This window comes from Pholcus phalangioides, unplaced genomic scaffold, assembly GCF_987345545.1.
Source record: "Pholcus phalangioides strain wild (caught in Gottingen) unplaced genomic scaffold, Ppha-v1.0 ptg000009l_1, whole genome shotgun sequence".
Taxonomy (NCBI): domain Eukaryota; kingdom Metazoa; phylum Arthropoda; class Arachnida; order Araneae; family Pholcidae; genus Pholcus; species Pholcus phalangioides.
In genome coordinates, this window is record NW_028301602.1 from 58744762 (window position 1) to 58983518 (window position 238757).

At 35.6% G+C, this 238757-nt stretch overlaps 3 protein-coding genes across 5 annotated transcripts; 1 reads left to right on the forward strand and 2 right to left on the reverse strand.

The window, feature by feature from the left end:
• Nucleotides 1-16011: 16011 nt before the first annotated feature.
• LOC149083392 (serine/threonine-protein kinase BRSK2-like) lies at nt 16012-132786 on the reverse strand. The gene is made up of 18 exons (XM_089236664.1): nt 132221-132786; nt 62562-62656; nt 31398-31483; nt 28591-28731; nt 28323-28473; nt 28164-28232; nt 27899-28045; nt 27535-27569; nt 27114-27165; nt 26610-26722; nt 25356-25462; nt 23853-23907; nt 23453-23512; nt 22955-23178; nt 22598-22634; nt 20430-20553; nt 17515-17707; nt 16012-16559 (listed from the first exon to the last, which is right to left on the reverse strand). The coding sequence occupies exons 1-18, from the start codon at nt 132354-132356 to the stop codon at nt 16144-16146; spliced, it is 2241 nt and encodes a 746-aa protein (XP_089092790.1). The 5' UTR covers nt 132357-132786; the 3' UTR covers nt 16012-16143.
• A 10602-nt stretch (nt 132787-143388) lies between these two features.
• On the reverse strand, nt 143389-207809 carry LOC149083393 (uncharacterized). Of its 3 annotated transcripts, none has more exons than XM_089236666.1 (18): nt 207639-207809; nt 203395-203483; nt 198193-198299; nt 166503-166689; nt 165782-165909; nt 165198-165293; nt 164912-165110; nt 162093-162170; nt 161256-161379; nt 157995-158121; nt 156663-156703; nt 156342-156433; nt 155420-155546; nt 154106-154362; nt 150947-152587; nt 147875-148750; nt 147512-147734; nt 143389-144167 (listed from the first exon to the last, which is right to left on the reverse strand). In XM_089236666.1, exons 1-18 carry the CDS (start codon nt 207643-207645, stop codon nt 144130-144132), a joined length of 4437 nt encoding a protein of 1478 aa, XP_089092792.1. In that variant the 5' UTR covers nt 207646-207809; the 3' UTR covers nt 143389-144129. The 3 variants fall into 3 exon arrangements, with proteins under 3 accessions (XP_089092792.1, XP_089092793.1, XP_089092791.1); XM_089236665.1 differs by lacking the exon at nt 207639-207809 and adding an exon at nt 207461-207605 and having other exon boundaries at nt 143983-144167; XM_089236667.1 differs by lacking the exons at nt 198193-198299; nt 203395-203483; nt 207639-207809 and adding an exon at nt 168778-168880.
• Nucleotides 207810-212841: 5032 nt separating this feature from the next.
• On the forward strand, nt 212842-230763 carry LOC149083394 (uncharacterized). The gene is made up of 11 exons (XM_089236668.1): nt 212842-213100; nt 215399-215461; nt 215564-215650; nt 216609-216770; nt 217975-218146; nt 218724-218929; nt 219139-219295; nt 220047-220708; nt 225220-225292; nt 226738-226845; nt 230160-230763. Exons 1-11 carry the CDS (start codon nt 212987-212989, stop codon nt 230231-230233), a joined length of 1878 nt encoding a protein of 625 aa, XP_089092794.1. The 5' UTR covers nt 212842-212986; the 3' UTR covers nt 230234-230763.
• Nucleotides 230764-238757: the final 7994 nt, after the last annotated feature.

The window sequence follows — 238757 nt, forward strand, 5'->3', positions numbered from 1 at the left end:
ATTTCTTGACAAGCAAAAGCAAGAACAATTTTTGACCCTAGCATTTTAGAGGGAAATACCATGTGCAGAGGAGGCATATTGCTGTGCTATATTCAACAATGATAGAAAAGTAAGTTAGCAAACAGTAAATCACATTTCCATATCATTCAAATCTACGTGAATCATAAAAATACAGTGTGTTCCCTGAAGTGCAACATCACATATTTTTTGTAATATTGACCATCATTTTTTATGACATGTAATAGCATTCAGGATAATATTATAACCCTTTAAAAATTTTCTCCTCTGGATATTACAATGCTCACCCATTAAAGGCTTAATATTTTCCTTCTCAAGAAAATTGATAAAGCAATATATGTGCATTCATATAATAATAGATAATTTAATTTTTAACTAAAGTTTCTAAACTATATGCCGTCACTAGTAAAAAGGTCCCTTTACTTATTCTTCAAATATATTTTGTAGGCATTGCGCGGGTCCAGAAAAAACTGAAAAATACTTTTTCTCGTTTTGAAGATCATTAAAAAAAATCAGAGAAAGATTTTTTGATTCTATATTCTTCCCATAACATTCGTACTAGTTTTCCACGTTCTAGTTGTTTCAAAAGTTCAACTTTCTTATTTTGGCCCCGGTTAAAAAAAAAACTTCTGCAGAATTGTACTTATATTGTGGGTGTACGGATTCTACTGAATTTTAAAACATCTAATAATAACAGATTTTAAATAACTTGACAAGATTTCAAATCCTTGTTTGCATGTTAGTCATTTTGAAATTAGAAGAAAAAAATTGACAAAGAATCAAAAGAAATTGATAGGGTATAAAGAATATCAAACAGTTTTTCACAGAGGATAAGGTCCAAATACAGGGTATCCATAATTAAAGAACCCTATTTCTCAAAGCTGCCTACAGATGAAACCAGTCATCAGAAAATTGTGAAATTTTGTGGATGACTTAATGAAATTATGAGCATTTTTTTCTGCGTTAAAAATATTTGTTATTACCAAATATCACAACACCAGAGGCTTTTTTTATAAATAAATTACACATTTAGCCACACTTTTTACATGTACGATTTTTGCAACCGCAAGAGATATTCCACATGACGGCCATCATTTTTCAGCCACCATCTGAAATTACAAGATGGCTTGTTCCACAGTTGAGCGAAATTTGTGATTGGAAATGGTGAGCAGGTGCCGTGAAACGCTGTCTTTAGATCAGGTAAAGTTCTTGCGTTGTCGCAACTTACCAAATGCATCCAAAGCCGAAAATCGCATGAATTGAGGTCTGAGCAGGCCACATTGTTTCGGTACAACGCTTTTACTAACAAGGCATGATCTCGGAGACATAAGTTCATTGTTAGCAAGCACATTGAAAACAAGATCGCCGTGAATGTTTCCGTTTTATAACAGGTGCTGCGTGACGTTGAAAAAACTTTTCACGTACACTACTGGTTTCCAAACTAATACGTTCTCTGGTGTCGATGTTTGAAGCTCACTGAAAGAAATTCACATCCCTTTATTGAGTAATTCAAAAAATTTCACAATTTTCTGATGATTGGTTTCGGCTGTGGCAGCTTTGAAATAGGGTTCTTTAATTATGGATATCCTGTGCGGGGGTACGTGTTTCATTTCGTGGTCTTGCCAGCTCGCACATATGTACCCACGTTAAAGATTTGGATGCAGCCTAAGAGATATAAGGACGGAGAAACATGCTTAAAATGTTCCGCATATTTTATAACAAATACAGGTGTGGGTGAAAGGTCCTGGACACATTTTAAAATTCAATCGATCATTTGACATAAAATGCACCCTCGGATTTGAGCTCAATTTGAGCACCCTTGGAAACCCTTTAGACTATTGCTCACCTTTAGAATGGATGCTATTAAGTATTTTTAAGTGACGAAAATTGTAGTAAACATTAATTATGTAATGTTTATGTCGCATTTTATGTTGAGGTTTTAAGGGTACATCTCCATCTGTGAGAAAATTTTTGATTTTTTAGTGTGTATAAAAAAACTCGATGCTTCAGTGTAAAGTTTGGTGCAAACCACACTTATTCCAATTGATTGATTTGCTTATAAAATATTTAAATTTGTTCAAGATTTTTTGACTACCCTGTATAACTGTCAAAAGATGTGAAAACCACATATCTTTCTTCTAAATATCGGTTTAAATTCGGGTGTACGTATATGTGTAAAAAAAGAGAGAAATAAAAGAGAAGAGCACATAGTGAGGAAAAAAAAACTGCACGATTCTTGATCTGTCACTGTCTGTCTTGTAATTAATTGAATTGACTGTGTAATGTTACCTTTACCACTAATTATCTGTTCCGCTTAATTCATTACTTATACCTTATTACCTTTTTGCATTGTGATGGATTATGATTCGGCATTTTTAATTCATATGTTATATTTTGTGCTAAACCTTCACGTTGATTAGCATTCTACTGTACTGATTAAAAGTGTTCGGTATATCGTATGTCTAAAAATTGTGTGCTATGTGGCAAATGTTAAACAAAAATGTATATAGAAATCGCTGCTCTTTCATATTTAAATGCTGCTGAATTTGATAAGTATCTTGATTTGTATGCTTGATTTATATGATAATGGAAATGTAATAACATATTGTGTGATTGCAAAGTTCTATAGCATGAATGAATGAACGTCAGAACTTTTCCACTGGACTTACCCCGTTGCCGAGATCTCTTTGTGGCAAAATCCGGAACAAAAATTCTGTCGCAATAATCAGTAGTAGTCAGAAGTATAGTGGTCAAGAATTATTGGCAAAATGAATAGTTTCTTGCACTCTTGAAAAAATTAAAGAGGAAATGAATCGTGGTATATATACCACAAATAAGATTCATTAGAATCTAAAAGTGTAGTTCGGTTTTAACTGACAATATCGAAAGGGTTTGTTTTTCCCTCAATCAACATCTTGAGGGTTTTATTTTCCCTTTTTTCCTCTTCCGGACGAGAAGGATGACTGTTGTAATGAAGCTGGTGTATCTTGGCGAGTGATCTATGCCGGTAAAGATGTCTGTTTGTATCTAAACCCTTTTAATTGGCCATGTCAAGTATTATGGTTGGAGATGCTTGCATTCTGAAACTTGACTGATTTTTACCTATTCTTGTTTCTCTTTTTTTTCCTACTTTCCTCTTCTACACACACTTTTTCTATCCGCATATTATTTCCCTTCATAGCCGTTTTCTGGCACTTTCTTAGCGTGGTGATGGAGTCTTCTTCGGTACCAAAGACAAAACATTGTATTCAGATTCAGGCTGTATCTGTATAGCCACAATCTTGAAATTATAGTTATTTAAAGCTGTTCCACTCAATGGGCCCCGGTTATTAAGAACGACCTAGGTACCACGGCATCGTCACAAAAACGTTTCATTCATGTCAGGTACGTTTGGATGTATATGCAGTAATGTTTAAAAAAAATTTTTAACATTAGAGAGACGACGCAAATTAGAGCCCTATAAAATGCAGGGTGTGCGATTAACGGCTCATTTCTGACTTTTTTTGTTCCTAGCTATTATATAAGGTTTTCATTGTGATTTTGACATTAACGTACAGGTATAAAGTACTGTTGGTGAAGTTATTTTACCTCAGCCACGAATCTTCGACTGATGCTTTACGAACTTTTCAGTCCCAGAAGGGATTGAAGAAAGGCTCAGGTCCAGTCATTCATGCCGCAGTGGTCTTCACCGCCCTTCATCGACAAAAATTTGAACTAATTTTTTTCTGCACCTTGTAAGTATAACTTTTTCGTAAACCGCATTCAAAAATTATACCGATTCCTACAATTTTTATGAATTTTATGAGTTTATAAACTATTTACTAATTCACGGGATGCCGTGTATATGTGTTTGTCATTCGTAATGCAGCCAGCTAATCACAAAATGGTTAATAGTGGGTGTCTAGTAGAGTGCTTTTCAATACATACAAATAAATAGAGTGTTTGTAAGTACATACATTTTTGCCAGAGGTTTCTTGGTCAATCATAGAAGATAACAAAGGCCCCTGGCAACACATGGTCACTCACTGTAATGATGAATTTTCTATATTATTTACTTTTAATTGCTCTTCTTTGGAAACACATCACATGGGATCTTTAGAAACCTCTTTCTACCCTTGCCCTTTCGGATTGTTGATGGACCACATGTTAAAAATTACGGAACAATATATTGCATACATCCATCCAACAAAAATTCATATCCATGATCATGCTCACACCCGAAGAAGTTGAACATCGAATCATAAAACATCATTGTAATGAATGTTTTCTGAAATATTTATGCACAATCACTTGATAGTCGTTCTAATAAAGCTGAAAGTTCGTAGAATTTTGCTAAATAAAATTTTCAGATAGTGTATAATGTGTGGAAAGTTTTTAATTAAAACTTTCAAGTGACATCAATCACCTTGTTACAGAAGTAATCAATCAGCGTGATCTAATATTAGTTTATATCCATCAAATAGTTCAAAAATTTTATAAGCAGTTATTTTCGGTAGATATTCCTGATATATTTAGAGCCAAAACAAGATTTTTTGAATGAGAGTAAACAAAATGGACGTTTTTCAAGATTGAAGATAATCCCTTTCACATTCCTTATTGCTCAAGATACGCCAAGAGTTGGAAGTTTTAGAGAGTGCCAGCACCTCACGTACGAAATGTCTCAAATCAAAAGGGTGCATCTTACTACCACGATTCTCATCCAACGTATAGAAATCGGCAACTATGAAGCTTATCGTGATGACGTGTCTCAGCAGGGACATTCGATTCGTAAATTAAATGACAGGTTGATGAGCGTTAGATGGCTTAACGATGAAACTGTGTCCATGTTTGCCATAGTATATATGTATATGCACCCAAACATACATTGCGGCTGTGCCTCGAGGATGTAAGGTTTGGAAATGAGTGTGAGGAGCTTGTGAAAGACTAAAAGCGAGAGAGAGAGAGAATATAAAGTCTACACCCAGGACTCTCCATTTAGGTGATGGCTGCCGGCATTTGCGAAGGAAGGGGAGAATCGTGTGTTTGCACAAAAAGCAATCAACTGCATTTCTCTATTTGCTTATCTCCTCGCCCTCGGAAATTCTCGTCTTCCCATTGAATAGTAAAGAGAGAGATTCTGAAAGAATCGAAGTCGAACCATTCTGAAAAGAAATCGAACCGTTTCTGAGATTCACTCAAACGAATTTTTAAAGGAATATCTTCCAAGAGAGAGAGAGAGAGAGCTTATCGCTGCACTTCGAACAAAAGCCGATGTCTGCTTTAGATTTTCAGTCAAAATAAAAATAAAAAACTAAGTTTGATAGGAATGAGATTATATAGTTTTATATATATAACGCCATAAAATAGTTAATTCTTCAGTACATCGTGTGTTTGATGAGTCACGATCAATCGATGATCAATTACTTCCCTTGATCAACACCAGAAAAATTTCGATTACTATTTTTTATCGTTTGAGCTCAAAATGGACTCGTTAGAAATGATTAGTAAATTTCAAAATATAAACCTAGTAAAAGAAAATGATACATTACAAATTACAGCTGTATATATAGAAACATTGTTAATACTTTATCAAACATCATGAAAAGTAAATTTAAAGTACCTTTTGTAAATAACGGATGGGTAAACGTGAAAATTTTTTAAACATATATATATATATATATATGGTTGTTTTACCCTTAAAGATTTTTAAAAATTGCATTTCCTTGTAATAAAAAATTTGTAGAAAAAATAGCTTGTTTTTCTGAATCAGATACGTTCTTAAAATAATTTAATTTTAATATGCTTTTAATTTGCCACTCTGTCTCAACGAACAGATATAAGCAGTTAAACAGCTATAGTTCATGCCAGGAAATGTCTTCCTTTCAGACAACTTGTGTCAAAAAAGTGTTTTTCCTCAATTTTATAATAATATATATATATATATGTATGCTATTTGACGTGTGTATATATATATATACACACACACACACATGTCAAATAGCGAGATTTCCGTGTTTCTAAGTAAAATAACCACCCAAATATTGAAACATTGCTTGTTGTAAGGAACAAATCAGCAACAAATTTAGTTTAATCAAAGTTTAATACTATGTATCCATTATACTTACACCTCGGCACTCCCGTAGACAAATAAAATTTAATTTTAACTCTGAACATAATTCATTTAATTGTTCAAATGAGTTTGAATTTCAAAGAAACGGGACCTTTGTTTAACTTCGTTCAATTTCACTGTTTGATCCGAGAAATTGATTTTTTTGTCAAAATACTACGTGCCTAATTGCCAAAAAAATTGAAAATTATTTTTTTTTCAATTTAAATATCTCTATTAAATAACCTTACAAACACGGAACTTTTTCTCTTTGACTCAAGACTAAAAGTTTCTAGATGAAGATGACTGTTTAAAAAATTTTGTATTTTTTAATACCTATATAGCCTCTTCTAAAATAAATGAAATCACTCGTTATTTGAACACTTTCCCTAATTGGAAGCGTTGTTGTATGATGAAAACAATCAAAATCAAGGATTTATTTTTGAACCCGTTAGTATAGAACATAGAAATCATCGAATGTGACTTTCATACAGCCGTGAAAATATTTTAAGTTTTATAATGATTATAAGATAGCGATAGAAAATTAAAAGTGGCTCAACACCATTTCAATAAATTTCATTGTTAAGTAATACAGATGGGTGAAAAGATTTCACTTTCTTATTAAGAACTCTTTAATAAGAGTTTCTTATTAAACTCTTGCTGTGTGTGTGTGGAAGCACATAAATTGCCATGTTTTGCTTCTGAAATTCGAAATTTGAGAAGAAATACATACATATGTATATACGATTGTTATATAATATATATAACAATCGAACAGCAAAATTTTCTCTACCTCAGTTTATATATATATATATAGGTAGAGAAAATTTTGATGTCCGGATTGTTTGTAGTTTGATTGGTTGGTTCTTTGATTTGAGTGTGCTAAAATGTTCTTGGCATATCCGCGTTGGCTGATCAAAATGAAAAACAGATATCAATGAGCGATATTTTCTTCCCGGATCGTAAATGACCTTGAATTTTCCTCGGTGTCCTTCACAATGTCGATAGCCATACACATATTATGCTGCCATCTGTTATCATTACTTGTCAGTGCTGGATACAAATACTAGTCTGCTATCTAGTGTTTTTATTAGTGTCATCATATAAGTCATGTAATGCTGCCATCTGTTGTTCAAAAAACTAAATATATATATCGAGGAAAAGATCTTGCGACGAAACATCTTCCTATGTCCGTGATCACCAATACGCGTTCAAATTCCATTTTGCTCCTCCCAATCAGAGCCACAATTAGCGGTGTACGACAGATGCACTCGCATCGGGCCCCCACGTTTTTGGGCCCCACCCCCACGCTTACGATAATGATAATTCCTTAAATCGTTCTCGAATTATTATTCTCCCATTTAGAATGTTCATCAATTCTAGAAGGATTTCTTTCATTTGTACTGTTTATTCTGTTTATTTATTCAGAATTTTCGTCAGTGCCGGAGGTGTTTCTAATTTTTTTTGTTCTTTATTAGTTATTAGAAAAAATAATAATAGAATTTTCTGAATTTTCAATTCTCTAGAAGTGGGTTTTTTTTTCATTTATTCTGCTTATTCTCAATTTTCTCATCAGGTCTGGAATTATTTCTTTCATTTTTCTTCCAAAAGCTATGGGTGCTGGCATTATTTTTGCCAATTATTTTTCTCATTTTTAATTCATCGATTCTGCATTTATATTAGTTCTCAGACAGTTTCTTTCATTATAACCCAATTTTAATTGGTTTTGACATTATATCTTCGATTAAAAAAAATTCTGTAAGAAATTTTCATTAAATTTTTGTTTGTTTTATGCAAATTAAATTTTGTTTACATATTTTTGTATGGCAACTTCTCAGTGAAGAGTGAAAATACTTCTTCCTTCTACAAATTTCAGGCAATTTTTTTTCAATATGGAGCTATTTCTCAGTTTTTCAAAACAATCTCTTAAAATTTCGAAGAGGAGTGCGTGAAAAAAGCACAATTAATTTTTATTTTAATTTACTATTATTTATTTATTTCCTTTTTTTTCTGAACAACACGTTGATTCCTATCAAGAAAACTATACTGGATTAGATAAAAAAAACAGTTTATGCAAAGACAAAAATAAATTAAAAATTCATTTTAATTATTTTTTATAAAATGTGCGAATGAATAATTTCTCATTCTTTCCATGTGAATCGATACAATTAAACTCATCTTTTCAATCGATTCAATCAAACTCATCTTTTCAATCGATTCAATTAAACTAATCTTTTCAATCGATTCAATCAAACTCATCTTTTCAATCGATTCAATTAAACTAATCTTTTCAATCGATTCAATTAAACTCATCTTTTCAATCGATTCAATTAAACTAATCTTTTCAATCGATTCAATTAAACTCATCTTTTCAATCGATTCAATTAAACTCATCTTTTCACCCGATTCAATTAAACTCATCTTTTCAATCGATTCAATTAAACTCATCTTTTCAATCGATTCAATTAAACTCATCTTTTCAATCGATTCAATTAAACTCATCTTTTCAATCGATTCAATTAAACTCATCTTTTCACTCGATTCAATTAAACTCATCTTTTCAATCGATTCAATTAAACTCATCTTTCCCACCGATTCAATTAACCTTATCTTTCCCATCGATTCAGTTAACCTTATCTTTCCCATCGATTCAATTAAACTCATCTTTTCAATCGATATAATTCATCTTCACCATATTCAATGAATTTAAAATTTATGCGGTAGTTTGATTTGGCTATGTGTCTGACTGCAGGTTGTCCCAAAATAAACGGGCCCGTTTGAATATGAGAATGGGAAACGACATGAAAGCACAGTTTATCGTGCTCGGCAAAACAGTAAATTATTGGTCGAACAGAATTTGAAAATTAGGTACACATTTATGGAGCAGATGGCGATGCAGTCTGGAAAAACTAAAATACGAGATTTTCAAAATATCATCCAAATGCGGCAACGATATAGTGTGGTCTCAGATTTAAATTTGTGAAAACTGTTACTAACATCCCAGCCGGGATGGTCTTAGTTCAATTCTGACAGAATTCAAAATTATTTATAAATTTTCTTAACAGATGTTGCGGAAGTCTGAATTTTTTTCCTGATTATTTTGTTCTGGGACCAGGACGACAACTAGGTGGGAGCAGGAGGTCTGGTGTCCCGTGCGCTAGACCAGAATGGGCGCTGAATTCACCCTTTAATTCCTACATTATCTAGTTGCGGCCATGTCTGGGACTATACCCTGTTGTGGTTGCAAATCAGTGTTCACAAACTCATCTAGATGCGTGATTCACGCACCAAATCAAAATGCAAATTTACTCCTAAAAATTTCGTTAAGAAGGAAAATACTCTTTCAATTTTTTTTTTCTTAGAGTTATTTATGTTTTTTTCATTATAAAATTATTCCTATTTTTCCGAAACTCTCTTAAACTTTTCGGAGAGGAGTGAAATTTCTTCACAGAAAATGATTTTATTTCGGATAACACTGCTGCAAATGACAAATGGTAGACATTTTGATAATACTATACTTTTAGGTATTTTGGACGGCAGCGTCATCCGTTGAAAAAATGTTCAACTAATTTTGAAATTCTCGGAAAATTTCCTATTTTCCCCAATTCAAGTATGAATTCTCGTGTGCATTCCATCGGTTCCCGTTATCCATACTCATTATTCAAATAGGCCCGTCAATTATGTGGCACCCTAGATATCGACGCTTTACTAACTAAACGTAAAAATACCGAGTCTATCACTATAAGTACCATTTTTACCTCTGAAGCAGTGTTATCCGAAAATGTAATTTTCTGAAGAAAAATTTCACTCCTCTCCAAAATTTTAAAGGACATTTTTTAGTATCAATGAGAAATAGTTCTACTAAAAAAAAAATTACCTAAAATTTGAAGTAGTATTTTCACTACTGTCCACGAAATTTGGAGGAATAAAATTTAATTTTGATGCAGAAATCACACACCTCGTTGCTTATTGGCGAACACTGCTCTGAAGTAACTCCGGCTGCCTTAAATTGTGTTTTTGTTGAACTTGGCAGAGCGTCTATGTAAGTGTCGTGTGCATTTGTGTTTAGGTGCTGCCATCTATCTCGCAAATATGAGGGGAGATATTAGGAATGAATTTCTTCACGGATGTGATTCGAATGTTTCCGACCTGATTTGCTTCTAGTACAGAGATGTGTGTTTGTGCTGTTATTATTATTTTTTTCAATTGAAACACGGGCTAGAGTTTGTGATCCGTTAACATGAAAAACTAACTTCAGTCTGCCAGCACTATGAAATCTGCAGGGAACAAACCCGGGTCTTCGAAGGACGGTAGCATTTCATTCTATCATTTCACACAGATGTCAAAATTCTGTGCACAGAGTAGCAACATATCCGCGTAGATTAAAATTGGGTGTTTTGTCCAATTTCAATAGGATTTGTTAGTAACTATTCAATCAAATTTATTAAGAGATGAAAAAAAATGATCAATCACACATGTAATTATTTGTTAGGGGTATACGCTATGTAAGTTCTGAATAGCGCGTTGCCGCTAATTGCCGTTAATATCGCAGTAAATATATATTCCCAAGGATGTGGTTAGAAATAAATTTAAAATATATAAATATTTCTCAAGGTGGATATTTTTCCATTGATTTAGATTTGTCTAATAACTCTTCATAAGAGTTAACTTTGATCTACTGAAATTTACAGGATGTCAATCAAATGTGTACCTCATTTCAAAAATCGATTAAAAATCAGTAGTGGTACGCATATATAGTACTGATATTATAAAAATCTGTCTGCTCAACTCTGCAAGTTTGACGAAATATTTTACGAATTTAGTGTACGTAATTTCGAAAATATTACGTACGCTGCCGTTGTTACAAGCAAACAAAGAGGAAAATGGTGTCACACCTCATAGATGAAGCCGCAAATTGTTCTGTGCAGATAGCTCTCATCAACACACTCGGTGATCTTGATTTCCTCACTAGGATCATTTTTTTAGTTGAGGCAATATTCCATGTGTCCAATAGCGTTGATAAGCACAATTGCCGAGTTTAGGACTCAGGAAATTCAGATGCAATTTCTTTGAAGTGGGAAGAAATAATTCAAAAATCAAGGTGTGTTGTGCTCTTTCACCTGGTATGGTCACTGGGCCATTTTTCATCCGGACAACAAGCGGAGAACGTGTGAAAAGGGCACTGATATTTTTATAAAAAACTTAATAATAATAGTTAAAAGTTTTTAGCTATATGTAAAAATGCTTTTCTTATCCTTTCCGATTTCTCATGAAGCCTAAGAACTGCTCAAAAAAAAGAGCAATTTGAACCGAACAAACTGTATATTTGTGTATATTTGCATTACTCTTCTGGTGCGTACTAATAAGCTAGCTGTAGAGTGTAATTTATAGGCCTTCTGTGTGTGTGCTGATTTTAATGTTGTCTATAGACAGATAAAATATGGCTTAGCAAAGTTTTTATAAGTTTTTGCCTCGAGTTTTTTTCCCAATTCCTTCAATTTGGTCCGATTTTATAAATTACAGAACATGTAAAATTTCAGCAGCTCTCAAAAAATTACACCGAAAAGGAATTAAGTCTTTCCTAGATGTTTACAGCTAAATTTTGCACTTAAATGACATTAAGAAATGTACATTCTAAAATACTAAAAAAAAATTGATATAATGGGTTTTTGACCATGTAAAGTATTTTCGCTATCTATATTCAAATATAGGTGGGAGCCATAGCAGATTAAGTTCACTAGGTTTTTTTGGGAAAAAACTCTATATGTATTTAATTTCTTCCCTCATTTCCATTAAAATAATTCAGTTTCAGAATTTTAACTTTCCCATGCCAGGAAATACCCTGACAAGGACTGAGTGGGTCTCTAACTCATGAACTTACAATAGGTAAACGTTTTCTCAAGTTGGGAGCGACCACACCAGATGTCATTTTGTACGTTTAACTTTGATCTACTGCAATGTACAGGGTGGCCGAATGGAATGTCCCTTATTTCAAATATCGAATGAAAAGTAGTCTATATTTGTTTAGCATAATAGCCGTGTGCGTGTTGTTCTAAACACAATAAAAATACACAAATTCTCACATTAAACGAAACGCTTTACTTTAATTCACTTTTTTCCCCTTAATGTATTTTAACAGAGAACACTTTTTTTTTATCGCAGATATTCTAACATGACACATGTCAACACAATGGGTGAGGGGAACAAAAAAAAATGAAAGACAAAAAAATTAACAATTTCCTTTTCCTCACACAATAAAGAGAAGGGTTTTGTTTCTCTCCATAAATAAATAAATAATTATAATACAATCATGTATATCATATACATACATATGTATAGATATATGCACATGCAAGTATAAACTATCTCGTTGCTGATACTCAGCTTTAGAAGCAAATGGTGTCGTCGGTCTTGGTTCGAGTTAATCCCAAAATAAAAAGTGGGTTTTATTATATTTTGCTGATTTTTGAAAATATATGTGGAACTTTTTTCGTTTTTTTTCTCTTTAAGTAATGTTTGATATTCAAAAGTTATGTACTAATGCTTTGGAAAATTTTGTAGGAGAAATCTCTCAGAGTAAAAGGGGGTTATAATTAAACTGACGGTACTCAGATCCTCGTGGTACCGGTTTTAATGCATTAATTCGAATGAAACCTGGTATACAACGCTATATAGGACATATAGGAGGGATTTCCGAAAAGAAAAATTAAATTTATTGCCCACAAAGAGGGAAAATGGAGCATTGCAAGCCCACATATGAAATATAGAATATGTATAGTTTTACTTTATACAAAAATTGCCACGTTTTTAAGACAAATAAATTACACTGGTCGAATGGTCGACGCGTTTCGGCTCTTCAATGGAGAGCCGTCATCAGGACCTCGTGGTCAGAACTCACACGAATGAAGAGTGATGTTTACGTCTGGTCGTCCGAAGAGTTCGCCTTTGTATTTGCTGCGTCCGAGTGGTCTTTGGATGCGAATTGGGGAGCCATCTGTTGTAAAGTGTTGAAAGTTTTTTCACGACTGAGGTTAATAAAGCCTGTCCAAGCTGACGAAATAGGTGGTGTGTTTCTTCCATCATTAACGAGGAAATTCTGGCATGTTCTGATGAAGTATCCCTCGAGAAAATTCAATTCCGAATTGTGTGTTGCTTTTTTAAAACTTTCAACACTTTACAACAGATGGCTCCCCAATTCGCATCCAAAGACCACTCGGACGCAGCAAATACAAAGGCGAACTCTTCGGACGACCAGACGTAAACATCACTCTTCATTCGTGTGAGTTCTGACCACGAGGTCCTGATGACGGCTCTCCATTGAAGAGCCGAAACGCGTCGACCATTCGACCAGTGTAATTTATTTGTCTTAAAAACGTGGCAATTTTTGTATAAATTAAAACCAGGCAAAGTTACTCATTTTTTTGTGATAATATAGTTTTACTGCCCATTCTGTTTTTGTCCCTCTTTTTTTGTTCAAAAAAAATATCTAAATATTCCCTGAGACAAAGCAAACGTGACGGTTGGCCATAACCCTCTATGATTCACCTCCATAAAACGCATTAAAAAAAATTAAATTTACATAAATTGGTACTGTTAGCATATTTTTAATTGAAACAATACAACACAGCAGTTTAATTAATTAGGGTGCTGTGTTTAAATAGCTAAAATGGTTAATTAAGGGCAAAATATATAGCTTACCGTGATTTAGAAATATATGACATTCATATTTGTTATGAGCATCTTTTTCTCAGCCACTTCGTTGGGCATTTTGCCTGTTGTGGCGTTGTATTTGTATTTCTATTTTGATGTGATCAACAAACAAAATCTTGCTTAACAAATTTGAATAGTTTTTGCCTTCAATTTCATCTGCAATCCCCTCGATTCGGTACACTTTTCTAAATCTCTGCACAAAAAAATTCTAGCAAGTCTCGAAAAATGACACCAATAAGGAGTCAACTCTCTTCCTAGATAGAAAAGTATTGTACTTATACCGCCGTATTTGCTACTGGAATGACACTAAAAGGTTTGCTCTCTAACATATAAAAAAAATTGTTATAATGGGGCTTTTATTTACCATGTATTTGCCATGTATATTCAGATATACACGAACCATAGAGGGTTAAGAGTAGTCCCAGTTGTGTGGGCGTCAGAAGAAAGTTTTGGTTTTGAAAATACCGTCATAATGCAGGATGGAACAACAGCTCGTACGGGATTACGTGCAAGAGTTGTTTGCACACATTTATTTCATCAACGAACCTACTATCTCACGAGACTTTATATGTGTAGCGACCAAGATTTCCAAATCTCAACCTCTTGGTACGTCTGACTTTGTGATTTGTATCGCGTGTATCAGTAAAAGAATAGTGTGTCATAATGAAATCATAGTGCAATACGCAATCCCTCATTCCCCACCAGGAATGCTGCATGTGACAATCGAGAATAAGATTTCATGATTTCAGCATGCTGTCCATCCGGCAGTAGCCTGCTATCCAGAGGAAGCCGAGATTTGGTCCGATGTTTTGGTTCTGCTCCATAGAGGAGAATCTGTCGTGATTGCCATTTTTTCTCCTATAAAATATTTTAACTTTTTTGTACAAATTTTCTTCATTCTAATCAAGGAGAAAAACATTTTCTTTCGTTTTCACTCTTTCCCAATCCTCTTTTGCTCACAACTTTTTAATGTACGTAATTGAAACTGTTGCACCATGACTTTAATTTATACTGAATCGCGTCCAGACATCAAAACATAAATGTAGATATCATTCCATATTCGCACACTTCAATTAACTAATCAAATTAGAGCTTCAAAAAATTGTCTTTCTCCTTGATTAGAATGAGAAGAAAATCTATCCAAAAGTTTAAATATTTTTAAAGTGAAAATGGCGATCACGGATAAATCTTACTTTAAACAAATGAGGTTGTAAAAATTTTAGCCTTATTCGTTTAATATAACGTTTAACCATATATCTTCTAACATTCATCGTTGCAGTACATATTTCCCGCTAGGGACAATATAGGTTCAACTATTTTTTTTCCTTTATAAATCTCTTCCATATGACCTGTACAGTATTTACACTAAATTCCATTCGAACAGTTACGATCTGTTTCAGAGAGGGCCTTCAGAGAAGATCCACACACAACTTTGACAACAGTGACAGATACAAAGAGTAGTACGTTTTTTGGTATGTTTGATTGGCGTTCCTGGAATTTTTAATTCCCCCACCCCCGGTTCACAAAATTGATAACAATTTTAACTAACAGATGTTGTCACATTCGTTTTAGTTCACTTATTCTTTCTGTAGGACTATTTGAAGGTCATTGTTTAGAGCAAAAAACCATTGCTCAAATGCTGTATCAACTTGAACAGTTGATCTGGGAGGCATACGCATCAATTGCAAGAACAGGAGAAAGTAACTTCATTCTTCACGTATTGTTATGTCCTTGCTAGATCAGACAACCATTTCGAATCACCATTGTGATTTGGCCCGTGTTCAGGAAGGTCAATATCACCTTCCTTTTACTAAACGACTGCGGTGATCATGTATTAGCCAAAGTTGTAACTAATTTCAAAAACCGGCATATTTGAAACTCCGTTCATGCCCATTAGTTAGGGAGTCCTTCCGGAAACATGTACCACAAGTGTACAAATACCGGAAGTTTGATTTCAACCATCTTGTATTTCTTATATATATATGTCATGGAATAGTATCTCTTGGTGACTAGTAACAGCGACGAGATAGTTTACACTCCGAACCAGCTAATTTACAGCTCCAGTTGAAACAATTTCACAATCACACAATGCCATGAAGAGACCAGGAGTAGTGAGTGATTCATCCCGAAGAAACCTCCCCGAGTAATAACTTCCCATTAGAGCAACGCTCGGAAAATCATTGAAAATCTCTGTCCATTGAAATTTTAAAGAGTATTTTTTTTTTCATTTGAATCTCCCGTTTAAATCACACATTCATAACAGAATTCCACAGGTAGTGGATATAAGGAGGTGTGGAAATGATATCACTAAAGAGCGTCCATCGAACCGATCACACTTTCTCGCGTGATTCCCGACGTTCGAAGTTTATCCTGCGTCCGTTGGTCATCCTGGCCGCTGCCGAGACGTCGTCTCTTCGACTAGTGATGGTGGTGCTGTTGTTGTTGTTATTGGAAGAAGTCGGTTTCCTCGGCGGGACGTCAAAGATATCAGCCGTCGCATCCTGATCGGATTTGCATCTAGAGATGACGGCCGGGGCTTTGGCCGTCGGGTTGGAAATGGACATGTCGTCGGCGACTCGGGTCGGGTTTGGTGGTGGAGGCGGTGACAAGGATTCCGATCCGCAGGACGAGCTGTCACTCAACTCGTTTGTGTTGCGCCTGCTGATGCGAGGTGATGTGTTCGGTCTCCTACCTAATATTTGGACCTGGATGTGCTCGCAGATTCTTTTGAACCTTCTCAAGGGACCTGCATACGTAACGAGAAAAATATACATATTATACTGTACCTATCCATATAAAGTCTAACTCAGTTATAATGCCATCGAAGATTCCGTGAGTTTTTGTCGTTATAACGGAGGGTGCCATTACAACCGAGGATGCCGTTTTCGAGACCTTTTTCGGCGAAAAATGTAATCATATGCAATAAAATGCTCTTCAAGAAGCTGTTATTTAATTATAATTAGGGTTTGATTTATTTGTGGGGGGGGGGTGACTATATTTGATTGAAAGAAAACGGTATAGTGGCGTCATAAATACGAGATATCACCAATTCGCGTCAAAAATATTACCAGCTATCGGAGATTCTGCTAAATATGGCTAACGAATAACCCTTGCAAGAAATAGGATACTACAAAATATGTAGTAATTTAGTGTATTTCACGGGTGGGAGGGGGGGATTAACATGCCAAATAAATGAGATGAATATTTACAGCCATATTCATTTTTACAAAATTTATAAATTATGCAAAATACCTTTAGCAAAGATTAATAATCAAAATAAATTTCGTCCACAATACCGGGGAAAACGGAACATTTTTGAAATGGGAAAAGTTATAAAAGGCTGAAATACGGACAAATACGATAATATCCCGTATACGGGTTACGTTCATTAGGAACATTTTGGAGCGCTAGACTGTTTGAAAATCCCTTTTTCCATCGTTAGGTATCAAAAACGTCATGAAAAAAGAAAAAAAAAAAGTGTCGTTATTCGCGACATTTTCATCGACGTTTTGAAAGGTTCATTAACATTATCTTTTTTTATGGGAGATCTGCCCAGAAAGCCAATTATTGAAGTTATAACCGAGGTGTCGTTATAAAAGAGTTTGACTGTGTTATTCGCATGTTCTTTTTTTTGGAGCAAAATATCTAACTTGTTCTATACATAATTTACAACAGTATGTGTAAAAAAAGCGCATATTTACCGGATAGATGTGTGAAACTGATACAATAAACTGTCGGCCCGCTACTAGCATTAATTTCCTGAGGTCCCGACGCTACTGAAATATCCACGTGAAACCTGACGTTTCTCTGAAACATCGTCGAGGCTCCACCTGGCCTTCGGTATTCGACCCGGAACGACATCGGGGTTAATACACTATGACTTAAATCTGCTATCTGCGGATGATACAAAAAAAAATATATTCAATATTAGACTTTTTTTTATTATTACAATACACAAATACAAAGATATGTACATATTAAAACATGCATACAATATACAAACATGCAATGCACACATTATTGACTCCAAGTGACTTGAATGCCCGTCCAGCAGGTCTATAAGGGTTAGACTTAGTGATATTACTTCAGCAACAGAGTTATTATTTTGGATTGTATAAGTTAGTCATTGTTTCATAAAGTACAGTAGAACTTGGTAAATTCGAATTTGGGATGAATGAACTTTTACGAACTTCCCTTGAGTTTTCTAATGTTTAAATTTCTAGTTTAATTCGAACTTTTTCGAATTTTTTGGATGATTTGTAGTTGGAGGGATAAAATTCATGATATTTTGTTTGAGCAAATCTTGTTTGGAAAAATTCTACAAGAAGCCATCAACCGTACCATCCTCCCATGCTTATAAAAGATATCCGAAAGAAATTGACGTCTAGCACTCACGATTACTATGTGTCCATTCTGAGAGCGCATACGCATTATAAACATAGATGTTCGAGAATTGGTATATTTAATTACGAACAGCTAGCAGCAACTATTCAGCAGTTGGTATGACGGCATAGACTCGAAAGGATCGTGTTTCGAATCCCGCCCGAAACAAGTTTTCTCTTACTTTACTTCTTCGGATGATTCTATGGGTTTTCCTCCGTGTAAGAAAACAGCTTTACGGGCGGGAGTCGAACCATCAACTTTTTCAGTTGCTGTCGATTCTGCGTCGTGGTCGTCGTACCAACAGTTGCTGCTAGCCGTTCGTGATTAAATATATCAATTATCGAGCATATATTTGTCTAATGCGCAAGAGCTGTTAGAATGGACATCTACAGTAATCGCGAGCGCTAGACATTAGTTTCTCTCGGATATCCTTTAATAAGCATGGGGATGATGGTAGGGCCCCTGACTTTGCTTTTCCGATCGACTTGTTAACGACAAATTTTTAAAGCCTAATAAAAGTTTGAAAGTTCTGTTTTTTCTTATTTTTGATAATTTAATGCCCATTTTAACATTGTTCAGCTGGAGTGCATCAAGACTGTATCACTTAATACCGATTATGTTTTTCAACCTATAGATCAAGGTGTACCAATCAAAATCTGAATCTTTTGTCGTCAATAAGAGTATGGAAAATATCGAAAATTCAGATTGTAATATGTTAATGAAAATATATTTCCTTGATAGAGTATAATTACGATAAATGAAATTTGGGAAAGGGTTTCGTGTTGGATGATCATGAATAGTTTACGTAAATCACGCTTTTAGCATGGTTAAGATATTCTGCAGTGCTTATTCCAGAACAATGGAATCATGTAGCGGCTAAGATCAATTGCTATAATTACAAATTATTAAAATTTCGAAAACAGTTTCGTAACTGATAAAATTTTAATGATTGATAATTAGTATTCAATATGAATGTTGATGATCAAGTTGCAATTTGTAGTCATTTTACGGATCCAGGATAGATTAATTGGGTAATTCGAACTTTTTTCTAGTGGCATTGGACTTCAAATTATTTAAGTTTGACTTTATATATTTTATAAAATTTTTGTGTTACTGAAAACAGAAAATATACAGCAGATGCGTTGCTATATTGTGTTGTTGCATAATGTATTATTATTGGAACTGGGAATCGATTAAAATTTTCAACTGGTTAATCAAAAATTTTCAATCGATTAATGAACTGATTAGTCGAATTTTAATCGAGTATTTTTTGTGACCTAATTATATTAATAGATGCTATAAAAATGTATTTCATTCATTTCAATCAGCTATGCGGTAGATGTAAACAAATATAGGAATAAGTTAAGAAATTAAGGCTGCCCGCTTCGAGAAATTTAATATACTGAACTTAATTGTCAAAACCTGAAATTTTTTTGAATGGATTTTGTCGTTTAAAAAAAAAACAACTTATTTTTGGTTATTTTTCACTAATTACGAAACTACTGTCCATTGTATTGTTTATTCTGATCCTGGAAACTCCTCTCGAATGGTACTTGTGAGGAGATGAGCTGATAATAATAATAGATAAGCTTCCGAAAAACGACTGTTCATAATGGAGACACTAAATTTTGGTTTTGTCTCTTCTAAAAAGCTCCCATCAAACTCAATTTAAAACTGTATCATGTTTTCGTTAATTTGATCAAAATATTGATTCAAATATTTTTAAATATGGTCACTCATCCAAAATGTTCTGTATAGAACATGATTTATAAGACATCTAATCGGGTTTTTTTTTCAAAAAATCAAGGTTATTCACAAATTTTTAATAAAAATTTTAATCGAATTGAGATCGAGTCGATTAACTCAACTGAAATTTTTAAGAGTTGATGTGATTAACAGTTGATCGATTAACTGATCGGATTAATCGATTATTCGGACCAGCCCAATTATCATATAATATAGATTTTTTGGCTGGTATTCAATGCACTGGTGGTTATTCATTCATAAGCTGCGTACTCAGAAGGAGCTTATGAATAATTATAAATTCAGAATTTCTTGTTTCATTAATAAATATTAATGAAATAATTGCATATTGGGTGTATAATTTCTTGTTTCATTCTTATAAATCATAACTTCTTAAGTATAAGCAAATAAAAGAATGAACGTGTTTGAAAACACGGCTCAAGCAATAAAGATGAAGGCGGATAACAACCTTCGGCACAATTATGCTCACCGACAAAAAGGCATGTATAAGATCTCCTTTTACTGAACTAAGTGGGCGGTCTTTCACTAAAATTACATGATTTTCGTCTCTCTCCGTGGCCATCAAACTTCCAAACCATGATTTCTTAGTCAACCTGCAACAAATTACGAGTGGGTTTTATTACTATTGTTGAAAAACTTTACTTTCAAGTTATTTATGAAGTTTGTGCGTATATGATTTTTTAAGTTCGATTTGAATCAATAATAACCCTGAATATGAAATACAGGGTGGTCCGGAACTCCACCGACGACGAACTTCTAAGGGTGATCATACATGTGAAGACAAATAACTTTTACAATCGGGTTTGGATCGAAATACATTTATTCAATCGGAAAACCAAGTAAGTACGGAAACAGCCGTAGTTCGTGGATATCAGGGAAAGTAAAGCACACCAATGTAACAGGCTATGCTAGTACTCACAGTAGGTGCTTTAAGGTGGCGTCCGTGTGTACTACTGCACAACTGACACGTCATCTACTGCATAAACAGAGATGGGGAAGGGGACACGATGATGATATGGGGGGGGGGGTGTGATGACGGTCGCAATTCATATATATGCATATACAACATTGGATCAGTCATTAACACTGGGGAAGCATTGTCCATTCCATTGCAAAAGTTACTTGTCTTGACGTGTACGATCACCCCTAGAAGTTTATAAATGGAGTTCCGGACCACCCTGTATATTGCTTAGAATTACAAAATATCCCATGAGTAGGATTTCGCATTTATAAAAAAATTTATCTCTATTTTCTATTAATTTAACCTTATTTTTCAAATGCTTTCTATAGCATCATTTTCCGAAATTCAAAAAAGTTGCATATACAATCGGGTAAACTTATGACATAACTGGTGAATAAAAAATACGGTTGTGAAATCCTTAAAATTTCTCCCATTCACGTCTAAACCTTTTTATCTCTGTTATAACATACCCTGCTTGAAACATACGCTGTGGATATAGCAAGCCAAAAAAAGTTGGCATAACCAAAAAAATAATCCAGATATAACACTGCAAAAAAAAAAAAAAAAAAAAAAAAAATAGAACCCAGGAAAATATATGGTCAAAAACAACCTTTTATGGACAGCATTCCTTGTATACGGGCGATATTTCAACCCTAAATTTTTTCAATAAACGCGAAAATACATGGATGGAATAGTTACACTTTCTACACTTACAGATAGCACTGAATATTATAAATAACAAACTTTAGCGCTACCTTTCGATAATAAATGTAACTATTTTGGCAATAAAATTTTTCATATTTAAAATCCTGTCTTCCTGTGCAGAACTGTATCGTCTATGCTTTTCGGAATTACGGAATTTTGACTTGTTTTTACAACTTTGTGATCTTTTTATTGGTAGTCTCAATTCAAGTTGAGACTGGTGTCTAATTCAAGTGGTGAATTCATGAACATCAGTGGGATTATTTTTTCTGAATTTTTTAAATGTACAATACTGTCAACTTCAAAGGAAAAAACCATTAGCATAAACTCAAAAAAAATATCTCTCTCTCATATATTAACATTTCAAAAAATATCTGCATGTTGTTGTATATATAAGTATATATATATTTTATCTCGTTTTCTAAATAAATTTCCAAAATTTTCACATACCAATCAAAAACTATATTCGTGCTATATAATATTTCAATTATGTGAGGCATAATTTTATTTTTTCCACGACAATCTCAATAATGCATATATATATGTCATTGCTACGTAATCTAATTTCAACACTTCCCTTATGACATACACGTCGGTTATTACATACACTTCTCGAATCACCTAGGGGCTATATTATAATCGAACTCGACTGTATTTATTACACAACGTCAAAGGGGAAAAGTGCTTGTGGTTTCCCTTTCAAGCACGCTCACAAGTACTGAGCAAAATTACTTTTCCACTTCAAACAGTGTAAATTACCTAGATTTCGCGAAAAAGTAGTAAAGAAAATCAAATTTCAGCATTTATTCGTCAAAGTTGGCAAATTCACATTTATCGCGCTTATTTCGTAAATACGAAATTTATGTATCCCTACTCATGAGTAACAAATTAGAATTGTCAAAATGAATACCGCAAATATCCATCCTCCCTCAAAATATTAATACAATAATTATATATAATGATAATTTCCTTACTCAGGAGACGAATCAGGTGTGAGTCCAATTTCATCCGCTATAATGAAGCAAAATGATACAAAATAATTAATATTTTATATTTTACCGTATTTATATGAAACCATATACTAATACCGTGTTGGCATTTCCATTCTAAATAATAATTTACTTTTAGTTGTTTTTAAAATCATTAGATGGCGCTTACACCATTTTTTTAATTTTTTTTATTATTTTTTTTAATGCTTATTTTGTTATTATACCAAGTATAGTTTTATAAATTTTGAATGATAAAAAAAATACGATAAATGAAATGAAAAAATTAAAGTGTTTTTATCTGATTTACTTAGATGAAATTAAAAAATTTATTATTGGTCTAACCCTGTAGCTTTCGCCTATGGAATCTCGGGCTACCTAGAAAACTATTTTTGATATTGGTCAAGCGAGATTTCCAGTATGGCTGATTGACACAAGGTGAGCCTGGAGGTGTGTTGAGCGGGCTCTCATCGGGAGTCGTCCTTGGAGTCGGCTTCGGTGAGTTCATCGGTGATGCGGCCGGGCTTCCAGCGTGTAGACTACTACTACTGCTTCCTCGCCGGTGACGGCTGTAATTTAAAAAAAAAAAGCCCTATTATTATAATGGCATGATAAAAACAGCTTTTGAAAATCAGTTGTTTAAGCTACCTTATATATAGGGTAATATTAGTAAGTTTCTATTCAGAAATTGATGTTGCATGATTATTTCGAAAACATCACAGCAACAAAAAAAAAACTCAATTCATTACCACAATTTTTTTTATTGAATGGGATTTATACAGTAGTAAAGTTTGACTTCAGTATTGGAGCTAATTTTGAGGGAAAATAGTGATGTACACTTACGCATACGGGTATCTTCTTGGCGCTATAGGTGAACCATCACTTAACAAATCGAAATTGTATCTGAAAAGATTAAGAAGTCGAAATGTACTGAATAATAAATGGGAAAAATCTAAAACTTTAGACAAAAAGGAAGTTGTGAAAAATATTACAGAATAAAATTTAATTTGCAAATTTAATAATGAAATTTTTTATCACTTATTTATTTTGCATTATTTTATACGTGGAATTTTCAGTTTCTAGCTCGCAATTTGCCTGCCGTGGATCAGAATTTGTATTTTTATTTAAAAGAAATTAGCGCTACTATACGTGGATTCAAATTGATATGTAAAGTAAAATTTATCAGCCTGTTTTTACCAATTTCAGTAATAATAATTATTTTTAGCAAGACAAAAAAAATTACCTAGGTGAATTTCCATTCAAATGGCAAGTATCTACTCTCTTCCTGGGCGGATCGACTGTGTGAGAAAGATGCATGATGTAGATAAGGTACATATAATTTAAAAAAATATATGCTGAACATGGAACTGTCTTAAAAACACATACTGTAGCAAATACCGTATATACACGTGTATAAGCCGAGTCTTTATTTGTGTAAAAATGTATTCCTTAATTTCGTGGAGGGGATTGGCTTATACACGGATGAGTTTTTGAGGAGAAAATATCGACCTCCCCCCTTTCACCAAATCATATAGCTACATGGCCATCGCACGGCTAGCTTGAAGATCCGTAACATCATATGACTACTTCAAAAAACACCAACTCTGGCCATATCGCTATTTACTGCAATTAATGAGTTGGGTTGAAAACGAAAGCACTATCTATCGGTAGACGCCTCAAGCTCGTTTGAAAAATATTTTATCTAGGGTTTGAACCAGGGACCGTGACGTCACACCTTCACGGTGGTAGACGAGCGTCTTACCACCACGCCACTCAGTATACGTTATTGGACTACTTTAGATGGCGTCACCAATCAGTAATTATTTTTGTAGCTATTTATTTACTAATCGGTGGAGTGATTTTTTGTAACATATTGATCATTGACTGATCAATATCTTTACCAAAGTAGAGACACCAATACGAAGAAGACGAGAGCTCAGTGCTCGGTACTTCGCACCAACTAGCAACTGCAATGAGTTTTGTAGCTATGTTCAAATCCCATAGAACCGATGATGTTGAAGCCAAAACAAAAAAAATCAAAAACATCGTTGGCTTTGGTACCCGGTGGACTAAAACGTAGGTTTTACAGCCTTTAAATGAGTATCAACAAGTGCTAATGTGCATATTTTAACATCATTAACATAACATCTAAAATATGCTGATTTTTTTTTGGGGGGGGGGGGTCGGCTTCTCGGGTTTTCAATTATTGCCGGGTTTTCATACATTGTATAAGGTTCATTTTATTTCAATGTGGACATTTTACCAACTGTCTGTGGCCTTATACCACATAACCTGATTTGTTTGTAGTTTATAAAGGAAGATGACAAAATTATTTATCTTCCGAGAGAAGAGAGAGCCTAAGTTGGAATATATTGCTTCCGCCCTAGAAAATTGTGTTTTTTGAGAAGTGTGCAGTAAAATAAGTACTGCATTACTTACAACGAACATAATGAAACAGTATATCATTATGTTCGTCTGGATATCTTGTGAAATAGTTTGAGATCCCGACAATTGAAGGTTTCCGCCACAGAGCACAGAAAGGAATTAGATCATACTGCTTTAGGCAGAACTGAGAACACGTATGGATATGTGAATACATTTTTTTATAATGGTGCATGAAATGTACTATATAATGGACACGGAGCATAGATTGAGAAATGTTGATCTCTACTATATTTTTTTTGCTCATAGAAATTTCAAAATTGGAAATTTTATCAATATATTGAAAATTAAATTGACTCGTTACCAGATTCAGATCGACTTCTCAGAATTACATCGGTGTCATCTTCATAGGATGGTTTTCTTTTTTTTCGATCGAGCAACAAAAAATATATAACTTTTTCAGTATTATGGCTGAAAGTAAAATAAGATTAAGTTAAAGAATTACTGATAAATATCAAGTGTTAATACACCAAAAAATACTACCGTAAAGATATATTCGCATACAAAGTATTATACATATGCTGTCATGTGCTGCTTATAAAAAGTGTACAGGATTTGCTTTATTAAAATCAATCCCGTTGTTTCATTAAAACTTTTTAAGAATTAACAATAAAAGTCCAATTGCAAACATATCGAATGAAACATGTTTAAATCATGATACTGATCTACAATACTCTACCGTATTTTCCTGGGTATAATCCGCGGTGGCGCATAATCCGCATGCGAAATTTTAAAGAAAGAAAAAAAAAATAAAATAAAAACGTATCTTTTTTTTTGTGTTTCAGTAATCAATCCATAGGTACGCTAATTAATGAAATTTATTTACGAAACAATAGTATTATTTATACGCAAAACAAAATTTACAGTTCAAGCAAAACCTTCAAATTCAGACTCATCGGAATCGGAATTAAATAAGCTCAACTGTTCCTCATCTAATTCGAAAGAGTCAGTGTAATTCATCAAGAGGATTTTCATTTTCACAGTCAGAATCACTGGAGTCCAAAGTTTATCGACATTTTGTGAATAAACTCTTATAGTTAATATAGTCACACTTTTCCAGGCATACAGTATAGAAAGCTCGGCGTAAATTTCCGCCTTTTGCATAAAGATGAATTCCTTCAGTCATCCATTTTGCCCAACAGGCTCTAACTTTGCTTTCAAACGACCTGTTTATTCCTGAATCTAACGCAGTGTCGCCTTCTGACCAACGATATCAAAAGTATTTCTGATTGAGTGGGGTATAAAGCAGCTACAGAAAAAAAAAGCTTTGCCACTTGACTGCCTGTGCGGCTGTGCCGTGGATGATAGATACGTCAGATATGATCTGATATTAGCGGCTGATTACATCATTTTCTGCAGATTGTCCGCAGCGATAGAAAATCCGCACTTTTTAATGTTTAAACACTTTTTTAACAGATAATCCGTGGATTATACGGAGGAAAGTACGGTAATACTGAATATTCTGAAATTAAGCATAATGATATTCTAAATGTCATGATAAATTGATGGTATTAAAAAAATAATATTTTTTGAGTGTATTTTCATTTTTCATCCTCACCTTGGCTCTAAAAGTTCTTGAATAAGTTTCTCTCGGTCTTTAAAACAGCCAAGTGACGTCATGCATGATAATACATCTGTATCTACCGCGCTTAGAGAAGGAATCACATGTGTCTGCAACACAGAAATATTATTTCACCATTATACGATATTTTGACGCTATATGTAATTGATATTTATTGTCCTAATTAAAAGCATATTCGTGTTTTCCAGATCAACTTTTATGAAATATTTAATTGTATGAATATTAATGTATCACAAGTTTATTTTAGGGGGGAGAAATCTTGTACGTGTAAAAGTTCATTATGTGAAAACTGCAGGCCTATTGTACACACTGCCCTCCAATGAAAATATTAATTAAAATTTAATTTAATTTTTCATATTGATGAATCTTTCTTTTTAATATCAATTTCTTCACGTAAAAAATATTCTCGATAAAATTAGTTGTGGCGAGTTTTACAGATAGTATTAATATTATTCAACTTTCTATAATATCAACAAGTACCTGTACAACTTCTTTCATAGGCAACTCTAACTCCAATTCTGTCTTGCTCCCTCTACGAATAAGAATATAAAATACTGCATTAGAAATATTTGAGTGCTACCTCTACGTATGAAATATTCATCGATTTCTTCAAACCAATCGGAATTTTTTTATTCGCATATCTGGCAATGAAATTTGTAATTCTCAAAACATTAAAAACATAAGCTGAAGCAGATTTTAGTCGGTTGAGGCCCCGGGCGCAAGAGAAAATATTGGGACCCCCTTGAATTAGAAAGAAGTGTAATGTTTGGGTTTTTTGGGGACCTTAAAAAGTCGGGGACCCGGGCGTGCGCCCAGTGCACCCACCGTTAACTCCGCCTCTGAACATAAGCATATTTTTTAGAAAAAATAGAAAATATATACAGATATATTTTGTACTCACGCAGTAACCCAAGGATGTTTCGTTACATCAGCTAACTATAACGAATGAAAATAAATAATCAATTACCAATTAATGACTGGTAATAATAAATCACTTTCTGAGTTATAAAATTTCACGCCAGTTTTTTCGATTACGCATACATAAATATAGATTCTTAATTGTTAGAAATTAAGTTTTTATACCGTGGTTTTCCATTCATCCATTCATAAAATACCCAAGAATATTTTTCATTGATGACAAATAATATTTAAAAATAATTTATGCATTATTTTAGTTAAACTCAGTGTCACGTTGTCGTCTAAAAGATTATCTCTAAAGAAATAATTAGATAAAGTGCAGTTATAAAAAAACGAAAATTTCCTACATTCATTCTTTTCTGAGGATTGACCTCGATCATGCCTCGTAAAAGCTCCTGACATTCCGGCGGCACAAAATGCGGAATGTGGAAAACACCTCTCTTAACTTTCTCCAGTAACTGTCGCAAATTGTCATCGTCGAATGGTAAGGCACCCTGGAGATAGCATGTTTATGTTGATAAAAAAATATATACTAGAAATCATAAACACTAAAAAACAAAAGAAGCTTTTGATTTGATTTTCGAGTTCAATATTGAAAACAAATTCTCTTACCACAAGCAATGCGTATAGTATTACACCACAGCTCCAGACATCCGCACGACGACCATCATACTTCTCACCCTACGATTAATAAACACGTTAAAAAATTACTTTGTTACTTGATATTCAAATACGCATGAGGCATATATATTTTTATTAATGTTCTCTTACCCTGATCACTTCGGGACATGCATAATGAGGCGACCCGCAAGACGTTTCTAGCATCGAGCCTTCAATCTGAAGGGAGGCCATCCCAAAATCCGCTATTCGGATATTGTTTTTCTCATCTAGCAGCAAATTTTCTGGCTTTAAATCTCTATGACTGAGACGTAAAAGAAGATCCAAGTAAAACACATTCCATAGCAAGTAAGAAATTTATAACATTGAAGGTAATTAAATATGATATTCAAAATTGACTCGTAAAAAAGGGGAATCTTACCATATACAATGGCTATGGCAAAAGTCTAGGGCGGAAATTATTTGCCGGAAGAACTTTCTAGCTTCTTTTGGAGTTAGTCGGCCTTTTTTAACTAAATAATCAAACAGTTCGCCACCAGAAACGTGTTCTAAAATCAGGTACCTTTGAAAGATGAATGAATAATATCAGAAAAAGATGCGAATAAATGAAAAAATACAGTTCTTGCAATTAATTTAATGACAGAATGTGCCCAGTTATAAAATTTTAAATTACCATTTCATATCGAATTTATGTTCTAGTTTTTTAACGAATTTGAAATATTTCTCTATTTTAAACTCCAAAATTTTACGCGATAAATTGCAATCAAATACATCGGGTATAAAAGAAAACTACCTTTTGTTGTTATAAATTATTATGGTTTTCCGGATTGTACCGCCATCTATGAGTGAATTTTTACATTTCGTTCATGCTACAAAAAAGTTTTCTTTTTATCGTATCATTTTATTGATTGAAAGCCTTTCCAATTAGTATGTTCAGAATTCTTTTCTATTTTCTTTCGAAACTCAAAAACTAAAACTATATTATCGTCAAATTTGAATCTGTAGTCTGAAAAAAAAAAATACTTTCTTCAAAAAGTTTGATACTCCTCGAAATGCTGCCATCTAGTGTTTGAGAAATATACAAATTTGGATTGCAAATTTCGCTACTACCCTTTTACAACTGACGGTAGAAATTACGGCTAAGGCCGGTATTACACTATAAAAGTTTGATCAAATCCATTTTATAAAACTTGAAAAATCTAACCAATACGGTTATTGGTTACATTCTAGAAAATGCAACCGGTGGCCTTATTGGCTTCATTTTTCAAGTTTTATAAAAGGACTTTTACCAAACTTTTATAGTGTAATACCGGCCTTACACACATACACTTCGTGTAAAATAAATAAATATCCATTAAACTGTATTATTCAACATAATTTAATTTTTATTTTCATTGTGCTGACGAAGTTTTGAAGTATCAGGTCAAAATTCGTATATAAGAGGTTAATCATTTTTTACTATTTTTCTATTTTTTCAGAATAAATTTTAAAAATTGAAAAAAATGAATAAATAGGGAAAAAGATAAATAAGAGAAAAGTGTATATTGTGTATTTCTATTTCTATTGTTCCGCATAAGTCATACTATTATATTCCACTTTATCTACTTTGCCGCTAATATATTGTAGCCTACTCATTCTTGTATCCGTATGTGTTATCTCTATATCTTATGTGTGGTATATGGTTTCATTACAGTAGAAGTTAGCTGCCCAACTTGTTTCCTTGTAGCCATTTACGAAATGCATATAGTATTTATATTCTCTATCGTATTACCGTTTACCAAACTTTTATAGTGTAATACCGGCCTTACACACATACATTTTCTACATTTACATTTCTACCTTTCTATAATTTATTTTATCTTATCTTTATTATCTTTTATTTTATCTTTCTATAATTTTATACATTTCTACCGTCAGTATTATCGTATTAATATATAATATATCTGTATCAGAAGTAATCTGTATTTGTATTCTTGAACGAAATGTTCTTGTTCATTTACTATTCTCCGGTCAATATTTACGTACATAAATATCTCATTCTCAAATATATATATAATTGATAGTTGCAACTTGTTTTATTTATTTCTCACCAAGAAAATAATTGTGATCCTACTGTGTCAACCAACGGTTTTTGAAATATGGAATATTTAAATTTCTCCACTAATTTTGATCTTTCGGAGCGCATACTGCATTTGTTCTTTGGACATGACGTTGACAAGACTATTGCTTACTCTACCCAAACACACACTCATGCTTTAGACATACATGTACATAATTGTCTTTCTTCACAACGGCTCAGAAAGGCTGTAAGTCGTAGGACAGCCTCATTGGGCTGGGAAACGATGAAATAAGTAAGCTCATTTCTGTTCAAAAATAGTTTTTTTTTTTTTTTTTGTATTTAGGCTTCAATTAGAACTAAAATGACTAACCAAAAATTCCACATGATAATTATATAATTTTTTCATAATGTGGAAGATGCAGGATATAATAAAGAAATGCTCCTTTTAAGCATTTCTTCATTATATTTTTTTTATTTCCGCTGCGGTGAAAATTTCCAACTGCATATGAAAATTTCATTCATCAGTAATGAAATCTATAACAATTTAAAGGATTGTTCATTCCGTTTTCGCGGAACGAAGAAAAATATTTTTTTTTACTTTCATCTTCAAAAAAATTATTCTTTAGAAATTAATTTTCAAAATATTTTTTTCTATTCCAGCCTGTTGAGGGGAAAAAAGCTGATAAATAGATGCACCCCTACATAAGAAATTCCCATGTCCATGGTTTAGTGTAGTTTATAGTAAGAAAACCATTTGTTTCACATTTGCAAGTAAAATGTGCAGTCATTAACTCCGGCATCTACCAACCAACTCGTTAGAATTTCCGCAGAGAAATGTGCACGAGGTGCATATGAGGTTAAATAGTATACTATATATACTAACTATAACTACAATCAGATCCATGAATGAACGACTACTACGCTTTATTACTGGAGTACTTGACCTTTTTACCAGCTCAAAGCCTCTAAAATGTAATCTTTCGATGAACATGGGTCGTGAACCACAATGATACGGGGAGTAAAGTTAACGTTGAAATGCATTCCATACATTTTAAATGACTGCCAAACAGTCTGTGTACTCTACGAAATACGGGTTCAATTATTTTTTAAAAATTCTTAAAAATTAAAAATAATAAATTGATTTGCTCCGTAGTTTTTTCGGTACTTACAGGTACTTCTTGTTCTCGTATACATCATACAGAGCAAGGACATGAGGATGTTCTATCAATTTCATGATGGCTATTTCTCGCTCCACCTATGACATACGTAAAATTAGATAATTATTAAACAATGACAAATCCACACAATAATTTTATTTCAGTTTTTTGTTTTACACTAGTAAAGAAAATATCCACGAAGTATTCAAAATTTCTATAAATTTCTGAATTATATTCACAAATATCAAAAGAGTTTTCAAAAACTAAATACTTGGATGAAATCGATGTAGACATTTGTAAATCTTTTAGCGAACCATTTTTCATTTAAATCGCTTAGATGTTTATGACAGACACATACTGAATCCTCGAGGGAAAAAATATTTTCCCAGTACTCTTATCCCTACTTTATATCTAGTTTTTCCTCCTTCCGAACGAGCAGGAATTTCCAATGTCAAACGGAGGAAGCATTGTCACAAAATTGAATGTAGAATTTTAGAGTAGATTGAAAGAGAGGGTAAGATATATATATTGAACACTTTCCGATCAAATATTGGAGCAAGATGGCCCTGTTCAGAGATTCCTTTTAAAATCAACATTTTCCACCCGCCATCGTTTTCTTTATCTCTCACATCTCTTCTCCTTCTTCTTTCCATTTCTTTCCTGCAACATTTTATTTTCCTGGAACTCATTTCAGGACATAAAAAGAAGAGGGATGACGGAGAAAAAATGGTTCGGAAAGAAAGAGAAGCGCGATTTCCGATTTCCCATATTTTTTCCCCCCTGGAACATTTTTCTCTTGATTTGATTTACAATTTTTCTTTCTTTTTTGAGATTTCATGCAAAAAAATGAAATGGAAAAAATAAAAACTTTCTGTTGTTGGTCAAAATGGTAATATAATGAAATATGAAATCTCAAATAAAACAAGGTGTTGAAAATGCTTTATACATATATATATATATATATATAATATATACAAACGACTTATTAAAAAAGGGTGTCCCGCTGAACACGCAGCCTCAGATTTAGATAGAGATCATTGAGACGAGTATTTAAATGTGGTGTGTACCATCGAGATTCTCGGAATATTGTGTCATAGTCTAGTTGCGACTATGATAACCTGTAGACAAGAGCCCTATACTCAGAGACCAATACGTTACATAACGCTGGTATTGATGATTTCTATCGGAATCTGCATAAATCTAGTGCTGCCTTCCCCCCGGGAAGCCTTGTGTGAAAAGCTCTTTATATGGGGGCGAAATTGAGGGAAAAAGAAGTTTGAGAAGAAAGAGGGAATGTTTCGCACATCACGATTTGAATCTGTGACTGTCATGCCATCTGGTTCTAAAATTTTTAACTCATTGTTATGCATTGAAACCACTAGAACCTCAGTGTGATTGCTACAACGATACTCTATATAACGATAAATCCCTCTACAATGATACTTTTTCAATTTTTTTCTGGAATTGCTTATAGCAGTGTTTCTCAACCGCCGGGCCGTGGAGGATTCATCTTTTAATTCTTCCCCATTTATTTCCCATAGTCGTGTTACTATAATCGGCCTTCCACTCAAGAAAAAAAAAATACTCAACCGGACCGTCGGCTTCCAAAGGTTGAGAACCACTGGCTTATATAGTGTAATAATAAAACTCCTCTCGATTCAACGATATCTTATACTACGATAAATCCCGAATAAATCAATGACGATATTTTATAAAGAATTTTTGAAACTGCTACGAGAGAGACGATATTTTATAAACTCAAAATAGACCTCAATATATTAGGGTGTTTAATAACATCAGCATTTCGAATCTATCAGCCGAAAGTGATAATGAGGTTGCTGTGAAGCTGTTTTTTTTGTGTAGCACATGAAAGTATTGTACAGTAAACCATTTTGTACATGGCAAAACAGCTCTTTTTTTTTTCATCATACACGAATTTTATTCATCAACTAATCAATTAATTTTTTTTACTGTAAATAAATAGTTATAAATGTTTTTTATGGTGGTACTGACAACGTGAATTCAGAAAAGATGCCAACACAACATGAATTCGGCGGTGGCTGATGATAATGCTACTTCCCGATATAACGATATCCCCCTCTACGACGATATTTCGAGACTCCCGAGTGCTACTACAGAAAAACCTCCCATAACATACATTCCCCGTTAGCAGACATCACCCGTAAAAGGACACTTTTGAAGAAAATAGAACAGGGCTTCAATACATTTCACCATACATTCACTAAACCCCTCGTTACTAAACAAAAATTTCGGTCCCATGGGTGTTTGTTATCGAGAGGTTCCACTATAACCACACATGTATTTCCTAAGCATTAGTCTGATTCATTTCAAATTGATTCTTCTTCCAAGGAATTGGTACCTGCCCGAAAAAGTAGATTTCCCTGACATATAGGCAGTGTCGTCTTAATGCATGGGCCGGCCCGGGGGCCTCACAAAAATGCGATCCGGTTGAAATTTTCTAGAATTCACCAGGTAGGGCCTCAGAAAAACCACTTGACCCGGGGGCCTGTGATTTAGACGGCCTTGCATATAGGCCAACCCGTATGCCGAAGCACGTGCATGTTATGTGATTAGTGAGTGTCCTCTATCTTCGAAATTAGAAATTACAACATGAGTAAAGTGCGCGAGCGGGTGCAATTTTTAACATTTCTTAATTCAATGCGGGTTTAATTTAATCCAAGTCAGTGTTATCGGCGTAGAGAAATTCATGAATACCTGGATGTCATTCCGCCGCAACGTTGGATATGATAATATGGCAAATTCGACACGAACAAGTTCTGACCTAACACCTTATAACTTTTCTGTCTGTCGGGTGGATATTATCATTTGCAGATCCATAGGACTGACTGAACAACAGTTGGAATCCGGCTTCAAGAAACCAGCTCTATTACTGTATTCAGTTTTGTATTTAATAGGTAATTGATGATAAGTTTGTGACTACCATTGCTTTGTACCAAATTTTGACTCGTTTCAGTAATTATTGATATTTTACACCATCAGATGGGTACACAAGAAGAAGCATAAGAAATGAAGGGAATAAGAAGCACAAAAAATAGAGAGCATAAGAAGCATAAGAGGTCAGTGCACCCACGTCCGAGTAATGAAAATTGAAAAAAATATAGAAAATTTTCAAATACCGAAAGAAAGTAACTTTATATGCTGTTTTAATCATTTTATTTTAATTTAAAATGCTATCTTTTGAAGGTTAGTAATTAATATTTTCTCTATAAGAGATATCCTGCATCTTCCTTCTTCTTAATTCGTCAATGTGTCTCCCTCAACTGAAAAGTCTGTTCTGCCTACGCCCCCTGTTTCCCAGAATTTAAACACATGGAAATCGAAAAACATACGTATGTTAAATATTGATCAATGCAAGCATATTATTATTATTTTTTCAAAATGTACGAATACCCTGAATTATAGGTTATCAATTTTAAATGATGCATTCGCGTGCTAGCTCTGCAAATTCCAGACTAAGAAAACAACTCAATTTCTCTCAGAGACTCAACAAAACTTTTATAACACTCGGTTCTCTTAAAGTAAAACTTCAGCCATATGATTGATGAGACAAATTTACGCCCACATTATACCACCTACTCCCTAAGGCATATAAATGAGTGCCTCATTCTCTGCAAAAAAAAACATAAAGGCAACTCGTCCTTTCAATGAGACAAAAAAAAACTTAATTCCATGCTTGTAATTTCCGCGAGCTCTCCGTACCGTTCGTAATTTACGCTCATTAGATAAGTATCAACGCTCGCAGAGACAAAAGACCATTTTTTATCTTTTCCTAGTTTTTTTTAAAAGGCAAGATCTGTATGATATGCATCCTAGAATAATGGTAAAAGCCATGACTGTTCTCCCCACCGCCATATTCTAGGAAATTTATTAAAGAAGCTACGATCGATTCACGGAATTAGATGTTGACGATTCCTTGATTTTAGAATCAAGTGGAAAAAAAATTTCTTCTAACGTAAATAGTTTTAACATTAATTTAGAATAAAATATCAGTGAAATTTCGCTGAAAAAGGTTTTAGAAAATAGTTATTTCTCAATTGAAAATTTTTATTTAATATGCATGCTGTGAATACATTTCCCATCACACAAAAAAAATTGTTGCAAATTAGAAAATTTTCCCTTTTCTTATACGTTTAGATATATAGTTTATAGGCCTTTGAATTTATTATGTTGCGTTCATTTCTCCTTTCAGAATATGTTTCACTAGTAAGTTCCGTTCTAAAAAATTTCATATGTGTCGAGAATAACACCACATGTGGCAAAAAAATTATGTTCACAGGTGTAAGAATTTTGATAACAATGAAATTGAACGGTACATCTAAGTGTATTATATGCGTAAATAATTGTTTGTATAAGTTATAATGTTCTCTCTCTCACACACACACACGCGCGAGCGCGCGCGCGGTAGCATAAAATAAGTTTTCTTGTTGAGAGCTATTTTGACCAATCGTGGGCTTGATGCGGACATTCTTCCGTTGGTATTCGACAATAAATTGTAGGTCCCTGTCTAATTAATCGTGCGCAAAAAATAACCGTGGTGTGACAAAATAATACCGAAATTTCTAAAATTATTACTCACACTTTCGAAGGATGGCGTCGAGCGATTCTGCCTTAAAATAGTTATAAAATCACACGTTAGAGAGAATTTTATGACGACGTGGTGATAGTTCACATTCATATTAATAACTTTTCGAAAAAATTACTTCCAGTCCGTGTGTTGCCCCTCCCCCCCAACTCAGTTATTTTCCAACTGATTAAATTTTTTTGGGGCATTTAGTTGGAAAACATACCCAGGTAGTTGTGAAGGAAATTAAGTAGCATGATTAAGTTAAGTGATTAAATTAAGTTGTCATTGTCAAAAAAAAAACCATTATGGTTATTTAATTCTCAATTCTAGATGCTTTACAAAAATTCCAGTTGGTTGGTTTATTGTATTGTTGGAAATACTACCTCCAGTGGTCTTTGGACATGTTCTAGATATCGTGCAATATGACAAGAATTTTCTTTATATGAGCATGAAGCATCGGGCACAACCCGCTTCCCACCTCAGAGAGATATCGAAGCATACCCGAAGGGGGGGGGGTACATCCAGGAGTTTAAGCATTCTTGCACAACAAAGATTTTTCTTGGTTCAAAAAAGACTGTTCCCGATTGCACCTCCTTTTTATGCAGAGTAAATATCTTCACCAGCATTTATCATTATTAACGTTTCCCCACATTCTCCAGACCTAAATTCATGTTGTTTGTTTGATCTCAAGGATACGTCCAGGCTGTGGATGTATCCAGGAAAAATTCCAACATCAGCTCAAATAAGATCTACTGCTACTAAACCGCACATGTACCTTATAAATATAGCTCTGAGGAGATTCTGAAGAATTGGTACACATCTCTCTCTCAGAATGAGCCGCGTATGTGTTTTATATCGTAAGTTTGTTTCTGAATAATGCTCGTTCAAAAAGTTCTGTCATCTATCTCCCGAATTCAAAAATAACACTTGGTTATACCTCAGTATTTTCTAAACAAACCAGATTATTTTTTTTCACACTATTAATAAATAAATTAATACTATTAAGAATATTTTTTTCAATCATTGAAAATTATTATGTAGTATACGACGGAAACAAGATTCGAGGAATATTTCAATATATTTCAAAAATTTAATTTATAAATTATTTCTTTGAAAATATAAAGGGTGTTCCATAAAATTGTGAATAGTTTTAACAATATATAAAAATTAAAGAAATTGGTATAGTTGAATGTGATTTGCGCAACAGTTATTCTCACGAAGGGGTTTTTTTTTTATACAGAAAAAAACTAGTTAAAATTATGTTTATAGATGACACTGCTGTTTATCGTACATTCTGCAATTTTTAGGACTCTGATTTGCATATTTTCAGTGATTTGTTTTCAATCAACACCCTTCATTAACAAAAATTTAAAAAAAATTCATTTTTCTGTACCAACAAAAAACTCTTTCGTGAGATAAACTTTTTATAAACCGCATTCACAAATATGCCAATTCTTTCAATATTTATGGATTTTTAAACTATTTACAAATATATGGGACATTCTGCATATCCACTTGGAATGACTTTTTGGATCTAACCGCATAGAATTTCCATGGGAGACAAAATTGAGTTGAAAACATACCCAAGCAAAGGCCTCGACTAAATCAAGTTTTTATTGAACGATATTCGATGTTTCTACAGCAACTCTTACGCTTTTATTACTGTAACATTTCAGGGCCGTAACTAGAGGGGGCAGGGGGGCAACTGCCCTGGGGGCAGTTTTAGGAGGGAACAAAGAACACCATAATAAAATTATCGAACTTTAAAGCTGTGGAGGGCGGCAAAAATCTTAGTCAGCCCTTAACATTTCTTTTGTAAACAACATATATCTAAAACCAAGACTAAGCTTGTAAAACGTTAAGCAATAGAAAGCCTTTTATCATAATGGACCCTTACTGGGAAAAAAATTTAGACAAAAAAATTTAAAATTTTTATTCAGATGAAGGAAACCCGAGGTATAATTATTCCTCACTTTCGTACATAGTACGTGCTTCACGTTATCTCGATAATGACAGTCTTCGGTGAATATTCCCGCCATCATAAAGGGAAGGCCATTCTTTGCCTTTAATGGGTATTGAAAAGAAAAACCCATTAAAAAAATGTGAAAAAAAAAAACGCTAAAATTGCACATCATCACCACCAGGTAAACGATTCCCAGATTTCCTGTGGAGAGAATGCGTCTCGCACATTCTCTTTTTCTTTGTACAACTTCAAGATGATAATCAACTTCTTCCTCTCTTTCTTCAAGGTCGATATTGCGACTACTACATCTTACCCTCTTACCACCACGCACCGTCTCGAATCGAATCTCGTTCAATGCTGGATGGATGTATTGAGGATCGGAAATTTTCTTTCGGAGAAGTATAGGGAACGCAGAGAAGATGCAGAATTTAGAACAGGCATCTTCAACCCGTTCCTCGTGAGCACCGCGGTGCTTCCTGAAGCACCCAGAGTGCTCGTGTCCGATTTCGTGCTCGCGAGCACTTGATTAACGTTCCAATGAAACACCTTGTACAAATTGCGTTCAAGGACTGAAATCATCCTGATTTTATGTATTCGAATACCAAACTTGGCATAAGGGTGCTCTTCTTTTGGTGGATACGGACAGTGCTCGCAACTCGAAAAAGGTTGAAGATCTCTGGTCTAGAACATACATTCTCAACCAGTGGGGCAATTGCGGCCCGTGGGCTAAAAAAACTATTTTTGTAAAAATGAGCCAAGTGACACATTACCAGATCACTCAAGTGACCCGCTGCACGGTTCACGATCATTTAATTGACCCACGGCGCAGTTTCGGATCACTTAAATGGACTACGAACGTTCCAGATCACTTAAATGGCCCGTAACATGTTTTCAAATCAATAAAGAGCCAAGACTCTCCAAAAAGTTTATCACGCTTGGTCTAGAAGCTTTGTTTGAAGCGCGTTCTTGAAGCATTCATCTGTTGCTCCTTCCCCCCGACGCTATTAAACTTCTCTTCATCATTTCACCCCAGGCATTCTTTAGTTCATGTGTCAGGCCCGTACCAGAAATTTCGTTCGGAAAAGGGGACCACTTTCGTTTCGGCAGGGGGGGGGGGGCAAAGTGATAGAATAGATTTAGCCATCTTTTCCCCCTATTTTCGGTGATTTTCTCACATTTCCGGGGGGTCAGGCACCCAAGTCCTTCCGCTTTGCTACGACTTTGTCGTGTGTCATTCCATCGAAGACTGTGTAAATTTGGATGTATTAACCAAATTTTCAAAGCCTATAAAAAAAAATTGATGATCAAGAACATATAACATTATTTCTTATTCAACCCATGTAATTTTTCAGTAAGTGTAACGACGTACAAAGACAATTCAATCTGATACAACAGTGGTTCCCAAATGTTTTTAAGCGCAACCCCTTTTCGACAAGAATTTCATCGACACACGCGCACGCACGCGCGCACACACACACACACACGCGCGCGGTGACTATGTGTCCCGTTTTTCGGGACATTCTTGTTGGGTTTTTTTTTTCTTCTAATGGGTGGGCTTTGATTTCCGTAATCAGCGATGAATGAAATCAAATTATTTTTCGATATTTAGATAGCTGAACTGTTTTGTTATGAGATTTCAAACCACTCACATGTATTATAGATTTGAATCCTGCGGGGGAAGTGGGAGGGAGGGGTCATCAACAGAGCCGCAAGTTAGGACGGAATGATTATTTTGGGAACCCTAATGGTGCAGAGTGGGTAACCAAACTCAAGATCATCATTGCCAAACGCAGGGTCCAATGCAAAAATATTTTTTGGCTCCTTTTGTAGGAAGAATAATTTTAGTTTATTTTTCTTCATGTTTATGGCACATCCACACTTGATTAATTACACTAAATTATTTTTCAACTACATGAGTAGTTCCTATTATAATGAGTACCTGGTGTACTACCACAATAATTTTAACCCCCGCCGTGTTCCTCTTCCCAATATTTTAAAGCCCTCCAAATATTTTCAAAGATTTCACATCTTCATCAAAAGATCTTCATAAACGACACTCTAGCATTAGCGTTATTACTTTAATTGTTCATAATATAAAATGCAGACATTTCCCCCCATGCATTCACGTAACGAACATCGTTCTGTGTTTTTAATTTTTAAAAATATTTAGAAATTGTTGATTCTTTCTAAATCCTCCTCCCCGTATAAATAATAACCTGATGCATTTATTATTCTACAGGTATAATTTGATGGAATTGCATTATATGATACATGTATGGTAAGTATCTGTTCAGCTGAAAGCGAAGAATATTTTAGGTTTTTGACATGTTTTTATTTACGTTGCGAAAAATAAATTTCTTATTCTAACATTTTCATTTTAAGGAATCTGTCTCAACCTCCTTAGTTCATCAATGTGACCCCCCTCCCCCTCCAGGGGATCTAGACCCAAACTTTAGGTACTACTGCGATATAGCATCAGCTCTGCCCTCCTCGTTTTGCAAAGCCATGTTTCCTTTTTGCTAAAATTGTGTTTGACCGAACTTGACCCTTGGTAGAATTCGGTGCATAGGCTCGGGCACGTAATTAATTATTACAATTTTATTATTGTTCTCTAACGTGATACATTTCCATGATGCATGCATAATGATTTACAACAGAAATGTGTCTCATCTCCTTTTTTTCTACAACATCAAAAATGATGATCAACTTCTTCCTCTCTTTCTTCAAGGTCGATACTACAACTACTACTACTTCCTACCCTCTTACCACCAACGTCTCGAATCGAACCTCGTACAATGCTGGATGGATGTATCGAGGAATGCCTTGAGGATTGGAAATTTTCTTTTGGAGAAGTACAAGGATGAAGGGAGATGGATCGTAAGGAGGAACGCAGGAGACGCACAGTCTAGAAGCTTTGTTTGAAGCGCGTTCTTAAGACATTCATCTCTCGCTCCTTCCCTTCCACGCTATTCGGCTTCTCTTCCCCACTTCATCCCAGGCATCCTTGGGTTCGTGTCCCGGCTTGTTGTTGCTACTCTCGCCCACCTCTCTACATCCCATTCAGCCCAACGTATACAGAATCTTCATTCTAGGGCCGTCGTTACAAGAGAGGGAGTTTTCAAGGATAGTTTTTGGGAAAGGGGGGTAGAAACCAGGATGAAGTGAAAAGATGATCGTTGTCATGGTTGCAGCATCTTGAAGGGGGAAGCAGAGGAAGAAAAGAAGGGGACCCTAAGATGAAAGTCTAAGATGTGAAACAAGGTAAAAAAACTGCATAGGAGGGAAGATTCGGATGAGGAAGAATGCCGGCGAATGTATGTATAGTATAATAGAGAAGAATGTGCCTTTGCTTTTTTATATATAAATCTCTGAGGGAGCCGTTCCCCTTTAGAATAAAGAAATGAGGAACACGGAAACGTGCTATCTTTTTTGGGGGAAAAAGTACCATACTAAGACGATGTTCTAACAAGAACACTTGCACGGAAAACTTTAAGAGAGAAGAAATACCCTTAAGGGGATTCCTGAAGAAACGCGTTGATTTATAGAAATGTGAGGATATCCTTTGTCTTTGTTGCATGGCACATTCATTCAATAAAAGCTAACAATTCCAAGATGCTGTTAAGACTTCAAGCTTAAAGTTAAAACTACAAGCTTAACAAACTATTTCTCCATGAACAAATATTCTATATATATCAATGCATCTTGGGAATCAAAGTTTTACTATAAATGTTTAACTCTGCTCTCACGTACAAACTTACGTTACTAAGCAATTATTTTCAATTCGCAAATAAATTGATAACCACGTCTTTTTCAAATATTCATCGCATACCGACTTTTTATGAAATGCTTTCAATTAAAAATGAAAAAAATATTGATGTAAATGAAATAACTATGAATTTTATCACAAAAATTAGAAACTTTGCCTGGTCTTAATTTATACAAAAATTGCCACGTTTTCAAGACAAATAAATTCAATTGGTCGAAACGCGTCGACCAATTGAATTTATTTATCTTCAAAACGTGGCAATTTTTGTATAAACTATGAATTTATCAAACTTCTACGATTTGTAAAATCGTATGGAGCCTAAAGTAAATATTAAGAAAAGTTTTAGTTCGAGATGTGGTGATGTAGCTGCTCTCATCGTGAGAATCCAGGTTCGAACAACGTAATCGGCTTAAGTTGGTTTTCTGAGGTTTTCCAACTTCGAGGTGAGAATGGGAAACGGTCTCCCATTCGAAAAAGTCTCTCTACTGAGACCAGGCCGACCATCGACAAGGTACACACATATTATGAACCTTCATGCATTTACCATCTTCACTTCAAAATATGGATGACAGATGCAGCATCAGCAACAACAAAAAACCAGCACACCTCTGCTCTGTCAATATAAATAAGTTAACGCCATGCATATACACACACATGTCCCCAATGTGCCGATTAGTAAGAAATTTCACAGAGAAATTCGACAGTTGTCATACACACAGGGTGTTTTATTTTATTAATGTTACCCGGTTCTAATTTGTATATAGCCGTAATTGTCCATCAGAAAGCTATAAAGCTTTAGGAATGCCTGAAAAGGGGGTCATATGGTCAAACAGTCTGAAAAATGTTGTTCTAGTAGAAATATCATGTATATGTTCAACCATTGACTTATTTCGAATTTTTTATACACATTTCCAAATATATATTCTTTGCTACATCAATTTAATATCTCAAATACATTATGATTAATGGTGAACAAAAGTGCTGGACACATTTTAAAAATTAATAACAAATCAACCGATTGACATAAAAAGTGCGGTTTGAAATAAAATATTTATCATGGCCTAGAGTTCGCTTTGATGAATTTTAAAAACCTTCAAATTTGACTCACAGGTGACGCTGGAAAACAAAAAACTCGACGAAACTCATAAAACAAAACACGTAAGTAAAGTTTATGACAATTTGCAGTTTGCGTTACATAAACTATCACATTTCAATATGAGCGCCCTATTCAGCTCGGTCTACATCTACACTGCTCAAAAAAATTAGGGGAGCACATGGTTTTAACAAAATTACGCAAAGATGTATACCGATAAGTAACATAAAATGAATCATCCATAATTTAAAGCCTAGCAGGAAACGGAAGAAGAAAACTTCATATGCAAATCAAAGTTCATGACGTCAAAAACCAGAAAAAGGAGATAAGGGCAGAAATCGGGATGTTGCAGAAACGTCTGTTTTACTGCCGTAACTGTGAAATTCGATTGCGCAGTATTTTTTTTTTTGAGACAAGGTGACTTGAGGATGTCTCAACAACGTGATTTACCGGAATCCATGGCATATCGTGTTATAGGCAGACTGGAATCCGGGCAAACACAACGTAGTGTCGCGGACGCTGTTGGAGTCGCCAGAAGCGTTGTTGCAAGGCTGTGGAATCGATTCCAAGAAACAGGAAATGTTAGACGTCGACCAGGGCAAGGTCGGCCACGCGCCACTACAGATACTGATGACCGGTATATACGGTTAACAGCCCGTCGAAACAGAACAGAGAATGCTACGCAGCTGCAAAGACGGTTGCTCTTGGCAACAGGACGAAGGGTGTCCAGCCAAACAGTACGTAATCGGCTTCAGGAGGGAGGGCTCTATGCACGTAGGTCAATGGTCTGCATTCCGTTGACCCCACGCCACCGTGCGGCCCGAAGAAGATGGGCTGCTGAACATCGAGATTGGGAGCAACATGATTGGAGCCAAGTGCTGTTTACAGACGAGTCCCGATTCAGTCTGGAATGTGACACCCGACGTGTTCTGGTATGGAGGGACAGGGGCACTCGAAATAACCCCGCATTCGTTCGTGAAAGGTCACAATACAGACGAGCTGGTTGGATGGTATGGGGTGGAATCAGCATAGGCGGACGTACGGACCTGCATATCATTCGGAATGGCACTTTGACGGCCCGAAGGTATGCAGACGAGATACTGCGACCTCATGTCATCCCTTACGCTGGAGCCATTGGAGATTCCTTTTTTTTCCCAGGATGATAATGCCCGACCGCATAGAGCTCGTCTGGTGGAGAACATGCTTGAAGCGGAAACAATACAGCGTATGGAATGGCCAGCGTGCTCTCCTGACCCGAATCCTGACGACGCATTGCTGCGCGACCAAGGCTGCCTGTTACTGTCCGAGACTTGCAGATTGCACTTCTTGAGGAGTGGAACAGTATTCCCCAAAGTCTGATCGATAACCTCATCGCATCCATGGCAAACAGGTGTGCAGCAGTCTTAGCTGTTCGAGGAGACCACACGCCCTATTAAAACTCATGCATCATGTCTAAACAGTACTTTTTTTTATCGTTTACATGTAACCAAATTGTTGCCCTAAATCATCTTTTCATGTTTTTTCCATATTTTCAAAGAATTAAACCTTAATTCCAAATTTTTGGACGTCTTTTTTCTGTATTGCGCATTGATACGCGTGTACTATCCATTGTATGCCAATACATGGCTGTCTCGCACGGTTTTCTTCACTTTTTTGCTTGCTCCCCTAATTGTTTTGAGCAGTGTAAATGGGTGAAAAGGTGGTCAGATTGAAATATGGTAGTTTTATGCAACGCCAATTATCATAAACAATAATTATGCACTGTTTTTGAGTTTTTCATTTCACAGAGCCAACTGCGAGTGAAATTTGAACTTTTATTTTTTAATCATATAGAAAGCTCTAATCCATGATGAGTATTTTACTGTAAACCGCACCTTTTTGTGTCAAACGATTGATTTGTTATAAATTTTTAAAATGTGTCCAGGACTTTTGTCCACCTTGTGGTTTGCAAATTTTCAAACATGAAAAAACGATGTACTATTAACATCTTCTGCACATGATTGTATTGTATTGTATGATAAAATTGCGCGACATCAATGTAATTGAATAAAAATTGATTTATAATTTAAAAAAATCTGTTCAGTTCATAAAATAAGACAAAAGATCGAGATTTCATCTTTGAGATTTTGAGATCTCTTATTTAAAATTCAAATTTTCAAACATTTAATGTTTTTTATAAATCAAGTACTGTATAAATAGATCTCGAAGTTTTATAAACGGGTCGTATTTTCCTTTATTTTAAATTGATTTTTATTCAATTATATTTATGTCATGCTATTTTATCATGTGCGCAAAAAGTGTTAACATTACGTTTTAGTTTTAATGTTTGAAAATTTACAGAAAAAAGTATTAAAGATATGTAACACATTGTATTAGTATAACATAGCATATACAATGGAAAATATGTGTACCAAATGTGAAATAAATAATTTTTTAAATAATATATTTTTGACAATATTCTTACTAAAATGTGGTTTTGAGGCTTTTCGACCATGTTCAAAGGTACGAAGTTGGTTGGGTGAAAGAAATAAATCAAAGGATAAAAAAAATCGTTCCGAACATTCATCACTAGAGGGAATTTTCTCATGAAAATGGTAAAGCAATTAATTTTCGCAACCATAGCTTCATTGCAAGGTATCCAATCATCGTCAGCAGAAACATTTGACCAGTGAATATTGAGATAATGAGTTTATAAAAACCTAGTATGCGCTGGTGAAACTTTTACAAAAACCATGAATCCATATTAGAAGAGCTGTCTGGATACTATCAGCTTTTAAAATTACTTCGAAAATGTCATCTGTTTACTAAGACGATTCGTAGCTTTCTGATGAATAGTTACAACTGTAGACCCACTCATAATAAAAAAAATTGCTCAATATTCCTCTGAATTCAAATAAATCATTGTTCAAGCTGCACTAATGTGGTTTTCGAATATAATTTAAATGATTATTTAAATTGAAATGAAATGTACTACATTTAAATATTTCTATCAAGTTCAAACATTTAAGCTGAACTAATTTTTCCAGTAAATAAATCAATGTTCCTCTAAAAGATTAGCTCCATTTGTGTATTTGTTTATCAATCTGTACATATTCTACAACTTCTACCAATCCGAGTAATCTGAGAGAGTCATTATCAAAATTTCACATCGGCATGTGTATAAGTGAGAGAAAAAACAAAGTCACTATACATAAAAATTACATTTGGGAGGGAAGTTGATAAAAGGATTACAAACGATGCGACTTGTTAGTTTAAAATTCCGACTTCATTTTAGTGACGAGTGCTTCTAAGGGAAATCTGGGTACGCATAAAAAAAGAAAGAAAAAGACTTAATCGCATTTCCAGAAAATGGTGTCATTTGTATTTAGAAAGAGTCTATAAATCCACGTGGAATTTCAATTCACTTTCCGACGACGGGAGGAAAAATTCTTTTCCAAAAAGAATTGATGGTATTCTTATTCTCTCCTGCTATTTTCTTATTTTCCCAAGGTGTCAAGAAGCCTTTGATAAAACTAAAAGCCTTATATCCTTTCCCCCTTGCTCAATGATAAACGAGCTCGACTTTTTTTTCTTTTTTTTCTTTTTTTTTTTTTGGTATAAAAGGCGAAAGATTGGAAAAGTAGCAGAAACATATACCGTATATATTGATTTCTTTTCACCTACCTGAAGATAAACTAATAGAAAAAAAAAAGATTTGTGGAGGTTTACGAAAATTGCGTTTAACTGCCAGAGGGGTTCTTAAATTTATCATTTCTAACCACGGTGAGTAGAAAATGAAAGAAGACACTATAAATTTTTACTCTTTCATACCTATGACATCTAGAAAGAAAGAGACAGATACCCGATAAGCTCTCAGGTAAGTCTTTTCGGGATAAATATTTAGTATAACATGAAAGTAAATAACTTGCAACAGACTTACAACAGAGAGCTTAATATTGTCCCTGAATACACTGGTTAATCTTTGGGAATAAATGTGATTCTTTTACTCTCGAGATTCTTTTACTCTCTTGTTCATTCCCTCCCAATATTTTTAAAGACAAAAATCCGATGTCGTCTCTTGTTTCACTTACGAGACATTATATGAAGAATTTTGTGTATTTTGGAAAGTAATTCGATATATGTGTAAAATTTAATCTCGACCTCATCGTTTTATTGTCTCTTCAAGTTGTGAAGGAAATCGAAGCTACGTAATTTGCTTTATGCCAATGTCTTGGTTGCGTAAGATATGCAATGTCTCAAACCTAAAGGTAAAAAAACTATGAAGGATATTATTAACTTACTATGTTCCAATACTATCATGTACTTTGTAGAAACGTAATTTGGAAAATAAAGGACGAAATCAAATAGATTCGAGAATTTTTTATTTTATGAAACGCATATTAAAAGTGAAGTTTAAACGTTGAAAGAAGTAATTTGAGTGTACAATACTGTTTTAATAATTTTTTCACGTGCAATCTCTGTAATGAATTTGAAAAAAATGTATTGTTATCTACGTGTTTATATTGAATTTTGAATGGACCTTATATTCTTCAATATTTTTCAAAACTGCCATATAATCAAAACATTTTAACAAAATAGATAACAACAAATTTTACAACAGCCGATGAATTGATTATGTACTTATTTATATTGAATTTTCAATGCTCCAAACATCTCTACATCTTCAAATTTTTAGTGAAGTCAAAGAAATGTTTCAAAAAATATTAGACAATGATGTGTTTCAAAAATGTTGTTTACTTTAGCGAGTAAACTACTTTCTAGTCTTGACATATTCTACATAGATAATTTGTTCCAATTAAATATCATTAGTGATCGTAATTATTGATCATTTAAGCATGAATCTGTAAAATTTTTGCACCAGCAACCTTCATTTTTCGGGACTTGACATAAAAAATGACACGGTATTTTACTGCATGAGCACATCAATGGCAAAACATGCAAGCAAACAATAGACATGAATGTGTTGAGGAAAATGGGGGAAAATTTATTGTCCGAATGTACGAAGAAATAGAGTTTTGTATCAATAAACTTGGCTTTGAAATTCATCTTCCTGATGACATACAAAATTATTTGAAGGCGTTTTTTCCGGGACATCTCTCAGTTATCAACCATTACATTACTTTTATCACTAACATGCCCATCATCGTTGACTGCAGTAGATTATTTTGGCTTATTTTAACATCACTTACAATCCATTACTACTACTTAATCGTGCATACTCCTCACAATCGTTCCTCTAGGAAATTTATAATGAATTGGTACGTGCCGGAAGTGTTGTGTGCGTGTACATATGCATATCCCTAACTTACTTATGTTGTTATAGTTATGCTTTTTTTCGTATTGTACTGGTATCGTCATCTGTCTTCCATACTTTGAAGCAACCTACATACTAAATGAATTTACTTGATAGCAACTTCAGAAACTTCATTATTGTCTTTTTTAAACCCCCAGGGAAGAAGCAAATAGCTGCTGGAGAGCTGTCTGTTTCTTGTCTTGGAGATAGCTTCAGTACAAATTCTGAATATCTTTGAATATCATTCACACACATATCATTTTGGTTGTTTCACAAATCAAAAGAACATATTTGTTATGAACACAAATAAAAATGAAAATCAGGAAATATGAAAAAAATATCAATGAAAAGCAGAAAATTTGTGTGCACTGTGCCCTTTAAGTCAAACAAAAGAAAAATATCTTACCAATTAAAAGCAAAACGTTTCCTACAGAAGAATCAGTCTTCATAATTCTTAGAACGAATCATATTTAATAAGACATGATACTAGTCTTTTATACATAAATATTATATCCGAGGATGATGCCACTCTCCGCTATCCAAGGTTTTTACCAGCTGGCTGATGCAAAGATATATTTTGGAAAGAAAGAAAATTCAACTGCCTCTGCGGGGAATTGAACCAACGCCCTAGACCACTAGACTACTGAGGCAACGAATATCTCAATCTTTCCTTGGACCTCGTGTGCACTGAACGAGATCGTACATGGATGGTCGGACCTAACTCAGACCAAAGCTCACAATTGCTGACAATGCCACCAGATGGCGACTTATCCGAGGATGATGTCACTTCAGCTATCCATACGAACGTTTTTTAACAGCTGGTATGAGCTTTGGCCTGAGTTAGGTCCGACCGTCCATGTACGGTCCCGTTCAGTGCACACGAGCTCCAAGGAACGATTGAGATATTCGTTGCTTCTGTAAAAGAAAAGACTTCGGTTCGATTCCCCACGGAAGCGGCTGAATTATTTCTCTTCCCAAAATATATGTTCGATCAGCCAGAGTGTTAAAAACCTTTGTATAAATATTATACACATTTTTTTTCATTTTATTCCTTTCTTCACCAGATTTACGTGTATCTTTTTCATAACATGTACTTTTTACACGAAATATATGTGAATCATCCCAAAACTGCTTTTTTATCTAGAATAAGGCAAATGAAAAAAAACTATTTGTTTTATAAATATTTGAAGAAGGAATAATTTTCATAGTTTACATATCTCCATGCTACATCCGATTCGCTTTATTTTGTTTTTCTCCGCATAACATCAAGTCACATAATTTTATACAAAACACTCCCATATTTGAAAACACTGGATTAAAAAAAAGAAGCGAGAACGAAGAAGGAAGAGAACGAATTTGCATCATCATCAATCTTTGAGAAAGCGGGTAAAAGAGCAATAAAAAAAAAACAGAACAGCCAAGAGCCAAATTCTTTATAAATGAAAATCTTGTTTCAAGGCGACATCCAGATTCTTCGTTTCCCCATGTATTTTCATTTTCCTCTCTTTCCTTCGAAATACCAAAAAGCGGATTTTGTTCTTTCATTTTCTCCGATATGCAAATGTTTGCGATTTTACTCTCTTCCGATTTTTTTCCCCCAAATTCTATCAAGTTATCTCAACTGAACTGCATATTTAAAATAACTGGTTACGGAGGGGGGAAAACATGATATTTCGCTGATTTTTACGTCTTATTTCCGTGTGTTAAACAATTATTTTTCTTCTAAAATTTAGTGGTTATCTACTTTAAAAATGGTCTTTTTTTTCAGTAAATAGAATGTTTATTCAAAACTTTTTCTGTGAATAAATCTTGTTTTTTGTATTTGAAAATTTATAACTTCAATTGGCGTATTGTTTTTATTAATTAAAAGTCATTTAAATATTACTTGCGGAAATATTTTTGATATTTAAAATATTTTAAATATTTTGTATTTTTTAAAGGCACATTAATGTATTTTCATTTGGTACAAAAGTTCTTCGAACTGGAAAATATGCTTCTGGTGGTGTATTCATTCTGTCACAAGATGAGGATGGTGATGATTTAAAAAACCTTCACCGTGAATAACATGTGAATAGAATATTATTATTTATTTTATATCCGTCAAAACTGAAAAAAATGCATTAATGTCATTTTTATTCAGAGAAGTAAAAATTTGATAACACTAATACGATTATTAAAGGGAATTAGGGAATTTGAGAGTATTTTTTCACTTTTATTCCCTTCCTCCGTCAAACTGAATGTTTGAAGTCTGTAGAACAGGACCTTAATGTATTTCGCTATATATTAACGGACATTCCCCCGTTAGCGGACAAAAAGTTCGGTCCTCATGATGTAACAGTCATCGAGAGATGCCACTGTATTTTCACTAGTCATTACTCTTTGATGAAAATGACACTTTTTTTAGACGTGAATTCTGTAGGATTTTATTTATAATTTTTGCCTGCGATGGGGAGGGGATTTCCGATCAAAGCTCGTAAAAACACCCTCTTTTCTTTACTAGAATCATGAGCCCTCAGGTAAAGTGATGTTTGAAGTGCCCCCTGGTACCAGGATATCTCATCATTATCGTGTGTGTCCTGGTGGCCCCATAAGCATATTAAAAATTTATTTTTATTTATTAAGTTTTTAATACATAAAAAAATATTTACACTCCAAAATCTCCACAACATGGAGAGCGGGGATGTGCGTGGTCTTTCTGTATTTCCACAATAAATATTAACTTTCGCCCCCATGATTTTATGCTCTCAGATAAGCCATAATCCTGACATTAAAACCGGGACCAGAAGTTTACTGCTGATTCTAAACAGCCAAATACGATGACAACACATGATGTTTCCTTATACCACAATTAACATCATATGGTTGCTCTATATATATAATTGTAGTATAAAATGTTTGTAATAAGTGTGTGTGTGTGCATGAGGTTAACTATCAATTAAAGCACAGGCAAATCTCAGTTGAGACTGACTAAGCAAATGGTAAATATTTTGTGCATTCAGCTTTATCTCACTCCCGACCGAAGTAACGTAAACGTCGTACTCACAGACAGACATGCACCAACGAATTCCAATCCGGCTCAAGAATTTATTTAATCGTCATAAAACCTGCACTCTAAGCGATTATTTCTAAACAGACGAAACACAAGCTACCAGTCAGTTTGACCACTGAAGCTGGTTTTTCCCCCTTCAATTGAAAAAATTATACACTTTTTTTACAGTTATTCAAAGGGAACGGGATCTCCATTATACAGTCGAGTATGAATATCGTCAATTCAATAGAATTGCTTCAATTAGTTCTACTGCCTGTTCAATGAAGAAATATAGAGAGGGTTTTTTTTTTTCATTTTAACCCGTAACCACTTTACGGTCAAGGATCAAACGTCAGTGTAATAAATGCAATCCAGTTCTCTGTTTTCTTTCTGCTCTCCTCACCATCGCGAAACTTTATTATTATCTTATCAACTGAATTATTTCCCTCCTGTCAATGATTTGTCCCCCACGTATAATGTATATATCTAATATATGCATGTAAGAGCGGAAAATAACACATAGGGTGGGGGGGGGGAAAGAAAAATCTACTTGTGTATACTCAATTATCAATTATATCTCTTATCTATTATGTATTATTTTTTATTGATTCCTTTTCTTTTCTTTTTTTCGCCCTCAAATACAAATACAACGTCAGAACATCGAAATGCCCAACGAGGTGGCTGAGAAAAAGATGCCCATAAAAATAATTGTGGGGTCCTCCCTCCTCACAATTATTTTTCCTTTTTCTAAGTATTGTTAGGTCGGGACAAGATTACCAGATTTACCGCTGAGTCGTCAAATAAATATTATTCAGAATATGTTGCCAAAAGTTTATTCGCGAAGAGGTTAAATGCGTATCTTCGCGTTATGAGCAAAGGGTTTTTTACTGCAGCCAGATAAAGATAAATATTTAGAATCGCCTTTGTACAAAAGTTGAGGTCATATTCTTTCCATTTTATGCTTTGGATTCGCTGGTAGATGTTCCAATTAACGACAACTGCTTTGTTTGTTGCAGAACATGTGTGGCTATGATTTCACTAATTTGGAAAAATGTTTTTTCGCATTTTCTTTTACATTAAAGTTTGCTATCCGATTTTGTTTTTTACTGTAGTTCGAATCTCAAAGAAATTAGCAATATATGTTTGGAAAATAATACCACTCTTCAATATATTTATTTTATGTGCGATTTTGGAGGCTTTGCACTTCTTCAATAATTGTATGAAGCAATAAAATTGGAAATAATTTTTTTTCAACAATTTTTCAATACGTGTCATTAACAATGAAATAAATTATCAGCTCGAAAAAAAATGAGCATTTAAGTGTTAATAAGTAAGCGTTCAGTTTTATATAACATGGAGCTAAAAACAATATTAAAGAGATCTGATTAAAATTTACTTACGAATGAAAAATAATTAAAATTTTACTACCGTTCAAATACCATGAATTATATAAAATATTTCCCATGAAAATATCATCCCCCCGCATTTAAAATTTGAATATTTCCATTCTTTTCATCCCCCCTTTTTTTAGAGGAATATAACACTTCCGTATATATATAAATTGTCTTATTTTTTTTATTGTCACGCTTTTCTCCCGGGGAATGTTTCTTTTCGTATCCCATCGTATTTCCTTACGAGAAATTTATTTTTAAAGATATTTCTTTCTCGTGAACCAAAGGGGATCCCAGAAATCCATATCTGTTTTCACATCCGCATCTCCTGTACCTGTTCCTGGTTCTCCGAACACGCATTCTGTTTGGTGGCAGGACACTCGAATGTCCTCTTTAGAGAAATTCTCTCTCTCTCTTTCTCGTCGTTTCTCTTCCTGAATAAAAGCACAGAAGAATGGGAATAACAGAGAAGAAAGAGGTTACTTCAAAATTTATTCTATTCACGACCGGCGATCTCTATTATCCTTTGATCTGAGAGAGAGCGAGATCTCCATTCTACTTTCGATGCCCATTCCTTAGAAATATTTGGAGCACGGAGCGCGCGCGCGCACACACGCACACACACAGATAAACTGAAGCATATAATTTTATCAGTTCAATATCACAGTAATTAAAATTGCAGAAAAATGAAGAACAGTTTTGTGTGTCAATCAAATAAGATTTTTCTCTTTCTGTTTTAATCTCCATTTTATGTAACAGCACTTTGCCGTGTATAGTAATTTGCATGTGCTTTATATTAATATGTATCGATGCTGTAAATACAGGGTGTAAAGTCCTTATATTTTTTGAACCGTTGGTGATAGAAGTATGATTGTAACACTTGAATACATGTTGTTGTTTTTTCGAGCTAATAATTTTTTTCATGGTTAATACTTGTAGAAAACCGAAAAAATAATTTAAAAACATCTATTTCGAGCAGTACTACTTATACAGAGCCTCAAATATCGCATATAAAATAAATGCAATGAAGTAATATTACTTTTCAAATGTATAACTGCCTTCTTTGCGATTCAAACTATAGTACAAAAAAATTCCCTTTGCAAACTTCAGGGTAAAACAGAAACAAATGTAAACAAAACATTTTGACAAATTAGCGAAATCACAGCCACACATACTCTGCAAACAAACAAAGAGTGGATGTCGTTAATTGGACATCTCTTCCAGCAAATTCACAATTTGAAATGGTAAATATTTTTTCTCTTTTTTTTCTCATATTTTTTGTACTTGTAAAATAATAAATAGCAATGAATTTTGATTTGATTAGGTTTGAAGAAAAAAACAAAAATATATATGACCTCACCTAACGCGCAAAGACGATTCTGAATCTTCTGATTCTTCAAACTGGCTGCAGTCATTAACGTTTAAATATGACCCTTACCTCTCCCATATTACCTCTGCCCATATGCAATATGCAAAGTTGTGCATTTAAAGATACACATGACGTTCAAATCAAAATTTTTTTATTACTGTGTATTTCTGGCTAAAAAAGCTTTAATAACATTTCAGTATCAATATAATAACAATTTCAGGTCTATTATTTTAAAAAATATGTGTTTCAACAAGCTTGGCGCCTTATTATTGATGTTATGGGTATCTTTTTCTCAGCCATCTCGTTGGGCATTTTGCCTGTTGTGGCGTTGTATTTGTATTTATTTTGACACCAAGAGACATGAAACTTCAACTGTCATTCTTTGGTATTTTTTTTCCCTGCGTCTCAAATTTCACTGAAAAGTATCATTTTTTAGGCATATATCAATGATTTGTAGCACTGCATTTTGTATTATGAGACGCCATTAATGAATAAAAAATATAAACGTGTTTTTATGACATAAATTTGCAAATTTTTTCCCATTTTCGACTTTTTCCGGCCAAAATTATCATGAAAATAAAATCGCACAGTGAAATGGAAGCTACAATTCATTTATATATGCCTACAGAGTAAAATAAAAAAAATTTATGCCTTTTAATGAAATTTGAGACATAGGAGATAAAAAATGACCGTTCCAGTTTTGCACCTCTAGGTGTCGAAATTAGGCTCTAAGCTTGTTAAAACATATTTCTTAAAATAAGAAACATATAAATAATATATAAATAATTGTTATTATATTGATACTGAAATATCATTAAAGCATTTTTAGCAAGAAATACACAGTAATAAGAAGCATTTATTTGAACGTCGTGTGCCCTCCCCCCTCCCCCACACAATGGTAAATTAGAGAGTATTGAAGTAACATGTCAGTTTTAGATGTCACTTTTCCCGTTAGAGGCCGTACATGCACCGTGATACAAAATTTTTTTATGTGGTTCCCTCTGTCCTCAACTTCCAATTGAAAAGTTGTTCTTTGTATTTTTCAAAACATTAAATGTTTGTAAATGCAATATTAGCCGAGATATTTCAGTTCAAAGTGACACGGGTCAACCAAGACCCGGGTATGCAACGGGACCCGGGTTCGATTCCCGGAGGAGGCAAATCACTTTTCTTTCCAAATATCAGTTTCGGCATTAACATCCAGAAAATTCAATTTCTCAGTATATTTCAGGCCGAAAAAATACCATCTCTTGAATATTACTCTATTCCGCTCAGGAACATGAAATCTTCTGTTTGCTTTTTGGTAATTTCTTGGGGGGTTCTTTTTTTCGGAGAAGGGGGCGTCAGATTAGACAAAGCAACAACTTTCTAATTGGAAGTTACAGGGAGCCGTATGAAAAATTAAGTTTTGTATCGTAGTACTATATGGCCCCTAGTAGGAGAAATGAATATCTAAAATGGGAACGCTATTTGGATAATTTTCTAATTAAAAGAATATTTCTATCATTCTTTCAAAAGAAGATTTTATCATTCCTCAAAATCATTTCTTTAGAGAAAATTACGATAAACATAGTGGGATAGATCGAGAAGCTATCCATACTTATATATATAGATTAAGACAACCACATAATATTTCTTATGGGTAGTGTATTATAAAGTATTAATTATTAGTTCTTTCTTTCGTGGTATATGCTTTTATATTGGGACTCATTTAGTTACATTTGACATCCATATTTTTATGGACATCTTTTTTTCAGTCACCTCGTTAGGCAATTTGCCTGTTGTGGCCTTTTTATTTGTATTTATGTTTGTATCACCAACTATTCAAAAAATACAGGTTGTATAAGGGGTATACGTTCTCGATTGAAGTGTCTTTGTTCAGAGTCATCAAGAAAAGGAACCATTGGGCGAAAGTGCACATAACTTGAGTAATATAAATAAAAAAAAAAGATTGATAGAGACACACACACACAAATATTGCTTTGCAAAAAGTGACGAAGTGGTAAAATATGAAATGGTTATGAGATATACAAGGACTCATAACTCATAATTCCATTACTGTAATCCGTAAATTGTTACATATTTCGATCGTTAAATAACTATAGCTGTAAAGTACGTTCAAGTCATGGCAGTATCATCTGGATCATCACTCATTTAAACTACTCGATCATTTTCTGATGATTTTTTATGCATTTAATTTTCATCACGTTGTGCAAATATTATCGCATGTGCGATAAATTTGCATACATCGCATCATCTTTGCACATATCGGTCCCTTTTTCGGAATATATTTTCCTTCGAAAAAGTTCACAGGCCCCTGAATTTGATGTTTTTTACCCCCTTGTTTCTTCTTCACAAGGTTCTGAATTTAACTAATTGATTCACCAAATATATAAAAAATTTAACACGTGACGTTCAATATATGCATCGATTCAATGTTTCGTTGGACTGATTAACCAAATTTCCGAAGTCTTCAAAGTGTTAATTAAGAATTTATCATCATACGGACCCCCATCTTATCTTACAAATGAATAACAAATTTCTTTTATACATTAATGGCTGTAAGAATATTGCATCGTATGGCTGTACATTCAACGCTCCTTGTCATAACCATACAATGTTACGATCGCTACGATTAAGTTCCGAAATTTTTCCTATTCATTCCATGCCATTTTTCATTCACTATAACGATGACCAAGACAATTCAATCCTATACGACATCTGAAATCAGCTTCACCCACCTCTTTTTTTTTTTTTTTTTTTTGCAAATAAATATATGAAATATCCGTATTTTTCCATTTGCTAAAATTGGGTGGCCTCAACACATATTAAAGGGTTTGGTACGTAGAGATGCAAGCATGTAATGAATTATTTCAATTGTACATGTACTACTATTTTCTAACCGTATGCATTTTCACTTCAACTGCTTACATAACAAAAAAATGAGTAATATAAATTTATATTCCGTCTAAATTCTAATTCTCTTCAGAAGCTATTTTTTTCTAAACCTACGATATAACGACCTCCCATCATAGCGTTCGTCGAATGAAGGAGGAACGAACGTCGACTGTATATGTTGTAAAAAAATTGGACTTAATATTCTTTGATTTCAGAGAAAAATGTGAGACAGTTTCTACGAGAAAGCTAGATAAAATACCGCATTGAGCTTATCCCCGAGATATATAAATTCTTCGTCTAAATATTAAAATCGATCGAACTAAAGCATGTAAGAAAAGTTGCATTCTCAGCACAGATTCGGTTTTTTTTATATAAATTCTATTTGAATCGGGAACCATCTTCAAACTGTAATACCCAGCGAAATCTTTTTCTCTTTTTCCTGCGATAAGAATCTCTACAACGGTCTATTTTTTCCGAAATAACGAGAAGAAATATACATTCCCTAACATTACCGAGAGACTTTTCTTCTCGAGCGCCGCGCGTCTTTATGGCTGAGAAAATGGCGTCTTATATGTTAGGCGAGAAAAGATTTCTATCATTTATTTATTTATTTACTTCTACTCAATACAGAGAATCGCTGCTTTCCCAGACTATGCGGATAAAAAAAACAACTACGATAATAGAGTAGAACTTTTTGCATGACTTCGTCTGCGAGTAATTCTGGTAATAGTCGAAGCTTCGGTACTTTTTTTTATCTATAAAAAAGCAGTTTTGCTTTACTGCATTTAAAATCCACGCTATTTCTATTCTATTTCGTGACAATGTACAGTGCGTGCCGGTTAATGTGATCACATCGGGACCCAGGTTTTCTGATAACCATAACCATAATTATATCAGAAAAAATATCCCAGTTGTGAGTACGACCACCTTTGAAAAATAAATTGCAGATGGCAGCACTATAACAAACATCACACAGAAGCAAACTTCACGTTACGTTCACAACACGTACACGCATATTCCAACATGTACCAATTCGTTGAAAATTCCGCAGAGAAATATGCACGAGGTGCATGCGTGGTTTAGTAGCAGTGCGTTGACCACCAGATTCGAACCCCGTTGGCGGCACAGTGGTGATCAACTGAAGAGGGTTTTCCAATGGCAATGAGAGAGGGTCTCCCCTTTGAAAAGTCTTTCCGCAGAGAGCAGGCAGACCTTCAACATGATACTTGTATAACATGAAAATTCGAACATTGAATATCTTCAGTTCAAACTATGCAAGACAGATGGCAGCACTAGTAAGATCACGAAACAAGCACAAATCTGACAACCTAAATACGCTAGGACCACGCATTCACACAACACGTTGCTGCATGTACTGGTTCGTTAGAAATTCCGCTCATGAATATTTACGAGGTACATGTACGGTGAACAAAAGTCCCGTTTTTCGAAAAGGGCGTATGGAAACGAGACAATTCTGCTTACCTCCAATAGGCTTCAAAATATTAAAACATGAATTTTTTTTAATTGTTTCAATTGTTTTTGCCCTTTAAGCTAAAATCCTTTTTCTTGTTCAGAAGTTATAATCACGACACTTTTTGTAATGTACGTTGTACTTTCCATATCTATGGAAAGTTCCATAGCTATGGAAAGACTAGAGTTCCTTGAGAAAGTCTTCCGGCCGAAGAATTGTGAATGTAGTCACTTACTGAAGAAACTAACTTAAGAAAGAAATTTAAAAAAAAAAAATGTTTCACCTATTTATGTATGGTATGGTACATTGATCATAGTGGTGCGATCAGGACATAGTGAACTGGGCGTGGAGGTATTTGTGGACAAGGAAGCCTTTCCTGACCTCTCACATAGTCTTGCACATTAATAACGCTAACTTATAAGGGAAAATGAGTCCGGTTCGATCTTAGCGTCTAAATATGCAAAAAGAAAAAACTTTCAACCAAAAAACTTATCAATTCATTGCAATAAACAAATTTTTCCCATGTTATGACATCAGTTCATCTCGTACTTTACAAAAATGATAACAATACCAGATTCATAATATTATCCGTGAATTGTCGTCTACTATGAGATCCGTGCGTGTCACTGAATATATCATCTTAGATATCCTCTGATTTTTTGTTTCCAAGCCCCTATAGAACATTTATGTTCGAGAGAATGAGGAAAAATGCTTCAGCGTATGATTTATGCCGCTGCACCAACAACACATAAACAACCATTGTGACTCCTCTACTGTAGCCTATCCGAGCACGTATCGTCGAGATCGATTTCTTGCAAGAGCGGGTTGATCCTGGACATTGCAATAACAAAAATGTATTCATCTCCATCATTTATAAGGTCGGGAGGTCAGGATTCGGGATCGTTTGTAATGCAGGAGAGGATCAATTTCTGGTTGTAGGGATGTATATAAATGGGCAAATGCTCCGGCATGCGTGTTTCCAGACCGCCATGTGTATATATATTACCCCTTCACTAATAAAGTCAAACATTTTTGTTCGACTGAGTATGCGTTACACTGTATATCTTTGCTTTTATTATAACTGCTGCAGTGGAATCATTTGTCTTTTGCTATCATGGGATATTTGGTTGATTTTAATTTCATAGATAGTTTCTTTTGTTTCACAATCTCAAATAAACTAATGAAATGCAGAATGAATATTGAATTAAGAATTATGCTGATGCTTAGAATGAATCAAATAACATTTTTGCAGATGATTACTTGCATTTTACTTACGTTTGTCCATAATGAAAATAGACCATTAATGCTATATTAATATTATAATTTCAAAACTTCCTGTACTCAACAACGCTGTGATATTTAACTAAAGGACTGGAAAAGAACTAAAAGTGTGTCATATTTATATAATGTGGTGTTACTCTACTCAAAATGAAAAAAAAAAATCATTCACGCATAATAAAGCAGGCAAAATAACCTGCAGAATTTTTTTACTTCCGAATTTATAAGCCAGATGGCAGAACTTCTCAAAAAGCATTCCTCAGAAATAAACTTCACGTTCGGTGCACTGCTCATACATGGCACATTCCGATACGCACCAATTCCTTGGAAATTCCTGAGATGAATATTTATGAGGTGTATATGTGGTGTAAAGTTCTTTCTGCAAGCAGCTCAAAATGAAAAGTCAATAAAATGCAGAGGTCTACAAATGATTGGAAGGGCTTTTAATGTTTATTAAAAGTACATTAAATGAACAAAGTTTTTTTTCCTTGGCATGAACTATGGGCCTCTTGAATGAATTTGCAAACATTAACTGCGTAATGAAATTCTTCCTACTCGTGCTGTGGCCTGTAATTATCGAATTTCATAGAAAGCAACGATGCTGGGAATTTAAGATTAGATCGACTGGTAAAGAAGACACCGACATGGAGTCTTTCTCTACACAGAAACCTATAGCAGTCTACATCTTTACTTCCAAATATCGAACACAGATGGCAGCACCAGTAAGAAACGCGAAACAAACACAACTCTGACAACATAAATACGTTACGGTCACACATACAATCAGCACACAATTTCCGACATGTACTGATTCGTTAGAAATTCTGCAGAAAAATGTGTACGAGGTACATGTGCGGGTAAGTAATAGCAGTAGTAGTCTATTTGCATCCGAAAAGAATGAACACATTCGTCGCTATTTGACGCCTTTTCGTCTCACTGTCAGGAAAACGCTATCCATTCACAACCGTTAACGAATACTATCAGAAAAAAAGATTGAGAAAAAATACTTATCATACATCTCAAACTGGGTCATCGTCTTTTAAATATTAATAATAATTGGATATAAACATTATCCAATCATTTATATTACAGAGTATAATTTTCTTAAAATTCATTCAAAAATATATACGAATCACTCTTTTATAAGTTTGAAAAAGTAGTTTTTTCTCCTCTCCAGATTTCTAGAAATTTTAATTATCCACAGTTTAATTGAATGAGTTTTTGTTCACCCACATATCAATGCAAATTCAATAGATTTAATTATAAAAATTATTTTCGATCCATAGATATAAACAAATTCTTATTCATAAAAAAAATTCATACAACGGACTATATGGCTGATGATAAAATTCCATTAGCTATGCAATTACTTTCAAGTCGAGTATTTAAAGTATTTCTTTCCATAGAGATAGATACTTTCACATCCGGAAGGTGAATAGTTAATTACAATATGCCTGATCTTCCCTCATACATATTCAGGAAATACGAAAGCATTTGAGTCGACAAAATGCGATAGAATTCCACATAACCATATGAGACTTGCTGAGTCGGGATTAAATTTGATCCTCAAAAACGAATGGGTTTATTCCCTTTTGTGTCAAATTTCTGCTGAAAATGCAGTTTAGAAAATTCGAGAAAGGCATCTTCGTTTTCTCAAAGGAGACAAAGAATTCCATCTTTTCTTCCTCATTTCGGCAAATAAGCTCGGAGATAGCTTGCATTTATGAATTGTGTGCAAAGTTAAGTTATTTCTGTTATTATATTATGAAATTATTTCAGAATACTATTAGTACGCTGAATTAAATTAGCAACAGTTGCCCTCTTCTTAATTAAAAGACATCTGAGTATTTGTGTTTTATTCATTTCTTTTAAGCTTCTCATCTATTTCCATCAAAATATCATTTCTCTACGCCTGATGTTTAATTTTATATATTATAAGAGAAAATCAATGGAACTTACCAATAGAAAAAAATCAATCTATAGAATATCTCAATCGTAACGATCATTTTATCACACTGTAGTCAATTAAACCGGAAGATTCACTTTCAAGTTGGTTCCGAACGGTTATGACTCCATGAATCTCGCAGGCATACAAACCAAAATTATCTCGTAACTACTATTTGCAAATTCATCAATACCACTATATGTTACATCACATATTGTTAAAGTAAATTTTACTCCAAACGCACACACACATACACACACGCGCAAAGTACATATATATATATAAAAATGCTTTAAACATTATTCATTAAATTGTACAAGATGATTCAAAATTGAAAAACATTTAAAAGACTTTCAATGAAAAATAAACATATTATGATGAAACAAGCGTAGGCTTGGGCATGACATTTCTCGGGGGATTTAAATTAGAAATCAAAAAATAGTTAACATTTTGTTCACCAGATGGTACTATATCTGCTTGACTTGGTTTACTTCGGTTATCCAACTGAGAGGTACGAATATGAGGGCCATCTCTCATTTAAAAAGATTCTCCATGAAGAGTTTGAACATGATACTAACATAAACACGAAAGTTCAGGCATTGAAGATTTCACTTCCAATATGAAGCACAGATGGCAGCACTTAACGAACACGAAACTCACATTACTCCGACATCATAAATACACTGGGCGGCGCATATATATGCACAGCACATTCAGGCATGCACCTATTCTTTAGAAACCCCAGAGATGCATGCACGGTCTCGTAGTAGTAAATGGTAATGCATCCGCATTGATATAAGTAACCTACGGAAAGTTTAAAGGCACGTTTCCTTCTGTTAGTAGGTTTCTGAAAATGTCTCTTCTGTTACTGGTAGAGGGCCATCTGGTGGACAAAATTAAAAAAAAAATTACTTTCTTGATTTTTTTCTCCCCGTTTCCTAAAAACACATGGACATGATATCATTCCGACTTTGTGCTTATTTGATTGCCATTGCTTATTATCTGCTCCTGCTGAAATATTTGGCTTTCAAAAATTTTTCCTAATATTTGAATTCCCCTCCACAGAAAATCTTACCTTGAGAAGCACGGATTCACTGAGTTTTTCACGATTGATGATTTTCACGGCTACCTTTTTACCTGTCACACAGTGGACACCAAGCTTCACGAGACCTTAAAAACATGATTACAAAACATCACATCATCAATTTTAATAATAAACCAAAATAATCTAAATTTTAACTCACAGCATTTACATACCCGTACAGTTTTAAACTAAAGAACTCACTCTCATATGACTAATTCAATTTGAACTTTCGTACGATTTTTTATCTAAGGAACTATTCCCTTGGGAAGTTTCAAAGTTTTGAAATTTAGTGAAGAGGTATATAATACATATATACACCACTGAGAGATAAGCTTACATGAAGAACTACTTTAATAGAAATGAGAGCATGACGAGGCGCTTCCACATTGAAGAAGCTCAAGCAAAGCATGAGTAGATTATAGGTCTTTAGGAAATCTCTATAGCTAAATGTTCCAAAACCACTGTCCTCGATAGTCATTGAACTTGTTGCAATTAACTACTGTATTCATTTTAAAATCTGACACAACGTTATATGCAATCATCATTTTACATGTATATGAAATCTTTTTTAGTTTTGGTAAAACCTTAGTTGTAAAAATACGTATATTGTGAATCTTAGTAGTGGATGATGTGTTTTAATAATAAGTGTTGCTCTTTATATCCTGTGCAGAGTGACTCCTTTTCTAGGGTGAAATCATGTCGCATTTATTAAATAACAATAATAATTCATTTCCAGTTTTTCGCTTCTCATTTCTAAGCGAGATGTCAGCAACTGAAGACATAACAGGCACGACACTTATATTCATGATTACAAAAATATTAGACATTCAGACTACCACGTTTTCTATTGTAAAATGGTAGTGAATCGCCTTAATAACGATAAGCCGGAATTGCGGTTATAGACGAAGAGTTAATACACAAGCTATAAAATATTAGGAGTAGGTAAATAGGCTTTAAGTGTGTGTGTGTGTGTGTGTGTGTGTATACTCAAATAGGATTTATGAGTATGCAAATAGGCTTTATAAGTATGCAAATAGGCTTTATAAGTATGCAAATAGGCTTCATAATTATGCAAATAGGCTTTATAAGTATGCAAATAGGCTTTATAAGTATGCAAATAGGCTTTATAAGTATGCAAATAGACTTTATGAGTATATAAATATATTTCTAATGCGTTTTCATTGATTTTCATCCTGATGCATTTTCCTTTCCTTTTACTTATTTCGCATTACCAGTAACAGCAAATTTCACGTTAACAGTCACAAACAAAAATAATCATATTTAGAGTATTATTCGTCTTAAAGTTATAAAATTCGATTTTTTTCTAATATTTAGGTTATTTAAAAAATAATACCGTTATACAAATATAAATCATTTCGGAAATTAATGCTCTAAATCTAATTCTCCTTGTTATTCTCATACTGCAGAAATCGAATTCGGTTCGATGTCATGAGCGTTATTGATGCCATATAGACGATATGGAGCATTTTTAAGAATGTCTTATCGTAGTATTTCCTCATTCCTAATTAGTTATTGAACAACTTCTAAAACTAATTATTGATGTTTGCAAAGAGCTACGAAAAGTAATCTGAGATCATTGAATTATGTCACAGGTTGTTGCGATCGCATCTTCACGACACTTCGCCTGAGTATAGTTCGAATTCGTAAGTTTAACGTTACGTTGGCGCAATCATCATCATCATCATGATCATATTTGGTATCTCGCGGGCATCTGTTGGCTAGAAGCCGAAGAAGAGTTGTGTGCTATTTTTATCCCTTCCCTAAAACTAATCGATATCATTTTTGCCTCGTTACCTTAGTGAACGGATTAAATTTCTCGCTTTCGCCATCTCTTGCCCCCCCCCCTCCTCCTCCTCACCCCAGCTTTGCTCACATACTCCATTCGGCAACTGTTCGACGCAATAATTTAGCGTTAAATATCGTGACCGGTAAATATCTTTGCCAGTCATATATCGTGCTAGAAATCATGTTTTCAGTTCAGCTCGATGGTTATGTATTTGTGAGAAAACAGTACCCTAGTATACCTGTTCGATGTAAACCTTACAATACAAACCTATATCCTTAACCCTTTGGTTGCGGGAATAGTCAAAGAAATGCTTCTCTCACTATAGGAGCAAAAAAAAAAAAAATTTTAACTTTTTATTTTGATAGTTGTGTGGCATTAAAACTCAGACGTTGTAAATTCAATATAATCTAAAAAAAGAGGTGATACAAATAGCAAAATTTTGGTTCGAACCCACAATCACCGACACACCAACAAATGCAGGTAGAAACTCTACTACTAAACCATCATGTGCACCCAGTCCATACAGTACAAAACTAATAAAATATCATCCTGTCAGGGAATAGAAAAATAATAAAAAAAAACTATATATGTGTACGCCATCTATATATATGTCATTTTAAGAATTTAATCTTAAACAAAGACATTTCAAATTTTCACAACATGATAGCAGGCTACTAGGCTCATCATCTGTGGATGGTGGGAACTGTTTGAGAGTTAAAGGGGAAGTGCAGCACAGCAAGCTAAGGGAGAAACTTTTTTACTGCTTTACATCTACATATGCAGTGTGATTCATAAAAAAAAACATATAAGTTCCAGATGCTGTGAAAAGTGACGTCACTTTTCAAAAATCACAAAAAAATCCCCGTGGCGTCGTGGTAAGATGTTTGTCTACCGCTGTGAAGGTTGCCGTCAGTTCGATTCCGGGGGGGGGGGGAGAATATAGATAACAAGATATTTTTCCCCAACGAGGTTTAGGATACCCCCGATGGATGGCACCTTCATTTCCAACCAAGCTCGTTAATGGCAGAAATTGCGTATGCGATAAGGAATTGGTGTGCGGTGAAGTTGCTCTCTTTAAAGTAGAAACAGAATCTACTTCACCACAGTTCGATTTACCATCTATACCACCAAAGTTGTTTACCATCCCTAGCAAAAGATCTCCATGTGAAGCTCTTGACGTCACTGAAGAAGGTCATCTCACCTATAGCCATTAGATATACTGCAAAAAAGGGAAAAGACGGCGCATGCGTCGGCCTGCTATATCCAATGGCTAAAAGTGAGATGGCCTTCTACAGTGACGTCACGAGCTTCGTGCGGAGGCTTTCCACTACAAATGGTGTTGGTTAAATAATTACAATTGCGGTGTGTTGGGTAGATGTACTCACAAAGTTTGTGTCCCGCCACTGAGGGCAGTGAAGTAGGCGATAGTGCGTGTTTCACGTGACTAGTCAGTTAAAATGGCTGCATCTACAATGGAGAAGGCGAATTGTGTTTTTAACTGAGCAAAACGGAAACTGTAGCTGTTGTGCAACGACATTTTCAATCCAACTATAAACTAAAGTTGCCTCCCTCGTCCTCCAACTCTGACAGCAACCAAAGACTTAACATATCCAGAAAAGAGCCTCTCGTGACAGTTGGATTGTGAGAAAACAAGGGCTCTACTCTTTCTTTATCGACACAACACCAGAACAGACTAGACATGTGACACGCGCTATCATCTACGTCACTTTTATCAGTAGCGGAACAGTTACTTTATGAATACCCACGAATCTATCAAACGAATCGCTGTATTCAACTGTTACCGTTTTATAGCATCTGAAACTATATACTGTACATCTTTATGAATCACCCTATAAATTACCCATCTTGGAAATTTGTTTTCACCGAAAATTGGGATTAGATTTAGCCAAAGGATTGGAAAAGTTTTTAACATTCATTTGTTAATGTTAATAACAAATAGTTGCATAAAAGCAACAAATTGTTTTGTTGTTTTTAATTGCGACTTCTATCAAAAAATCGAAGAGATATAAGCAAATGGTCAAAGATCTGGATTATGCTGGAAAAAGGGGGTATATATGACCGAAATTTCAAAACGATTCTCCCAGTAGTTTTCTAGAAATTCGAGAAAAAATGTCTAAACTTTAAAAATGGCACAGACTTTCGCTAAGTTGGAATAGCAGACTGCCGGCACTGTACAGTAAAGAAATCAATTTAGTAACGGAAATCTCGGGAGGTATAATATACAGATAGAAGCCAATCTTTTTCTTCCGGATAGATTTTCTTCTGACAAATCTAATGATACCCACATCTTAAATTTTGGTTCCCAGTGTCGCATTTCAACGAGATTTGAAACATATATCCACGTTCAAACTTTGGACCTTGTTGATGGCACAGTCTCCACAAATTCTTTGAATTTTTCCCAGAAAATTTACCTATTTGTAAATATTACCAAATTGTTTTTTAGCTTGTTAAATTTTATAAAGACATTTTACTCACACAGAGTCCAAAAAAAAATTGTTCGTATCAACCGAACTTCTTACTTGAGCAGCAGTAAAAAGCTTGAAATTTGGAATGCGATTGAATAACGAACCAATTTTAGAAGTGCTGGTACATTATCCTAGGGTTCTTCAATTTTTTTAAAGCTCCGGACCGGTGAAAGAAGTTGAAGAATTTCACGGACCAGTGGAAATGAAAGAAATAATTTGCTGACCGGCAAAATATAAATAAATGAGACAAATTATTTGTGTAGGCCAACAAAAAATAAATGGACGAGAGAAATAATTTGAAGAACAACGTGAAACGAATAAAGAGGAGAACTAATTTATGGATCGATAACAAATAAATACATAGCGTAAATACGAGAAATAGTTTATGGACCGGAAAAAAATAAATACCGTAAATAAATAATTTGCGGACGGACAAAAAAATAATAAACAGAAAAGTAACGAATAAATAAGAGAAATAATTTGAGAACCTGCAAGAAATAGTTTAAAGGGAAAATAAATTTATAGACTGGCAAAAAATAAATGGAAAAATAATTCGCAGACCTGCTGACGACCGACAGAAATAAAAACAATATGGGGGGGGGGGGAGCGGTACTTTAAATATAAAAATATGCAGCATCTATATAGACTGTTTGAATTTTTTCGTAGACCGGCAGCAAACTCTCACGGACCAGCCGTTATTAGCCGACCTCATACTGTAGTAAGCGCGTGCTCGTATTAAACGAGTTCGACTGTATTCGATCATTACTTTTGCTGGTTTTGTAATATGTTTCTATTCTGCTGTATTTCAAGAAAGTCGAGTCATAACGCTGGAAAAATAAGATGACAACATAAGCTTTTAACTAATTAGTTTTTAACTAATTATGTGAGTGCATCAAAAAATTTACTAGAAAAATCCCGATTCCAATGCTATAGTAAAATCCTCCCCTAATACTACTTACTGGAGGGAAAAAAATCACTTCTCAAAATCTTTTAAAGAATAATCACCTAACAAGAATGACTAGATCATTTTAATGGGCAGGCTAATCAATAGCTAAATAAGACCAAAAACAAATTAGCCCATTAAGTTTATTAATAAAACCACTCGATGGAAAAATTCTTTTCTTTTCGTCTTCTGGTGTAATGTTTCCATTGTATATCGTTAGATATAGGAATACTTATACAATATCTCGTAATTCCTTTTCCAAATAAAGCTAATATTCACGTGTTTCAAAAAGAAAAAGAAGTTCGATCATAACCACGCTGAGTTAATCAACTACGATATAAATATAAATTAATGATAAATAATGGCGGTAAAATATCGAATTTTTCGCCTCGATAATTCCTTATTCCCCTTCCGAGGATAAATTATGGAATTTTACAGGGAGTAAAATTCTTGTTAAATTTATTTCATGTGCGTGAAGGGGAAATAAGCTTAATGTTAATAGAAGTATGCTTTTTGGTGCTCTCTTTCTCCCTTATATCCCTTGGAGATTAGGTGGGAAATTAATTATTTCTGAGACAGTACGGGTTCTTCCTTATCTCTTTCTCCCCTTTGAAACCTCGTGTGGAAAATAAAAATGATTAAATTCATGGTCTTAAGTTATAAGGAGATCCAGTTTCTTCCTTTTTTTTTATTCTAGATTAAGCCTATTTTTGAAAATGTTTGGTACATACTTCATTGATGTAATTTATTTATATATTGCTAAACCATCCAGTAACTAAAAAATTATATGAACCAAGTTTATGAAACATTAGAAGCCGAACAACTACCTGGTAACAACTTCAAGCAAAAAAAAAGTACTACTTAAGTGGTGTATTAAAATTAAATTTTTATATGCAGACAATACCGACTACCCTGCTGACCTTCAAAAGTGTTTTGTACAATAATATTTGCTGTCTCAAAAATAGAGAAACCGAAAAATAATCAGCTAAACATTTGTAGAACATAGATGGCTAATCTGTGACACTCATGGCATACTTTAGTGCAACAACAACATAAATATACCCCAAAAAAATGTGAATCTCTTCACACTTTGGATATACATATTTATTTTGTTGATCTTATATGTATTATCTCACCCAAAAAAATTATCTCATTCTACTTTAAGTGCCACACGAAACTTTACTGAAAATTTTGGAAAAAAACTATTTGAAGATAGAGAAGTTTCCGTAAACCAATTGTCTCGCTCTGTAAAAAAAATTGGTTGCGAAGAATGAAGAGAGAGACATTCTCTAAAATCCGCCTGTGCCATCAACCCCATGTTTAAAAGATTCTAACTCATACTGCTTGTGTTTAAAAAATGTAAGAGGAAAAAAAGTATGAGAAACGTGTTCAATATATTTTTGATAATATCAGAATATGTTTACAAACATCGAATACTTATTGCAGGATCTTAATAATGAATTAAAGAAAAGATGACGAGCGTAAAAAAATTGTAGGCTGGCAGTCAGACACTCAGGATTGGCTCTTCTTTTTTTCTGTTGACTAACAATTTTACACTATAATGCCTTCTGAAAAAAAAAATTGCAATTGTTTTGGTTTTTATCAGTGTATTTGTGTTAGGTCTCAGTTTCTCAGTCGCGTGATCTGGTCACCCTATCTGAAGCCCGCGCCTGCCCGAGTACACGGTTCCGTTCTAATCAACTATGAGTCTATAAGTGAGGGGAATTATAACGTAATTACTTCTCTTTTCCGTTACCAACAGCGCGGAAAATTATAATTAGCGGTTTCACTCATTTAAGATTTTCAATTGATGATCACATTTTTTTTTCCTTCAGAAATTTCATGTTTCTTTCAAAATTTTAAAAAAAGAAATATATCACTTCAGATTGTTTTATACATATAATATCAATTTTTACGAAGATTTTCAACAATGGGCTGGTGCGAAAATTCACATCGCAAGTGAGAGGACGTGGGTTCGATACCCCGCAAGGGCAGTTGAGTTTTCTTCCTTATCCGAATTCAACTTCGCATGAACCAACTGTTTTAAAACCTTCGTATATGGATAACGGGGAGGGACATCCTCCTTGGATAAATTAATTTTTTTTTAATTTTTTAATAAAAATTTATTAGTAATATTTTCGAGCATGTAAAATATTACTTCGGACATCTATTATTTTAAGCTGCATGTCCCATGTAAACTTTTGTAGCTTCGTCCAGCCCTGGTTCTCGCATGAATCAATTCGTTAAAAATTCTGCAGAGGAACGTATACGTGGTTAAGTAGTAGCAGTAACAATTGTATCGAACACTGGGGTAGAAATAAGCATTCCTCGCTTTCAATGACGTACAGTTTCATCGCGTAATAAATGATTGAAGCTTCATTTCAGTAACTTAGTCATTGACTTTAATTAAAATAACAGAAAAGTCAATACGTGGGATTTTAATAGCTCTGAAATAATTAAATTGATGACTTAAAGTTGCAATATCTCACTCCGAAGATATCGATAAATGAAATTTTAATAGATTTGCTGGTTTAAACTGTTAGTCTGTATATCGATGCAAAACTAATTAAGAAAACATAGTGAATGTTAGAGACTGGGGTGTTATTTCATCCACAATAGTTCCTTTCTTCCAATTTCAAAGAAGAGGGGACCGTGAGGGGTTTTTTTGTTGTTGATCTCGTCATCTTCTATTTGGAACTTTATTAGGGGTCGGAAGACGTCGCTGAACGAATATGTACGAGTAATAAAAGAGTGAGGTGAGAGAGTCTTTGTTTTAACAGGAATTGGGAAAAGCAAAGATAATTAATTATAAGCACGAAGAAACTAATTAGGAGTTTGGCCTTTTCCCTCGCGCGTCCGCCCTCCAGAGTAAATGTAAAACGATATGCTAGAGAAGGGACATCGTAATTAGATCACCAACGTCTTCTCTTGCAAATGGTGTGTAATTCGAGAATTAAATTGCCACCGCGCGCATTCTGGCTAACGCATACTCCCAGAATCTTATTAACGCGAGGGGAATGAATACCTTCGCTATACACCTAATCTTCGAAATTACACACACACACACACAGAAAATGAACTTTTCTTTTTTGCCTCTGTAGAAAATTCACTAACCGAAATTTTAGGGCAGGTGATTTGTTTCCCGCTTTCTTTATAGCTTTAATTTTGAATCTACGTTAAGGTGGAGATGGAAAAAAAGTTAATTTGAAGTTCATGCAACAGATTGGAAGAGCAAATGGAATGAAGCTTAATATCATGAGTAAATAAATCTCGGGATTTGAGTGAATATTTGTATGCTATTTCGGTATTTTCGGTATTTCAGTAATGCGTGAGGAAAATTTCAGAGGAATTCTTTCATTGTAACGGATTATTATTACTTCTTTTCAGTCTTTCGGATAATGATAGGATGTTAAGTTTTATTATATTCGAGCAAATGTCGTGCTGTAAGTAAGCAAAAATATTTATATTTATTTTCACCATGAACCTGTGGAATGAGAGGTTGATCATAGGCAACATGAACGTGTTCTTGGCAAATTACCTAATGGCGATGACATTGCTAATATGAAAACTAATTAATGTCATAGTTTTGGTAAGAATTGTTCATTGAATGCCGTTTTGACAATAATGGCTTGATTGAACAGTTTTTTGTCATTGATGGTTTCTTACGCAGTTTCTTGGCAACATTGGTTTTCCAAACCGTGTTTTGGCAAAGAATTATTGTTAGCAGGGGTTTGGCAAAAATTTATTTGTATAGTGCTTTGTCAGAAAATTATTTATAATAGTCCTTTGGTGAAATTTTAATTGTAACAGTGCTTTGTCAAAAATTTATTTGTAATAGTGCTTTGTCAAAAAAATTACTTTTAACAGTCCTTTGGTTTGTTGAATATGATTAGTGCATCAATGATTTCTTAAACGGTTTGTTGGCAACAATTGTTTTTCAAACAATGCTTAGGCAAAAAAAAGTTATTTTCACCAGTGCTTTTGCCTCGGGTTATTTTAAAGGGTTTTAGTAACAATGATTTTCAATCAGTGAATCAGTGTTTTAGTCACAATGACTTTCAATCAGTGAATCAGTGTTTTAGTAACAATGGTTTCTCAAACAGTGTTGCGATCAGTGTTAGTGGTTTTTTTTTTAAACAGTGATCTAGCAAAAAAATATTATTAACAGTGCTCTGGAAAAAAAATTACTGTAAACAGTGTGTTTTTTAAGCAAGATTATTTTAAAGGTAGTATATTATCAAAAAATTCGGTAAACAGTGTGTATTCTTGAAAAATTGTAGTATAAACTGTGTGTATTATTATATACAATGCATTGCCAAAAATCCATTGCATATGCAGTCAGGCTATCGGCAAAAGAAAAGGGTTTCTTTTTTTCATTTCAAAAAAATGACAAAAATGAATAAAATTTAAATTCAATAAACAACTAGAGCAAAGAACAAAACAAGATCTACAAAAATAAAAGAATTAAGAACAGAAATACAGGAACATTAGCATAAGTATGAATTTCCAAGGGTAGTATTCTGAAATGGAGAAAAACTAACAGGAAATGCGATGCTGATAACGGAATTGTTTATAAGGATATGAGTAAGAGAATGAAAATTTTAATAAAAGATTCAATAGCAGATATGAGAAGAAGTTATCTGACGGAAATCGGATTATATATCAATCCTTGTAATAAGAAAGGTGTTCACTTTTCTTTAGAGTCATGCAGTAACTAAAAGATAATGTTGGAGATGCAGAGAGAGAAAAATAAAATGTTTATCATCTTACATTCGTTATACAGTCGACTCTCGTTCTAATGACGAGTTCCACGCAAACAAACGTTATATTGGATAGTCGTTACATCGAAAATTTTAAAAACTATAAAATTTAGCTTCTCAAAAAAGTCCGTATTTAGACAGAAAAGAATACAGGGTATGCACAAATGAATAACACGGTTTTTAAAATTTATATTTTCGAAACTATTATACATAAAATAAAAGTAAAAAACTTCCATGGTTTTTTCTTTTCAGCATCGCTCAATAGAGGTCAGCAATTCCGTAGAACGCAGTGACTGAAATTGGCTGAACCATTCTTTTGTTGTTGTTGCTATTGTTTTTGCCGGTTACAAATTTCTAAAAGCACGCTGTTGACAGACAAAGCGGAAGCAATCCCTGCGCATTCTAATAGTCAAAAACTTTTTTTCACTCATTGTCATCATTTTTAATTTCAGACACTGTTTCTATGGAAGTGCTGCCATCTATTGAGTGATGTTTAAAAAACTTTGAATGTTTTTCTTAATTTTTATGTATCACAGATTTATATTATGTATAATAGTTTTAAAAGTGTATTTTTTAACATCGTGCCATATTCATTTGTGCAAACGCTGGATATTATTTATTTTATTGTAATGTAGGCAGTAGCAATGAAAATGTATCAGGTTAAAAAAAAATTTAAATTAAAAAAATCAAATTTAAATTTGTAAAATTGAGTTATAAAAAAAAGGTAACATGGTGTTAAGGACGGTTTCTTATATATATTTTTTTAGTGAGCGGGCAGGGCTGAATCCGTACGTTTTAAAAAATAAAGGGATATTTTTGGATCGTTATATCGGAGTAAAAATTGCATAGCATGAAAATTATAAAATTTAAGACGCATCGGTCGTTACAATGGAACGGTCACTGTAACGCAAGTTTTTATAACGAGCATGCTGTTTATAACAAAAGACGTTCTTGAATTCGTGTGTCCTTGATTTGCTATAGGAATAAATTAGATCGACTATGTGCCCTGCCGAAAATAAGCACACTCGTGATGTTGATTTACACTACGTGAAGAGTCTTCGTCCATGTGTAAAGAGCGAGAGACGAGGGAACTCAGCCAGCCTCTTTAACGATCATTCAGCTCCGAAATTATCGATTCAAGTCGAGGCTTTGCACAAGGCGGCAGTCACAGCAGTAATGACCTGCGAGTTTGTTGGAGCGAATTCAACCGCCACAGAAACTCACGGACCGACACCACCATCATGTCCTATTACCACGCGTTTCTCTCCCCCGCCCCACCATCCATCCGCCCGAATTACGTATTCGACTCGGCAATGTCCAAAGGACTGCAGTCTCATAACTTCGCTCGACTGTTAAATTAAATCTGCGCCGTCGATTTAAACACGCCATTTGACCATTTTCCTCTGTCGGTGCCAGGCGTTTTGGAATTTTAAAATGACAGACTGACTGACATCCGAGATTTTTCGCAAAAATTTCCGTCGCCTTATAATCTCTTTAGGGAAATAAAGAGATAAAAACATTTCATGACTTTCACAGAACTGCTTTTTTTTTCTTGTATAGATGGTGTTTCTGTATTAAAATAAAAAAATTCACACATTTATAAAACTTAATGATTGGAAAGGGGTAATTGCAAAAATAGTGTTTGAGCTATGAATGCTAAATTTCTATAATTATATTTTCTAAACGGAAAAATAGAGATTAGGTATACCATGAATACTTCTTCGTATGGTCTAAATAGCTAGGCCAGAGAGAGAGAGAGATTCCTCAATTAATAGTTACGCGGACCAAACGATGTAACAGTAATACACGTATATTTGCCAGCTTTTATAAGATGCATTCCCGCCTCCCTCCCTTTTTTCATACATTTTTACATTTTCACACTGAATCAAGCACCAAATACAGTGATACCTCGGCTAACGAAAATGATTCATTCCGGAATCATGTACGTTAGCCGAAGTCTTCATAAGCCGAAACGCGATTTCTCACGGGTTTCTATGGAAAATCATTTGATTCATTCCAGGTTCTGCCCAAAATTTGAAAATAAGTTTCTTAAAACACTGAAGCAACGCTACAAAGAAAGACAAAAACTGACTCAAGGCTAAAAGGAACAGCTCCAAAACTGCATTAATGAGAATCTACAGGAAGATGAGAGACATCGGAAATCTTTTTATTTTACACTAACTTAAGTGCAAACACAACCAATATCAGCTTTTGTCTACTAAAGCTGGTGTTGGCACAATCCAGTCGAGTTCATAGGTGTCCCCATCCATTTGTGATTTCGTCAGCTCATTTCTGTGTCTCATACATGCAGATAGGAAAGAGAAGCTCCTAGAATGTCCAGACTATCCAGTTTGATGCTCAGGGTCTTGCAATGAAGGAAAGCGCGCTCTGAAATAACAGGCACCTTTTCTTAAATGCATTTTCTACCTTTCATTTCCAAAGTGATTCAAAAAGTTTCGATGGGGAGCTACATCTGGAACTAGATTTCGAGGTGGACATGAGTTAATGGGGCTCAAGTGATATTAATTCTGATGATGATTGTTGCGAAAATTCAGCTCACGACACAGCTGTTTTATATTAGCACGTGTATCCATATCAACGAAAATGTTCATTAGCCGAATCTGTATCCGTTAACCGAGGCAGAAAAATCACGATAAAGATCTTGGGACACCTACGAACTCGACTGGGTTGTGTCAACACCAGCTTTAGTAGAATGAAGCTGATATTGGTTGTGTGTGCACTTAAGTTAGTGTAAAATAAAAAGAGATCTTCGATGTCTGTCATCTTCCTGTAGATTCTCATTAATGAAATTTTACAGCTGTTCATTTTAGCCTTCAGTCAGTTTTTGTCTTTCTTTATAGCGTCCCTTCGGTATTTTAAGAAACTTATTTTTAAATTTTGGGCAGAACCTGGAATGAATCAAACGATTTTATGTAGAAACCTATGGGAAATCGCGTTTCGGCTTACGAAGACTTCGTTAGCCGAAAAATTCGTAAACCGAGATATCACTGTACTGGTATATACGAGTCATAGAGACTGGTTTCGAAAGGCTTCATAATTTATTTACACAGTACAGTATAAGCCGGATAAACAAAAATTAGACCAGATAAGCAAAAATGTATGGTGTAGTTTTTCCTCCCAGTAGGGTTAGTTTGTTTTCTTCTGGAACTTTAGCCCGACTTAAATAATTATCTTCAATACTTTTTCACTACTGACGGTAGTTTAAAGTTCCACTAATTTTTTAACTCCCGTAACATCCCGTAATAATACATTGTTGGTATTTCGAAGTACAAAGGCTGTATAACTACTTTACAATTACCAGATGACAGAACACGTGTGGCTAACTAGTTTAATAAATAAAATTCCGTTAGATGTTTCGCCCCTGGAAAAATGTTTAGTGCATTATACAAAAGTGTGATAAAGTAAAACAATGTTTCGTTTCTACAAAGCATTCCCTAAGAAATGTATAAAACAAATTATATTATGGCTTTTTTCTCCTGGAATAATCCATAAATGCCCATTATTATGTACTATTCAACATATTTTTTAACATTTATTAAATTTACATGATAATTATTTCATTTTTTCATAACCTATTTGCTCCAGAGGTACACATATGTGTACCCAACTCAAATGGTTCTAGTAAAGGTATCGGATAAATGAATGAAGTAATTTGAAAAAATATTTTTTTAAAGGGCATTTTGTCATACAATAAACATAAATCAATCAGAAAAGAAATTTTAAGTCAGTTTTTGGCTCAGGCGTGAAGAGGAAAATGTGGTAGTCAAAGGGTTATAAAGTCAAGCCCGAACACACCTAGAGATAAAAAAAAAGATTACCTACGCCGAGAAAAACAACCCTCCGCGTTTATTCTGGCTGGGTCTGAAAGGGATGCAAAAGTGAGTGCAAGAATAATTATTTGAAATTTTAGAGATAAACGATACTTCAGAATATGAAAGAGCAAAAAATTTCGCTTATTTATAATCTAATGCAGTATTTCTCAACACTTTATGGCCTTGTGGAACCATATAAATAACTCACACGTAGGGAGCCCTTGACATTATATCCATTCGGTATGGAACCCTTGACATTATATCTATTCGGTATGGAACCCTTGAAGTAACTCCCACGTTCCAGGGATCCCTTGAAGATTACCGTACATTCCAGAAATCAGCAGGAAAATATCTATGGTCTAGTCCAGGAGTTCTCGCGCTGTGTGCCGCGGCACCCTGGTGCACCGCGAACGTTCTTTCGGGGTGCTCCGGAGCGCCGGCCCTGACAAAGGTTTTTCTAAGGTATTCTTTGTACTCTTTGTTAAACTGCTGTGGGGAGCCACAGATAAGCATTGATTAAAGAAAGAGGCACCGCGGGTAGAAAAAGTTCGAGAACCTATGGTCTACGCTGTATGGAGCCCTTGAAGACTCCATAGAATCCATATGAACCTTAGAATTCGTGTTCTAAGGAGAGAGGCCTGGAAATAATATTCATATTCTCTACAGCAGGGAAAGGGGAGGGGTCCACAACGCATAGCCCGTCGAGCTTTCTGATAACGTGCGCAATATAGCTTAGTGGCCCACGGGCTTAATAAAAACAATCAAATGCGGCCCTCGCTGTGTCAGTGATTGAAGGCGTCTGCCTACGTCATTACTGTCACTATTTATATTGTTATCTATATATATAAAATTGATTTTCTGTGTGTGTGTCTGTGTGTGTGTATGTTCTCTATACAAATCTACAATTTTAGATCGATCGTCGCCAAATTTTGCATATATACCAAATGGGACCCGACTTGAACGATAGGCTACTTTAAAGTTTCGTCAGCCCAGGGCAAATGCCCCAAATGGGCAAAAAACTGTCCTACAACAATGGTTTTTGGGCCTCAACAATCACTTTCTGAACGTTTACTTTGGTTACCGTGGTTCCCTAGCAATGCGTTTCAGACGTGTATATGCCTTTACAAAGGTTTGTCACTTCTCTAATCCTGTTACTATATGTATAATAGTTTATGCCTTTATAATGGTTTGCCACATTTTCAATACTCCCAGTAATAAGGCTTTTTGAATAGACATCACAATCATCATCAGCATCGCTTTGAAGGTCAAGAAAAGGGTGATCCTCATAGAAATCAGTGTTAAAATTGCCGATTTTACTGTAGAAATGCAGAAATTTGGTGGGGTTTTCTGTCACATCAATAATTTAAAAAATTGTATTAAATACTCGATTTCTGAAATATTGAGTTCGCTTAGAGATATACAAAGCAAAGAAAATTAAATATGAAGCAATTAGCTGGACCTACTTTCGAGTTGGATATTCATGCAATAGCATTGATTTCAACTTTTTATTTATATCTTCTCAAGCATGAAAATTAATGTCTCCGTATTGTCTTTTGATATTCAACTGCATAAATCCATGTAGGTTAGGATATTTTAAAATTTATTATGGGCCCGTAAAAAGTACATCGAAAAAATTCCACAGCTTTAATTAAGCATTTTTGGAAGCTGAAACAGGCAGAGATAGATAACTTGAAGTTCAGGGGGAGGGAATCGAAATACCTAGCACCCATCAAAAAAAAGGGGGGGGGACTATTCATTTCTACGTTTCTCTAAATTTAGATTTGTTTATTTCATGAGTCGCGCAGGAAGTCGCCATATTGGGTAACTTTGGACACGGTTTGCATGTCCCTCAAAGAAAAGCGAGGTATCACGTGATCCAAACAGCCTCATTGAAGAAAACCCGGGCAGCGCCGGGTATTATAGCTAGTATCTTATATTTGTCGTGTAGCCCGGGTGATGTCATGGAAAAGAATTGGGTTTCGTTGTACCACGGTTGGTTGAAAAACGCTATTCTGTAGTATAAAGCGATCAATCAACCACTGAGTGAAGAAGTATTATCGAATATTGCGGTTAATAGCAAAGGAATCTTTACTTCAAAGCCCTTTTCAACATCATTCAAAATATTCTCGGTTATGGAGTTTTTCTTCAATCCCAGAAATCATACGGAACAGCTCAGTAGTTCTGAAATGGAACAGATACTCCTCATCCGGCATTTGAATCCCAGCTTCCAGAACAAAAAACAGAAATGAGGTAATGCATCTATTCAGCTAGGCAATCGAATTTACGATCGAACGGAAGACTGAGAGCCGTGAATAGTCTCTAAAACTGATACCCACCCCCACCCCCATACAAGACAAACAAATGGACTCTCTTAGCTCATATCATTTATTCTCACGAAAAATAACATCGATCCTTGAAAATACAGATGTAATTACTAATAAAACATTTTCACGGACTTCGAAAAGGTTTTCCTTAACTGCTTTTATATACAGTATATTGCAAACAGTTGAAAAAGAACAGCTCAGAATAATACTTTATTTTGATAGAATTTCTATGAATTGTTGTTCTTAATTGCATGTTGCGTTTTTTTTTTAATTTTCTCAAACTCTTTCTTTTTTAAATGATGTCTGATGAAACCTCTCGAAAAGAAAGAGGAAAACGAAGATCAAGAAGAAAGTTGGTAAACAACGAAAAAGTTTGACGGAGATCTTGATTCTTCTCCACTTGAATCTCATTTTACTAAAGTCTTTCTTCTTGAAGATCTTTTCTCATTATTTATTTTTTGAAAAGCAAACAAGTTTTTTTTTAAAAACAAAGAGTTTCCAGTACTTTATTTTTTTTTTTATTCTTATGGTTTAATTTATCAAGTGGGATCAAAAGTGATACGCTGACAAAACATTTTTTCCTCTACCACAACTTTCTTGGTTTTATATTAATAAGAGATATAACTCATAACAGACATGAACAAATGATTTTTATTTGGAATTTCAGACTGTCATTAAAATTTATGACATAGGTTATCATTTTTCAAAGCATCTGGTTTTAATATCTATACATGCTGTAGCATAAAATTGAACATAATTTTAATTCTTATGATTATTTCAAATTCTTTTAGTTATTGGTTTGATTGAATCATTAGGATTCAAAAATATCATTTCGAATTTCATCAAACGCATTCGAATAATTTTTGGGAAATTTGGATTCTTTATCTTCTCCTCAACATGCTCACTAATTCATGTCTTCTTAAAATAGATCCTATACTGATAGAAATAAATACTTCAAACTAAAGTGTAGTTATAAATAAACTGACCCTAGTCAGACCTATGTAGACATTCTGCTTCAAGTATTTCGTTGAAACTTTGTAATGTATATACGTTTGATCATTTGATCATTTTTGTCGCACCACGGTCATTTTCTGCACACGAGGGCTAATTTGACCGGGACCTACAATTTATTGCCGATTTCGAACGGCAGTTTTTTTTTTTATACTCATCGTGAGGTTGGTGCGCTAACCCTTCGATATGGGGACTCCCTGCTGCAGCAATTTTTGCTGCGGTCATGTCGCCGTTTCTCTTGTACCCCTGTGTCAGGAAAGTTTTCTGACAAGAACGAACCGGGTATCGAACTTGCTACACCTCTAAACATTCTTTGGTACTTTAGGCGAGTATATTATCGACCTGGCCTACCGTGCGCCCGCTGTATATACGTTATACGGCTCGTGAGGAAAAGAAAACTGCAATGAAAAATTACAGTTTCAATTTCAATCACGAGGTAAAAAAGTGTGTGTTTCCCAAATTCAAGGCACGAATGCGAGCCGATCTCCCCGTTGAAATGTCTCGCCAAAAAGAACAAACCTACAACAATACCATTATTGAATCATTGCACTTCACTCATAGTTATAAAAATTTACGGCAGCTACCAGCACTTACACATAACAAGTATTACACAGAAACAGACTTCACGTTAGGTTCATTACACATATATTGCACAGCCTCCAGCATGGCCCTGGTCTTTTTCGACCACCTGCTAGAATATCTTCATTTAGACAGAGCTACGGGTCCTGATCTGGTTAGGAGGAGGAGGTGAAAAAGTGGGTCACTGTGTGGTCGTGTGGTAATAGTGACGGACTCGCATCATGCGGAAGGGTTCGAACCCCACCTGTGGAACAATCCTGGGCTGAAGTTGATTTCCTGTGGTCCCCAGCTTGAACGCGGTGAATGTGAATATTTCCGATCGAATATTTCCAAAGTGAGCACGAAACCCTTCACTTGTCTGTCAATAAGGTGTGTTGCACCATCTCGCATAATGACAAAAAGTCTCCTAACATTATCTGCTTATAATGCAGGAATGACTCACTGCTGTAGAAGTTTCCAATAATGTGGCCTCGTGACGGAACGCCTTTTAAGGCCTTAAGGATAGCACTCCTCAAAACATGTTTGAGCGTATGATTGGTGCAGATGGAATGCACATTCAAGAAATGCTGTGATTAAAGTTTCATGTTTACAATTTGTGTTTTTTGTCATTCATCCTGCCTTTTTTTGCACCTAGTGGTTGATATTTTACACTTTTCCCCATAGTTTCTATAACACATATGCAAAGTTTCAATGAAATTGGCGAACCAGAACAGGTTCTATGTTAGTCTGAGTCAAGGCTCTTAGACAAATCTCCGAAAATATACTTGCCCGATCGAACATGTAATTTAAAATAGTATAGATGACCGAGTCAATATTTTACATGCCGAAAAATATTATCATTTTAGGAAGTTTAATATGATTTCATTTGTGCAATAAATCAAATTGATTTATTTCCATAAAAAATATCGAAAGTAATTTAATTTCTTTAAATAGAAATTTTGAATGAAATACGAAAATTCAAAAAAGAATGTGGTCACCAATTAAAAATTTAAAATTAGCCAAACCGATAATTATAACTTTCCTCGCTGTTGGCGTCAGAAAAGAAGTCAACAAATTACAATTCCCCTCGCTTATAGAATCAGGGCCGATTTACTGTACGGGATCGGACAGAAGGCTCTGGCCTTCGATATGGTAGCCAGATCATGCAACTGAGAAACCGGGACAAACCCTTATGAAAACGGGACATTCTAAAGGAAAAATGTTTAGAAGGATTATATTGTCGGATTGTAAGGCAATGGTAAAAATTAGCACTAAAAGCCTGGCCCTTGTGTAGTTTAGTTCAGTGTTCCTCAACCTCTTTCACATTATAGACCGCTGACATTAAGTGAAAATTTAGTCAGGAAGATCTCCTGACTTATGGTATTTCATATTTTTATAATTTGCTATTATAAATACGAGAAACTACTTGAAGCTAGGATCCCTGCTGTCACCTATTAAATAAAATCAAAACTATCTGCAATAACTCTCAAAATAAAATAGTTGTTGGTTTCAAATCGATTAGCGGAATGAAAATGAAAATGAACATGTGGTATGAAACCAAAAAAAAAAAAAATTCGTATTCTGTATATCGGTGTAAATTTTATGTGCCTAAAATGCCGTTTGGTATGTTTTTTGGCGTTTACGCAAAGTAATTTAGGAGCAAACATAACAACATATTAACCCGTATTTTGATGCTTAAAATTTACACCGGGATATAGCATAAAAATAAATAATATATGGTATTGCACCTCATGTTGTTCGTTTTCATGATGTGTACTAGATTATAACCAACAATTAATTTCACGAAAAAATTATAAGATAGTTTATTTGCTATTTGGCAACAGGAACCCTATATTATTCTGAAGGATACTTTTCCTGGTATTTTTGTGCAAGATAAATATGGCATAAACATTTACTGCAATTTTTACAATCAATCGCACAGAATTCTTACCCCTTTTGTATACTTTATATGCTGCAAAATAGTTACACAATATGTATTTTTTTTCCGGAAAAATATATTTTTACGTTTTTATGCAAACTAAGAAGTATTTTTTCTCTTCCATTTGAAGAATATACCATTGGGATATACTATTTCACTGAAAGTGAGGTGCCCTGTTTTCCAAAACAGCCCAAATGCAGTATGTGATTCCATTTTGAGCACAGTTGCAGTGCATGAGAGTCTATGACCGTACCGATCTGTTAAATATTAGGACTGTTAAAATAGTAGATCAATGTACGTTGACTACGCGTTTGCATCTTTTTTTTGGATACCAAAGAAAGCATTTATGTGAAATTTCACGCATGTGTGCAGTAACACTTGCATCACAGTCGATGGAAAAAAACCTTATTTATTTATCCAGTGCTTGGCCGAAGCCTATACAAGGGAATACGATGGTGAAGTTTGACAGAAGAGAAGGTTGATGTTACAGAAATCAGAAAAAAAAAAACGAAAATAGTAATTTTTTTTTACTTACTCGCGTCGGGCATGTGGCTAGAAAAAAAAATACATGCCCGGGCATGTCGGACAATAGATTTGCCCTGCCCTGGTCTGAGTAAGGTCAATTTAATTATAACCATCCTATAAATAAGTGTGGGGCTGGGCAAGCTGACGAAAAGCAGAATTCAAGAGTGCTTGATTTTATACTGACGCAATCTTGTTCGAGACACCCCATTAATCCCAGAAGATTTAGAGTGTTATGCGATTCTAGTTCAAGTGTGTGCTAGAGTTGCTGCAATGGTGCTTCGTTTTTGATGAACAGCACAGACGGTGCTCATGATAGCTAAAAGGTTATACATCTGAAATTATTGCTAGAGGAAAAGTTTGCAGCTTTCTCTCTCTCTCTCTCTTCCCCCCCCCCATCTTTTCTTATTCTCAATCTCTAACCATATTATCTCGGGTTCAAACGAGTGTTTTTGTAATTAAAATCTCCTTATGATAGTTTTTATATTTGTCTCCATATGTTGTGGTTGTTTCAGTCCACTACGACAACAAACTCCGACGTTGGATTTTTATTTATTCTTCGTTTTATGTTTGCTTAAGGTTATCTTAAGGTTATCAACCTGCAGCTCTCAAGCACCGAGGTGTTTACTACAGTATCAACAAATGTTCGTTATTTCTACCGAATTACGTACTCGCGATTCATTGATCGGTACTCTAATTACACAGCACACTCAACTTGCATACGAGGCTGCATTTTAGCACTATGTTGATCTAAATTCAAGCATATGTCATTATTGTCACTTGGGTTCAGTTTATCAGAAACTGAACCAACCATTATCTGGTGGTAACACGGTTCTTGTTGTTTAAGAACCCCTTGGCTATGCATATAAGGTACATCGTACCTACCAATGGAGACAAATATTGTTTAATCTTATTTTCCGTGGAATTATATAGTTTCAATCCTCCGTAGGCATCATGCACTTAACCCAAAAAATCCGAATCTGTCTTCACAACGGAACATAAAATTTTCCCATCTCCCAATTTTATATTCTTCCATCTTCGGTTTTCAAGCTCGAAAATATGCGAAGACCGCGTGTGATTGGTTGGGAGAGGATTCCTTCTCGGCAGCGGTGGTTCTGAGGTTAGCCACTCACTTTCAATCCACGTGACGGAAACGCTGCTGACATGGCGAATCTTCAAGCGCTGCCAAAGGAGGAAAACACGGAATCTCTCTTACCTTTCTTGCTACTCACACTCTCCTCCCAAGATACTACTTCGTACTACAAGTAGGATATCTTCCACCATCTTTCTTTTTTTTCTGCCATCATTCGACGCCCCATCAATTCGACGAAATGTAGAATTCTTTCTACTCTACCGAAAAGCTTTTCTTCCCCCGACCTCACGTACTACTGATCTATCGGTGTTTCTCCTTCTGTACCATGAGGGGGAATACACCCCCATCTGTCTACTTCAATAAGGATGGATGATGGGGCGCTCGTTTACCGACACCGGTGCTTCTTCGACACCCGATCGACTTTGCTTGTATTATATAGCACTATACTTTACTGACAATGCGATGTCGGCTAAAGGGTGGCTAGTAATGCTTAATATTGTGACTTTATAAACACTGTATAAGAAAAATTCTGAAGAAACAATCAATGAGTGCTACACATAAGATTGAGATTAAACATTTTGTTGCATTATGCTACAATATTGCGGCCCTCCACAATATCTTTAGGTTATTTTTATTTTCTCATTACCCCCCCCCCCCCCGACTCAAGCCAACCCATAAGATCCTATGTTACCTATGTTTATTACACTGGTGTAAGAAATTAAGAGAATTCCCAGACTTGATCGATTATCTGTAGAACTACTGTACCGATTTTAATGAAATTTGATATGCACATACATTGATACAATACAAAACAAATAACCATTCAATAATTGTAATACACACGCAGGATCGTGCGTAACACTCGTTGGAGTCGGAAGGTATGAAACAGCTGTTGCAGACTAAACAAAAAAATGGATTAATAGATGGGTTAATAGGGGGTACGGTCCCCCTCCTACAGATATACAGGTCTCGTAGCGTGATTTCATACTTGAAATAAGGCAGTTTATCATTTCCTGTGGCAATTGGTCCCACTCGTTCAACAACGCTGTTTTCATTCCCTGTATGGTTCCCGGAGGGGGGTTGCGAGTTGAAATTGCCCTCCCCAGAGCGTCCCAGACGTGCTCTATAGGGTTAAGGTCTGGAGACCTGGCTGGCCAATCCATCCGATGAATATCCTCACTCTCTAGAAAATCGTCGAGCAGAAGAGCTCTATGTGGCCTCACGTTATCGTCCATTAAAATGAGCTCGGGGCCAACTACACCCCTGAAAAGGTGAACATAGGGCTCCAAGACTTCATCCCTATACCTCACACCAGTCACAGTGCCTCTTTCAAAGACATGGAGAGATGTGCGGCCATCCAACATGATGCCTCCCCAGACCATTAAACCTTCTCCGCCATAATGGTCGATTTCGCGGACATTGGAGGGTAGGTAGCGGATCCCTGGCTCTCTCCATATAAACGTACGGCGAGAATCGGTGCTTAGCCTGAACCGGGACTCATCAGTGAAGAGAACGGTCGCCCATTGATCCATACTCCAATCTCTACGCTCTCTGCACCATGATAAACGGATTCTCCTGTCCGTAGAAGTGAGCGGGGCACAAACAGCAGGTCTTCTTGCAAACAACCCTCTCTCATGAAGTCTTTTGGAAACAGTCACCCTTGATACACGGGTTCCTGTGGCTGCATACAAGTCACGAGAGAGCTGAGAAGCTGTAACACTCCTGTTACGCCTTGCTATAATCGACAAATGGCGATCTTCTCTGGCCATCGTGGCTCCTGGACGACCTTGCCCAGGCTTTCTCTCGATGGATCCGGTATCCTGGAACTGTTTCCATAAGTTACACACGACGCTGGGCGTTAAATTGAACTCTCTACAAATCTGGACTTGAGATTGGCCTGCTTCTAGCCCACAATTCGCCACCTCATTCCATCATCTAAACGTTGGTGGTTACTCATTTTTGCTGTTACAATTTGAAATTAACCGATTGCTGCAAAATAACACCAAGAAATTCGCCGAGGTGTGCTAGCGAACGAAATGCGTCTTAACTTACGCGCGCTTATGAAGCCTGTTTCTCTACTGGCTCCGCCTACACACACGTGTACGCTTACGTATTTGACGTACAAGATTTGCATTTTTGTCTAGAAGCAGTGGTTTTACATTCAGTTCAGTTCTTTTCATGAAATTCGATAAAATATGCAAATTCTCTTAATTTATTTCACCAGTGTATATTGTAACCCCATAACTTTGACCCCGCCCCCACGAATCATTACGTCGTGCCTCCCAGAAGGCTATATTGCCCATTTTGGGAAATTTCTGACCGCAAATATCGGAGATTGGCCTCTTATATATTTTGATTTTCTCACTATATAACTACATTGCTAAAAGTCAATTAACAATGGCTATACGGCAGAGATTATCATTATGATTCCTCTTATGGGCACATTAGCCAAAGCGACTAGAATATACCGAGCGGACTCATCGCCCTCTATCTTAGATTGGCAAAACCCATTTTCTGTTCAAAGTGGCGTCTGATTATTAAAAAAAACATAAGAAATAGCTATTGTCTTCAGTGATAATATTGACATCACATTTCACACAAATATGGCGAATGAGCCAGCCCAGGGTTTCCAGGGCTCTAACATTGGCTATAACGATTATACTAATGTCACACTTCTGCTCAAAGATGGTGGATGAGCCAGCCGGAATATATTACAAATCTATATTACAAATTTATACGCGTACAAAACGCACAAGCTAAATAATATATCTTTCGGTTAACGTCGTGGCGTCGGTGGTGCAGTGGCTAGCATAGCAGCCTCCCAAGCAGCTGATCCTGATTCAACTCCATTGCTCCCCCTTTGTATTTTAATTTAATAATTCAACGCGCTATTAAAAAAAGTGAAAAATTTTCACAATCTCGTTTTAAACACAAGTAAAAAAAATTAGAAGAAAGCAAAACATCATGTTATTAGCACATTTTGTGGCGAGAACATAAGTGTGATGAAATAAAATAAAACTTTCGACGGCAATTTTCATCAGAAAAAAAAAATATCGGTATTGGTGATTTTTATTAGTATACATGGTGGGTCAAATTATAAGCCATGTTTTGAAAACTAATATGGAATCAACAGATTATGTGTGGAGTATAAGATGTGACCTACAGCAATAAAATGCTCGTCATGATCAAATCTTTTATTTGGAAAAACAATCAAAACGGTCAAAATTTCACGAGTGGAAAACACTTGTCGAAAAACATTGAAAACCAGGAAACACGAAAAGCACGAATCACATAAGAACTAATCAAAACTTCATCCTAGTTCAAGTTGGCGAATGCTGAAATTAAATTAGAGTTCAGATACGAACCAAAGCTACAAATCTGCGCTCAGATAGCAAATTTTTTTGTCACTTCCCCAAAAAATTTTGTTGTTCGCATTCCAAAGTCTCGTTCGTTAAAATTTTGAAAGGTGGCGAGATTTCGTCTTTCTCTTTCAATTTATGACGAAACAATGGAAACAAATTGTAATAAGGCAAAAGGCCACATTATCGCATGTTGGCAAAATATTATTTACAAATCTGCCATCGTGAAATTTTAAAAAAATGACTTATAACTTATAATTGCCATATGAGCACAGAAATTGTACACATTATAATGGGGAGATGAAAGAAAAGATTCTAAGAGCTGGAAATATGTACAATGACTGTGTTGACGGAACATTTTCGGTAGTTTTTTAAATGGTCGTATTACAGCGTCACCTATGCGTGTAATTTCGAAGTATTTTTTCCGTTTCTGAAAAAAAAAATTTTATTATCACGATCATTTTACTGCAATTCATATTTTTAGCTGCTAACTGATTAATTTTACATTATTTTTTAAAATTTCATTGACTTTTTTTAGCCTGTGTACAAGGTGTCTCATAAATTTGTAAATAGTTAAAAAAATTATAAAATTGAAGAAATAGGTATAGTTAAAAACGTGGTTTGTAAAAAATTTATTCTCACGAAACAGATTTTTTTTTTTTTTTGGAACAAAAAAAAAATATTTAGTTTGGATTTTTTGTCGATAGAAAGTGCTGCACTGAAGCAAATCACAAAATTCCAGCTGAAGTAAAACAACTTCACCAATAGTGCTTTACCCACCAATGTAAACATCACAATGAAAACCTTAAGTAAGCGCCAGTAACAGGAAAATTCAGTTGATGGGCTGTTAATCATAAACCCTGCATTTTATACGATTCTGATTTGCATATTTCCGGTGATTTGCTTTCTTACTTTTCTGTCCTCTATCAGCAAAACTTTGTGCTGAATTTTTTTCCTTGTTAAACAAAATTTTTCTTCGTGACAATAAGTTTTATCACAAAATGCATGCAAATATATAAAAATTTTTAATTTTGATAAATTTTAAACCATTTACGAATTTATGTGACACCATATTTGTTGGTCACATGTATTTGAAAATATTTATTTTTTGTATTTTGAGAGTTTTATTTTTAAAATGTAGTTTCATTACCAATGTCATAGTTTTCACTCAGCATAGTACAGTTACTTCAATGCAAGGCCGTAGCTCCCTCCCGAAATGTGAGAAAACAACCGAAAAAGATGGCAAAATCCCTTGTTCTATCACTTTGGTCCCCCGAACGAAATTTCTGGCTACGGGGCTGCTACAATGCGTCTGTAAGTCTTGATGTTTTATGACAAATTCCTTGGAATTTTCTAAAATGTTTAATCAATTTTTATGTCAATTTCCATAATCATTACCACTTCCCAAAAAGAGCCAAAAAAAAGCAATAAAACTGCACTCTAGAACCATTTTATATATATAATAACGACATATCTAATCAAAATTTCGAATAAATGGGAAATCGAAAATATATTAAAAATATAATATTCATTCATTCGGTGAATAATAACGAGAGAGAGATCCCGCTGTTCAGTAATTCACGTGCATTTTTTTCATGCCCTCCAACTGCGATCTCATACATTTTTGGCGTTTTTGAAGCGACTCCCCAGGTGACAGCTTTCCCCCTTCCATCAGAAAACGGGTTCACAACCATAAAGGAAATGGCAAAATCAATGGGAAGGTCATTGGTATAAATTAGACATTTGTGTTGGGTGGATCAAAGGGCATGGGAGAAATCCGTTCGCATTCGTAAGTGTTATAAAAGAAAAAAAAATGAATTATATATATATTTAAATTTTTTTTTACGAAAGGAAAAAATAAGCTTTTGTGTTATAACACTGAGCACCATCGATTATCAATTGATTAATAATGATGGGTTTTCACATCCGAGTGCTTGTAATTGAGGTAGTGTGTCTTTCACTTTTTACGTAAGAAATTTTCATTCTTGTCAAGACTGTGTACAGGATGTCCTGTAAATTAGTATTTAGTTTAAAAATTCATTAAAAATTGAAGAAATCGGAATAGTTGAATGTTGTTTATGAGAAAGTTATTCTCATGAAGAGGGAATTTTCACTTGTGCAAAACAAAATTTCAAATTTTCAACGATGTAGAATGCTACACAAAAGCAAATCACTGAAAATATGTAAATCCTAATTGCGGTTGTACGCATAGAGTCCTAAATTGCAGGTTGTATGATTACCAGCTCATTTGTAAATTTTCCTGTTACTTGCGCTTACCCAAAGTTTTCATTGTGATGTTGACATTATTGGATGACTCACAATTGGTGAAGTTGTTTACCTCAGTCACGAATCTCCGGCTGAAGCTTCACAAACGTTTCGGACACAGAAGAGATTGAAGAAAGTTTCATGTACAATCACTCATGCCAAACTGGCGTGCTCGTTCCTCTATCGACAAAAATTTGAACCAACTCCTTGTCTCCTTGAAAAGTCTCCATTCGTGAAAATTACTTTTCACAAACCGCATTCAAATATACCAATTCCTCTGATTTTTATGAGTTTTTAGACTATTTGGGAATTTATGGGACACTGTACAATGTTAGACCAGTGTTGACCAACCTTTTCCTGAACCGTGCTTCCACCAAAACCACAAATCTTACGTGTTCCACTCTCCGACACAAAATTGTTCACAAGTGCTATTTTTTAGTCATTGGTTACCAGATGTCTCGCATGAACGGCACTGTGTCCCATATTTCACAGAGATTCCCCAGTGCATCACAAAAAATTCACTAACCATGTTTTTTTTTTGTTTTTTTTTTGGCCTGTCTGTGATGGCTCTTAAATTTTAGAAGAATTGAGACGCTTACAATGATGCGGGGTGTGCGTTATACGTGTATAATTTTTGTTTCAGAAAACACAAGCTCCAAGAAGTTCTAAAAAAACATCATCGTGTAACATTCAAATTTAAGTTAGAATATTTTTTTTTAACTATTCTAAGTTGGTTCTTAGTATTTATAAAGCATTTTATAACAAATACTTTTTTTTTAAAGGGGCGTAATTTTTTTTTCACAAATCAAAATTAAATTTTATCCTGTAAAATAGCGGTGGATATATCGAGGATGCGGTGCTCACATTAATCCAACAAACGCACTTTAATGCTTTTGCTTGGTGTGGTGCTTATTCCCAGCGGGAGGTTTGATCTTTTTTTCCCCTCTTGAAAATATTCTCTTATAAAAAAACTCTCTTTTTTCTTTTTTTTTTCAAAATTTTCTCCGGTTGGTTCTTATGGGATTGAAACTTATCAATACAGTACAGACAACTACACACCAAATTGACATCAGATATTTTCATTTACTATAAAAATGTTCTATCACCGAATACAAATACACTGCTGGCCACCCAAATTGCAACACCAAGAAAGACAAGAGATATCGCAACAATATTTATTTTGTAGATAACATGTTGACCAAGCATCAAACGATTAAATTTATAGACTTCTGTGAAGTGTGGTTCCTGCCAAAATCAGTAGCCAGAGTAGCCGCCATTGTTGGAGATCACCGCTGCCACACGCCTCGGCATTGATTCAAAAAGACTTTGGATGTGTTCTTGGGGTACAGCAGACCAAGCAGCTTCCACGCGTTGCCAAAGTTGATCTGGTGTGGCAGCTGGGGATGTAATCTGGGTCAATCGTTGAGCAACCATGGACCACATGTTTTCTATCGGCGAAAGATCCGGAGAGCGAGCTGGGAAGCAATTCAATCTGGCGATTGACGAAGAACCTTTGGACAATGCGTGCCACGTGTGGTCGCGCATTATCCTGTTGAAATATGGCTGTGGGCAAGCCCTGAAGGTAAGGAAGGACAACTGGCTCCAACACCTCGGAGATGTAGCGCTGGCTTTTTAAAGTACCGGCAATGCGTACTAGAGGAGTGCGAGAGTGATATCCAATACCGCCCCATACCATAATACCCGGTGCAGGACCAGTGTGGCGGTGCATAACGCAGCTGTTCAGCATCCTCTCTCCACGGTGTCTCCAGACTCGAATCCGACCATCGTGGTGTTGCAGACAGAAGTGTGACTCGTCAGTAAAGACAATTTCATTCCATTGTGCCGTCCACATCCTTCTTTCATCGCACCATTGGCGGCGGAGACGTCTGTGGTTCTGCGTCAAGGGTAGACGAAGCAATGGTCGTCTTGCGGACAGACCACTCTGCTGTAAACGGCGTCAAATGGTACGCGCAGACACTGGATGATGCGGTACACACTGAATGTGCTGTGCTATGGTTCGTGATGTGGCTGAGCGATCCGTCACTGCCATACGCCTGTCATCACGTGAAGTGGTGCACTGAGGTGGATGCGATCGAACACGTCGGTCCGTCGTACCCTCCTGCATCGAACGATCACATATCCGCATTACAGTTGTTTGGTTTCGTCCAACACGACTACCGGTTTCCCTGGAAGATAATCCACAATCTCGGTAGGCCACTATCCTTCCTCTGTTGAACTCGGATACTTGATCAAAAGATGATCGCTGTTTTCTACGAGGCATAATTGATCGTTTTTTTGAAAAAACCACAAGAAAAACACAATTGTCGTACTTCAAATCGTCGAAATCTCCAAGCCTTAAATAGCGCTTTGAAGTGGCGCCTGCGCTGAAATTCTAATCATTTGCATATCTCACCTCCGCTAATGTATGTTGTAAATTTCATATTATTTGCATGCTTCCTTCAGGGTGTTGCATTTACGGTGGCCAGCAGTGTATATCTCTATCAAATGTTGATTACATGCGTATAAATGAATACCAAACAGAACCCGGCGTAAACGATAAACTAGTTTTTACTAAGTCTTATTAAATTACTTTTATTAAACTATTGAACTCGATTTTATGTCATATCGGAAATCGAAAGACAGTCTCACAAAAATGGTTCCTTGACTTCAACAAGGACTTTCGGAACACTTCCCTGGCATCGCGCAATGCCTTTTCAAACAGTATGAGACAGACGTCTGCCTTTATATTTGTTTCAGGTTTTCTTTTCTTTATCATTATGCTAAATATTTTAGAGAAAATAAGAAAGTACTCGAAAATATTACTTTTCTGATCATTCATAAATGTACAGCGGTCCCATAAATTCGTTAATAGTTCAAACATTCATAAGAATAGACAAAGCTGGTGTATTTAAATGTCGTTTACGAAAAGTTATTCTCGTGAAGGGAGATGTTTTTGATATAGAATAAAAAAAATTAGTTCAAATTTTAGTGGACAAAGGGTGCTGCACGAATCCAAATCACAGAGTTTCGTTGAAGACATTGAACCTTTCTTCAATTTCTTCGATGTCCGAAACACTCGTAAAGCTTCAGCCGACGATTCGTGACTAAGATGAAAAAAACCTCACCAATAGTGCTTTATCAACCAATGTTGACATCACAATCAAAGTCTCGTGCGAGTACCAGAAACAGTAAAATTCAGGAATGAGCTGTTGCACGTACACGCTGCATTTTATGGGATTCTGATTTGCATATTTCCAGTGATTTGCTTTCGTGAAGTGCAAAATCTATCGACAAAAAGCTGACCAAAAAAATCATTCTTCGGGAAAATAACTCTTTCGCAAACCCCATTCAAGTATACCATTTTCTTTCATTTTTATAAATATTTAAAGTATTTACGAATTTATGGGACACCCTGTAATAATCACACCAAACACTCACCAAAGGGCACGCAAACCTTACTTACTACAGTAAGTCACGTTAGTTTGAAATATAGAAAACCCTTCTTTTGAAGAATATACCGTTGTGAGATTTGTTCGAATTTTAACATGTTACGCTTTTGAATAGTAAACTGAAGAGCTGGAATTATCTTGACGAATCTATATGTTGCTTTCTGTTTCTATCGGATTTCGGAGTCGAACGCGGATATTACAGCAATGAATGTCAGAACTTAGAACTATAAGTATAGTGCCTCAGGGAAATCGATAACATAATACAATAGAGGTCGGATCACCGTAATATTGTGAAGGTTTAAGAGCTTACGAAATTTAAGAGCCACGACTTTCATGTCATATAAAATAGTTCATGGTTTTCGACCGTAGCTCAAAAGTAATGAAAACAAAGCTCTGAACGTGCGGGGGTGGCTCCGTCTTCTTCTCTCTCTTGTAAGGTCAAAAAAAAACCTTGTGACAAAAATGGACGAGGGGACTCGTCTTACAAGAAGGCGCCAGTGATCTTACTTCTGGAATGAAGGAATGGAAAGCAGGGACTCGAATCATCCGGGCACGTCGTTTCATTGCTCGTTATCCCACCAAGATTCCCTTCTACTACCATTTTCCTATACACCACCGAATTCTCCCCCTTTTATCAACATCTGCGACAGATGAAAGATTAACTCCCCCCTCTTACTATCGGGAGGAGTCCCTTCTCTATTAGAGAAGATTCCATCCATCTAGAAGGCATCTCATCCCCCATCCAACCCTCATTCTTACGTAGAACACTGTATGCACGACTTTATTCTGTTCCTCTTCATAAGAGTACCCTCGTTGTAGGGAAAATATCGTAAAAATCACTTTATTGGTGAAAGACTGTCTTTTTTTTTTAAGAAAAGACGCCGATCCAAATATACTGGGAGGTAGCATAAAATTCGATCCGTGTCAAGATTCTGTATTGTGGATAGGAAGGATAGCATGCTCAGAATCGGACAGCGATCACGCAGGACATGCTCCTCTAGTTTGTCAGAGCGAATATAAAAAAGGAAAAGGGTGTGGCAGACCGAAAGAGAAAGCAACAGAGGCTTTTCTCGTCTATTTCCCCTCCATTGAACGAACGGGATTATGTGCAGATGTTTCTGTTTGTTCAAGGAACTGTGAATAATACTCGCTTCAAAAAGACAATTCGATTAGCGTACTACTTGGGAAAAACCAACACGTTCAAGCTCGATCTCAATTTGCTTGATTGGGTGTGCAAAGTGTACTAATCTTTTGATGGCGTCAGTTTCCGTACCATCTTTCAGAGGGAATTGAAAGAATGGTGTCAAATGTATAACAATCGAAGTTTTATGTTTAAGAGAAAGTCTCTCTGAACTGTAGTTTATGGTGGACATAGAGATCATCAAATTATCGAAATTCGAAATCCCGTATTTCAAAATCGTTCTTTTTTTGTTGTAATCGTTTTCATCTAAAATATATATTTCTATTCTTTAAGGATCCACATGCTTCTTTAAGTTGAATACGAAAGTTGCATTTAGTGTTGGGGCTCGGGGCATATCACCAAAAAATCTAGATACAAGAAAATTTTTTTATCAGCCAATCATTTTTTTTCGACAAAAACATGTCCAAAAAAAAATGTTTCTTTTATTTTTCCAAGGACATAGCCACCTCCCCCACCCCTCTACAGGATATATACCCTCGTGTTGCCAAATTCGCTGATACTAATTATTTTGACGAAAAATTTTGTGTTGTCCTAACTTTAATTCAGTAAGCACATATAGGAAATTTTATTCGCCAATTCTAATATTTTAGTCACTCTGGCGAAATGGCACATGGGATTTTTAAAACCCTGATATAGTGTGTTTATTGAGATGCGAGAAATATTTAATTAAATAAATCATATGCGACTAGGAGCAGTGGCGGGGCCACGTACGCAAAAGAAAATACTGGGTTCCCCTAAATTAGAAAAAAAGTGTGAAGTTTGTGTTTATCGGGGCATTTCAGAAGTGGGGGCGCCGTACGTGCAACCGGTACGCCCGCCGTTAAATCCGCTTCTGACTAGGAGCGATTTTATTAAAATGAACAAGAATCTATGCGTAACGGCAAAAATAAACATAGAAACAAAGACGTTGAGTCGCCCTGAGAGTCGAGTGGGTAGTGTGCTAGCTTTTGGCAGTGTAGGCCTGGGTTCGAATCCTGGTTCGAACATGGGTGTCTACTAACACTAACAAATTGCCTGGACAGATCAATTGGATATCATGGGAGTACATGGGAATCATGTTATTTATTTAAAGAAAAGAAAACCAGAATGCATTTGTGTTCGTCAGACGTCACTTCAGAGGTTTAAACAGGTACCTCCAACTTCTTGTGGAGAAAGCGAATACCGTACGTGAATAAAGACTTTAGTTGATTCGCTACAATGAGACACTGGGCAAAATGCATAAAATTATCAGGATCAAGTGATCCCGTTTATTTTCATGGGATGCTTTTGTTGGGTTTTGTTTGCTCGTTGTCAAGGTGCAAATGCTTTGCAGAATACTTTATCGTAAAGAAGGTAAAAGGTTTCGCCTCATTATTATCTTATCGCTCTTGTGTCATCTGTTACCACGAAACTTTCATTCTCTTGGAAGTGAGGAAAAAAGCTCTACAAGGACATCAGTGAACGTAAACATCTTTGTGCAACATCATAAACCACAGGAAAGCATGCTGGGTCACTTATTGAAGGCGATTATGCAGTTTGCTCAATGCGACATCGTAACAAACCAACAAATGTACTCATTCACGGACGGTCTCTGCTTTTCTTTTCAGAAAGGTGGATGTCTGTTTGGTGACTTCTTTTAGTGAACATAAATGAATTTTGGAGCATCCTATAGACTATTTTTACTTCAAAATATGGAAGACAGAGCTAGTCGTGTTCTGGTGGTGCATATAGACTAAGCACCACTAGAATACGAAACACTAATAACTCCGATAACATAAGGCCACACTTACACTCGAAAAACACGTTCCGGGACGAATCAATTCGTTGAAAGTTCCTCATGGAATGTTTACGCAAGTGCGTGAACGATTTATTTAGTAGCAATAGCATCCTATAGATTTCTTTTGTTTAATTTTGCCAAAGCTTATGTAAACCTTTAGTCCGTGTCAATAAATTCTCTTGAACGAATTTCATTAGGTCGACGCTGATTCAGATGAAGAATATTTTCATACACCACAACGCGCGTGGAAGGTACAATTCTTGTATTTTGAGACAAACCCAATTTCTAATTATACATTCCTTCTGGACCCCCAAAATTCATAGATTTCAGGTCTCATAGACTCCAAGACACTCTGACGTTTCCTGTCTTTCAATTGATGTGCCTTGAAAATCTCATTATCAGTATATTATCATAAGTGTTACCAATCACGATCATGTTCTATTCATTCATTTTGAGTCAGTCAAAACACTATTATTCGTTCTCTTCGAATGCACGTGCAGTCACCCAGGTAATTTAAAATAAATTCTGTATGTTCTCTCTCTCTCTCGGCGTATGCGTCCGACTCTTTTTTTTCTAATGGAAATTTAGGGAGACATTTTCTATCCTCTCTCTCTCTCTTCCGTTCTCTGCGCAAGGCGATTGGACGGAAACTAATTTTCCTCTCACTCGAGTTCGAAGGAAATTGAATTCAGACAACAGTACGAGTGAAAGGAATTTGTGAAAAAGCGAAGGTGATGGGTAAAGAAAAAAAGACGGTCGCGTCTTTGAGAGACCTTCTCCATTAATTTCCTTTTCTTGATAAGAAACTCTAACAGAAGCCTAAAAATCGTGTCTTGCTCTTTAAAACCAAAAAACGTATATTTTTCTAATTTTGGAAACGATATGCAAATCCTCTATGAGTAATATCCTTGCGTTCAGCCTTTAAGCATTGGAATGTCCAGAGGAGAAAAATTTTGAGGGGTTATGTATTAAGCAAATGAGTGAATGCTATTACATTGCAAACCTGAATACTATTACATTGCAAAATAGTATTTACTGTCAATATTTTAAAAAAATTAGGATGTTGCACATCGGGGAATGCACTGTATTTATATGATTTATATAGATTTTAAATACAATATATAAAAAATGGCATTTATTGTTTGCAAACTTACTACGGTATTCTATCATTATGGAAGAATGCACAGCAACACGTTTCCTCCACACATGGTATTTCTCTCAAAAATCGTTCTTGCTTGACTTATCAAGAAATAGAGGGAACATGTGCACTTTTGAGCCATTCTGCTGATAATTATAGAAACTTCATAAGCAACTCACAGGTAAAAATTGAATGTTCAGCAGTTGCTTAGGAAGCATCAATGCCGAAACGAGGTCAAAGAAAACAACGCCTTTATTTGAAAAATATAAGAAACTGATGTTGAGATTAAGCCTCACGGAAAAATGAAGGATTAATGTCATTAATTAAGTTCATAAACACGTCAGGACCCAGGCTATATCGATAGCAGTGCCACAGATTATTGAAATGTACAGAAATTTCAATCCAGAGTGTATGGTTCAAAGACTGATGAATACGGTGAAACCTCGTAACACCGATACTCGGTATAGCGATGAATCCCTCTACAACGAAATTTATTTTCGGTCCGTCGAATATGGTTGCATCAAGTTTAACTGTGCATTCGTATGAAATCATTCGATGATATATATTAGAAAGTTGAGGTTTTTTTTCGGCAATAACAAATCAAAGAGAAAGTGACTTTCTAGATATTAGTGCCAAGGTGAACTTTGAAAAAAAAATGTTTTGTTTCCGACAAGGAATCGAACTATGCAATCTTTCAGTCCGGGCAAACTAGCTATCCAATAAACCAGAGATACCAATCCTCTGGCCTCGTAAACACTCGTAGCAGGGTGATGAGTTGAGTGGATACATTGCAGCCTCCCTTGACTTGAGCAAATATTCTCCAGATGGCGTAGGAAGGCTGCAATGTCTCCGCTCACTCCTCCAACACCCCTTTTATAAAAGAATCTATAGAGGAAAGAGGTGTTGGCTTATCACACTGCCTATGCGTGTTTACAAGGACAGAGGATTCGCTTGTCTGGTTTACTGCTTGCCTGGACCGTAAAAGGACTGGGTTCGATTCTCCGTGGTGACAAATAACTTTTCTTCCCGAAGTTCATCTCGACACTGATATCCAAAAAGCCTCTTTCATTCGATTAATATTTTCCTAACATTTCTTCGAAAAGCGTGCTCACCCCATAATATTCCCAATCAAGAGTCTCCTAAAACAGGGTTTCTCAAACCATGCGCCACGGCACCCTGGTGCACCGCCAGTCTTTTGTCAGGGGTGCCACGGAGCAGCGACCTGACAAAGGTTTTTTGAAGAGATTCTTTGTAACTGCTCTGGGAAACCGCGGATAAATGTTGATTAGGGTAAGAGGCACCGAAGGTGGAAAACGTTTGAGAACCCCTGCCTTAAAAAATAATTTCGTAATCAAAAAAAAACTAATTCATGTTTTCTAACTTACCGTTGCACTCATGTGAGCTCCGTGAATGGAAATGTAGCAGAAAATGCTATTCTAAAAATTTACGATACTCTGGGGTATTTCCCCATCCCCAAGGAAAACTTTGTTTAAAATTTTTCTAAAATTGTAATGGATTGCACTAAGCATGCATACACATATTGAACCATTGTTGAAAACTCAATAGATTATTATACATCACCTACTATATACTACTACAACTACTTAAGCATACATGCACCTCGTACAAATTCCTCTGAGAACATGTTGGAACGTGTTGTGTGAGCATATATATATGCACGCCCCTAACATATTTATGTTGTCAGAGCTGTGCTGATTTCGTGTTCTTGCTGATGCTACCATCTGTGTTCCATATTTTGAAATAAAGATGGTAAATGCTTGAATTTATCATGTTATGTAAATATCATTCTCTGCCTGCTCTCTGAGGAGAGACACATCACCTAGTTGATATAAGACACATTCAACTACATACATATCATGACTACAATATGTCATGACTCTTGAATCTGTAAACGACTCAAAAATTTCTGGTTTATGAATCATGTGACGTTTCAGAGTCATCGTGTATGATCAGAAAATATTAAAACATATCACGTGTCTAATCACCACTGACGTATGAACATAGAGAAAAACCCCATAAAACGGTAATGTGGAAATTACGTGAAAATGACCAACGTGGGCGAATAAATTTTTAAATATTACTGCCTTACGATGTCACCATATTGAATTTGTATTGACCCACAGATCTCCGGAAGCGAAAGAGCCATTCCTTATGCTCATAAATTCAGCTTAGCACAACCGCAAATTAGATATCCGCATGGGTCGCTATTATATTGGGAGTGAAATACACATCTGCTCCTGAATTTTTCATATCGGGAGATCCCAGATCTGCGTTGGTCTAAACGTAATCGTCATTTGGCCTACTTAGAGGCCTGAGCTTATTTCTACCAGTCTCGCGAGGATGGCTCTAATATTTTATTCCGAGTAGGTTAGTCACACTTACTCCTCTGTAGCATGTTTTCTGACCGAATTGCACATAAATATTGTAGATTTTAGGGACATTTAAAATAAGTCTATAAATTGTGGGGGGATCGCATCGGGACGATCAGTATGCTGAGAAAAAAATTCGCGATTTTACAGAGTAAAATTTTATTGCGGAACAAATAAAATTGAGTTGTGTATTTTTATGTTTTTCCTTCTTCGATATTGTATTTAAACGGAACAAAAATATATTTCCACCAGTACATAACTCGTATAAAATAACATGAACAAATATAACTATAAAGAATTTCCGTTCATTTTTCGGAATATCTGGTCTATTTAGAGAGAAAACCCTTCTCACACATCTATAGTGCGTTTCTGTTTTCATTTTTTTAGAAAGTGCCGGAATACCCAGAAAACACGAATACATATGCATTACGTGCTTACGAATAGGAAATTCGAGGAACTTGGGAGAAAGCATTTGTCGTAACTATATTATAACGGTGTTGATGCACATTATATATAGTGTCCATTGTCTGTCAAAAAAATATTTTGTTTCTGCATATTTAAATAAAATTTTTGGGAGGGATATTACGGTGTCTGTGATAAATATTTTATAATAGCATTTTCTGTTGAATTTCTATTCATGTGCTTATGTAACTGCAGCGGTAAGTTAGGAAAACATGAATTAGAAATCGTCCGAGGCTCAAGCAAAAGTCACTAAATCCAAAAACACTTTTGACAGACACCTGCAAATGATTAAAATTTTTAATTAATTATTTCATGATATGAACAATAATGAGCCACGAACCAGTTATCTAAACATCGGTAAACCTGCCATAAGTGTAAGAAAGCTGTAAAATAACTTTTACGATGTGTATTCTTTTTTGACTTGGCTCCACGAACTTATTTTCAAGGAGATTTTTCATTGGGAATATCATATGAATACAAGTGTCGTAGAAATGTTATGAAAACATATCGTCGGATGAGAAAGAAAAAGACTTTCTCGATATTAGTGCCGAGATGAACATCGGAAAGAAAATTTGTTTGTCTCTATCAGGAATCGAACTCAAGTCCTGTTGTAGTCCAGGGAAGTAAGCTATCCAATACACAAGAGAGCCACTTCTCTCACCTTGTAAACACGTATAGTAGCGTGATGCGATGAGTGAAGGGATTTAAGCCTCTCTTACGCCACCTGCGGCGCATTTTCTGAATTCAAGGGAGGCTGACATGTCTCCGCTCACAGTCATGTCGCACAATGCTTCTATGTGTGTTTACGAGGTCGGAGGACCTGTGTCTCTATTGTTTTGAATTACTGGCTTGGCCGGGCTGCAAGAGGATCCGGGTTCGATACTTGGTGGGGACTAACAACAGTTCTTTCAAAAGTTCATCTTGTCACTAATATCAAGAAAGTCCCTTTTTTTCATTGGATATACCTTAATAAAGGTTATTCAGAAAGAATCATTTGATTTGAAAATTATATATATATTTTTTACAAACATAGTACAACAAGCTATACATGGATGTAAACGGAAAATTTTTAACTTTTACATCGCGAGCAATCATTGACGCTAGTTTGTCATTTACGACGCTTTTTTTCGCGAAGTGGAATGGCGTCTAGTTAACAGAAAGCTTTCTGTGTTTTTTGTTTGCACGGTGTCAGTCAGTAATCGTCGTTATGCATGTTTCCCCGGGAAACTGCTTTGCGTGTTTTGGGAAAACATGTCCTACGAATATTGCATAAACTTACAAATGCTGAAGTCTAGTAATGAAGTAAAATTACTAAAATTCAGCCTTTACATGCAAGAGGTTATGGAGGCAGACAATTTTAACATCCGAGTTCCATTAGAACATTTTTTGCGAGAATTTTTATATCACCTTGGCATTATATGTGTGGCTACAGAAAGTCGTAGTGACCACTTGTGAAAAACTTGGGCATTTTCCCTTTGTAGTTATGCATCACATATCATTCTGTGCCGTTAAATTCAAAAAAATATCAATTTGAAATCGGATGATTGTCTCTGAATCACCCCGTACATAAACGAGAGGGAAAATGTGGGAACATTCACATTTCAATTTTCGGATCAACTCATCTGAAAACGACAGCAACAAATGTTTCATGCTCGACTCTACGAAGAAATCTTCCATGTTCCACAGCTTAAAAAGAGTAAAAAAATAAAATCCCATTTAAAATGACAAGAAAAGGCCACCGTAACATTTCCCAAACTGCGGAAATATCCTCAATTCCAACTGGAACGCGATTCTCAGACTCCTCAAGTCTAAATTCACAGCTTATCGATTCAAGACACGTTCGCATGTCCGGGTGTCACGAAGAAGGGTAATCACAAAACATTTCAGAAGGAAACTACTCCTCTGTAACCAAAATTTATGGTCGTAATTCTACCGTCAGAAACATCATCCTCGAAAGAAAAAAATTCAAAACCACCAGTCATATAAGTTTTTAAGCTATGCTAACCACCATTTTCAATAGGTGGACTGAAGTGGCAAAATTTTCAACATGTTCGAGTCGCCTTTTTCCACCACGAAGAAAATAAAATGTAAGAAAAATACAAGAGAGGGAGAAATATCTTGAGAATTTTTCACTCTGGAAGTGTATATATATATATATATTGCTGCTCCTCTCAAGCCTTGCTTCACTGATGCAATCTGCGATGTTCTCGAAAAAGTACGTAGTTTCTTTCTTTCTCATACGGAAGGATTCAGCCATTTGCTACACGCTCCTCCTCCATCTAAGATTTTCTTCATGAACCTTTCTCCACCACACGACATCCGACCATGTCTCGGGAGGAATTTTCCGAGAGATGGCTGTTTAAGGGGAAAAGCGCGTCGGACTCGAATAGCGCTCCAAGGAAAATTGGTATCATCTAAGATTGCTAGGGCGCGTATTAAAAGTCACGGGCGGGGGAAGGGTTATAGAGGGTGCTTCGAACTTCCAAGAACATATTAAAATTTCCGCTTTTCTTCCCATCCTCTCCACCACCAGCGCTACTATTCGAGCTCCTTAAGAAAAATGCGACAGAGTCGACTGAAAATCATTACACGTTAGGGACGAACGGAAATTATAATTCAGCCATTTGCTAGCAAACTTACGACCTATTTACGATTTTAATAACGACGCTTTTTGAAGCTGCCGGTTTATTCTTCGTTTACCCTCCAAGGAAAAATGTTACCGCAGCACTTAATGAAAGCTATTCATTTGGGGTTTTACCACCGCTTAATTTAAACGTAAAAAGGAAAAATTCCCTCTTTTCTTTTTTCCTTTTAGATCTCAATAACTTCAAGGATATTCAAGAAAGCAGTTTTTTTGTCTAGATTTTTGAGAGAGGTTTTTATTTATTTTACTTCTTTTTTGTTATTACGAAGGCTTTCGGTGGCGAAATCAAAATAAATTAGTGTCAAGAGAATGTCCGTGTTTATTAGGTTATTCGAAAAATAATGTTTATGCTCTGTGACAAAAATTAATGATTATAATTTATGGATGAGAAAAAAAAAGCGTTGATGGAGGTTAATGGAATTAATGATTCTTAAAATATGGCTATAAACGATTTTTTATGAAACGTTAAATGCATGGGAAATTTATAAAAGCTATAATTAAAATGAAATGATTTTTTGCAGTTCTATCGAAAACATTAGAGCAAGGGTGTTCGACCTTTAAGAAAGTGTGGACCACTTCATTGATTTGAAAACTTGTCACGGGTCACTTAATTAAGTGAACTGGAACAGCACCGTAGGTTACTCAAGTGATCTGTAGATGCGCCGCATGTCACTCAAGTGATCCAGAAAAAGCTCCGCGGTCCACTCAAGCGACGTGTCACTGCTCCACGGGTCACATAAGTGATTTAGAAATGTGCCACGGGTTCTTCAAGTGATCCGGCAATGCACCGCGGATTCTTCAAAGTGTTCCGGGAATGTGCCTCGGGTCGTTTAAGTGATCTGGAAATGTGTTTACTTTTCAGAATTAGGTTTGAGGTCGCAGGCCGCATTAGATTACTCGGAGTGCCACATTTGTCCCGCGGGTCATGAGTTGAGCATGTAGGCATTAGAGCAAGACTAATATGGCGCTGTGTAAGTCTAGGGATATCGCATTCATTGCTAATGGGCCACGTGCGTCCCAAAATAGCAGCTATGAATGTAGTCCAGAAAATAGTTTTAAATTATCATAAATAAATATTTTACCAATATTTGAAAATAATATTTTGGGTGGATTTCAAGTGTCTTTCCGCCAAAGAATGAAGAAAAAAGATCATCTAGTTTTCTTTTTGACTTGGAATGGTAAATTTACCTTCGAAATAGTTGATAAGTTATTGTTTGTTTTTTGAAATGTAGCTCGAAAGGTTTCACTGTTTTCAATGTAGCCCAGAATACCAAAAAGGGTTACATACCCCCTGATAGACTACTCCTCGTATATGACAAATATTAACCAATAAGGTGCATTTGGTCCACTCTTTCCTCTCTTGAGTCCGTCTTCCTCTAATAAGCTTCTGCTTCAGCTCTTAATACGGGGATAAGCGGAAATGGAAGGCATTTCGAATAATGTAGGAAAGAGAAGAACGCAAGTCCATTACCGGTTTATGGTGGTGATGCCTCTTAACCACCTTAATAGAAATATCTTTGAGAAAATGGATGAAAATTAATGGCATGTGCCACTTGAAGAACGTTAATTAATATTTCACATTCAAACTTTTCATTCAAAAAAAATCATTAAAAAAAATAATAACATCAAATGAAAAATAAAAATTAAAGTACGTTTTCATTGGTGATCAATTAAAATCAAATATTATTTCTGTGATGAAGTATAAGGTGTATGTCTTTGTACGAAATGATTTGAATTCATTTTGTCACGGATGTCTATGCGCAGTCACGTCATTTATTGCTAATGTGAAAGTAAATGAACATAACTAAACAATATACCGTGAATATCTTTTTTCCCCGGAATCAACTACATATTATAATTTTTATAGTTTTCATTTAAAACACAGTTACACCGTAGTAAAAATAATTCTCCAACAGTGTGCCACGGCACAGGAAGCAGTAACAGATTAATGCAATTTTGTGGGGGGCGGGTGGGATGGTTCGAAGATGCAACCAAACGGAGGAGGACCTGGTGGTATGGGATATCCCCAGAAAATATTTTGGGGGGGGGGGGTCACACCCTCGCCCTTCTTCTAATCTGTAAGTGACTGGAAGGTAGGAGCAGTAACGTATGCAAGATTTTCTCGGGAGGGGGTTCATCTTTTTCTTTTCTTCCCAGGGGTTTTTTCGTTTTTTACTAAAACCACCGCAATCTCGGCCTACCTCTTTTCTCTCACGCACGCCAGTCATAGGGTCGCGAGTGTCTGAGTAGCGTGGTGGTAGGATGCTCGTCTTTTCTGATGCACTTTTTTTTCTAGGTTTTACCCTACTTTTTTACCAAATCTTGTCAACAAAATTCGATCAACTTTTTTAAAAATTAAAATGGAATCCTAGAAATATTGCCACATAATATGTAGTATAGTAAACTACAATTAATGATTCTGCCAAAGTGAAAGTTGTATCGTTTTTTCAGGTTATTTGGTTTATTAATTTTTCTTTTGCTTAGTTTGAGTCGTCCGTACACAGCTGAGAAGATCATATCGACTCAGCTCTGGTCACCACTGATTATATCCACCATATATGTAGATGAAACATTTGGAAGTCATAATGCTACTGGACCACGGCTGTGTGTGAGTAACCCTGAATCTTGACACCGGCCGTGAAAGCATGAAAGCATACATTCTTCTTTATAGGTCGTATCTATTCTATAGCTGTATTTGTGATCATGTTAAACATGATAATTATTACGAGAAAATTCAATAAAGTTACTATCGACGTATAATATTTTAAAAAATTATTGACCAACACTCGAATTTCAAACTTCTATAGACCTGTATTACATGCAGTGTATCGTTGTGAGCACACCCTCACACCCTGTAAAACTGGTTTCACGGTTGAAATAATATTTCAGCAAAGAAAAGAACATTACAATCAACAGTTGATTCCCCGGTCAAGCAGAAACAATCGATTGCCTTACCTAAAACTTATAATATTGATATATACAGCAGGTGCCTTTTATTACAAGAATCAATAATGGTATCACACACACATTTGGGTATTTTTATCACTTTCGCTAAGTTCGGAACGGACCAATATCATAACATGGGAAATATCCGTTTATAGTTATCGGCACATCGGTTCATGTCATCTTTTTTCTTGTCGGAAGTTGTTTCTTTTTGCATAATTTGAAGCAAAGATTGATCTAGACTCACATTTTCCCTATAAGTTATCGTTACCAATCTTCAAGACTATGTAGGAGGTCAGAAGGCATCCTTATTGATAAAAAATTTTGTATTCAGTTCAAAATGCCCTACTGGGGCCGAAATAGTCACTATGATCCATGTACGCGTAGCGCTTTTATATTTGCAATTTCTTTCCTATAGGTGAAGGCATGTGCAAGATTAAAAAATTCCCTTTCATGGTCAGTCTCTTTCAACTGACCACATTCACAGTTCTTCGGTAAGACTTTCGCAAGGGAATCCTTAGAACCGTACATCATAAAAATTATCAAAATTCGTAATGCACACATTACATGACAGTTTCATTCTAAATAGTCACAATTTCTTAACCAAAAAAAAATTATTTTAGCTCAAAGGGGAAAAAATACCGTTTTAGAACTATGGAAAAAAATGCGCGATTTAAACATCATAAACCTGTTATGTTGGAAAGAAAATAAAGTTGTCTTGTTTATACAAACGTCTCATTCGACCAAACGGGACGTATGGTCATTATACTTACAACCCCGTTTGCCGTCCCAATGAGATCCCTATATTGAGTCCCAATGGGATCTCACACACACACACACTGTACTTTCAAAATTATAAGTAATTTAGTGCAGTCTATATAATTTAGGTTTTAGCAAAATTTTAAAAAGCAGTTCAGAATATGATTGCAGCATGGGCTAATCAATGCAGCATGATCATTAGTGTTAGTTAAGTGCATGGTCGCTCATTTTGGTTCGAACAACTACGTTTCGCTTTGAGTTGAATGGTATTACTATCCGAGATGCAACAATGGTCACCGATTTGGGAATTCTCATTGACGAGTGGCTTAGGTTTTCTGAACATTGTTCATCGGTGGTTAAAAAAGCGAATAAAATGGTCGCGCGCGCGCGCGCGATTTCATTCTTATGGCCGTATTCACCGACAGAGTTTAAACTACAATCGCTGGTGAAAGGATTGGAGATCAACAAGGATTGGTTAAATTCAGGATTTTATCCAACTCGTGTCGACCTTTAATCCTCTAGACTGCGATTGCAGTTTAAACTCTGTCGGTGAAGACGGCCGTTAAAAACGTCTCTTCGTGTTCTCCTAATGTCATTCCTCCGCTTTTCTGAGACTTATTTCTCCCTGGACTGGAGTACGCCGTAGAGTTTTGGAGATCCTGCCTACAGAAGGACATAGGCTTGTTTGGGGGTGGGTTGCAGAGAAGAGCTAAGCGTGCTCTTGTTGGAGGTGAAGCGTGCTCTTGTTGGAGGTGAAGCGTGCTCTTGTTGCTCGAGCTATGAAGGGAAACTTGCTTTTTTTTAATATGCTTACATTGGAGGAACGAAGGTTTCGGGGGTCGACTGCTTCAACAAGAGGGACAGTATCATTTAGTAAACGACAATCCCAGGTTATGGTGTAGCAGGGAATTTTTCTCTAATAGTGTTGTTAATAAATGGAATAGCTTACCTGTGGAGGTAGTGAATTCTAACACGATTGACACGTACGATAATTATATTGGAATAAATGGAGAAGCTATTCATACTCAGATAAGCCAACTATAATCTTTTTTATGGGCAATGTATTAATTATAATTACTGGTAGTTATTAGTCTTTTACTTCGTGATATATGCTCTTATTTTGGGTTGCTGTACTTTAGCTATACGTATTTGACATCTATATGTTTTGTAAATTTGCCTGTTGTGGTATACGCAAATGGCTTTCGATATCGATTTTTTTATGGTTATTTTTGTCTTCGGAAGTTCAATGCATTGCAGGTAATTCAAATAAAGCCATTATGTTTCCAACTTCCTTTCCAAAATAGAATCCACAAAAATTCTGGAATTTTTCCTGCTCCGCCCCGAAATCTCAACAGTGTCTTTCTTGATAGCAGTTGACTCTCTCTCTCTCTCTAATCACTATCTAAAAGTCAACAGGGTTGGCATTGAGAATGCAAATGATATTCAAGACCTCCAAAGAAGAAGAAGCCGTTTCCCCATTCTCTTATTAAAGAATCCTCCCTCTGTAAGATTCGTGGAAGAGCACCCTTTGAGGAATTCTTTTGTCCGTCCTTCGTCGTTTCACCCTTTGAGGTTGATTTCGGTAGACGGCCTGCCGCCATGAGCCAGACATTCAATGGCGTCATTGATCTGCATGAGCCTCAAGGTTAAGTCTGGGCATGCGCAGTGCCTTGACCCGCCAAAACGACATCAGAAGTAGAAGAAACGATAGATATATATTATTTTTGGAAGCCATCCAAAAGACATCAAGAAACGAAAAACAGAAAAAAAAACACCACCACAGTGTGAAAGTGACAAGAAAAGAAAATGGTCGGAAGCATTCATTGATTGAAAAGCGAGAAAGATTTCCAATCCTGGGTCTCTTTGAAATGGGTCCCTTACATAAATCTCCGTCTTAGAAATGAAACGTTCTACTTCCTCCCAGAGAAGCACATTCTGGGATTTTATTCTTTCTAAAGAAGACTAATTTAACTTCGAAAAGAATTTTTTATGTTATGGGTAAAGAGTACGGAAACAATAAAAATTTTATTTTTGATGGAATTCGTGATAAAGAACATTTTCCGTTTCTTTTAGGATTCCTCAAAATCGCGATCTGAATCTAGATTCGATCTCTTTTACGAGTGTTTAATGTCGAGTGCCAAAAATATCCATACGGTTTTTTCAAGTCTGATTAATAGATCAATGGTTATTCTTGGTTAAAAATGTATCGAATCAATCAATATACTAATAATTAAAAATCGATCAAAATTTTCAATTAAAAGTTTGTAAACTGACGCGATTTATTTGAAAAAATCGATTATGGTTACCCAAATTATGTTCCAACACATAGCATTTTAGATTAGTGACCATATTTTTAAAAAAATTGCACATTAATGAATGCACAATTCACGTAAAAATAACGAAATCCCGATTTGAAAATATTAAAAGATTACATTTTTTTCAAGGTATCCGACTACCTTTCTCGGCTTTTTTCTATAAAATAGTACTGCAATGAACTTTAATAACATTTTTGATAGAAAGTGTCCCAAAATGATAAAAACAATAATAAATTTGGACTACCTATGTCAGTTTCTATGGAAAAGTCATTTTTACGTCAAATTTTGAGCAAAATCTGTTATATTCGAAAGAAGATTACAAGAAATTCTATAGGTGTATGAAATGTTTTGTTATTTTCACTGTGTAATCAGCTAGTAATGATGCAGGTTATTAACCAAAATTTAAAGGATTGCATGTTATGCTCTTGAGTTACACCAAAAACTGTTGATGTGCGTGAGAATTTTTTGAAATTTCATTCACCATATCGTGTATGAAACACTTTAAATAGACAAATAAAATTGATCATAAATTTAGATTCATAACCTTAAAAATATATGTGTCAGAAAGTATCATATAAAATTCTGTAATGATGCAATTAAATAGATGTTTGGATACCATGTTTCAAACTCATGTAAAATGTCAAAAATTGTATTCTTCGAAAGACGCGTTTAAAGTTTTTATTTCGGGATTACTTGTATGTAAAAACTCAACACTAAAGTGGGCCTAACTTTGATTATAAGCGTCATACAAACAAAACAAGGCCTGTTTTGAAATCACAAGAATTGAGGCTTTCGTAAAAAAATGAAAAATATATGTTAAAAAACCGATATTTCTTCCAAAATGATGTTTTGAATGCAGTCGGATACTTAAAGATTACTTGCCGAAAAAAATTTTCATTACTCAGTTTAGAGAGCTTTCATGACTCCAGAAGCACTCCAGCTCGCTCAAATACTATCTAAACACCCTTTCAGAAATTTTCATAGTCTTCAAGATGAAAAAAAACACCAGAAAACTGCTGCTGCTTCAGTCTGCTGATGACGGAAACAAATTGCGAAATCCATCTAAAGTAACTAATTCTCAAAAAGACACAAAATTCCAGCTAATTATTTTACATACTGAAGTGCTTAATTTTTAATCATCCGGGCAGCACTAATTTTCAATCTAATCTTTCATTCATTTACACACCTGCAAATAGGTGCGTAAAATGAATAAAATATATTTTTATGGTACGACTATACTGATGCAAGAGCGAAGCAAGCCACGCAAAAGGATGAGGGAGACATCAACAACAAATATACAAAATAATATTTTTCGACAAGTTATCAAGAAAGACATCATGAAAGAGTGGCAAGAATATTGGGATGACAGCAATAAAGAAAGGATCACATATGCTATCTTCCCTAAAATTAGTACCACAAGAATTCAAGAAGACTTCTATATAAATCAATTATTTACACAACATGGTGCCACAGGAATTGCTCAAGCTAGGTTTCATGGAAAATCCCCCGATGTGCATTTTCTGCAACAAAGATAATGGAACCACCCAACATCTTATATATCAATGCGAATATTGGGAAAGCCAGAAAAAGGAAATAAACTTTACAAACGCTAGCATTCTAATTACGGCACTGATTAAAAACCAAAAACCAAGAACCCTTTTTTCTGCTGGTATAATGGATTTAGCAATACAAAAATACTTAGGAACAGAATGAAATGTTCCCGAGAGAGAGAAAGAGATTCAAAAGTATTGGGGTAATAAATATTTATAAAAGTATATATATACCAAAACGAAGATATATATGTGTAAATGTAAATATATATATATGGCTCAGGATAACATGTGTAAATATTATCAGTATACATTAACATGCATATCGCAATATGCAGCTAACAATGTGCATATAGCAAGTGTTGTGGGAATAGTGACAAATAACATGTTAAAATTTTGTTCATTTTCATTTTGAAATATATATTCATGTTATTATATACAAATACAAATACAAATACAACGCCACAACAGGCAAAATGCCCAACGAGGTGGCTGATAAAAAGATGCCCATAAAAATATGGTTGTCATATGTTTCAAAAATACAGCAACCCAATTAAAAATGCAATTAACACAAATTACAAACAATATATACACATGATAAAATATTATACGATGCCCATAAAGATTACTTATGGTTGTCTTATTCTAAGAATGGATAGCTTCTCGATTTACCCCAACATGTTTATCGTATTTCTTTTTAAACGTGTCAATTGTGTTACAATTTACTACCTCCGGGGGTAAGCTATTCCATTTATTAACAACCCTATTGGAGAAAAATTCCCTGCGACACCATAACCTTGCATTGTCCCTCACCAATCGATACTGGTGTCCCCTTGTAAAAGCAGTCGATTGGCGGTGTACTAAAAGTTCATGGTCCATCCTATCCATCCCATTGAAAATTTTGAACACTTCGATCATATCTCCTCGACACCTGCGTTCATCCAATGTAAACATATTCAAAAAATGAAGTCTTTCTTCATAACTCAAGCCCTGTGTGCCAATAAGGACACGCGTAGCTCTTCTCTGCACCCCTTCAACCAAGTCTATGTCCCTCTGTAGGTATGGTCTCCAAAACCTTACAGCATACTCCAGTCCAGGACGAACTAAGCCTCGAAAAAGAGGAAGAATGACTTTAGGAGAACGCGAAGAGACCTTTTTGAAAATGAGACCAAGCATTCTATTCGATTTTTTGACAACCGCTGAACAATGTTCAGAAAACTTAAGTCGCTCGTCAATGAGAATTCCCAAATCGGTGACTCTAGTTGCATCCGGGATAGTGACACCATTCAACTCGTAAGAGAACCGTTGGTTGTTCGAACCAAAATGAGCGACCATGCACTTATCTACGCTAAACGTCATGCTCCATTCATTTGCCCATGCTGCAATCTTGTTTAAGTTGGTCTGGAGCAACTCCCTATCGCTTTCATTCCCGATTACCCCCATTAGCTTCACATCATCTGCGAATTTGCTAGTAATTCCATCGATACCCTGATCGAGTTTATCGATAAAAAGTGAAAAAAGTATGGGGCCAAGGACACTTCCCTGAGGAACTCCACTTGTGACGTCTGTCCAACCAGAGAATTCCCCGTTCACCATAACTCGTTGCGACCTATCTCTTAACCACGATTCTATCCAATTCAGCAAGTTGCCCCCTATTCCAATCTCGTGTAAACGCTTCAAGAGTTTGCCATGTTGGACCCGATCGAATGCCTTCTGGAAATCAAGGTAAACAACGTCGACATTTTTGCTCTTACCCAAAGCCTTAGTCACGTAATCATAGAAGCAAAGGAGGTTAGTTACACATGACTTCCCCTTCCTGAACCCATGCTGATTATCCGACAATACATTATTCTCGTCTATCCACTTCACAAACTGCCTTTTGATGATAATTTCCAAAATTTTCGAGAGGGAGCTCGTCAAACTCACTGGACGAACTCACTGGAACTCACTGGAATTATATTTATTCATATCGTATTGCTTGAATAAATTTATATTATTTCGAACCGGTTTGCTGGAAGTATGTTCCAGTCGATGTGAGATAATATGAACGGATCGCATATTCAACAAATGGGAGACTGATAAAACGCATGTATATTAATGTATATTTATTAAAGCAATAATGACGTATAAATAGTGTCTTATGTAATAACCTCGGGAGCATCAAATTCCTGCTCGCGACATGTTAATGGTGCTGCCCGAGATATAATGTAAGCTTTAATAATAGTAGTTTTGTTCTGTTATTATAATTGCAATGGAATGTAAATTGTTTTGTAAAGTGAATTGTTAACCTGGGGGACAAATGGTGTTCCCGGGGGTAGAATGTATATATATTTATGTATGTGTTTTGCTTTTGTTTTTTAAACTGAGAAAATAAAAGCTCCCTCCGGGGAACCCCAGTATGGCGATTCACATTCACCGGGCCGGGGTAAGTAACTCATATTTTTATGGCATCAATTAATATCATATAGTTTCTACTATATTTGTTGTTAGTAGTTGGCATTTAAAAAAACAACCGATTGAAAATTCGATCAATCGATCAAAAATGAATAATAGCCACAAAATTTCAAGCAGCTGCCACTTTCGCTTTCATTATCGAAGACAGATGGCAGCACTTCCAAAACACGAAGCACACGTGACCCTGACATCATAGACATCATGCATCAGGACTATAGCCATTGGATATATCCTTATTCCAAGACCATCCATATGCATGGTGATTAAATAATTCCTCTTGCCGCATTTTACTGTTGAACTGTTGGTCCTAGAGGCATACTTACAATTAGAAAAGTTATCCAATTGTAAAAAATTGTTACAGTTATAAAAAATTAACGTGTTGAACTCAGATACGTCATTCATGTTGCAAGGGGTTGTATAGTTACTAAAAAAATAAATTTTTATGCGGACACCCTGTCCTAAAAACTCAATTAAAAAGTCGTTTTCCTGTCTCTCCTGAGGCTGACAAAAAATAATTCCACGTTCCCAAGTACAATATTTTCCGAGATATTTGAATTCAAATATCGGGGAAAGGTTGAGAAAGAACAGCATAAACTAACAGATAAGCTCATTATATGCTGTTCTTTTCCACACTTTCTCAGGAATGGAACATGGAATTCTTTCTTCTCCATAACTGGGTTTTTTAGGAAAGGGTGACCAAATAAAATTTTAAAGTTTTTATTTCAATAACTATACAACCTCTTGCAATATGAATGACATATCTGAGATCTACGTGTTATTTCGATACTTTTTCCAACTGGAAGTATGCCTTTAAAATCAACGGTTCACAAGCAAAATGTGGGAAGGAGAATTACGGAATTACCATGTACATGCACACACGCACTCAACACATTCCAGCATGCACCAATTCCTTCGAAATTCCTAGAGGAATGATTACGAGGTCATATACGGTTTAGTAGTAGTAGTAGTGCTGATGATTTGTAAGTATCGGGTTGCTGGACTGACTGCCCTGTGGAGAAGCTTTGATATGAGACAGGTTCGAATGCACACCTTGTTGTTAGTAAACCGGGGAAATAGAATACCGATGATCCCTACCTCGAAAATCACCAATCCTCGAACCATATGAGTTATTGGCTCCTGATTTGGGAAATTCACTTCACCTGACGTTTCACCCACGTATGTTGTAAATGTCTTCAGAACTGCAGCTCATAGGCTTATAAAGACCCTACACTAAATTCATTTTTGAGGATTTCTGCCACAGATATAATGAAACGTCAAAAAGCTAATTTTCTGCACCATATCATAACAGCTCGAAAATTGTATATACAGCAGTTCATCAAACGCTAATCATGATACATTGAGACGATAGTTTATCGAAAATTCTTCAAGTCGGTGTTCTTCAATCGCTGGTACGCTGACCGGAGCTAATCCGTGGGAATTTTCTGCAGGTCCGCGAAACATTTCACCGAATCCATATATAGCCGCTACATACTTTTGGATTCAATGAGTATTAAACCATCTCTATACATTGGTTCTTATTTCTGTCTTAGCCCCGTCGGAAAAAGTCTGCGAATTTATTCTCCCTTTTTTTCCTCTTTTTCTCCTCTTTTTTTGCCAGTCGCCAAATTATTTCTCTTATCTGTTTATTTTTCTCTCTCGCCGGTCCCCAAATTATTTCTCCGCCGACCAACTAAACTTTCTCCTATATATTTATTTGTTGCTGTCCCACAAATTATTCCGCCCATTTAATTACTTTTCGCCGGCCCGCACATCATTTCTCCGTCGAATGTGTGCCCACTGAAAAATCAGAAACAACATTAGGTACCCACTCAGACTGTTAGGTACACACACTTACACTTCTGGCACAATTCACTAGGTAGTAATGATGGTGGTAGACCTCAGCTGTGCTCAGTTTGAAAGAAAGATCATTTCTCCTACATATACATGTTTTGCCGGCCTGCAAATTATTTCGCTATTTAATTACCTTTTCGCCGGTCCACAAGTTATTTCTCTTATCTATTCGTTTTTCGCCGACCCGCAAACTATTTTGCCCATTTAATTACTTTTTGTCAGTCTGTGCACGTGCGCGCACACATAGATCATTTTATATACATTTTTTCCGGCCTGCAAATTGTTTCTCCTATCTGTTAATTTTTATCGAACCACAAATTATTTCACACATTTAATTACTTTTTTGCCAGTCCGCAGATCCTACTTTTGCCAGCCCACAAATTATTTCGCTATTTAATCCGCAGTTGTAAGAAGGTTGACAGTGCTTTAAAAATCCTCCTTACCGCTTTATTTTCCTCTGATGCTCGAAAACCTTCTTATCACGTAGAAAAAAAATCTTCAAATCTTCAACTACCCACATTACACAAGTAATTTCTAAATAAATGTCTATAAGCATGTTTTGAAATGAACTGGAGAGGGTTAAGTCAATGTTCAAGGTGAAATTGTCTGATGAACCGTGAGAAAATAAAAATGAAACCGGGTTGTCCTTTATCAAACATTTGAGTTGTGCTGCCAGAAAGCCATTCATCACACAACAAACGTGTAATGTTGGTCGTCGGTATAGGTAAAAGAAATAAAGGCTATAACTCTCTCTCAGTAGACAAAGTAATGAAGCGTAAAAACTGCGCTATCGCCAAGGACGTTGTCATAGTCACTGATACCGGAGGATACTATAACCCACTACCTACGTTCTGGATTTGTCGAGCGAATAATAACCGAAATCTCAATAATAATAATAATGATTGACATTAGCTGTGAACATTACATGAAAATGCTACAATTTTTTGAGGGAGGGGGGTTGCGTCATAACGCATGGGCCCTCCGGGCAGAAAAGCTTATACGGGGCCCATGATAATGAGATCTGGTGATTTTCAAGTGTGTATTATGAATTGTGGGCTGATACACCAACGCGAGTCCTGAAAGCATCATTTCCCCGAATACACATATACCATTGAGACGGCTCTAATTCTCTGCGTGATACATATCAAAAGATCGATATGTCACGATCCGGAAAAACAATGACGAAATTGGTTATAAAATTATTAAAAATCTACTTATGACGGAGTTGGTTAATCATAAAAAAAAGCGAAGAATGACTTCGTCGTTCAGAAACTACATCACGTATGAGCTTTCTCGAAATAGTCAACATTGATTTGTATGTATTCAGCCTTACAAGTCTGTCATTCTTAGAACACGGCGCTGGAATCTGTCTGACACTCAGAATTGCCTTCATCTTCTACAGTATCACCGAAATAAACGAAAGTATTGGACCAGCAACACTAATTTCAGTTTTTGGCAAAACACCGATCACTTACCTCACTCACCATAGTTGTCCTGACTTTGAAAAATCGCTTGAAGCATTAACCCAGAGGTTTTTTCAGCACTTAGCACAGTTAGTGCTTTAAAGCGCCTCTCCACAGTGAGAAAGGCCTAGATGTTCGTCGCTTTGCAGTTTTTCTATACCTAATGAGTTCTGTTAAGAAGCCGAGTATATAAGCCCCTATTATACGTAAAGCGCCATTGTGACAAGGACGTACCGTTATGTCTTGATGCGGACCTGTGTCGAGTTGGACTGCTGTAGGTTAAGTGAATTATTCTAATTTGTCGACAAAATCGGAGCAGCGGGGGAAACGATTCCACTTATAACTAGTAGTTTTTCTAAACGGACCACATCATCTCGGTCTCTGGCCATTATGGACAATTCAATATCGTTTTACCCCTTCTTGGGTTAAATGAGTTACCGACTAAGCTGAGTACAGGGTGACTCAAAACTTGGTTAAAAGCTTTAAAAAGGTCAAACAAGAGCAAACAAAGAACGAAAAAAAAATTGGTTTGCAGGAATCAGAATGATTGGGTTTTTTTTTAATTCGGAAAAAAAAATAATAATTTCAGAGTTAATCAAAGATGGTGCTGAGATATAAAAACTGCGCATGCAAATTACGTCAACAATAAATTGGATTTGCATGCATTTTCTTCATTCGAAGCCGGCAACCTAATTTGCAAAATCTGCTTCATATATTCCGTATCTCAGCGCTATCTTTCGTCTCTCTCTCTCTCTCTCTACTTTCAAACATTTTTTTTTCTTCTTCTTAAGAAAAAAACCCAATCTCCCTCTGATCTCATTCGTGCAAACACAATTTTTCAACATACATGTTCCTAAAGTTTTACGCACTTTTGACACACCCTGTACATCAGTTCTGAACAAATCGCAAGATAATCTAGGCGCCTGAAAAACATTTTAACTGGAAGAAAAAGGTCCAAAATAATAAAATAATGCTTCTTTTGCCTTTTTTCAGGGCATAGGACCTGAAAATGACAATCTTTCATGTTGGCAGGTGTGCTGCTATAAATTCCGAACATTTTGGGTTGCTCTCAGCGTGCAATTTAGTAACTGCACTTTAGTACTACGAAAATTTTAAGAACTAATATCAATTTTTTAGTTGCCATGGTGACCTGGCGCCTGGGATTTGTCCGGCCCTGCTGTGCACATACAAGTCAATAATAACTATTTCGGAAAGTCTATACCAAGTCAGGCAGTTTGTGAACAACGAAATCAATTTCTTTTCTTTTTTCTTTTGACACACAATACGTCTAAGGCAGGTCTTCATCGCACGGCCCTCTGAGCTCTTTCCCGTGGCCTGCAAATAATTCTGGAGAAAATAACTACTTTACATTGAAAAGGGATTAAATTAAAAAAACACTCCCTGAGACTTGTACTCAGATATTTATAGCTGTTTAATTCACTACGATTACCATCTCAACGAATTTGGGGGACTCTAAGCCCCCCCAAATCTATATGGGGGAACCCCTGATTTCAAATATTTGGGGGAAAAAGTTAGCATCCAAAAGGTACCCATAGTCACATGATTCCCGGTGAAACAACTTTAATGAAAGAGATAAACTTAGAATTATTTCCAAAATGCTTCAATAAGAAATAATTTTACAATTATTTCCAGGACAATCTCAAAAATAATAATTTCAAAATTACTTACAGAAATAATTTCATTGTTAGTTTTAATATCAATTTTAGAATTGTTGAAAGAAATAATTCCAGATTATTTTAAACAAATTATTTCATAACTGATAAAAATTTATAAGTGAAATAATTTTGTGTTTACTTATAGCGAAAATTCCAGACTTAATGCGAGAAAAAATTTCACAATTCGTGAAAGCGATTTTTAGAATTACGTAATAGAAGAGGAAAAATTCAGATTTTGTGAGAGAAAAAATTTCATAATTATTGAAAATTCGTATTTAGTGACAGCAATATTTTCAGGGTAAAAAAAAAACTTCAATAATTTGGGGCCTGTTGGCCCATCCTCTATAACGCCCCGGTGCATTACATAAAGTCTTTGTAAATCTGTCTAACATCTTAAAATTCTGAATACCGCATTATAACTTAGTGGCCAGCGGGCTTCATCGGAAATTTTAATTTGGCCCGCAACGTCTGAAAGATTGAAGACCCCCCTGGTCTAAGGTAACGTGTCTATGAGTCCCAACACAAGCAAAACTTCAAGAAGGACAAAAATGTCAAGTAAATATTATGCTGAAATCCTCGAATGCAAGAAGCGCATCAAAATTAATGCTTACTTATTCGGCCACAATAAGCTCACAACAGAAAAATAAGCACTACCGAGATGGGAGAAAAACTTGTGGCCGTGACTTTGATACACAGGCCCGACAATTTTTTCCATTCATGAAACCAGCCTATGCAAGACATCCAAAGAATACACACATTCATAGATAACTGAACATCAAACTCGCTGACAAGTCCAAGTTACGATAATGAACGCGTATCGACGTCATTGCTCTTGCGTCACATTGACGCCATTAAAATGCAATAAATGTTGAAAAAAAGGAAGCTTATATAAATTATACGTATGGGTACAATCGACGCAACTTCTCTATGACGTAGAATCATCATGCTTTAATGATTCTCTCTTCCGACTTTTTCCGAACCCCTACACAGACCAACATACGATCGCCGTGAACAAAGGCGCATTTATGATCTTTTTTACGCCCTCTTGACCAAAACAACTTTTTTCCCGTTCTCCTCCGGTTCTAGTCTAATTTTCTTAACCATCCATTCCTTAAATTTATCACACCGTGGACTCTATAGCTTGATTACACCTCCTCCGTACCATTTCAGTAATTACACCGCTGGGTAAGAAGAAGCGTACTTTCGTACCCAAATCAGTGCTCTGCCACCTTTTTTACACCTGCGGAACGACGAAAATAGGTGAATGATTTCGTGGCGAAAATTAGAGAAATAAGTTGCGGACCGGCAAAAAATAAATAAATAAGAAAATAATTTTTACGAGACCAGTGAATATGAGAGAAATACTTTATAGACTAGCGAAACATAAATGAATTGGGGGAAATAACTAGCAAACTAGCAGAAAATAAATAAATCGCAAGGATAATTTGCGAGCCGGCAAAAAATAAATAAATAGGGAAATAATGCCACAAATGCCTTTATGGGCCTATTTTCAAACTTTTTTGGTAGAAATGCCTTTTCTGAAATTTTTGCGCCATAAATATTGTGTGTGTGCCTATTTTAACATAGTTTTAAGTTTATTAGTGAATTTCAGAGGCCACAATCTAAAACTTGGATATTTTGGGCACTGAAAACTTCAAAAGAATTGCTCTTTTTAAAATTCTCCAACGCTCGGTATTAATTATCATCAGAAATTCTCCACCCCCCCCCCCCTTCCAGCCCCATTTAGGCGCAAACAAGTAATCTGGGAGATTGGTGTTGCCATGCATTAACTTTGCTTTGGCCAGATAATCTTGGATGTGAATGATTTTCTTTCAGATGAATGCAGTCCGTGTTAGAAAAGTAGGGGAAAACGGATATTTTTGTTTCCCCACAGGCTTCACATATGAAGCCTGAACATGTCTCGCTCAGGCGTTGTATGTGTATAGCGGAAAGATGATTTTCCCAAGAGGTCTTGAATTGACGTCATAGCTCACACAAGGCGCGGAGTAGGGTTTGATTTTATTTTTTGGACCATAAATACACTGCAAACAACCATGGATATTTATGAAACATATATATTTAGTATTTGATTATGTTGACCAGAGTGGCCCGCAGGGACGTTTGTCAGATGCGATCACACAGGGCCCCGCGCTTGAAGGAGTCCCGCATACGTGGTAATATTAAAAAGAAAAAGTTAATTTTTTTTTACAAAAATAGAACATTTGCCATGTTTCAACTATAGAAATGATAATGATTATTCCAAATAATATAACAAATAAACGAGAAGTATTCGTAACTCGAGGAGCCCACAAGATAATTTTCTCTGCTGGCTCCGCGTCTGGTAATGGCGGTCCCGGAATTGGCATAATCCTCAGGGTCTAAAAATATTTTATTTCGGGCTTGAAATCAATTTAACTTGGATAATATAATGCAGTTATTATAAACTATAATTAAAACAACAGACGGATTAAGTGCAACCAATTTTTCAGCTAGTTTTTTTGGATCCTTAATACCTTTCTTTTTAGTTATTTTTTCTTCCTTCCAAAAATTATAAATGTCTTTTTTTTAGTGTCTATTTTGGGCATTTTTAGTGCCAAAACTTCCGGGCTCTACTAATAATTATAGAAGACTCTGCTCTAGGGCATGGTATTTCCAACTGGTGTTCTGGGGATCCGCAAGAGCCTTTAAAGCAGGGGTCTTCATCATTTCAGACATCGTGGACCAAATTAAATACAAGGGCTTGCTCATGTAATTTACAATGACATCTTAATAGATGGGGGCCTTCGAGTTATGCTGAAGCAAAAATAACTGAAGACTTTTATTTATTCCGATTATTTGTTTTATTAATTATCAATTTTGATTATTTTTGAAATCATTTTGTTCAATACCTTTGCAATTACTCTTTTATTGATTATGAAATCATTTCTATCACAAATTCGAAATTTTTTCTCAGATTTATTTATAATTCATTTTTCTACTAGTAATTCTGAAATTATTTGTTTCGAAAATTATAAAATTGTATTTCAGTAATTGTGAAATTATATTCTGGGATAATTTCTTTCGTCGATTCATTCTGAAATAATTTCTTTCGTCGATTCATTCTGAAATAATTTCTTTCATCGATTCATTCTGAAATAATTTCTTTCATTAATTCTTGAACAATTTCGCTCATCAAATCTAGAATTATTTCTTTATTAATTTTAAAATTAATAGTTTTTCGATGTTTTCAAACATTTTCTTAAAATGATCGACGGGACACGACAAAAGCTCGAAGAGCTAAATGTGCTCCTTGGGCCGTACGTTGAAGACCCCTTTCTTTAAAGTATCAGAAGCTTTACAATTTTTCATTGATGCTACAATACAAGTTACAATGCAGTATTGGAGAAATTCTTATGTATGTTTGGGTTCCGTGGAACAGTTCCGTAATCACCAGGTGTTCTGTGAAACAGTCTCGTAATTATAAAGGGTTCCGCGGGAACCTAAACCCGTGCTCAGGGGTTTCATGAATGTAAAAACTTTGGAAATCCTTGGTCTAATGAAATTCGAGACTGCTTCTAGCAAAGCATTGTCAACTACAGTATTATTTATGAATATGCTGACCATATTTCCACGAGAAAAATACAGGACTTTAGTGCCCTAAACCCATCATAAATTGTCAATAAAAAAAAATTGCTGAAAATGAATAAAGTTGCCAATATTATCGCCATAGTGACTAAAAAACCGTCAATAGCGATAAATGGAGGTAGACTGGAAATCACTGGATTAAAAGCCATTTTACAGAAAAATAATTTAAGAAAAACACGACAAATTTATCAGATGTATATTCATATTTGTAGTCATAATAATCATAATATAATTTGTAAGTTACGAAAATTATCTTCATCTCCACGACTTCAGTACAGATTACAAATTCAAGTAAGCTTCATTGAATAAAACGGGACGGCAAAAATCACAGGAAAAAATGTATCGTAAAACATAGTTCATATGGACATCCTATATTATTACAGACTTTTTTTTCATGGTTATTGATATCTGATAGCATTTGTTTGCTTCTGCTACGGTACGAGACCTTAATGTGCTAACGGTTCGATACAGCTCAAAATACAGCCAAGTACAACGCACGGTACATTTTGGAAGCACTCCAAGAAACCTGACCAGATGTTCGTCCATACGCCCCTGTAACTCGAGACTGAATTCATTGCCTAGAAGTGTAAGGAGAGTAGTGAATGTGTAGTGCCAGGAAGATAGGTCCTATATTTGCTTTTCATCGGGCGCGCACTCACTCCCTCTCTCTCTCTCAAGTTCCGCACATCACTATTCTCTCAGTTCCAGCATCACACTTGGAGGGGATAAATGGGCACACTAATTCATTGTACATCAAGCAACCCTGCCCTGTGTTTCTCAGAGACAAAAAAAAAGTGCGTATTTCCTTTATTTGTGAACCCTTGTAGAGAGACATTAGCTGTACTTCTTGCCAATTTTTTTTTCTGCGGAAAGAGGAAAGTACAGTGAAAGTGTACAGCTTCCTACCGCACCACCAAATCAATAAACCACCGAATAGAGCCTTGGACCAGGTATATAGGTAGATAGGTGCTTTTTTTTTTTTTGCCCGTGTGTGTTAAATGATAGTTCCCTTCACCCGTGTGTATATCTATGGCTGCTCGCCTATCAGGAAGCGTTCTCTGATATCTCCCATGGGCTTTCTCTCTCTCAGGGTCGCAAGAAGTTATCTTTTCTACTCTGCTGTGGTACGATTTTTCCCCTGCTATCACCTTGTAAAAAAATACCCTATCTTCTTTTTTTTTTTACTTGAGTCTTAGAAACTCCATTAGCTGTTAATACGCCCGTATTCGCTAACGTTGAGCGGATCAGCTATGTGTGCACTGTATGAAACGAAATCTGCGCTCCGGGAAGTTGATCCAAAAATAGTAATAATAATTTCGTTAAATTTACCGAGGCCGAATCGATTGGAAAACCGTATGTTTATTTTAATCCGAGAGCTCCAGAATAAAATCTAACAGGCACACGATCGTTTCTTTTAGCAGGCACACGATCATTTACCATTTTTGACACTTTTCTCATTTTCCACAAGCCTTTGTTTCTAAGGTATTATTTCCTGATATAGTATGTTCTGTTGGAATTTCAATGGCTGCCACATTTCGAGTTGCTAGATATACGTAATTCAACTAATTTATACGTGTTATGGACGGCCATTATCTATAAGCTTTTAGTAAAGTGGCTGACTTCGTGACGCGGCCATTGTCTCTGTACCCTTGTCTGCGCGAAGAGGCTAGACTTCAGACTGGTACGTACACAAATACTATCGTGTTCGTTAATTAGCCCGTAGGCCTATAGTAAAATTATTTTGGTCTCTGTCTTCAGTAGACGGCGCTTCAGAAACAACTAAATTTACTTTACCTTTCCCCGTTAAAGCAGCAATCCCTAGACATCTCAACTATTTTTGGTCATAGAATGTGTGATCTTCTAAAGTGTGTTTTTGAATAGTGCAAATACAAATACAACGCCACAACAGGCGAAATGCCCAACGAGGTGGCTGAGAAAAAGATGCCCATAAAAATATGGATGTCATATGTTTCAAAAATACAGCAACCCAATTAAAAATGCAATTAACAAAAATTATAAACAATATATACACATGATAAAATATTGTACAATGCCCATAAAGAATATTATGGTTGTCTTATTCTAAGAATGGATAGCTTCTCGATTCACACAACAGCATTTTACCAGAAACGAATATCATACTTTTTCGACGGATTTGCTGCGATATGTGCTATCAGGAATGATAAGTTTTTGTCATAGTGGAAAAAATCGCAATAAAAACCATGGAAAAATCACCTCGGCAAAAAAAGAAATCGCCATATTTTTTCCAGTGGCAAAAATTTAAAGAATTCAAAATTTTAACTTTTACTTTTATGAAGCAAGTTCTGAGAATCTTAACATACTTCACGAAGGGGAAATATTTAAAACAATTTTTTTTACCTCTGGAGTCAGCGCTATTTTTTTTTCAATTAGACAAAAGGGGTAGGGATAAATACGAATAAAAACCATTTTTGCCAAGCAAATTGCTTGTAAAGAAGTTCTTAATAAAGCGTATGTCTTTTCTTAATGAAATCCAACAAAATTAATTGATATGAGTTGTATCACAGAAGTGAGTGAAGGAAATTCCTTCTCATTTCATTAGATTTGATACGGGTCAGTGAAGTTAGTGCCACAAAGCGTAGCATTCCAAAGTATTAGATATGTAATATGTAAATATATAGATCACCCCCCATCATTGACTAAGCTCATAGTATTTTAATTTTCAACCTGTATGTTAGATTTTTGTCACTTTTTTTAGCATCTCGTAAATTAAAAGCAAACATTACATAGCTTATTTTTGTAACGTTAGATGATATAAGGACTATTTCCAAGAATTATAAAAAGAGATGGCAAGAAAAGGGAATTTTGCAATTTGAAATTGGGCCATATGCAGGGCACTAAACAGCCAGGGGGTGAAAGCACGTAAAAGAGTGATACAATTATAGATCTTGTATTCTAGTTTTTTGTAGCATTTACACAATATTTTCATACTGCTAAAGTTGATAATCACAACCACACCAAAATATAAATTTGCCCTTTCATGTAAGAGCTGTTCAATACAAACTTAAATATGTTTAAACGCTAAAAAGGACAACTGAGAATGAAAATTAAAGTTTTTTTTTCTCTAATGCAGAATTTTCTGCACTCTTATTGTTATCAAAGGAAATGAGCTTGTTAAAAACTATGCTCAAACAGTTTTGTTTGAAATACACATACCACCTTACACGAAAAGATTCCCCAATTGATACGATTAATTCGATTGACTTTAGTAATAATAATAGAAATATAGAAGAAAGTAAATAGGGGAAAACTCTCTTTATTTATCAAAATTGTAGTTATTTATAGATTGATAATTACATAACATTCATAATGTAATATTATTTTCAATTTTTTTTCACTTTTTGCCACTGTCCGGAAAAAACCCAACCCTGTGTACTATTGTTACTACCCTGTTACTAATCATTTGGGGGTGCATACTGTATACACCTTCGGATTGGATAGATTTTGTTTTTAGGACCATAAAAGGTTATGCTGCGCCAAACGATAATCAAGTGGTACAAAATGACTTAATATGAATTAGTGTTACCCAAGTTGCATCATGAAAAAGCATACCACATTACAATATCCTGCACCTTTGAATGGTTGATTATACTTATTGCAGCAAATCCATCAGAAAAATATATTTGCTTTTGGTGAAGTGCTGTTGTGCACTCTCTAAAACTACCCTCTACCACCTTTGCTATTGAGATTTGACCACACATTCTATGAACAAAAATGTTTGTATAGGAGTCATATCGCCTCTTAAAGTTTCTCTCGGAAATTTAGAATCACCCTGTAAAATGCTGAAGACAGACAAATACATGTAATAAACCCTAGATTTTGGTTCATAACAATTAATAGCAATATAACATACACGTATTGAAATTTTGTAATGATGCAATCAATCAGAAAAATCATGTTTCAAACTCAAAGAAAATGTCAAAAATAGCATTTTTTGTGAAACACGTTTAAAGTTTTTATTCCCAGATTACTTGATGTGAAAATGCAACACTAAAGTGGGTGTAACTTCAGTTCTAAGCGTCATAAAAACAAAATAAGGCCTAGTTTTAGAATCAAAAGAGATGTGGAGCTTTCATAAGAAACATTTAAAAATTCCATGTTTTCTTCCAAAAATGTGTGTGGCGTTTTCAACGTAGTCGGATACCTTAAATCAGGGGTCTTCAGCGCATGTTGAAAACATTGAAAAGCGTTTAATTCTAGAATTAATGAAAGAAATAATTATGTGATGTTTGGTCAGAACATGATATCTCCAAAAAACGACTTTCTGATCGTATGTCTTTGCTAATTATAACTAATTAGAAGCGAGATAAATGCACAAATACGTGCGTACGGCTACACAACATGCCAATGTATGATATTTCATTTGTATTTGTTGTGTATGCTTTATTTTTGATTTCTAAATGACAATGAAAATGCTTGTAAAGTGAATGAAAATTCAGAATTACGGAAAGAATGATATTTTAAAATTTTTTGAACAAATAATTTGAAAATTTGTGAAAAAAATAAAAATTCATATGAGAAAAATAATTTTGTAGTTATAGACATGTTTACAGATAACTTAAGTGACCCGCGGTGTAGTTCCACATCACTTAAGCAGCCCGTGGCTCATTTTCAGATCAGTAATGTGACCCGAGGCACATTTTCAGATTATTTTAGTGGCCCGCGGCACAGTTCCAAATCACTCAAGTGTCCAGCGGCATAATTACAGACAACATGAAAGACCCACGGCAATGTGCCAGAGCAGTCAATTGTCCCACGGTACACTTCTAGATCACTTTTAGTAACCCACTGCACAGCACTCACTCAAGCGGCACGTGACATAATTACAGGTAACTTAATTTACAGTGACCCGCAGCACATTTCCAAATCACTCTAGTGACCCGCACTTTCTTAAAGTTTGAACACCCTTGGTGTAAAAAAAATGGAAAATACATGTCTCTCTCCTTTTGGGGGCGCATGCAGTCAGTGCTAAAAATAATCCCACTTTGTCTGGTAACAGATCGTCGATTACATTGTCAAATACGAGATTCTATTATGAGTGCTTTCTGTATGTGTTTCGCCCTAAACGTACCCGATCCCTCCCTATTTCAATTCGAATTGCTACATTCAGATACTAAGAAGGTACGGAGCCACTACAGAGAGGATACGGGGAAACCCTGGTTGTTCTTTTAATAGTGGGACTCGGTAGACAACGTGATCTCAAAATGATCCGACGACGTTATCGAAAGTCGAAGACTGACCACGCCCACACCTTAACCTTCATACTAAAGTCAAAAACGTCGTTACATGTTACTATAAAATCCCAACCTTGGTTTATAACTCCGAACCTTCGAAAAAAGACTCTGGAGAGGTTTCAGCTTTTAAAAAGTTGTGCTTTTACGTAACTTACATTCGAAGATAAAACAGAGCGTCTTTAAGAGGACACCTTTTAAATCTAAACAGAATTGATTGGTTCGTTGGCATCCATAAAATTTTCACGACACGTGCATCTTTCATACAGGAAACTTCAATCCAGATTTTCATCGCAAGACGCTTCTGTTCGATCGGCATGAATTTGACAGGCTGTCATTTCATCTACCGTATCTGTGTTTGTGAAAAGGTATTCGGTTTTCCTTTTAAATGCAGGGGTTCTTAACCTTTTTCAGTCGCTACCCAAAATCAACATCATCATCAATTTGACGACCCACCAGTCTTTCTATTTCTGGGGGGTTCAAAAATTCTTATTAAATATTTTTTTGATTGACAAAATGTTTATTTTTCGAAATCTGTGAAACCAGTCCATGGCATCTTAACAAGTGGGCTGACGGGGCCTACCACAGGGACCCAAATTATTGAAAGCATCAATCAATTCTGGAATTGAATTATAATGATTCTTAAATTAATTAAAATATTTTTATGAAGTCTTTAATTTCCTTCGTAAATTCTGGATTTCTGGAATTTTTCCCTCATAAATTTTCAATTATTTTTAAAAATTTTAGAATTATTTTTCATCAATATTATGGAAATTGTTTTTCATAGATTCTCGAATGATGATGTTCTTTCATTGCTTTCAAATTATCATTACTGAATTTTCATTAATGTTTGTTTGATGTGTTCATATTTTCATATACATATATGTATAGATGATTTTATTCATATACATAATTTTCAGCGTTCCTGAGCGCTCCGTAACAATACCATACCATTCTGGCTGGAAATTTTTCCTCAAAAATACTGCACATCATAAATCAATTGGGCGCCAAAAATGTCTGGTGTCCCAGTTTCGATGCAACTAATTTTTGGATAAATTTAAATCCGGATTGTTTTTGGATTCGTGCGACCCATCTGGAGAGCCACGGTGATCCAGGTTCGAATCGTGACCCATAGGTTAATAACCTTTCGACTTGATGGTTTCTCCATCGGGGAAATTTTTCTACGAATTTACTTGCAATACACAGCACGTGACAACGATGAAAATCATGACGGTGCAAAAACATAATTTTACCGCCTCTACCGCCAAAACATTTGGCGTGTATTTCCGAATAAAAGGAGGAAGACTGACAAGACATAGACGATACGGAGCTTCAAGAGGAGGCAGGGTCAGACTTACACCGGAAATAAAGGTGAAACCGCACTGGGCCACATAAAATATTGAGGACCATAAAACAGAGTATATAGACTACGTCGGAGGATCTTAACCTGTGAGTCGCAACCAAAACTTCAGTCACAGGGCGACTGAAATGGGTCGTACAAATAAATTTGGAATCCTTTTATAAATATGCACCGATATCTCTCATTTCGTGAACTAAACAGATCCACGCATCGTGAAGTTGATCATGTTGTTGATTTTGTGTCGCGGGTAAAAAAGATTAAGAATCCCTAGACAACGTACAGAATTTCATTTTTATTTTAACAGGACTAAAATGCACACACTTTAACTTAAACTTTAACAACTACTACTTAACTGTGCACGTATCTCGTACATATTCCTCTCCGCAATGTCTAATGAATCGGTGCATGTCGGAACGTGTTGCACGAGCGTGTGTATGTGTGTGCATACCCCTAACGTATTTATGTTACAGTTGTGCTTGTTTCGTGTTTTGCTATTGCTGCCATCTATGTTCGGTGTTTTGAAGTAAAGATGGTAAATGCTTGTATTTTTTTTCACGTTACGTAAATATCATGTTAAAGGTCTGCCTGCTCTCTACAGAGAGACTTTTTCAAATGGGAGACCGGCTCGCATTCCCGCCTTGAAGGTGGAAAACCGCTGAAACCCAACTTCAGCCAACCACCACTGCGCGTCAACGGCTAAACGGTTCAACTTCAACCGCTCAACAAAAAGCCTTAGCCCAAAATTTCATAACTTTACAAATGCCACATCAAAAATATGAATTTTTCGCCTTGTGACGCCGTATTTCGCCCTTGTATCCGCAGTAAAAATTGATACAATGTTAAGCTAAGACTGTATTAAGCAATTAAAGCCACTTACACACACAAGATTAAAATTGGCACTGCCAAATTATCAAATTATCTTATCTTATATATATATCGAAAGCCAAGATGAAATGCACGTAGTCAATATACTATAATATGATCTTATATATTTCGCGTTCCTAATATTTTGCATCTTGGTGTAACTACAGACTTCACACCTGTTAAGTTTGAGCCCTTCTCTATACCACTTTCAGATCCTTGTGCTACAAATAAGCTGTTGCTTTTTCCTCACTGTAGATTTTTTTTTTTAAATCAATAGCAAGCAGTTAAGCCCTGACTTGAAGGATTGTGCAAGTTTTGTGTTATGAATATGGTGGGCGCGGTAGCCCAGGTCGGTAAGATACTCGCCTAAAGTACCAAAATATGTTTAGAGATGTCGCGAGTTCGATACCGTTTCGTCCTTGTCAGAAACTTTCCTGATATGGAGGTACAAAAGAAACCGCGACATGACCACAGAAAAGGATTGCTACCGCAGGGAGTCCCCCTATCAAGGGATTAGCGCGCCAACCTCTTGATGAGTATAAAAAAAAGCAAGGCTGCCGTTCGGATTCGGCAATAAATTGTAGGTCCCGGTCTAATTAGCCCTCGTGTGTAGAAAATGACCATGATGCGACAAAAATGATCAAATGAGTATGGTGAATATGGACTTCGGAGACACTCATCAGAGGGCAGCATGTCAAGTTGATATTTAAAGGGCGTTTTAAGATGGTTTCTAGGAGAAAGGGCCTCCGGGAAAAATGCCGCCTCCTCATATATTACATAAAATTTAGCAAATAAAATTCTGCATCATCTTAATATGAAAAAATATGAACGAAGTGAATTATTTCTTCACACAAAAAAGAATTTAATTGAAAATTTGGAGGAAAAGAAATAAGTAGAAGATTCGCTTGCATTTATGTTTTTAATATATTTTTCAGTATCAAAAATGCAAAAACATCGTGAAAATTCCAAAAAAAACGAATGCTTGGGTCTGAAATGGGGTATTATGAGTATGATATTGAAATGCATATACACTGTATTTACGATAATAAAAAAAGCCTATAACCTCTCTATTTATTATATATAATAACCTCTATTAAGCCTATAACCTCTCTACTATTCATATTATTTTTCCCCCACATCATACTTTTAATTGTGAAATTACCAATTGGAAAAAATTGCCAATGGAAGAATCTACTTTTAATTTCAGAGAGGGGGAAGAGAGAGTAGCTATAGTATTCAATATACTATGGAAAAATGAGAACCAAAAGATGTTTTGTTGAATTTTTCTGTAAATATTATAAATGGATCTCAGGGTAAAAGGGCTTAAAATATCATGAGGTTAGACATCGAAGTCAAGTTGAAAATAAAAAAACTGATGCGTCAAAAATATAGGATATGGTTGCAATTAAAAAAATTATCATGACTCGAGAAACAAAATAAAGTAAAAACTTGGTCAGCTTTCTTTATTTTCTTTCATACTAAGCACAACTCCGGTCTATCACCATGAGCTATTTACTACCGAATGAGTTGTCATGTGTACCTAAGTGTGTGAGTGCGCATCTAGTGTTGTGTGGGAATTTCTTTCAGTGCTGCCTCAAGCATGCAGCACAATATAACATGCAGTACTGGGCGAGCGTGCATTTTGGCAACTCAGAATAATGTTGAAGTTGTGGTTAAAGGGTTAATACGGCAACACAGATCCATCACCCGGAGCACCAGACCACCTCCTCTACAATAGTTGTGGCCCTGAACAAAAATATCAACATTTAATTTTTTCTTTAAAAACCATTTTTCTCGTGTATAAATTGTTATAATTTTTCTTTTGTTTATTTTCCACGGTAAATATGCATATACGAATGCTGATTGTACCATTATACATGGCCCTATGTTAAAAATGCTGTGAATTCGCTGTGAATGTGTGATGCATAGGGTCTTTGTGACACAAAAATAAAAAAAAATTAAATTAAAAAATTAATCATTTGTGCATATATACTTTTAAAATATACTCTTTTCCCCACAACAATGTATCAATTTTTCCCAAAGTGGGTTACATCACCTCCTCGGGAGGGGGTGCTAGAAAATAACCAAGGTAGGGCACTAGTCGCAATTACAATAAGGATTCCTACAACCATGGCCAAGTTATGTTCTTTGGGGCCATATACCTAACTGAAAATGCCTGATTACCAAATTGTACAAGGACCGTTACAATGATTACCTCGACTGTTACACATAACCTCGTGAAAATATGTGAGTATACACATATCACGAGGCCTCCGGGCAGTGCCAGGATGGACCCATACGTTAAGAGGGTCTGGTCTATGAGGTTCATTTAGGTAGGGTGGTGATGAGATTTCTTTTTCTGGGTTTGGTTGGATAGCTAACTTTGAGGAAACTCTCCGTCCTATATATACACAGTATGGCGTACTGATGCGCAAGATAAATATGACACAATTATTTTTGCAAAATATTATTTCTATCATAAGAGGAGTTTATCATAAAGCATAGCATAAACAGTTTTTCGGCCCTTTTCAATTTTTTGGGACAGATATGATAAAGGTTGGACCGAGATTAACTCGTTTCGCTCTATACCTCAACCGAAAATCAATTTAGCAGGCCCGCTAAAAGTCTTGGAATTCGGATGCTTCAAAAATACTTGTCTGAGGAGGCTCCAGAATGTGGGGCCATCTTGACGCATTGGCATACTGTTTAGTGCATGTGGACCGAAGTTTCAGTTTCACGTTAACGAGATATTGCTAAACAAAATAATGTTTAAGACATGATATAAGATTTTAAATTGGATTGACTGGCACTTACATTCTACAGGAACAGACGGGCCCAGAGAATCTCTTTTCCCGAGGTGTCATGGTGCTGTTTAAACCAAATAGCCCCCCACCCATCTACATGGGGAAACACCGACGAGAGCCCAGGGAATCTTTGGTATGGATCTTAGATTTTTATATTTTTCCGATGTTTAGAATAATAAAATTTCTTCAAAATCAGTATAAGGATCCAGCTAAAAATCTTCTAGGTCCTGTCAGAAATCATAGCTCCATTCATGGATGTGGGGATCACGTATTCACTACCATATGTGTCTATATTAATAAACTGACATATTTTCCATCAATAGAATTTCAAGCTTTTAAAAGTAGTTATAACAAAATTTAATACGTGATCAAATGTAATAAAATCCAGTTTCACGGCCCCTAATATTTTGCGGCCCGGTGCGATCACACTTCGCACCTGCAAAGTCTGGCTCCCCTGTTATTATGAAATTTCGATTACACATCTGCACACTATATCTACTGAATTGTACATAATATTCACTATGCAGCAACAAAAATCGCAGAAAGGACATAAGGAACTGGAAAAAAAAATTTACCAAATTGCAATGAATATAATTTACAACGGCTACAGGTAATAAACAGCCACAATATGGGAAAAGAGAGGGATCGTAAATGTCACCGCAAGGTGTGCCACATGTCAAGTATGTAACAGTTACGTACCTCTTCTTCTAAGAAAAGAGGAAAAGTATTGTTTATCCTCGTAAACCGAAATAAAAAAAAGGTAATGCATTAACTCACCTGTCTGACCCTTGCCCAAGGTCTTCTCGATACGGTACGGGCCAACGTATTGGTAATGATGGCCGTCCACAGCAGCCGGCCTATCCCTCGTCGAGGTGGTTGTAGTGGTCGTCGTCATCGTCGTAGAGGATGTCATGGTTCCTCTTTCGTTCGGATCTTTCCTTAATATTCGGAGATGGTCACACAAATATTTACTGGGGAACGGGAACGTCACCCGCACATCACTGCTTTATCCACGAGGGGCGAGGTCATTGTGTGTGCTGTTGCTCGTGCGATAGAGAGGACATGATGGTGGTGGCAATGAGACAACAGACATAAGGCTGACTACTATTAACGGCGATTTCGTTTTGGATTTTCAAGTACGACGTTTAAACTCTCTATCTATTCCCTTGTTGTTTTGTGGCATTAGGTAAGCTGCTGTGTCTTGAATGTTGTGTTGTTATGTGACGTTACTGTGTGTGTGACGTGCTGCTGCCTTGCTACGCTCTTCATCCGCTCCTCACGCGCCGCTCTGGTTGAAAACTCGAAATCGCGCTCCGACGGCTCTTCTGCAGCATGTATATCCTACTACGTATAAACTCAGGGGTAGAGGCGTGGACGTTTCTCTCTCTCTCTCTCTCTCGTTTCCGTAGCGCTTCGGATATTATTGATCGAAAATTTGATGGAAGACTCAGTAGAGGGCGTTCCAATATGTGCAGCCGGTGGTTGGAAACTGGAATCGTATGTGTTTGTGAGCGTTATCGTTCCGTAGGGTGCCACTAAAAACGGTGATTTGTTTCGGATTTTTTTTTTTTTTTCCTTTTAATTCAACATATACATACACTATTACAACACTGTATTTCATCAACGAAGTTTATGAAAATGTTGAAAATCCCTGAGTAAAAAATGTCTTGCTCCTTTATGAAGGATATATTGAATGATATAAAAATATTCTTACCGTAGATTATAAAAGAATTTTAACCTTAAAAAGTACGTTCGAAGTTCAAAAAGATACGGGTATATTTTCCGAGTAGTTTGTGTCTTCTGAATTTACTGAATTAAAATTTATATTTTATAACATTTCGTTTAAAAAATTCTAAGAAATCAAGAAAAAATATTTTTCAAAAATAATGAAATATTTTTTTGAATATATATATATATGTGTATATATTCTTGTGTATATATATATATATATATATATAAGATTTGAAAAATATCAAGAAAAAAAGGAAATTGGGAAAAAAAGATTAAGAAAGATTCAAGAAAATTAACAAAAATATATTAATAAATTAAGTAAAATAAAAAAAATGATAAAAAAAATTAAGAAAAAGAAATAATAAATCAAAAAAATTTAAAATCTAGAAAAATTATAAAATGATTAATTAATTTAATTATGGAAAATTATATAAATACTTAAAAAATTGAGAAAAAATGATATAAACACAAAAAAATCGAAAAAATGATGAAAACATTGAGAAAAAAATGAAAAAACCCCAGAAAAATAATTTGAAAAATTATAGAAAAAAAACTAATAAAAAATGTGGTAGGGAAAGAAATAAAGCATTTTGAAAAAAAATTAAAAATTAAGGAAAATAATTAGTGAAAAAAGTAATTAAATTTTTTTTTAATTATGGAAAAAAATGAATGATTTTCGAAAATATGTAAACTGGTAGGCTGTGAATTTCAACCAGATAGGCCAGTTTTTTAAAGTGAATGTTGCGGCTCCTAGGGGCGTCGCGCCGAGCTGGAGTACCTATTTACGCTTTAAGGAATACAGCGTTTCTCAACCTATGGTCCGTGGACCAGAGGTTGTGACAAATGTGGTCCGCGGGCAGACTCAGTAATTTACTTCCAAATAAATTGTAGAATTCTTCAATTGGTGTAATTGATACTAGTAATATCATGGATTCAAATAAAAGTACAGTTTCGTACTTGGCATCACTACATCTCATCTAGAAGAATGCGGGAAATTGCGACCCTAAATTCGGGATATAACTAATTGTAGCCAAAAAATTCAATTTACGAAAAATTTCCTAATTATTGCAAAAATTGTTGAAATAAAAATTTGCTGCAAATAGTAGCAGCAAGAAATGTATTTCTTGAAAATAAAATTTGTCATGACTTGGTGACCATATATCATTAAGTAAAGAACAGGAAGCTGGGGGTTGTTCAATACAGCAAAACACGAGATATCGTTAATTGTCACCAAAAACGTTGCCATAAGTCAGTTGACCAAATCAGAAATTGTTGCTAAAATTTCTGAAAAATTGCAAATGCTTAGGAAATGAAAGGCTACTGGAAATCGCTGTGCATTGAAATGTAGCCATAATTATCATGATTTATAAGCGATAAAAATTATCATTCGTGACTATAGCAAGCATTGCAAATTAAAATAAAATTCGTTTAAAAAAAAAAGAAACTGGGCAAAACTGCATAAAATCTCGGAATAACTAGAAACCGGGTCGTTCTGACAGTCTCGTAATACGGGACACCATGTTGTAAGTTTGTGGTCCGTTGAATTGTTTCAGACATTTTACTGGTCCTTAGATTCAGAATGGTCGAAACAATTGTTTAATTGAGAAACACTGATATTATATACATAAATAATAATAATAATATATATATACTTCTTTTATAGTAAGGGGTTCTTTTATAAGTGAAATATCTGCTAAACTGTTCTGGGGAGCAGCGGGTGACAAAAGTTTGAGAACCACTGAGATAAGGGCACCTGAACATCACTTGCCCGGGGTGGCCCTGATGCACTTAAGATGACCCTAAAGTTAAGGCGACTTTGAAATATTTTCTGAAGTATTTTCTAGGGGGTTCTCTGACATGCTTCAACTGAATTAACCTCTTACCATCGAAATTAAGAATTTAACTGATTTTCTAAATTTTTTTCCTTCCATTTTCCCCTTCTGATCCTTATTTTAGGGATATCAACCATGAAATTCAAGAAAAAAACATTTTTATGTTTTCCTGGACTTGCCTATGTTCATAAAAACAACATTAAAATTGAAAATTGAAAATTGAAAACTTAAATGTTATTTTTCCTAAAAATAGAACATTTAAAACATTTCTATCAATGACATAACGGCTAGAATAAATAAAATTTGTGTTTTGTAAATTTCAGAATCTCAATGAGGCTAATCATTGAATCACAGACTGTTCATCTGAGTTAGACACGGAGTCATGTTTATGAGAAGGGGGGGGGGGCTAAGCAGGCTATATACATTGTATAGTCCAGGGTGGCTAATTTAGAGGAATGAGTAGTCAAGAAAACTATACTAGAATGAGTGAATATGGCGGCGAAATTTGTTTTGCCCGCAGGCCACAAAACGATAAATCCGCCTCCGTAAGGGGCCCTGGGCAAAACCCTCGTCGGACGGCCCTAAAATTATGTGGTGCTTGTCAATAGCGGGAATTTTCTCGTGGAAAAATGAGGCATTTACCCAAGCGACACCTGCTATTTATCATGGCACATGAGCCCATTATCGTAGAGTGCCCTATGCACCGAAGTTCCTCCGGCCCGTGCTTGGCGGACCCATACGTTGAGACACCGTAGAGTGGTTAATTAAAGAATCAGGCAACATATCTTCCTTCTCATATTCAGAAACAAGCAAAATGAATCGAAACAGCACACTCAATGTTTGATAATTAATAAATACCCTCTATTGAAAAGCACTAAATGTGTGGTTCTGTTTTGGTTGGAAAACAATTGTTGTTTATTGTTGTTGTAGAGGCGCTATCTCATGTAAACATGTAAGGAGCAAAATACACGCATGCGGCCTCATGTTCAAGTTTAGGAATTTACTGTAACCATACTTTAACGCTGTCTCTGCAAATTGAGAACGAAAAAATAAATATTATTACACATTGGAATCCCTGCCGGCTTAAAGAATCCTGCTGAGCTGAATAACATTTTTATTTTGGTGGTACAGAGGATCTTTTTTTTCCAGATAGGAAGCAATTCTCTTTTATTTCACCTGCACAGAACTGTTGTGAATAGGAAGAACAACTTCCTATAAACAAACTCGTAGCATTGAGAAAGAGCGGTGCTCCAGCTGTAGGCTAAATTGAAAAACGAAAATGCTTGCAATTTTTTCATAGTAGAATTTATCAGCAGGTTTTTTTTTCTGCAATGAGTTGGAAATAAGCGGCGTTCTCAAGTTTGTGACGGATACTCTGAAGTTCACCTGATTTATAGAGACCTGAAACAGCGCTTATTCTCAAAATTTATAAAAGAATTGAAGAGTGAATTCGACTGGTTACCTCATTACACGTTGGTTGTCTTGTCATAAAGTTTTAAAAACATTTTGTTTCTATATACTTTTAAACGAGGTAAAACTGTTTCTAGAAATGAAATATTAAGATGTTTTTCGTTTCATAATGATAACACGAGGGCAATATCTAGCATTCTTAAATTGATATTACAGAACATTTGAATGACTGCAATATTCAATTTCAAGGGAAAGATCAACTAACAACACAGATTTTTCTGGCATGGGGTTGTTAAGTGTAAGTCGGAATCGGATTTGCTCAAAAGACATTCAAAAGTGAATATTCTCAATTATTTTTCTCTGTGTTAACAGTTTATCAATAAAGATCCTGGTTAGTAGGTACATTGGCGTAGGCAAGGGGGGGGGGTGGAGAGCTGGGGTTCTAAGATCCCCCTTTGATTCAAGATTATAGTGTTATTTTGCAGGAAAAAAAGTAAAGAGTGAATTCAATTCGATCGAAAAAATTTTCAAATGTTTTAACTAGTTTTTAATTACTAATTAATAAATTTTTGATAACTATCTAACAAATTTTTAATTACTAATTAACAGCTTTTTTTATTTTCTAATATTTTATAATTGGCGGCCTATTTGAGGTTAATTTTGAAGCAAATGGCCCCTTGCCCGATTAAGTTTAACACCCCTGCAGTACCGCATGTTTTATATTGAGAAACATTAATAAACTCGAGCCCCTTTCTGCCACCTATCAAAAAAAAAAAACACAACTATTATGTTTCTTCGATTTCAATTGATAACCAGTTTTTGATCAATGTGCTGCATGGGAAAAAAACTATATAGTGTAATATTAGAAAAAAATTTATAAGCAAGTAATATTAGTGAAATGGTTTTATAATATTAAAAAATAGTTGTGTGTAATATTTATGTGTATATATTGTTTATAATGATCTAATTACATTTTTAATTGGGTTGCTTTATTTTTGAAATACTATATGACATCAATATTTGTTATGGGCATCTTTTTCTCAGCCACCTCGCTGGGCATTTTGCCTGTTGTAGTGTTGTATTTGTATAATTAAGTTTGCTTCGAAATTTTAACAGTGGATGTTTGTGTGCAGTAGGATATCGTACGTAAAACTCGCAAAGTGCAGCCCTCCTTAGCTTCTTGTGAATGCAATCAAAAAGCATATAAACCGAAACAGTTTGAATCCGGTTTCAAATTCTTTTTAATTATAACCACAGGAAGCGAAGGAGGACCAGACTAGTTTTTTTTGCGAGTATTATTGTAACGTTATCTTACTATTCACAAACATCAACTGTTAAAATTTCGAAACAAACTTAATAAATCTAACTAATATTATTGTTTATCTTTTTTTTTTTCGTATTATACTTTATCTTTTTTTTCATGCGGCACATTAATCGAAAACCAATCACAAATCGAAGAATTCTAACAGTTGCGCTTTTGTTTGATAGGTGGCAGAAGAGGTTCCAGTTTAATGATGTAATCTCAATATAATCCTGTACTGTGTAGTTATTTTCCAAAAGGCTTATTTTGGCTGATAAAATTTTATTTTTACCCGTTTGTTGGTTATAGACAAAAGTAACTAAGAAAGGTACCATTTTTTCATGGTTAATAAATTACAAAATTGAAACTGCATTGGAAATCCGTGCTCTAGGTCAGGGATTTCTAACGTAAACTTCTCGCGGAATCCCTGATAGTTACGAGGCTGTTCTATTGAACTGAAACGAATTTTTGAATATTTGTCCAAAAGAAAGTGCATCTCTTCTGCCGTCTCAACAGCATCATAGCCTCAGGGCAAAATGAAAGAGGGCTAAGGCACCACCTCTCAACTTACTGTCAAAAATTATTGTGCTAGATCTGATCATGGAAGCCTTATGCAAATGAGGTATCTATGCTGTGCCCAGATGGGACTCGTGTGATAAGATAATTCTGTGTGTCCCGTAAAGTACACGTAAATTCTGCAGTTCAAAAATCCTCACTTCTGGTGGACAAAAAAAATTTTAAATAAAACATTGTTTTTACAACTTATAATTTCCTGATGAAACGGAAAATGACGTTCATGAATTTCTGGTTTGAGAATCCGATATGAAGAAATTCAATGTCACTGTTTTTAAGTTGTTTGGTCATCCAAGAAAGTGGTCTGGATTTTTTTAACCCGGCATTATCTCGTTAAAATCTAAACTAAAGGACGGTTTTGCGAGTATTAGTAACGAGAAAATTTTTTTCTTCGAAAGCTCTCTCGGTTCCGGGATTTTTAAGGCCCCGGGCTTTCGATCATGCGAAACCCCCAAAAAAGCTTTCACGGAACCCCAATTGTAGAGCCAAACCCATGCTCTACAGTTCAGCTTATCCGTACGTAGTGCGTATATTAAAAGTCTTGAGGGTCTAAAAATTTTCAATAATACAAAGTGCCCTTATTTGATTCGGAATTCGGATTGCGTTGGTCACGCACACAACTCATTAAAAAAAAGTCGCTGAATATGGCGCATTTTACGTAAGTACTTCTCGTCGCCGAACCCTTGGTCAAACACCGAAGAGACCCTCCCTCATGCCATACATGTTCAACCGATGACCCGCAGGCCAAATGTAGTCCTCGAAGTCATCTGATGTGGTCCGTGACCTCACTCCTAATTTTGTAAAAATGAACAAACTGGTACATTATCGGATCACTTAAGTGACCGTGGATGCAGTTCCACATCACTAGTGACCCGGCACGGCACATTTACAGATCACATAAGTGAGAAACGATACAGTCATAGATCACATAAGTGAGAAACGATACAGTCATAGATCACATAAGTGAGAAACGATACAGTCATAGATCACATAAGTGAAAAACGATACAGTCATAAATCACTTAAGTGACATACGGTACATTTACAGATCATTTAAGTTACCCACAGCACATTTATAGATCACTTAAGACAGTAATTCACGGCTTATATTCCCATCTCGATTAAGTGGTCCGCGGCACATTTACAAAAACTCAAATGATGGATACCAGCAGAGATAGGGAATAGCGTAAGACGAAGGGTGCTCAACCTGTTACGGAGTGCTACATCACTTGAGTTTTCCACCTCACTTGAGTGGCTCGCGACACGATTTCACACCACTGAAGTGGCCCCGCACTCCTTAACAGGTTGAGCACCCTCGTCTTACGCTATTCCCTATCTCTGCTGGTTTTATCTACGTTCCGATTCCCGCTTTGTTCTGAAACACATCGCGTGGAGTTCTTAGTTTTGGCAACATCCTACGGACCCTCTTTGCTCTCAATGGATCAGCGGACCGTATTTTGAGAACCACTACCTTATACTCTGGGATATAAGAAACCTGAGAGCGAATCTCAGACCAAAATCAATTCCGTTAACAAATCAAAAGCTCAGAAAACCTAATTATATGCACGTTGTGGTAATGAATAAGATCGAGATAATGAAGAAGGCGCTTGAAGGACCTTTGATCTTCTTCTCATCACTTTTTTCTCTCGAGATTTCAATGAGATTTTACTCCTCAAGAGAAGAATGAATGTAAATGAATAAAAAGCGGGGGGGGGGGAGAAAAAATCATTCTATTTTCCTTTTATTCATTTCCGATCCTGGCTCCAGCTTCGTAATTTTCTGCCTTTAAATACAATTATTAACGGTATTTGAGCTCCATGTGATGAGTTGCTGGAGCTGTCCTTCGTTGTTAGTTAGTCCACCTAGCCGTGTGCAATTTGTACGCGCAGTTCAAAGAACCAAACATCACTGCGATTATACAATGGAACTTGGATAACTCGAAGTTCAAGGGGGACACCACAAAAAGTTAGAATTGTCCAAAATTGGAATGAGGCTTTTCGAATATACGTCATAATCATCATCACTCCTGAAGGACATACACTGGATGATCCCCATAGAGATCAATTTTAACATCATAGATGTTGAAATTGCCGATTTTAGCGTAGAAATGCGGAAATTTAGTGGGGTTTTCTGCCACATCAATAGTTTTAAAAATTTAATTGAATCTTTGGTTTTCGAAATATTGAGCTCGCTTAGAGATACGAAGCCTAGAAAATGAAATATAAAATAATGAACCGACCCACTTTTGGGGTGGATAATTCATGCAATGACATTGATTTCAAATTTTTATTTATATCTTCTCAAGCGGGAAAATGAGAATTAATGTATCCGTATTGTCTTATATTATCCAATAGCATCAATCCATATAGTTTAAGATGTTTTAAATTAATTATGGGTCCGTATAAATTACATCGAAGAATTTCCGCAGCTTTAATCAAGCATTTTTTGAAGAAAAAAACAGGCAGATCAATAACTTGATTCGAAAAAGATTCGAAATTTCTAGCTCCCATTAAAAAGAAAAAACGATTCATTTCTATGTTTCTTTAATTTAGATTTGTTTCTTTCATGAATCGCACAGGAAGTCACCGTATTGGTTACCTTGTATATTCCTCAAAAAAAGGGAAATATCACGTTATTTCCCTTTCATTGCTTTCCCTTGGAAAGCCTCATTATCCAATTCATCAATACATGATAATAAAACTTTCACGAAAAATAAAAAATTCTTAATAATTGTAAAAATGTATCGAATGCAATCACATACTGCACCAGTTTCGTCGTTGCTGCAACCAGGCGCGGAGCCAGGACGATGTGGCGGGAGGGGCGAATTGTGCAAATTCCTTCGATCGTCCCGTAAAATACGGGACGGACACATTTCCCCATATTATTCGGTTCTTGGAAGTGACGTTCCCATCGCCCATCTCTGGATTCCCGCCTGAGCAAAGGCAGGCATCCCCAAATCTTCAGCTGCGAATGGTGGCGAACATCTTCGGCTGCGAATGAAGCCGAGGCAGATATCTTCAATGTCGAATTGAGTGGAGACAACTATCTTCAGCGGTGAATAGAGTGGTAGTAGGCATGTGGCTGCGAATTAAGCGAAGGCAGAGAGAGAGACAGCTTCAGCTGCGAATAAAGCCGAGGCAGATATCTTCAGCTGCGAATAGAGTGGTGGCAGGTGGATTCAGTGCAATGTGTCGGAGAAGCGTCTTGATGTGTTTGTGCATCGGATCATCCCGTATTTTACGAGACAGACAAATTTTCTCCCATATTATTCGGCATTTGGGAAAGGGGATCGCCTCGGGGGAGGGGGGGAGAGAGTGATAGAGCGTGCGTGTTTTGCTTTCTTAGATATCTTTCAGTGTGATCTCCATGGGAAGATTCAATGTGACTTTGTTTTTTACTTCTTCACAAATGTCCACCTCAGGTGCGAAAATAGATGGGAGCAATCGCCTGTACTATGAACCGAATGGGCGCGGTAGTCTAGGTCTATAAGATACTCGCCTAAAGTACCAAAGAATGTTTAGAGGTGTCGCGAATTCGTACCCGGCTCCTCCTTGGCAGTAACTTTCCTGACGCGGGGGTACAACGAAAACAGTGATATGAACCACAGATAGAGATTGCTAACTGCGGGGAGTCCCGCACCGAGGGGTTAACACACTAACCACTCAGTGAGTGTAAAAAAAAAAAGCTGCCATTCGGGATCTGCAATAAATTGTAGGTCCCGGCCTAATAGCCCTCGTGTGGCATAGTGGTAAGATGTTCTGCTACCACCGTGCAAGTTGCCGTCAAGTACCAGGTTAGAACCGGAGGGAAGAATATTGATAACATTTTCGCTAACGAAGCTTGAGGTGACCACCGATAGATGGCACCTTCATTTCCAACCCAACTCATTAATGGCAGAAAATTACGATGTGGCCGGAGTTGGTGAAGTAGTAGACTTCGTGTGCAGAAAACGATCGTAATGCAATATATTTCATTGATTCTTGATTTAATGCAACGTAAATGATCAAAGAATAAAATTGTTCAAGTGCTCATTCAACGAGTCTACACAATTAATCATCCCTCCCAACACATTTCCCTGGATTCGCCCGGTCCGCATCCGTAAGTCGAAACCACATTTTTTTTTCCCCCACAGGTAAACAAGCCTATGAACATCGTTCGGACATTGTGAAAAATGTTACTAGAATTACGCTGATATTCCAAAATGAATGAACAATAATGCTAGCTAGGTTCGTATAATAAAAGTATGCTTTCAAATTAACGGTCACCCCCTCCTTCTTTTACGGACGAATTTTTTTGTCCCCCCCCCCCCCCGGTGTCCACAAAAGACAAGTTTTACTGTGTGTGTGTGTGTATATATATATATACACATATCGGAATGCTCACGTTATAGCAACCATTCTATTGCAACGATATGTAGGATAAATTGCAAATGTTTTTCATAGAACAACAACCGTTTTACTTTCGATATAAGGATTCTCCCAATATAACATCAGTTTTCAATGGAATGAAGGGGGTCGTTACATCGAGCAATGACTGTTCAATGACCAAAGAAAAAAAACTAGTGTAATTAATACACTACTAAAACCAAAGCTGCTCATCAATGAGAATTTCCAGATCAGTGACCTTAGTTGCATCTGGGATAGTAATACCATTCAACTAGTGAAACTTGGGTTGTTCAAACCAAAATGAGCCCATACAGTTATCCACATTGAAGATCAAATGCTCTATTCATTAGTACATGCTGCAATAATATTTAAGTTTGTCTGAAGCATCTCCCTTTCGCTTGAATTCCTGATTACCCCCATAGTTGTCAATCAAAAACCACACTGTTTTGCAAATTTTTGTGCACTGCCATCATAGGGTGTCACAGAAGAATCTTGAGATAAGGCAAGGGTGCCGAGAGATATTCAAAATTTCTAAGAGTAAAAAGGGATTTCGTAATCCCATTTCTTTTAAGATTGAGAAATATTTTCAAATAAGAGATGACCATGTCAATCAGTTTAGTTAGTCACAAAATTATGATTCCCATATACGGAATTGTTGGTTGTTGCCAATCATCATCAAAATGCAAGAGCAAAAAGCTATCAACAGGCACAATTTAAACTTAATAAAAATAATTTATTAAACTTTAAACTTTTGATACATTTATAACACATATTTCATACATACCTGAGACATATATCACTGAAAGAAAATGCAACGTTTATGACTGGGGAATAATGTTATAACTTGAAACAACTAAAAATTGCAGCACAAATTTGATCGTAAAACTGCTACAATCAAAAAAAAGACCAACATATTCAGTGAACAAAAACATTTTCCGATGACCGTGAAAACAATAAAGAGAGCCCTAAAATCAAAAATGAAACTGAGCACATCAAAAGAGATTAAATCCTCTGAAATATATTACAAGTCCATATAAATGATCATCATTCAAGGAAATTGAAGATATTATATTCATGTATGATAATGTTCTATCATCTCACAAGGACTGACTTACTCAAGAGATTGAAGTGAAATGAGATATTCTTTTCTCAAATATATTTCATTGATTCTTGAGCTCGTAAATAACTCAATTGGAAACAACAATAATGCAGATTTACACAGAAAAAAAATGATATGCACAAAAACTGCTTTGCACTGGAAAAAAAACAAGTTTTCAAATCCCTGAGCTCATTTGGCAGGATGCAAAAACCATTAATGATAACACACTACATGCATACATTGACTTCAACACAAACAAAAAAGAAACATATTCACATAAAATACAAGAGAAAACAGGAACTTTTTTTTAATGTTATTTTGGCTTCTAGCTGAGTTGGGCGATGAGCTCAGTAGACATTACTCTTGAACTGGTTTGCTGGCCCCATTTGAGAGAACTATAAAAAAATGATATAAGAAAATAAAACGTGTGAATTTTGTAAAAGATTTTTCTTTTTTCAACAAACAAAAAGATACAATTAAACAAATTTACCATATGCATTAACGCTGACATTATAATTTTAATATTGTGATCAAACGTGGTTACCAAATATGAAAATAAACAGGTTAAATGAAAAAAAAAAAAAATTTAATTTTGAACAGATTCCAACAGGAAAAACCGATTAGTTAAAACAGCTTAACTGAAAGAAACATTTTCAGTCCAAATTTTTCAAACATAATGTAAATAACACTTAGTCCTTATCCCTTTCTACAGTTTTATAAATATCAGTGATCTGCATTAAAAATGGCACAGTGGAAATCACTACACTATACACTTGTGCCATAGCTTTTGTGGGGGAAAAAACAGGCTTGTAGATCTCACAGGTTGCCAGGATGGAAGATGTGTTCAAGTGAGGAGCCCACATTTCAAAATCTCTGGCCTCGTCTTTTAAGAAAGACATACCTCCGCATTGCAGAAAGTAATGGCGATAAAAAATAAAGTTAAGAGCTATTTAAGAGCATCTAATTAATGTCAAAGAGGTTAAGTGGATATTGAATTTTTATACTGGTTTTTCTTGCCATGTTCATACAAAATGTGCAAATAGCAGGTTTGTAGTGTAAAATATACTTATTTATTTATGCATGTATAAGTTTGTAACAAAGCACAGAGTAAACAAATTAAATGAATAAATTTCACTACACCGTGTCCTTTGCTTTATGCTAATAATTGGTTCTACAAAATAGTCACTTAACACAAAGTTGTGTAAAGTGAATTAAATCTAATGTAAGTAAGATGGATTATCATTCCATATGGCATGAAACTTTAATTTTCGCTCTTCCCCTTCAAAGTGGGATCAATCTTTCCTGCAAAAACAAAAATATCTCCCCCTAAGTGTTTGACGGTCTTTGCCTACAAAAAGCAAAGCTATTTTTAGCATCTGCCTATTCTTCCAAAAAATCCAACACACCCCCCCCCCCCCCCCCGAAAAAAATACCAAATGTGACAGAGTGACTGCGATCGTCAAACTTGCCAACACTGGCGAAGAACCGACACCAAATATACCAACAACATTGGTTTGAACTGGATGAAACTCGCCTCTGATATACAAATCGCCGAGGTGTGAACTGCCAAGCCCTGATTGTCAGAGAAAAAGGGCACTCCACCACGATTCCGGATAAAAAAAGGCCCATTCCTGGGTCTCCAAGTGCATTTTTTGTTTTTCAATGTTCATTTTTGTGTGACACTAATAGGTGGTTCTAACATTTTAAAATGTACAAGGCAGTATTTATTTCCAATACATCGGGCAACAATAATGTTGTAGAATCATACGTGACTCCAGTAATTTTTTTTCTGTGAGAGAGAGAACTGAGAGCATCTCTTAATTGTGGCAAGTTAGAGATGCCCAGCTTTTCATTTTCATCGTTACAAGCAATGATCAATGACTTGTACACCAGCTTACTAGGCAGCACAGTGTGAAATGACATCATGCACTGACTCACCTCCTTTCTCAACACATCGGAGAACCATTGGATCTAAATTAAATCTTATGCAATATACTAAAAAAGAAGTTCCATGCCATATGGCACGATAGGGATTTCCTTCAGACAGTTGAATGAATTAAGTATTCAAAAGTATAAATAAATTTCATCAATTTAGGTTAAATGAACAAATTAAATATTAATAGTTTTTACTTCTATCTTCAGTGTACTTCATACTTGATTCTAGTAAATTTCAATGTTTTTTCCCCTGAAGTCTGATATGATAGGCTGACAACTTTCTTAATGAAAGCAGTTGAGCTTCAGCTGACAAGCAGCATTCTTTGTCTCTTTATAAAATATTAGAACAAAGCTATAGAATTCTGAATATCCCTCGCAAATATAACAATAATAGTCAATGTGTTATCAAAAGATGTTCATTAGTGAAAACCAGTGAGATGGATTTCAGTGTTTCTTCCATAATCAACAAACAATCCATGTATCAACAAACTCAACAAATTTTGTCATTCTAATTATGTCATACCTCTAATTTGCAAATCCATTTTCAGAACTTAGATCAAACTAAAGGCCAAATTTTATGGGTTGCAATTTCTAAAATTAACTTTTCAAAAATCATGTTATATCAAAATTGTAAGAAGTGAAACCATATTAAGCAAAGGATGCCTTCGGTATTTTGCATGACCAGATAAGTAAATAAATTACTTCAGCAAATATTTTTTACAGTCCCAACAGCAACCCCTTAGAGAAGTTCAACTACACTTTTATACAACAAAATTTGTACAGGGATGCTAACATTTTTATTACATCAAAAATTACCTTTCTACAAAGAAAATTTTCACTCAAATTTTTTTTTCTATACCACATTTCAAAAATTTATATACATCTATTTATTTCTTATAATACTGTGAAATTTCTATTGTATATAGCAAATTTTTCTTTGAAATTATGGAACGTTTTATTTTTCATTTATTTTTTTGTACTGTGAAGTTTTATTTGTTCATGTATCATCTGGTGCCTTTTTTTTCATTTTCTTTTTTTTTTTTTTTTGCAAAAATTTTTCTACCCCTTTTACTTCACACCTGCTGAAAATTTGAAGGCTCAATTCATAAAAAAATAAAAAACACATTTTATAGGGGGTTTAGCAATTTCTGCTACGCAGGTTAATGGGGGTTAAATTAGCTTATAAAAGATGATTATAGAAGATGTTCATCTGATAAAATTATAAATTAAACCTTTTGCATCTTCTCTCTTTATTCGCTATCTAACCTGGATCTACTAACATCAATAAAGAAACAGGTTTCTATGTGCGCACAAGCAGATTATTCTGCTCTTGCCATCAAAAAATATACAATTTCACAGATCATTCCTACCACACACCAAGTCTAGTCAAATCCCAACTCAGCAATTTAATTACAATAGAGTTAGGTCCATTTTGCCATCTGTCGTGGTCACCCCAAGTTCACTGGAAAAGAACTTGCTATCTATGTTCTTTCCCCATGATCAAACCTGCGAATCTGACAGAAACCTTCATGGTGCAAAACGAGCATCTTACCACAGCACCACTCGAGCACTTCAGAGAAACTGGACTAAGTTGATAATAGCATGAAAAGATGGGTCTTGCAAAAAGTTTTGGCATCATAGGTTATAAGTGATTATCAAAAAATCCTCAGTTAATTATAGAAAACAATTCCTTCTCCGCAACAAATGTTTCTATCTTGTCAACAACTAGCAAATGAAGCATTATCATTTTAACCAAATCAAAGTCACATCTCGAAGCAAACAAAAAAATTGTAAGCAAACTCACTTGTATACACTGGCAATGTCCTCCCAGCCATTGGCAAATGAACAGCAGATGCTGCATTTGACAATGTTCCATTAGAATCCACCGGAAAGGGAATAGAGTTCACAGTTGTTGGAAGAAAAGGAACTTGGGATAAAGCATGCAGCTGTGATTGCGTTGAAATCATAACAGGAGGTGGAGGAGGAATATTGAAAAATCTTGGAGGTTGCATCTGTTGACCAGAAACCTTAAAATTGAAAAAAACAATTACTAATTTTAAAGACATGAAATGCAGGATTTTTGCTAAAATTAACAGAATATCTCATGCATGTACAAACAAGGTCTTCTAGAATCTACAATATCTCCAAATTCATAGACTGCACTTACCCTGATACCTGCTTGCAATCTTGGTCCTATCACAAAACGAGGTGGCATATCTTCAGCTATTTTAAAAGGCTGGTCAAATTGTCGTTCTCCATTTTCTATTACATTCTGTACAGGTAGCGAATCGTTAACGGGCAGTGGATGCTGGATGGTATTTCGGCTATCAGTTAACTTGGTGAAGGCAATAGGGAATGTTCCAAATGTGCTTGGAACGGAAAAATTTGACAACCCATTAGCATTCGTTGAGCTCGAAAGTTCAGAAACTTCTTTCAAACCCTGCTCAGTTTGTTTCATGAGGGAAGCTGGAAGAGCATTGCTCATGATAGGAAGGCAATTTCCTGCAGCAAAACTCGTTATTGCACTATTATTCATCATTGGCAAAGCCTGAGACATCAGAGATGAGAGAGGAATGTTGTAGAATGAGCCAACATTCTGATTCCAAAATGGACTCATTTCTTGGCCAGTCATTCTCGGAGCGCTATCACTGTTGTTACCGAGAGTATAAGGAGCAAATAAGGTTGAAGCACCAACCTCTTTGCTTCCAAATGCAGGTAAACTGAACTGATTGTCTTTGAAAGCAGAAGAAAAAACAGAAGACTCTTGAGGTACCATGTCAATGGTATTCATTCCTTGAGTGCTAGATGGTGATGAAACAAACTGCACTGGTTTTTGTAGGCTTTCATTGGGGGAAATTGACATGTTTGAACTATGAAGAGGAGTAGAATTTGAAAATGGTGAAGTGTTTGATGGTGATGGAGAAATATGCGGCAGATAAACAGGTTTATCCTTCTGTGTCTCAAGAGCAGAGTCTTTCTTCTTTTTCTTTGACTGCTTACTGGCACTGTGTTTTGAACTGGTTGTCTGTTTTGCAGTAAAACCCTAAAAAAGAGTGACAAAAAATAAAAAAAAAGTTTTTCCCAATGAAAAACGTTCACAAACCAAATATAAAGCTCATCAATGTTTAAAAAACAACCAGACATATCTATAATTAATAGTGATTACTTTATATATCAACCAGATGTTCTCTCCTGATGCCACAACAAAAAAAATTCATGTTTCTAAGTGCAATATTCACTGAGATATTTGAATTTAAAAAACGGAGTAAAGTTGAGAAAAAACATCATTAAATGCAGGTAAAATGGTTTACCCAAATTTAACACTGTTTTTTTCCCAACTTTGCTCCATTTTTCAAATTCTGGTATTTCGGTAAATATTGCACTTAGAAACGTGAAATTCTTTTTGTTGGCATCAGGAGAGACATGGCAACAACTTTGTAATTTGGTTCTTGATCACAGGGTGTCCATGTAAAAATAAAAAGTTAACATTTTTATTTTAATACCTATACACCCCCCCCCCTTGCAATATAAATGCATATCTAAGTACATGTTATTTAGATACTTTTCCTAATTGGAAGTATACCTCTAGGATTAAGAGTTCGCCAGAAAATATCATATGCACTGTTACCTATGCACCCTGTATATATGTTACTGCCAAAGCTCGAAGTGCGACCAATTCACAAATTTGTCACGTTTTGGCCAAAGTCCAAATTGTAGAAATGATTCAGACTTTACTAGCCATTTCACAAAGTGGCCGGTCATCCCTGGCCAAAGCTCAATGTGCTATGATGTAAGACGGCCCAGTAGGAGCCAAATCCATTTTTTTTTAATCGCCAACATATGATATGTTTATATATGGCAGCTGTCTTTAGATGTCATTGATTAGCTCCATGTGACAAGTGAAGTGAAATTTGAGAGAAAAACTGTTAAAATAATCATATAAACATACAGTTTTTCTGCCAAATTTTGGAGAGGGAAAAATGATTACCGCATCGTGACTGCAGTTTGATGGGTTGCCATAACTAATGTGAACATAATTATCAAGAAAAGATACGTCAACTTGGCAATGATCCCGAATCATGTCTTTTGCTACCAGACTTTGGCCAGGGATCACCTGCCACGCAGCCAAATGGCCGGGTCAATATTTAACGAATTTGGCCAGCCCCATCACGAATCAACCAATTTCAGGCTTTGGTAGTAACATAGATAATAATTATGTCAACTATCAGTTTTTATTCACATTAAAAAAAAGTTAAAAAGCTAGTTGGAAGACTCCAAATAATTTTTGGCATATGTTTCAGTGGATCTAAATAAAAGCAGGAATGCATATGAAATGTTAAAAAGCTGAGCTCTAAAAAGCAAACTTGATCTTACAGGTAGAACTTTAAAAAATTAGAAGAAAATTAAGCACTTAATAATTTAAACAATTAAAGCACTTAAAAAATTAACTACAATTAGATATTTACAGTCAAGTTTCTTCACCTTGTATACAAACATATATCAATTTTCATTAAAAGATATCAAGAGACATCTTTGCAAGAGACCCCGGAAAATAAAACTGTTCGCAAGACTTCGATTATACTGATTCATTTTTTAAAAAAAATCATTGTTATACAATATTGGAGTCAAACTCAATAAATTTAAAAAAAAAAAGGAGGACAGACTGCATTTTTTAGATGCACACATATATAGCTGCAAGTTTTGTCATGAATATGTTCTTTGTGCCTTGAATCACATGGTAGGTACTGAATTGATGAAATTCGACATAAATGTTCAAAATTCAAATGATTTACTACATGAAATTTTAAAACTTAAATATTTACTTTTTAATACTTAAATGGAATTTTCAAACGAAATTATATGGAAGATTATTTTGAATGAACATTTCCCTCAACTAACTGATTGTAACTAGCTTCAGTGCCCCCAATAACCAAAATTCCCCGAAACGCATATCGTAGGAATCTTATCGTTGAAAATTAACTCTCAATAGACCTCACATCATTGATGAGAGTTATCTTGAATCTCATAGAATCTTCACACCTACATTTTATTATAGGTATTAAGAACCAGATATATTGAACAAATAAACTAGTAATGTGATATCAAAAGTTGCAGAACATTTCAAGTTCATAACAAAAAAAATTTTAAAAATCACTCAAGATAGTCTTTAACTACTAATTTTTAATGTGTAGGTTAATGTTTTAGATTTTGTTTTCATTGCAAGAGGAAAAATACTCACCTGTTTTAATGGAACTGGAGAGGTGATGCACCCTGTTTCAAACATTTGATTCTCTGGGCTATATGAATTGAATGATGCTCTAAAATTCTGTAGAGGCAAAGGTGGGATGACACTTAAAGGAGCTGTACTTATGGGTAAAGGAAAACTTTCAGGTAAACTTTGGCTGCTAGAGTAAATAGGCATAGAAGCAGTTGATGCCAGATGCTGAGGATTAGAGCTAGAATACAATGAAGACACTGGCAATGGTGGCAAGAAGCCTGGACTTAAATTTTGGGGAAAATAATTGGATGTGGTGTGCTGTTCGGCACTATGATCTGCAGGAGACTCTGATATGCTTTTTTTAGGGGTTTCTGACGATTCCTTTGGCATATTTGGTTCTCCTTGTTCTGCACATCTCTCTTCTTCACCCACAGCAAGAGATGGGTCATCCTCATTTTGCAAGCTTCCATTGCATCCCTCTGTATTAACCGATGCTTCTTTTGAATGCATGTTTAGCTCTCCTGAGTAATCTTCAACATAATTTAAATCTCTGAGTGCTTCAGAAAGATGGGAAAAGTGAGATGATGGTGCATTATCAGACCCAACTTTTGCACTGTCATTTGATACTCTTCCATTATTTGATACTACATTCTCATAGCTTTCGCTGTTTACAGTAACAGGCTGGAAAGATTGAAAGTTTTCATACCTCGGACTTAGCTCATTATTGCATTTTGATGCTGATTTATCACATGGTCCACATTCAATACTGGAAGACAAACCAAGAGCAGAAGCATCCACTGTAGTGATATTCCTCAGGGGATGTGTCCCAAGAAAAGATGAGCCTATGTCAGATTTGGAAGATTGCGTACCATTTTCACTGGATGGTGAATAAAATGTTTCGGAATGTAATGGGCTTTTGCTCATGGATCCAATGCTTGGAACCGAATTATTTGGAGAAGATCTAAGTATGTCATTTGGAACATTCAAATCACAGTTATTTGCATCTTTTGGGCGACATTCCTGTGTTTCTTTAATCAAACGACATAGTATTGATGAGAAATTCTGCAATTCATCATTTTTAATTATTTCTGTACAAGTGTTCACAATGCGATAGGTACGTTCCAAGTCAACAAAATTAGAGGACTGATCAGTATCTGAATTTGATAATTTATCTCCAGATGAAGAAGAATCTCGTGAAGCTGATCTAGGAATAAGTGGTTGGTTGCGTGAATCCGGTGACAAGTTCTTAATACTCGCATCTGTGGGCCAAGAGTTCATGATAGCAGCACCATCACAAGCAATACCATTAATATGGCTATCATCAGTTGCTGCTATGGACAAATCTGGCATTTCCGGGTCTTTCCCTCTATAGGAGCTATCCGGTGAACAGCTGACGATTTCAACCACCCTTCCAAGATCAAGATCCAATGGGGAATCAAGGGACAAAGATCTATTATCTGATATTATTCCTGAATGTGATTCACAGCTAGATTCTAGCAAAGTTGCATTCCTATTGTCACAAGTAGAATTGTTCGATACATATTTGGCAATCAATGATGGTGGATGATTCTGTATGGACGAAATCTTCAAATCAGGAAAATCCTTTGTATTTAAGTTAGCTGAATCATCAGATAGATAATCACTTCCACTTTCACTGGTGCTCTATAAGAAGATAAAAATATATCATAATTGTTTTAAGAGATTGAAAGAGTATTATGTAGAATATTTTCAGTATAAATAGGTATCACTTGCTTTAGATTATTAATCAGTTATGCAAAATAATCATGCAAAACAAAAAATTGTATTTAGTAAATCATATTTAACATAAGATAGAAACAGGGGATTACATCAAGATAGTTTTAAAAAATGAAACTTAACTCTTTCCAACAGCAAAACTATTTAACTTTATGGACACAAATAAATTTGGAATTTTAATTTGAAAATAATTTTTTCTGGATAAATAATTTTAACTCATTTAGAAAAATCTTGCAAATTTATACTATAAGATGAATTTAATAATTTTTACACCTGACTATCTTCAATCAGAAGAATGTGGACTCTTTAAGCCTGGTATGACCATCCAAATTTAATGAATAAAACAACAGAGATTCAGCTGACAAACAGCATTCTTTGTATTTTAAAAATTGTCAAAGTATTTCCATGTGATTTTGCAAAAAACGCTTATTACTTATATCCCTCATGAATGTAACAGTTCAAGTCTCATTAAAATAATTAATTTTCAATTAAAATTCTGGAAGTGCTTTCAATGTGTCACCAAAATATGTTCGATAGTGAGCTCTGATGAATTAGATTTGAATGTTTCATGCATGTGTCTTATCTCCATCCACAAGTTCAACATATTTAGTCATTTTAACTATGTCATATCTTTAATTTGCAAGCTCATTTTGAGGATTATAATCAAACTCAAGTACAAAATTTCACAGGTTACAATGTCCTTAATTGACTTTTCAAATCATCATTTAAGTGTCCACTTTAAAATTGTCATAGCTGACTCAATGCTTATTTTTGTAATTATACAACCACCCTACAATTTATGGCGTTTATGATGGAAAATATGCAGGAAAAACTTTTCCAGTGACATGTTGTAAATTCTAAAAAACTATGTGGATTCAAAGGCCAGGAACAGGGCCGTCTTAAGCGCATCATGGGCCCCCGGGCCAAGTGATTTTTCCGAGGCCTTACCCGGCAAATTCCCAAAAAATTCAACTACTTCTGGTTTTTCTGAGGCCCCTTTCTCTTGAGGTACACGGGTGGGCCCATGCGTTAAGACAGCACTGGCCAGGAATTGCATTGTTTTCAAAAGATTTAAAGTTTGCATCAAAATTAAAACTATAATTGAAGTGGTAACTCATAAACTCATCATAAATGAAATATTTTAACATTAAAAAGTATAGGGATGAATCTCAAATGAAGAATCTTGAATGCCATAAAGTCTCAGGATCAAGCAGGAAAAAAAAATTTCTTGTCATCAATCTCTAGCATTGGCAGACATGATGCTTGCTTCACAGAGGTAAACAAAGATTTAATAAGAGATTGCTATAAAGCTTAGGTTTCTTTCAAATAAAAGAAAAATCGGGGAGAAACTATAAATCCTTAATTAAAATAAATTGATATAACTCAGAAACAGTAACACAAGAATGACAATTGTTTTTTTATTACCTTCACAGCTCGCTCAGAGGCTTCAGCCAACATATTAAGTCCCTCTCGTATATTGGCCATGCGACTCTTTTTCTTTATGATAGACTTCTTCGACCGCTTACTGACTGAAAGAGAGCTTATTTGTTTTTCAGGCACAAAAACCTCTGTGCTGTTTGCTGCCTCATTAATATCTCCATTGCTGGATCTTGGATTAACAAAAACCTTCAACACAGCCTTGTAAAAAGCAGTAGAAATGTTTTCAGCCATTCCAGAATAACCTAACAAAAAAAAATTTATACATACAAACAATATCAATTTATAATTCTATCAATATTCATCAAAAGCTCCACTAATTTCACAAAATCAAATAGTTGCTGACTTGTGAATGTGGAAATCTGCACAAAAACAATGAAATAGGGCAGCTATTTTTTCTTTTTTTTAAAGTTATTCATACAACTCATTGATTCTCACTTGATTATCTCAACATATTTATATGCAAGGTTGGCAAAAACTATCAATTTCAGGAAATTTTCAATAAATACTTTCATTCTATGATGTAAATGGTTAAAGAAAAAATATTTTTCCAGCAGATATTGTTTTGATAGCAAACTTAATCAGATTCAATCATTTTAGATTCAGATTTTAATCATTTAGATCAGCCATCTTCAACCAGTTACTTGCAAGCATCCCAGCATCATGGTGCCCCCTGAAGCACCAAGAGTGCTCAATGCTAATGCCCGATTTCACGCTCATGACCAGGGAGGTTCTGTACATTTTCAAAGTGTAAGCGAATGATATTTTGATGATAAACCCCCCCCCCCCCCCAGCATTGGCACCCTAAAGTCTGAAGTTGTATTCAAGAATTACAATTATGCAGATTTCAGGTTTATCAACATTGTCTTAAGGGTGCTCTGATAATCGAGTCACAGAGACATAATGTTTTGTTAAAAAATTAGTTTACAATGACTACTTTTCACAAAAGCAATTTTTTTGCTCCAAATTCAAAATATGCTTGTGAAAAATTAACATTAAAAAAATCAAATATCTGTTTAACTAAAAAAAATAAATTATAACAACTAAAAATTACTTTTCATTTTCCTTTTTTTTAATTTTCAATAAGAACACAATTTGGTTCATCAAAGTTGAGTTTTATTCATTTTCAGCTCTATTTTGTTTACTATCCCGTTATTTTTTTACACAAAGACAATATACTCATTAAAAATGATTTTTAACTGCAAGGAATTGTCTACAACTCAAATTAAAGTGATATTATGCAGCAAAAAAAAACACAGAACTTTCTAGAAAATTAGAGAAAAATCCAAATTGTACTCTTACAGTGGTTTTTTCCATTATATATTTTGCAGTTTCTGACCATCCTTTCAAAGTCCAGTTCTACATCACGAATGTTTTGATATACCTTCATCCTGACTTTGCGCTCTATAGTTGAAATATCAATGGGATTCTGTAGTAAAAAATAAATATATCATTATAAAAATAAGAAAAACCAAAATGTTGTATATGCTCAATGTATTTGAAAGGTAGAAATACCAGCATTTTTTCCAATAAATGTCAATAGTATGATCATTATTTTATGGATATTGCAACCTATCATTACATTGAGTAACCCAAGCCCTCCTTCTCATAGCAACAGCCCTGCTTCACTCTCTCATGCTGAAAGACTTAAGAAGTCAACATTTTTTTTTTTTAAATAATCATCCAGTCATAATCTTTAGCTTGAGATGACAAATAGGTTTTATTAAACTATTTTAAGTGTCAGAAGTTTGCATTGTATAATGATTTTAAATTTTTTATGTAAAATTTAAAATATCATTTTTAATATTGATTCACATAAACATTTGTGCATGAGCAGGTGAAACTTAAGTTCTCTTCAAAGCGTTTATAGCTCTTTTTGAACGTTTACCCATGACCCATATTTAGATTCATGAAACTGATGTAAGTAAAATTGTTGAACTTCATATGGATCATTAAACTACATCATATCTATTGGACCTAACTTGATTCACTAAATAACCATTATTAATCATTAATGGATTGAAATTACTTATAAATTTGTACATATTCAAATTTCATGCAGGGATTTCTGACTGCTTCATGCAGCAAAGGAAAAAATATGAATTTTATGCCTCAAATTCCCAAACATTTTAGAACGATGAAAGAGCAACAAATCCTGCACACAAGTGCATATGATTCAACAGCAAAGTACATTATAACAAGAATTGAGAACTAAAAAAAATACCTTAATTTTACTATAATATTTTGGGGCATATGATTCATCCACTGGACTTAAGAATGGCCAAGAATCCTCGTGGTCTCTAACTAAAGTCATCACTGCAAATAAATTAAATGTCTTATGAAATTATGAAAATTAATATGACAAAATAGAGTAAAATTAAGCAAATAAAAAAGTGGAAAATATATACGATAAAATAAATATCAAAATGTCATGTTAGTATTGTAGCAATAAATGTTGAAATAACTGGTAAAATAAAATAAATTAAAAATATTTGACAAATACATGAAAAAAGACCAATATTTCCACAAGAAAATCAAAATGTACCTTCTCCAAGCTTGGGATATAAGCCCTCTCCTTTCTGTAAGCTGGAAAATAGATTAAAAAATTACTTCAAGTCATCAACTGAAGAAATATTTTCATGAGTATTTTTCTCTTGTTAGCTACATTACATAAAAAAACTATTGTTTGATGTATGTTTCAAGTCATGAGTGTGAAAGAAAGTTGTTGGAATTTTTCAAATGTGCTTATATCGCATGAAGGATGGTGTTATATCACTAGTTGTTACATAGCACCTTCAAGACCATTAATAATTCAACAATCAAATTTTAATTGAATATTTTTGTAACTGAATTTAAAGTTCAAATTATCAGTTTTCATTGAATTGACTTGCATTTCCCAATGCCAAAAAATTTGATCAAAATATTGATTCACATATTTTTAAATATGGTCACTTATCCAAAATGTTATACATAGGTACATACTTTAAGACACCTAATCGGTTTCAAGAAAAATAACAAATTTTTTGTGTGGATTAATCAATCAAGTCTTAATCAACTAAAATTTTTAACTGTGACTTCTAACTGGTCTAACTTCTAACTGACTGATAAATCTATTAATTGGACTAGCCTTAGAAGACTATTTCTTTACGTACAACAAGAAACTGAAAACAAATCTAAAAAAATTTTGCAATTTCACTGCTTCTTTCACTTGTTACTTCAATTATTGAACTTTCTATTTGAACTGCTAGAATTCAAATGTTTAGGAACTCAAAGCCTTTCATAAAAAAAGAAAAATAATTGAAAACCTATGAAATTTATTCAGTTCGTAGAATCATTTGGCAAATTTGATGTGTTTTTACTTAAGATTTAGATTTCTCATTGCACATAAATTATCTTCTAAAACAGGGGTTCTTACCCTTTTTTGACTCGGGGAGCCATTTCTGGTATATAATTTCTATGGAGGAGCCCCACTGGCATATTTTTTATTTCTTCATCAAAACTAGGTGTGTTTTTTTTTTATTTAAAAATATTTATTTTTTCTTTTTTTTTCAAATTTACTTTTTTCATTTTCCTGGAGCAGCTGCTGAGCCCCAGAGAGCACATGAAGCCCCACGGGCTCCGCAGAGCACCAGTTGAGAACAGCTGTTACAAAACATTATTTATCTTCAAGGAAAACTAAATTATTTACTCTACTCTTTAAACTAAATTATCTTCAAGGAAACATTTGGCAGAGGTAGTAATCAATAGCCCGAACTATCCAACGTTATAATAAATGAAAACTTTATTACAGTTGATCATTAAAGTACGGTGATAAATAAATACTTTTGTCTAATTCAAAATTAATACCAAATACGTTTATGAAACTTAATTTACTTACACCCAATCCATAATTTGTTCACTATTGATATCTCGATACAAAATTTTCTCTCTGTGGCTTGATCTTTTAACTACGAAGGACTCTTTTCTTCTGTCTTCAGCAAATGTTTCTTCTATAAATTTCTTTTCTGTAACAAAAACCCACTACATAAGAAAATGTATTTGCGCTTCAGATGCAATACAAAATTGAATGGAAATGCATGCAAAGTGTACATGATCAATTTGTAAAACACAAAGTAATCCACAACTTGTTATGCTTTGAAGTCATACACACAGGAAAAACTCATAATAAGTAGTATAACTCTGTGTCAATAATGGAAATACAGTCTACCCCCGTATTCGTGGTTTCCATATATTCATGGGGTTTTTTTTTCCCCCTTTATTGGATTCTTTTTTTGCACAAAACTCAGCAATCATCATTTACGTGTTGTGTTTACAAAACACACAGTTGAGTTTTGCCTGTTTAGGATGGCTCGTTTTTCTAGTACTACTGATAATGCTTCGGAAAGACAAAAAAGTGAAAATTTTACAAGAAAAATTGGATATATTGACTATGCTTGGCGAAAGTAAGTCGATTGCTGCTGTAGCTTGCCATTGCGGAATCAACGAATCTACGGATATATCAAGAAAAAGGAATCAGAAATTCGATCACCCGTGGCTGTAGCTGCACCTGTGGCAGCAAAAACTTTGCATTGCCTACAGAATCCATGTGTTGTTTCTCGAACAGAAAATGCTGTTTTGTTTTTTTTGGTACAAGACTGCTACAAAAAAATTATTCCAATTGATTGTAATTTTATAACAGAAAAGGAAAAAAAATTTACTTTTCCCATAAAGGGCTACTACTGAACCATACATGCACCTCGTTCATATTCCTCTGCGGAATTTATAACGAATTGATACATGATGGAATGTGTGTATGTGTAGCGAACCTGACGTTAAGTTTGTTTCTGTGTAATGCTTGTTGTGTGTAGTGCTTTTATCTACCATCAATTCTTCTATGAGTGAAGTGTAATGATTGAATAATTCTACTGTTGTAGGCCTGTTGCTCTCTGTGGCAAGACTTTTTAAAGGGGAGATCGGCTTGAAGTTGGGAACCACAGAAAACCAACTTCAGCCGACCACCACTATGGCAATGGTGGTGTTTGAACCTGGGACCTTGTGATGTGAGTCCGTCACCATGACCACTCAACCACCATAGCGGCAAAATTCATCACTGCTCCCACAGGGACTTGAACCGGTCTCTCGCTTGCCGGAAGAGTGCTCTACCATCTAAGCTATAGAAGCAGATATCCATAGAGGGCTAATGAAATGTCTATTTCATCAGAATTTTATGAAAGTAAAGATTGGTTTCATAGGTTTAAGAAACTATTCATATTACGCAATGTAAAAATCACTAATGATCAAGTCTCTGCCAATCAGGAGGCAGCTAGAAAATTCCTAAAGACTTTGTAGAAAATTATTGAAGAGAAGTGTTATGCACCTCAGCCGGTGTTTAACACTGATGAAACTGCACTATTTTGGAAGAAAATGCTGCAAAGAACATTTATCGCCCAAGAAGAAAAGTGATCCCCCTGGTTTTAAGGTAAGTAAAGATAGATAGGTACATGATAAAGCCCACTGTCATTTTCAAATCTATGAATCCATGAACAACAAAAACACTTTTCCTGGATTGGTGTAACCAGTGTTCAACCAGTAACCATCGTTCGGGAAGCCAGGAGGTACCTTGAGAGTGAAAATATGACATTCAAAGTTCTTTTGATACTGGATAATGCTCCTGGACACCCAAATGTCAATGAGTTCAAAGCTGATGGTGTAAAAGTCCTTTATATGCCTCCTAATACAACATCTATCGTTCAGCCCCATGATCGGAGGGAGTAATGCAAGCATTCAAAGCTCACTATACACTAGGGTGGAATGAACAAAAAATTGCCATTGTAATAGAATTTAAAATATGCATATATATATATATTCAGTTTTGCCTCATGGGGTTCATCGCGAACCTTTAGGGTCCGTGAGGAAACTCAAGATATTAAGATATTTTCCTAGATTTTTTGGTGGAAGTTCTTAAAACCTAGAAAAGCATCTTTTGAATACTAAGGCAACATCAATTTCCAAAAAAAAGTGAAAAACACCCTTTTCGTTTCACCCCACTATACACCTCATTCAATGTAGATGATTGTACGCATAATAGAAGAAGATGCAAGTATAGAAAATGTCTTAAAGGTATGAAATAATTACACTATCTCTAATTCCATTACTACTACTTCACCAAACACCAACTCTGGCCATATCGCTATATTGCAATTTACTGCCATTAGCGAGATGGGTAGGAAGTGAAGGCACTGTCTATCGGTGGTCGCCTCGAGTTCATTAGGGAAAATAGCTTATCTATATCCTTCCTTGGGTTCGAACCCGGGACCCTGACAACAACCTTAACGATGGTAGACGAGCATCTTGCCACCATGCCACTCGGGCACAAAATAACTTTTGCGAATTGGATTCAAACTTTGGTCTTCAGTTTCGCAGTCTGATATACTATCACCTACACTAACTCGACTTAATTCCATTACTGTCACCACTAGAGCCGTGGTAGCTCTTAAGAGACAAAAATAGTCAACTTGGGTTGGATTAACCTTTGGCCATAATGCACACTCCAGAACACAACCATTTCTACAGAGCCAACTGAAGAGATTATAAAAGACATTGTCCCACAAGCGAAACAGGTGGATGGAGATGGGTTCAATGATATGAATATACAAGTCGAACAGCTAATTAATAGCAATTCAGAGGCATTGACCGTGGAGAAATTAATGCAGCTGACTGCTCCTGAAACTGAAGCGGCACCAGATGAAGAATTTCAAGAAGTGGAAGACAAATTAGCCATGAGTAACATAGCGGAAGAGCTTTCCAAGTTCACATCAACAATAGATTATTTTCATGGCATAGATCCCTCTATGGTACATTCTTTACATGTAGAAAAATTGGTAGAGGAAGTATTGTCAACATACTTGATGATATGAAGAAGAAACAAACAGAAATCACAATGTTCTTTCTGAAAACATTGCCAACAACCACTCTGCACCCTCTTACATTCAATTCTACTTCTGCACCACTTTGCTCTTCTCATGATGCTTGATAAACGAGATAGGCAAGGAAAAACTATGTTTTGGTTATTTGCAGATTTCCCGTATTCGTGAACACCCCCGGAATGTAACCCTCGAATACAAGGAGCCGACTGTATATAGATATACATGTAACATACCACCAGCTGTTGGTTGCCTTGATTTGAATCTGCAAGACCTGCCTGAATTTCTATCAACAGAACTAGAGAGAGATGAAGTGCGAAAGCGTTTTTTCCCTCGCAGCTGTTTCAATTCTTCATAATCCTGAGATAAAAATAATTAATGAAATAAATTTAATATTACCTTCAACATAAATGGTATTACCATCAAAATAGTTTTGGAAAAAACAGTGTTTGTAAAACATCTACTGTACTTTGTTGACAATTTTAAAAAAAATGCTTAATCAGATACAACTTGGGAACGTTTGCAGTCAATGTACGAATTCACTTGCAAATATGCTAAGAAAAACATTATTTCCAATTGCACCAATGCGAGAATCTTTTAATGCTACTTGGCTATTTTTCGAAGCTTCAAAACTGCCTAGTCCTCTAAAAATATTTTTTTCATTCATTATTAGTGCCTTTTCCTTTTTTTTTTTTGTGGCATGATTATTGTTTATTTAACATTCTGGACAGATTCACAGCAATCTGTTCAACCAGGGCTGCAACTAGGGAGAGCAGACAGGTCTCGTGCCCCGGGTGCTAGACCAGAGGGAGCGCCAATTTCATTCTGAAATCTCTCCTTGAACATTACAAGAGGGCATCAAAATGTGTGCTTGCCCCAGGTGACCAAGCATCTAGTTGCAGCCCTGTGTTCAACACTTCGTTTTGATTTGAAAAAACTGTTAAATGTTACTACTAATCTAATGAAATAATCATTATGCAAGGATCAGAGAGAGAAATTAATCTATGTACCTCAAAAATACGTCAATTAATGCACCAACTACATACATGCAACTAGGCTGTATAAATACCTACATTTTTCTTGTTTTTCTTATTCTGAGATGTTGAATGTTCTCTCGATGAATCTTTTGACTTTCTCTTGGCACGTAGTTCCTATTATAAGAAAAAGAAACCCATAAAATTATCTTTTCAAGTACCACAAAGAGATAAAAATCCATTTCTTTTTTTCTAGGGATACGTAATTTTTATATTTATGAAATAACTGCAGTAAATGTGAAATTTACAAAATGAATGCAATAAATGTGAAATTTAAATAAATGTCCGAAATTTGCCAATTTTGGCAAATAAATGCAAAAATTTGATTTTACTACTTTCCATAAAAAAACGCTTTTCACACTTTTTGAAGAGAAGTCGTTATTTTGCTCAGCACTTGCAAGTGTGTGAAGAGAAGCCACAGGCATCTCTTCTTTCTCCCCTTATTAGTTCTGTTTACATGTGCAAGATTGGGATAGAACGTGCTTGGCAATTTTTTTCCCTTCGTAAAGAAAAAGGAAAAATTTACACCGAAACATCTATAATATAATTGAGAGATTGCCTCTGCAACTTTTTTTTAGCAAGTTCCATACTGGAAAAACTTTCTATGCAGGTGGCACTAGTTCTGCAGGGTTTTCAATTGTGAATTTTTTTTTTCTCTGCTGACTATTATTATTTTCTACGAAAGTTTGCTGTAATTATAATAGGCCGCAACATTTGAATTTAGTCTGTTAATATATGGAACTCTTTTTTTTTTTTCATTATGCATTGTATTGTACATACTTTTCACACAGGTAACACATAGATGCTCTCAGGTTGTACACATTTCATATTTCTATTAATTTTTTGCATACTGACCATTATATCCTGAAATAAAATATTTTATACAATGTTTTTATTGAACCCAGAGGGGGTGTTTTTACCCTGGCCATTGTATTATTTAGAATAGCGTCCAGGTTTATAAAAAAAATTATAAATTATTTAATTATTATTTTTAATAATATTTGGGAGAATATTTATCTTATATATCAAGAGGGAGATGGTTGTTTATATGTGAATCCTGGTTTTTATTATTTTCAATCCTGTATCTGGTCTAGGATGTAATGTGTTTTTAATCTCCTTCCCTTATTTAGTCTAGAATGTTGTTTTTGTTATTCGTTTTGTTATCATTTTTTCATTTAAGAGCCATAGTGTTATCCCTTTTTAGTGGTGTGTTAGAGATTTTTTTCTATGCCTGCAATTTTTTTCCCCCCATCCATATGTCCTTATTGTCCAACCGCCAAAAAATTTTTAGTGCTAAAATAAATCGCCATTCTCTGAATTATACTATAGCGCTGTTCCTTTACACCCTCTTCTTTGGTTGATTTTCAAAGTTTTTATGCCCCTTTCCCATAACCTTTTGCAGTTTTTCCCCCAATTACGGATTTGAAAGAAAATGCCTCCTCATTTCTCATGAAACAGGACTACTGAGTTAGTCAGCACTGCTTAAAAAAATACATATATTTTTGCCATTGATGATTCATTTCGTTAGTACAATGGCACTGTGGGACCTCTGATAATGGACAATTCCCATTTAGAGACACTTTTTTAATTTTGCCAATAGGCTTACATGTATTTTATCATCTATTAATGGACACAGATTATGTTAAGACTCCACTGTTTTGATTTTTTTTTTTTTTTCACCATCAAGTACATTAATATGGTTCACAACAGTAATTAATTACTTTGAAATAATCCTGTGAATTTTTTCCCAATTTTAAACTTAAAGCAGTTGGAAAACTGAATTATCTTGAATTTTTTTTTCCAATTACATCTTCTTAACGAAGCATTTAAATACTTTCTATACAAATACAAATACAACGCCACAACAGGCAAAATGCCCAACGAGGTGGCTGATAAAAAGATGCCCATAAAAATATGGATGTCATATGTTTCAAAAATACAGCAACCCAATTAAAAATGCAATTAACACAAATTACAAACAATATATACACATGATAAAATATTATACAATGCCCATAAAGAATACTTATGGTTGTCTTATTCTAAGAATGGATAGCTTCTCGATTTACCCCAACATGTTTATCGTATTTCTTTTTAAACGTGTCAATTGTGTTACAATTTACTACCTCCGGGGGTAAGCTATTCCATTTATTAACAACCCTATTGGAGAAAAATTCCCTGCGACACCATAACCTTGCATTGTCCCTCACCAATCGATACTGGTGTCCCCTTGTAAAAGCAGTCGATTGGCGGTGTACTAAAAGTTCATGGTCCATCCTATCCATCCCATTGAAAATTTTGAACACTTCGATCATATCTCCTCGACACCTGCGTTCATCCAATGTAAACATATTCAAAAAATGAAGTCTTTCTTCATAACTCAAGCCCTGTGTGCCAATAAGGACACGCGTAGCTCTTCTCTGCACCCCTTCAACCAAGTCTATGTCCCTCTGTAGGTATGGTCTCCAAAACCTTACAGCATACTCCAGTCCAGGACGAACTAAGCCTCGAAAAAGCGGAAGAATGACTTTAGGAGAACGCGAAGAGACCTTTTTGAAAATGAGACCAAGCATTCTATTCGCTTTTTTGACAACCGCTGAACAATGTTCAGAAAACTTAAGTCGCTCGTCAATGAGAATTCCCAAATCGGTGACTCTAGTTGCATCCGGGATAGTGACACCATTCAACTCGTAAGAGAACCGTGGGTTGTTCAAACCAAAATGAGCGACCATGCACTTATCTACGCTAAACGTCATGCTCCATTCATTTGCCCATGCTGAGAATACTATAACTATTCGAAGAGACAAACAGTGCTTTATTTCATAATAATGGGAATAGTAAATAAAACTCTTGCTTACTTTTTCACTGTAAATTGCACCAAGAGATGGAAGAAAATTTTCTTTTATGATCTCATGAAGTTCAATCTCACATTTTTCTTGACTGCCTGATAGAGAATTGGCAAATTTCTCCCAATCCTCAAGAGTTGTGCAAACAACAGACCATGCAGATTCAGAATCCAGGGTCAGAAAGCTTCCATTAAAGTGACTAGAATCATTTCTAAATAAAAATGAACTTCTCTGTGAAACTGCACAATACACTAACTTGTATTCACAAAGAAAATCTTCAATCATCACAAAAATTTACCTTTCAGTGCTACATGTCAATGCATTCTTTTTTGGTCTTCCTGGACCTCTCTTTTTGATACGTGAATTTTGGATCTGTTGATCCCATTCATCTTCCCTAAAAAAAGATAAAAATGAAAAATTCAATCACAATGTTCTAAGAGGTTTTTTTTTTTATCAAATTTCAAAACTGACTCTTTAATGTATGATAAAGTTAAAATATTTTTAATTCATTGATTGGTGTTCATGAATAATTTTTTTATAAAGTAAATAAAAAAAAAAATAAAAACAATGTATGATTCTGATAACTGTAAAAGTTTTTACTATGCAAGAACGAAAATGAACATATAACTTCAGTGGTTTAGCTCTATTTGATATTTGAATGGGCCAACAGAGTACCAGAGTCATCTCAACAACATTATGCCCCCTACGCCAAGTACCCTAACAGGCTGAAGCACTCACTAACTTAAATACTGTCAAAAATTAATACAGACCTCATTACTGCACAACAGACCTGAGGTGCCTGGAATCTGTTGGCCTGGCTGTTAAAGACTTCATTAGCAGTGAGGATTTTTTGCAATTATAACCAATAAGCATCCAACTTACCAGCTATTTTTCTTGGTATTTTTTGGTAGTCCTTCTTTGTAAAGTCTGGTTCCATAGAAATACCAATAGACATTCCCATGCCTATCTCGTCCCAAGGACTGAACTCTCAAAGAATCTGCATCAACTGACTGAAACAAAAAAAAAATGAATTATAGAAATTCATTAAAAAATAAGAGTGATTTTTTTCAAAGTCAAAGAAGTCAATTTTTTCTTTCAAATAAACACCACCTGAGCTCTTCAATTACAAAATTAAATGTGATTAGTAGATTCCACTGATCCAATCATCAATTGTATTAAGATTTAAAATTCAAAATGTTTCAGTGCTTCTCAAATAATACAGCCAAGGCTATCAAGCAAATCCTATGGAGGTCAAAATTTATTTGTAAAAAACAAAACGAGTTTAGTAGGCTTATAAATATACACAGTAAAATATGTGTGAGCTATACACACTTTTTTCTATATTTAAATGAAATGGTGAAGATGAAAATGATTAGGCAGCAAAGTTTATTATATTTTAATAATTAAAGATTACTTTTTATGAACAGAAATGAATGTGTAAATAATCATTCTGGATGTAAAAAAAAACCCAAGGTTTTATCTCACCTTGTATTCAACACTTCCCAGAAGCAAAAAATAAAATACATTTCAAACATTGTTAAAAGAAATGCATTGATGATAAACATTATTCAATAAAATCATTGATAATAAAATATCAACTCACTCTCATGGTGTCTATAGCACCATTACAGTCCAAACGATGTAAACAGAGAAAATATATAATATCAACTTTTGTCCGGACGTTCAACTCTGAGAAACACACAATATCTGATATTGGATTCAATCTGTGTGTTACTTTCACCCACGTTTTGTCCAAAATCTTACACAGATATTCTTCCCAATTTTCTTTCCTAATAAAAGATAGTATATGTCCAATTATTATTTCACACTACTTCAACAAAAATAGGACCAGTACAATACACAGTACTGTAAATTACAGATATCCGGATACATAGGCTTACACACACACACACACATATATATATATATACCATATATATTCGTGTATAAGCCGACTCATATATAAGCCGATCCCCAGAGGCGGATTTAACAATGGGCACACAAGGCCCTGACTTCTAAAGGGCCCCGAAAAACCCAAACTTCATACTTCTAATTTAAGGGACCCAATATTTTCTTTTGCACCCGGGGCCTCAACTGACTTTAATCCGCCACTGCCGACCTCCCCCCACTTCAGGACCACCAAAACCGCAATAAATTAGAAACCCGTGTATAAGCCGACTTCAAAAAATTTGTGTGCGCGCACACACACACACACTTCAGAGAAAAAAATTCTTATATTTTCATGCAAAATGAATAGCTTACAAAAATTTACAATAGAAAATAATTCAAACTTTTTAATCCATTTCTTCTGTCTCCAAGCTCATCAGATCAAAGGGTGCGGTACCTTCATTTTTATCTTCATCTGGGCTGTCATCACCATTCTCACTTTCAAAGAGAATATCATCTTCACTTCTGTCCATCACATTGCTGATGCAACACTTTTTGAAGGATCGGATGATAATTTCAGTGGAAACAGAATTCCACGCCTCATGTACCCATTGGAACACTAGGCCAATGTCAGGTTTCTTCAAGGCACCACTTTTTGTAGTTTTTTTATCATAGGAACTCATCTATTCAATCCACAAATTCCTCAAATAATCTTTGAGAGGCTTGTTGATGCTCATACATCTAAAGGCTGTACAATCAACATGAACTACCACCAACCAATGATGTTTTCGATTTCTTTGCCTCGGCTTCGACATTATCAGTTTTGTGGGGTTTGAACATATCCCAAAATAAAAAAGGCTGATTTCTCGAACACTACTACAAAAATGACTACTGATTGTGGGGTCGATATTTTCTCATCAAAAACTGACCCGAGTATAAGAAGACCCCCCCCCCCCCACCCCGAGGAAAAATTTTTCCACAAAAGAACTTGGCTTATACACAAGTATATACAGTATATGAAACAGCATATCATGGAATGCAATGTTATACCAACATATATGTCCATCACAATATGATTTATGCAGGGAGGCATAGGGGTCTCGTGCCCCTTCTAAACGCAGACCAAAAATTTAAAAAAATATAATTAAATAATCATTTGTAAAATACCAAAAGAAAATACCTTTTATATACTACTTTAATCAATTTCTGTTAATTTAAATGCTTTTTGAAGATTGGTAACTTGAAATTTATCCATAAGAAAATTTTTGTGGCCTCTTCAAAAGTTGATCCTGTGCAGCCTGACCACTGCATTCACAATGCCTAATAAAATCACTGTTAATCATCTGGAGCTTTGAGCAAATCTCCCAGCAAGTATTTTTCTTGATGCTGTAAATTTCTCTTTCAGAATTTTTTTTTAAGTCACTGAAAACTTTTCTGAGATTCTGGACACCTATTTTATGATACTGAACATTTGGTCTGCAAGTATAACTTATACTAGGGGCTAGATGTTTTTCGTCATCATAATCTCAAATTTAACAGATTTTCTATAATGAATAATTCTGCTAATCAGTTCACATATAATAATAATTGCAACATAATCTGAATTCTATTGCAACTACTAAAATGCACAGAATATGTACAGAATATTATGTACAGTGTATACTGTATATTAATATTATGTACTGTATAAAATGTATATAGAATATTATCTAGCTTACTAAATGCATTTTAACAGCTTTGATTCCTCTCAAAGAAAAATTTATGGTGGATAATATCAAAAAATTTGGTGTTCACATAAAACATTTTCCAAGCTATCAGAAGTTTATGTGGACTTTCATTTATTTTTTTACTTTTATTCACTTTTTTTTGTAACTCTTATTTAAAAAAATTACTCTTAACATTATTTAAAATATTCTCTTATTTTATTCAGGAAAAAAGGGATGGAAAATATTGTTATGAAAACCAAATTATAAAAAAAATAAAAAACTCACCAAAATAAAAATACTGTTAATCCCCAGTCAGTCTACAACAGGATCTAGGTGAAAGGCAGTAACTGAATAGCAAAGGATAAACGACAGTTAGTAATGACAGATCGTAATGCGCGGCAACCATCAACCATGAACCGGGTGGATGACTGGGAACCACTTATTATTGGTCAGACAGCACGTTGCGTCATCAGTAAGACCGGGAGGTACGGGAGGGGAATGGTAGGAGGGTGACATAGTGGGAAAACGCAATGGGTGCATAGGTGCTTCCCACCTCCCTTCCCCAGGGCAACAAGACAGCAAAAAAAATGTCACTTTTTTTTCTGAAAAGGGAATGAAAAAAGATCAACTGAATGGGAGGGAAAGAGGTGGATCGTGGTAAAAGGAAAAAAAAAAGAAATGGGGAGAGGTGAAGTTCTGCTGGGGTATGATGACTGCATCAATAAGAAAAAAGTGCTGTGGTACACATATTCCCAAAACAAACATTATTGCAGCCGTTTCTTTGTTTCATGTGCAATGACCATCTCGACCTTCGAAATTAATTCGTTTCTGAAAATGTTCTAACAGTGCAGCAGAAATAACGGCAAGAAGGAGCATTTTGATAGATGCAGAGGGGGTACGAAACAATCGCCACCTCATTCAGTAGAAAAATTTTATTATTGTCATAGCCGGGGGTGGACATTAACACCCTGCCCCCCGTTTACTATTTAATACCTTCGGTGATTGCCCCCCGCAGGGTTCGAGGAACCTACATCCGCTTATGAATAGGGTGCCTGAGGCCCCCCTTCTCCACGTATTTTCGCAAAAAAAATCATGCTATCTCAATTTGTTCATTTAAAATACTTTTGAAGAGATTAGTAACTCAAAATTTCTTTGGAAGACATTCCTTGCCCCCCCCTCCCCCGCCAATCCAAGTGTGTCCCCTCCAAAGGCCGATCCTGCGTACGCCCCTGCAGTACAGCACAAAATAATAGTATCTCGTTTCGATGAATACACAAACTCGATACAGTCAACACCTTCTATAGCAGAAAGCCTCCGCGCGAAGACTCCATTTCACCTATAGCCATTGGCTATACTGCAAAAAGGTAAAGATTTCACATACGTCGTCGGACTGCCATATCCAATGGCTATAGGTGAAATGGACGACTTCCGTGATTTCAAAGCTTCGCACGGAGGCTTTCTGCTATAGAAGGTGTTGGTGCAGTCCATACGGACCGGGGTGCATAAATCTCGACCCCCGAACTTGTTCAATGCTTCATAATAAAAAATGGCTAGTACTCGAATATCTGATCCTTTTTTTTTATCAAATCCTTTTGTCCGCAACTTGGATTAATCGCAAAGCGAAATTTTATAACCAACGATAATTTTGATTAGAGCCCTAACATTTTCATTGATTTACTCGATAATTATTTCTGATTGCATCGATAATTATTTCTGATTAGCGGATTTTGAGCACAACAAATTTTCGGATGAAACGAAGCGACTGCTTTAAACGGAGACTCGACTTAAACAGAATTTATAGCCATCCATAAAAGGACTGTATTTGAGCTTTCGTGTACTTGAAAAAAGTTTCTACACAGCAGGGGCGTAGCCAGAAATTTCGTTCGGGGAGGGACCACTTTCATTTCGGGGGGGGACCAAAGTGACAGAACAATGGATTTGGCCATCTTTTTCCCTTTTTTCGGTCATTTTCTCACATTTCGGTGGGGGGGGGGGGGACCAGACCCCCAAGTCCCCCCCCCCCCCCCCTCGCTACGCCCTTGCTACACAGAAATCACTTCCAAAATCTAGAGCTATATTTAATACTGAAATAATGTTACACCGTTTTTCCGATTTTGAGAAATATATTTCGCAATCCCGAGTATATATAACTTATTTTGTTTTAAGCTCAGCACGGATCAACAAATCCGAGTAGCTAAAACCTGCTGCGTAAGCAAGTGGAAATTCATTAAAAAAAAACGTCGTTAGCGACATCATAGCACCTGAAAATATTGAATGGGAAATTATTTTTGTGTGTGTGTCCAAAAGATTTCATTCCCAAAAAGTTAAGGCATTCAAAAAATTTTAAACATGAACTATGTTAAAAATTTAAAAACCGAATGAGAAGTTCAAAGGTTTCACCTTCGTAAAGGACAACGTCGGCTTTAAAATCTATATAATTAAGACATTTAATGTTTGCTATAAAAATTCATTCTTAGAACTTGACACAGCTTTAAATGCACAAAAAAAGTTCGCCGCCTGACAGAGGTTAGGGAGCTAGCTTCTGATTGTGCAGATCTGGGTTCGAATCCCGGTTCGGGCATGGATATCTACAAACAAATTTCCTGGACAGATCTTACGGATATCTGGTGAATACGTAAGGATTACGTAAAATTATTACTAGAGCCCGAAAATTCAAGCAAAATGCCATAAATGCCTATTTTCAAACTTTTCTGGTAAAAATTCTTTTTTGAAATTTTCGTGCCATAAAAATGCCTATTTTAACATAGTTTTAAATTTATTAGTGAATTTCGGGGGGGGGGGGTCATAATCTGTAAAACTTGGATATTTTGAGCATTGAAAACTTCAAAAGAATTGCTCTTTTTTAAAATTTTCCAACTGTCAGTATTGAATATCATCAGAAAGCCCCCCTCCAGCCCCATTTAGACGTAAATAAGGGATCTCTGAGAGATCGGTGTTGTCATGCATTGACTCTGCTTTGACCGGATGGCGTTTGGTATTTCAGATGAACGCTGACCGTGTTAGAAAAGCAGAGGAAAACTAATTTTTTTTCTCTCTCCACGTGATTTACATAATGTTTCGCTTAGGCATTGGACTGCGTTGTATGTGTCTAGCGGACCGATGACTGCCCCAAGAGGTCATGAATTGACGTCATGGCTCACACAAAGCGGAATAGGAGCAAACAGGGCTCTGGGGCCCATGTTGTTTTGATTTTATTTTTTGTACGGCAAACAACCATGGCTATTTATGAAACATACATATTTAGTATTCGATTAAATTTACCAGAGTGGCCCTCACGGAGGTTTCTTAGATGCGACCACACAGGGCCCCGCGCTTGAAGGAGTCCCGTATACGTGGTAATATTAAAAAGAAATGGTTAATTTTTTTTTTTACAAAAATAGAATAAAATAGCCATGTTTCAACTACAGAAATGATAATGATTATTCCAAATAATACAACAAATAAATGAGAATTATTCGCAACTCGAAGGAGCCCACAGATCATTTTCTCTGCTGGCTCCGCGTTTGGTAATGGCGGTCCTGGAATTGGCATAATCCTCAGGGTCTAATAACATTTTATTTCGCGCTTGAAATCAATTTAACTTGGATTATAACGCAGTTTAATGCAAACAATTTTCCAGCTAGTTTTTGGACTTTTTTTTCCTTTACTGGAAATTTTTTTGGCAACACTCAGCAATCGTCACTCACGTGTGTTGCTTACAAAATTTGAGTTGTGCGTGTTTAGGATGGCTCATTTTTCTAGTGCTACTGATAATGCTTCGAAAAGGCAAAAAATGTGAAAACTTTACGAGAAAAATTGTATATATTGACTATGCTTGGCGAAAGTACGTCAACTGCTGCTGTGGCCCGCCACATTACGGAATCAACTAATCTACGGTAAGATATATCAAGAAAAAGGAATCTGAAATTCGAGCAGCTGTAGCTGCACCTCTGTAAAGCGAAAATTTTGCATCGCCTACGGGATCCATGTGTTTCTCGTGTTGCTCTCCACAAGATCAGCAAGTGGGCTCATGATAACGGCTTCTCTTTCTCAGCCGACAAGACTGTCACTGTGCACTTTTGTCGGCGTCGAGATTTTCATGATGACCCACAATTGTTTCTAAACAATAGTCAAATACCAATAGTAGAAAATACAAAATTCCTCGGCATCACATTTGACAAGAAACTCACTTTCAAACCTCATATTGCGCAATTAAGAGCTCGTTGCAGGAAGACGATGAACCTCTTGAAGGTCATCTCTTCTACATCATGGGGAGCAGACCGTAAGTCGCTCCTCCACTTATATAAAGCTCTAATAAGATCGAAGCTCGACTACGGCTCCATTGTATACGGGTCAGCACCTCGGAGCTATCTGAGTGTGCTCGACCCAGTCCACCATCTCGCCCTGCGGATTTGCTCTGGAGCTTTCCGGACGTCTCCAATGGAGAGCCTGTATGTCGAATGTAACGAGCCATCACTGACATCAAGACGCCAGCAACTTTCCTTGAAATATTATATCAAGATGAAGTATTTTCCAGATCATCCACTTCATCGTCTCATCTTCAATCCCTCATTTCATAGACTTTTTGCTGCTCGCCCTTCATGTGTTCCGTCTTACGGTCTTCGTATGAGGGCACTTGTGGAGGAACTACAATTGGACATCAGTCGTGTGGCCCCTGTTGCTTGGCAACTGGCACCATGGGAACAATTTCTGCCAGATGTCTCTCTATCCTTATCATCATATCCTAGAGCCACCACAGCAGACGTCATATATCAACAGATATTCTTTAGGCACAGGGGTAGGTACAACAGGTACTTCCCGATATATACCGACGGCTCCGAGGGCCCTGGGCATGTCGGTTGTGCTTACATCTGCTGTGAGGAGACATCTTTCAAACTTCCCGACATATTTTCTATTTATTCGGCAGAACTGTACGCAATCTTCAGGCTCTACGTCACATACGACGCAAACGCCACCGACGATGCATTGAATCACCTCATTCATCATGGTACCACAGTAAAATTTTACTGGGTACCAGGTCATGTAGGAATACCGGGCAACGAAAAAGCAGACACCGCAGCTCGAACAACAACTAACATTGACAATAACCTTTTGGTACCTGCCCGTGACCACTTCTCAATCCTCCGGGAAGTGATGCATCACCGCTGGCAGGATCATTGGAACCATCAGATAAATAATAAACTTCATGCCATCAAGCCCACACTTGGCCATTGGCGTTCGAGCTGCAGAACTAACCGAAAGGAGGAAGTTCTGCTTGCCCGGTTACGCATAGGACACAGTCGCCTCACACAATCATATTTGTTATTACGAGAGAGTCAACCAGAGTGCCCTCATTGTCAAAGTCCATTGACCATTGTTCATGCTTTTACTTGTTCACATCATCGTCATCATTTTAAGACCGCTTTTGGTCAGAGTCATCTTTCACTTCATGACATTTTAAATGATAATAGCGATGCATCTCGCATTTTTAAATTCATCAAAGCCATTGGTTTATACGACAAATTATAGTTTTTACAATTTATGTCATTGTTTTACGTTTCATGTTTCTTTTTATATGTTTTAGTTTTTTGACATGAAAAAAGGGCATTTTTTTTATTTTTATGTCATGCTTTGGCGCAGTTTGGCCAAATTGGTCCTTGCGCCAATAAATTGAAAATCCAATCCAATCCGTGTTTCTCGTACAGAAATTTTTGTTTTTTCTTTGTAGGAACAAGATTGCTACAATCCTAGAGAGAAGAATTGCACGTGCGCCCAGTGGCACGTAAGGGCCGAAGACCGCAGCCTGGATTTCAAAAGAAGTGTGGAAAAGTCTTGTGGGACAAGTAAGAAGTCGGTCGGCATGTTGAAGTGAGAGAGATTTGAGAATGGTCTAAATACTTGATATGAAGAAGAAACGGCAAACAGAAATCACAATTTTCTTTCAGAAAACATTGCCAACGACTGCGGCACCCTCCTTTACGTTTCCTATCTTTCTCATGATGTTCAATAAACAAGATACCTATGGTTTCGGTTATTCGCGGTCACTCCCAGAACGTAACCCCTCGCGAATACGGGAAGCCGACTGTACTAAAAACATATTTTATTGAACAAACACGCATACATATTCATGCACATGCATTTCTGCACTATCATATAACTTGAACAAGTGAACTATTTTTACGGTAAAAAAAATAATGCTTCGTGTAATCACGAATGTGCAAAAAAACAAGAGACACTTTTGAAATCCTGACTTTTTCCTCTCTTCTCGAAAAAAAGCATTTGTTATCAAATATTGGGTAACAATCATAATCATTAGAGCCCGGATTATATGCACTTAAAAAGTGGCAAAATTATGCTCTAGAAATATACAACTATGCACTTAAAATGCTGAAATATGCACTAAAATGTTAAAATATGCAATAAAAATTCTAAAATATGCACTTAAAAATGACAAAATGTATACTATCTTTACACGAATGAATATCTTTTACGGGTACCTTTTTTTCAGCCACCTCGTTAGGCAATTTGTCCGTTGTGGCATATGTGTTTGTATTTTAAAAAATCCTGAACAAAAATTAAGAATTCCAAAATATGTACCAAAAATGAGAAAATATGCGTTAAAAAAATCACTATGCAAAAAAAATGTTTTTAAAATGCATATTTTCTATTTGTTAATGAATATTCATCAACAAAAACATATCCCTACATATGCATATACTCCATATGCAAATGACTTCTAAATATTTTTTACTTAAGCATTTTTAATTTCTAGTTAGTTGTGGCTGTGTGTTCATTAATGAAATGAAAGTAAAAAAGAATTTCGAGGTTATTTCTAAAAAAATTGAACATTTTTGACGCTATCTCTGGAAATAGCGTTACAATGAAACAGTTCATATTTGGAAAAGAAAAAAAACAATCCTACCTGCGAGAAAAAAATCGATGTCATGAAAATATTATGAGCAATATTCATTTGAAAAACTATGAAAAAGTGATTGGGCTTCAATAAAGCTTCACAAATATGCACTGATAATAATAATATTCTGAAAATTCTTTGATATTATGCATTTACATGCATTAGTGCTGGAAAAGGCCAAAATCCGGACTCTAATAATCATTAATTGTAGCAAAAACCCTATATTTGTATATAAATAGGTTATAAGGAGTTGAGAAGAAAAATAGAAAAAGGCTAGACTGGAGAAAGTATATCCATGGGAACCCCCAAAAGCCGCCAGACCACCCAGAGCTTTTCCAACAACATAATCGTTTTGTAAAGACACACATAAACATGGCTAATACAATAGTCAGAAAGCCAAGAAGCCACATTTTTCTGGAAACTGCCCACCTTTTTAAAGGCATATAAAAGAAGAAAAGAAAGTACTTAAGAAGCAATCACCACAGAAAGGCGTTCATTCCTTATTTTACAAAGGGAAACGATATCCTGAATGGGGCTGCGAAATTGTTAACAAAGACCTTCTCCCGCCTACGGGGACGACTGCAACTGAAACGCCGTGTCATGTCATAAAGATAGATGATTGGAAAGATCACCGCAACTGATTTTGAACAACCCACAAAGCAAAGCAGGAACCATGACTAGGGCTTTCCTCCTCACAAACGGGGAAGGAAGAGTATGTATGATGTATAATGGATGTATACTTGAGGAATGCTGAAAGCATTAGTTACACTTTTATTGTTTCAGAACTTAAAAAAAATTGAAAATTAATTAATAAAAATAAATTATTGCATTTCCAAACAGCAAGACGATGTTTCGTGGTGGTATATTCAATTTTACTTTTGTGTACCTACTAGCGTGCGCAACGGGGAATGTGAGGGGTGGGCGTGAGTAGAGCGTTCGTGATAACGGAGGGTATTACAATATACGCAGGACCATCTTAGGAGCATCATGGATCCCCGGGCCGTTATTCTTCTGAGGCATTAGTAGGCAAATTTTCGAAAGTTTCAAGCGACGTCTATCCCTCCGTTTCCTTCTGAGATGGAGATATAGCAACTTTAACTGCCTTTTGTCCATATTTCACAATTTTATACAATAAAACCTGCCAACAAGGGCCACTGACGGGACCAAAATTATAAGCCGTTCTGTTCATTACGAATATTTAATATTAATTTAATACTTTAATAACTTTTAAATTTAATTTAAAAATTTTAATTTTTTTTATTTTTAAATTTTTAAAATTATTTAAAAATATAAATATCTAAAATATTATTTTAAATATTTGTTATTTTTTTAAATTTTTAATCTGTTAATTTTTTTAAACTTTAAAAAAAATACTTTTATTAAACAACGTTATCCACGAACGGTGTTCACTCAGGGCCGGATAAAGACGTTTGAAGACCCTAGCGCTTGAATATTTTTGGTGGTTCCCCCGATACCTACAAGTATATTTTACTCGATATTCAGTCTATAAACTTGAAAAAATGAAATTTTATATTTGAGAAGTGAGACTAATCTAAGGATGGGATTTCACTCTAAAAGGTTTATGAAAGTTATTTTATAAAACTTGAAAAATGTAACCAATAAACACATCTGTTACATTCGAGAGAACTTGAAAAATGCAACCAATAGGTGGATCAGTTAAGTTTTATAAACGAACTTTTATAGTGTAATCCCGGCCTAAGACAGAATTGTGTTGTGAATATTTCTAAGCACAGGCATTTTGAAAGTCTCTACCCCTCCCCTTTTTTACTACTTGCAAATTCTTTGATATCTCCTGAATTTTTTTTTTTCTTTTTTTTGGAACATCGAATGTTTTGGATGTTTTTGGATTTGATTTTTCGAATATTGGATGTTTTTGGATTTGATTTTTCGAATATTGGATGTTTTTGGATTTGATTTTTCGAATATTGGATGTTTTTGGAATTTTTCTTCCATATTTTTCCGAAAAGACGGTTTTTCTTTTTTCAAAATATTTTGAAAATATCTGAAGACATTCTCTCCCATCGACTACTTGTGAGGATCGGAATGAAGACATCTTTATTCCCATATTCTATGTGGTTCTAGGTTAAACCACCAAAGAATGCCTCTAGGCTGCCTATGGGCACTGAATCAGGGGTAAAGGAGAAAAATAATTACAAAAATTGCGAAAAAACCGTTTTTATGCACGAATTTCGAACTAAAGATGCGGGCGATTCGTCCGCATCTTCAGTGCTCGTTTGAAAGGGTATGCGGACCCGCATCCGCATCCGCTCCGTGTGAAAGGGCCCTTACTTGCCATGCTTTTTTTTTGTCACCAAATCTGAGTTCATCAACATCTTCAATACAGTTATAAAACAAGAAAGGGATTTTGGATCTCAAAATTACACTATTTGCAAAAACGTAACACTATCTTTTAAAAACAAAAAGCTTACTGAGAATTTCTTATTTGATCTTTTTTTTTTTTTTTTTTATCATTTTTGTCGCACCACGGTCATTTTCAGCACATGAGGGATAATTAGACCGGGACCTACAATTTATTGCCGATTCCGAACGGCAGGCTTGTTTTTTTTTATACTCATCGAGAGGTTGGTGCGCTAACCCCTCGATGGAGGACTCCCTGCGGTAGAAATTTTTTGCTGCGGTCAAGTCGCCGTTTTCTATTGTACCCCTGTATCAGGAAAATGTTCTGACAAGGAGGACTGGGTATCGAATTCGCGACACCTCTAAACATTCTTTGGTACTTTAGGCGAGTATCTTATCGACCGGGCTACCGCGCCCCTTTCTTATTTAAATCAAATATTGGTTGAATACCTCCTCCAATAATCAGACGTGCCAACTTTTGGAATCCAGAAATCTCTAGATTCTCCCGAAGTGGGGTACCCCCCACCCCCGGTTACTCATACACTCGATCAAAAAAAAATCACAAAATGTATTTTTTCGAAAAAAATTTTTTTTTCATAATTTTTCATAGAGAGCTGTGAAGAGAAAAAGCTTTAAAAGTGAAACATGGTTGAGAAACCCTTGGGTCTATGTGGGCATGACCGGGTCTTCATGTCTATAATGGAGGGAGGGGGACTGCACTATATGGGATCTGGTACTATGGTTTTCATCTGTTACTTCCAGCTAAGTATGGAGGGCCGCCAGAGCAACGGTTGATGTGTTGGGAGGGTCGATTTATCGTGCATGTTCGTTGGGTCGTACCGTATTTTACACAGACTGTTTTTAACGTATAATTTGACTCTTGGGAGAGATGATAATCCGTCATTTTTGAGTCCGTGCCTAGCCAGGATTCCAGAGGTTGATCTGATTTATTAAAATTTCATTCATAATAAAAAAATAGAAAGTATCTCAATCTTTGATGAGGGTAGAGGAGGCCCTGGATAGGACAGGGGGGCCACGAGAAAAAAATGTGATCCATAGGGGGCCATGAGCTGAAAAACGTTAAGAAACACTGCCCTAGAGAACCTTTCTAATTTCCGATTAAGAACCGCAGCACAAGGGTGGGTTCAAGACGAAGTTCTTAACCATGCGAGACATCTTTTTGGCACCCCTTTTGTGTATAAGCCACACAAACAACTGAAAACCTCGGATTTTTTTTTTTAATAACAACGTGGTCAGCACGTATTCCCTAGATATCAGTAAGATCTGTCCAGGGAATTTGTTAGTGTTAGTAGACATCCATGCCCGACCAGGGATTCGAACCCAGACCTGCACACGCACAGTCAGAAGCTAGCTTCCTAACCACTGGACTGCCAGGTGGCAGTCGGATTTATCCATAGTTATTGTTCACCATGCGTAATAATTGTGAAAGAACAAATATAATTTAGTCGTTAAAGTTTTTACCTAGACTATTTTCTTCACTTCTTCATAAACTATATTGACATGTAATTTTCTGCGCAATACTAAGCGTGGCTGCCAACTGACGGGACTCCAGCCCGGAGGCCCAGGACGATTTCCATCATTTTTTTGTTTTTACACTGTCAATTTACTATAAGGGGCGCCAAAGATCCTAGGTTAAGGGCTCTGTTCAAGAATGTGGGGAGGGGGGGGGGAAGGTGCATGATACGCAGACGCAAATTTTCTCACTTGAGAAAAGTATCATCGTAATATAGATGTGAATGCAAGATCGACCTATGGAAGGGCACAAAATGTTTCAGAGGGCGCACAAGGATTCAAATTAACACTGATTAAAATAATAAACAGATGCTTCCTTTCGAAATTTCAATTTTTAAAAAGTATATGAAAATAATTATAATTTTTGATCGTCTTCGGTAGGACGCACAAGTCCCCATGCCTCCTGTCCCCGCGTCCGCCTCTGATCGTGTAGTATAATCCGTGTCATCGACGTAACAATCCGTGTGAAAATTTAATTCATTAATAATAAAATCTCTAGAAATGGACGAGGTTGTTGGTCACGTTTTTGTAGAATGAATGATGATTTTTCCATTCACGTCTGTACACCATCTAAGCATAAACATAATTTTTGAAAAATAATATATATATATATAATTTTTAGAAATAAATTTAAAAAATATATATTTTCCTCCCATAAAAAAACTGCAGATGATACGCATCCCTTAGGGAACGTATCATCTGCAGTATCTCTGATGTCTGTAGCGGATGGGGAGCGGAGCGCATCTGGTAATATATAGTGAAGCAGTTGCTTCCTAAAGTTGTAAGAAAATTTTCTTACAACAACTTACGTGGGAGAAATCAGTGCAATGGTTAGATTTACAAATGATATACAAGACTTACAAAATTGTATGCAAGCTGCTTTTCGTGATTACAAAAGCTGAGCAGGGCAGGAATTAGAGGGAGGCGGAGGGGGGAAGGGGAATTGCTCGGGCGGCAAAATTTACGAAGTGGCAAATTTTACATGGGAAAATTATCGAATTTTAAAATGGTCGGGGCAGCGAAATCATTTTTGCCACCCCCCCCCCCCCCTCCAAAAATCCTAGTTACAACTCTGATGCTGAGGATTGCATAAATATAGACGACAATGTACAAGCCAGGGCCATCATTTCAACCTTTTCCGGGGGGGAGGGGGGGAAACAACCAACATGCACTCAATGTACGCATATATATTTGTGTATATATATATATATATACCATTTTTAGTGTATTTTCAAAAGCCTCCCTAAATGACGGGCCTGGTGCAAACTCAACCTGCCACGGCAGATATTGACACCCTTGTTGAAAAATTCAGAAAGTCAAAAAGAACGTCAATGTAGTTATTTCAGATGAAGAACAGTGTGGAGTGAAGTTTCATACAGATGCTGTGAAAAACACCTAAATATTTATTAATTGTAGAGTAAATAATGTACATTATTTTATGTACATTAAAATTAATTAGTTTATTTTCAGTTGATTTATTTTTATTATACAGTACTTCAATTATATAACTTTACACTATGTAAATTGAACCTCTATTAAGAGGAAACCTGTGTTCAACGGAAAAAAATCTCGGTCCCTTGCGATTCCGTTGAAGACAGATTTCACTGTATTACTAAGCGGTCAAAATGAACAAGGTGTCTACAGGGGCGGTAGCGTGCCTTCTCGGGGCAGGGCCGCAACTAGATGCTTGGTCACCCGGGCCAAGCGCGGATTTTGACGCCCCCCCCCCGTAATGTTGAAGGAGAGGCTTCAGAACGAAATTTGCGCCCCCTCGGGTCCAGCGCCCGGAGCACGAGTCCCGCCTGCCCCCCCCCCCAACTTAGTTGCGGCCCAGCACCGGGGCAGACATTTTCTTGAGAGGCCCTTAAAAAAATCATCCAGAATAAATGCACATTATCTATGAGACCCCCGTTCGGTTCGGGGTCCCCGGTTGCCCCAGCCTAGTTACAGCCCTGGTGTCCACGTACAGAGAAGGCTGAAAGTTTCGAACAATACTACGTGTGGGAGTAAAATTACAGAAAATATGGAGAAGGGTGCTCACACAGACTCAATGTTTCAATATATATTATAGAAATGGTGATAAATACTGTATTTATGAGGGCTGCTCCTTGAAATAACATTGGGCTGACATTAGCTCTCTCAGAAATTCAAATGAAAATAAAGAATAAATAGAAATGTATCAATATAAAATCTGCCTATCCTAAGAATGTGCCACAGTATCATCAGTAGAGCCCGGATTACATGCAAATGCATATGCATTTGCATATTTTGGCCCTCTTAGCATTAATGCATATAAATGCATAAAATTAAAGAATTTTCATAATAAGTGCATATTTTTGAAGCTTAATTTAAGCTCACTCAATTTTTCTTTCATAATTTTTCAAATATGTAAATGTTGTTCATATTTTCATGACAGGCTTTTTTTCCGCAGGTGGGACTTAGTGAATGAAATAATTGTGAAGTATTTTACGATAATATTAACGGGTTTATTGTAATGCTATTTCTAGAGACATGTCAGTGTTAATATATATATGCATATATTTTATAAAAACAGTGTCAAAATCGTTTTGCTACTAGTATTTTGGGCGCGGTAGCCCAGGTCAGTATAAGATACTCGCCTAAAGTACCAAAAGATGTTTAGAGGTGCCGTGAGTTGGATACCCGGTTCGTCCTTGTCAGAAACTTTCCTGACGCAGGGGTACAACAGAAACGGCGAAATGACCATAGAAAAATATTTTTTTTTCAACCCCCACATATAGGGGTTGGCGCACCAACCTATCGATGAGTATAAACAAAAGACTGCCGTTCGGAATCGGCAATAAATTGTAGATCCCGGTCTAATTAGCCCTCGTGTATAGAAAATTACCGCGACAAAAATTATCAACTACTAGTATTTTCATTACTGAGCAGCTACAACAAACTGGAAATTAAAAATGTCTGAATGAAAAATGTTTAGAGGTTATTTGGCATATGAGGTTTGTGTGTAAATATACATATATATTCCCTGTAAATGCACTAAGAAATAGAAAAAGATGCATTTTAAAACATCTTTTTTTTTTCCCATGGTGATTTTTTTAATTTAACCTTTTTAATATTTTTAGTGCATATTCTTGGATTTTTAAAGCATACTTTGGCATTTTTAGAGCATATTTTGGAATTTTTAAGAGCATATTTTGGAATTTTTAAGAGTATATTTGCATATTTTTAGAGCATATTTCGCCACTTTTTAGTGCATATAATCCAGGCTCTAATCATCAGTATATACGTGACAACTTGATCAAAGGTTGTATGAAGGGCGAGGAAAAAACCGGCTATTCTCTAGTACTGTATCTCCAAAATACTGTGACAAAAAAAACTAAAAATCAGAGGACGAGACGGCGGCGTCAAAAGCATAAAAGACAGTACCGCCACCAAAGATACAATCCACATAGTGCACACAATAACCCACTGTATTGTGTGAAAGGGAATCGAACATAAAAAGCTCAAATGGTTTTGGGAAAAACGTAATCATTGCTGTCATCTGGAGGCGCAATAAAACAATTTGCAACAATCAAGATCGGCGTTGTTCTCCCTGCAGCAGAACTGTATCTATTCAATTTAGGTGAATGCATTTTCGCTCAAAAACATCAGCGGCATTCCTTTCGAACCCTCTAGTGCAGTGGTTCTCAACCTTTTCTGACTCGCTTTCTGGTATATTATTTTTATGGCGGAGCCCCAGAAGCCTATTTGTTACTTATCAAAGTTACCCATTTATTTTATTATTTACAAATATTTATAATTATTTTTTTGCAAATTTACTGGTTTTTTTTTTAATTTCCCTTGAGCGACCGCGGAGCCCCTTGGGAGTGGAGACGGGGCTCCGCGGAGCACCGGTTGAGAACCGCTCCACTATTGCACGGGTTTGGTCTCACAGACCCATACTGAATTATATGCTAAATAAAATATTTATATAGTTTTTTAGTATTTTAATACATTTGTCATCACGTCATTCTAGCTATAAAATGAATGTAATTAATCATTGTGTTACTATTTGAAATGTTCATTTCTGAATCATTCAATAACATCATACTTTGAAACAGAAACTGATAGCAAAAAATGATATAAAAACACTGAAATGAAGCCTAAAAGTATTTCAGGTTTGCAAAATTCGTTAATTGTATCCGTTAAAGTTGAAAGAATCAAAACCTTTTTTTAGGAGGGAGAAAAGAAAATCAAAATCTCTGAGGTATAGAGAATTATCAATCATAAAAATCTAGAAAGGAAACATGGAGTGGTCATAATTAAAGTGGATGTGTTCGGAGCCCGATTGCAAAAACTTGGCCCAAATTTGACAGGATTTATCGGGAATACAATTTGGAGTTTTACACTAGTGTTCCCCAACTTAAGGCCCACAGGCACCATGGCACCACCAAGTTTATGGTTGTCTCACCCTCGTTACACCACACATTATTACATCGCACATTCGGATACTTTGCGCATATTATTATATTCACAGTTAAAAATTTAACAAACTCTAGAACCTAGGATGAAGTCGCTTGTTATATCACACTTTTTGTTTTATTTCCGACATAGCGATATAACGAAGGGTCACAGCAGTGGTTCTCAATCTTTTGACACTCACGGCTCCCTTGCCAAATTCATGATACATCTGCGGCTCCCCAGAATAGTTTAATACAGTTAATACACGGGTTTTCAAACTGTGCGCCAGAAACCTTTGTCAAACTTTTGGCCTCAACATTCACGAGGAATTCGATTCTGTTTGGCCCAACAGATTTTTAACAATCAGATTCTTAAACACTCTACTTTGACTTTCGTCACCTTATACCGTATTTTCTTTTTTTCAATCACAATTTACACTGCAATCAGTGATATGTCTAGCGATGCATCATTGTCTCATCAGAACTTTTATTTTTTCACAAATTAGTCAAATCCCACACGGTGTATTGTCACGTAATGGTTACAAATAATTCCCTACATCTTTTTTTTTTTTCTTCTATGTTCTAGTAAAATAGGGATGGGGAAGGCAATCCCTTCTTACAGAAACAAATTCGGTTAATCTCAAAGATCGGTAATAGTCTTAGTGATTGATAGAAATAATTAGTCAATTCTCTATAAGCCGAACTAAGATACCTCGAATATCGAGGTATTCGGTTTAAGTCGAAGTTTTCACTCAGTCCGAGAACTTCTTCCATATTTTAGTATTAAAATTTTCCCTCAAGTCGAATTTTTCGGGAATGAGAGAAATTTAAAAATGGCATTTAGTTACAGAATTCAGCAATAAAATCTTGCAGATTCATTTAGCGTATTCATTTGACTGGTCAAAAAACAGTGAATGACTTTCTCACGAAAGGAGGACCAAAAAAAAAGTAAAAATTACTGCAGTTTTTGACAGAAAACAATCTCGTATAGATGGTTTGTTCATAATTCGTTTCATTTATACGAGTATCTCATGTATGCTTCCGTTTCTATAATACAGTATGTACGTCTAGTTTATGTCTAGTTGTCCTCATTCAATAATTGAATATGATCAAATTGGAGTAACTTAACTGATAATTTTTTCCATCTCTCTCTAGTAGGTTTATAACTAGTAAAACATAATTTCTTAAAAACTGAAAACATTTAATTTCTCTGAAAATTAGAAACAATTCGTATCCTCTTAAAACTGCGGAAATTTAAGTTTTTCAAAAAAATTATTTTTCTCTTAAATTTTAAAAAAAAAACATAAAAATTGGAAAAATAATAATGTCTAGAAATTCAAGTTGAAAAAAAAAATTAATTTCTCTAAAAAATTATTTAAAAAAATCTAAAAGTACACTGCTGGCCACCCAAATTGCAACACCAAGAAAGACAAGAGATATCGCAACAATATTTATTTTGTAGATAACATGTTGACCAAGCATCAAATGATTAAATTTATAGACTTCTGTGAAGTGTGGTTCCTGCCAAAATCAGTAGCCAGAGTAGCCGCTATTGTTGGAGATCACCGCTGCCACACGCCTCGGCATTGATTCAAAGAGACTTTGGATGTGTTCTTGGGGTACAGCAGACCAAGCAGATTCCACGCGTTGCCAAAGTTGATCTGGTGTGGCAGCTGGGGATGTAATCTGGGTCCATCGATGAGCAACCATGGACCACATGTTTTCTATCGGCGAAAGATCCGGAGAGCGAGCTGGCCAGGGAAGCAATTCAATCTGGCGATTGACGAAGATCCTTTGGACAATGCGTGCCACGTGTGGTCGCGCATTATCCTGTTGAAATATGGCTGTGGGCAAGCCCTGAAGGTAAGGAAGGACAACTGGCTCCAACACCTCGGAGATGTAGCACTGGCTTTTTAAAGTACCGGCAATGCGTACTAGAGGAGTGCGAGAGATATATCCAATACCGCCCCATACCATAATACCCGGTGCAGGACCAGTGTGGCGGTGCATAACGCAGCTGTTCAGCATCCTCTCTCCACGGTGTCTCCAGACTCGAATCCGACCATCGTGGTGTTGCAGACAGAAGCGTGACTCGTCAGTAAAGACAATTTCATTCCATTGTGCCGTCCACATCCTTCTTTCATCGCACCATTGGCGGCGGAGACGTCTGTGGTTCTGCGTCAAGGGTAGACGAAGCAATGGACGTCTTGCGGACAGACCACTCTGCTGTAAACGGCGTCGAATGGTACGCGCAGACACTGGATGATGCGGTACAGACTGAATGTGCTGTGCTATGGTTCGTGATGTGGCTGAGCGATCCGTCACTGCCATACGCCTGTCATCACGTGAAGTGGTGCACTGAGGTGGATGCGATCGAACACGTCGTACCCTCCTGCATCCAACGATCACATATCCGCATTACAGTTGTTTGGTTTCGTCCAACACGACTACCGATTTCCCTGAAAGATAATCCACAATCTCGATAGGCCACTATCCTTCCTCTGTCGAACTCGGATACTTGATCAAAAGATGATCGTTTTTTTGAAAAAACCACAAGAAAAACCCAATTGCCGTACTTCAAATCGTCGAAATCTCCAAGCCTTAAATAGCGCTTTGAAGTGGCGCCACAGGCGCGCGTGATGTGCGTCTGCGCTGAAATTCTAATCATTTGCATATCTCACCTCCGCTAATGCATGTTGTAAATTTCATATTATTTGCATGCTTCCTTCAGGGTGTTGCATTTACGGTGGCCAGCAGTGTATAATTTTTTTTCCAACTTTTAGAGAAAAAATTTTAATTTCTCTAAAAATTGACAAAAAAATAAGTTTTATATGTTTTGAAAAAAATTTATATATATTCGTAAATAATGCTGTTGTTTTAATAAATCTTTTTCACATTCTCAAATCGGAATTTCCGAAAATCGAACTAACGATAACGATAAGTTTTTTGTCGGCCGCTGCACGTTCGACTGTACTTTAAATTGTGAATATACAGCAAATAAATTGAGACCTCTTCCAATCCGATGTATGCATTTATATTTTAAGAAATTTTAATAGAAACTGAATTTTTATTTTAAGTAATTATTTGATTAATTAGCTGATTTTTCAGAACTCCTTAGAATTTGTACCACGATATTTTTTTACATATAAAGCTAATTTAAAAGAAAATTAACATTTAGGCTGTTACACGATTTTAACGTATAATTTAACGTTAATTCAGGATACACAGCTTCATAAATATAGGTAATTAAGATTAATATAAATCAATTCAATATCGATAGCTTTAGCGTTTCTGTAGCGCGATCCATTCACACAAGTGCATTCAACTTCAAGCGAAACTTTTTTCACAAATTTGTGATAAAAAGGTTTTTAAAAGTGGGATCTTACGTCAAACATGTTTTCTCGGGAAACCGTAAATCGTATACTTTTTTAATTGGAGGTATCTTTTTATTTTGTGTGGGTATAGTGCTTTTAAATATCTTTAATCACAAGGCAAATATTTTCCCTTTCTATTCATTAATAAAACATTCATTTAATACAGTATTTAAATGAACAGCATTCCTCAATTGCTCCCTCATAGTAAGTCAAGAATTATACAGGGTACCCTGTGAGTGCTAATACAGCCTTTATCTCATCAACCGTCCGTCATAGAGGTATGATTCCAATTTAAAACATGCTCAAAAAATGTTAAAAAATTACCCTGTACCAGTTTCGGGCGTGAAAATAAAAAATCTAAATTTTTATACTATCCATCTGTCTTTCAAGTTCCAATTAGAAAGTTGTTACTCTGTTTCCCCTGAGGCCAACAAAAAATTTCATGTTTCGAAGTGCAATAAAGAAAGAACAGCAAAAACTAACAACGCTCCTTTTCCTCATTTATGCTGTCCTTTCCCACTTTTCTCCGATTTTTCAATTCGAATATCTCAGTCAATATTGCACTTAGAAACTTGGAATATTTTTTTGTTGGCCTCAGGAAAAATAGGACAACAACTTTCTAATTGAAAATTAGAAGACAGGGGGACCGTATAGAAATTTAATTTTTTTTATTTTGCTACACACTGTATTTTTACTCTCAAAACTGGTGCAGGGTAATTTTTGAACGCCTTTCGACCATTATTTACATTGAAACTACACCTCTACAACGGACGGATGATGAGATAAAGGTTGCATTAGCACTTACAAGACGTATAATAACGCATATATGCATTTAAATAACAGCTATACCTCGCTTTGCGCGATTTCGCTGTAACGCGATTTTGAAACGTGAATTTCTAACGAAAGTTCAAGTGAAAGTTCAAATTTTCAATTGATCATTGATCATTTTTGTCGCACCACGGTCATTTTCTGCACACGAGGGCTAATTAGACCGGGACCTACAATTTATTTCCGATTCCGAACGGCAGGCTTGTTTTTTTATACTCATCGAGAGGTTGATGCACTAACCCCTCAATGGGGGACTCCCTGCGATAGCAATTTTTTCTGTGGTCATGTCGCCGTTTTTGTTGTACCCCTGCGTCAGGAAAGTTTTCTGACAAGGACGAACCGGTATCGAACTCGCGACAACTCTAAACATGCTTTGGTACTTTAGGCGACTATCTTACTGGACTACTGCGCCCCCAATTTTTAATTGAAATTTCAACCTGCGAAATTCGGCTTGGAATTACACTTTAATCATGAAAATTGGCTTGCAAACCGAAGATTTAATGTGATTAAGTCCTTTGATGACAAAATCTGTTCGATTTGATGATGTAGCTGAGACAAATATGAGGTATTCTCTAATAGAACTCACCAGATTTAACTGATGAACATTTGATAACACACTGACACCACGCCATGAGAATTTTAATCGAAAAAGCGGTTTTAATAAAAATAGAATTTTTATATTTGTGAGGAATATTCAGAATTGAGAAATTGAATTTTCTGGATGTTAATGCCGAAACTGATATTTGGAAAGAAAAGTGATTTGTCTCCTCCGGGAATCGAACCCGGGTCCCCTTGCATACCGGGTAAGTGAGCTAACCAATACACCAGAGACACACTTTTCACTTCCTTTTAACACGCATTAGTAGCGTGAAGCGCTGAGTGGAGTCATAGCAGCCTCCCTTAACTACAGAAATTTTCGTCCCAGTTCGCGTTTTTGTATGAAGAAATGGTATTTTTTTCGGCCTGAAATATACTGAGAATTGAATTTTTTTTCCAAATATCAGTTTCGGCATTAACATCCAGAAAATTCAATTTCTCATTATATTTCAGGCCGAAAAAAAATCTCTTCAATATTCAGAATTCTCTGACTTCGCTACTAAAGTTTTTATGAGACGAAGAATGCTGCTTTTTCAGCCGAATCTCAACTGTTTAATTATAGAGTTAGCCTATCATACCAGGCACTTTAGGAAGGAAAACATCCACACTCACACTAGAATCAATCAGAAGTAGTGAAGACAAAAAAATGGTTAATTTAATTCATTCATATATTGCCTAAATCCATTGCTTTGTTCAACAGTTTGAAAAATTAATTCACTAAAAAAAAGTTTTCTTTTTATGTGGGGTTCTTTTCTTTATTTTAATCTTTCTGTAGAACCCCCCCCCCCCCCATCTTCCCCATGCTAAATTCAACTCCTTTTATGCATTTCGTCTTACGCGACTATTTTGCGGAACTAATTGATCGCGTAAAGGCGCGTATACACTAGCGCGCCGATCTTGCCACGCACGACCCCCTGCAGCGATTCTAATCCGCAATCCGCTCGTGGGTACACAAACTTCCTTTGTGCTGCTTTCTTTTCTTTGTGTTCGTTGAAAAAACCGATTGCAGGTGGGTCGAGTGAAAACAGCTCACGAATCGTTCACAACACCGTACAAATTACTGAGCAACCAATTGCGAAGGCTTTCATTACATGATCTGCGCGCTAGTGTATACGCGCCTTTAAGCGAGGGACGCCTGTACATAAAACCAAAGAATTTTCAGAACAAGTGCATATTTTCAAAAATTCGTATATAAGATTCGACCACATCTACATATATAAAAACGAATGTATGTCTGTTTGTCCTTTATGCATTGGGAAACTTTGGGAAGTTGTTGAGTACACTCCCACGAAGGTTTCTGGCATAGTTTTTTTTTTATTTCCTTTCCTTCATTTCCTTAAATTTCCTTTCTTCTGAGATCACAGCAACGCGCGACGGGTAAGCTAGTCTATATACATAAAATTGATTTTGCGCGCGCGTGTGTGTGTTCCCTATACAAATCTACAATTTTAGATCGATCGTCACCAAATTTTTGCATATGTACCAAATGGAACCCGCTTTGAACGATAGGCTACTTTAAAAGTTCGTCAGAGCAGAGCAAATGCCCAAAATGAGCAAAAAAAATGTCGGGCAACAATGGTTTTTCGGCCTCGACAATCACTTCGGAACTTTGGTTACCGTGGTTCCCCACTTTTTCGATCCTCCCTATGAGAGCTGTTTAGACGTCAGAATCATAATCAGCATCACTTTGAGGGTCAGGCAAAGGATTATCTCCATAGAAATAAGTGTTAAATTTTGCGATTTTACTGTAGAAATGCGGAAATTTAGTGGGGTTTTCCGCCACATCAATAATTTTAAAAATTGTATTGAATTCTCGATTTTTGAAATATTGAGTTCGCTTAAAGATATACGAAGCCCAGGAGATTAAATATGAAGTAATTAGCACAGGACCTACTTTTTAGTTGGATATCCATGCAATAACATTGATTTCAACTTTTTATTTGCATCTTCTCAAACATGAAAATTAATGTCTCCGTATTGTCTTTTGATATTCAACTGCATAAATTCATGTAGTTAAGGATGTTTAAAATTAACTATGGGCCCGTAAAAAGTACATCGAAAAAATTCCACAGCTTTAATTAAGCATTTTTGGAAGCTGAAATAGGCAGATAACTTGAAGTTCAAGGGAGAATCGAAATACTTGGAGCCCCTTAAAAAAGGGAAAAAATATATATATTGATTTCTATATTTCTTTAAATCTAGATTCGTTTCTTCCATAAGTCTCGCAGGAAGTCGTCAAATTGGTTAACTTAGACACTGTTTGTATGTCCCTCAAAGAAAGGGGGAAATCACGTTATCCAGAAAGGCTCGTTGACGAAAACCCGGGTAGCGCCCGGTACTATAGCTAGTTCTGAATATATTTCAAATTGAATACTGTTTTTATATGTGACAGTTGGACAATGAAAACTTGACGATTACGAGGGCAACATGTATCAAGCATTTAAAAAATTTGTTCCAGTTGCATAGAATTTCAAATTAATGTTTCTTTGAATTTCATTGCTTATCTGATATAGTGGATGCAGATTTTTTTTATAACGTTCTCACTTAAAACGTTTTTCCCGCTTAGTACGACTTATTTCCGTGGTCTTAACTCTAACAATCATCGAGATTTCCTCCGTTTGAAGCGTTTTCCTATTTACGTTTTCCAATGACGGCTTTTTTTTTAAAAACAATATAACAGGGATTCAAACTATATATGAATCTTGTGTGTTCACTTCTCTGATATAGATGTCTAGTTTTTCATCCACTGACACATCTCTGTAAACGTCACGTGTGGGGTCCCTCTTTTTTTCCTTTTATTTTTTTATTATTTGCAGGAAGAGGTAGGACCAGTAGCAATTAGTCGTACCTATCCTTGCGTGGAAATTCCTATCATAATAAAAGCGATTTTCTTCTCCCAAATGTTTTGAGGCGTAGGGCATCATGTACACAAAAAGTCACAACAGAAGCCAAAGTGGCCATCCTCTTTTTTTTTTCTTTTTTGTGCCTCCATTGTTAACACTTGTGATCTTATCATGGAGTGGGTGCTGAGAGGCGGCGGCAGTGCGTTTCCTTTGCTCGTTAAAATCAGCTGCTACTTTCCCCAGGAGGGACTCTAGGGCATCTGAAGGGATGCGTGGGAAAAATGTCTCTTTTTCAATGTACAAGGGTGAACAAAAACTATCTTTTGTGCCGTGAAAAAGAGGGGTCACCAATTACTTAGTAGCGGTTTTCTTTCTCCTCCTTTCTGGACAATGTAAGGGCTATGTATCTTCTTTCCCTGGAAAATTAGCTCTTTAACCCTACATTCCTATTGTCACAAATTGAATTTATTTTTTCATCTTCATGGTGATGGTCTATATTCTATTATAACCTCAATGAATTCAAAGAACTAGTGGATGGAATCGGCGAGTTTTTATCTGGATCTTGGGTACACCTGTGGCTGTTTCATAAATTCTGCTACATTGCTAAAAATTTCAATTAACGCAAGATAGGGATTATAAGAGGTTTTGGTTATAGGTCCGGTCTGGTCCATATCAGCTCAGATAATTGGATTCCTACTGTATTGTGTATACTACAGTGAAAGTCAGACTTTTACTGTTCTATACTTCTTATCATTTTTGTAGCATCATGGGAACCAAACCCAAAGCTACAGGTTATTGCCGATTCTGAACAACTGTGCTTGACAACCCCCCCCCCTTTTAAGTCTCACCTGGTGAGGGAATTCTTGTGGTAATGTTTTGTAGCCCTCCTATCACCGTTTTTCCTGAACTTCCTCTGTGTTAAGCAGTGCCATCTTAAAGCATGGGCCCACCCGGGCAAGGGCCTCACAAAAATGAGATCTGGTTGAAATTTTCGAGAATTTGCCGACGGCCCTGGTGTTAGGTTAGGTTCTGAGAAAGACTACCCAGGTATTGAGAACTCACATGGCACCTTTAAACACCACTTAGGTCAATAGATATTTGATGACTGTACTATGTTGCCAAAGCATAGACATGAACGCTGACAACCCAGAGAGACTATCTTGGAATGATTTGCCCTTATATACAGTCGATCCCGCTTAGTACAACTTACTTTTGTGGGGTGCTAACTTTCACCAATACTCATAGAGATTTCTTGTTTGAAGAGTTTACACCTTGAGTGTTTTTTTTTTTTTCATGATAGGTTTTTTGAAAAACGTTATAAGATGGATTCAATGTATTTTTAACCATATCCAAAGACAACTTAACCCTTCCACTACCATTTAATAGTAGCACTAAAACCCCCATAACATCCTTTACTACGCTGTTGGTTGCTGGTATTTTGATAAAGGTTAAATAAATAACTACTTTACCACTACCAGATGACAGTACAAGTGTGGAACTAGTTTTTAAAGTATGTTAACAAAATTCAGTTATATATTTTAGCCCTGTTACAATATTTATTGCTTTTACTCAAGGGCATAGCGAAAGAGGACTTGGGGGTCCTGTCCCCCCAAGTCAAATAGGGGGGAACCAAAGTGTCGTCTATCACTTTGGTCCCCCCCCCCAAACGAAATTTCTGGCTACGCCTCTGCTTTTACTACAGTATATAAATATAAAACACACTGCTTTTACTAAATTTTCCCTAACAAATGTGTAAAACAACTAATGGCTTTCTTTGTGGTAAAATAAATAAGTATTCATGTAATTGGATAAAACATATTTGAATATTGGTATTTTTTTATCTTTATTGCAAGCGTATGGTGCTGAGTACCAGGTCAATTAATTTATTTTTTTGCAAAAAATTTTGTGCACAACAATTTTTTTTAGACTTTAATTAGAACTAAAATGACCTACCAAAAAGTTTGCATGATAATTATTTCAGTTTTTCATAATGTGGTAACGAAAGGAGTAAAGATTACTCTGATGTAATTATTTTGCTCACATTACTAAATCCCTATACCAACGGTTCCCAAGCTGTGCTGAGCATGCACTTCTCAGAGGCTCCGCTGCTATTCTAGGAAAATAAAATAAATCAGTAAATAAATGGGAGGGAATCAAAAAGATTGGAAATCACTTCTCTAATGTTCAACTGAAAACAATTCAGATGCTTTCTCTCTCGTGAAAAGAATGAAGTGAAAGAATGTATAAGAATATATAAAGAATGTAAATAAATAGTACATTTGGGTAAGAAGGAAAATACCACTTTTATTTTTTCAGTTATTCCAATTTTAACCATGGTAGGAGAAACCTGAAACCTGTTTCTTCAAAATTTGGTTTCTTGTCTTCGCATTGACAAGTGTATCATATTTAAAAATAAATACAGTAAAACCTGTCTTCAACAGAATCGCAAGGGATCGAGATTTTTTTCTCGCTGAACACAGGTTTCCGCTTAATACAGGTTCAATTGACATAATGTGTAAAATTATGTAATGGTCTAGTATGTAATTGAAAGAAAATTAAAATAAATTAATTGAAATTAATGCAAATAATTTAAATATACATAAAATAATGTACATTATTCACTCTATAATTACTAAATATTTATAGGTTTTCATCTGTATAAAACTTCACCGCTCACTGTTCATCTGAATTGATGACACATTTACGTTCGTTTTTACTCTTCTGAAATTTTCAATGAGGGTGTCAATATCTGTCATGTCAGGTTCAGTTTGTACACTGTCATCTATGTTTATGTAATCCTCAGCACCAGAGCTGTAACTACGACTTTCATGGGGGAGGGATTACTGTCCCGACTACTGTAAAATTCAATGATTTTCTCCCCTAAATTTTTCCGCCCGGGCAATATAATTCCCATCCCCGCCTCTCTCTAATTCTGGCCCTGCTCAGCACTGCGATCATGGAAATCATACAATTTTGTGAGTCTTGAATATCATTTAAAAACCCAACCCTTACACTGATTTCTATCATAGAAAACCTACTTTTGCGAAAAAAAATTGTACAGTTTAAGAAAAAAACTGTATACCACTACACAAAGTTTTTTAAAATCATAGCATCAAGTACGAAAACAGATTTTGCTAATGCTAAGGGTGGAAAAAGTAGAATTCACATTGGCAAGCAATAATTGTATAAAAAATTTCAATAGAACTCTTTGATAGAACAGTTTGTATGATCTTTTGGTATATTAGTCTCGGAACACAGTCCACGTAGTGTGTGTGAAATTTTCCGTTAAGAGAGCAGAATTTTACTTTTCATTTGCATGTTAGACAGGTCCCATTGAATCCAGGTTTTTAATGTACATTTTGGCATTGAAATCAGAGGACCAAGATTTTTTTCCATTGAAGGCAGGTTTCTGCTTAATACAGGTTCCGTTGAAAACAGGTTTTACTGTATTATGTCTAAAAAAAAGGGGTGAATAAGAGTATCATAGGGTGATATGGAATAGTCTGGCAATATGGAATTGGGGGTTCATAATGAAGAAAACTAAAAATTTCATCATTTGTTTATGTAGTTGATGATGCGGTGGTGTCATAGTCTATTTACAAGAGTTCCAAATGCAATTTTCTTATTTTGCCCCAAAAAAGTCAAGGTGAGCCACATAGAACCGGACATGCATTATTTCTAGACCTTTCCTCTTCTAACTTACTAAACGTTCCATCTTGAAAAGATATTCTAACCGAACTCAGATAATAAATATAGTATTCCATATTACTCAACACACAATCTGTGAAAAATAGTGTTCCATCTAACTGGAGAGAATCGCTAGCTAAAAATTGGCGCAACATAATGAAACAAACACTTGTGATGTACATTGTGTTTAATTTCAAATTATCTAGCATATTTCTAATAATTAAGAAACACTTTTAAAACTCCAAAGTAAATTTTTAGAAGTGGAAAAACAAATATTATTCTAAAACAGCCATGATGATGGTGATCACCGAACAACACTGACTCTATAGCATCATGGGGGGCATTTTGAAGTTGTTTATCCCTGTTTTACTTAGAGGCTATATCTGAAGGCAGAGAAAACCTGGTATTCCATATTACCCGAATGTATTATACATCCTAAAAAAAATAATTTATGCTGTCATTAACATTCCTGAAGTTGAATATACTGTATAGGCCAATGTTTCCCAAAGTTGGGAATAGCACCTACTGGGGACAATGGAATGGTCCAGAGAAGGCGACAGAAGCTAAGAGTACAACATAGGATCCTATGGGTAAACTTGAGTTATGGGGGCAAATAAGATAAAAAAATTTCTGAAGATGGGGGCAATGGATCAAAGAGTTTGGGGAAACTCTAGTATAAGCCAAATCAAATCCTATGTCATGGACTCAAGTGAGAGCCAACTATTAAGAAAATATGGTACTAGATGTAATTAATATTTTGCAATCAATATACAGAATGTTCAATAATCAACTGAAAACTTTGTTTGTAGAAAAAATTTTATTGGGAAAAAACATTAAAGCATACAATGTCTCTTTGAATAGCAGTACCAGAACAGGAAACATGCATAACTATGACAACATAGATACATTTTAGTGCCACACATACAACCAGAGCATACATTCAGGCATGAACCAATTTGTTGGAAAAGTTGTATGTATGAATTGTTGTTGCCATACAAATTAAGTAATAGTGTTTCTTTGAAACAGGCTCAAAAATCAACAGGTTCATATAATTTTCAAACAGTTTACACTTTGTCAACAGATGATGACGTATTCAGGCTTTGAAGTTCTTTATATACGACTCTACCTGAGTATCTTGAGTTGAAGTAAAAAAAAAGGCCTAAGAGTCAGGGCCATCTTAAGAGCATCATGGGCCAAGTGATTTTTCTGAGGCCCTCTGCCTAGCGAATTCTCGTAAAATGCAACTGTTTTTCATTTTTCTGAAGCCCCCCTTCTCTTGAGGCCCCAGGGCCATGCCCGGGTGAGGCCATGCATTAAGATGGCACTGCTAAGAGTCATCGAGCTTAATCACAGCCTTAAGGTGCAATTAGTAGAAAAAATTTTGATATATTCTAGAAGAAAGAAAGTCTCACAAGGGGTTTTTCATGAGCAGAATGCTAAGGCTAGTGGATAGTTCCAAGGTAATGATTGGACTAGTTAAGAACAAACATTTAAAAAAGCCAGAATGTGATGTGAAAGTTAAGGCCACCAAATCCTAGAGATAGGAAATGATTTTTTTACTAGTCTATTAAATTTATTGTGTATAAAAATTTATCCCAGGCTTTCTACTCGGAGCAATGTGAGCACCTACACTTTTTTCTATGTGGAGATACATCATCTCGCATGAACCAAGAGATACATTCCATACACTTTCCATGATTTGTTTCTTGCACAATTATGTATTATAAAGATGAGCATTACTGTGAACTGTACCACAGAAGGCATGCTGGGTCATTTAATTTTTATGGCTTCATGCAACTCTTGCTCTTGCCCAATTTGTTCTAGTAGGCTAGGGGGTCTCCAACTGCAGGCAAACTGCAGGCCACGTTTGAAGTTTTAGATAGGCCCACAAACCACTAAGCTGTGGACAGCAACTAGACAAGGGTAGAGGGTCTGGTGTCCTGGGCCAGGTAGGGTGCAAAGTTTACTCTTTCTTCGTTTAAAATTATATGGGGAAGGGGTTGCGAAATTGATACTGGCCCAAAGCAACAGAGTAAATTTTTGTTTCTAGATGAGGTTCTGTAAACACATTATCAAAGTAGAAATGGATTACCTTTTGGGTTTGATAATACGATTAAATAATCGATGTTTGGGTTTACCCAAAATTCCAAAACGAACAAGGCTATACGCGTTTCAGAACTATATGAAGTTCCTTCATCAGTAGCAGAAATAAAGAAGAAAAAAGAAAATATTGAAAAAACTACTTATAGCGGGAGTTACTCGCTGTTGTAGACAAGAGTCAAATTCAAAATGAACCAGCAACAAAAGAGCAAGAGGAGGAGATGCTGGTTCATTTTCAATTTGACTCTTGTCTACAACAGCAAGTAACTCCCGCTATAAGGAGTTTTTTCAATATTTTCTTTTTTCTTCTTTGTTTCTGCTACTGATGAAGAAACTTCATTTAGTTCTGAAACGCGTATAGCCGTGTTTGTTTTGGAATTTTGGGTAAACCCAAACGTCGATTATTTAATCGTATTACATTATCAAAGACCTCAGCTCACCAAAAGTTGCATGTGGATCATGGTCCACAACTTGTGGCCTGCTGAGGTCTTTGAAAATATTGAAGACCCCCTGTTTAGGCCATTTGGCCTCCTTCAAAGGCAGTATCTGCCTTCTCAAGCAGTGGGATGCATGTCTTAAAACCTATGGTAACACCTTTTGGACACACAAAATGTTTCCCCCCTAAAATGGACTAGACCTGCTCCTGCTATGATTATGGCTTTCTTCATACAGTACATTGATTTTAATTCTGTGACATCATCAATACACATTTTTGTTCATTTTAATACATCTACACTAAAAAGATTTACCTGATCAACCTTTTTATTTCGTCTGTCATGTGGTTTTATTCTGCTTTAAAGAATAAAGCCAAATGAAAAGTTGATGAATCTTTAATATTCCTCTCCCTCTTTTTGTTTTTAGAACGTTTGTCTCATCTTTTTCCCAACACCGCTGCAATTAGTTTCCCATTTATGTAGTTTAAATTTGATAGAATTGAGGAACCGTGGAACAAACTGTGAGGACAAAACGTAAATGATTTTACAGAAAGTCATTCAATAAGAAAAGTAATTAAGTAAATAATAACTTACGAAATTCGTCTTCTTGGGACACATCCTTGTACCAAAGCGATGAGGAGTTCCTGCAAAAGAGCACTTCCCCCAGGTGCTCCATCTGCAACAAACCCTTCTTCCAGCTCCTAGACAGAATTTCAAGAAATGTACTATTTCATATTCATATAAAAAATCATGTGGTATCTATAGGTCAGGGAATCAAAAACATAAAAATAAATAACTATAATAAATTAGAAGCTAAGCTTTGGAGAAAAGTCTCAAACAGCATATTTTGCTTTTTTCCCCAGGACTAAGTAATTTTTCCGGTGTTAGTAGACGTTCTGACAAACTACAAAAATTTTGAGTTGTCATCAGCTTTCAATTAAGTGATCCAAATGGATAATTTCAGGGGAAATCAAAATATACATAAGCAGTGCCATCTTAACGCATGGGCCAACCCAGGCACGGCACGGGGGCTTCAAGAAAATATGAGAATGAGAACCGGTTCAAATTTTCGAGAATTCACTGAGTAGGGCCTCCGAAAAATCACTAGGCCCGGGGGCCCATGGTGCCCTTAAGATGGCCCTGTACATAATTAACAGCAAATTATAATACCCAAGTTTTCTTTACATAATGGGAGTGTCAAAAACTTTATGAGTCTACTTTGAGAAGAAATATTTGAGAATGTTACAAAGTTAAAGTTGAGATAGCTTTAGCTCCCTCACAAAATTAATTGGAGAGGGAGGCCTCAAAGTAGCCCAAAACCCCAGGTTCCTGTGCCTGGATGCATGTATGGTCCAAAAAAAATTATGTCAAAAGGGTTTCTGACAAGGGCTGAGCATCTGAGCAGGAACCAAACTCGTAACTCCCCTACCCACCCTCCAGCATATCTTTATACAATAAATGAGTATCTTATCAACGTGGGCTACTGATGACAGATACTTTTTTCAAACCAGGCACAACTAAGGTCTATCGTCATGGGCATTTACTATCGCCATTTACTACCTAGTGAGTTGTACCGGAAGTGTGTGTACCTAACAGTCTGAGTGTATACCTAGTGTTGTCTCAGTGCTGCCATCTATATTTCAGAAGTGAAGTACGATTGAATATTTGTAGGCCTGTTGCTCTCTGTGGCAAGACTTTTTAATGGGGAGATCGCCCCACATTTGCACCTCAAAGATGGGAGAATCACAGAAAAACAACTTCAGCTGACTACCACTGTGGGGCTCCAACCTGGGTCCCTGCAATGCGACTGCGATAAACTGTATATCTAGTACCTAACACTGTATACTCTACCAGGGCTGCAACTAAAATGTACGAGGTGGATATTGTGTTCTGCATAGGCGTACGCAGAATTTTCTCAAGGGTGGGGGGTTCAATTTTTTTTTCTTCTTCTCAGGGGGTTTAGCATTTTTTCCTGCAAAATAAGTATAATCTCGGCTTGAGGGGGGGGAGGGTCAGCACCCCCCCCCCCTTTGCATATGCCAATGGTGCTCTGAGTATCATACGGACATGGTAAGAGGGGGGTTGCCAAAATGCATGCTTGCCTGCACCATCAAATAGCAAGCCACTGCCTTACATTGCATTACACTGTAATGTGTGCGTGTGCAAGTGTGATGGAATAACTTTCTGAAGTAGTTTTAAAAAATATCTTATCGATTGTTCATTTCTAACATTTCAATGATAGCAATATAAAACAAGTTTTGAGTACACAGTGTGTCCCGTATGGCCTAACTTTGCCTCTATCTCATCAACCATTTGTCATAGATGTATGGTGTTCTAATTTAAAAAATGCTCAAAATGTGCTCAAGGATCACTGTGCCAAATTTAAGAATGATAATATAGTGTATTTTAAAGTAAAAAAAATCTAAATTTGTATATGGTCTCCCAGTAATCCAACTTCCAATTAGAAATAGTTGATGCCCTGTCTCTCCTGAGGCCAACAAAAAAAAAATCCAAATTTTCGAGTGGAATATTTGTCGAGATATTTTAATTTGAGAATTGTAGAATAGTTGGGAAAGAACAGCATAAATGAGCGCCAGAAGCGTCATCCATTAGTTTATGCTGTCCTTTCACTAGTTTCTCCGATGTTTGAATTCAAATATGTCAGCGAATATTGCACTTAGACACAATTTTTTTCTTGGCCTCAGGAGAGACATGGCATAGCTGCCAACTTTGGAGAGTGAGAATTCTGAAGGTTTTCTTGCAGATCCGAATTCCGTACAAAAATAACGTAAAAGGGATCTTTTAAAATATTTTAGGGATTTTTCATTAGTAAAAAGGAAATTTTAAGGATTTTTCATTAGTGAAAGGGAAATTTTAGGGATTTGCCATTGCAAAAACCATGCAAGCCATCGCCAATCATGGCCAACCAGTAAGTTAAATTCCTTGGGTTTAATTATTTATCAAAATCTCCCGAATCTTGCAAACCAAAAAATCTCCGTCGGGCCCCAAAAGGGACATATAGGTAAAGCAGATACACGCGATCGTGCCAATTTTGAATTTCGAAAGGCCGGATTGACGCTTGCTGATTGGCAAATTTTGTGTTTCCTCCATAAAATACGAATTTTTTTTTGTGATTTGACGAAATAGTGACAATTTACACAATGCCTATGAAGCAGCAGTTTTTTTTCAGGTAAATTCTTGGGGAATGTTTCCCCCTAAATGCAGGGATTTTTACAATTATGGGTGAAATTAGGGAGACAAAAGAATTTTTCGGGCGTCTGGAAAATAGAGTAGAAATTTGGGAGCCTCCCGGAAAATTCGGGAGACTTGGCAGCTATGACATGGCAACAACTTTTTAATTGGAAATTAAAAGACAGGTGGACAGTATAAAAATTTAGTTTTTTATTTTATGACACACTGTATTTTCACTCTTGAAACTGGTACAAAGTATTTCCCAAATACATTTTGAGAATTTTTTAAATTAGAACCATACCTTTATGAATAATGGTTGATGATATAAAGGCTGAAATAGGACTTGCCAGACACCCTATGCACCAAGCTGAACTGTATACAGTGGTCCCTAGACAAGCAATACATTTATTCTTGAAGGTTCTCACACTGCAAATCAAACTTTCTCATACAATAAAAATTTTGATTCGTTTTCCATAACAAAAACTACAATTCCATTCCGTTCCATTACAAGTTCTCGTATGAAAATCAATTGAATCCTACAGTACAGTATACTCTATGCAGAATAGCACTCAATATCAGTAGCATGTTTTGTAGAAGATAAATGCTGTGTAAAGCAAGGGGTTGGAATCAAAACTTTATTCATATTCACGCTGTATATAGCTGATTATTTTTCATAAATATGTGACTACTACACAGTAGAACCCTGATTAACTGGGCTTAATGGTGAAAGTATAAAAAAAATAATGAATATTAAGAGACTGGGTGATATACAGTACGAGATGTGCTACTTCAAGGGCGTAGCGGGGGGGGGGGGTGACTTGGGGGTCTGCCCCCCCCCCCCCGAAATGTGAGAATACCCAAAAAAGGGAAAAAGATGGCCAAATCGATTGTTCTGTCACTTTGGTTCCCCCCCCCCCCGAACTAAATTTCTGGCTACGCCCCTGTGCTACTTCTTATGGGAAAGAAAATGAAAATGTCTAGGAGATACTGTAACTAATAGTACACTAATCTTTTGTCCATTAGAGACAGCTGGTGTCTCCCTTTATTGGATTATAAGACCACCTGCCCCTAGCAGGATGGTGTCAATACTGTTTTCTGTGCTTGCTTTGTGAAGGAAAAAACAAGAAACCCTGCGAGATAATTCTTTACTACATTTAGATGTGTAATACACTCCTTATTCATGAATTTGTTAAAGATAAGAGCATCAGAATGTAGCCAAAGGTTAGAAAATGTGGTAATGAGAAATTTTAGCATGAAAAAAAATATATGTATATTCAGGCCACTTTTATGAGAATTCTTTAAAAAAAAACCACTTTTATCATCTTAAACTATTTAAAGATATACAGTAGAACCCTATTATAATGAAACCCTTCAAACCCTTCAAACTCCAAGAGACTGGAGAAATAGCTTTGTTATAACAAAATTTTGTTATAAAGGAATTCTAGTTTTTTGCATTGTTCCCATGCAAACTCATCTGGGGGATTAGAAAAGTGTTCGCTAAAATAAGATTTTAACTACAACAATATTTATTAAAATGGGATTCGACTGTACTATCAGAGTGTACCCCAAAATATATAAAATGCGGTAAGAATGAACACTTTTAGCTAATAATGAACCAATGTGATATATTTCAAGAAAAAAAATTATATTTAGGCCACTTTTATTTGATTTTTGAAAAAACCAAGTTGGTTTTTTTCAAAAAGACCACGTGGTTTAAACCAAACAACCCTGGTGCAAAGTATAGCCTGACACAGTTTTGTCAATAGGCAACAGGTTTACAATGATATAGTTATTCAATCATTACACTTCACCCATAGTTAGAAAAACTGATGACAGATGGCGCACCCTACACAACAAACATTACATAGAAGCAAACTTCCTGTCTGGTTCATAATAAGTACACGCACATTCCAGCATGTACCGATTCGTTAGAGGTTCCGCAGAGGAATACGGATGAGGTGTATGTATGGTTTAGTAGTAGTGTTTTTGTGAATTTCTTAAAAATACAGTGAAACCTGTACGAAACAGAATGCCAACAGACTGAAACAGTATTCATTTTACACAAATTTCCATTTTAAAAAGGTGCCAATAAAAACACTTATCACTGAACAGACTATATTTTGATTCTGTTTAAGACGGTGTATACAATAAGTATCTCATACAGTGCCCGTCTTAGACAGGTTTCACTTATACAAGTTTGTGTATTTTCCGTATATATTTTTCATTGTGACTTACTTCAACCAGTCATCTGACTATGATGGCAATTGCCGTCTTGACAATTTTCAGTCTAATTACATCAGTTTTTTAAAAACTAATTAGTAATTATTTAAATTATTATACTTTTTCTTGTTGATGATTTGAAAACACAGTTAAGAACATGATGTGAAATCAGTTTCAATGTATTCATAAAAAATTTTAATCAGAAAAATGTATTAGCTTCAAACTTTTAAAAAATATAAAAAGAAAAAAGAAGAAATCAATCGGCCAGATGACTGGTTAATCAGGAGATACTTGTCTGTCCAGATACCACTACATTGCAAAAAAAAGACGATATAGAGATGAGTTTCATGTTGTACTGGATTAGAATAATGAATATTTAAATACCTCTATATCCATCTCAGGGAGGCTGAAAGCTAAGCGAAATATGGACACGAATTGTGCAATGCAGGGAATTTCCCACCATTTAGTCAAATCTGAAATTAATGATAATGAAATAAGTTATTGGTTCACAATTTTTTTTTTGTTTCGACATACTATAATATATTAATGAGATATTCATAAAATTTATAATTACAAGCAAACAACACAATTTACATAAAATCACTAAACTATTATAGAAGATACCAGCACCTAACATGCCTAAAAAACCACTGTGCTGTGAGTTAAATAAATTATAAGTTAACGAATTATAACATTTTTGCATTTGGCCACAGTACATCATTTATTCAATGATTTTTGGAACTTGTTAAAGAGGCGAGAATGACAATGATTCATGGGGGGGGGGGATGTAAGAAATAAAGGTGTTTCCGGTATTTTCTCCCCATGCACCCATATTGAAATAACAGTTCATATCAGAACTGAAATGTGACAACAGTTGTTATGAAGAATGAGCGGGTGTGTTTTGCAATGATTCTGAAAAAGACCACCATTTGTTATGGCAGGGATTCTCAAGACCTGTGTGGCGTCTGTATAGTCAATTTATAGTATGAAAACAAAAAAATTCAAGAATTTTGAATTTTGGCACCCCTTGCATATAGAAGCAGTTGAAGGTTGAATTTGACGCAAATTTTGGTCCAGCACCCAAAGCACCAGACCGGGGGTTTGCTACCTCATGCCTGCTGTCAGTACCTCCCTTCTTGAGGGGGGGGGGGGCATGACTTTTAACGAATCAAGGAGCCAGGCTCAAGCATTTTTCGAATCTCATTAGTTTAATGAAAGATTAAATAATGTACTGCATATGTGCATGAATGAGACCTTTTGACAGTTTACAGCAGTGGTTCCCAATTGGTACTCCGCATCACCTTTAGTGCTCTGTGTGCCCTTTCCAGGGGAACTTGAGAAAAATAAAATAAATCAGGAAAAAACTTGATTGATAAATAAATAAATAGAGGCCTACAGCATTCTGCCATGGGAATTATGTACCAAAAAAGGCTTCTGAGTCAATAACTGTTGAGAACTGCTGGTTTAAAAGCCTTTGTTTGATTTTGACCCATCCATATAAGACATCACCGACTACAGGAGTGGCATTCATAGCGCAAACCCATAAAAGACTGTTGCACCCCCCCCCCCCTGTTGTGTGTGTTAAGGCAAGCTAGCAGGGATTTTAAAGCGAAAACCCTTGCTCTTCTGTATTGCTGCAAAATACTCAAGCCTTTAATACAAAACAAGAAAAATAAAATAATATGAATTTAAAATAAACCAACATTTTTCCTTTGCAAAGAAAGGTTCGAGCCCCACATAAGAAAGAAGGGCATGGAATGGATCATTTGAGTTTCCATTATTTTATTATTTGACTTTTCAACTTTCGATTTATGGGGGGATGGGAGTTTGATTTGATATACGAATGTTTCAGATTATGTTCACTGAATGCATTATGCTCGCAAACTCAAGTTTCACTACATTTAAGACAATGGATAACAAACTTCTGAAAGGTTTTTTTTTCGTTGAAAAAAAACCTATAATTTCAGCCGAAAAGAATCCTTTCTGCTGCATATGCCAGTGCCATATGTTAGTTGTTTAATAAAAAATGCACCTTATTTGCAATATGCTCAATACAATTGAACAGCATCATGAATTTCTAATTAAATTTGGTAAGAACACATATATTTATACTAATAGTTCTCAAACTTTTTGGCTCATGGAGTCCTTTTTTGGAATTGGTTTCTATGGCCGACCCCTTTAGGCTTTTTTTTAAATTTTACTCAATTTACTAATCTTGCGTTTTCTCAGAGCAGCTGCAGAGCCCTAAAAAGCACCTAGTTTAAGAACCACTGAAGTATGTTAATGTGAAACATCAGACTATCTCGATAATGGACAACATGGGACAGAACTTTTTCAATGCTAATGGGAAGTGTCCTGCTAATTAATGCAGTGTTGCTTGCTATAACGACCATTCCATTATATAGATTGGTAGGATAAATCTCAAATGTTATCTGTTATCATATGAGAAATATTCTATATGTTTACTCATGGCCTCCACATACTGGAGAAAGGCCCAAGGCTGGGATCCTTGGCATCTGCTCATAGTGAATTTAGTGTGAAAAAACAAAAAATATGAGAATTGCCCTGGTCACGTCAGCCCCACTGTTGTGAGGTCTATGTGTTTACTTTTTTTGATTATACGACTACATGATATAGCGTCTGTTTTCGATGGAGCTATGGGGGGTGGAGGACATTATAATGAGTGTCGACTACATACATCGAGGCACAGTTTGACTGACTTCAGAAGTGTTCATTAACTGGAGGTACCTTCATTCAGGGTTGCAACTAGATGGTTGATCATCTGGGACAAGCAGGCATTTTGGTGCCCCCTTGTAATGTTGAAGGAGAGATTAAAGGTGACTTGCATGCACCCCCTCTGGTCAGACGCCAGGGGCACTAGATCTGCCTGCTCCCCCCCTAGTTGCGACCCTGTCTCAATTATGTTTCACAGTATTAAAACTTGATATGAAACCTAGAATGCAGTGGCATTGGAGCCAGGAGTGCAACGCCCACGGTATTTTGAGCACCCACAGAATCAATTCAGAAATCAAAATCTCCTATATAAAGATAAAGTACAGCACCACCAGTTCTAAAACACTTACAACACCTCTGCTACAATCAGTGCCATCTTAACATATGGGCCCACCCGGGCACCTCACGAAAATGCGATTTAGTTAAAAAAATTTCTAGAATTTACTAGGTAGGGCCTCAGAAACATCACTTGGCCTGGGGGCCCGTGATGCTCTTAAGACGGCCTTGGCTACAATGAATGATCATCTGTCCTCACAAAGTTGTCTTTTTATCAATGGATGGGGGAAGGAACAGAGGGCTACTTAAGCATATGTACTTCTCCCGCCTCATGATTCTGTAATGATTCTCCCCTCTTGCACAGTATCCCCAGCATGGCCCAATTTTTTGAGGAAATATATCATACTCCTCTATTTTCTAGCAGCGCCAGGGTTGTGCCTGGTTTTGTTGAACCTCCTGATAATGACGATGACATTTATAAAGATCTTCCTTTCCACACATGTAAGTTTGCACAAGCAGTGCTTTTTCACGTTATTCACTAGCAGTGCTGATTCACGTTAAAATGTTAAAATAAATGCATGGGTCCACCCGGGTAGCCTCAAGGACAGAGGGAGAGGGCCTCACGATAACAATATCTGTTCCAGATTTTTGAGACTATGTAAATTTGTAAGCAGGCATTTCTGGACAGGGAGAGGGGACGGCAGAAAAATCTCTTTGCCCAGGGTTCATGATGCAATTAAGACAGCCCTGTGTACAAGATGTTTTTGATTTTAAACATTCGATAAATTTAGATGTAATAGAGAATGACATGTCATATGTCATAAATGAAACTAATGTAAATTTAAACACAAGACATGTTTCTCACACGTTTGGACCCTTGGCAAATATGATTATTTGGGACCCTACTTAGTGTTCTTCGAGGCAGAGGCATGCACATTGTGCCTAAAATACAAAATGCAACCAATTTTGGGGCCCTGGACACAGAGCTGCTGTAACTAGGGAGAAGCAGGCGCCCCAGCAAAGTGCATGTAAATTTCATCCTTCCACCTCTACGTAATTACAAGGGGATACAAAACAGTGTGCTTGCCCCAGCTGACCAAACATCTAGTCGCAATACTACCTGGGCGGGTGCCTGTTTGCCCATGTGAGAAATGGGTACTGTGAAAACGGGCATAAATAAACTCATATACACATTCTAATACATTCCAGCTTAGCTGGGGGAACATTTGATGAGTTCCTTTTTCTAGCTTCTTATTTCTTCTTACGTTTCTAGGGGTACATGCATTAAAAAAAAAAATTGCACAAACAGCAACTTGGAATATATATATTTTATAAAATTCCAATTCAATAATTTTTAATTTCTTGTTGATTATGAGTAATTTCTTTTTTGCCTCGTTCATCATGAAACCAAGTAACAACAAAAACAAAAGTTTTTATTTACCATGAAGGGATGATGTATAACTCAATCTGGTGAAGCAGCGTTTGAGTTGAAGGCCGAGCATATTATTCATATTGACGTTCATTCACAAGTGCATTTAAAATTTATTTTTTATCGATTAAAATCATAAAATCCATATAAAAGAAACTCCATGACGGCCCATCACAGGAACCGGCCTTACCTTCCATAAACGCTACGTATGAATATAACAGTCGAGATCATGACCATAACGAGACTAATAAATGCACATCAACAGGTAGTGAACTATTTTCTTTTGTTTTATTTTTGAAGACGCTCGCAGCAGACGACACGATCCATCCATCAAACTACCTGAAGAAACAGAAAGAAACTCGATAACACTCGCGTTAAAAATGAAAAAGTCATCGTGTTCTTATGGAACGAATGAAAACACACGATCATCAGCAACTAATTATCATAATACATATCATGCACGTCCCGAATGGACAGGACGTCGTGCGTAGGAACAAAAGAGTTGAAAGTGGCACTACGGTCATTTTCATTTATGTGGAGGAGGGGAAAAGAGAATTTTGTAGGCTTTTAAGAATTCTTCCTGCTATAGCTATTCGTAATTCTTAGTTATCAATTCGATACTCCAAAAGGCTATCAAGTAAGGGATATGTCGACGTTTCTCTTTTTCCATTAATTATACCTGAGGTTTCCATTACACTCCATGACCGATGGACACATGTGGCCTTTTAAATTTTCAATAACGCGCCTTCCCGATTCAGCTATTCCCCCCTCCCCATCTTATTTTTTGTGCATTTATGTCAATAGATGGCGCTCTTTCCTGGTTTTTTTTTTTTTTTATGTTGACAATATGTTGATGATTTTTACATTGTGATAGGACGTCAAGTATCAGTGACGCGCTGGATAAAAAAATGAAGAAAAATATTTTTTATAATGAAACCCTTTCACGCGCGGAAATCGCTACTAATTTTTTTCAGGGGAAAGGATATTGCCTCGGGAGAAGAACAATAAATATGTCATGTAGGCACTATGCAGGGCCGTAACTAGGATTTTTGCCGCCCCCAAAACTTTAAAATTCGATAGATTTATAACGGTATTCTTCGTTCCCATCTAAAATTGCCGCCCCTAAATTTTGCTGCCCGCGGGCAGTTGCTCCCCCCTCTCCAGTGCCGACCTTGGCCCCATGTCTCTCCCCCCCCCTCCCACTCCTGAACCAATTCTGAAGCAGTGCCCCTAGTCTGGGATCTTTAGCGGGCCGCCTTCCATAGTGAATTTATAGACAGAAGAAACAAACCTGAACACCGGTTTAGGTCAAGGTTTATAAGATTTAGGTGCCCATAGGCGGAGATAGACTTGGAAGTCTGGGGGGGGGGGGCAAGGTCATTATTGTTGGGGGGTACGATGATGATGATGATGTCAATTCATATATACACATATACATTAGATCTGCCCACTCCACTTTTGACGCTATTGCCCCCAGTGCCGTCTTAAGACATGGGCCCAGAAAAAAAGGGCCTCACAAAAATTAGATCTGGTTGAGATTTTCGAGAATTTGCCTGGTAGGGCCTAAGAAAAATCATTTGGCCCGGGGACCCATGATGCTCTTAAGACGGCCCTGATTGCCCCCCCCCCCCCACGGCTCCCCGTATCTCCGCCCATGGCATGGCCGCAACTATACATGGTTGTGGCCAGCCGAAGCAAACACACGCGCGCATTTTGGCCAACGCCTTTTGAACGCAGGGCCGCAACTATATAAGATGCTTCATCAGCCAGGACAGACACGTATTTTGGCGCCCCATGTTGAAGGAGAGGTTAAAGGCAGAGGACCGTCTTAAGAATATCATGGGCCCCCGGGCCAATTTATTCTTCTGAGGCCCTATCAAACAAATTCTCGAAAATTTCAACCAGATCTCATTCTTGTGAGGCCCCTATTCGCTTGAGGCCCCCGGGCAGTGCCCGGGTGGGCCCATGTCATAGGACGGCGCTGGTTAAAGGGTGAAATTTTCGCCCCCTCTGGACCGGGACACCAGATCCGCCTGCTGCCCTTCCTAAAATCATGGGGGCCCAACCGGGCAAGGCTGTAGTGTACCGTCTCGGAGCAGGCATTTTCTTAAGGCCCCTTAAAAGAGAAAAATTATGCAAAATAAATGTACATTATTTGTGAGACCTCCATTCGACTCGGGGCCCGGTTAAGCTCTATATTTGGCCCTGCAGCCGTTCACTACCCGTTGGACCTCAAGAGACAATAGTCAAAATTTGACAAAATAGACAAAAATTTGTTCTGGTTGAAATTTTTTGAAACTTTACCTAGTAAGAACCTCAGAAAAATCACTTGGCCCGGAACCTCATAATGCTCTTCAGACAGCGTGGATTTTGGTGGATTTTGTTATATGTTGAAGTAAAGGTTGAAGGGTAAGATTTGCGCACTGTTTTGTCCGGGGCTAAAGATCCCCTATAGTTGCGCTCCACAGTTCAGGTGTCTGTCATGGCCCCCATCCAAGGGCTCGAGCTAGGGGGCTCGGGACAATTCTTAATTTCTTTTTCTCACTGATGAAATAAATTCAATCCGAAGCGAATCCCGGGTCCCTATGAATATCATTTTTGAACACCCCTCCAGGGATATTCAAAAAAAAAATTTATGAACCCCTGGCTGGGACAGGTTTAAGTATATTTTGTGGCCCTGTAAAATGGTTTTTCCCGATACGATCATAAAATGTCCCCGGACGCATCCCGGAACCCACAAAGTTTACACTAGCACATGAGAACGATTATCAAACTGCATACTATGTACTTACTATTCATGGTAATAAAAGAGGCCATTTGGCAAGAAATTTGGACAATAGTACCTACTTCCCAGGTCCCAGCGAAAAAAATTGTAAGTGTGGCCACGGACAGTTGAAGGTTTTAGAGCCATGCTTTACAATCATAGGTCCCCCCCGCAATTATGGGGCTGCCAAGGCTCCCCCTCAATTCTTATAATTTTTGTTCCTTCACCCTATAAAATCTGGTTGAAGTAACATCACAACCGCGTGCGCTTTTGCCTTGAGGGGGAGGGGGGGGGGCGTTAAAACCCAATAGGCCTGTGGGGTTCCCCGTCTTTGAAAGAATTTTAAGCTATTGCTTTAAAGGGGCCCTTGATAAATTTGTCCCGGGGTCAGAGCACAGACTGGGGGGGGGGGAGCATGTCTACGATATCTTTATTATACGCAGGGTACCCAATGGAATGTCTGTCAGTGCTAGAGATTGCTACCCAGAGCCATAGCTGCCGCAAATGCTCTTTCGCGGGGGCAAGCAGGGCCGTTTTAACAGCATCACAGGTTCCTGGGCAAAGGGATTTTTCTTGCCCCCCCCCCACCCCAACTGGCTGGAAATACTTGCTACCTAATTTACTTACCAAAGCACAGTCAAAAAGTTTACCAGATCTCATTATCACGAGACCCCGGGGCGTGCCCGAGTAGACACATGCGTTAAGACCACGCTGAGGGCAAGCATGCATCCCTCCACCGTGCAGATCTAAATGCGCCGTTAAAGATAGGATTTATCAGTCCTTCTGGTCCAGCGCCCAGGTCATTGCGCTTTAGCTTGGGGGGCGTTAAAATCCAATAGGCCCGTGGGTTTCCCGTCTTTGAAATAATTTTAAGCTAGCAATTGATTTATTTAGAAGTCGAAATGTAACTTAATAAAAGTATTGTACCTTGCAACGTCATGGATGGAGATACGGGGACGGACGGACATTGGGCATGGAGGAAAGAATAAGTTATTCATTCCTCCATGACATAGTCTCCCAAACTTTTTGTTTCATAGCCCCCTTCATCAGAAATTTTTCCTCTCATCGCCCCCCAACTCACGTAAACCCATAGGATCCTATGCTAAATCAGTAGGTTCTATCGCCCCCTTGGACCATTCCATCGCCTATCAGGGGGCGATATTGCCCACTTTGGGAAACACTGCTCCACGACATTGGGGCAGGGCCGCAACTAAGGGGGCAGCGAATCAGGAAATCTCGTCTAATTTGATCCACTTTATTTTGGTGATGCCGATATATCTCGGGTTCTTAAAACTCAAGCGGCAATCCCGAGATATCTCGTCTTACTTAACGGACCCCCCCCTCCCCACCTTGTCAGCAAAATTTCGTCATCACTACCCACTACTTCCTAACGGATATTGGTGGGATCAGGGAGGGGCATAGGGGGCTCGCGAGCCTTCCCCCCAGAGGGAAAAAATTTGTTTTTTAATTTAAATTTCGAAAGAAAATACCTTTATATGTTATTATAATCAATTTCTGTTACTTTCAATGCTATTTGAAGGGTAAGAACTTGAAATTTCTCTTTAAGAAATTCATTGCAACCCATGGAGCACCATTTAAAAGATATATATGGTAAACCCCTTGACCTGCAGACCAAATGTGGCCCTGAAGGTTATCTGATGTGGCTTGCCCCCCCCCCCCCAAACCTAATTTTGTAAAAATGAACTAAGCGGCACATTTACAAATTGCTTAAATGACCCGTGGCACAATTCCAGAGCATTTAAGTGGCCCATGGCACATTTTCAGATCACTGAGGTAAGCCTCAGAGATCACTTTCACATTCAAAGATCACTTAAGTAACCCGCGACACAGTGCCAGAACACTTGAACGATCCCGTGGCACATTTAGAGATCCCACCGGATCACTTGAGTGATGCGTGGCACATTTGTAGAGCACTTAAGCGGTCCGGACACATTTCCATAGCACTTGAAGGATCCGTGAAACATTTAGAGATCACTAAAGTGGCTCTAAGGACTTATCAATAGGGAGAATGTTAGTTCAGGTGCCTAATAACTATCGAAAATAATTATCCCTATATAACTATTTAAATGCTTTTTTTCGTTTTTGGCGCACCGAATAAGATGACATTAAGAATATTTCATATCTTCATGAAGCATGGTTGATGACGTCATCATCCAAACCCCTCGCCCCTTGTCATAAAAAAGTCAGCAAATCGGGAACCCCCTGCCCTCATCGATGCTGACGTAATACTTGAATGACCCCTAATAGAAAACGAAAGATGTTTTTTTTTAAAATTATTATTATTGTTTTATGTTCGGGGGGGGGGGAAGGAGAAGCATTTATCAGCTCACGCAATCAGAAAAAAAATATTGTTCTTGAGAATGGGTGGAAATTTCTAGAAGGTTTGGTGATTTGCACTGTGACAGTTTTTCTGTGGATCAAGAAAATTTTAAGAACCGTTTTTAAATGGGGGGGGGGGGGGAAGGGGAATATATCCCGTTGAATTATATGATCACGCTTGTCATATCGGTCACATTGTCGAATGGTCATGGTTTCGTTATTACGTCATATGACGTCAAGCCATTGTGTCGCTAGCTGTCCGTCACGCAGGAGATGCGCCCTGTGGTTCATAACTTAACCGTGCCCGTATCGGTCGTGGATCGCTGTCGTATATCTCTCTCTCTCTCGTATCTCGGTGCAAAAACATACTAATTTCAAACACGTAAATATTTAGGGAATTTATACGTTAATTGATGTACTCTTAATGCAAAAATATGCCAAGCGCTTCAGCAAAGCTCGAGAAACAAACCTCCGTGGAGGCCCTGGAGCCCGTCAAACAAATCGTTACGATGGTCGAGAAAAAAGTCCGCAACCTGGAGAAGCGGAAGGTTTGCATTTAAGTAACAATATTAAAACAAGATACATTTTGAGTTATTTAAATGTTTAGGTCCCCTCCCCCCATGTTTCAGTAACTCTTTTCAGTACTTCTCAATTGCCAAGTTTTCGTAGATAATGCCAAATATTTTGGTCCTCGCATCTGTAGCCGTTGAAAACATCATCCCTTACACTGTGGTGCTTCCCCTATTGTTCAATGAATCCCGATATTAATTGACCATGTGGTTATTTGACAAATGTCTCATCTCTGAGACAATGGGTTTTGAAGTTCTGTGTGTTACGTCGCAATTTTATGATTTTTTTTTTCTGTGTAAATTATGTTATGAACCCATTTCAATGCATCCACATACTACAGCGGGGCCCCCACTATAGTGAATTGACAAAAAATGATAGTGTGTGTAAAAAACAAAAAAAGTTATAAGAATCGCGTCCTGGGCCCCGCCAACCGAACTGGAGCCATGTGTCAGTTGCAGTGGTGGGCATAGTGACGGACTCGCATCTCAAGGATCTGTAGGTCCTAACTTTGAGGTGCAGATGCGAGATGATCAGAGAGCAACAGACTTACAACAAAAGTACAAGTATTCAATTTTTATACTTCACTTACAATTTGAAATATAGGTGACAGCACTGAAAAATCAAACCACTAGATACACACTTCCAACACAACTCACTTGGTTGTTAATTGCTCATGGCGATGGGATCTTTCTTTCAAACCGAGCCCAACTCTGGCCTTATCAAAGGCAATTTAGTACCGATTGAGTTTTACTGGAAGTGTGTATGTGTAGCAGGGTTTAAGCTACGGTCGCATTTTTCGCAAAATGCAGAAGAAAATCGTAGAATGCGAAAAAAGTAGTAGCCACTTTCGTAAATATGTGTACAGGAGGTAAGCAACGAGTAGACATCCAACCATCAATTATTACATTAGGGGTCATTCAAGTATTACATTAGGGGTCATTCAAGTATTACATCAGCATCGGGGGGGGGGGGGTTTAGATTTGCTGACTTTTGATGACAAGGGGGGTGGGTGGTGGTTTGAAGGTTGCTTACGTCATCAACCACCCTTTTTGAAGATATGGAATATTCTAAGCTGCTGACTAAATTTTGCTGACAAGGGGTGGAGGGGTCAAAAATGGCTAAAAATCTGCTGACGTAATACTTGAATGGCCCCTTAGCATCGTAGCATTTTGCTAAAGCTTTTCCCCCCATTTTTGCTTTTTAGCGAAAGGAATTTTTTATCCAGCTTAAACCCTGATGTGTAGAGGGTACTTAACAGTCTGGGTGTATATCTAGTGTTGTCTGATTAGCCATCTATATTTCAAATTGAGAGGAATGATATGTAATGAATGAATCTATTTGTACTGTTGTACATCTGTCCTCTGTGGCGAGACTTTTAAACAGGAAGATTGATTCATTTGTACCTTGAAGTTGGGAATCATAGAAAACCAACTTCAGCCTCTCACCAATGTGGCACTGACCTGGGTTCGAACCCAGGTCCTTGCAATTCAAGTCCATTATTATGACCACCATAGCGGCTGGTGATAGAACTGAAATTGTGTTCGGTTTGAAAGAAAGCAAGCCCCACTCTTGTAAGGGACATGATCAATTTTAAGTTGAAAATATTTTGAGAAACACCATACAAATGCCTTATTTAATGGGATTGCATTTTATATTCTTTTAGGGTTAAATGATTTTGTGGTTTGTGTGTGGTCCGTGCAGCTTGTTTGCTGTTTGTTAATGCAACTAAAACTATTATATTATGCAGCTATTATTGCGCGATGCTCTAAATTATAATACTTCCCAAAAGGGAAAAGAAATAGCCATCCCCATTATTGAAGATCTATAAAGTGCTATCTGTACATAAGTAGTTCACTCCAAGATTGTCGACGTAAGTCAAGGTTAACTTTTCCAGTCATAGGCCTAATGTTCCATTTCTCTGAGGAATAATTGAAGTAAATTTACAGATTTTCTTAACTCTTTCTTATCTGTCTTGATGTGGCTCTCTCAAGGAGAAATTTCTCTCTAAAGAATGCTACAGGAAAGGCTTCAAGCTTTGTTAAAAATGTGTCTAGCTCAGAAAGTCATTTTGAGGACGATGACAAATGGCGGGTGGCATAAATCTGAATATTATTGTATTGATTTTACAAACTTTTCTACTGTTGCTTCTCATTTTTCATTCTATAACATTTGAAGGGATTCTATAATGGTTTTTTCTTGCTAGTAAAAATAAAAAAATCAACAATGATTTATCAACATGGTAATGCTATATTTTAATTTGAGGTTTATATTTCTAGGCCAAACTTGATGCTTATAGACATGATAGCCAAAGTGGAAAAGAACTTAATGAGGATCAGAAAGTAAGGAATCATTTGAAATATTTTTGGTACTTATTGTTATCTACACAATGTGGTTTGTAATTGTTTCATTTCATCTCAAATGTCTTTTTTTTCTACTTTCAGAAAGCTGTTGAAAAGTATGACCAAGTAGTTGAAGTTTTAGAATTTGCAAAGGAATTGCAGAAATCCTTCTGTGGCATTATCCAAGAGGTGCTGAAGTTTTACCATCAATAGTATCATTTTCAACATTTTAATCGCTGTTACAAAATTTTCAGACTTCCTAGCCTGTTATTAAAAATTGTTAGTAATTTCCTGTGTATAATCATGGTGAAATAAATATTTATTACAGTAATTTCTTGTGCTTAACCTGCAGAAGCAAATTTTGTTACTTTAAGAAAAAATTTCATACTATAATTCAGAACTCTGTATACTCGACATTTGTAAACTTCTGGTTGTTACTTTTATCACCATACGTTTGTTTACCATCATTACCATGGATGAAATCTTGAAGAATGGTAAAGGTTGTTAATCAGGCTAATCTAGAAATATTGATTCTTCCCGTGGCATCTGTATATTATCTGTTCAGAAATTATTTTTATGAACTATTTTTTTAAATATTTATTTTTATTCCAATCTCTCGGGTAAAAAAAGCTGCAAATAAGAAGCAGCTGTCTATAATCCATGTTAAATTCAGATGTTTTTGTAAATCCATGGATTTTGCACATGAAATTATGATAAATTATGTAATTACATTTTCTTTTATTATGTGGATGGTGTTCTGTTCGTGTCTGCAAAAGAATTTAATTCCGAGTTTAAACGAAACAACTAACTTTATTTAACTCTGAATTCATCAGATAAAAAATTTAGCTGCCATGCTTCTGGAACGGCGGTAACAACAACACTCTCGAACACACTTAGTGCCTAGGACCAAACATCTGCACGAGAAAATTAACAAGAAAATAATATAAAAAACAAATGTCATCTGGTGGTGCATTACAGAACTATAAACAGATGGTTTAACCTTGGTTTTTTGTTTTTTTTGTATAGGCTACGTCAGATGCTATAAAAATAAAACCAACTATAAATTGAAATAATTTAATCACAAATATACTTGCATGTATAAATGGGTCCGGTTATACTTGTTTTAATGTTTTATCTTCCTGTACAGACATCAAAAGCCCAGAAGAAAGTTGCAAAAAGGGAACATCTGGAAAGGCACCAACATGAACTCCAAAGGATCAAGGAAATCATTAGTATCCAAGATATTCTGAATAGCATGGGAGGAGAAGATGTTAGAAATGATTTCCTAAATGAAACCAATGGTGCTATTGTAAGTAAATTGATAGCGGCGCAAATATATTAAATAATATGCTTGGTTATATTTACTAATATCAGCATTTCTATTATTCTCATCATAATAGAATGAGTAATGTTTTTGTGATTGCTTAATTGATTCTTTCAAAATTTTTAGTAAAATTTTATTCCTTCTCCCCCCATGACCTTGAAAATATCTTCTGATTGGTGAGCTTCATAAATGTATTAAAGGGCTATTAAATGTTAATCTTTCAGTTAATGTTTTCTTAAAGGTTTTTAATTTGATGAAAATTTAATAAACCAGTAATCTGGCCATGTGACTTGCTATTCCGTCATGGCCATACGCAACTGTGGCGTCTATCCCAAAAGCAGAATATGCTGAAATCTGTGATGTACATCGCAGAACAATCGGTGCCTACAGAACAACCTGGAAGAATTTTAAGGAAAAAGTATAAAAAACACTATTATGAAGATTTTTACCTAGAACATTTTCATTCAGCCGAGGGCTCGTTGCCGAACAATGTAAAACATTCTGCTTTGTGGTGCCTATGATGGAATAGCTGGTCATGCAGGTTTCCAGTCTATTTCACAGATCATCATTAAGTATTTTCTATCCACTGCTGGAGGGCTGTTTTTTAATTTTTCCATTTTACTCAATCGGATGCTTTTGCCATCCAGTTGACTCCAGCCACTTTTCTGATCTAATTATCAATCCATCTTGCATTATTTCATATATATAATTAAGAATTCAATATTTGTTTAAAAAAATAAGTAATTACTTCAATTGTTTTTTCAATGATTTAAAGCAGTTAAGAACATGAAGTCAGTTTCAATGCATTCATAAAAAATTATAATTAAAAAAAATATATTCTATCTTCAAACTTCCAAAAAAGAAAAGATTGCACACATTTTTAAAAAAAGGCAACAGGAGGATAGCTCACAAAGAAATTAATTGGTCAGATAACCGGATGAGAATTGTGACGTAAAATGACCAAATCAATAAACAATCTAGCTTTTTTTAATACCTAATATGGTGATTGATGATCTGTTTTTTTTTAAATTAATTTAACTATGGTTTTTATTTTATTTGAAAAATGTATGTATTGTACATATTTACATTGATTTTTGCATATTTAAGCAAAATACTTACTTTATTCACTTTCTTCTTCAATGCAAGAATTAATGTAATTTTTGTAAATATATTTTTTTCTTCATTTCAGAAATTAACGGATAAGGAGCTTAACTCTTTGGATGAGTTATATAAACTTATTTGTCCTGAAAGGGATCTAGAATCTCAAGACAGTTCAGAGTTTGATAGGCAATTGATGTCTGCCGCAGAGCATATGCAAGCCTTGCTGGATTTAAAAAGCAAAGAAGTCATTGGAACAACATGTATTTTCTTTTCGTTGCCATACAATATATTGTAATTTTTTGTGTAAAAAAAAATCACCTACATCACAAAACCTTAAAAAATTTAAATACAGTCGGACGTATTTATAATTCAACAGGGATATAAGTCTGGAAAAAATGCTAACATCCATAAAATAGGTATCCATAAAATATCAAAACTTCTGGATCCACAGCAACTGACTTATGCCAGTGCAAGCGCCACAGTGGCATGGTGGTAAGATGCTTGTCTTTCATCATGAAGGTTTCCGCCAGGTTCGCAGGTTTGATTCGATCCTGGGGAAAGAAGATAGGCAACAAGTTCTTTCCTAATTCAACCTAGCTCTATCGTTAGTAAAATTGCTGTATGTCAATATGACAGAAGTTGGTGTACTGTAAAGTAGTAGGAGTGCCATGTTTTATTAAAATGAAGTTTGCAATCTCTTTAGTCCACACTTTTAAAAAATTGATGTCAGATCAATTGCACTAGATGGAGGGTTAAATTTTTGATTTGTTTGGTTTTTCTCATTTATTTAAAATTTAGTTCATTTGTAGTGATGCAAACTTAATTATTTTTTACTAGATAAGGAGCTGCGGGAAATGATTACGAGAATACATTCCTGTAACTATTTCAACAAAGCAGCTGTCGCTGTAGCAGCATCATGTAGTCCTGACTTAGTCAGTAATGAATCTGGTGTTGGAGATGATTCTAATGAAAATACCGGGGAATCTTACAATGAAGGAGAAGATACTCAGACTTTTTCTTATCAAGCTGATGTCAAAACTTCTGTAAGCTAATTTCAAACCTATAAAATTGTAATTTTGTTTTTGAGAAATTTGACACCTTGGATATTTACACCTCGTCAATATGCTCTGGTCCTGCCAATAAACCTCACTTTTAACAGCAATGAAGTACAATGATCTGACTTATTAATGCCATCAATTGGAATATTTATTAAAATTCAATGAATGTTATTTACCAACAATATATATTTCAGGTAGGGAATTCAAATATTCCAAGTCAAATCGATAACTCATCATTCTACCAAAGTGAAGCGACAACTTCCTATCAAGATCAAAATCGTCCTCTACAAGATGTTCTCCCTGCGCAGGGAAATTTGAATTTTCTGCAAGAATCACAAATTGACTTGGAAGGTGAGTTACCCTTGCCAATACTTTTTTTTTGAATAGATGAAATGTAAGCACACTTATTTTTTTACTCTGTGGGGTGGAATAATAATGTAGCGTAATTCTGCTAAGTACTCTCCATGTATGTTTTTGCATTATATGCATACATAATTATTACATTAATGACATACATTATACGGATAAACTTATGCTTACTCTAGGGGCATAGACTTTTTACTGAAGATGCTGCAATCTCGATAGTAATGATTTGACGAGGCTGGAAGGTTGAATCGATAGTAAACAGAGGGCCAATTTGAGATGTGGTTGTGTCTATATCTTATTTTTCACAGACACCTCCTGGTTTGGATACAGATTCTAAACCTTGGAGCAATCTTGACACACCACCTGAGCACTACTTTTAGCCTTGGTGATGCTTGGCTATCCAGGAGCAAAACCTTCACATACCTAAACTTTATCAGGGCCAAGTTACCAGAGTGCACCACTAGGACGCGGGCATGGTTGATTTGACCTTGGGTAGTGTAGCACCCTATGGCCTGAAACCACATTCCTTTGGGATTGGTGACTAATAATTTTTCTGTACAAATTGTGAATATGATTCACATTTTCTTTAAAACGAACCAGATATTTGGTTCCTTGTAGCTTGTTATGACGGGAATTGGCTGTATATAGTTAAATCATGAATTTAATCTTAATTATCCAAAATGCTTTTTTAATATATTCATGCATTTTTAATTTCACATGCCACCATTTGTTTTAGTTTCTCCAGGTCTTGACAAACAAGCAACAGTACCCCACTCTGTGGCCTCACCTGGTGTTGGGTTTCCTAATAGTTTTGTACCTCCTTCAACATCTGTACCACAGGTTATGGTATCCCCACGATTTCAGCAAAGGCCAAAAGAAGATGCCAATAATTTGATCAGTCATCACCCTCAAGCACAAGTACTGTCATCAATGGCAGGAGCCCCTGGCCCTCAACAACAGCCACAACAACAGACGCAGCAACAACAGCAGTCGGGTGGTCTGAATCTCCCTTCGCAAAGCAATACTGGTGGTACTCCAGCTGACTTTGATCCTAAACAGCCAATTCCTACTCAGACATTTACAAACCAGAATTTTTCTGGTATTCATCCATTGATGGCTGCAGCAGCTGCTGGGGTGGCGGTGCCACAGAGTTATGTTCCAGTAACGTTAGCCCATGGTATGCCACCACAGCACATGCTTCCTACTAGCATGGTATCTCAACAGGTTCAGCCAAGAGGCACATCTGCATCATCGTCTGGGGTCCTTGATCCAAGCAGTGTTCTGTCATCGTCTGTTCACAATCAGACAGCCAGACTACCAGTTTCAACAGCTACAAAAATCAGTTTGAGCACACATGACTCTAAAGATCACTTCAATAGAGATTTCCTTATGTCACAGGTAATTATTTTTGGCTCAACAGTAATTAATTTTCAAATTTATTTCAAATAATTACAAAAAATAAAATATTCATATACAAGTACAAAACAACCAAGGAGACATTAGTCCCATGCTGTATGTTAAGATTTTACTACAATAAGTTAGAATACTTGACAAAGATACAAAAATTTTTATTAATGAAAAAAAAAGTAAAAATATGTATTATAATGATAAGTGAAAAATAATCTATAGAAAACAAAAGAAAATAAGAGAAAGAAAAGATAGAATGTAATTGAATTTAATATAACAAATAGGTGGTTTGGGGTTTCAAGATATATACAATTGGTGTGAATAATAAACATGTAACGGGGCTGAAGGTGCTGTGACGCTTATGCGATATGAGAACATGAAGCAATGCAGAATACAATAATGTACATCCATTCCAATACAATGTGTTTGCAGTAGTCTAAATTTTTTTGAACAAAGAGCTGGATATGTTATTTTACACTTTTTTTTCCCCATTTTTTTATTTAATTCATACATTGAGTTGATAAAGCAGAGGGGAAAAAATGAAAGTTATGTTTAAGAGGAAAAGTCTGAGGAAGAAATTAAAAGTGGATCTCAATGTGTGTGTCTGGAATTTGAAAAGATGGAACTTAATTTTTTTTTAAACTCGAGAATGTAGGCCTAGTTACCTCTCTAATCTCAGTGGGAAGGGTATTATAAAATTTCTGAATGAGAAAACAAATGTTTTTTGAGTATAGTTTTGTGAACTAAAGGTAGTGAATAAGTGGAATTAAGGCGAGCGGGATGAGTTTGAGGGTAGTGAATTGATTCTTCTTGATTATCATTACCGATCTATAAAACTATAAATAACATAGAGGTAGGATCTGGAGTTGATGTAAGTGTTATAATCAGATGTGAATAGCCTGATAAGCCTGATTATTTTTTTTTTTTTTTTTTTTATTATTATTATTATTATTATTATTATTATTATATAGGTTAGTGGAAAGGTTTTACTCTCAAAGGTTTGAGGTGATAAAACTTGTATAACATGAAACGCAATTTAGCTTGTAAATGGTTAATATGAGAAAGCAATTTTAAATTTTGGCCAACATGAATACCGAGGTATTTTATCATAGTTGTTTGTTCAAGACTTTGACAGTTACATGAATTACAATTAAAACAATTTGGTTCATGGATTATTATGTTATGTCCAAGAGATGAAATATTACGTAAGGAGAAATTAATAAATTTACTTTTAGAAATATTTTACTTGAGATTATTATTAATAAATCAGTTTTGAATTGTAATTAGATCACTATTGTTGTGATAAGTGGTTGATAATCTGTTCCAGAGTAAAGAATGACTATCGTCAGCAAATGTAATGATTTTACCATTTATTTTAAGATTACATAAATCATTAATGAATATAATGAATAATAACGGCCTAAATACAGATCCTTGTAGGACTCCACTGATAATATTCATAAAATTACTGAAATGAGCATTACATTTTACTTTTTGTTCTGTTAGTAAGATATGAATGGAAAATGTTAAAACCGTTGCCTCTGATACCACAAAAATGCAATTTAGACAACAGAACTGTGATTAACACTATCAAATGCTTTCCTAATATCTAAGAAAATGCCTATAGTTTTTCGAGGTAAATCAATATTTTTGTACACATATTCAGTAAAGTTTAAAAGTGCAGATTCAGTGTTTCTTTTTGGTAGAAATCCATTCTGATTGGAGGAAAAGAATTCACTGTGGTTTAAGAAAAAGTAAATCCTAGTTTTGAGAATCATCTCAAAAACTTTAGAGGTGGAGGGTAAAATAGAAATAGGTCTATAGTTGTTGAAATCATTAGAATTTCATTTTTGTAAATAGGAATAACTATTGCTGCTTTTAGGGATTCAGGAAATTCCCTCTTTTCAATACAATTATTAGAGTTGCCAAAATTTAAAGAATATTGATAGGAAAACTTTTGAGAATATTTGTAGTTATACCATCAAAACAGGAAGCACAGGTCTGAAGTGGTTTAATTATTTTTGATATTTTATATTTTTCAGTAGGCATCAGAAAGATTTGTCATTAGTGTGTATATATTGTTTGAAGTTATCATTTTGTGTCCCTGTCTATGTTATAAAATATTCATGAAATGGGTGTTAAAGTTATTGGCTAGTAATTGGGAATTTGTTTCTGAGGGCATTATTTTATTTTTGTTCTCTGATCCAAGTATTTTATTAATGAATTTCCAGTGTTTAGCTGTTGTATTGCAGTTAAAAAATTTAGTGGTGTAAAAAAAAATTTTTTTTTGTTCATTTTGTTTTACTTTTGAGAAATGTTATATTTTTAAGCTTGTTTGAATTGATAAATCATATGAATACTTCTTAGATTTCAAGTAAAGTGTTTGTTTAATCTTTATCAAATTGACAATTCAGGTGTAATCCAAGGCTTGTTATGTTTTTTTGTTATTTTCTATATGAAGGTATGTATGATTATTAATTACAGTTTCGAGTTTAAAGATAAATTGATCAAAATTCAGCCCTGGAGTATTTTTCGTAAGCACAAAACTGTAATTTTGAAGATATGATGAAATTCCCTTGAGATCTATTAAAAATTTTTTTTTTTAACATTAGCAGGTTTAGGATTAGACAAAAAACTTACAAGAGATTTGATAGTGATCAGTTAGAATTGTGGTGAATATAGCTGAGGAAATTTCATTGATTTTAATTGAGCAGCGAATATGAATGTGATCAATGCACGAATATGAATGTGGCCTTGTAACATTGGAAATTGAGGGATCAAAGCTATGACTAGAGAGCATACTGAAATAACCAGAATGAGTACCATATATAGGCCTAGTGTTTAAGATGTCAATATTAATATCTATTAAAACTATGTCTCTGTGTTTAATACTTTTTAAAATAGAATTGAGTTCAATACATTGATTGATGGCAAACGAATGTGATCTATATAGATTTAATATAGTGAGTTTTAAGGTTTTTTCTTGGACTACAATCAATTCACCAGTAAGCATTCGAAAACCATCAACCAAATTCTAAAAATTTAAGAGATTTGTGTCAGCTTAAATCAAAAATAACACATTTATATTTAAAAATTCCATATGTTGATGAAGAAAAGAAATTTTTTGTATTTAAAATCCCAGGCCATTTTCTAATTGTGTTCCAGATAATTTTTGTTTTTGTTAATTAAAGGTGGTCTCAGCTCCATTCACCTCAGATTATTAAGACTGCTAAACTATAAGGATGGATAAAATGAAAATGAAACTGGTTATAAATTTGATTTATCTTTGTATGAGTGTGGCGAAACTTTGTGTAGAAGTAGAGTGGGAGGTTTGAAAGGCAAACCCCTACTGCGGAATGGGCTTGCCCTAGGTAGTAATGTAGAATCACATATCTGCTGGCGGTAGGATGACAGTATCGTCCAATGAGCAATCAGTTGTTTTATTCATCTGCCTCTGCAGAATGTTTGTGAGTAAAGAAGAGCAATGTGGTGTTATTCATTTTTTAGTGGCAGAAGCAGTTGGAGTTTGGGAAGTGCAACACACACTAAAGCAGTGTATGCTGCATATGCACAAGCATTTCCGCGAGGGACAGGAATCTGAGTGATACACGACCTGGTCAAATTCATCACAGATACTTTGGTAAAAGAAGTCGACCAGATAATCAACTCAAACAGGCATCATACAATAAGAGACATCAGCAAGAAGGTGGGAGTGGAAGGTGTTTCAGTTGCATTCATGTCATCATTATAGAGAAACTCCACTACAGGAAAGTGAGTGCACAGTGAAAACGCTTGTACCAGTTTTAAATGAGTCAATGATCGTGCATGTTTACTGTATACTGCCTTCGTTCATGATGCACTTCACGAACTCCAACTGTTGCCACTAAAAAACAAATAACACCACATAGCTCTTCTTTACTCACAAACGTTCTGCAGATGAAAAAACAACTGATTGCCTGCTGGACGATACTATCAGCCGACTGCTAGCACATATCGTGATTCCACGCGACTACCTTAGGCAAGTCCATTCTGCAGTAGGGGTTGCCCTGCACTCCTTACCTCCTGCTCTACCTCTACATAAAGTTTTGCCACACTCATGTAAAAGTAAACCAAATTTTTTTTTTTTATAACAACAAAGTTCTGTTTTCATTTGATCCACCCTTATATATTTAGGTGGTTGTCAAATTCTAAGGCATGCCTCCTGTAATCCTAAATTTTCAAACTACTCATGCTTTATTTTACATTAAATTACATTAATAGCAATGATTCTTTGATAGAATCTTTGAGAAGCTCTACAGGCAAAGAGTTTGAAAGCTGCTGCCTTTATTTTATGACAATGTTGTTGAAACAAATAGAGTTCATTTGATTCAGGGGCAAAATTTAGATTTGAAAGAAAAATATTAAAAAATACAGAATGCATAAATTTTTCTTCCTGTCAAACATTATCTATCAAAAATTATTTGATATTTATATGGCTCCATTTCTCTTGTTTCTATTGTTAGGTATCTAGGGAGAATCCTCATTTGGGACATCAAACAACTAATGCTCAGTTTGATAGAGTCAGTGCCCATGAAGGTGAGTACTATATTTTCACTATTAGTTTTTATGTATTCACTCTAGAAAATAATCCACTTTATTGCCATTTTGCATAAAAGTGTTTGAAAAGAAAATATTACTGTAGAAACTCTTTATAACTCTTTGGGGCTAGGTGGGTTAAAAACTGTCCCACCTTTTGCTTAGCTTTTTATGCATGGTGGGATATATTTTAACCCACCTCGAAAAGTTGGTTATTTATAGTCATACAGTTTAATATTTTATTTATTTTTATTAAGAGAGGTTTGACTATTAACAAAATTGCTCAATTCCTTACAATTTACAATGAGAGAGATCCTGATGATGCGAATGAACAAGTTGATGTAGCCCATTGTGATGCATCAGATGAGTCATGCGGGCTTTAATGGTTTCCATGATGAATTAAAAATGTTTTTTTAATATATGTCTTGAAAAATGTATTTGAAAACTTTTCTGAATTCTGAACCCAAAAAATCGGGGTTTGTTCCTTATACACATTAAAATACTGTATTCTTGAAATATTTTTCTTTTCTGAAATCATTTAGAACACTTTGCTTATTTTCTGTTGCTTCATTGACTTCTGCTTTTCTGGCTACTCTTAGATTTTTATTGGGACTCTAAATCTCTTACATACTAGTTACAATTGTTTGAACCATCAGCTTGTCATTATTGGTGCCCATTATTTCTTCAATATCCCTCATATTCTAAATTCAAGTTTGTTATACATATTGCTTATATATGTTTATTTGTTGCTGATACGTCTAAAAAAAATCTAAATTTTGGTAGTCATTATGCCTCTTATAGTTGGTGGAAACATTCAAATTTGGTATCTCTCGGTGGTTGATTTCAAATAGCAAAGTTGTAGGCCCTACATTGTGTCAGCCAATTACTCCAGGTTTTGAAGTTTCCAAGCTTGCACAACATTTCCAACCCTAATCTTTCACACTCACCTCGTCTGTAATCCGATGAACAAGTGCAAAAGTCAAGATATTCATAACTGGAGGTTTACGTCTGTATAATTCTTATCTATTCCAGGCTCTGCCATGAAGCTAGGCTGGAAGAGATCTCTGCAACAGGATAAGTTGAGCGACATAATTCTGGCATTCATTCATAACGATTATTTGATAAATTTTAGATTTAATCACAGCTTATTTGATAGCTAACTGTGACAATGTCACTTGCTATCTTCTATATTGAAGTGAATAAGCATTATAAACCATGGGCAGGCAATAGGTGATTGAAAAACCAGTTTGTCTATCACTGTTTTATATGTTTTCAATTAACTAGCTTTTTTTATAAAGTATACAGAGTTCATTTCATACATTGAGACTTTTTTTATGAAGAATATTATCAATCTTTTGACATTTAAATTTTACTTCATAGAATTTATTAATTGGCTCTGTGTTTCAATATTTGTTACTCATTGCTCTTTTCTTATAATGATTCAGGGTTCCAGCCAACCAGTAACAGTCAAACATTCATCCCACGTGAGAACTTTGGTACTGATAGCTCAAGCTACAGCAACAACTTGAAGAGAGGAATGCCACCCCGTAATTGTAAGACGACGACTTGATTTCTTTTTTTTTTTCTTTGTGGTCTTATTTGTATTTAGTACTCTGCTATCCATAACACAACACTTTGATGCAGTCATTTTTACAATATCAGGATCACAAACATAAGATGTTGGGAGAAAGGTTTGAAGACCAGCGGAAAAACTGTCAGTGCGCCTGAGTAGTGCAGTGGTAAGATGCTCGTCTTCCACCATGAAAGTCAGGATTCACAAGTTTGTTCCATGGGAAGAACATAGGAAAAAAGTTCTTTACCTACTGAGCTAAGGTACACACCGATAGATGGGGCCATTTCCCCACCGACTCCATCTGTAAGAAATTGATATGACCAGAATTAAGGCCCCTTTACACATACCCCCTTCCCCACACGGCCGTAGTGGGACACTCTTGCGCAAAGGATTGGAGGACAGTTAGGAGCGCAGCGTTCAAGAGTGTGTTGTAAAAGAGTTACATTCTTGCACACGCTCTTTTCTGCACAAAAAAAAGGCCTCGTTCTGAACTATGTGTGTAAAGATAAGCATGTGACAAAATTCATATGCTTTTGGTTCGCATGTGGACTTCTGGGGAAGCACAACACTTCACGTTCCTTGCCAAAGTTTTTTCTCTGTTGGCAGATCGAATTTGACTGACGTTTGGAATGAAAAAATATAGATTTCAAAAGCTTATTATATTACTATGCAGATTATTCATTTTTAAAAATTTCAATAATTACTAATTGAAATTACTGTTACTAATGTATGGTAATTTTTTTTATGCAATTGATAAGAAATTGAGGAATAAAATTTCTGTGATCATTAATTTTGAATTTTTGTTATTGTTTCAATTTGGCTTTCATTTGTTCATCCAGTTTTAATTGCTGTAATTAGCTCTTAACTACATCTTCTGAATTCAATTGGTTATACCTAAAATTATAATTTTACCGAAACGAAAAAAATCAGATTTTTTTCCTTTCATCAGTTATTGACACGGTTGTGTAGCCGATGTTTTCTTTATACTACCAGCAGAAATATAGATAAAAAACATTACACAAAATTATTACAGTGAAACCTTGTTACAACGATAAATCTTTCTACAAAGATATTTTTCAAGTCTTGTTTAGAAATGTCTATTCTAATGTTAAACTGCTGCCCCATGATGTAACAGCAATCCTTCTACAGCGATATTTTTTCTTGGTCTGCAGAGTATCGTTATATTAAGGTTTCACTATTGTTTTGAAATTATGGTGGTGTTTTGTAGGGTTTTTTTTTCAGATATTTTTTAAAAATTCTTGATAGATTTCTCTCGGTTGTATTAATTTCATCAAAAAATCATTTCACTCTACCAAATCAATGTTGTCAAGCATAAACAGTTCATAACAATACAATAAATGATAAACAAATTGAAATATAATTTTTTTAAATTTTTGTAACTCTATACACGTATTCTTACGCGTGTAAAACATTCTGTGGCTATAAAAAGAGAAGAGATGATTGTCTTCATGCTGCATACTGTTTCCATAAACTTCACGTGCCAATTTGTAGGGAATAAATACTTATAAGTGTATTTTCTGGTGGTATTAACAATGACTAACTTGAAAAGATGTCAATTATTATCAGCATAAATTTGGTGGGGCATGATGAAAATAACTTTGGATATAATGATAATCTCTCTACAGCAGAGGTGTATAACCTGTTCAGTCATTGGACCAGATATGTGGTATTTCTGTCACTCGCAAGTCAAAAAACTAGAATATATAGGGTATAATATATAATATAGGGTATATAAACTAGAATATATATACATATTACCCTGTATGTGGCATTTCCATAATTCTGGCAGTCCCAATTTTTTTAAAGTCTGGTCCCATTTTTTCCTGTATTTCAAACTAAGTTTACTTGAATTTTTATTCTTTGCTGAACTGAAATCAATGATTTTGAGATTATTTTCATTATTCTTAAATTATATTTTTACAATTGAGGTGGTCAGAATACAAGTGGTGCAAGTCCATAAAAACTGTTTTTAAGATATTCAGTCTTAAAGTAATATGTAGATAGCAAAATCGGTACATATTTTTCAAATTCAATTAAGTTTTATTTTTGAACAGTTTAACTATGGGCTTATTTCACTGGTGCTCAGAATAAATTTCGTACTGTAGAATGTGTGAAACTAAATTTATGATTTAAGCAGTTAAAGAATCTGTTCAAGAAATGTATGTCAGAGCACAAGGGCACCGCTCAGTTTGAGAACCCCTAGGCTATGGACATAAAAGTGTAAAAATGCCCTCGTAAATTCAACATGTTAAGTAACTGTCATTCTCTATCCTATGCCCTTGTGTGACACCTCTGTGCCACCAATGACTGTTTGAGGAAGTCAGTCGTCACCATGCTCTGGAAATGCTTCTTTGAGGTGGTGGTACTGGTTGCTGTTTCATTCGTGTAACTGGAAGTTGTTTATTATCAACTTGCTCCTCAAAAAATCTTGAGATTCCCCCCAGTCTTGGATGATGATCATTGGTCCCTCGCAATCCCATGGTACCACTCCTTGATTAATTGTGCCCTTAGTTTCACCACTTAGAATTGCCTTGTGTGGTCATGAAGTAGGCTGCCCACTGACCCACATTGGCATTTGTTGTGGCTTGTCTTTATAAACTGCTCCAGGAAGTCTGGAACAGACAATAGTGAGAGAAAAACAGAATTTTTTGTCTGGCCCGTATTTCACTGTTTTCAGATTTACTCTGTGCAGCACTGGGTGAACGGCCCTATGCTGTGTCTCCTGATCATCCCAGAATTTGCCACCTTGTGCACATCCTCCACAAAGTTGAAGGAAGCCTCGGATATGAAGTCTCATGGAAAAAGAAAAGGTAGAATTATCTACCTTTCTATATGTTGATAGAATAACTACAATCAAATAAAAATTGGTGAAAAAAAAAGTTGTTAGTTTGAGACGACCAATTACAATAAAATAAAAATTAATCAAATTATTTTTGTTTTTCAAAAATGGAACATTTTGGGTCATGAAATATTGAAACTAAATGTGAGTTGGACACAGGGTTGAGAGTGACTTCCAGCATCCCAGTGAATGTTAGCGTTCCACAATGAACTTTTTGCCTAAAAAGACAGTTCTTCATGACTTAAAAAGTTTGGGACCCACTGGTTTAAATCATTGCTTGATTGAATGTACTCAGAAATCCATTGTAACTTACTTTACTGGTTTTAACAACATTGATTTCTTTTGTGTTTTTTTTACTATGAATATTGGACTTAGTTATTTGAAATTTTTTTAGTGTATATGAATATATAATAAGGATTTATGGATCATTTCAGTGGCTCGAGGTGCAGCTGCGGCAAGTCGTGGAGCTTCCAACATTTCCCGTGGAAGACCTGTTTATCGAACCTAATGACTTTACATGAATATTTTTTGTTTTTTTTCACTATGAGTTGGAACTGGCTTTCTTCTCTGCCTTCGGTCTCTTAACTAAAGCTGTTACATGAAGCAGTTTTGTCCCACCCTACGTATTTCTTTGACCCTCGCAACCTCCTGTATATTTTTGCAAAGTTTGTTGTGCTTCCATTTTGCCTTAAAATATGGGGAAAAAAAATCATTGCTCTATGTTCTGACATGCCATTAGTTCAGTGGGACCAGGACTTAGGCAATATTATTTTCTTGCTTCCCACTTTATGCACATGTGCTCTTAGTAATATATATTATATATATACATATATATAAATGTGTGTGTGTTACGTACATCGGCAATACCTACTGTTTTGTTTCATACAGGATAACCAGTATTCACACATGAAAAGAAGATTTGAGCTTTTGGATTCTTGTTTGTCTTATGATATCATACATTTCCCTCCCCCTCTTTTTTTTGTCATTAACGATGATTAATGTTAAAAAGTCTGATTAAAGATTAGTTTTTTGAGCGTAGTTTATTGTCTAAATTTATTTTCTGTTTACGATATCTGAATACTATTGTTTTTCAGTTTGTGTTTAGGACAACGGAGACTGGAGAAGCCTAAGATAGCAGTTATCTCCTGCCGTTTCTAATTTGGGCAAAGTTAGGAGGGCATGTTTGGTCTTGATTTTTATCTTTCATCTCTAAAATATTCATGTCTTGAGATACAGTGGAATTTTTATACAACATTCAGGAGGTCTGGTCAAAACTATATATGAATGGACAAGTTGCGCAACTGAGATTTCTTTTAAAAAATTACTTCCCCAGCAGACATACAAAATTTGAATTATCATTTAGAGTAGTGGTTCTCAACCGGTGTTCCGCAGAGCCCTTGGGGCTCCTTGTGCAGTCTCCACGCGCTCCGCAGCTGCTCGAAGAAAATAAAAAAACAGTAAAATTGAAAAAAATAATAAATTGTTGCTGTTTCTTTGTATCAGTGAAAGGAAAATATCTGCGAATGACAATTAGGCCTAGCTTTATACAAAAACCGGCCATCTCTTTCACGGGTAAAACATTAAAACAGGTTTAAAGCCAGATTTATGGCTGGAGAGAAATATGCACACATTCTAAACTCCAGTATTTTAGTTTCCAAGGTCAGGCAAAGGAAGAAATAAAAAGATTACTTTTTGTACTTTCTCAACACTTTGTTGATCATGCAAAAAGAAGACTGACTGGATTCATTCGCTTCCTCCTAGCCCTGGCATTTCAACTTTTTCCGGGGGGGGGGGCAAAAAAAAATGTATGTATATATTTCGCCTTACTTGCCACTTTATATTGTTTTTCTTAAAGCTGTGGGGAGGGGCAATCTCCCCACCTAAATGAAAGGCCTGCTATCTTAATTTAGACCAGGAATTCTTAACCTATGGGTTGCGACCCAAATCCTAGCAAGAGCTTTTGAGATAGGTCATACAAATAAATGCACATTCCAGTTACATATTCATTTCTTCACTAGTACACAGGATGTCTCGTAAGTCCTACTGCAGCCTTTATCTCGTATCAACTGTTCCTCATAGAGGTATGGTTTGAATTTCAAGAATGTTCAATATCTCTCTCTTTAGAAATTACCCTGTGCCAGTTTCCAGAGTAAAAATATATGTCACAAAATAAATCTAAATTTCTATATGAACACTGTCCTAATAAACTAACGGAAGCTTCTTTCCCTGATTTTTATACTGTTCTTTCAGAACTTTTCTCCAATCTTTGAATTCAAAAATATCTCAGCAAATATTGCAATTTTTTTTTGTTGTTGCCCTCAGGAAAGACAGGACAACTTTCTAATTGGAAGTTAGACATGGGGACATTTTAGAAATTTAATTATTTTGTGACACACTGTATTTTCTATCTCAAAACTGATACAGGGTGATCTCTGAATACATTTTGAGCATTTTTTGAATTGGAACCATACCTCTATGACGAACTGTTGATGAGATAAAGGTTGCATTAGGATTTACAGGACATCCTGTATATTCATTCATCACATCTTTTCATCACTAGTTTCACAGGCTTATTAACGGTTTCAGTGGCATTGAGATCCAGAGATTTTTATATATTTTTGGTGAAGTTGGCATTACAAGATGCACAGGAATGATGAAAATATATTTATAAGCCTACACACAAATATAAACACCGGAAAAATGAAAATACATATTTTCAGAACTATTAAACAATCTGAATTTATGAAATAAATAATTTAAATATTAACGACTTAAGAAGCATCTGTTAAATTCAGACTACGTTACTGTAAATTTGCTGTGGGTCACTCAAACGATCAGAAAATGTGCCGTAGGCAGCTTAAATGCTCTGGAACTGTGCCATGATCAAGTGATTTGGGAAAGTGTTGTGGGCCACTTGCGTGACGTAGAACTGCACCGTGGGTGAATAAGTTCTATAACTGCCAAATTGTTAATTAAAAAAAAATAAAAAAATTAGGTCTCGTAACATCAGATTACTCTGACGGCAACATTTGGCCCTCAGAGTAATCTGATGCATCATGAGCACTTATGGCTTAACCCTTACAGCGGCAATCTCAAGATATCTCTTCAAAACTGATCTGCTTTATTTCAGTCACCCTGAAATATCTCGGGTTCTTAACACCCTTTTATTTCCAATGTAGCAGTTATAATGATCAGGAAAATTTTGAAAACTGCTTAAAGGTTTAAGCCATCACAATCAGAGGCGTCTTAAGAGCATAATGGGCCCACGGCCACCTGACTAGAAATGATTGCATGCCAATTTAACATGCTTAATCTGGAAAATCTAGACAAGATATCACGAGAACCCCATTTCACTTAAGGCCCCCCAGGCCGTACCCGGTCAGGCTCATACATTAATATGACACTGGTCACAATTTTTTGATAACTTGAGTGATGAATTATCAAGGTTTTACTCTGTAATACAGAAAAAAATAATTTTTTCCTACAAAAATATAAGACTTGGTCTTTATGCAAAATTTACCCTGACTAAAACTGAGCACCTGCAACATCACCCTGTATTTGTGCCTGTCATGTATCTGAGACTGCAATGCACCTATAGAAGGTAACCAATTTCGATAATTATATAAGCATGGAAATGAACTAAGGATGAAAACAATTGTTTTTTTATTTCTAGCAAAACATAACAGAAACATGATGAAAATCTTTCTAATACAATATACATAAAACTGAATGATGTGTTTGCTTAATAATTAGAGAGACAGCATGTGTAGCAAGAGGAATGCACATATATATATGAATATCGTCAATGTAAAAAAAACAGAAATAAAGCTCAAATATTTTGCATAAATACATAGAAAATCTTGAAGTGTTTTTTTTTTTATATTTTCAACATCTCACTCAAATCTTCAAAAACACTTTCTCAATAATTATCAATGAAATATTAATCGGCCATGTGGAAAACGTTAAGTTGTGGTCAATCAAAATCAATCACAGAAACTGAAAATACAGTTAATGTTTCTTATTTAAGATCATAACTGAAATCATATTCACAAATCAATAGTAATAACACTGATAAAACAAAACAGCGAGACATGACGAGGTGAGTAATCACAGAAAGGAATGATTTACTTTTATCTAAACACTGCTTAAAAAAAATATGGACTAGCACTCATGAGCAACAAGAACACATAACATAATAATAATGGCACAACTATTCCGAAATTTTATTTAAAAAAAAAGCTCGAAATTTCACATATTCCGGATAAAAAATGAAGTTATTGCAACTCAATCTCGGTTTAAGTTTCCATGTCCTCCAACTAAAAGTTTTAAACATTGCATTTTCAAAATGATTGCAAAAAAAAAACAATTTGTTCATGACATTAATTTTTTTTGAAGCAAACAAGAAATTGTGTATTTTTCAGGCAGAAATACAATAAAATATTTTCAAAACTTTTTAATGTCACATTTTTTTCCCTTGCAAAAAAAAAAAATACTTTACATATTTAAGAATTCTGTTATAGTGAATGAATTGTGATTTCAGGATTAATTATGCAGATTATTCAGAATTTCTTTGAAGATTAGAAATCTGTGTGTGTATGATGTCACCTACTATACAAAAACTAAATATATATAATGCATTTCAAAATATATATTCAGTGAATTCAAATTTAGTTGCAGCATTAAACATAATCACTACAGCATAATAAATGTTAACACAGAAATAAACAAAACAGTCATGAAAGATTAAAACTTATTAAAGGCATTGGGCTCAATAAACGAAAGTATATTGCCTCAGATGACATGATACTTTGCAGACTTATAGGTTATGTGAGTTCAGCTCATTTGTTTTTTTCCCCTTAACCAAAAAAAGCCTGTGTGGCATTATTGGCAATCTCAAAAAAAAACTTTTAGTTGAGATATCAGGAAATAAAATAATATGGATTTAATTGAAAATTATTTGAGTCATTTACAGCATACTATACGTCAAAGCCTATAAAATTAGACAAATTGCAAAGCAGCTGGCCTTTGCATTATGTAGTGATATTTTATAACAAAGCTAACTGAAACTCAGCAGCTTTGCAAAGAGAATAAATTGAAGTTAGTTGGTTTACTTGACATTTCTCATTCACAATATGGCAAGAGCAACTATTAGCCCCTTTATAATACAGAAGATGGCTGTTGATTCTAATTCCTGGGGTAATCTATGCATGCAGTATACTTTCGTTGTTTATGCATGCATACAAAAAAAAAAGATAACGAAATTGGCTATAAAGTTGTGGGGTATAACTGTCCCATTATAAATAATGCACTAGGAACCAAGTGGTTCAATGCATAACCAGAATCCTCAATGCACGGGCCCACTTGGGTATGGTCAGGGAGTCTCAAGTGTGAAGGGGGACCCATAAGCATAAACTTGCATCCAGCCCATATGCCAGAGAAAGTCTCCCCAATGTATATTTTCCCCCATCTCCATAAGTACTTATAGAAATGTTGCGGGGTTTGAGCTTCCCCTCTCCTTAAATTTTTGAGCCTTCCTAATATTTCCAACAACATTATCCCTATAAAGGAGTCTGATGATAGTGAGATCTAGTAACAATTTTCAAGAGTTAGTATGTAAATTGTTAGCAGACTTGCCACAAAGGAGGCCTCAGAAAAATCACTTTGCCTGAGGCAGAGCCCATGATGCTCTAAAGATGGCCCAGTATATAATAATACTAATACAAAGTTGGGCAAAATAACTTTTCTATAAAAGACATTTTTAACACAATTGAAGTTTTCATAAGAATTCCATAGCCATTTAAATACTATTAGGACACCTTGAAATCATTCCAAGTTAACTTCTCAACTGAGAGATAATCAAGTGTTTTAAAATTAGTTTCAGACAATTTCTCATATTAAACCAAATACCTTTAATTAGCTTCAGTTCTAGGCCAGTGTTTTTCAATTATCACATACTCATAGAATCTTTGGTTGAATACAAAAGGGGACAAAGGACATCCTGGGATATGCCATAGCAGATATCAGAGTGAAAATACAATAGATTTGTGGTAAGTAGAATTCCAATGAGTTGAATAACTTTTAAAGTCAAAGTGGCCATATCAATACTATTTTAGTGTAAAAATTTCATCTTAACTCAAAATTTTTGGATATCAGATGAATGAAAATAACATTTATTCCCCCAGTAATGAACTTCAGATGCAATATAGCCATGCACCTACGTTTGCAAATGTTTTGTTGCATGTTTGGTGAGGTCAAAATTAACATTTCGCTTCTATTCACTATTGAAAGCATTATATGCGTTATATAAAATGCTCCAATGTCAGTACAAATCATGATTCAAAGATATCAAAGTGCAAAAACTTTGAAGAAAATAAATTATTGATGAAATGGAAAGAAATCTGATATAAATAATCTGATATTTGTACGACAGAGTTTGTAGCTGTAGAATATGACAAATTGCTCCAAATATTCCATCAGCGATTTGAAAAAAATATGACACTATTCATACAAAATTCTCTTCAAACATGAATCAAAAATGCAAAAGATTGAAAGTTTACAAATTTCAGAAATCAAACTCTGAAATTGTTTCAAGCCTAGTGTATACAATACAACATCATTAAAACAAAAGTACTGCTGATGCTTCATTGAATTTTTTTTACTAACACAATATTTGCCAATAACTCAGCATTTTAACAACTGTTTTGCTATGGAATAGAATTTAGGTTTAGAATAGAAAATTCTATGGAATAGAATTTTCTGTGTCAAATAAACAATAACTCATTAACATTTTCATTGATATAAATGCTCGTACCACCACCACAAAACAGTCACTTAATGAGCTTAATTTTAGCGCCAATCATCACAATAACTGCCACTGGAGCCCGATTAACTCATGTCCACCTCAGAATGTTTTCCCAGATGTACCTCCACTTCTCTTTCTGAATGTTTTTTTAACTATTTCATTTAAAATGAAGAGTCAGCTGATAGTAAATGCATTGATAAAAAGAAGCCTATGTTTTCAGAGCACAGGTTCTTTCAGTGAAAACTCTTAACATCAGGCTGAACAATCTTAACATTCTAGGAGAGTTTATCTTTATCATCTGCATGTATCAGACACAGAAATAAGGTGACTGAACCATAAATGGATGCGGACACCTATGAAGTAGACTAGGGTTGTATCAACACCAGCTTATGTTCGCTAAAGCTGGCATTAGTTGTGTACATAGTGTAAAATAAAAAAGTTCTTCAGTATCTCATCTTCCTGTAAATTAACATTTATCTAATTTTGAAGCTGTCAATTTCAGCCTCTGCTCAATTTGTGTTTTTTTATATAGCGCTCCTTGAATGTTTTAAAAAACTTATCTTCAAATTTTGGGCAGTACTTGAAACAAATTAAGCAATTTTAAATAGAAACTTATGGGAAATTGCGTTTCAGTTAACAAATGTGATTCTGGAATGAACTGTCTTTGTTAGCCGAGGTATCACTGTATTGTGAATAGTTATATTCTGAAATCCCATTCCATGGACCACCTTAACAAATCCTTTGAAGAACACTGCTCTAGACACATCAAAATATCATGAAAAGAAATTAACCTAATGATAATCATAAGGAATTATGATAAATTTTATGTAAGCAGGAAAAAACTATAACAAATCAATGAGAAAAATCAAACTATCAAGGTTTGAAAATAAAATCATTAAGGTCCATTCATCATTGGAAAAACTTGAATAATGATCACCAGGGCAAAAAAAAAAACAGTGATCACATTTTTTTTCCGTAAATACAAACTGATTCTCATATTTTACAAATATAAATCACTAATAATGCAATATCCATAGACAGAATAATGCTTAGACTAAGTTATATTAAAAAGTGACAAATTAAGGAAGCAGGAAAAGTTTAAGATACACATATCGTTCATGAAAACAATTTTTTTTTTGAATCAGAAAATACATATATATATATAAATCACAATTAATAAAACAGAAACAAACTGAAAACAAAAATACTATCACTATCGATCCGAAGCACGACAAAACTCATCGAGGAAAGCAAGACTGGCCAACTAGATGAAAATTCGGGGCAGGAAAAAAACAACATTGCTCAGTGCTTCATACATCACAAAGTACCTCTTTTGAGAGGTGAAACAAACTGTGCTTATAGCACAACCATATACATATATATACACATACATACAATTGTAACTTTGATATATCACTGGTATATATATATATTACCGGATTTGTGTTTAAAAAAATCACCAGATATATATATATATTTATTTATTTATTTATATTCACTCATTTTTATAAAACATGTATTGCCACAACTTCCTCAATAAAAATTATCATTTACTTCAAAGCGCAAGAATTAAAAATAACATACTAAATCGATAATGAATATTATCAAATTTAAAGAAGGGAAAAAAACGTATGATTACTGTGAAAATTTTATAATTTTATATCCATGCTGTATTAAGTACTGATGAACATTCCAAAATGGATTGAAGATTTAAAATTCTGACATTCGATACACCAGAAGCAAGCTTGATCTCCAAACATGACTATAGATACATGACCTCTTATGTTATAGAGGATGATTAAATTCAAATGTCAAATTATATTCTTTAACAATAATATACACAAAACTGCAATAATTAAAATTAATATGACTGATTTGCAGGGGATTATTAACTATTGCACTGTCGTCTAACAAGATGAAAGTAACTTCAGGCAAGCAAAAAAGCTGCATGCACCAAAAATAACTGAGCTGGTTAAGCCTAGCATGGCATTTTGTAGATCAATTCCATTTTTTTAACAAGGTAGCATAACAGCCAAATTGTTGAAAGTGCTTCACATTCAGAAATGATAAAAAAACACAAAGAGAGATACTATTGAAAACAAGCCTTTTGATTGCTCTTTTCTTTCATTAAAAGGTAATTTTCAATTCTTTCATGCTCTTTTGCATAAAGGTATTCTCATAGAAAACTATTTGTTGCCTTATCAAATGCTACATAGTGGATATTATCCGA

What these genes read in the sequence shown, in the direction of transcription:
- LOC149083392 (XM_089236664.1), bottom strand. Translation starts at nt 132,356, where the DNA reads ATGACATCCTCTACGACGATGACGACGACCACTACAACCACCTCGACG. An exon ending in CTTGGGCAAGGGTCAGACAG is followed by an intron (nt 62,657 to 132,220) that starts GTGAGTTAATGC and finishes CATGTTTTTAAG; the next exon opens with GTCTCGTGAAGCTTGGTGTC. An exon ending in ATCCTCAGAAAAGAATGAAT is followed by an intron (nt 27,570 to 27,898) that starts GTAGGAAATTTT and finishes CATTCGTTATAG; the next exon opens with TTAGCTGATGTAACGAAACA.
- LOC149083393 (XM_089236665.1), bottom strand. Translation starts at nt 207,542, where the DNA reads ATGAACGTCAATATGAATAATATGCTCGGCCTTCAACTCAAACGCTGC. An exon ending in GTCCCAAGAAGACGAATTTC is followed by an intron (nt 166,690 to 198,192) that starts GTAAGTTATTAT and finishes ATCTTTTATTAG; the next exon opens with GAAAGAAAATTGGGAAGAAT. An exon ending in GATTGCAAGCAGGTATCAGG is followed by an intron (nt 147,735 to 147,874) that starts GTAAGTGCAGTC and finishes TTCAATTTTAAG; the next exon opens with GTTTCTGGTCAACAGATGCA.
- LOC149083394 (XM_089236668.1), top strand. Translation starts at nt 212,987, where the DNA reads ATGCCAAGCGCTTCAGCAAAGCTCGAGAAACAAACCTCCGTGGAGGCC. An exon ending in ATGAAACCAATGGTGCTATT is followed by an intron (nt 216,771 to 217,974) that starts GTAAGTAAATTG and finishes TCTTCATTTCAG; the next exon opens with AAATTAACGGATAAGGAGCT. An exon ending in AGAAGTCATTGGAACAACAT is followed by an intron (nt 218,147 to 218,723) that starts GTATTTTCTTTT and finishes ATTTTTTACTAG; the next exon opens with ATAAGGAGCTGCGGGAAATG.